Source organism: Meles meles, chromosome 6 (genome assembly GCF_922984935.1).
Source record: "Meles meles chromosome 6, mMelMel3.1 paternal haplotype, whole genome shotgun sequence".
Lineage (NCBI taxonomy): Eukaryota > Metazoa > Chordata > Mammalia > Carnivora > Mustelidae > Meles > Meles meles.
In genome coordinates, this window is record NC_060071.1 from 66,018,492 (window position 1) to 66,306,849 (window position 288,358).

Sequence of the window (288,358 nt, forward strand, 5' to 3'; positions counted from 1 at the left end):
TAATATACTACACTGACTTCTAACCAGGCTCTAAAAGAATGGGTGACTTCAGGTTGGTGGCCAAACAAATACGGGTCTTCAGACCACACACAGGTTAACCAGCTTCATTATGTTGGCTCATAGGTAAGTAAATACTTGTGCTTTATAAATCTGGGCATGTTACTTCACATAGTTCCTGCCCACAAGTAGCTCATTCTAGCAAGAGACAGATGAATATAGTGCTATCATAACAGATGGGGAGCAATTAATTTGGCTTAGACTTAAAATGAGTTTTAGATAGAAGGAGCACGTTTAGTGAGACAGGGCATTCCTGACTGAGCAAACAATGTAAAGGCAATTACAGGGGAGGTACACACTGTGCGTGTAAGGAGCAGAATAATCTGGTATGACTGGGTAGGTGAAATGAGAGTGAAGAAAGAGTATCTGGAAATAAGGCTGGGTTCAAATCGTGAAAGCTAGCGGTCACTGACTCTCAGAGATGGGGGATATTTTTAACTCCAATTAATAATTAAATGTCTGGGGACATTTAAGTTGTTTACTTTAGAAGTTCTGATTTATTAGATGTTAAGCACTGATAAAACAAACAAACAAACAAACCTAGAGAAACATTGTTTAGACCAAAAGATTAAGCATTGAAGTTTACAAAAAGCAAAACTCAGTTGCTAAGGATAAACTGGTAACCCATCCCTTCTCATGTTGAGAAACAGAAAATAACATGGGAAATATGGAATACCCGGATCAGATTTCAAGTCAGAGATTTACGCATATAAACACTAAGCTGTTGTGATCTATTGACTTAATGGTTAAACTAGGTTTATAAGACAAGAACTGACAATACATGCTATATTGCCCTGGCAAATACAAAATCTCTGAACATTAGAGTGGTAGTTTCCGAAATGTTCATGTCAGTAACAACTAGAAGTCATCTATCTTTGTACTTTTAGTTTCTCTTAATGAGCATGGTTCCAGTACTGCAAGATGTTTATCAGTCACATGAAGGCATTTCAGTACTCCTGCACTTTAACAAGAACATGAAACATTTCTTTCTAATCAGTTTACTTTCAAAGGGCCACATACAAGTTAAAGTTCTGCCTTCTTCCTTTGAAGGATTAACCCTTTTTCCAGCTGAAGTTCATTAAAAATTCTTTATTTAGCGTATTCTTGCATCCAGAGAATAAACTTTATAAACATAGGTTATTTTAAAATATTGTAGCAGTTTTGATAGGTAATTTGATTAGAATTATAAATACAAAAAGGGAAAAGGATTATCAGAAATAAGACATTATTTCTAACAAAGCTTCAGGAAAATCTTGATTATGACAACCCTTTGTATCTTACAAGTTTTGCATATATGATTTTAGCTCTTCAGAGCCCCCTACCAATAAGGCACATGCAATAGTAAAAAATTTGCTACTGCCGCCTTGGGGAACATCTCTTAGTGTTGTGTTGGTGCTTTCTCTGACACAGTACACCTTCAATCAAGACAGTGACATATTTATGTACATTCTAACTTCCAAGTATAAACACTGCAATTGAACTGATGGACTGAAATAAAATCATAAGCCCTTAGATTAATGATGGTAGCCTCTCACAAATTATTTAAATTTCATAAAGATATGAAATGTTAACACAGGTGGAATGGCAACTGACTTTATGAAAGTGCTCATACACTGAAACTAACATGAAATTTCAAGCTGTGATATGGAGTGGTTCTGTTACCAAGCAGCATCCTTCATTGTGTAAATAGTAATGAGCTGCTGATTTTCTTAAAGCCAGACTAATGATGGTTTTGATGATCAACACTGTCCTTTATCCTATTCATGACTCAAAATGGAGGACTCTCACTGTCCCTTGATTTTTTAGCTTGCTTAAGACGAGCCCTGGAAAGGAAAAAGATCACTGAAATATTATCTGCAGGAGCATTATCTCCATACTGCAGATAATCCTTGACAACAACAGGAGCCTCTGATTCAGCCAGATTGCAAGAGATTCCATGTCAGTGTCCTGTAAGTTTCCCGAGCTCCTGGAGAACATCATGCAAATTTCTTCTTAGTGGCCGTGAACCTCTCCATGTACTAAAAAATCACAAAAGAAGAATGGTATTTTGGTATATGAAAATATTAGCCTTTTTTAAAAATTAGGATTTTTTAATTTTTCATTTAGGATTTTATTGGCTATGGTCTTTTTCATTTCCTACAAAATCAATCTATACTAAATGCAGATTTAAAGCACACAGCTTATATTTTAAGAGGACACCCATCAAAAGACAAAAATGCTTTATAATAAGCTACTTGGAAGAAAAATTATCTTGGCACAATACCATTTGGCTAATTTTTAGAATCCACCTCCAAAATGGGGAACAAACACTGCTGACATAAACAGGATTATGCATATGCATACATCCTGTAGCTATAAACATTCATGTAGTGTCACCATTGTCATCTCTGGAACAGTGATGAAATACACTAATACATACCTTATCATATCCTTCCAGTTCTCGAAGTTTCTTTATTTCAAAAAGGTTGCCTTCCACAGCAAGCAGACAGATCTGGGAATCACTGAGAATGCTCTGTGGAAGCATGCTGAGCTCAAGACAGTTCTCTTCCAGGCGAAGAACTTTAAGGCGAGGACAGCAAGAGATCTTTACTGAGATCTGTGATATCTATTGAATAACAAAAGAATCATAAGAAAAAGCAAAAGCACTACTATATACATATATTTTTTTACTAAATTAAAACAAAAACTTGACCATTTGTCCTAGTTCTTTTACCACCTCCATTTTCTCACCACCTACTCATTCCCAAAGCCTGTGCTATCTGGCTTCTGTTACTCCTCCTCCACTTTTTGGAAAAAAGATGCTGTTTGAAGGTACCAGTGGCTTTTTAGAAACAAAAATGTTCTAATAAAAGTACTGTTGATTACAGAAAATTTGAGAGTCAAATAAGTTTAAAGAAAAGTTACCATAAACGTTTTGGTGCATTTACATTTACTGCCAATCTTTTATGTGTACATGGATGCGGTGCTGCTATACGCCAAAGTCAAGGATTCACTGTCCTCACTCCCTATTGGATTTGATTACCATCTACCACTTCTTTGAAACTCCTTCTTGTACCTAAATAACGGACTTGTCTTTTGAATTATTCCTGATTTTTGGCTCCCCCACCCCTTGTTCCTATGGACATTTTTTTTTTTAAGATTTATTTATTTGAGAGAGAGAGGGATCACAAGTAGGCAGAGAGAGGGGGAAACAGGCTCCCCACTGAGCAGAGAGCCCGATGAGGGGCTCGATCCCAGGACCCCCTGAGATCATGACCTGAGCCGAAGGCAGAGGCTCAACCCACTGAGCCACCCAGGTGCTCCCCATGGACGTTTTCAAGAAGCAGTGTAATACTTAATATTGGATCTTTTTCCTAAACTTCCTCCTTAAAAGCTCATCCTCTTTTTTTTTTTTTTTAAAGATTTTATTTATTTATTTGACAGAGAGAGAGATCACAAGTAGGCAGAGAGGCAGGCAGAGAGAGAGGAGGAAGCAGGCTCCGCGCGGAGCAGAGAGCCCGATGCGGGGCTCGATCCCAGGACCCTGAGATCATGACCCGAGCCGAAGGCAGCGGCTTAATCCACTGAGCCACCCAGGCGCCCCAAAAGCTCATCCTCTCTTAAAGCTATCACTTCTGTTAATACCTGAAAATCTTGGGGCGCCTGGGTGGCTCAGTGGATTAGGCTGCTGCCTTCGGCTCAGGTCGTGATCTCAGGGTCCTGAGATCGAGCCCCGTCGGGCTCTCTGCTCCGCAGGGAGCCTGCTTCCTCCTCTCTTTCTGCCTGCCTCTCTGCCTACTTGTGATCTCTCTCTCTGGCAAATAAATAAAACAAAATCTTTTAAAAAAAATACCTGAAAATCTTTATCTACATTCGTATTTGCTCAGGTCTATTTTTCTCCTGTGTGTCTAATTTTGAGTAAAACATTTCAGTTGGGATGAGTCACCATAATAATCAACTCAGTTTATCCATTTATCCACTCAGTGGCACCACTCTTCTTTTAGGTCCTTGAACAATTAATCTTTGATTCATTCACCTCTTTTGCCCTTTAAATTCTCCAAGTCATCACATTATATTTACTCTGCCTGGTATTTTAGACCATCACCTGGGAACTTGTTACAAATATAAATTCTCAGGGGCGCCTGGGTGGCTCAGTCAATTCAGCATCCAACTTTTGATTCTGGCTCAAGTCATGATCTTAGGGTTGATATGGAGCCCCATGTTGGACTCCACATTCATCTGGGAGTCTTCTTGAGATTCTCTCCTCTGCCCCTCCCCCTTGCTTGTGTGTGCACATGCACGTGTGTTCTCTTAAAAAAAAAAAAATCTTAATTTTTTTTAAAGATTTTGTCAGAGAGAGTACACATGTGCACAGGAAAAGGGTCAGGCTGAGGGAGAAGCAGGCTCCCTGCTGAGCAAAGAGCCTAATTTGGGACTCAATCCCAGGACCCGGGGATCATAACCTGAGCCAAAGGCAGATGCTTAACAGACTGAGCCACCCAAGATTCCCAATAAAAATCTTTTAAAAAAATGTAAATTTTCAGGGGCACCTGGGTGGCTCAGTGGGTTAAGCCTCTGCCTTCAGCTCGGGTCATGATTCCAGGGTCCTGGGATCAAGCCCCACATCGGGCTCTCTGCTCCGTGGGGAGCCTGCTTCCTCCTCTCACTCTGCCTGCCTCTCTGCCTACTTGTGAGCTCTGTCTGTCAAATAAATAAATAAAATCTTTAAAAAAAAATGTAAATTCTCAGACCCCATTCCAGACCTACTGAATCACAAATGTGGAGGGTGGGGACCCAGTGATGTCTTCACAAGCTCTTCTGGTTAATGTGGTGCATACTAAAATCAGAACCAGTGATAACAGGGCAGCAGCGTAGGTGAATGGGATGACTGAGCAATTAGTACTTCTTAAGGTTTTCTGTAAGTTTTTTTTTTCAAATAATCACAATTTTTTCCCCAAAAAGTTCAACATACAAGAATATCCACTTTTGGGCGTGCCTGGGTGGCTCAGTCAGGCATCTGCCTTTGGGTCAGGTCATGATCCTGGTATCCTGGGATTGAGCCCCGCTTCTCTCTCTGCCTCTGCTTCCATCTCTCTCTCTGTCTGTCTCTCATGAGTAAATAAATAAATATTAAAAAAAAAGAATATCCACTTTCACAGAAAAGGTGAGGCAATCTCAAAGACAGACTAAATTTTATCACAGTATAAGATTACTACAATCTAGAACGGTTTTATACAATAAAACCTGGCAGTGATTGAAATGCTTATCTTTGTCGTTCAATCTGGTTGCCACATACCGCTTTTGAGCACTTGAAATATAGCTAGTGGCAATAAAGGAACTAATTTTTAAATCTAATTTTAAAAATTTTTTACTTTTTTATAAACATATAATGTATTTTTAGCCCCAGGGGTACAGGTCTGTGACTCGCCAAGTTTACACACTTCACAACACTCACCATAGCACATTTAAATCTAAATTTTAACACCCATGTGTGGTTTTTGTATTGGACTATGCAAATCTAGAATTGTATGCAGTGAAAAAGACCACTTAGTCTCACTATGTTGAATGCTTCATCATTTAAGCCTTACGTCTTGACCAAGGATTATTTCTCCAGTCAGATACTTATGAACCAAAGAGCTTCCAAAGTAATGGAAATCAATTTCAAATATTTCAATTAAAGCTATCCAACAATGAAATGGGCCAGAAAGCCTGTCAGTTATAAATTTTCAGTAAAAGCAGGACACGCTTGAGAAAGAGGTCAATAAAGGGACAATGAATTATCTGTCTTGTCCAACTCCAAGAACTTATGAGTTAAAGCCTCTTTTCCAGGGGCGCCTGGGTGACTCAGTGGGTTAAGCCTCTGCCTTCGGCTCGGGTCGGTCCTGGGATCGAGCCCCGCATCGGTCTCTCTGCTCAGCAGGGAGCCTGTCTCCCCTCCTCTCTCTCTGCCTGCCTCTCTGCCTACTTGGGATCTCTGTCAAATAAATAAAATCTTAAAAAAAAAAAAAAACCAAAAACCCTTTTCCACTCTACCTGACATAGCTCCCTGCAAGATGATTAGAGGCATATTTGAAGAGGCTCTGAATTCTTCAAGATTTGTGAGACAGTTTAACTTTTGAAATTATCCTACCTCATTACCCATCCCACTCTCCTAAAAATACCTACGCAACACACACAGTGTCTCAACTAATTCTATAGCACTTTGAGCTTTGAAATAGTCCAGCCCATAGACTATACTACTCATCTAGCCTCTGATACCCAGCTCCATGACTACAGTTTAGAGAAGAACGGATTACAGAAGACTGTAAACCCACATGATGTAAGAAAAAACCCTTAAGCTCTAGACCTGGTTCTGGTTGAGATTGAGTTCGATGACCTGCAGCTCCCCCACTATGTCAGGTATGCTCCGAATCTGATTCTTGGAGAGATCCACCACATCCAAGTGCCGGAGGCTACAGAGTTGTGGTGGTAGTGCTCGAAGCTGGTTCCCAGAGAGACTCAGGGTCTTGAGGGCTGCCAGTTGCCCAAAGGTAGATGGTAGCTCTCTCAAGTGGTTGTTGTTCAGGCTTAGCATCTCTAATTTTTTCAGATTGCATAACTCCTCAGGAAGAACAGCTGGCAAAGAAAAATAATTAAAAGCCTGAATGATACAGCTGAGACACACTTTAGACAAAGTCTAGAAAAACTACATGGCCACCTTATATGCCTCCTATCAATACACATAAAATTCCAACATTTTGTGCCATTTTTAAGTATTGCATTTTACCAACATAGTCTTCAGAAAGTGAGGGTGCCATCAAAATACAGGAAAGCATTTATGTGTATATTGGGCTCCTTTTATAAAAGGACCTCTGCAGAATCCGACAGCAATTTTGTGGGATTTGTTAGGCTCCCCCTTCCCACTCCATCCCCTTTTTTAAATTTGCAAAATTAGCTCTGTTTACATTACATCCCAAAGATGGTCTTCCCTTTCAAGTCCAAATTAAGCCAGTACCAATCATTACACACCAGAGGAGGCGTGTAGATGTAATTACGAGATAGCTTCAAGCACTCTGTGTCTTGAGCTCTCAGAGCGGTTTCATAACAACAAAAATCAGCTTGTAAGAGAAAACCACCCTTCTTAACAGCTGATCACTAGCAAAAGCTTCCCAGGCGCAAAAGCCGTACTCAGTTTGTTGTTGTTCAAGGAGAGGCTCTTCAGTACAGTGAACTTCCCTATAATGATAGGCGGTAGGCTCTCGATCTTGTTGTTGGACAAGTCGATGGTCCTTAGATTGCTGGTCAGCTTCTGCAGCTCTGAGGGGAACTGGAGAAAGGGGTTCACAGCGCGAAGAATCCCTCACCGATTAACTTCACCACCCCCGCAGTCCCTCTCCCTTTAATTTCCCTGGTCCGTCCCCTCCCAGTCTCACCTCGGTGAGCCCACGGTCCTTAAGCTGAAAGACACCAGTTTTCTGCGCGGTTTCCACATGAGCGCGGAGGGCACTGTTTCCCATCCTAGGACCGCGGCTCACGTCCCTGCAGGAAGGAAGCGCAGCTGTCACCGCTCAGTCCAGGCACCCAGCCACCCCATCCGCCTCTCGGCTGGGTCTCTTGGCCAAGCTGTCACCTCCTGCCGACTCCTACATCTTGGGAACCAACTAAAAGTGGCAAGGAAGAAAGGGAAGAACAGCCCGACCACCACGCCCAACAAGTTTTACAGCTGTTCTGAGGCCTGACGCCGCTAGAGCCTACGAATGATCAGGGAGCGCGGAACTCGTCTCCTACCCCTCAGCTCACAGCCGGCTCAGCAAGGGAAGACCCGCGGCCCGCGCTCGCCGGGGATGAGCTCCCCGGGCTTCCACCCGGGCGGAAACGCCCAGTGACGTCATCGATCCGCGCCGCGCGGTCGCCGAGCGTTCCACTCACTCATCGCGCGAGCCGGGGAGGTGGGTCCCAGCCATGGCTGCTGCGAACCCTTGGGATCCCGCGTCCGCGCCGAGTGCTGCTGGGCTACTGCTGGGCCATTTAGTTGCTTCGGGGGTGGTCACTCAGGTGTGTGGACGGCGATGGCGTCATTAAGGGAGTGCCGGCGGTGGCGACAGAAGATGGCTGTGAGGTGGTGGTGCTGGGCGGCGGGCCTGTGTGTGAGGGTGCTGGGTGGGGGTAATGGTGGAGTAGAGACCAGTGGAGGCCCTTCCAGGCAACAGTAGTGACGGTTCTGTAGTGGTTGTGCGAAAGCGGGGCCCCGAACAGAGGATGTTTCAAGTGTCTGCGGGCGAGTTATCCTCGGTCAGTTCGTGAGGGATAATAAAGATCAGTCTTCTGCCTTTTCTCACCCAGTGATAGCGCCTCTGTATAGTAATGGGTGCCGGGGTTGGGAAGTACGATTAAGTGTTAAACGCTCCCAAACGCTTGTTTGAGGTATTGAAGCATATTTGGGGCGGTAGATGCTGGGTACAGGAGAGCTTCAGGGAAAGCACACAACTTTAAAGGCAAAAAAAAAAAAAACAAGGAAAGAAATTTTTTAAAAATGTTGAGAAGTACCGGGAAGACCTTGGAAGGTGAATGCAGTAGGGGAGTAATTATCAGAGAAGAGGCACATTAGTCCCAGCTTTTTAGTTGTAGTTTTAGGCTCCACAAGAAGAACATGTTAATATGCAAAAGTTAAAGGAGTCAATAGAGGGAGAAATGAAAGATACGCGGGAATAATGGAATCCAAGTGGCAGAAGTGACAAAGGAATGGGGAAAGTGAGATTGAGGGAAAGAAATTGAGATAACGAGCAAGTTGAGGGTTTTCACTAGAAAGGAAAGGGAAAAGTAGAAAGGTAAAATCATCCGCAGAGATTAGCTCTATGAACATGATGGAAGATATTTAGAAGAGTCATTAGAGAATTGTACCTTACTCTGTTTTTTAAAAGATAGATAGATTGATTAAAGAGAGAAAGAGGGTGGGGAGGGGGCAGAGGGAAAGAGTCTCAAGCCGACTCCTGTCAGGTGAGCAGGAGGTTGGGGCTGCATACCACGACCTGATCCGAAATCAAGAGTGGGAGGCTTAACGGACGCAGCCACTCAAGCACCCCTATTTTACACTAATTTTTAAGATGAAGAATGTAAAGGGGCGCCTGGATGGCTCCGTTGGTTAAGCCTTAGACTCTTGACTCTTGATTTTGGCCGAGGGCGTGGGGATGGAGCCCCGTGTGGGGCTCCGCACTCAGCAGGAAGTCTACTTCATGATTCTCTCCTTCTGGCCCTCCTCGCTTGCGCATGCGCGTTCTCTCTCTCTCGCTTAAAGGTTTCTTTGTTTTGTTTTAATGAAGAAACTAAGGCGTTAGGAGAGCAAGAAATTTACCAAGGTCACTCAACCAGTGAAACAGATCGCAGTGCTCTCCCTTTTCTGACACATTGTATCATCTTTGGGATGAACTGTGATAGGTGATACTATGACACTATCTTGAAACAGTTTAAACTTCTGATGAAGAATTCCTGTAGATTAACGGAGGTTCTAGTAACCAGATCTTAAGGATTGGGGGTGGGAGGGGGTACAAATGAATGCATTGGAAAATAGGCAGAACATAACGACGGAACTCCACCAGTTCTCACCTTCTCTTACATCCTGTTTTCTTCCTACCAAATCTCCTGGTAGTCTCACATTGTTTAGTTCTGTAACAAAGTAATTTGGTAAACATACTGTAAGACATTTGGGACTTACCCTCTAGAGTGTATTGGTAGAAGAAATAAACACATAAGAGAATTTTGACATTGATAAATCAGGTATTTGTTGGGGTAGAAGTTGTTGTGAAGAGCATTGTCTAGTGTCCTTTAAGTAGCACTAATTGGACTGTACCTGTTTTGCCTACAGGTAAAAATCTCTTTAAGACCATCTTACAATCTTACTACACAACTAGCCCCAATGAGGAAACCTTAGAGATTTGTAGTATGATTTTACTTTAAGCAAACTTTACATATGAAGACCTATTTTTATTAGGAGGATTTAGCATTGGTTCTTTCAAAATGATGCTATATGATCTCTTTAGCCTATCCCTTAAGTGCACATCATCCCTGTGCTTTAAAAAAATCAAGTGATGCTTGAAATTGTGATATGATGCAACTCTTCCAGAAAACATAACTTGTTTGCGTTTTGTTTTATCTATCCATTGGGGAATGATTTAGTGAAAGAAAGTATAGCTAACTCTTGTGGGATAAATGGGGTATTTGTTTTCGTTTATGCCCTAGGACTACTTTAGTGGCATTACATCCTAGCTATTTTTCTGGCAAGCTTTAGTGAGTTATGGTAGGTAGATCGAATACATACACATACACTATATAGAGATATATGTAGACATTATTTATATGTATGTTTATACATTTATATATATAAATTTTCTATATAAATTCTGTATAAATATATACATTTTTATATATATTATTTTCTCAGTGTGTCCTGCCCACCTCTATATCCCCTCCCCCACTTTAAGGCCTCTGCTTTTAATTTCTCTGCTATACTGCCTCCCTTTTAATGTCCTTTAGCTAGAATTCAGTATGAAGTAGAAAGGACAAAAAAGAAGAAAGGATGCCCCGAAACACAAGTTTTTACATATATATACTTTGTACTCAGTGTTATCAGGATTTTTATATTATACATAAAAGTCTTGGATTTCATCTTCTTGTGCCTAGCAACAGAATGAACAGAAATGCCTTAAACAGACTCCCTTTTTCAGGATCCTTTCATTTTTGGTCTCCCTTTACCCTACCATGTAAAGTGTATAATATATATTGGCAGTAAAAACTTTTCTGTAGTCCCCAATCCTTGCTTTTTTTCCCCCTTTTTTAAAGATACAATGTTAAGTCACAATCCTCAAATGTTAGAATTTCTGTTTTATTAGATAAATTTGGCTACTCTTTCTTTCCTCTCTCCTTTTGGCTCTCCCTTGAACATTCTCACTTTTCCATTGGTTTCTCTTATATGTTCTTGGCTAAGCTCCATTACTCTGCTGTTGAACCTAACAGTTTACTCGTTTGCATGTGTTCAGTTAAGATTAGCACATACGCAGGGAGGGATGAAGAGATACCAGACTACGAGTAAGTTACAATGAGGAATGGGAGATGTTTTACTTTTCATTGATCTTCTACCTAAGAGCAGAGAGAAGAGTAAAAGAGTTATGCTGATATGATGATAATTCAGTAGATTAGATTCATCCTCATTTCAGCCATGATACATATTTATAGAATGAAGTTAAACTCATGCTTTGCTCTCCCAAACCTCGGTTTTGCCATCAGTAAAATAACTTGTGTTATCTTCGTCATTGAATGGCATATCTATCTGTCCAGTAACTAGGTATCCTCAGAGTCAGTATTGACTTGACTTTATCCCTGGTACCCCATATCAGCCAGGATTTGCCCTTTTTAAAATAGATTTTATTATTTATTTGAGAGAGAGACAGAGTGGGAGAGAGAGAGAGCATGAGCAGGGTGAGGAGCAGAGGAAGAAGCCAACTCCCCGTTGAGCAGGGAGCCTGATGGGAGGTTCAGTCCAATGTAGGGCTGGATCTCAAGGTAGATGCTTAATTGACTGAGCCACCCAGGTGCCCCAGTGGTGGGTTTTTTGGTGGTGAAATACTCAAAACTTACCATGTTAATCATTCTTAAAGTGTACAATTCAGTGACATGAAGTACAGTCACAATGTTGTGCAACTATTTTCAAAACTTCTTTTTATCAACCCCAGTGAAAGCCCCATATTCATTAGTCACTCCCCATTCCTTACTGCCCCCGCCAGCCTCATTAGTTTTATTTCATACCATCCCCATTTAAATTTCTAAGATATATATTATATATCATCATGTTACTTTTTCACCACGAAGCCTTGAAATAATCTAATTTCCTGCATTATAATTGCTTGTCATAGCCATCAAGATCTTCCACAATTATGTAGGAAACTACATTTTCAGATTCTTCTTCCCCTTCTTTTCACATGTATGTTAGTACTAGAAAGCTTTTCCTTCCCATCCATCCTTCAGTCTTCTACAGCCTAACTCAATGCCTATAAAATCGGTTGTCATTGGTCAGCAAATTTTTGCTATTAAGGACCAGAGGGTAAGTATCTGAGGCTTTTAGGTCAATATGGTTGTATTTTGTCTATTGTAGTGTGAAAGAAGCCAGAGATAATAAGTAAATGAATGGGTGCAGTTGAGTTTATTCTGGATCCTGAAATTTCAATTTCATGTTGGATGTGTGTCACAAAATACTGTTTTTATTTTTTTCTCCCAGCTTTAAAAAATTAAAAAACCATTCTTAGCTTATGGGCTGTACAAAAATAGGCAGTGGGCTGCATTTAGTTCATAGACTATCCTTTCCCACCCTTTTCCCTATAAGATCTCTGAAGATCTCTAAATGTGCTAATCTTGAAAAGAAGAAGAGGATACAGAAACTCATGGATGAAGCCAGGGGATGAACAATATTCTTATTCTGAAGTAACCTGCAATTTAAGGAGGCAATATATGCAAGCAATAATGCATAGAATTAAAGGATAAAAGGAGGGAATAAGCTTTTTAGAAGAATAATTCCACCTGGACAAAACATTCCTTTAAGAGAGTATGTGAAAAGAGTATGAATGAATTGTAGCCAATAGAGGTCATTTAATGAATCAGATAAATGATTCCATGGTGGGAAAGTATTTGGCTTTAGCCCCAGGAAGGTCAGAGGCTAGGTTTTGTTGATTTGTGTGGAAGTAATTCTCCATCAACCTCAAGCTCATCCTTCTTAACCTTATCAGCTGTTACTAATGCAGTTGTATTGTGCATAGTCTTTGAGGAAATAGGACAAAGTGATTTGAGTCTTGTTTGTTTTTCTTATTTTTTAAATATTTGGCCAAAAGATTTGTGATAGTGAATATTTAGTGCCTTTTTTTTTAAAGAACATAATTCTTTTTTTCTTTTACTTTTTTTTTTTTTTTTAAGATTTATTTAGGGGCACCTGGTGGCTCATTCAGTTAAGCATCTGCCTTCAGCTGGGGTCATGATCCCAGCGTCCTGAGATCAAGCCCCCTGTTGGGCTCCATGCTCTCTCTCAAATAAATAAATAAAATCTTTTTTTAAAGTATATTTATTTATTTATTTGAGAATGAGAGAGCAGGCACAGACTGAGGTGCAGAGAGGAGGGAGAGGAAGAGGGAAAGAATCCCAGGCAGACTGCACACTAAGCACAGAACATAATGTGGGGCTCAGTCTTAGAACCCCAAGATCACTACCTGAGGCAAAACCTAGAGTCTGCCTGACGCTTAACCCACTTAGCTACTTGGGTGCCCAGATAGTGAGTATTTTAAAAACAGGAATATACATTGCTACTGTTACTCTCTGTACTTCATTTTTCAAGGGCAGTGTCGGACATAATAAATCCTCATGTTTGGGGCACCTGGGTGGCTCAGTCCTTAAATTTCTGCCTTCGGCTCAGGTCCTAAACCCAGGGTCGTGGGATCGAGCCCCGTGTTGGACTCCCTGCTCTGCAGGAAGCCTCCTTCTCCTTCTCCACTCTCCCTGTTTATATTCCCTTTCTCGCCGTCTCTCTCTGTCAAATAAATAAGATCTTTAAAAGTAAGTAAGTAGGGGCGCCTGGGTGGCTCAGTGGTTTAAGCCTCTGCCTTCGGCTCAGGTCATGATCTCAGGGTCCTGGGATCGAGCCCCGCATCGGGCTCTCTGCTCAGTGAGAAGCCTGTTTCTCCCTCTCTCTCTGCCTGCCTCTCTGCCTATTTGTGACCTCTCTCTCTGTCAACTAAATAAATAAAATATTAAAAAAAAAAAGTAAGTAAGTAGGTAAATAAATAAATAAATCCTCATGTTTTAAGCCTGTGGGGGTGCTATTCCAATGCTCACAGAAACTTTGTGACACACTGCTACTTCTCTGTTCATTTACCAATAGGAGATGTTAAATATATCCAAGAAATCAGCTTCCTACTTTGCAAACTTCTCCAGACTACAGCAGATCACAGATATTCAAGCTGAAATCTACCAGGTATATTGTATTGGACTTTGTACTTTCTGTTTCTAGTACAGGAAAAAAAAATTAATTGATTCCAGCAGTAGTTCTCTTACACTTGGAACATTGTCTAGCACATAACTGGGTAAGTGTTTACTTATTTGTAGTAATAGTCATAGTAGTAGTTAGTAGTAGTAGCAGTAGCGGCCAGCAGCAGTATGGCCTCAACACCAAAATGAAAATCTTCAGTAAATTCCCTGGGCTCATAACAAATCCTTCTCTCCCTGTCCCCCCACCCATATTCATGGGTTAAAGACTATGCCTTTTTTACTAAAGTTTAAGCCTTCAGGCAACATTCTACATGAGCTAAATATTATTTTTCTTCTCAATGTAGAAAAACTTGGAAATTGAACTTTTAAGACTAGAAAAAGATACAGCAGATGTTGTTCATCCTTCCTTTTTGGGTAAGTAATTTGATGAAATGGGTAATCATTGAAATTTCAGCTTTTTCTTGAATTACCTTAGATAAGCACCAGGCAATAAAATTACAATATACCATAATTTGTTTAGGTATTGGCCCAAAGCTAATAAAATCTTATATTCTGTGCTCAAATAGAAGTTCTGTTGGTTGTAGTGCAAATAGCATTCAAAGTGACCCAGGTCAGAGTTCTTCAAATTCAGGAAAGCTTGAAAGACAAAGAAAGGCTGAAGAACTTTCCAGATTACAGGAAACTAGAGGGACTCAACAGCCAAAGTACAATGTGGTCATGGATTGAATGCTTGATTATGAATTCATTTTACTCTAAGGGACATTATTGAGTTACTTGGTGATATGTCAATATGAACTGTATTAAATACTGGTAGTATTGTACCAATGTTAAATTTTCTGAATTTGATACTTGTAGTTACATAAGATTGTGTTCCTATTTGGGGAAATACATGCTGAAGTTTTAGAGGTAAAAGTTCATGATATTGACAACTTACTCAAATGGGTCAGCAAAAATACATGTATTGAGTATGTGGAGAAAGAAAGATGTAGGTAAATGTTAACAGTTGGTGGGTCTAGGTGAAATATATGTGGGAGTTCAATAAAACTTTTCTTTACGTTTGAAATTTTTCAAAATAAAAATTTAAAAGAATCAATTGGCAGCATTAATTGAGTTCTGGTCAAAATATTGAAATAATCAGAAATAGCTTGAAGACATGTTCATTTTTTAATTTCATGTAGAATGTTAGAGGCAGAGATGAGAATAGATTTTATGTGAAGAATATGGCTCTGGCTATAAAAACCTGAATTAGGTGTAGAGTTGAATAATGTAGACAAAGAATTTAGCACTGAATTTGGTTGTCAGCAAGCAAAATAAGAGAAAATCATTGCGGGGTGCCTTGGTGCTTCAGTGGGTTAAGCCTCTGCCAGGTCATGATCTTAGGGTCCTAGGATTGAGTCCTGCATCCTATCTGCTCTGGAAGGGAGCCTGCTTCCTTCTCTCTCTCTCTCTCTCTCTCTGCCTGCCTCTCTGCCTACTTGTGATCTCTGTCAAATAAATAAACAAAATCTTAAAAAAAAAAAATCATTGAAAGTAAACTGGTTTTGATATTAAAGATAGCACAGAGGAGATACTTAGGGGGGAAATGGATTAATTTTTGATGTTGGTAGTATCAAACCAAAGCAAAAAAAATTATTAGTGATTTTAAAACTTGTCATATTGCTACCTGTAATTATGGTTTCTGGTTTGTATAGCTCAGAAGTGTCATACTCTGCAAAGCATGAATAATCATTTGGAAGCGGTGCTAAAAGAGAAGAGGTCCCTCAGGCAAAGATTGTTGAAACCCACGTGCCAGGAAAACTTGCCTATTGAAGCTGTTTATCACAGGTTAAACTAAAGAGTTGAAATTAATGGTTACACATATTTATTTTATTTCTTTTTTGTTTATTAGTTATTTCATAGCATAATTCATTAAACAATATGTAGTGATTATATCTGTTATCATTATTTTTAATGCTGATACATACAATCAGAAAGAAAATCTTCTGCTTTTAAAGAGTTAAGCTGTGAGAGAAAGGCATTCTTTTCGCCCACTGTATTTTGGGAATGATATAATGAATTCAATGAAAGAAATTAGATCAATAACATCTAGTAAGATGGATAAAAATTGTTTTTATCATGTATAGACCATTTTCTATGAAGTAAACTTATTTTTGTGTTAATCGTACCTGTATGTAAAAATTCTCTCTGGGAGTGTAGGCAGGGAGAGATGAAAACCATGTCAGCTAAAAGAAAAAAACAACATGAGTTCTGCTCTCATTTCTGCTATTTGTACGCCTCAAAACCTTGGGCAAATGATTTGTTTTAGCCTCAGTTTCCCAGTCCATAGAGCGGGGATGCTTTCTGTTCTTCTTTTCCTCATACAAGTATCGCAAGTATAATAATAAACAACAGTAGAGAAGCAAATATTTGGGGATCTGATTGCTAACTTTCTCCACCAGTGCCTCATTGGTGACCCTTAGCAAATCAGTACCTCTCTCTTAAATGTCAGATTTGTTATCTTGTAGTAAAAAATAAATGTAAAAATCCCATTCTTGTGGATATATTCAGTTATATATTCAGTTATAGTAAAATACTATTAATGTATATATTATACTATATATATATATATATTAGAAGAACTGAGTAATGATTTTAAAGCATTTTGTAAATGTGAAGATTCAAAGTGGTTTTGGGTGTAGACAGTTTCAGTCAAGTACATTTATCTTTATTATCTTCACCCTTCATGGAGAATGAGTAGATTGAAATGGAATGAGATTTAATCTAGGAAAATTATATGAGAAAATTAATAACATTAAGTTTTGTCTTATATTAGGTTGGGTACCAAATTAGCATTGTCTCTTTTTCTGTATGGATGACGAGTTAATTTCTGCTTAAAGTGAAAATGACATTTTTATCACTGGTATTTCCATGAATGCAGAAAGGATATTATTCACTCACTGGGTTGATTGTAGTTCTCTTATATTATATAAGTCCTGATTGAAAAAAAAAGGAACACAAACTAAAAAAAAAAATAGTTGACTTTTTTCGCTCTCTTTTAGCTGTATGGTACATTTGCTGGAATTGGCAGTAACTTTCATTGAAAGATTAGAAAACCATCTTGAAACAATTAAAAATATCCCTCATTTAGATGAAAATCTAAAGAAAATGGTGAGTATTAACAGTAGCATTTAAGTATCTAAACTGCTTCACATTACATTTGGCTGTCTTTAGTTCTTTTATACTAGAATTTCAAATGTGTGATCGCTTTAACCTTCTTTTTTCTTTTTTTTCTTTTTTTTTTTTGAGAGGGAGAAGGAGGGAGGGAGGGAATCTTAAGCAGGCTCCACACCCAGTGCAGAGCCTGATGGCAGGATTTGATTTCACAAACCTGTGATCCTGACCTGTGCCAAAATCAAGAGTTGGACACTTACCCAACTGAGCCACCCAGGCACCCCTTTGTTTAACTTTTTGATGGCTAATATTCTAAATGACTTATTTTTTAAAATTATAGTGGCTTTTTAGAGCTTTTTTAGAAGTCATTTTATATTGTTTTATTCTAATATTTAATAAATATGTGTTATCTTTATTGTTCAAGGGGTTATGCTATAGGTATCAGGAGAGATAAACAGATATGACAAGTCCCTGCCCTCAAATTCTCAAGGTTTAGTGAGCTCTAAGATACTATCTGTTTTATAATATATGTTTTTTAAAGATTTTATGTATTTATTTGACAGACAGAGATCACAAGTAGGCAGAGAGACAGGAAGAGAGAGAGGAGGAAGCAGGCTCCCGGCTGAGCAGAGAGCCCAATGCGGGGCTCGATCCCAGGACCCTGAGATCATGACCTGAGCCGAAGGCAGAGGCTTTAACCCACTGAGCCACCCAGGCGCCCCTATAATATTATTTTTGTGCAGTGGATATAGTAGAGAATTACAAAGAAGGTGCTATTAAGCAAAGAAAACAAAGGGATTGTTTCTACTTTAGGGAGATAGGGAGTAGAATGGGGGTAAGAATGCTTCAGTAAAGTTTTTATTTTATTTTATTTTTTAAAAGATTTTATTTATTTATTAGAGAGAGAACACAAGCAAGAGGGAGAGGGAGAAGCAGACTCCCCACTGAGCAGGGAGCCCAGTCTGGGGCTCGATCCCAGAACCCTGGGATCATGACCTGAGCTGAAGGCATATTCTACCCAGCTGCCCCTTCAGTGAAGTTTTACATAGTAGTTAGTAGTGAGCTGAAGCTTGAAAAATCAGTGAAATTTTTATCAAAAAGAATAGTTTGGTCCAAAGCAGCAATGTGAGTAAAGACCTGAAAATTAACATAGGCAGTTTGGGGGAAGAGTGGTACTCCACTTTGGCTGATCCTTAAAGGTATTGAAAGGGAGATTAAATCATGGTTAGTTTATGGAATGCCTTGAAAACCAGACTAAGAAGTTGAGACTTTTGAATTCTGGGGAACATTCAACAGTTTACATGGTTGTTTGGTTTGGTTTGTTTTTAGAGAAGGGCACAGAGGAATGACTTGATCAGAATTACACTTTAATGGAGAAAATACTGGGTGGAAGAGACTGAGTCACTCAGAGTATGGGCAGAGGGCTGAGCAGCACCTGGAAGCTTGTTAGAAATGCAGAATTGCAGACTTCATTCACCGTAGACATTCAGATTCTGAATCTATATTTTATTAAGTTCCTCAGGTGATTCCTACACCCATTGGAGTTTGATAAACTGTAGGTTAGAGGACTAGGCAAATAAACCAAAGGCAGAGAAACTTGAAGAATAAATACAAGTATTCAGATAAAAGGTTTAAAGCATAGGAAAACAAAAGATTATATAGACTTTGAGATTTGGGATGTCAAATTTCTAGAATGTGTCTACTCTTTGGACAAGAGACATATCCAAAGTAATGAAGTAGCTAGCCTTGGTGACTTGAGGGTGAGTAAGATCAAGAAATCAAAAAAGCTAATAACCTTGTTTTCTCACATGCCTTCCACAGAAAATAAATCTTCAATCATTGTTGAATTGCAATAAAATTGAGTTTGTGATACTGAATGTACACTCAGGTAGAGATACTCAATAGACAAATATGGGACTGAATTTTAGGAAGGGGGTAGGTTTTACAATACAGATTATGGGTCATCTGCTTTGAGGTGATAATTGAAGACAAGAGGTGAATTTATAATTAAAAGCATGTTCTGTAATAAGTGGGGAGGATACAGCTTTTTTTTTTTTTTTAAGGCTTTATTTATTTATTTGACAGAGATCACAAGTAGGCAGAGAGGCAGGCAGAGAGAAGGGAGGGAGAGAAGCAGGCTCCCCGCTGAGCAGAGAGCCGGATGCGGGGCTCAATCCCAGGACCCTGGGATCATGACCGGAGCCGAAGGCAGAGGCTTTAACCCACTGAGCCACCCAGGCGCCCCAGGAGGACACAATTTTAAGAAGCCTTTGTATTAAGGGGATAGAAAAGGTCAGGTGTGAACTTTTAGTATCATAACCATTTATGATATAATGATGTATTGATGACAAATGTAATTTCTCCTCTTTTCCCCTTCTTTCAAACACTACAGAGTATGGCTTTAGCAAAAATGGATATGTTGGTGACTGAGACAGAAGAACTGGCAGAGAATATACTCAAGTGGCGAGAACAACAAAAGGAAGTTTCCTCTTCTATCCCCAAAATACTAGCAGAAGAAAATTATCTTCATAAACATGATGTTGTAATGCCTTCTTTACCTTTTACTTCTAAAGTTCATGTCCAAACTGTTAATGCCAAGTGACTTGTCAACTTTATTTTTGCCTAATTGTATGTATTATGTGACGTCTATTTCTAGCCAGTTGTAATATGGGCATTTATAGTCTCTGCTGCTAACAGTCCTGAAAGAGCCCTCCTTATGTTGAAGCAGTAAGAGTCCAAGTTCATTGAGACCAAATTGAGTTTTCCTTTGTTTTTCATATATTTTCATTAACTTTACAGTAAAACTCTTGAAAATCAAATATAACTATGACAGTTTATTAACATGAGTGCATTAGCCATGTCTCAGCAACTCAATTTATGTCTTCTTTTTAAATGCTTGTTTCTGAATTAGAAGAGTCTTCTTGCAAGTGAAAGTATGTCAGTTTCCCTGTGGGATAGTTACTGAATGTATAGAAAAGAGCAAACATAACAGGCCTAACTGCTATCCCTTGAAAGGCTTGCTTACAAAGTTGGTCCTTGCCTGCCTTCTGGGAATTTAGATTTCACTAGAGTTCCTTCCGCTATCACTGATAAGAGCACTCACTGTGACTGAAGTGTTTGTACAGTATGGTTTGTGCTGAGCACCTTTCCTTCTGGGAGTCTAGAATTTTGGTCCATGGTAGACAGAAGATAGCTATGTGGCTAGCCCATGATAATAACCCTCGGCACTGCATTTCTTTCTTTCTTTCTTTTTTTTTTTTAAGAGTTTATTTATTTATTTGACAGACAGAGATCAGAAGTAGGCAGAGAGGCAGGCAGAGAGAGAGGAAGGGAAGCAGGCTCCCTGCTGAGCAGAGAGCTCGATGGGGGGCTCATTCCCAGGATACTGGGATCATGACCTGAGCAGAAGGCAGAGGCCTTAACCCCCTGAGCCACCCAGGTGCCCTCACCACTGCATTTCTAACGAGCTTTCATGAAAGACATTTCACATGTTACACCTTAGTTGCTGTGGGAATTAAGCATATCCTGTGTGATTCCACCAGCAGAGGACGCTGGAAGCTTGTGCTTGGATTCCTCTGGACTTTGTCCCTTGCACCCTTTCCCTTTGCTGTTTTACTTTGTATGCTTTTGTTGTAATAAGTCATAGATAGTCATGGATACAGTGATATGCTGAGTCCTGTGAATCCTTAAAACATCCGACCTTGCGGGGGTTGGGGGGGTTGTCTTCAAAACCCTGAGACATGAAGAAATTCCTGAGGGTGTTCACTGGCAGCCTTACAGATAGGCAAAGAAGAAAGGTAGAATAAAGAACATAAAAGGCATGTTATAGTAAAACTTTTAGATGTTTACCTTAAAAATGCTCCGATATTTTACCCAAGATTATTGTATACATAAAAGAGAGCAGTACCTTGGGGCACCTGGGTGGCTCAGTCAGTTAAGCTTATGATCTCAGGGTCCTGGGATTGAGCCCTGCATTGGGCTCTATACTCAGTAAGGAGTCTGCTTGAGATTCTCTCTCCCTCTCCTTCTGCCTCTCCTTTTTTGTGCTCTCTTGCACTGTCTCTCTCAAATAAATAAATCTTTCTTTTAGAAAAAGTGTTATATTAATAGTTTCTAAGACTAAGCCTCAGGATGTATTAATTTGTATCAGTACTGTAACTACCTCTGGTTATTTTCAGACTTGGTGTTTTCTTTTGCTTTAAAAAAATGGAAGCATCAGTATTATTATGCTGTTGCATTCTCTGTCACCAGGGTTCACTGATCCTTTTATTCATCACACTCCTTAACACGAGAAGACCTCAACACAGTGAGTAAAGTAGTTATTTGTAAGGAAGCAAGATCATTACCAAAAAACTGCTAGAACAACTAGAGATCATGTTTTGAAGCCTCCTTTGCTGACTTTTGTAAATTGGATATAGAAGAGTGGTCAGAATATTTTGAAATTTACCTAATACTGTCTACTCATTTAAACAGTTTTAGTTGTGTTTCATCAGAAATTTTTTTCAAACCCAGCCTTGGTTTCAAACATCATACTATGTTTTTTCTTCATGTGATTTCCTATATTAGTGTGTGTATGTGTTTATATTTATACATATATCATGCCACAAAAATTGATATCCCTGGTATCTTTTTGTCTAGTTATGTCTTTTATAAAATAAAATGAATAAACCTGTAATTTCTAAATAAAATTTTGTGGCCTTGGTCTGAATCCTATATGATAGATTCTCTGCGTGGTGTCTGCCGTTCAAGTATAGGCATGTAGGCCTATAGGCTGTCTGACTCAAAAGCTTGAGGTAAGTTAAGACAGGTCTGCTTCAGGGCACTGGGGTGGCCTAGTCGGTTGAGCATCTGATTTGTGATTTCATCTCGGGTCATGATCTCACTGTCATGGGGTTGAGCCCTGTGTGGGGCTCCACACTCAGCGGGGAGTCTGCTTCTCTTCCTCTGCCCTTCTCCCAACCCCCTCTCTCAAATAAATCTTTAAAATTAAAAAAAAAAAAGTCTACTTCAGAGAGAAAAGCTAATTTAGTACTACATTAGTGTGAAAAAGTGCTGATCGATTTTTTTTTAAAGTTACTACCCAGCTTTTAAATTTTTTTTTTTTAAGATTTTATTTATTTATTTGACAGAGAGAGATCACAAGTAGATAGAGAGGCAGGCAGAGAGAGAGAGAGGGAAGCAGGCTCCCCGCTGAGCAGAGAGCCCCATGCGACTACCCAGCTTTTAGATGCAGATACTAAAAGCTCTGGAATGTCTAGATGGAGGAGGTCATTGAGAAGATGTGACTATCAGTTGATTTGTGAGCTGGACTCCAGCAGTCAGAAGTTCCTCACCCCTTCCCTATCCTTGAAATTTGGGTTCTACTTTCCCTACTTCCCAAAACTGACCAAAGGATATATGCTTGAGATATGTATAAGTAAGTCCTTGCCGCTATTGGTTAAGATAGTGATGTGCTGAGACTTTTTGGATGGTATACATGACTGAACCCAGTTAAGGCCTCCACATACAAACTTTTAAGATTTGCTAGATGAATTTGAAGATCTAGTCATCTTGTAGCTTCTAAAAGCAACCCTCATAATGTAAGTTCCCTTTTTTATTAAATCTGCCACCTACTAACCTGGAGGAATCGACCTCTTTCTTCAGTCTCATCATGCCCAATAAATACAGGGGCCAATTTTAGGTTGCACCTGGAAAATTCCTGAAGAGCGAGATGTGTAAATTCATTTCCAACATAATAATGATGCCACTCTGGGGCACCTGAGTGGCTTCGTCGGTTAAGCTTCCAACTTGATTTTGGCGTAGGTAATGATCACAGGGTTGTGAGATGGAGCCCAGCATCAGGCTCTGGGCTGGGCATGGAAACTGCTTAAGATTCTCTCTCTCCCACTCTCTCTGCCCCTACCCCTACCGTCTTTCCAAAAAAAAAGTCACCGTGAAGAATATTCTGGAGGAATTGAGATGCTGCCTGGTTTTTCTAGCATTTTTCTTATTTTACTCCTTCCTCTGATCTATGACTATATGTTCTTTCTAATTTTTCCAATATGAGCCTCAATTTCCTTTTCTCTAAATGAAGTTAACAGTGCCTACTTCATGGATTTTTGGGAAGGTTAAGATAATACACACAAAAAAGTTCTAGTACATAATAATAAGTGAAAGTCCTTGCAGTTACTGGTTTTAGCCACAGTAGAGTAGATGACTTTGGTAACTCCCATTTCCCTTTACAGGCTATTCTTTTTATTTTCAGACACTGAATTAAACAAGCAAGAATTGGGTATGGAACTTAGCTAAAGAGGCCTTTCTGGATTCTCTGAAATTTCATTGTTCTTATTCAGTCTCATTTGGATGTGGCTGCCCAGTTTTCCCAACACCATTTATTGAAGATACTGTCCTTTTCTCATTGTATATTCTTGGCTCCATGTAGTAATAGACTATATATGCATGAATTTATTTCTGGGCTCTTGATACTCATGTGTCTTTTTATGCCAATACCACACTGTTTTGATTAACTTTTTATATAGTTTGAAATTAGGGATTGTGATGCCTCTCCAGCTTTGTTCTTCTTTCTCAAGATTGCTTTGGCTGTTCAGTGCCTTTTGTGGTCCCATATACATTTTAGAATTTTTTCTTCTTTATCTGTGAAAAATACCATTGGAATTTTAATAGGGATGGCATTGAATCTGGGTTGCTTTGGGCAGTATGGACATTTTGACAATATTAATTCTTCCAATCCATGAACACAATATATTTCCATTTATTTGTGTTTTCTTCAATCTCTTTTATTAATGTCTTATAGTTTTTTTGTTGTTGTGTCTTGTAGTTTTCAATGTAGTTTCCAATTTCAGGTCTTTCGTTGCTTAAATTTATTCCTGGGCACTTTATTTTTTTTGATGTAATTGTAAATGGGATTGCTTTCTTAATTTCTCTGATAGTTCACTTTTAATGCATAGAAATGCAACAGAGTTTTGTAAATTGATTTTATATCCTGCAACAGTACCGAATTCTTTTATTCTAATAGTTTTTGGGAGGAATCTTTAGGGTTTTCTTTTTTCTTATTCTTTTTTTATTTTGTTCCTTTGTTTGACAGAAAGAGAGAGAAAGCACAGGAAGGGCAAGCAGCAGCAGGAGAGGGAAAAGCAGGCTCCCCGCTGAACAGAGAGCCCAATGTGGGGCTCAATCATAGGATTCCAGGATCATGACCTGAGCCGAAGGCAGACACTTAATTGAGCCACACAGGCACCCCTCTGTATGGTTTTCTATATATAACATGTCATCTCCAAGTAGTGACAGTTTTACTTCTTCCTTTCCAGTTTGGAAAGCCTTTTATTTCTTTTTCTTTCCTAATTGCCATGGCTAGGACTTCCAAAACTATGTTGAGAGAAAGTGGCAAGAGTGGGCATCCTTGTTCCCTATCTTAGAGGAAAAGTTTTTAGCTTTTTATTATTGAATATGATGTTATCTGTAGGCTTGTCATTTATGCCCTTAATTATGTTGAGGTACATTCCTTCCGTAACCAGTCTTTTGAGAGTTTTTAATATAAATGGGTGTTGATTTCGTCAAATGTTTTTCCTACATCAGTTGAGATAATCATATGATTTTAATCATTCACTGATTTTAAGATGTTGAGCCATCTTTGCATCCCTGGAATAAATCCCATTTGATCGTGGGTTATGATCCTTTTAATATATTGTTAAATTTGGTTTGCTAATATTTTGTTGAGGTTTTTTTTTTAAAGATTTTATTTATTTATTTATTTGACAGACAGAGATCACAAGTAGGCAAAGAGGCAGGCAGAGAGAGATGGAGAAGCAGGCTCCCTGCTGAGCAGAGACCTCCCCCCCCACCCCCCCACCCCCACCAATGTGGGACTCCATCCCAGGACCCTGGGATCATGACCTGAGCCGAAGGCAGAGACTTTAGCCCACTGAGCCACCTAGGCGCCCTTGTTGAGGGTTTTTGAATGTATATTCGTCAGGGACATTGGCTTGTAATTTGGCATCCTTGTCTGGTTTTGGTATTAGGACAATGCTGGCTTAGTAAAATGAGTTTGGGATTGTTCCCTTTTCTATTTTTGGAAGAGTTTGAGAAGTTTTGGTATTAATTCTTTGAATGTTTGGTGGAATTTGCCAGTGAACCTGTTGGGTCCTGAACTTTTGTTTGTTGGAAGGTTTGTTTGTCTTTAAGTTTTATTTATTTAGGTAATCTCTACACCCCATGTGGGGCTCAGACTCACCACCCCGAGATCAAGAGTCACATACTCCTCCAACTGAGTCAGCCAGGCATCCCAGGAAGGTTTTGTTTTTTGTCTTTTATTTTTTTTTAAGATTTTAATTATTTATTTGACAGACAGAGATCACAAGTAAGCGGAGAGTCAGGCAGAGAGAGACAGAGAAGCAGGCTCCCTGCTGAGCAGAGAGCCCAATGTGGGACCGGATCCCAGGACCCTGGGATCATGACCTGAGCCGAAGGCAGAGGCTTTAACCCACTGAGCCACCCAGGCGCCCTGGAAGGGTTTTTATTTACACATTCAATCTCCTTACTAGTAATTATTCTGTTCAGATTTTCTATTTCTTCATGATTCAGGCTTGGTAGTTTGTATGTTTCTAGGAATTTATCTTATCTTCAAGGTCATCAAGTTTGTTGACATGTAATTGTTCATAGTAGTCTCTTTTTAAAAGATTTTATTTATTTATTTGAGAGAGAGGGACAGAGAGTGCAAGCAAAAGCATGAGAGGTGGGGAAGGGCGAGGGAGAAGCAGGCTCCCCACTAAGCAGGCAACCCAATATAGGGCTTGATTCCAGGACCCTAAGGTCATGACCTGCACTGAAGGCAGATGCTTAACAAGCTGAGTCACCCAGGTGCCCTGTTCATAGTAGTCTATTATGATCCTTTGTATTTTTATGTTATCAGTTGTAATGTCTCTTCTTTCATTTCTGGTTTTGTTTGACTCCTCTCTTTATCTTGGTGGGTCTGGCTAAAGGTTTGTCAGTTTTTCATTTTTTTTAAAGTTTTTATTTTTAAGTAATCTCTGTATTTAACATGGGACTTGAACTCACAACCCCAAGATCAAGAGTTGCATGTTCCACCTATTGAGCCAGCCAGGCACCCTAAGGTTTGTCAGTCTTGTTATCTTTTCAAAGAACCAGTTCTTAGTTTCACTGATCTTTTCTATTGTTTAGTCTCTATCTTATTTATTTCTGTTCTGATCTTTGTTACTGCCTTCCTTTTACTAACTTTGGGCTTTGTCCTTTTTTCCCCTCAGTTCTTTGAGGTAGGAGGTTACATTATTTATTTGAGATTTCTTATGATAGGCATTTATTTCCATAAACTTCCCCTTTATGACTGCCTTGCTGCATCCCATAAATTTTGGTTATGTTGTGTTTCCATTTTCATTTGTCTCATGGTATTTTTTTCTCCATTGATTTCTTTCTTTGACCTCTGGTCAGTGGCATGTCATTTAATCTCCACAGACTTGTGAGTTTTCCAGTTTTCTTCTTGTTTTGATTTTTAGTTTCAGAATGTTGTGGTTGGAAACATTGCTTGATACCCTCTTAATTTTATTAAGACTTGTTTTGTGGCCTAAGATAAACTAATATATTTTTTAAATTTTTAAATAAAAAATAATAAATAATAGAGACATAAAAGGAACCAGAAATCCTTGAAGAAATGACTGATATCACATTTGGAGTGGGAAATGTTCAAAATGAACCTGGGACTTCTTGTCATATCAGAAATAAATAAAGCTATCAAGGACTACTGGAGCTGAGTCAGAATTCAGTGAGTTTCCCACTGGCCAAAGTTGGGATGATTGAGGTATCAATAATAGTAAGTACAATAGGCTGAAGCAAATCAAATACACTTAAATCCATTAATTTATAATAGTATTAAAGACAACAAACAACTCATTAACCACCTTTGGGAAGTCCTAGGGAACCAACTTATTTTAAAAACTGGTAATTGAAACAATCAAGCATTTGTTCTGCCTTTGCAATGTAAACTGTACCTCAGAGTAACCAAATAGTTGATGAGGAAAAATTTCTCTGTAAAGAAGAATTTCAACTCATAAATGAAAAATGATAGGAGCACCTGGCTGGCTTAGTCAGTAGAGCATGTGAATCTTGACCTCAGCGTTGTGAGTTCGAGCCCCATGTTAAGTGTAGAGATTACTTAAAAATAAAATCTTCAAAAAAATAAAATAAATGAAGAATGATAAAATTAGAGTATAATCACTGCAATCCTGTGGCATTGTGACTTACAAAAAGCAATATGTATAATGGTCCTCACCCCATTTCTGGCATAGAACTCCTAAAATCCTTGGAATTTTCTAAGTGATGAGACTGTTAAAGGTGTCACTTATTTTGGTAATGAGGTGACTTTTTGATCCCACCTAGGAATGAGGGCTGGTTGCCAGCAGAAGCAACCATGTGAACAGAGAGTTGGAACTTCCTCACCTCCCTAAACTCTGGGAAGGAAGAAGTCTTGTTGAATTCATTGCCAATAGTCAGTTACTTAATCAGTCATGCCCTTGTAATGAAACCTTCATAAAACCCCAAAAGGATGGTGCTCCAGTAGCTTCCAGAATGGGGAACCAGAACACTTCCATGTGCCACCATGCTGGGTTCTGAATTTAATGAGGAAAGAAGTTCCTTTGGGACCTCACCCTGTGTATGTCTTCATCTGGCTGTTGATTTGTATCCTTTAATATTCTCTGTAATGAAGTGGTTATCTAGTAAGTAAATGGGTTTCCTGAAGTTTGTGAACTTCTCTAGCAAATCAGTTGAACCCAACAAGGGGCTCATAGAAATTTCTGGTTTATGCCCAGTTATGTCAGAAGTACAGGTAACAACCTAAACATTTTGACTGACATCTGAAGACCACTCTAGGAAATTAATTAAATACAGGACAAAGTTTGTAGTAACCTCCAGTCTGTGGCCACTGTGTCTGAGGCACAGGTAACAACCTGGGTTAGTGATTGGCATTGGAAGTGGAGGGCAATCCAATGGTACTGAATCCTTAACCTTTGGAATCTGATGCTATCTCTGGGTAGATAGTATCAGAATTTAATTGAATTGTAGAATACCCAGCTAGGGTTGGAGAATTGCTTGGTGGTGTGGGGAGCCACATCCCTCCACACACCTTCAAACACCTAATTAATTGATGACCCACAATGAGATCAGAGGATAATTATTAGTGGTTGCAAAGAGCACAAAAAGAAAGACAGGTGCTGATTGATTTGATCAAGGTTCTGGATTGAACTACCAATTACAGAAAATACAGAGGATAGAAGAATGCTTGGATATCACCACGGGGATTAATTTGCAAAATCTAGTCTGTGGGGGATCTACAGGAAAATGGCCTTTTGTTTGTTTGTTTGTTTTTTAAATAAATTAATACTAGGGAGAGAAAGAAAGGAACAAGGAAGTTACTGAATAAAAGATTAAAAGACATACCAACCCAATTTATTTGGATCCTGATTTAAACAGATTGTAAAAAACAAAAAACAAACAAAAACCAACAGCAGCAGCTTTATGAGACAATAAGGGAAATTTGAACTCTGAATATTTATGGTATTAAGGAGCTAATATTCTTGGTTGTGATAATGGTATTTAAAAGATAAGTCCTTATCTTTTAAAAGATAAGGACTTATCTTTTAAACACCCGTATTGAGGGACATCTAGGTGGTTCAGTCAGTTAGGCATCTGACTCCTGCTTGGGTCATGATCCCAGGTCCCTGACAAGCAGGGAGCCTGCTTCTCCTTCTGCCTGCCAACGCCATTCCCCCTGCTTGTATGCTCTTTCTCTAACAGCAATAACAACAACAACAACAAAAACCCCCCAAAACCCATACTGAAATATTTATGAGTACATACAGTTTGAAAATATAGAATATTGTGCCAACCTCTGCCACCTGAAAATAGAAACATATTAACACAATAATGCTTTTCCCAGCTTTATTGAGATACAGTTCATATTTAACTGTGTAACTTTAAGGTATACAACATGATTATTTCTTCTATTTTTTTTTAAGATTTTATTTGTCAGAGAGAGAGAGGGAGGGAGCACAAGCAGGGGAGCAGCAGGCAGAAGTAGAGGAAGAAGCAGGCTCTCCACTGAGCAAGCAGCTTGATGTGGGACTTGATCCCAGGACCCTGGGATTATGACCTGAGCTGAAGGCAGCCACTTAACTGACTGAGCCACTCAGCCATCCCTGATTATATATTGTGAGGTGATTACCACAATAAGATTGGTTAATATATCCATCTCCTCATATAATTACTTTTTTTGTGGTCCTGGTGGTAAGAACACTGAAGATTTATTCTTCTGGTATCTTTCTTCCTCCCACTCTTTTTCTTTCTTTCTTTCTTGGTAATCTCCACACCCAGCATGGGGCTGGAACTCATGACCCTGAGATCAAGAGTCACATGCTTTACTGACTGAGCCAGCCAGGGACTCCTCTTAGCAACTTTCAAGTATACAATATGGTATTGTTAACTATACTCATTATTTTGTACATTAAATCCCTAGAACTTACATCTTGACGTTTGTAGCTCTTGACCAACATATTTAAGGGCTGGAACCACAAAATCTAGTCTCTATTTTTATGAGTTTTATGTTTTTTAAGATTCCACATATAAATGAGATCATACAGGTTTTATCTTTCTCTGTCTGAACTTCTTTCACTTAATATAATGCCATCCATGTTGTCACAAATGGCAGGATTTCCTTTTTTTTAATGTCTGACTAATATTCCGTTACACACACACAGACACACAGACACACACCACATTTTCTTTATCCATATTTTGATGGACAGATTTTTTCCATGTCTTGGCTAATTGTGAATAATGCTGCAATGAATATGGGAATGAAGATATATTCTCTCTTTTTTAAAAAGATTTTATTTATTTATTTGGTAGAGAGAGACACAGTGAGAGAAGGAACACAAGCAGGAGGAGTGGGAGAGGGGAGAAGCCGGCCTCCTGATAAGCAGGGAGCCCTACGCAGAGCTCAATCCCAGGATGCTAGGATCATAACCTGAGCCAAAGGCAGATGCCCAACAACTGAGCCACTCAGGCACCCCATTTTCAAGATAGTGATTTCATTTCCTTTGGATACATACCTAGAAGTGGGATTGCTGGATCATAAGGTAATACTATATTTAATTTTTTGAAGAACCTCCATACTGTTTTCCCTAGTAGTGATTCTTTTCTCTGTAAGGCACAGTGAGTGGAGAAGCCATTCGTAAGACTAGGGTTCTAGGTGAATCTGTATAGTAAACCAGCTGTCCTAATACTCCAGATGCACATTAAAGGCACCACCATAAATCTAACACTGTCACTGGAGTACTAAAATAACGTCCTGACTGGTCTCTCTTGGGCTTTCATCCTTCCCCATTCCTCAACTTAGCCTCTAAATGGCAGTCAAAGAAAACCTTTAAAGTTATAAATCACATAATTTGCTTTCTTCTTAAAACTTTCCAATAGTTTGGGGCACCTGGGAGGCTCAGTTTTTAGACATCTGCCTTCTGCTCAGGTCATGATCCCAGTATCCTGGGATCAAGCCCCACGTAGGGCTCCCTGCTCTGCGGGGAGCCGGCTTCTCCCTCTCCAGCTCCCCTGTGCTTGTGTTTCCTCTCTTGCTAACTCTCTCTGCCATAAACAAATAAAATCTTTAAAAAAAAAAGATGTATTCTAAAAAAAAAAAAGCTTACCAATAGTTTTCCAAGTCACCTAGAATAAAATCCAAAGATTTTATGGTGGCTCATGTTACCTCCATGACTCCTTCCTCCTCTGTCACTTCATTCTATTACTCCTGAATTTATTGTTCTTCTTATATTCCAGACTACCTCCCAGTTCAGGGCCTTCACATTGGCCATTCCCTGTGTCTGGAGTTGTCCTTCCAGATTACTGCAGGAATCTTTCTTTTACATCCTTCAGATTTTTCTTGTGTCACTTTCTCAGCAAAGACTAACCTGGCCATATTTAAAATTTCAACACCCTCTCCACTCACTCTCTATCCCCTCTCCTGCTTTATTTTTTTTCTCCTTAGCTTATCTGATATACATATTACTCAAATTGTTTTGCTTATTCTTAATTTCTCTCACCAAGCTCCATGAGGTCAGAGGTTTGCCTGTTTTCTTTGCTGCTTATGTCCCTCCTGCTTAGAACAAAGCCTGTCATAACAGGTGCTTACTTAGAAAATATTTATTAAATAACTGAATACCTGCACAGCTCCCTCCCTCACTTTCTTCAAATCTAGTCAAGCATAACTTTCTCAGTGAGGCCTTTCCTAAAGATCCTATATAAAATAAGCACCTTTCCCTCTACACACCCCAAACCATTACTGTATCTTATCCAGCTTAAAAAAAAAAATGCATTTAGCATCACTTGACAAATTATATATATATTTAAAGATTTTATTTATTTATTTATTTATTTACCAGCGAGAGAAAGCAAGCACGAGCGGGGGGGCGGGGGGTGGGGAGGGGCAGGCAGAGGCTGCCCAATACAGGACTGGATCACAGGACCCCAGAATCATGACCTGAAGGAGGCCACCTTCAGGCATCCCGATAAATTATATTTGTCTCTTTGGCTTCCATGTAGATTCTAATTTCCATGAAGACTTGGGCTGTGTCCTCAAGAACCTTAAAACAGCACTTGAGTCTCCGTAGGTACTCAAGTTATTTCTTGAATGAACTAATGAACTATTTCTGACTGACAGCATTCTCTTCACGATCACAAACACTGCTAGAGTGGCCCTGAAGTTCCATCACAATCGAGAGAAGCTTGGAGCACTCTGAACTTCTCCACACTCCAAGTGCCTCTTCAAAGAGACACTTGATCTTTTCTGGTAACTGCAAAAACGATGGTGTTCCCGTCTCATTTCTGCCCCTAAAATTTAAGCACAGAATTGACAACTCGGGCCAAAGCAGCGAATACACGTATTTAGCAAATTCCGTTGTAAATTTCGCCTTAACCGAAACTTAAACGTGTTTACTTGACTCTGTTTAGCGTTGTCCGAGAACAAAAGCTAGCTCTTGGTAGGTGGGACTTGGCCGCACCCGGCGGGGACTGGCGCCCTCTCGGCCACAGGGCTCAGGATTGGCTGAGGGACCTCGGGCACCGCCCCCATGGAACATAGGCGCGCATGGGCGGGGCCGAGCCTGGAGGTGCGTGGGCGGGGCGGGGCGGGAGAGGGGCGGGCCCGGCTGGCGGGGCCGGGCCGCGCGACTTCCCGCCCACCGGGTTCAGGATTGGCTGAGACACGGCAGGCACCACCCACGCTGGCCCTAGGCGCGCGCATGGGCGGGGCCGTCCCGTGAGGCGCGTGGGGCGGGCGGGGCAGGGTTGGGCTTGGGGCCGGGGGTGCTACCACTGGGCGGACTTGTTGCTTGGGTGGTGGCCGAGGGATGGCGAATGTGCGGGTGGCCGTGAGGGTCCGGCCCCTCAGCAAGAGGTGAGTTGGGGAGGGGGGGGGGCGCCTGAGGCGTCAAATGAGCTGAGAGGAGGGCGAGGTCTCCGCCTCTCCCTCAAGAGATTCTGGCGCGGGGAAGTCAGACACAAAGTGGCCCACGGGCCAGGGTCCGGAAACCTTAAAGGCTTATCGGCACAAAGCCTCTGGTAGAGCTTTCAGGTCGTGTCCTGGAGTATAGCGGTTCCTGGATTGCGTCAGGGGTGGGGTGCGCCGTGTCCGTGTCCCTGGAGTCCTGTGAGCAGGAGTTTTGGGGTACAGCGGCTCAAGTCTGGATGCACGAGTTGGGCCTTTCTCAGTGAGTTCTCTGAGAAGGGCTGGGGAAGTACGCGGGGAGAGGGTGGTCAGTCTCCTTTCCTTGGTGGCTCTAGAGTACCTGTGGAGACTGGGGCAGAATTCCGCGTGCTCCTGGGCGCACATGGGTTTCTCTGCAGAGATGTGGAGAGAGCCAGGTTGTAAGGTGTGAGAAGGAAATTGAGGCCCGGGAGATCGTGGTTTCATCCTACGCTCGACAGCAATACTGTGAAATAGAAGGAAGTTTCCTCAGCGTGGCTAGTGCGCATTTCCTTATGGGTGAATCTCATGCAGCACCTCTCAGGTCTTGAGGCATCTAGTATCCAGCTACATAATTTCTTCCCCTTTTCACTGATTTTCCACTCACGTTTGGAAAGTCAGGGAAGAGCTGATGTCTGTATGTCCAATGTGGGGTTTGAACTCACCACCCAAGTTCAAGAGTCCAATGCTCTACAGCTGAGCCAGCCAGATGCTCCAGAACAGCTTTTTAAACAGCTGTTAGAGTTTGCTGACAGGTGAAGAAGGTGTAGAGAGCACTCTGTAGAAAAGACACTGAGAATAAAGGACTTCAGCTGTCAGAAAAGTTTTGGTGCTTTGGTGAGAGGGTGTGTAGTGGGAGGTGAGAGGACACAAAGCTGGCAGAGTGTAGCCTGGGATCAGAAGACATACCGTGGAATTATTTGGGAGGTTTAAAAATTTCCAGGACGTAAGATGGCTTGAAAATTGGACAGAAGGATCAAAAAATGCATTGTCTTCCATAACAAAATTTGGTACTAGTAGGGATTATATTTGTCCCTGATATGGTGGTGATTCATTCTGAAAAGTCATGCAACTGACAGTAATGAGGAGAACAATGGGATGAGGGAAAGAAACAGAAGAACAGAAAAGAAGGTAGGAAAAAGACGAAAGAGATACATGGAGAAAGAAGGAAAGCAGCAGTAGCCTGAACTACTGTATTTAGATTGATAAGTGGCTTGTGACATCTGGCTTCTACATTACTGGATGTGGTTACTTAGGGTTGAAAAGTTTTCAAAGGAGTATGCTAACTTGTAGGTAGCCTCTAAGCAGGTCTTCTTTTTGCAAAACTGTTCTTTTAGGGTTCTCAGGATAATTACCTTGGCCTTTCCTGACGGTAACTTCTCAATTCCTTGAGAGCTAGGAATTTATCATAGTGTGGATTAGGTTAAGAAAATGCTTTTGAAACTGAGTTACTTGCAGCCACAGTAGAGAGTAACTTATCTCATCAAACAAAAGTGAGGGGAAAAGAAGGGCACAAAAGCTTATTTACTTTCAGTCAGGTTAAGAAACTTCAGCATCAAGAGGTAGGATGCCAATACTGCAGATACCCAGGTGTGAGTAGGTTATTACCAGGCTGAAGATTCAGGAGCAAATATGGATAAACACAGTGTGATCACCAACACCCTTCCTCCCCCAGTTAAGAAGTAGAGACCACTCCTCTCTCCTCAGAGAATCCTGCAGAGATGCAGCTGTACTCCAGGGTTTGTTAACTTCCACCATCTTTGCTGAAGCTTATCCAAATGTAGGCACTCTACTAATTACATGGTTTGTTCAACCTTCAAATAAGTTATCGGCACAGATTCAGTTAATAATCATTGGATCTGATATTGTGCTTGGGAAGAAATCTTAGAGATCATCTGGTCTAAACTTACATTTTTTGTTTTTCCATATGAGAAAATGATCTTGTTTAAGGGTTAAAGTAGGTAAAGCCAAGTTTCTATTCAATAAACCAAACTGCTCCTTCCTGAGATTACAGAAAAGTTGTACTGCTTGATCAAATGCCTATTTGCCTAGAAGGAATAGAACTGACCATCAGTAAAATGATAATGTGGGGCATGGTTTTGATTCCCTTCCCACTCCTCATAGTTTCCCATGATTAGAAAGTCGGTAGCTCATTATGTGATGCTGTCCCTTGTCTATCCAAAATCAATAATCATTAACAGAACATGTTCTCTTCTTCCAATATTGTAGACTTTGGAACACTCCCCACTGCCCTGTCAAAATTTACTGTTCAAATACTATATTCCCTTTATGTGGAGTGTGTATGTGTTGTCTGTGTGTGTGTTTTGAATCAAATATAGGATAGCTAAATATAGGATAGCTACTTCAGTGTTTTTTTATGAAGATTAAATGAAATAATACTTTAAAAATACTTAGGGCTTGGCTCATTTTAAGTGTACAATAAAGTGTTAACTGTATAATTTTAAACTATTTTTATTACTGTTTATACTTAGTTTTCTACTTATATTTTTAAAGTTTTACAAAGGAATAGATAGTAAGTGGTCATGTCTCATTTTCCCTTCTAGGACAGTGATTCTCAAATTATAGTATGCGTACAATCCACCTAGGGAGTTTGTTACAATGCAACTTGGTTTTGTTTTGTTTTTTTACCCCCCCCAAATAATGCAACCTGTTAACAGGAATTTGAATTAATAAACCCCACCATCTCATGTAATTCTGATAAAGGTAGCCTGTGGACCATGCTTTGAGAAACATTGTTCTAGGAGTAAGTGTGTAACTGAGGATTTATCCCTGTGCAAAGGGAAATTCATCTTAAGGAATGAATGCCTGTTGGGGCGCCTGGGTGGCTCAGTGGGTTAAGCCGCTGCCTTTGGCTCAGGTCATGATCTCAGGGTCCTGGGATCGAGTCCCTCATCAGGCTCTCTGCTCAGCAGGGAGCCTGCTTCCCTCTCCCTCTCTCTGCCTGCCTCTCTGTCTACTTGTGATCTCTCTCTGTCAAATAAATAAATAAAATCTTTAAAAAAAAAAAAAGGAATGAATGCCTGTTGGTAGAATTTAGGACCCAGAGGCAAGTGGTAGTAGTGCCACTCTGCCATGTGTAAGGCTCCATCTCCACAGACTTTCATTGAACTCTCTGTGGCCAGCTCCCCAGTTGAGGTTGGTGCCCTTTCTTTCTGTTCTGCTCAATTTTAATTCTTCCTCACTTTGTTTTAGAATAGCTTGGAATCACGAGGTTACCAATGGCAGTGGTCCAGGCCAGGAAGGAGCAACATCTTACCCTTATAGTTTGTATCTTTCTCCCAAGAAGTAAAATTCACGGGGTGCCTTGGGTAGCTCAGTCATCAAGTGTCTGTCTTGGGCTCAGGTCATGATCCCAGGGTCCTGGGATCGAGCCCTGCATTGGTCCTCACACTGGGCTCCCTGCTCAGAGGGAAGCCTGCTTCTCTCTCTCCCACTCCCTCTGCTTGTGTTCCCTCTCTCACTGTGTCTCTGTCAAATAAATAAATAAAATCTTAAAAAAAAAAAAAAAGCCAAATTCAGGACACTTCTTTCTAGGCTGCTTTATGTGAAAAACCTTAGATGAATCCTCAAGAAAGGGCATACTTTAAAAAAATATTTGATGATAGATTTGGAAAAATTATTGCATATTTTTTCTTTTTTTTTTTAAGATTTTATTTATTTATTTGACAGACAGAGATCACAAGTAGGCAGAGAGGCAGGCAGAGAGAGAGAAGGAAGCAGGCTCCCTGCTGAGCAGAGAGCCTGATGTGGAGCTGGATCCCAGGACCCTAGGATCATGACCTGAGCCAAAGGCAGAGGCTATAACCCACTGAGCCACCCAAGTGCCCCTGCATCATTTTTTCTTATTTATTGTCCAAATTTACTACAATTTGTGTATTACTTTTATAGGGGGAGGAGGATTAAGAAAGTCTACCTTATAATGGAGAAAGGAAAAAAATGTTACCTTGTAAAATGATAATAGCAAAGATGAAAGATTTTCCTTAGAATTGTGGAGGGCTGTGTGGGGGCGGGGATGTGGTTTATGATCCTGAAGGCCTAAGAATATCTCTGCTGCCTTAAATACTATGTAGCATGAAATGTGAAGTAAAGAGCATTAGGGCCTTGAAGAAGTTTAAGTAACAAATGTTATTACATGGGAGAGGGAAATTTCCTATCCTGGGCTTTATCCCAGACTCACTTAGTGGTGTCTTCCCCTCCCCAGATTCTCAAGGTTACATCCTGAGAACCATGAGGAAGGATAAAAATGAGACAGAACATATTTTCTTTAAGTTCCCAGGCTAGGAATAATTTAATTGATCACTTTCACTGTAGTGGAGGAAATGCTGATGACTTAATTCTTGTCTCAACATTCTGGCTTGAGCATGTTAGCTAAAGGTTTTTATGTATGAGAAAAGATTTCATCTATAGAATGGAGTAATTCTGCTCCTTTTGGGCTTCAGGTTTATGGGTCACTTGGATTAAGCCCCTTAAAGTAAATTTACGGGTTGGTTAGTTGTTAACAGTGTTACTGCATAACTGCAACATAGGAAAATTCTTGAGAATCTTGGCTCATTCCAATTTAGGAAGATGAAAGGATTTGGGAAATATGTTCTCAGTATGTCAACAGAGAGGACTTTTTCATTACTCTCCATGCTCAAAATCCCGGAGAAAGTGAGGGAGATGCCTTGCGCACTGAGCAAAGGATACTCTGCAGAATTTCAAGCCTGATTTCTAAGGATATGGTTAAGAGCCCAGGCTTTGTGGTCAGACAGATCTGGGTTTAAATCTCAGTTCTGCCACTGCTTGATGTGTGACCTTGGACAAGTTACATAATTTCTCTCAGGTTCAGTCTTCCATCTGAAAAAGTGAAGATATGGTAGGAAACCATGTCAGGAGAGTGTGTTAGTGGGAAGATTGCATAAGATGAAGTATAATATGTACTGTACCTAATACAATGCCTAGCACATGAAGGGTGCTCAATAGTGGTCATACTTAGCTGTTCTAGGGCCAAATTCTAATGATCCAGAGAAGCATGTCAGCTAGGGACAGCTACTTATGGAGATAGCAGTAGGGAAACATTTTGTCCCAGTAGCACTGATCTCAGCTTCCCTTTTCTTAATTTTTTTTTAAAAGCAATGTTTCTTCTTATATGGGCTTGGGTCTTGTTTCTAGGGAGACCAAAGAAGGAGGAAGAATTATTGTGGAAGTTGATGGCAAAGTGGCAAAAATCAGAAATGTAAAGGTAAGCCTGAAATTGTTTTCCTTTCTCTTTCCACTGAGGAGTTTGTGTTATTACAGGGGCTTCTAGGATGAAGATATGTGTGTGTGTGTGTGTGTGTGTGTGTGTGTGTGTGTGTGTGAATGGGTTTAAAGGTGGGGGTTTGGGAGAAGGGAGAGTTTTATACAAAGCAAGTATAAAAATAAAGCAGGAAAGAAGTATAGGGACTGTGGCCACTACAGGCCAAGTTCTGTCAAACAGGGTGCAGCTGTTTGGAAACTGGTCGCTTACTGCTTATGAGCGTCATGGCTAGTGTAAGTCATGCTGGGCACTTCCATGGGTATATTTAACTCACCAGACCACCAGTTAGACTTTGTCCCAAGCCTCTCATTTGATAACATTTAATCCAGAAGCATTACTAGATTTTAGTATGCATCAGCTCCCCGAAGGGAGTCAGTTGCTGTCCTAAGTCGTGCTGTAGATCTTCTTTCACAGATCTGACTGACCTTTGAGTCACAAGTGGACAAACACTGGGAACTTCCTCCTCCACCCATCACCCCCCAGGGCTAATTTCCTCCCTCCGTTCCTCCATTTACCAGAACAGCAGAAGTGGAAGGGGTTCTTTCTATATGGGCCTTGGGGAGTGGAGCGAGACAGGGAAACTGACCTTGTACCTGCTGCTGTAGACAGCTTGCAGGTGGTACTCAGCATTCCTGGAGCCAAGGAAACTGACTTGTAGGAGCGAGGGTTATCTGGACCCCAGGTCTACAAGCCATGCCCACCCCTGTGATGTGATATTTCCTTTTGTCAGCAGCTCTCTGCTAAAAGAGGATGGGACCTGCCAAACTTTCAATAGGTGCTCCCCAGGGACAAAAGACCTTTTATTCTCTACTGTCTCCTATTTATATCTCTGTTGCTTACATACTTCAAGGGCTTTGTTCTGAGAGTTGAGAGTTTTGGTTTTTTAAGAATAAATCCTGGCCAAGATCAAACTCTAATCTGTCACCTGCACACCTAGTTAGCTGTTTACTTCCTTGAGTTCAGTTATCCCCTAAGAATTTCTTAGTCATTCTGCAACCTTTTTCTTTCTTCTTTTTTTTTTAATAATTTTTTTATTTTTTTAGAAACATATAATGTATTATTAGTCCCAGGGGTACAGGTCTGTGAATCGCCTGGTTTACACACTTCATAGCACTCACCATAGCACATACCCTCCCCAATGTCCATAACCCCACCTCTCCCGACCCCCCTCCACCCGGCAACCCTTGGTTTGTTTTGTGAGATTGAGTCTCTTACAGTTTGTCTCCCTCCCGATCCTATCTTGTTTCATTTATTATTTTCCTACCCCCCAAACCCCCCACATTGCATCTCCACTTCCTCATATTAGGGAGATCATATGATAGTTGACAGCCTCTTTCTACTGTAGTTTATGGCAGCTAGTGCTAGGGTTTGTCTATCCCTGTCCAGAGTCTAAATATTAAAGAATAAGATAAAAACATTTGTGGCAGTAATACCATTCTCCCCACTACCTGGAGGTCAGTGTGGTTCCAAGCTCTGAATCTATCCTCATCTACCCTGGGCAGTTGGGTTGGCCCTCATTCTTCTATCCAGTGTGCTTTCTAATGCACTGGAGGTGAATACCCAGGAACCTCTTTGAAAGCCCTAGGTTGACAGGGTCAGAACTACTCATGCACTCCTGGTATCCTTTACAGAAATACTTGGAGAAAGAAATGATAGTGTTAAGAAGATGCTCAGAGAGGGAAAGGCTTTCTCTCCTAAACTGTTCTATGCTTGGTTCATATGTAGGCAGATAGGTGATAGTATGAGAGACAAATTTAATTCTCTGGAGCTTTTATTTGATGATGCAAGGACGGAGTTTACTTTTTTTCTTTTTCAGGTAGATAACATAAAGATTCTCATGACCAGTCAGGATCTCTCTAGGTATAGCAGGGAGGAATCAAGTGGCACTGGCTAGATTCTGACATTATGATAGAGAGGACTGTATTCTATGTTTGATTTTAGGTGGACAATCGACCAGATGGCTTTGGAGACTCCCGGGAGAAGGTTGTGGCATTTGGCTTTGATTACTGCTACTGGTCGGTCAACCCAGAGGATCCTCAGTATGCATCTCAGGATGTGGTAATGTCATTTTCCTTCACTCTCCTTAGTGCCCCGTAACTGGATAATTATTAGGAAATTGACATGGAATTGGGGCCTGGCTATTTCTTACTTTAATAGTTTGGTCAGAAATTAATAATGTTTTGTGGTGCCTGGGTGGCTCAGTGGGTTAAAGCCTCTGCCTTCAGCTCGGGTCATGATCCCAGGATTCTGGGATCTGGCCCCGCGTCGGCTCGCTGCTCAGCAGGGAGCCTGCTTCCTCCTCTCTCTCTGCCTGCCACTCTGCCTACTTGTGATCTCTGTCTGTCAAATAAATAAATAAAATCTTTTAAAAAAAGGAAATTAATAATGTTTTGATCTGCGAAGTAGTAGTAAGAGGCCATCAATTGCAGGAAGAACAAGGGGATGAGAAAAGAGTGCTTCCCTAGGGCATAGAAGTTGGCTAGTGTCCATTTAGGCTTGGGCCTCAGCATGATTCAGGAGGGTACAAGTTAGTTCAGTTAGTGATCTTCTCCAGTGGCAGGTAAATGGTTTCACCTCAAAGTTGGCCTGTGTTATATACAGGAGAAGGGCCCAGGAATTCTAGAGGCTAGTATCTTTGAGCCTTAGGCTTGTGATTATGGTCCTAGGCTGAGCATAAAAGGCTTAGTTGGCTAGTCTGGCAATAGAGGTGAACTCTGTTGATGCGCTGAGGATTGAGAGGACATGCCAAGGCCTTCCCAGCATAGTTGTGACTATATATATGTCATAGAAGACAGTGGTCTTTATTAGTAGAAAGTGTGAGCAGTCTGATGGCTATTTCAATCCTCCCTGGCCACAGCATGTCTAGGGCTAGTCTCTTTTTTCCTTTTTTAAGATTTATTTATTTGTTTTAGAGAGAGGGAGGGAGAGAGAGCAGGTATGTACGTGCATGGTGGGAGGGGCAGAGAGAGAATCCTGGAGCAGACACCCTGCTGAGTGGGGAGTCTGATGTGGGGCTCAGTCACAGGGCCCTGAGATGATGACCTGAGCTGAAATCAGTAGTCTACCGTTTGGGATGCCTGGGTGACTCAGTTGGTTAAGCATCTGCCTTCTGCTCAGGTCATGATCCCTGCTCAGGTCAGGTCAATCCTGGGATTGAGTCCCATAGGGAGCCTGCTGCTCCCCTGCTTATGTACTCTCTCTCTCTCTCCAGAAAATAAATAAATTAAATATTAAAAAAAGAAAAAGCCCACCACTTAACCAACTGAGCTGCATAGGCACCCTAGGGCTATTCTGGATACAAGAAAAGTTAACTCTTTTGTGTAACATTTGATAGATCAATAATCTGGGTCAATAATGTTTGTAAACAAAACTGCATATCTATATATGTCTCAAAAAACTTGGTATAATTTTGATGTGAGGCTCACATTTTACATTTATATAACTTAAGTGTATAAAAAATAATGTAGTGGGAAGCCCAAAAGTCCATAGTGAAGGGGAGTTCATAAATATGATTCTTCTATTGTTGCCTGATTTGGTGTTCAGTGGAAAGATCAAATGGGATTTAGACAGGAAGCCTGTGCAGAGAGATAAAACCATTGTCCCCTGACCCTGAGGTTTATTCCCACTTGTTTATTAATTGTCTAAGGCCTTCATCAGTCCCAAGGGGAGTTAAGATAGGAGACAGCAGGAAAGGAGCCTCTGTCACAAGCTTAAGTAGGGCCAGAGGTCCCTGAATGATGGCAGAACTCATATACACATGATTTGGTCAGAGAGACTCATTGCTTTAACACAAAAATTGGAGCCCAGACTTAACCCTGAGGTCACCAGGAACGGAGAGGCAGACTGTGATAAAACCACAGGACGTGGGGTGGAAAGAATTTCTATGTCATCCAGTTCAATCTCTCCTAACAATCTTCTCTGTAGCATTTGTGGTCATATTTTGGGGGTGTGGGTAAGAGGGGTCAGTTTAAAAAAAAAATTTATTTATTCATTTAATAGAGAGCACAAGCAGGCAGAGTGCAGACAGATGGAGAGGGAGAAACAGGCTCCCCACTGAGCAGAGAGCCCGATGTGGGACCCTGGGATCACAACCCAAGTCAAAAGCAGACACTTTAACAACTGAGCCAACCAGGGGCCCCAGGGGCAGTTTTATTGAAGTATAATTTAGATATAGTAGAATTCACATTTTTAGTGTACAGTGTACAGTTTCATGAATTGTGACACAGTTTTGTAGCTATAATCAGTATATAAAACAGTGCATCATTCCCCAAATTCCTTCATGTCCCTTTGCAGTCAAATTGTTATTCTTACCCCCAGCACCTGGCGACTGCTAATCTGCCTTCTGTCCCTATAGTTTTGTCTAATCCCAAATATGATGTAAACGTAATAAAATAGCATGTAGTCTTTTGAGTCTGGCTTATTTCAATAGGCATGATGTATTTGAGATTCATGTATGCTGTTGTGTGTATTATCTTATTCTGACCTTGATTCAGAGCTACTTAAATCAGCTTCTTGACCAGAATGAATTTACAGCTTTGGAAGCATGGATTCTAACTGCAAAGAACAAGGGACAAAGTCCCTGGAAGATTGTGCCCCCTTCATCACTGGGTTTCTTCCTTTTTTAATCAATTTTTTTAAAAAGATTTTTAAATTATTTGTCAAAGAGAGAGAGAGCGTGCGCACAAGCATGGAGAACAGCAGGTGGAGGGAGAAGCAGGCCCCCTGCTGAGCAGGGAGCCCAATGCAGGACTCAATTCCAAAACCCTGGGATCATGACCTGAGGCGAAGGCAGCTGCTTAGCTGACTGAGCCACCAAGCATCCAAGAAACCTCTGGGTTTCTTCCGTTGCGGGGAAAGACTGTCCTCACCCTCAAAAATATGGCACTGATTTCAGAATATTCACATATTGGAAGGAAAGTTTTCCTCCACTGGCTGTAGGGGGATTTTGAGCAACATCATAAGTCATTGCTTGATAGATATTAGCAGGAATGTCATCTATTTGGTGTTGGTTCTGCCTCAGAGTCTCTTAGAATGTTAGAGCTCGAAGGGAACTTAGCAGTCACATCCAGGCCAGGGCTTCTCAGCCTATTGATATTTTGACCAGATAATTCTTTGCTTTGGGCATCTGTCCTGTGCACTGTAGTGTGTTTACCAGCATCTCTGGCCTCTACCCACTAAATGGCAGTGGCAATCTGAATCAGGAACATAAAAAAATGTTTCCATCCCCCTCAGGTTCCAGATATAGCTGTTTGACTTATATGGCATTATACAGGCAGTTAATGCCCAAGCGGGCCTGGACCCATGCTTCCTGTGGTGGTCTTTTCATTGCACTGTACCATTCTACCTCCTTCTTTTTATATTTATTTTACAGCCTCAGAAGATAGGTTCAAGATTAGTATTTCTTAGTGCTTTAACATTTGCCAGTCCTTAGTGGTGACACACTCGATTCATAAATTAGACATCCACAAACATGGGCCTCTAGAGAACAAGTCAGCTACTCTAAGTTCTACTGAGAGGCAGGTTTCTTTGTTAATATATGGTTAAATATCTATAGATTCTAAATGTTTATTGTTTCATTTGATCATCTCCCAAATCTTTAAGTCCTTACTATTTATTTCATTTTATAGATAAAGAAACTGAGGCACATAAAGGTTACAAGACTTGCCCAAATCACTTAGCCAGTAAGTGGTGGAGCAGGCATTCAAATCCAAGACTGTCCAATTCTAAATTGTATGCCAGCAAGCCTCACAGACCCTCAAAGTTAAAAGAAATCTCAGTCTACTAGGAGACCGGGTCATCTCTTCATACATACTGTCTGATTTAATCCCTTCAATAGCCTAAAAGGTAGGAGATTTTATCCTTTTATAGTCAAGAAAATTTAGACTTAGAGAAGCTATGTGATCTGCCCAAAGTCACACAATAAGAAATGAGTTTTAGATTTGAACACAGGTTATCTGAGTGTGAAGTTCATATGCTTTGCTACACTACAGTGTAAAAAGGAGAAAAAAGGGATATAGGAAAAGGAAGAGATGGTAAATTAGGAAAGAGGAGAGAGGGTGAAGAGGAAACACAGGGAAAGACTGTAGTGAACAGGGGCTGGTAGGGGATATCCTACTACCTGTCTTGTCCATTACCCTATCACGCTCGTGTTGTTAGCTTCCCATTCTTTTTTTTTTTTAAAGATTTTATTTATTTATTTGACAGAGAGAGATCACAAGTAGACAGAGAGGCCGGCAGAGAGAGAGGGGAAAGCAGGCTCCCTGCCGAGCAGAGAGCCCAATGAGGGACTCGATCCCAGGACCCTGAGATCATGACCCGAGCCAAAGGCAGCAGCTTAACCCACTGAGCCACCCAGGCGCCCTTAGCTTCCCATTCTTAAGGCAGCTTGTTCTTCATCTCAATTGTGTTTTTAGTCTTTGTTAATGTTTAGACTTGCACTCAAGCCTTTTCTTGGTGTATATATAAGACAAAATTGGCCTATATTTTATCTGGTTATAATCTGTATTAATGTTAACCTACTTCTCTGAGATTAGGCATGGGTTTTAATTCGGGCATAGCCACTTATTAACTGGCTTACTTAACACAAGTTAGATTCTCTGAGTCCATATTTCTTGAGCTTGAGTTCCTGTGAGGAGGAAATGAAATAATTAAGTTCCCAGCCTAGGATTTGGCAACCGGAGTTGATAAGGGAGGTCCAGAATACTGTGGCTTAGTTCCATGTTGTGATTACCCTATTACAGTATGAGAGAAATGAGGCCAGTGCTTCTAAGAGTTGAACTAGATTTGAAAATCTCTTCTTGAATCTGGTTGAGATCCCTTCTGGATCATCATGCTCCACTTGGAAATTTAACTTCCCTCCTTTCCTCCTGATCAGGAATATCTCTTAGAGCTGGAGTTCTCTGCTTAAGTGTATTGTGTTTGGGTGATTTTGTGTTTGTAAAACTTTCCATGAAGAGCATTAGCTTAGCTTTACCTAAGAAGGGCTGTAATTGGCTGTCAAAACAAGTGCAGACTGAGTCAATAGAAAGCACGTCCAGAACAAAAAGCTACCCAGCCCTTTGTGGAAAGCAATTGCTTCTATTCTCTTGGGAATCTTTATTTTTAAATGGTCAGTTATTTGGCTGAAACACAATACCTAAAACACTTGTATCTTTTCCAGATAAAAAGTCAGGTGAGTGTACAAGAGATTTCCTTCTCATAACCACTGAATCCAAAACTTAAATTATAGCAGCAATGTGGTTGTGCTTTTGTTTTTATAATATTTATTTAGTCTCTACCATGCACTGAACACCGAACACACAGTATATCCATTGTCTACTCTCAAAGAGCCCTGAAGAGGGGTGGTGTGTGTGTGTGTGTGTGTGTGTGTGTGTGTGTGTGTATGTATGTTAACACATTCTTTGGTAAATATTCTCTTCGGTTCTAGACTTTAGTTCGAGCGTGTTAGGAAACTCCAAGAGTCTTCAGAAAATAACCCCACATAACCCTAAAAATGATTGAAGGGGTGACTACAGGAACCAAGGAGAAAGCCACTATCAGTATAGTGTACATTGTGTGCATCTGCATGTGATTATTTAATAAAGACATGTTGGTTCAGGGGTGCCTGGATGGCTCAGTCAGTTAAGCATCTGCTTTCTGCTCAGGTCATGATCCCGGGATCCTGGGATTGAGTCCTGCTTCGGGCTCAAATATTCGGTAAATATTCGAAGAGAATATTTACCAAAGAATGTGTTAACATACATACAGGGAGTCTGCTTTTCCCTCTGCCTCTGCCTTCCTTCCTGCTCGTGCTCTCTTTCTCTCTCAAATAAATAAATAAAATCTTTTAAAAAGAAGTATTGGTTCAGAGACAAGAAGATAGGTGATGATAATGCTCAAGTGCAGAACATGATGATTTTAACAGTTTTTGGAGCATTAGAACCAGTTAGTCTTTAGTTCCATTAGGATAAAATGGAGGAAATTGCAGATGATTGTATGTAATTAGGACATGAAGAGTAAGTTGTGCAGAATTTTTGAGTCCTAATATGTGACCAGGCTGTGATTAGATACTGCTGCCGAAGGAGTGTTTCTCTCTGGGGACCCCAACCCATTATAAGATGAAGACAAATGATATATTACTTCCTCAGTAAGCAGAGTGAAGTAGAGAAACAGACTGAGACCCTCATTTCTTTTTTGTGTTCTGAGCTTAGAGTATGAACGAAGCTTTTGGGGAAAGAGTAGAGAAGGTGGAAGAGTTACTGCAACTGAGGGAGGGACCTTAGAGGGGTAAGAGGAGGGGGAGCACGAAGAGGAAACTAAGACGAGAAGAAATTTGAGAGTTCACAGAGCACTTCTTACAGCCACCATTATTATCTCCATCTTCAGGATGGGAGCAGGCTTAGGCAGTGTGAGTAGCTTGCTTTAAGTTCATACAGCCAAGTCAGAGACCCAATATTTAAACCCTTGACCATATGACTCCAGAGTCATAGCTTTCAAATGCTGCACCACACACAGCTCTGTTTATTTCTGTATTTCCAGTGTTGCACATTTTATGTTTTTTTTTTTTTTAAGATTTTATTTATTTATTTGACAGAGATCACAAGTAGGCATAGAGGCAGGTGGGGTTGGGGGGGGGACCAGGTTCCCCTCTGAGCAGAGAACCAGATGTGGGTCTCGATCCCAGGACTCTGGGATCATGAGCTGAGCCAAAGGCTGAGGCCTGACCCACTGAACCACCCAGGCGCCCCACATTTTATGTTTTTTAATTTTTTTTTTTTTTAAGTAATCTCTACACCCAATGTGGGGCTCAAACTCAAAACCCGGAGATGAAGAGTCACAGGCTCCACTGACTGAGCCAGCTAGGCACCCCCAGTGCCATATATTTTAAACGACCAATTAATGGTTATTGGATCAATTATTCAATTTATGGTTCAATAGATGAAAGACAAGTTAGGACTCTGTCCTTTTGAATCTTGCTGCCTGTTTTCAGAAAGCCTCTCAGTTTTTTTTTGTTTTTTTTTTTTTTGTTTTTTTTTTTTTAAAGATTTTATTTATTCATTTGACAGAGAGAGATCATAAGTAGGCAGAGAGGCAGACAGAGAGAGTGAGAGGGAAGCAGGCTCCCTGCTGAGCTGAGAGCCCGATGTGGGACTCGATCCCAGGACTCTGAGATCATGACCTGAGCTGAAGGCAGCAGCTTAAACCACTGAGCCACCCAGGCGCCCCGAAAGCCTCTCAGTTTACTTAAGTTAGAGAACCACAGTCCCCTATCAGTTTCTCTGTGCATCCCTTTTCCCTAAGGCATGTGTGTGTTAAGGGAGCTAGGGAGTGTGTAGGCGACAAAGCATTTTCTCATGAATATTTGTGGAGTTGTGTACATTCCATCACTAGTGCTGTTTCTTCCCAAGCAAGATGAAGACAGAGGTAGAAGGGAGAAAAGTTTATAAGAAAAAGCCTTTTTGTGCAATAACTGGATGGGGCTCTTCAGGCATGAGTGGGGGAAGGGAGATTATCATGAGTGTTTCATTTCAGTATGTTCCTTCCCCCTGCCAGCAGCACAGCTGCTCAAGCTACATAAGCATGGCCATGAGCTGGATTTTAAGGGAATAAGGTCATTCTTTTGGCTTCATCTAACACATTTTTCCCCTCTTTAGAAACTTGATTATGAATCTTTAAAGAGTAGCTTTCAGACTCATAAAAGTCTAAAGAACTGAGGTCCTTGAAACTTAGTTTGCTGCTGGTGCTGGATGCCTGTACAAAAATGAACAGCAGAAACTAGAGAACACTTTTAAAATGCAAAAGTTGGATTGAAGGGGTCTTTTGGATTTTTTTCTCCTTCCCTGTGAGCCAAGGACTAACAGAAATTTCTGGTATGGAGCTGGGTCCTTGAGATCTAGGCCAGTGAGGGAGGTTATCTGTAGAGGAGGCATACCCGAAGCTCCATTGTCAGTTGCAGATGTGGGGCAGCCTAAATATAAATATAAATAGGGTTCCCAAGACAGTTGTCCTTGACATTGCCCAGAAGTTCTCTTGCTTGCATGTGCAATGCTGACAAGTTGCTTTATACATGCACTCCCTTTATATTTGAATTTGTCCTGGGTTTAAAAGGATTGCCAATTAATTGCTTGAAAAAGAGCAGTATGATGATGGTGATGCTTACTTCAAGAGTCTGGAAAAAGTGATTCACAAAATCATCTAAACAAAGGGATATAAACTGAAGAGCAGCCATAGACAAAAGGTCTATGTGTCTACCGCAGTAGATGTGTGCACAGGCAGACTGAGAACGGTAGGCCTCTCCAGAGGAGGCCACCTGGTCTGCCTTGCCAGGTGCTAAATTCTCTCCCACATACTTGCACAGTAAGTCTGTGTCCAAGCACACTCTCAACACCATGTCAATGGTCCTCTGTCTAGGGGAGCCAGTCCAGCTGACCAACAAAAGGCCCCTTCTAAGTACTGTGTTCTAAAAAAGATTCAGAAAGTGTGGAGAAAGAAATGGGACTGGTTTCTCTCTAGTTCTGTACTCAGTGGAAAGCAGATGACTCGATAAAAAGTGTCAGCAAATGAATTGGTTTATCAAAATATTTTGCTATAAAGGCAATGCAAGCTAATTACAATATATGCAAATAGTATAGAAGAGTGTAATGTTAAAAGTGGGAAAAAAACCTTCTCCTTCCACAGCTCCCCCCAGTCTCATTCTCTAGAGGTAACCACTGTCTACAGTTTCTTTGGTATCCTTTCAGATACTCTCTAAACATAAAAAGCATATATTATATATCCTTTAAAAAATGTGGAGGGGTTTACACTGTACATACTATTTTTCAGTGTGCTTTTTACTCTTATCCTGGCTCTAATTTATTTGCTATACATGTGGTTCTATCTCATTGTTTTAATGCTACATAGAATTCTGGTGTATAAAGGTATTAGAGTTTAACTAGTTCTCTAGTAATGGACGGCTGGGATATTTCCATGTTTCTGCTATAATAACAGAATACTGGAATAAACATCTTTGTATTTTTGCAAGTATAACTGTAAGACATATTTCTGGAAGTGCTGGTGCATGTTCAGAGAGTTTGTGCATTTTATTTATTTTTAACTTTTTCTTTTAAAATTTTATTCATTTTTCGTGAGAGGGAAAGAGAGAGAGAGAGGGAGAGAGAGGCAGAGGGAGAAGTAGGCTCCCTGAAGAGCCTGAGGTGGGACTTGATCCTAAGACCCTGGGATTATGACCCGAGCTGGAAGCAGATGCTCAGCATCTCCCTCAGCATCTCCCTCAGCAGGGAGCATGATGTGGGGCTTGATCCCAGGACCCTGGGACCATGACCCAAGCTGAGGGTAGAGGCTTTAACTCACTGAGCCACCCAGGCATCCCCTGAGTTTGTGCATTTTAAATTTCAGTAGGTTTTTGTCTAAACGCCTTCCAAAAACTTTGTACCACTTTATACCCTTAACAGTAATTTATCAGAATACCCTACTGTATCCCTTGTCAATACTAAGTATTACCAAACTTTTTAATCTTTGCCCATCTGACAAGTAAAAATAGTATCTTACCGGCTTTGATTTTCTTTCATTTATAATTGAAATTGAGCATCTTTTCATGTTTTCTTAACCATTTGTATCTTTTCTGTGACTTATGTGTTCATATATTTTCCCACTGTATTGTACATCTTTTTCTGATTTTTAAGAGCACTTAGTGTACTAAGGAAATTGATCCCCCATTTCAGATGTTGGAAATACTTCACATTTTTACTTTTGTTTTGGCTCTGTTTATGCTAATTTTTTTTTTCTCTGTGTGAGTATATCTTTAAATATAGGCAAATTTGGGGTGCCTGGATGGCTCAGTCAGTTGAGCATCTGATTCTTGATTTTGGCTCAGGTCATGATCTCAGTGTTGTGAAATCAATCTCCAAGTTGGCCTCTGCAGTGGGTGTGGAGTCTATTTAAGATTTTCTCTCTCTCTCTCTGCTCCCCCCCTCCTCTAAAAATCACCATTTTTTTCATGGTATACTAATAGATTTATCTTTTCAATATTTAATATTTTATCATTTGAAATTTTTTAGTATAAGAAATGAGGTAGAGCTTCAACTTTATTTTTTTCCCCTCAGCTTAGCCATCTATCCCATTATCATTTATTGAACACCGGCCTTTCTCTACTTTCATCATTTACTAAATTCTTGTCTGTACTTGGGTCTCTTTAAAAATTTTGTTTAATTGATCTATTCATCTTTTTGTGATAGAACCATATCATTTGAGAAATTTTCAGACATATATAAAATATACACCACAGTTTTTCACTACCTTTTCTTTTTTAAGGTTTTTACTCTTTTTTTTTTTTTTTAAGATTTTATTTATTTGACAGAGATCACAAGTAGGCAGAGAGGCAGGTGGGGTAGCAGGCTCCCTGCCGAGCAGAAAGCCTGATGCAGGGTTCGATCCTAGGACCCTGAGACCATGACCTGAGCCAAAGGCAGAGGCTTAACCCACTGAGCCACCCAGTCGCCCCAGGACTTTACTTGTTTTTAAGTAATCTACACCCAATGTGGGGCTGAACTCACAATGTGGGGCTGAACTTGTGCTCTACCAGCTTCCTCTCACTATTTTTTTAATATTGGACAGTCCTAGTCCTTTCCCCTTTCCTTCTCAGACTATCCTGGTTGATTATTGCTCTTCCCCAAAATGTCATGTATTTTCTTGCTTTTGCTTGTGTTGGCTCTTCTTTCTAAAATATATTAAAATATCTCACCTCTCCAGTTCCTGCCATTAAAATGCTGCTTGTTTTTCAAGACTCGGTTAAAATGGTACTCAGTCCTTGAAGTTGTATTGCTTAGTTCTCATAGTATTTGTTACTCTTTTCTGACACTTCCTGTGTATTACAGTTAATGCTCTTTAGGTACATGGCTTACATATTTTATTTTTTTTTAAGATTTTATTTATTTATTTGACAGAGAGAGTGAGCGATCATAAGCAGGCAGAGAGGCAGGCAGAGAGAGAGAGAGGGAAATGACTTACATATTTTAATAGACTTTTTAAATCTTTGAAGGCAGACAGGGCCTCTTCCATCTTTTAATACCCCACATTCCCTAGCACACTGACATTTCGTTCATTCATTCAGTGAGCATTTAGGAAGCAACTACCATCTGTAGCACAATGGGGTTGAGTGCTATGCAGAATATGGAATATGGAGTGATATAAGACGTGATCCCTGCCCTCAGAAAGTTTACAGTCCTATTGGGAATACCAGACTTTAAATATATAAAAATAACCAACAATACTGAGCATTCAAGTGTTAAATGGGTGGTACTTAATGATGACTACTTCAGGAATCCAGAGGAATAGCAATAATAATAGATTGCTCTGAGTAAGTTCGAGGGAGGTCATTTCAGTCAGAGTGAAAGGCAAAGATTATAAGGCAAGAACAAGAACATACAAGATGTGTTTGAATGGATTACGTGGTAGCAGTCCATGATGAAGCTAAGAGGATCTCAGAGTGCCCATCTTTCCAAGTGTTCTGGGAGGCCAGACTCCCATATTCTACCTCTTTAGCTACTCCAGATTCCAAGGGATATGGGGGCTAATTTCAGTTTCTTTGGTATAGTGGCAAAGTGGCCTCAAGAATGTCCTGGCTACTCAGCTGAGTCCAGCAGATACAGGCCATGTCATCATTCCCATTACAGAAGCAAAAAAGGGGAGGATAGTTACTTTCACTTCAGATAATTTGGGCACCATGAAGATTTTCAATCTGAGGGAAGGAGGCCAAGTATCCTGGGTTCCAATATGGCAGAAACAGCATTTGCTCACTCAACAAACATTTATCTATTCTATGTCAGATATATTAGGTGCTGGGTAATCAAATTGTGAGTGTATGTATTTAAGACAGAGTTTTGCTCAGTTTTTTTTGTTCTTGTTTTTATTCTTTTTAATTTTTATTTATTTATTTTACCTTACTTTGATACAGCTCCTTTTCTCTAGATTAGATTTTGTGCAAATCTAATGTCTCTTTCAGAGCTCCTTTTCCAGAGGTTCTAATAAGCTTTAGTGCCTGTATCATCTTTCTGTCCACCCCACTGTTACTTGGGAATCACTGCCTTTTTCGTTTCCAGATCCTGAGCTTGGGGCCGTCATATCTCCATCTCTACTGATTTTTCAGCAGCCTTCCCATGGGGCATCATGAGGATCTTTTCTTGTTCCAAAACAGTAGAAGTGTTCAGATTTTAATTTAAGCTACTTTCTTGTAGAAAAATAGCCTCCCAGGAACACATTGCTGGTTTTTCCTTCTGGATATGCCGATTAAGCTTTCCTTCTGGATATGCCTATTAAGACCATGCATATCCAGATGCCTTCTTACCATGGGAGGAAGAGAACTTGTTTCCTAACCTGGGAACACAGATGTAGAGAGCCTGGAGTTGTTCTGCCTTGCTACTCAAAGTATGGACCTTGGTATTGCCTAGAGCCTATCAGAAATTTATATTTTTGGGGTGCCTGGGTGGCTCAGTTAGTTGAGCATTTCAACTCTTGGTTTCAGCCCAGGTCGTGATCTCAGGGTGGTGAGATTGAGCCCCACATCAGGCTGCTTGTTCAGTGGGGAATCTGCTGGAAATTCTTTCTATCCCTCTCCCTACCCACACACCCCCAACTTGAGTGCACACACACACTCTCTCAAATAAATCTTTATTTATTAAAGATTTTATTTATTTATTTGTCAGAAAGCACAAGGAGGGGGAGCAGCAGGCAGAGGGAGAAGCGGGCTTCCTGCTGAATAAGGAGTGCAATGTGGGACTTAATCCTAGGACCCTGGGATCATGACCTGACTGAGCCACCCAGGCGTCCCAATAAATAAATCTTTAAAAAAAAAAGAAAAAAGAAAAAAAGATACATATTTTCAGACCCAACCCAAGGGTACTGAATTAAAATCTGCATTTTAGAGATTACCAGGTGATACATATGCACCTGAAAGTAATTCAAGTTAGAGAAACAGATTTGGAACCAAGAGGTCAGAGGTGGAGTTAAGATGCTGCTGGCCTGAGGACTACACTTTGAGTAACAAGAATGTAGAGTATGTGATGCATTCCACTGCAATTTTACAAATCTGAATTGATGACTGCTTTTTTTTTTTGGCTACAAAATGTGGATTATTTTTAACCCACTGAGCCACCCAGGTGCCCCAAAATGTGGGTTATTTTTAAAGATTTATTTTTTATTTTTTACTTTTTAAAGATTTTATTTATTTATTTGACAGACAGAGATCACAAGTAGGCAGAGAGGCAGGCAGAGAGAGGAGGGAAGCAGGCTCCCTGCTGAGCAGAGGGCCCGATGTGGGGCTCAATCCCAGGACTCTGAAATCATGACCTGAGCTGAAGGCAGAGGCTTAACCCTCTGAGCTACCCAGGCACCCCAGATTTATTTATTTATTAGAGAACACACATGTGATGGGAGGAAGGGGCAGAGGACTATGGAGAGGGAGAATCTCAGACTCCCCGCTGAATGTGAGCCCTACTCTGGGCTGGACCTCACAACAGGTTGTGAGAAATCATGAAATTATGACCTGAGCCAAAATTAAGAGTTAGATGCTTAACCGACAGAGCCACCCAGGGGTCCCAATGTGGATTATTTTCTCATCGAAATTTCTCTTACAAGTCTATCTGGTTGACTCAAGAAAGAAGCTGTGTTAGACTCTCCTATATCCACTTACATAAACGATATTTCAGGCAAACCTTGACAGCTTTTGGTCTACCGGAACAAGTTTTATATTATGCAATTTAAATACTCTCATTTTTTTTTTTAACTTCTAAGAGGCAGTGGTGATTCTCCACCTACCAGCATTATAAGAATATTGTTACAATAAGAGGAAGTATTAGGCTTGAGATGACTTTGGAGAGTAGAGACCTTAAGTAAATATCACTTGTTTTCTTTATTTAAAGATTTATTTATTCATTATTTTAGAGAATGAGAGCATGAGCAGGGGAAAGGGCAGAGGGAAAGAGAGAATCTCCAGCAGACTCTCTGCTGAGTGTAGAGCATGACCCTAAGATCATGACCCAAACCAAAATCAAGAGTCCATGCTTAACTGACTAGCCACCCAGAAACCCCTAAATGTCACTTGTTATTATTACTCTCTGCATTTTATTCTCTGTTGTTTCTGTACCAAACAAGATAATCTCTTTGCTGAGTTCTGAATGTTGCCAATGCAAGTATCTTCTACTTTTAATTCTTTTTTTTTTAAAGATTTTATTTATTTATTTGACAGAGATCACAAAGTAGGCAGAGAGGCAGGCGGGGGGGGGGGGAAGCAGGCTCCCTGCTGAGCAGAGATCCTAATGTGGGGCTCGATTCCAGCACCCTGAGATCATGACCTGAGCTGAAGGCAGAGGCTTAACCCACTGAGCCACCCAGGTGCCCCTGCTTTTAATTCTTTAATAAAAATATTTTTCTTCTAAAAATACTGTCTTAATTTTTTAAATAGCTAATATATGCATATGGCAGAGGAAAAGGTACAACAGGATATATAGTGAAAATGAAGTGTCTCTTTTATCAGCATCCACCTCCTTCCACTATGCTGAGGCAACCATTGTTAGCAATTTCTCATATATATATTCTAAGAGAATTCTATGCAAATATAAGAACATAACTGTATATTTCTTCTCTTTAAAAATTGGAACATGCATATTCTGCATCTTGCCTTGTTCAGTAACAGATCTTGGAGACATTTTCATATCCTTTTATATCATTACTTCAATTTTTTTTGATGGCCCGATAGTAACCTTCTGTGTGGGTTAACCATAATGTATTTGTTACTATGAACTTTTAAGCTATTTACGTCTTTATATTTACAGTGAATTTCTTGTAGGCAGCATATATGTTTTCCTAATCAGATCATCTCTGCATTCTAATTGGGGCTATTTCAACCATTTACAGTTAGTATAATTACCAGTACAGTTATGACAATTATTTTGCTTATTTGTTTCCTGTTTGTCACATCTGTTGTTTTTTGTGTTGTATTTTTTAACCTTTTTTTAGATTGTATATTTTTATTATTTTTTATTTTTTAAAGATTTTATTTATTTATTTGACAGACAGAGATCACAAGTAGACAGAGAGGCAGGCAGAGAGAGAGGAAGGGAAGCAGGCTCCCCGCTGAGCAGAGAGCCCGATGCGGGGCTCGATCCCAGGACCCTGAGACCACGACCCGAGCCGAAGGCAGAGGCTTTAACCCACTGAGCCACCCAGGCGCCCCTAGATTGTATATTTTTAAAAAAAATTTTTAAAAAGATTATTTTATTTTATTTTTTATTTTTTTTAAGATTTTATTTATTTGACAGAGAGATCACAAGTAGGCAGAGAGGCAGGCAGAGAGAGAGGGAGGAAGAAACGGGGCTTGATCCCAGGACCCTGTGGTCATGACCTGAGCTGAAGGCAGAGGCTTTAAAGCACTGAGCCACCCAGGTGCCCCTGGATTGTATATTTTTATGATTCCATTTTATCCTTTTGGTTTTTTAGCTATAACTCTTTGCTTGCTTTAAGGTTAGTGCTTGCTTTAAGGTTTATAGTATACATTTCTAACTTAATAATAGTCTACCTTCACATGATAAGATACTACTTTCCCTCACCTTAGAATACTTGTTTCTCCTCTCCCAGGCTTTATCCTATCAAGTCATATACTTTATGTCTGCATGTGTTATTAATTCTATTATAAATTAATATTTTTGCTTAGACAGTAAATTATCTTTTAAAGCATTTAAAATCTTTAAATATAAAAAATCTTATATATTTACCTGTATAGTTACTAGTTCAGGAACTCTTCCTTTCTTTTTTAGATCTGTATTTCCATCTGATGTCATTTTCCTTATGTCTCTTAGTATATTCTTCAGCTTTATTTCAGCTATCATATTTTGGATACTGCAAAGTTGGAGACTGTGTTTGATTTGTATCCCAAAAACTATATAGCATTATGACTGGTATCAGCACATGATCCACATTGGTTTGTGATTTGCTGTATTGGACTCTAGTAGAGCACATTTTAACTTAGCATTTGTCTCCTAACTCAAAGGCAGCCAGAGCCTTTGTCAGGCACAGTGATAACTACACTGTGGCTTCTAGAGCATGGACATCTGATAATTTTCTCTGTAACATTTTGGAGCATTTCCAGTTGTGGATCTTGGCTGCCCAACATCCTTGTTGCTACTTGCTTTTCTTTCTGAACTGCATTTTTTGGGACAAGAGTTGGCCTCATATTTTCTTTTTCAGGATCCAAAGTTAGGGGTGATCACTATAATATATTGGCTCTAATTTGTGATTTACATACATTTACATAAACTCAACTTCCAGTAAAAATGGCCTTTTTGGAGTTCTGAGCTGGTGTGAGGATGAAGAGGAAACAATCTGTTTTTGTCTTTGTTCTATCATTTCTACTTGGTTGTCCGCCTTTTCTGTTACTTGTCCCTTAAACCAACATTCAATTTAATGTTTCTTTTATTTGTGAAAGCTCAATAAGGTCATATAATATGCAATTATTTTAACTTGTTCCATTATTTATTCAATGTGTATCTACTAAAAAATATTCCAAGAATTGTGCAAAGCACTGGAAATAACCAAAAAGAATTGTACACTGAAGGGACACCTGGGTGGCTCAGTCAGCTGAGTGCCTGCCTTTGGCTTGGGTCAGGGTCCTGGGGATCAGTGGGGAGCCTGCTTCTCCCTCTGCTACTCCCTCCACTTGTGCTTTCTTTCTCTCTCAAATAAATAAATGAAATCTTAAAAAAAAATTGGACACTATAGTTACCCATTAAAAATCATAGTTCTTGGGGCACCTGGGTGGCATAGTCAGTTAAGCGTCTGGCTCCTGATTTTGTCTCAGGTTGTGATCTCAGGGTTGTGATATCAAGCCTTGCTTCAACCTCCATGCTCAGCGTGGAGTCTGCTTCTGATTCTTTCTCCCTTTGCCCTTTCCTCTTGTGCGTGCTCTCTTGTCTCTCTCTCTCTCAAATAAATGAATCTTTTTTTTTTTTTTTAAGATTTTATTTATTTGACAGAGAGAGAGACAGCAAGAGAGGGAATACAAGCTAGGGGAGTAGGAGAGGGGAAGCAGGCTTCCTGCAGAGCAGGGAGTCCGATGAGGGGCTGGATCTCAGGATCTGGGGATCATGACCTGAGCTGAAGGCAGACTTGTAACAATTGAGCCACCCAGGTGCCCATAAATCTTTTTTTTTTTAAAGACTTTCTGTTTATTTATTTGACAGAGGAGAGAGAGAGAGCACATAGCTTAGTGAGATTCCAAAAAGATCAGATACTTTTCAAAGCATCATGTAAATTATTCACTAATTTTGGGGTGCGTGGGTGGTTCAGTCAGTTAAGTATCAGACTCTTGATTCCAGCTTGGGTCATGTTTCAGGGTTGTGAGATGGAACCCCTTGTTGGTCTTTGCACTGGGTATGGAACCTGTTTAAGATTCTCTCTCTTTCTCCCTCTGACCCTCTTCCTCTCTAACAAAAAATCATTAGTTAATTTTACTGGAGCTCCCTCCTGGGTTTCTTTCTAGATACCATTTACTCTTATAATAAAATAAGTGTATGAATTAGTTGATTGAAGCTTGCTACTTAGCTTACGAATGTGATGTGTGATCATTATGGAGGGAATGGGATTCAGGAACTGGATTCCTTCTCTGTAGGAAAGGCAGTTGATGGTTTCTCATTTTTCAAGTGTAAGGCATAGCAGCAGCATCTATTTATAGACTTACTTCCCCTCACAGACTGAACACAATAGAAGCTTGAAATCAAATGATGACCAGATGTGTCTAGGCATCCCTCAGTTTGAATTTAGAAGTTGGAAAAGGCAGAGCCCTTGGGGAGTTGGTCTCTGAGCAGAAGCAGATGGACTCACTCATAAGATCATTTTCTATATACAAAAGCCCCTTACATCTGGTCCCCAGGAGTGAAAGACGCAAACAGAAGAGTGTGTTAAAACTCTTTTTTTCTTGCTTTTCTTCCTAGAAATGGGGGATATTCCTTTCTCAGTCATTTCATTGTTTGTCGCTCATCTCAGTAGTTACACAGTTAGGTAAAGTACAAATGTTTTATGGGGATATGTGCTGAATTGATGTAGGAGGAAGAATTATCGCAGCTTCCATACAGCTGGTAGAGATAGTGGTTCTACTCAGATGAGAAGAGATCTGACAGGAATGGAAATTTTTTTCCCCTTTGCTATTCCTCCCCTATTAAACTAATCCCATCTTGTTTGTGGTGGTGGTATGGTTTAAAGCACAAACATGTCGTTTCTGGTTGGTATTGCTTTTCCTTTTCTCCCACATCAGAGATTTTAAGAAAATAGAAGCAACTTCCTCCTTCAATAAGCATCTGGAAATATTCTTAGTTAGTTTAGAGATTTGATTTCAGGGTTTGGAAAAGTTGCATTTAATTTTGGAAAACGTTCTCATGACCAACTTGCTTAAGTGGGAAGTGAGAAAAGAAAATACCATTTCTTTTTTTTTTTAAAGATTTTATTTATTTATTTCAGACAGAGATCCAGAGTGTGAGCACGAGTGGGGATGGGGCAGAGACAGAGGAGAAGCAAACTCCCCACCGAGTGGGGAGCCTGACATGGGGCTTGATCCCAGGACCATGACCTGAGCCAAAGGCAGACTTTTAACGGACTGAGTTGCCCAGGTACCCCAAGAAGATACCATTTCTTGAGAACCTACTCTGTTCTAGGTACTGAACTGAGTGCCTGACTTATTTTCTCATTTACTATTTGCAAAAACCCTGTAAAGCAGGTTGTTAATATCTCTGCGGCAGAGACATGAAAACTGAGGTTCTGAGAGGTTAGGTCACTTGACCATGGCCACACTACTAAGAGGTGGGGCTCAGATTGAAACCCAGATCGCTCCAAAGCCCTTGTTGTTTCCACTCCATCCAGCTGCCCACTATGTGAGATAACTCCTCCTGTGTGCCTGCTTCTCCTCTTTGAAATATGCTACAAATTAGCTGACAAGTAGAAAAATTTGGGCTGTTAACCTTTGCATTATTGTAGGAAAGGACCCCAAAGTTATGAATAAGGAACTTGTGTCGTCAAGCCTTCCTAATGGTGCCTCTCTCTCAGATATGGAGAACCCCACCTATTTTTAATTTTGTTTCTGAAGCAAGTGCTTGCCTATAGGTGCAGTCAGGGTGTTGTGTTCTAAAGCCTCTGAGTAGCCATGAATGACCCAACCACGAGACAAAAGAAATAGCTCACACTTCATAGCAAAGAGATGCTTCAGTTCACCTCTTCTAACCAGGGGCCAGGTTTTCAAGTGGATTTAAAATGGTGAAGTGTAACCAGAAGTGCCCATGAAGGGGACTGGATCTGTGCACTAACCCTTTCAGCCATTGTGCTCTTTCCTTACTGGTACAACTCAGCATTTCCTGGTACTTGCCTTTTTTTTTTTTTTTAAGATTTTATTTTATTTATTTGACAGAGAGAGAGAGATCACAAGTAGGCAGAGAGGCAGGCAGAGAGAGAGGAGGAAGCAGGCTCCCTGCAGAGCAGAGAGCCCCACGCGGGGCTCGATCTCAGGACCCTGAGATCATGACCTGAGCCAAAGGCAGCGGCTTAATCCACTGAGCCACCCAGGCACCCCTGGTACTTGCCTTTTTTTTTTTTTTTAAAGTAGGTTTCTTATTTGTGAAGATACCCTATGGCGTCTACTTTCATATTGGGGAGGGAGGAAAAGAATGAATGCAGGACCTCCAGATTGAATCCAGAAGAAAAAAATCTTAATATGTATAGATATATTTGAATTAAATGAAATCCTACATTGTTGTCTAGATTTATCCTAAATTCCACCAGCTTTAATTTAAAGTATTTATTTTTTAGCAGAGATGAATCTCATCTCAGTATTTTTCACATAGAAGCATCTATGCACCAGAGAAAATGAATCTCTTAGACATTTTTCTGCTCTATTAGGATTTTTAAAATCTTATTAACCATGGTTCATTGAAAATCAGTCCCAAGTTCCTGATTGGCCAGTTTTATGTCAGTTCCTCTCTTTGTTGTTACCAGCAGGTAATTGTTGCCCTGAGCACTCAAGTTGTCTTCCATCATCTTTTTTGTCTTTTGCCTTTACTTTGATAAGTGGCAATGATAACCCTGAGATAGTCCCAAGCTGTTGGCTGAGGTTGGAGTCATGCTTTGTTTATTTGGTTGAGGTGACTTAATATGAAGGATTGAGGGGCAGCAAATGCCCCATACCAATGGTTGGAGATGGAGATCTTTTGATTTCTTTTTTTTTTTTTTTTTAAAGAATTTTATTTATTCATTTGACGGAGAGAGAAAGGGCAAACACAAGCAGGGGCAGTGGCAGGCAGAGTTAGTTAGAAGCAGGCTTCCCACTGAGCAGGGATCCAGATTTGGGACTCAATCCTAGCACCCTGAGATCATGACCTGAGCCCAAAGCTGACACTTAACCAACTGAGCCACCCAGGTGCCCCTGAGATATTGTCATTCTAACACGCAGTTCTTCTCTTTGCAAACTGGTGTTGCAGGAGGGAAGTGTGGCTCCAGGGAGAATGGCCCGTGCCAGTGGGATGCATGAGACAGATACTGTGCAGATCAACACAAATCTAATCTCTTCAACTAGGCCTTGGATTCCTGGGAATGAAATGGGCTTCACCAGGGCTGGCTGCACTGGACTATGAAACCGGAACTGACTTAGGGGCCCAGTTCATTTGCTTCCTCAGCATTAAGATTGGTCTCTAGAGAACTATTCAGACTAAACAATACTAAAAACAGGAAATTTGTTCCTAGCAGTATGGTTGCAGGAAAACTTTTCCACTTAGGCAGGAATGAGAGTTAAAAACAGAAACTCCATCCTCCAGGCTTACTTACTTCTTAGTATAACAACTCAAACAAGCTGTTTGAAGCAGCTTCATCCTACTTGACTGCCTTCAGTGTGCTGGCTGATGGGACCTGTTATGAAAGGTGGTAAAGAGCCTTGTGAACACATTCAAAAATATGAAAACAGAAACCATAAGTGACTCTTAATCTCACAAAACAAACTGAGGGTTGCTTGGGAGGAGGGGGGTTGGGAGAGGGGGAGGGGAGTTATGGACATTGGGGAGGGTATGTGCTATGGAGAGTGCTGTGAAGTGTGTAAACTTGGCGATTCACAGACCTGTACCCCTGGGGATAAAAATACATTATATGTTTATAAAAAAAATAAGAAATAAAAATTTTTTAAAAAATGAAAACGGGCACCTGGGTGGCTCAGTGGGTTAAAGCCTCTGCCTTTGGATCAGGTCATGATCTTAGGGTCCTGGGATAGAGCCCTACATCAGGCTCTCTGCTCAGCAGGGAGCCTGCATCCCCCTCTCTCTACCAGCCTCTCTGCCTACTTGTGATCTCTGTCAAATAAATAAATAAAATCTTTTAAAAAAATATGAAAACTGGGCACCTGGGTGGCTCAGTGGTTAAAGCCTCTGCCTTCTGCTTGGGTCATGATCCCAGGGTCCTGGGATCGAGGCCCACATCAGGCTCTCTGCTCAGCGGGGAGCCTACTCCCCCCCCCCACCTGCCTCTCTGCCTACTTGTGATCTCTCCCTCTCTCTCTGTCAAATAAATAAAATCTTTTAAAAAAATATGAAAACAGTGCTGTGTGGAAGATAATAACCTGGTGATGTTCATCTTGATTAAAGATCAAATACGCAGAATAAATGCAGGCAGGATTTAGAGGAGACGTAGAGAACAGCCATCATTTAATTTTATTCATCACACATTTTTTTGCGCACATTTTGGATTCAGTCCATAGATAATATATTCATTTATTCAGTCAGTGTTAACTGAATGTGTACTGTGTGTTGTGCATGGGTGCTATGTCCCAGCTGCAGCCTTAAGAAGTGTGATGTTCTCTTCCCTCTTTAGGACCATAGGGCCCACTCAGGTCTCTTTGTCACAGTCAGCTCAGGGCATCCCTAGATCTAGGGACTCAAATTCTGTGACTGCTCCTCTTTTGCATAATTTGCTGCTGGGGTTAGTGGGGGTGGACAAGGAACATTTAAGAAGAGAGTGGAGACAAAGAGGAAGCTAAAAGCTAGGGAGGAAGTGCTCTTTTCTTCCTCCCCGCTGTGATGCCACTCTGCCTAAATAATCCAGTGTTGAGGAAGGCTTCTGAAGCCCTCTGTGAACACAACCTGAGCTCATTCTGTCACTCCAGCCTCTGTTTGCAGTCCTTACTCTGTCTCAGTAGATGTGTCATGAACAAGCTTCTGCAGTAGAAGAGATTATGTAGTCAAAAGATTCTTTAGCAGATGCATGCCATCACTTTCTGCTGGTGAGAAAACAATTACTCTTTTTAAAGCTTTTAATTGAAATATACATAGAGAAAGATGCATGTATTTTAAGTGTACAGCTCAAATTTTCTATCCACTTGAATTTTCACAAGCTGAACATATCTGTATAACCAGCATCCAGATTAAGAAATAGAACCTAACTAGCCCCTTAGAAGTCCCACTTGTGCTCTGTTAAAATACATTTTAAAGTTCTTTCCTGGGGCCTTTTCCAATAAATGCTCTGAAATGTTGAGAGGTGAGCTGTTTGAGGATAGGTCTTTCATCTTGGTTCAAGTGTGACATTCATCATGCTGCTCCCTAGTAGACTTGGCAGAGGGTCTTATAAATATTAGAATTGTTGCTGCCTTTTTTCAGTCCCTATAAATGCTCCAGTGTCACAATGATAGAGTTTGGTGGCAGGGGTTACTCTTACATAGTCTTAGAATTTGCCTGGCAAAAAGAGGATGAAATACCAGCAAGTGGAGACCCTGTGCAAAATAGACCTAGGAGAAATCAGGATGGACTCATAAAGGTGCCTAGGAATACAAGTGGAGAGAAAGTTTGGACATAGGTATAAATCCTCCTTCTACCATCAACTCGCTACGTGACCCTGAGCCAATTACTTCTCTCTGGGTATCAGTAATGTCACCACCTAACCTGCTAATCTGTGAATCTAAAAGATGGCAGTCCGAACACAGCCCTGCCGCCTTCTCAGCCTTCCCTTCTTTCTCTGACTTTCAGGACTTTATGTGGGCTCCTTGAACAAACTTCTGTTGAGACCTAAGGTCCAAAACAATGCGCTTCCTCCCAGCCTTTCTGTTCTGTTTCTCTTTATATTGTGCTTTTCTATATGTGGGTTTTTTTTTTAAGATTTTATTTATTTATTTGACACAGAGAGAGATCACAAGCAGGCAGAGAGGCAGGCAGAGAGAGAGGTATGTGGGGTTTTTATGGAATTAGTCTGAGAGCTGTCAGTATCCTACCAACCTCCTTACATTTAACCTGGGTCTAGTTTCTAGCTATAGAGATGGATTTTACTTTGTTCTTATTTTGTGTTACATTTATAAAATATACTAAAAACCAAAAAGTGAATTTCTTTACCAAATATGTATGCCATGTAGAATGTCTTTAAATAGAGTAGATCCAGGGTGCCTGAGGGGGTCAGTCAGTTAAGTTTCTGACTCTCTATCGTGGCTCAGGTCTTGATCTCAGGGTCATGAATTGAAGCCCTGCATTTGACCCTACACTGGGGGTAGAGCCTACTTTAAAAAATAAAATAAAATTGAGTAGATCAGTGAGGTTTTAGCATATTTGGTGTTCATCATCCCTCCTCATTTTGGTACTGGTCGAGTTGAGTACATGTCCTATTTAGTATTATAGCCCAGCGTTGTGAGTTATCATGCACATGCTGGGAGTGCAAGTGGCAAGCTTTGTGGGAGCCAAGCCCATGCTTTGAGGTAGCTCCATGCTTGGTCAAATGGCCACACAGGAATGGAAGGTATACATATATATATGAAGGGGAGCCAGTAAGAAAAAAGATCATGGAGTTAGAAGTCTGTAAACAGGGCAGACTTTTAAAAGACCATCCATCATGCAATATTGTTTGTAGTTAAGACTGTGGACACTAGAGCCAAACTGCCAGGTTTGATTTTCATCTCTGACATTTACTAGCTGTATGATTTTGGGCAACTTTCTTGACCTTCAGTTGCCTCAATTGTAAAATGAAGATGATAATAGTATCTATATCATGGGTTATTGTGAGGAGTAAATTACTAATGCATGTAAAGTACTTCGAAACTTCCTGGTACATTTCAATGGTGAATTAACTGTTATTCTTCTTGTTACCTTAACATTGATCATGACACTAGATTGTCAACTATCTGAATCTCTCTCTCTCTCTTTTTTTTTTTTTTAACTAAATGCAAATCCTTATGGGATTGAGTAGAGTTTTCTCTTCAGAAGTATTCTTTATAGGTAACTTTGCTTGCACACGTTTATTTCATAAGATGAGGACATTCATAGCATTGGAAAGAAAATCTCACGAGTTTTCTTTTTTTCTCTCCAAGTTTTTTTTTTTTTTAAACCGTCTTTCTCTCCTAAAAATTTTCTCAATAGTAAGGCAGATCCATTGTAAGCTTCTATCAATTCCACTTTGCAGAGAGTGGCTGAAGTTTTTCTTATAACAGTGATTTTTAAAGTGAGGTCTCCAGATCAGCAGCATTAGTATTACTGGGGAACATGTTAGAAATGCAGCTTCTTGGGGTCTGCCCCATACATACTGAATCAAAAATCCTAGGGGTGGGGCCTATCAAACTCTTTTAGCAGTCCTCCTGGTGATTCTCATGCTTGCTAAAATCTGAAAACCACTGCTCTACAAATTTTCTATTAGTAGACAAGTGGGAGTATAATCAAAATTACAGTTGTGGGGGAGGGACTGGGAGTTGGGAAGCAGCTGTCTTAAATGAGTTAACTTCATAGTGTATTTGCTGGTTTACAAAGTACTTTCACATGTGTTGTCATAGACACATCTATTTGATTATCTCAAAATTGTTGTGGTAGGTACCATTATTTCTACATTTTGGAGGGGCTGGTAGAGACTTCCATTATCTAATAAGTGGTAGAGCTGGAACTTTGTCATTTGGAGTCTTCTGAGTCCAAATTCTGGCCTCTGTCTATAGCACCAATTAGCCTTTTTATCCTTAAGCTGTGGGTAGGCTGTTTCCAGGCTGGCTTACTTAGTAACTGACTCTAAGATGGGGAGTTGTGTGAAGGTAATTTATTAGGAAGTATTGTCAGGAAAGAAATCATAGGTAGGGTGGGGGAGTGAAACCAACAAGGGAAAGAGACAGAGCAAATTCAAATTCAAATTTAAAGACACTGTAGAGTCTTCCTGATCAAGAAATCCCTCCCCCCCCCAAAAAGGAAAGAAAGTCCCAATCAGTTTTCTTGCACCCGTTAGCTGTTGGTTAAGGCTGACTCTTAGGACATCTGGCTTTCAAAAGGAGTTCCAGTAACCTGAGGGCTGTGCTCCAAAAAGAGAGAGACACCAGTATTGGTTTTTGGGAATTAAAGCACACCAGCTGCCCAACAGTGCATGAAAATTGTGAAGGAATCCAAGTGTATATAGATGGAAAATTAACAGCACCTGCTATTCCATCAAAACTGATCTAGAAAACTACAGCAGGGAACCTAAGGAATTGTGAAATATATGCTGATCCCAGAGTGGAATATGGCAGCTCCCCTTTGTGAATCCTGTCCCCACTATCTCCTGGAGAACTCTGCTTCCCATGCAGTTTCTGGTTATAGCCCATGGTTGGTGATAACTGCAGAGTCCTGTGACTTCAAAATTCTTAGACAGTAAGGAAAAAGATACCAAACAATTTAAAATTTTAATTTAAGTGAAGTTGACTGTGGTTTCTGGCTAACCGATTAATCGGAATGTCTTCCATTAAGAATCTCATTTTGTGATCAATTAGGTAAAAGTGGCTTAACTATTGCTATGTGATAGTCAGTCATGCTGTTTACTGAGTATTCATGGTTCTTCATCTCTTTTGTGATAGAATTTTACCTTCTGGGGCACCTGGGTGGCTCAGTGGATTAAGCCTCTGCCTTCAACTCGGGTCATGATCTCAAGTTCCTGGGATCAAGTCCTTCATCGGGCTGTCTGTTCAGCAGGGAGCCTGCTTCCCCTCTCTCTCTGCCTGCCTCTCTGCCTACTTGTGATCTCTCTCTGTGTGTCAAATAAATAAACAAAATCTTTTTAAAAAGAAAAAGAATTTTACTTTCTGGTCCTGTTGTGTGAGACGGGGCCATGTGATTAGTTTTGTACAGTGTGTTATGAGCAGAAATTATGTCTGAGCATTCAGTTGCTAGGGTGTGACCTTTCAAGCCCTCTTTTCTTCTGGCATCATGAAGCAACATTGGAAATACTTTGTTCTGTCAATTGGGTCTTAGAGAAGCTACAACCCCAAGAGTCCTCTATTGACCCACATGTAGCATGAGCCAGAAATAATAAAATAAAAATAGTTGTTTTAAGCTCCCATACTTTGGTAGTTTGCTGCAATAATGTTACTTAGCCTATCATGACTGATAAACTATTCAGTGTGGAGTTTATTGAATAATCACTTTAACTTAGCTACAGTATCAGTCATTATAAGAAAATGGACAAGGTGATCTGTACATGTACTTTGATTTTATGTTTAGTGATAAATGATTTTGATGTCTTTATAAGGGTTAGAAGAACTTTCACATAGGCAGGATTTGCTTTAGCCTTGCTTTGTTCCCTTTTCTCTCTTGAAACCAACAAACCAACTTGTATTTTTTAAGAAGTTGGCTCTAAAAAGGACTTTTGCCCTATAGTAGGGATTGGAAAACTATGGCCTGTGGACCAAATCTGGCCATCACCTGTTTCAGTAAAGTTTTACTGGAACATGGCCATGCCTATTTATTTATGTAGTATCAGGGGATGCTTTTGTACTATGAAGGCAATTAAGTAGTTATGACAGAGACCATATGGCCCACCAAGTCTAATTAATATATTTGCTCTCTGGTCCTTACTAGAAAGAATTTTCTGACCCCTACCCTATAGGATTTTTAATTGATTTCCAGATGATTTGCCTCTATTGTTGCAGACATCTTAGTTCTTGGAATTTTTACCTGTTAGAATAAAGTCTTTCTCTTGGATCTCTACTTTGTATGCTATCCATAAGTCAGTGACACAGCTTACTATTCTTAGATTTTGCCTCTAAGTTAGCACAGACTCCCTCGGCTTTGATAATCAAACTGTTTTCTGTATTGCTACTGGCATTGTTTTTGTCCAGGCCAACTGTTGGACAAACTGCTAATAGGTCTACCTGTGTGACTGCTGCTCAGTATTTCTGCTTTGTACTTATTGCTGTTGAACATTGAACTTGCCATTGTGATAGGGCTTTTTCAGGCTGCATGGAAGGAGGTGATCAGGTTATCTCAGAGTGTGTTGTGAATGTAAAATTATGTGGGGGAATAGGAAACTGGAAACTGTCTGCAGTCACACAACCAGCCACATGACCCTGGAACATTATTTGTTATGGCTCAGAATTCAGCAGTAACTGTTAGAGGCTGATGACAGCTCTGTCTCCCTAACAGAGTTGATAATGCCAGTTAATCTTTATCCAATTTGGCACACCATATTAGCATTCTTATTTAGGCCACCTAATGCTGCTAGTCTCTCTTAGGCCCATGCTGAATGTGCTTGCTTTTGCTTGGGATCCAGTTAGCTGGGGCCTGGAAATGACAGAAAACATGGTAAAATGTGATCAAGGAGCCACTTGTGGTTGTCTTTTTAGAAGAGGTTGTGGGAATGGAAAGAACTTTAGACTCTTTTCCAGTAAAACCATCTTTCATCTTTTCTAACAAGATCTGTCTAATGAATCTATCTTTTTGCAAGGAAAAGGAAAGCAGTAGAGCTTTTTTATTTTATTTATCTTTTTATTCTAGGAATTCCTTTCTTATGTCCAGAGGGTAGGACAACGGCATATGGGACCTACCAGATCTCACATGCCATTCAGACAGTTGTCCCTGTGAACAATCTTTAGCAAAACAATATTGTTAGAAATAGCAAAATCTTATATAAACAAAGACATGTGTTTCGGTGATCTCAAAGCTCAGTTTTCCTGGTTCCTTCAGGAACCAGGGGCTTAGACTGGGAATATAAATTTACGTTCTCCATGTATCTTTTAAGCTGTTGAGAAACTAGGTGAAATTAAGAAACTTGGGGTGCCTGGGTGGCTCAATGGGTTAAGCCCCTGTCTTCGTCTCAGTTCATGATCTCAGGGTCCTGGCATCGAGCCCCGCATCGGACTCTGCTGAGCAGGGAATCTGCTTTCCTCTCTCTCTGCCTGCCTCTCTGTCAACTTTAATCTCTGTCTATCAAATAAATAAATAAATAAATTTCAAAAAAAATTTAAGAAGCTAGTATAATGATTGAATAATGTGGGGTTTTAGACAAAATAGAAGGTCTACAAGCTATGAAAATGAGTCTGTGTATAAAGCTTCATTATACTTGACTGAGAAGTATTTCCCTGGAGAGGAAGAATATCAAAATGTTGTGCCAGAAACTACCCTACCAAGTTAAAGATGGCACTTCTGGGGCCTTTAACTTTTAGATTGTACCTCTGAGGCATGAGGTCTATGTTTGGTATAAGTTTGTCTTACTGGGTTTTTTCCCTTCAGATTTTAATTTTTTTGAGAGAGATCATGAATGGGTGAAGGGACAAAGGGAAAGGGAAAGGGAGAGGGAGAAGCAGGTTCACCGCTGATCAGGAATCCTGATGTGGGGCTTGTTCCCAGGACCCTGAGATCATGACCTGAGCCAAAGTCAGATGCTTAACCGACTAAGCCCCAGTCTTACTGTTTTTCTACTAAGAACCTTTAAAATTTTTGTTTGTGGGGCACTGAGTGTCTCAATCAGTTAAGCATCTGCCTTCGGCTCAGGTCATGATCCCAGGGTTCTAGGATTGAGCCCTGTGTCAGGCTCCCTCATCAGCAGGGAACCTGCTTCTCTCTCTCTTTCTCTCTCTTGTGCTTGCTCTCCTTCTTTCTCTCTCAAATAAATATTTAAAATTTTTGTTTGTTATTGTAGCACTTTTTATGACAAAACTATACTTGAATATTTCCAAACTATTATATATGTATCTTGTATGAAACCTCTCCTATCAATAGGTTTCTTCTTTCTTCTCTTTTCTTTTTTTTTTTTTTTAAGATTTTATTTATTTACTTGAGAGGAGAGACAGAGAGAGAGCATGAGCTGGAGAAGGGGCAGAGGGAGGAGAGGTAGAAACAGATTTCCCACTGAGTGCAGAGCCCACATGGGGCTCAATCCCAGGACCCTGAGGTCACGAACTGAGCTGAAGGCAGAGACTTCACAACTGAGCCACCGGGCACCCCTGGATTTCTTATTTCTGTGTGGAATTTTGTGTCTTGCAGTGTCCTATAAATAACAATTAAATTTCACCCTTTTCTTTACCTTAATAAAGGCAGCAATAACTATGGGATCAGCTGACATTCAGGGCCCAGAGAGTTCAGAGAAGGCCTCAGGCTTTCTTGCAGTTCTAATACAGGAAGCTGGTACAGGACTTCATATGGAGGTGGGGGCAGTTTTGGAATGAACCCAAAGGTAAAGATTGAAATGCACGGATTCTTGGAGATCATGGTGCAAGATGAGGGGAAAGTTGACTTTGGTTATTCATGCTCCTTGGTATTTACCCAAAGGATTTGAAAACTTATGTGCACACAAAAACCTGTGCTTAAAATGTTTCAGTGCTTTATTAATTGTCAAAACTTGAAAGCAACCAGAATTGTCCATCAATATGTAAATGGATAAACTATGGAACGTCCAGACAATGGAATATTCTTCAGTGTTAAAAAAAGAAATGAGTTGGGGCGCCTGGGTGGCTCAGTGGGTTAAAGCCTCTGCCTTTGGCTCAGGTCATGATCCCAGGGTCCTGGGATTGAGCCCCACATCGGCTCTCTGCTTAGCGGGGAGCCTGCTTTCTCCTCTCTCTCTGCCTGCCTCTCTGCTTACTTGTGATCTCTGTCTGTCAAATAAATAAAATCTTTTAAAAAATGAATTATTAAATCATGAAAAGACAGGGAAGAACCCTAAATACATATAACTAAGTGAAAGAAGCCAATCTAAAAAGGCTACATATTATGATTCCAAGTTGTATGACACTTTGGGGAGAGGGAGGAAGGAATGACTAGGCAGAATACAGGCCATTTTAAGGCAGTGAAATTGTTCTGTATGATACCGTAATGATGGATACATGTGATTACACATTATACATATGTCAAAATTCATAGAACTCTACAACACAAAGAAGGAACCCTAATTTGAACTATGGGACTCTAGTTAATATATCAATATTGTCTCATCTATTGTTACAAATGTAGCACAGTAATAATACAAGATGTTAATGGGGGAAACCGAGAAGTGGAGAGAGAGCTGAAGAGGTGCATGGGAACTCTACTTTCTGCTAAGTTCTTCTGTAAACCTATAATTAAAAAAATAAGGTCTTTTAACTTAAAAGTCAATAGATTTTGAGGAAAAAAATACTTGCAGTGCATGTGACAGATACAGCACTGCTGTATATAATATACTAGGAAGTCTTTTATATTGACAAGAAAAAGAAAAACAATCCTGTAGAAAAATGGGCAATGGGTATAAATAGACCCTTTCTAGGAGAGCAAACCCAAATGGGCAAAAAATAAATGATAAGTTCAAACTCACTGTTACCGCAATAATGATGAGATATGAGTTTACATCGCTCAAACTAAGAGCAGTAAAAAAACAAAACAAAACAAAAAAAAGGCAGTAATACTGATTGCTGGTGGTAATAGAAAGAAAAGGGTACTCATACATTGTCAGTGGAAATTTTTGGAAAACAAAATAAGAAATCTATTTGAAAATAAGAAATCTTTGACCCTTTTACCTGGCAGTCCCATTTCTGAAACTTATCCTGTAAAAAATAAAAACATCAGTACATAAGGATATATGGTCAAGGATATTTATTGATTTTTTATTTTATTTTATTTATTTATTTGACAGAGAGAGGTCACAGTAGGCAGAGAGGCAGGCAGAGAGAGAGGGAGAAACAGGCTCCCCACTGAGCAGAGAGTCCGATGCGGGCTCGATCCCAGGACCCTGAGACCATGACCTGAGCCGAAGGCAGAGGCCTAAACCGCTGAGCCACCCAGGCGCCCCAAGGATATTTATTGAAACACTGTTAGTAGGGATAAAATGGTAGAAACAAAGTGGTTTATCCATTCCTATGGGGAATGGTTGAATGACTTTTGGTGCATTTATACTATGGAATATATTGCAGGTGACTTAGAAGAATTTTCATGAGATGATATTGACTGAGAAAAACAAAGTGTATAATAACAATAACATCCCTTTTTTAAAAAAAATTTATTTTACAGAAAAAAAATTTTTTGAGAGAGACCACACACTTGCGGGGTTAGGGAGGGTCGGGGGAGAGGGAGAGAGAGAATCTTGAGCAGGTTTCATGCCCAGTGCAGAGCCCAATTGTGGGGGGATAGGGCTCCATCTCATGACCCTGAGGTCATGACCTGAGCCAAAATCAAGAGTCCGATGCTTGGGATGCCTGGGTGGTTCAGTCAGTTAAGCATCTGTCGGCTCAGGTCATGATACCAGAGTCCTGGGATTGAGTCTGGCATTGAGCTCCTTTGCTCAGCCAGAAGCCTGCTTCTCCCTCGGCCTCCTGCTCCCCCTGCTCATGCTCTCTCTCTCTCTCTCTCTTTGACAAATAAGTAAAATCTTAAAAAAGAAAAAAGGCAGATGCTTAACTGACTGAGCCACCCAGGAGCCCCAAAGATATCCCATTTTTAAAATAAGCAACCAAGGGCACCTGTGTGGCTCAGTTGGTTAAGTGTCTGCCTTTGGCTGTGGTCATGATCTCAGGGTCCTGGGATTGAGTCCTGTATCCAGCTCCCTGCTCAGTGTGCAGTTTGCTCTCCTTCTGCTGCTCCCCACTGTGTGTGTGCTCTCTCTCTCGTTCTCTTTCTCTCTCAAATAATTTTTTTTAAAAAGGAAAAAAATTTTAAAAGTAACCATAACCCACAAATACGCAAGTGTGTGTGTGTGTGTGTGTGTGTGTGTGTGTGTGTGTGTGTGTGTGTTATGACTACTGGAAGAACAAGAAATGATGCCAGTTGTTAACATGTTACCTGAAGGTGTGGGGTTAATGTAGAAGGAAAGAAGAGGAGGGGAGAAAAGGAAAGTGAATAAAAAGGAAATAAAGCATTTCCCCCACAGCATGAGTGATATCCCAATTATTTTAAATTGTATTTGGGTAACTATGGCCGTGGTGTGTATGCATGAAAAAAGGAAAATTTATATGTGTGGCAAATAACCTGAATGTTCATGGTATAGTATGTGATAAAAAGCAAGTTTGAAGTTGGTGTATATTGTATGTGTCTATTTCAGTGAAAACAGACAAAAACAAAGAACTATATATCCTTCTATATGTGGAGAAAGGTATGGAGGGACATACTTGTTAGATATAGCCTTTCCTGCCTAAGTACCTGAAGGCTACCTGTCGGACACCTGAATGAGTGGGATTAGGGGTGAGGAAAACAGGGTTAGCATTGTTGGATTTTTTTTTTTTTTACTTGATACAAAAAGTAAGCATTCTTTGTAATTTGAAAAATCACAAAGAAAAAAATATATTTGTGTGTGTCTCTAATAAGGCTTTATATTCTGGTCATTTAATAATGGCAGTGTGGGTGAAATTTGGGGATTAGATTATAATTCTCTTTACACACACTGAAAAGGTTAATGGAGCAGAAAACTCCAAAAGTGATTAACAAATGGCAGTAGGATCAGAGTTCATTGTTTTTGGCCAAAATATAACAAAATATTACTGAAACTTCTAATCAGAAATACTAAAAATGAGATGTGGTAAAGTTTCTCCCAGTGTAGAACAAAAACAACAGAAAACAAGGAAGCCATGAAGACAGTTGTAAATTGTAGGGTAATAGCTTAGTGTTCAGCAGGTGAGTTGAATAGTTACTTGTAACCCGTTGAAACCTTACTGGTAACTCCGAACAGTTACTTTGTTAGCTACAGGTATCACAGTGGTTAAGAGCAGCAGCTTTGTTTAGAAATACTTAGTACCTGGGGCGCCTGGGTGGCTCAGTACTGGGGCACCTGTACTCAGTGGATTAAGCCTCTGCCTTCGGTTTAGGTCATGATCTCAGGGTCCTGGGATTGAGTCCTACATCAGGCTCTCTACTCAGCAGGGAGCCTGCTTCCTGCACGCCACCGCCCCCCCCCCCCCCCACCTGCCTGGTGCTTTGCCTACTTGTGATCTCTATCAAACAAATAAATAAAATTTCAAAAAAAAAAAAAAAAGGTTTTAAGAATACTTAGTACCTGTGGGACTTCAGTTTTCTTCTGTGAAATTTAGAAAATGATAATAATAGTAACTACCCCCATAAATGTGTTCTGAGGAGTAATAAATGCTTTTAATGTGCTAAGAAGAGAGCATAACACAAAATAATTGCTTAGTAAATGTTACTGGCTATATGGATCTAAAACCCTGGCTTTGAGTGAAATACTTCTATTTTTTTTCTTCAAGATTTTATTTATTTATTTATTTGACAGAGAGCACAAGCAGGGGAAGCAGCAGGCCGAGGGAGAAATAAGCTTCTCACTGAGCAGGGAGCCCGGTGTAGGGCTCTGTCCTAGGACCCCAAGGTCATGACCTGAGCTGAAGGCAAACAATTAACTGACTGAGCCATCCAGGTGCTCCTGAATAAAACGGTTCTAATGAAGTAGTTATTGTGCAAAGTAAGCTTAACAGTTATCTTTAAACAGTGGGAGTGGTGCCTAGCACAGTATTTTGCCTTAGTAGGCACTCTACAAATATTTTTTGAATAAATAATTTTGACTTCTTTCACTCGACTTTATTAGAGTCTGATTATTTTAACATTATTTCACATATTTCTGTTTTCTGAAAATTAAAAGGAAAAGTATATCTGTAGGGTGATAATTTGGGTGAATCATAGTTAATGGATTCAAGAATAAGAGAGATTCCTTTGTACTTAAATAGATACAGTTTTCAATAGGAAAATATGATACTAATTTGTATTTTCAAGAATCATTATGGAGGAAAAAAAAGAAGAATCATTATGGAGGAGAGGAGTTCTGGGAAGATGGCAGAGTAAGGAAACATCCAGAATCTGTTTCCCCCCCTAGACAGGGATTTCACTGGCCAGATCTGTCTGATATAATGATTTTTGGAATTCTGGAGATTATTGAGGGTTTGCAGCTTCCAGAGGAAGACTTGGAGGATAAATTGCAGTTAATTTCCATTAATTTCAGCTCTTAGCACAATAGCAGCTATCCATTCTTTATCCCTAGCCACATGGCAGGCAGTTGTGCCCTGGTCCTAAAGCATCTTGCACACAGCGTGCAGGAGTCGGGTAGACAAAAAGGACCCTGTCTTCCAAATACCAAGAATCTGTGTTGATTGCTAATTCTTGCTTGGGAGCACAGTGTTGCAGACAGAGTTGGGCAGCCATTGTTGTTGAGGCATTCCCATTGTTTCAAGTCCCTTCCCATCCAGCCAAAGCGGCTTCAGGGGGTTTAAAGTGACAGCTCTCCACCCCACTCCCACTTCATTTTTCTCTTTTTCCCCATTTGGCAATCAGACATTGAAGACCAGGGCATTGAAAAACAGCTACAGGGCGCCTGGGTGGCTCAGTGGGTTAAAGCCTCTGCCTTCGGCTCAGGTCATGATCCCAGGGTCCTAGGATCGAGCCCCACATCGGGCTCTCTGCTCTGCGGGGAGCCTGCTTCCTCCTCTCTCTCTGCCTTCCTCTCTGCCTAGTTGTGATTTCTCTCTGTCAAATAAATAAAATATTAAAAAAAAAAAGAAAGAAAAACAGCTACATACATGGGGAAGATTAGGAAGTGAGAATGCGTGCCCAGGGAAAGGCTCAGAAAAGACCTGTTAAACCTTCGGTTTACATGGCAGGCTGATCCTCAGCACAGAGACAGCCTATAGTAATAAAAAACAAAAAACAATAAACAAAAAGAGTAACAAGAAATAGCATACCCTGGGGAAAGGAGAGAATCTGATTTCCAGAGTTACTACACTGTTAGACTCAAATGTTCAGTTTTTACTTGCTCTTAGCCAAAAGGCTGAGAAGTGATGACACGTGTTCAGTTTTCAACACAAAAAGTCATAAGGCATACAAAGAAACGTGAAATTGTGGCCCATCCAGTGGAAAAAAAAAAATCATCAGGGTGCTTGGCTGGCTCAGTTGGTGGAGCATGTGACTCTTGATCTTGGAGTTGTGAGTTCAAAGCCCCACGTTAGACATGGAGCCTACTTAAAAAAATTTTTTTTTTTTTTTTTTTTAAAATCCATCAGTAGGGTGCCTGGGTGGCTCAGTCTTAGGCATCTGCCTTTGGCTCGGGTCATGATCCCAGGGTCCTGGAATCGAGTCCCCCATGGGACTCCCCTCTCTGTGGGAAGCCTGTTTCTCCTTCTCCCACTCCCCCTGCTTGTGTTCCCTCTTGCTGTGTCTCTCTCTGTCAAATAAATAAATAAAATCTTAAAAAAAATATTCATCAATAGACACTGTTCCTGAAAAAGACCTAAAGGCAGATATACTAATTAAAAACTATAGACCAGGGGCGCCTGGGTGGCTCAGTGGGTTAAGCTGCTGCCTTCAGCTCAGGTCATGATCTCAGGGTCCTGGGATCGAGTCCCACATCAGGCTCTCTGCTCAGCAGAGAGCCTGCTTCCCTTCCTCTCTCTTTGCCTGCCTCTCTTGTGATTTCTCTCTGTCAAATAAATAAATAAAATCTTAAAAAAAAAAAAAAAACAAAACTATAGACCAGTGGTCTTAAAGATGCTCAAAGAACTAAAGGAAGATGAGGAGAAAGTAAAGAAAACAATGTATGAACAAAGTTATTCTTTAATCATGGATTTTGCTGTATTTGATTTTATGATATGTTCTTTTCATTGCTTTGTGACTAGTTTATAACATCAGCTTTGATTTCCTCTGATTTGAGGTTTATCTGTGTTTCTTAATTTCTTTCCTACTTGGTTGTCCTTGTGCTGCTGATTTTTCATGGTATAACAATGGCTCATCTGTCATGTTCCTTGAGACTTGAGACTGCATAATATAATGCAGTTCCTTGACTGCAGTTCCTTGAGACAGCATAAATAATGCAGTACATGTTAAGATGAGAGAAAATAAAACCTGATCCTTAGCATGACTCCCGTACTTTATTTTTATCTCCCAGCATATCTGATTTTCAGATTCTACCTGAACAGCCATGGATTTTTGTTACTCATAGTTTTGCATGTGTTCTTCATGCCACCTAAAACATCATCTCCATCATGAAAATCCTTGTTTGAGACTTAGTTCAGATGTTCCCTGTTTCATAAAGTCTGGCCAGGTTCTTCTGCCAGCATTCCCTTCCTCTTTTAGGTCCTGTTGAATATCTTCCTTTTGCCCTTCAAGATTAACTCTTAAACCTTTTCCACCTTACTCTCTGCCCCCAAGGATGACCTGTTGGACTAAATAATGGGCTCTCTTGGCCTCTGACTTGAGGAAAAATGGAAAGCCCTAGCAGGAGAGCTGAGGGATATCCCATAGTGTTGTCTTGGTCTGGCCTCATCCCTTTGTGTTTATGAAGCCTGCTGCCTTCCCCACTGGCCAAAGTCTTTATTATTTTGGAAGTAGAGTTCCATACAATATTTTGTTAGTATCAGATATACAACATAGTGATTTGACAATTATATACATTATGAAGTGATCATAATGTATATAATTACTGTAAGTGTAGTTACCACCACCATAAGTGTAATTACCATTTGTCACCATACAAAGTTGTTGCAATATTACTGACTATATTCCCTGTGCTGTACTTTTCATCCCTGTAGATCATTTTATAACTGGAAGTTTGTGTCTCTTATGCCTCTACACCTATTTTACCCATCTGCTAAACCTCCTTCCTTCTGACAACCATCAGTTTGTTCTCTATTGAGTCTGTTTCTGTTTTTTTGTTTGTTTCTTGTTTTATTTCTTAGATTCCACATATGAGTGAAAGCATATGGTTATTTGTCTTTTTTCTGTCTGACTTACATCACTTAGCATAATAAACTCTAGGTTTACTCATAATGTTGCAAATGTCAAAATTTCATTTCTTAAGGCTGAGTAATATTCCACTGAATAATATATATTATTTTTTTATTTACTCATATATTGATGGACACGGGTTGCTTCCATATCTTGGCTACTGTAAATAATGCTGCAGTGAACTTGGGAGTTCATATATCTTTTCAAATTTGGCATTTTCACTTTCTAATGGAGTTAGAATTTGGAATTTCATTTTCTAATTCCACAGAAGTAGAATTACAGGGTCATATGGTATTTCTATATTTAATTTTTTTAGGAACCTCCATACCTTTTTCTACAGGGCCTCCACACACTTATATTCCCACCAGCAGTACACTACACATCCTTTCCTCCATATCCTCGCTAAAACTTGTTATTTCTTGTCTTTTTGATACTAGCCATTCTGACAGGTGTGAGGTGATAACTCATTGTGGTTTGATTTGCATTTCCCTGGTGACTTGTGATGTGAGCATTTTTGGCCATCTTTATATTTCCTTTAGAGCAATGTCTGTTTAGATCCTTGGCCCATTTTTGACTGGGTTATTTACCTTTTTGGTGTTGAGTTGTACAAGTTCTTTATGGTTTTTTGGATAACCTCTTACCGGAGATATCATTTGGAAATATCTTCTATATTTGGAATATATAGAATATTGGAAATATTCAGTAGGTTGTCTTTTCATTTTATTTTTTTCTGTGCAGAAGCTTATTAGTTTGAAGTAGTCCCAATTGTTTATTTTTGCTTTTGTTTCCTGAATTTGAGAAAACAGATACAGAAAAATATTGCTAAAGCCAATGTCCAAGAGATTACTGCCTATGTTTTCTTTTTATCTATTTACTTTTTTTTCATTTTATTTTATTTTATTTTTCTGTGTTCCAGAATTCATTGTTTATGCACCACACCCAGGGCTCCATGCAATACGTGCCCTCCATAATACCCACCACCAGGCTATACTGCCTATGTTTTCTTTTAGAATTTTAATGGTTTCAGGTCTTACATTTAGGTGTTTAATCCATTTTTAGTTTTACTTTTGTGTATGGTGTCAGAAAGTGGTCCAGTTTTATTCTTTTGCATGTAGCTATCCATCTGGTCTAATATGTCATGCAAGGCTATTGTTTTCTTACTGATTTTCTCTCTGTGTGATCTATCCATTCATATAGATGGGGTGTTATAGTCCCCTACTATTAGTGTGTTACTCTCAGTATCTCCCTTTATGTCTGTTAATATTTGCATTATGTATTTAGGTGCTCCAGTGCTTAGATGTTTACACGTGTTATATCCTTTTGTTGGATTGATCCCTTTATCATTATGTAACGGTGTTCTTTGTGTTTCATTACTGTCTTTTGTTTTAAAAGTCTATTTTGTCTGATGAAAGTATTGCTCCCCCAGCTTTTTTTTTTTCTCACTTTCCTTTTCATGGAATATCTTTTTCCATTCTGTAACTTTAAGTCTGTGAATGTCTTTAGATCTGAAGTGAGTCTCCTATAGGCAGCATAAAGATGGCTCTTGTTTTTTATTCAGTCACCCTATGTCAGTTGATTGGAGCACTTAGACTATTTACATTTAAAGTGATTATTGATAGATATGTACATATTACTGTTTTGTTAATTCATTTTTTGGTTGTTTTTGTAGTCTACCTTTGTTCCTTTCTTCTCTTGTTCTTCCCTTATGATTGATGACTTCATTCATCATTATGCTTGGATTGCTTTCTCTTCATTTTTTGTGTATCAGAGGTTTTTGGTTTATGGTTACCATGAGGTTCATATATAACATAATAAATATGTAGCACTCTATATTAAGTTGATGGTTGCATAATTTCTAACACATTCTAAAAGTTCTACATCTTTACTCTTCTATCCCTCCGTGTTTATGTATATGAGGTCACATTTTACATCTTTTTATAAACTTAAAATTTTTTTGAAATGAGGAAACACAGAGAAGATGGAAGTACATTTAAAGATTTTATTTATTTATTTGACAGACAGAGATCACAAGTAGGCAGAGAGGCAGGCAGAGAGAGAGAGGAGAAGCAGGCTCCCTGCTGAGCAGAGAGTCCAATGCAGGGCTCGATCCTAGGACCCTGGGATCATGACCAGAGCTGAAGGCAGAGGCTTTAACCCACTGAGCCACCCAGGCGCCCCTACGGAAATACATTTAAAACTTTATTCCTGAATCATCTGAAAGTTGTCATCCTGATGTCCAATTACCCTAAGTAGTTGAGTGTGTATTGTCTTATAGAAAATGACATTCTCTAATATAACCACAATACAACCTTCAGAATTGGGAAATTAAAGTGTTACATCACTACCATCTCATCTTTAGATCCATTCATGTTTTGTTGATTGTCTTAATAATATCCTTCATACCAAAAGGATGTGTTTGAGAATCACTTGTTGCATTTAGTTGTCTTATGTTTAGTTTAATTCAGTCTGGAACAGTTCCTCAGTTTTTCCTTATATGCATAGTCTTGACACTTTGGAAGATTACAGGCCAGTTATTTTGTAGAATGTTTCTTAATTTGGTTGTCCAGTGTCTCTTCATGGTTAGATTCAGATTATACATTTTAATAGGAATATCAGAATTCACTTTGATTACTTGATTAAGGTGTCATCTGCCGGGCTTCTCCCCTCTGAACTTAACTCTTTCCCCCTCTTTGTAATTAATATTTTGTTGAGGGGTACTTACTATGTAAATATCCCATTCCTTGTCAGAGTTTCAAATTATTTATATGTATATTAATTCATGGTTTCCCATCTTATTCAGTGAATTATAGTCTGTTATTATCATTGCTTATTATGATGCTCAAATTGTTCCTATTAGTAGAAAATGATATTTAGAAGCTGAGATCTGGGTGGTAGGTACAGTCATTGCTGTTTGGGTATCATTGCTCCCAGATCCTCTCAGTAGAGTTAGACAAAGCGAGAGATGATATATTTGCTTACACACACACACACACGTGCGCGCGCGCGCATACACACACACACACAGAGTTACATCATCATATCTATTTCTGTATCTTTTTCTGTTGAAACCCATGAGTTCTCACTGATTCTGATCTGACACTGTAAGGCTCAAAGATTAGAGTGGGAGGAGAGAACTTGAGTGCTGGATGGAGTTAATTAAAAATAACCCAACCAATGCAACAAGAGCAGTTCTAAGAGGAAAATCTGTGGTGATATAGGCCTACCTTAAGAAACAAGAAAAAGCTCAAATAAACAATCTCACTTTAAAACCTAAAGGATTTAGAGAAAGAAGAGACAAGACCCAAGTTGAGTAAAAGGAAGGAAATACTAAAGATCAGAACAGGAATAAAAGAAAAAGATAAACAAAATTGATAAAACCATCAAGAAAAAAAGAACCTGAATAAAATCAGAAAGAAGTGACACCATAGAAATACAAAGGATTATAAGAGAATAGTATGAAATCTTATATGCCAACAAATTGGACAACCTAGAAGAAATGGATAAATTCCTAGAAACATAGAATCTTCCAAAGTTGAATCATGAAGAAATAGAAAATTTGAACAGATTACTAGCAATGAAATTGAATTAGTAATGAAAAAACTACCAAAAAACAAAAGTACAGGACCAGGTGGCTTCATAGGTGAATTCTATCAAACATTTAAGGGAGTTAATGCCTATTCTTCTCAAACTGTTTCAAAAATATAAGAGAGAAAGGAAAACTTCCAAATATATCCTATAGGGCCAGCATTACCCTAATACCAAACCAGATAAAAACACTACACATGGGGCACCTGGGTGGCTCAGTGGGTTAAAGCCTCTGCCTTCGGCTCAGGTCATGATCCCAGGGTCCTGGGATCGAGCCCCGCATTGGGCTCTCTGCTCAACAGGGAGCCTGCTTCCTCCTCTCTCTCTCTCTGCCTGCCTCTCTGCCTACTTGTGATCTCTGTCTGTCAAATAAATAAATTAAAAAAAAAAACACTACACATACACATGCACACACACACACACACACACACACACACACACACACACACACGGACATGTATCCTGATGAACACTGATGCAAAAATCCTCAAAAAATATTAGAATCACTCACCATGATCAAGTGGGATTTATTTCAGGGATGCAAGAATAGTTAGTATTTTGCAAATCAGCTTCATACAGCACATCAACAAAATGAAAAATAAAACTTATATGACCATCTCAGTAGATGGGAAAAAAAGCATTTCATAAAATTCAGTATCCATTCATGATAAAAGCTCTCAACAAAGTGGGTTTAGAGGAAACATACTTCAACATAATAAAGGCCACATATGAAAAGCTGACAAACAGCATCATATTCAGTGGTGAAAGTTGAAAGCATTTCCTCTAAGATCAGGAATAAGACAAGGATATCTACTCTTACCACTTTCACTCAAAAGTACTAGAAGGCCTAACTGCAGCATTCAGACAAGAAAAGAAATAAGAGGCATCCATATTGGTAAAGAAGTTAAATTGTCATTATATGCAGATGACATGATACTATACATAGAAAATCCTAAATATGCCACCAAAAAACTACTGGAACTGATCATTGAATTCAGTAGAGTTGCAGGATACAAAATTAATATCCAGAAACTGGTAGTGTTTCTATACACTAATAACAAAGTAGCAGAAAAGGAAATAAAGGAAACAATTCCATTTACAATTATACCAAAAGGAATAAAATACCTAGGAATAAACCTAACCAAGGAAGTGAAAGACCTGTTCTCTGATAACTATAAAACACTGATGAAAGAAATTGAAGATGACACAAATGGAAAGATATTCCATGCTCATGAATGGAATAATTAATACTGTTAAAATGTCTATACTACCAAAAGCAATCTGTAGATTCAATGCAATTCCTATCAAAATACCAATAGCATTTTTCACAAAACTATAACAAACAGTACTAAAATTTGTATGTAACCCACAAAAGACCCCAAATAGCCAAAACAATCTTGAGAAAGAACAATAAAGCTGGAGGAGAGGTATCCTAATGCCATATTTCAAGATACACTGCAAAGCTCTAGTAATCAAAACAGTATGGTACTGGCACAAAAATAGACACATAGATCAATGGAACAGAATAGAGAGCCCAGATGTAAACCCACACTTACACAGCCTATTACTCTATGACAAAGGATGCAAGAATATACAGTGAGGAAAAGGCATTCTCCTCAATAAATGGTTTTGGGAAAACTGGACAGCTACATGTGACATAATGGAAAACTGGGCCACTTTCTAATACCATACACAAAAATAAATTCAAAATGGATTAAAGACCTAAGTGTGAGATCTGAAACCATAAAAATCTTAGAAGAGAACACAGACAGTAATTTATATGACATAAGCTGTAGCAACATTTTTCTGGGTATGTCTCCTCAGATAAGGGAAACAAAAGCAAAAAATAAGGTATTGGGACTACATCAAAATAAAAAGCTTCTGCATGGCAAAGGAAACTATCAACAAGATGAAAAGGCAACCTACAGAATGGGAGAAGATATTCACAAGTGCTATATCCAGTAAGGGGTTAATATCCAAAATATATGAAGAACTTATACAACTCAACACCAAGAAGCCAAACAACCCAATTAAAAAATGGGCAGAAGTCCTGTCTAGACATTTTCTCAAAGAAGTCATACAGATGGCCAAGAGACACATGAAAGGGTGCTCAATATCACTAATCATCAGGGAAATGCAAATCAAACCCACAATGAGATATTACCTCACACCTGCCAGGATAGCTACGGTAAAAAACACAAGAAACAAGTGTTGGTAAGAATGTGGAGAAAAAGGAACCATCATGTACTCTTGGAATGTAAATTGGTATAGTCACTGTGGAAAATAGTATGGAGGATCCTCAGAAAATTAAAAATAGAGTTACCATATGATCCAGTAATTCCACTACTGGGTATTTACCCAAAGAAAACAAGAACACTAATTCAAAAAGATATATGAATCCCTATGAGTTTATTTTTAAACTTTTAAAAAAAATTTCCAGTATAGTTAGCATTCATCTATTGGACACTTGGGCTGCTTCCATAATTTGGCTATTGTAAATAATGCTGCAATAAACGTGGGGGGTGTGTGTATGTGTGTTCAGTGGAATATTATGCAGCCATTAAAAAAGATGAGGTTGTGCCACTTGCAGTAACATGGATGGGCCTAGAAGGGATTATGCTACTTGAAATATGTTGACTGAGAAAGACAAATACCATATAATTTCACTTATATGTGGAATTGAAAAAAAAAAAAAAAAGCACAATCATATGTGGAAATACAGAGAACTAAATGATGGTTCCCAAAGGGGAAAGGGCTGGGGAGATGGGTAAAATAGGTGAGGGGAGGTAGGAGATACAGGCTTCCAGTTACGGAATAAACAGATCACAGGAGTAAGTGAATAAAAAGTACAGCATAAATAATACAGTCAATGATATTGTAAAAGCATTGTATGATGACAGATGGTAGCTCTACTTGTGGTGTGCATAACTTAATGTATAGAATTGTCTAATTGTATTTTATACTTGAAAGTAATGTAATGTTGTCACCTCTATTCAAATAAAGTAACCCACCCAATTCAGCAAATTTATTTCAGGGTAAGGGGTACTTGACTAAGGTGAGTTGATTTCAAAGAATTTTCGAAATTGAGGGCTTAAAAATTGTGAAATCTGCATTTTTTTTCTGTGTTTTCTTACAACCAGGAATAATTGATCTTGAATTGCAGTTTTAAACCGGTAGCACTAGTTGCTACTAATATTCCTTTTAACAAAATTTTATTTTAAAAAATTATTTTTAAGTAATCTCTACACACAGCATGGGGCTTGAACTCACAAACCCAAGATCAACAGCTGCATGCTCTACTGACTGAACCAGCCAGGCACCCCACTACTAGTATTTCTTAATGGGAGTTTTGGGTTTCATTCATCTCATGTTGGAATGAGAATAAGAAAGCAGTCAATTGTTAACTCTTGAGGATAGTTGTGTAAATTATGAATCTATAAAATTATAATTGTGAAAATGAATAACAGAAATGTTTAAAATCCTTAAGTGTTTCAGGAATATAGGAATGAAAAGCAGTACACAAGAGCTTATATATTCTGAGTAGCAACCATATAGAACTTACATATTTGTAGAAAAATGGAGAACTGCAGTGAAAATGTATTGTGCACAGCAGTAACATTTGGGTGGTCTTCTAGTTTTCTTTTGGGATGTTGACTAATTCTGATTTGGAAGTGCTCATATATTGTGATATCAAATTACAGTGTGCACATTATAGAAAATAAGTACAGAAGAAAGTGAGATAGAAATGCATGTATATTTCACCCTTTATTCTTCCTTCTTTCTGCTGACTAAAGCAATATACTGAGTCCAGTTAGGAAAAGGCTGAATGCTTTGGTCTTTTCCAAATGCCCCCTAGTTCTGTAATGATGACAGTAGCTATAGGGTCTGAGCTATAGGCCACTCTGGTCTTTAGTCCTGTGTCATGGTTAAGAAAATTACAGCCCTCTGTCTCCTCCTCTTCCTTCTTCAGGAGGGATCTCCTGGATCAGGTACCTTATAGGGCATTGTGAAAAGAGGGCTACTTTACAAAAACCAAGCAGAAACTCCAGAAAGATGCTGTTTTATCTCACCACAGAGTAGTATTCATTTTAGGAAGTGATAGTTACATACCACTAAAGGGTTGCTTAATGTGAATGGGCCACTGCCACTACCCGTGGGACCCTTCCATTGAGGCTAAGAATATGTCGCTCCTGATGTCTATCCTTTTTGTACCCATACCTCTGTGTTCAAATAAAGTAACTTTAATGAAGGAATGGGGAGAGATTTATTTGGCCATTTTTGGGATTACTTCCCTGGATGTTTGTTGTTCCTGTGGTGGGAGATCTTGGGTCATAGGCATGAACTTTCCAAGGTTGACAGCCAGGTATTTAGAGATCGCAAATGGTGGTCTAAGGTTTTTCAGAGTAAAGTGACCCAGTTGTCTTATTGTTTCAGCCAGAACTCTGACTTTCTGAAGGATTAAAATGACAAGGATACATTTTAGATCTTGTCGTGGGGTCCTGGGGACACTGTTGATTCAGAGGAGAGGCCTTTATCTCGGGATGTAATTTAAAGAAGGGACATCTCTGAAAACATGCCTAAGAAGCAGAAAAAGTGACATCTCTGCTATGAATATTTCTGTAACTCTCCCAGCCCACAATCATTTTCCCTTCTCAAATACGTTTATATCTACCCTTCATTCATGTTTTACTAGGTACTAGTATTGAACTTTTTATTAACCGCATGGTCTGTCTCTTCAACCATATGGTAAGCTCATTTTGAACCAAGACATTGTTTTAAATGTCTTTCAAGTCTCTCACAGTGCCCCCTGCAGTGGTAGGACCCTTTTGGCATTTTAATAAATATTTGCTTCCCAAGGTGAAGAGAAATCTAGTTCTGAGACCTGCCCTTGTCAAGACTAGTTTCTTTTAGAATATTGATTCTTCTTTCTCTCATTGGGTATGGCATAGGTTTCAGTTGGCCTTATATGTGTTTACTTGTATTTCAGAACTTCTGTTGTTTCTTTCACTTCCAGTTCCTTGGAGACTGTTTAAAGAACAATTTCCATGGTATTTAGTGTATGTGTACATTTGCAATATGAATGAATATGGGAAATAAATTTCTCTGTATTTCACCTTATAATATGGAGAAGCCAAATAGGAAATCTAGTTCCATCTGTCAAAGTTAAATACAGGCTGTTGCCTGTTTCCTTTGGATAAAGCTGCTACAAAAGACCAGGGATGGTATCTGGTCCTTACTTGAACTAGGATCCAAATGATGATCAGCTTCTGGCCAGGCTTGAAATGGAAATGGACCATCTGTAAAAATTTATGCTGGGTAGCAACCCAAGGATGAATGATCTACAGTGGGATTGAGGGACTAGCCCAGAATTTACCTGACATTTATGGAAAGTGGACAGTATTTCCTGACATTTTGTGGGGTTGTTTTGGCAAATGTGACACAGATGAGGCTTTTTCCTCCCTTCCTAAATACCTTGCTTGCACTTTAGGTAGCACCTGCCAAGTGGACAGCAGAGTCTGGGCTGTGGCTTAGATATATTTGGATACCTGGTGGGTAGGACTGTAGCATGCCTTCCCACTTGGAAAATTAAAGAGAAATTTTAAAATAAAAAATACTAAATTGTCTAGCCATAAACATAAGGGAAACTATGAATAGTATAATAATTATAACAAGATAAAAAATAAAACACCTAGGTTTAATTTAGTATTCTCATCATATTCAAGTATTCTTAATTACTATATTTGTGTCAGAATTTAGGACCCAGATTGGGACATTAAATATTATCTAGGAATAGAACAAAATTTGGAAAGAGTAAGCTATATGCCAAAATATTAACAGTGGTTATCTCTAGATGGTGGGATTATTTTTATCAGCATTTCCCCCCTATTTTTAATTCCTGATTTATATAATAAAATTCTCACAGTTGATACTCAAATGTTGTTTCTGTAAGTAAAGATGGTATCTGTTACTGAATTAGATACCAGTTTTACATAATGATGTATGGTACGGTGACTAACGTAACACACACACACACAAAATAGACAGCAGTTGAATCCTCTTATTTTAACAATGAATTTATAGATCAAGATAAATAAGTAATATTTAATATTTAAACAAAATACATCATAGAATTTAAAGCCATTTTCTCATAAATATTCCTTTAGATAAATTAAAAACTGGTAAGTATTTCTTTATAATAGCAACTTCATTTTATAATAGAACTGTGTGGGTCAAAGCTACACATTTCCAGTTATAAAGTGAATAAGTAATGGTGATGTAATTGACAGCATAGTGACTATAGTTAATAATACTGTATTGCATATTTTTCAAATGAATTTATTTGTCAGAGAGCAAAAGCAGGGGGAGTAGCTGGCAGAGCAGGCAGAGGGAGAAGCAGGCTCCCCACTGAGCAAGGAGCCCACAGTGGGACTCAATCCCAGGACCCTGGGATCATGACCTGGGCTGAAGGCAGATACTTAACCGACTGAGCCACCCAGGTGTCCCTGTATTACATATTTGAAAGCAGCTAGGAGAGTGGATCTTCAGAGTTCTTATCATGATTTAAAAAAAAAATTGGTAGCTTTGGGGAGGAGTCAAGATGGCGGAGAAGTAGCAGCCTGAGACTACATCAGGTAGCAGGAGATCAGCTCGATAGCTTATCTAAACATTGCAAACACCTACAAATCCAACGGGAGATCGAAGAGAAGAAGAACAGCAATTCTAGAAACAGAAAATCAACCACTTTCTGAAAGGTAGGACTGGCGGAGAAGTGAATCTAAAACGACGGGAAGATAGACCGCGGGGGGAGGGGCCGGCTCCCGACAAGCGGCGGAGGAACGGAGCACAAAATCAGGGCTTTTAAAAGTCTGTTCCACTGAGGGACATTGCTCCAGAGGCTAAACCAGGGTGAAGCCCACGTGGGGTCAGCGTGGCCCCAGGCCCCGCAGGGTCACAGAAGGATCGGGGGTGTCGGAGTGTCGGAGAGCTCGCAGGTATTAGAACGGAGAAACCGGCTGCAGAGACAGAGCCGAGGACTGAACTCTCAGCTCGGGGTTACCTTGAACTGGTCGCAGGCTGGGTGAGCTCGGAGCGCGGCTAGAGGCCAGGGATACGGGAGTGATTGGGTGCTGTCCTCTGGGGGCGCACTGAGGAGTGGGGCCCCAGGCTCTCGGCTCCTCCGGGCCGGAGACTGGGAGGCCACCATTTTCATTCCCGTCCTCTGGAACTCTACGGAAAGTGTTCAGGGAACAGAAGCTCCCAAAAGCGAACCCGAGCAGATTACTTAGTCCGGCCGCCGGTAAGGGCGGTGCAATCCCGCCTCGGGCAAAGACACTTGAGAGTCACTACAACAGGCCCCTCCCCCAGAAGATCAACAAAATATCCAGCCAGGACGAAGTTCATCTATCAAGGAAAGTAGGTTCAATTCCTAAGACAGCAGCGCAATTCCAGAGGAGGAGAAAGCAAAGCACGGAACTCATGGCTTTCTCCCCATGATTCTTTAGTCTTGTGGCTACTTCATTTTTTTTTTCTTTTTTCAATTTTTTTTCTTTTTTCTTCTTCTGCTAAATTTTTAAAAACTTTTACCCTTTTCTTTTTTAACGTTTTTTGACTAGTTTATCTAAATATATATATTTTTTCTTTCTTTTTTATACTTTTTCTTTATTTGTTTTATTTTTTAAATTTTTTTCTTTTTTTAATCGGAAACTCTTTTTATCCCCTTTCTCCCCCCCACAATTAGGGGTCTCTTCTGATTTGGTTACAGCGCATTTTTCTGGGGTCTTTGCCACCCTTTTAGTATTTTATTTGCTCCTTCATATCCTCTTATCTGGACAAAATGACAAGGCGGAAAAAATCACCACAAACAAAAGAACAAGAGACAGTACCGAAGGCTAGGGACCTAATCAACACAGACATTGGTAATATGTCAGATCAAGAGTTCAGAATGACGATTCTGAACATTCTAGCCGGGCTCGAAAAAGGCATGGAAGATATTAGAGAAACCCTCTCTGGAGATATTAAAGCCCTTTCTGGAGAAATTAAAGAACTAAAGTCTAACCAAGTTGAAATCAAAAAAGCTATTAATGAGGTGCAATCAAAAATGGAGGCTCTCACTGCTAGGATAAATGAGGCAGAAGAAAGAATTAGTGATATAGAAGACCAAATGACAGAGAATAAAGAAGCCGAACAAAAGAGGGACAAACAGCTACTGGACCATGAGGGGAGAATTCGAGAGATAAGCGACACCATAAGACGAAACAACATTAGAATAATTGGGATTCCAGAAGAAGAAGAAACAGAGAGGGGAGCAGAAGGTCTATTGGAGAGAATTTCCCTAATATGGCAAAGGGAACAAGCATCAAAATCCAGGAGATGCAGAGAACCCCCCTCAAAGTCAACAAGAATAGGTCCACACCCCGTCACCTAATAGTAAAATTTACAAGTCTTAGTGACAAAGAGAAAATCCTGAAAGCAGCCCGAGAAAAGAAGTCTGTAACATACAATGGTAAAAATATTAGATTGGCAGCAGACTTATCCACAGAGACCTGGCAGGCCAGGAAGAGCTGGCATGATATATTCAGAGCACTAAACGAGAAAAACATGCAGCCAAGAATACTCTATCCAGCTAGGCTATCATTGAAAATAGAAGGAGAGATAAAAAGCTTCCAGGACAAACAAAAACTGAAAGAATTTGCAAACACCAAACCAGGTCTCCAGGAAATATTGAAAGGGGTCCTCTAAGCAAAGAGAGAGCCTAAAAGTAGTAGATCAGAAAGGTACAGAGATAATATACAGTAACAGTCACCTTACAGACTAATAATGGCACTAAATTCATATCTCTCAATAGTTACCCTGAATGTTAATGGGCTAAATGCCCCAATCAAAAGACACAGGGTATCAGAATGGATAAAAAAACAAAACCCATCAGTATGTTGCCTACAAGAAACTCATTTTAGACGCGAAGACACCTCCAGATTTAAAGTGAGGGGGTGGAAAACAATTTACCATGCTAATGGGCATCAGAAGAAAGCTGGGGTGGCAATCCTTATATCAGATCAATTAGATTTTAAGCCAAAGACTATAATAAGAGATGAGGAAGGACACTATATCCTACTCAAAGGGTCTGTCCAACAAGAAGATCTAACAATTTTAAATATCTATGCCCCTAACGTGGGAGCAGCCAACTATATCAACCAATTAATAACAAAATCAAAGAAACACATCAATAATAATACAATAATAGTAGGGGACTTTAACACTCCCCTCACTGAAATGGACAGATCATCCAAGCAAAAGATCAACAAGAAAATAAAGGCCTTAAATGACACACTGGACCAGATGGACATCACAGATATATTCAGAACATTTCATCCCAAAGCAACAGAATACACATTCTTCTCTAGTGCACATGGAACCTTCTCCAGAATAGATCACATCCTGGGTCACAAATCAGGTCTCAACCGGTATCAAAAGATTAGGATCATTCCCTGCATATTTTCAGACCACAATGCTCTGAAGCTAGAACTCAATCACAAGAGGAAAGCTGGAAAGAACCCAAATCCATGGAGACTAAACAGCATCCTTCTAAAGAATGAATGGGTCAACCAGGAAATTAAAGAAGAATTGAAAAAATTCATGGAAACAAATGATAATGAAAACACAACAGTTCAAAATCTGTGGGACACAGCAAAGGCAGTCCTGAGAGGAAAATATATAGCGCTACAAGCCTTTCTCAAGAAACAAGAAAGGTCTCAAGTACACAACCTAATCCTACACATAAAGGAGCTGGAGAAAGAACAAGAAAGAAACCCTAAACCCAGCAGGAGAAGAGAAATCATAAAGATCAGAGCAGAAATCAATGAAATAGAAACCAAAAAAACAATAGAAAAAATCAATGAAACTAGGAGCTGGTTCTTTGAAAGAATCAATAAGATTGATAAACCCCTGGCCAGACTCATCAAAAAGAAAACAGAAAGGACCCAAATCAATAAAATCATGAATGAAAGAGGGGAGATCACAACTAACACCAAAGAAATACAGACAATTATAAGAACATACTATGAGCAACTCTACGCCAACAAATTTGACAATCTGGAAGAAATGGATGCATTCCTAGAGACATATAAACTACCACAACTGAACCAGGAAGAAATAGAAAACCTGAACAGGCCCATAAGCAGTAAGGAGATTGAAACAGTCATCAAAAATCTCCAAACAAACAAAAGCCCAGGGTCAGACGGCTTCCCAGGGGAATTCTACCAAACATTTAAAGAACTAATTCCTATTCTCCTGAAACTGTTCCAAAAAATAGAAATGGAAGGAAAACTTCCAAACTCATTTTATGAGGCCAGCATCACCTTGATCCCAAAACCAGACAAGGATCCCACCAAAAAAGAGAACTACAGACCAATATCCTTGATGAACACAGACGCAAAAATTCTCGCCAAAATACTAGCCAATAGGATTCAACAGTACATTAAAAGGATTATTCACCACGATCAAGTGGGATTTATTCCAGGGCTGCAGGGTTGGTTCAACATCCGCAAATCAATCAATGTGATACAACACATTAATAAAAGAAAGAACAAGAACCATATGATACTCTCAATAGATGCTGAAAAAGCATTTGACAAAGTACAGCATCCCTTCCTGATCAAAACTCTTCAAAGTGTAGGGATAGAGGGCACATACCTCAATATTATCAAAGCCATCTATGAAAAACCCACCGCAAATATCATTCTCAATGGAGAAAAACTGAAAGCTTTTCCGCTAAGGTCAGGAACACGGCAGGGATGTCCATTATCACCACTGCTATTCAACATGGTACTAGAAGTCCTAGCCTCAGCAATCAGACAACAAAAAGAAATTAAAGGCATCCAAATTGGTAAAGAAGAAGTCAAACTATCACTCTTCGCAGATGATATGATACTATATGTGGAAAACCCAAAAGACTCCACCCCAAAACTGCTAGAACTTGTACAGGAATTCAGTAAAGTGTCAGGATATAAAATCAATGCACAGAAATCAGTTGCATTTCTGTACACCAACAACAAGACAGAAGAAAGAGAAATTAAGGAGTCAATCCCATTTACAATTGTACCCAAAACTATACGATACCTAGGAATAAACCTAACCAAAGAGGCTAAGAATCTATACACAGAAAATTATAAAGTACTCATGAAGGAAATTGAGGAAGACACAAAGAAATGGAATATGGAATATGGAATAAAGAAATGGAAAAATGTTCCATACTCCTGGATTGGAAGAATAAATATTGTGAAAATGTCTATGCTACCTAAAGCAATCTACACATTTAATGCAATCCCTATCAAAATACCATCCATTTTTTTCAAAGAAATGGAACAAATAATCCTAAAATTTATATGGAACCAGAAAAGACCTCGAATAGCCAAAGGAATATTGAAAAAGAAAGCCAATTCCGGACTTCAAGCTCTGTTACAAAGCTGTCATCATCAAGACAGCATGGTACTGGCACAAAAACAGACACATAGATCAGTGGAACAGAATAGAGAGCCCAGAAATCGACCCTCAACTCTATGGTCAACTAATCTTCGACAAAGCAGGAAAGAATGTCCAATGGAAAAAAGACAGCCTCTTCAATAAATGGTGCTGGGAAAATTGGACAGCCACATGCAGAAAAATGAAATTGGACCACTTCCTTACACCACACACGAAAATAGACTCCAAATGGATGAAGGACCTCAATGTGAGAAAGGAATCCATCAAAATCCTTGAGGAGAATGCAGGCAGCAACCTCTTCAACCTCAGCCATAGCAACATCTTCCTAGGAACAACGGCAAAGGCAAGGGAAGCAAGGGCAAAAATGAACTATTGGGATTTCATCAAGATCAAAAGCTTTTGCACAGGGGCGCCTGGGTGGCTCAGTGGTTTAAGCTGCTGCCTTCAGCTCAGGTCATGATCTCAGGGTCCTGGGATCGAGTCCCGCATCGGGCTCTCTGCTTGGCAGGGAGCCTGCTTCCTCCTCTCTCTCTCTCTCTGCCTGCCTCTCTCCCTACTTGTGATCTCTATCTGTCAAATAAATAAATAAAAAAAAAAATCTTAAAAAAAAAAAAAAGCTTTTGCACAGCAAAGGAAACAGTTAACAAAAACAAAAGACAACTGACAGAATGGGAGAAGATATTTGCAAATGACATATGAGATAAAGGGCTAGTATCCAAAATCTATAAGGAACTTAGCAAACTCAACACCCAAAGAACAAATAATCCAATCAAGAAATGGGCAGAGGACATGAACAGACATTTCTGCAAAGAAGACATCCAGATGGCCAACAGACACATGAAAAAGTGCTCCACGTCACTCGGCATCAGGGAAATACAAATCAAAACCACAATGAGATATCACCTCACACCAGTCAGAATGGCTAAAATTAACAAGTCAGGAAATGACAGATGCTGGCGAGGATGTGGAGAAAGGGGAACCCTCCTACACTGTTGGTGGGAATGCAAGCTGGTGCAACCACTCTGGAAAACAGCATGGAGGTTCCTCAAAATGTTGAGAATAGAACTACCCTATGACCCAGCAATTGCACTACTGGGTATTTACCCTAAAGATACAAACATAGTGATCCGAAGGGGCACGTGTACCCGAATGTTTATAGCAGCAATGTCTACAATAGCCAAGCTATGGAAAGAACCTAGATGTCCATCAACAGATGAATGGATAAAGAAGATGTGGTATATTTACACAATGGAATACTATGCAGCCATCAAAAGAAATGAAATCTTGCCATTTGCGACGACGTGGATGGAACTAGAGCGTATCACGCTTAGTGAAATAAGTCAATCGGAGAAAGACAAGTATCATATGATCTCCCTGATATGAGGACATGGAGAAGCAATATGGGGGGTTAGGGGGATAGGAGAAGAATAAATGAAACAAGATGGGATTGGGAGGGAGACAAACCATAAATGACTCTTAATCTCACAAAACAAACTGGGGGTTGCTGGAGGGAGGTGGGATTGGGAGAGGGGAGGGGGCTATGGACATTGGGGAGGGTATGTGCTATCGTGAGTGCTGTGAAGTGTGTAAGCCTGGCGATTCACAGACCTGTACCCCTGGGGATAAAAATACATTATATGTTTATTAAAAAAAAAAATTTGGAAGGGGAGGTGAACCATAAGAGACTATGGACTCTGAAAAACAACCTGAGGGTTTTGAAGGGTCAGGGGTGGGAGGTTGGGGGAACAGGTGGTGGGTAATGGGGAGGGCACGTTTTGCATGGAGCACTGGCTGTTGTGCAAAAACAATGAATACTGTTACGCTGAAAAAATAAATAAAATGGAAAAAAAATTGGTAGCTTTGTATGCCAATCTATGTTAATGACTTGTGATTATTGTGGAATACATATACAGATTGAATAATATATTGTATACCTGCAACTAATATAGTGTTATGGCAAATATACCTCAATAGAAAACAAAAGAGAAACCAGAAGGAAAAATATATGAAGACTTTCTGTGGAAAAGCATTAAGGGCCAAGAACTTAATATATTTTGTTGGATAGGTAACCTCCTATAAATGACATGATTTTCATATTATAAGTAGGAAATTATAATCCCTAGGCTCTAGCAAAAACCGTCAAGTTATGAAGAGTTTTCATGATTTATTACTTTAATGGTTTATGAAAGTGTTTTTTGAAATAAATTTTTGGTAGGATAGAAAATAGAAGTTTTTCAGAAGTTATCTGTGAAGTTGGGAAGTATTAACTATGGTATCTGTATTCAGGTGTCTATTTTCCAAAATAAGTACATAGCTCTTTTTAAAATAGATGAGGATATCAGAAAGAAAGATGACTGAGTAGTCCTTATACAGAAAAGTGGGAAAAAAGTGTAATAACAAGAAAAACTTTAATTTTTTTAAATTAAATTTGTTCCAAACATTATTCTAAATGCTTTCCATATATTAGAACAATTAATGCTCTAAAAAACCCAGTGAGTTTTAGGTGCTTTTTAAAAAAACTCTATTTCTTCTTCTTTTTTTTTTTTTTTGAGCTTTTATATTTGAGTTTATTCTTCATTTAACTTTTAAAACACTACTATAGTTGAATATTAAAACAAAAACAATAGCAAGTAGTGAGCTATGATTATAGTCCTTCACTCATTCACTACTGCACATAAAATGCCAGCAGTGTTATTCACTGGCCCCATTAAGAGGTCTGACACTGAACACCACCCCTGGGATGATGTTCATCATCCTCATATGCTTCCCCATTGTAATGGCGCCGTCTTTCCTGATTTGGATCAAAGTCCACCAGTTCTACCTGGTCCATTTCATCAGTCTCTTCTACTTCCTTCCTCTCAGGTAGGAGTTTTTCCAGCAAAGAGAGTTTATCAGGAGACAGAAAGCCATTCTCAGGAAAGTTTACCTTAAATTCGATGATGAGGCGACCCTTCTCATATGGTCTACGATAAATTGGCATGCCTTCATTTAGCACACACTTGATATCTCCATGCTTGACAATTTGACCTGGATGAGAGGTGATGACAATGGTTTGGTTGTCAAGAGTAGATATTGGCTTTTGAAAACCGCACAGTGCTTCAAACCAGCTGTATGTCCATACACATGAAAAGATCTTCTCCTCGCCGAGTAAAAACAGCATGGTCCTTCTGATCTAAAACAATGATAATATCTCCTGGTTCCAGTCCTGGTTCTTGGTCTCCTTCACCATGGAATGTTATCTTCTGGCCATCTTTCATGCCTTTGTCAATATGAACTTCTAGAATCTTCTTCTCTCAAACTATCTTCCTTCCATTGCAGCTTTTACATCTATCTTTAGGACTGATCTGTTCCCCATGGCCCTGGCACTCCATGCACACAGACTGAATTTGCTGAACCATGCCAGGTCCTATCTGATGAATTCTTATTTGCATTCCAGTACCTCGACAATTGGGACAACACTCAACTGCTCCTTTCTTACCACCTCGGCCTTCACATTTATCGCAAATCACATTCTTCTGCAGCGCTAGTTTTCTTGTTGCACCATTGTATAAATCTTCTAAGGTTACTGAGAGCTGATGCACAACATTTTTACCTCTCCTTTCTCTCTGCATTCTTCCTCCTCCTCCAAAAAACATATCAAAGATGTCCATGGGGGAGCCAAAACCACCACCAGCTCCACCTTCTTTAATTGCCTGTTCACCTCCTTTGTCATATAATTCCCTTTTCTTTGCATCAGAGAGTACATCATAAGCTTGAGAAATCTGTTTAAACTTCTCTCCTTCATTTGGATTCTTATCAGGGTGGTACTTCAAGGCCAGTTTCCTGTAGGCCTTTTTCAGTTCTTCTTGGGTGGCATTGGGTTTGACCCCCAAAACATCATAGTAAGTGGTTTCTTTCACCATTTTCTACAGCCGGTGAGAGGGCCGAGGCCGATGTGGGGGAGTGGGAAGGAGCGCGTTGCTGGGCGCAGCTGGGGTAGCCGCCGCTCCTCCGCGTCTCACCGAGCGTTCTGGAAAGTTCCTCTTCTTTTTTTTTTTTTTTTAACTTTTTTGTTACGTTAGTCACCATATAAGGCATCATTAGTTTTTGAAGTAGTGTCGTCTAGGTGAGGAAACTGAGGTCAGATTACCTCCCTAAGGAGCCAGGCTTGGAACTTAGAAAGTTCCAAAACGTGTTCTTAGTGATTAAACTATAGGTAGCTGTTTAGAGGAAGAGAAATCATCTTAAGCACTTTCCCCAACTCCAGGCACCATTAAGTTATATATTTTACATGAATGCTCTCTCTTTAAATAACAAGCTCCAGCCCTACTTTTCTCATTTTTTAATTTTAGCAAATAATTTTACTTAACAGTGTACTAATGTAACACATTATCAGATAGTTCTCCATTTTTTTTCTATAATGGACATTTTAATCAGTATCCTGAATCTACAAACAGGAAAAAAAATCTCTTTGGATTTCTACATGTTAATGCAGTGCAAAAACCATTTAAGAAATGGTTAATATAGTTAATATAAGAAGTTGTATAAATATATACCTTCTCTGAAAGATTTTAAATGATATAAAAATAATTATAGCAATGTGTTGTTGGATTTTTTTTTTAAAGATTTTATTTGTTTATTTGACAGGCAGAGATCAGAAGTAGGCAGAGAGAGAGGAGGAAACAGACTCCCTGCTGAGCAGAGAGCCCGATGCAGGGCTCGATCCCAGGACCCCAGGATCCCAGGATCCCAGGACCTGGGATCATGACCTGAGCCGAAGGCAGAGGCTTTAACCCACTGAGCCACCTAGGCACCCTGGATTTTTTAATTAACATATAATGTATTATTTGTTTCAGGGGTACAGGTCTGTGATTCATCCGTCTTACACAATTCACAGCACTTACCATAGCACATACCCTCCCCAATGTCCATCTCTCAGCCACCCCATCCCTTCCACCCCCATCTCCTCCAGCAAGATTAAGATTAAGAGTCTCTTATGGTTTGTCTCCCTCTCTGGTTTTCTATACAGATTACCACAAGTTTGGAGAGAGGATGGGTCAATAGATCCATAAATGGTATTAACCTATGTCAACCTTGGGAGACAAACCATGAGACTTCTTTTTTTCTTTTTCTTTTTTTTTAAGATTTTATTTATTTGTTTGAGAGAGAGAGGAGAGAGCATGAGAGCTGAGGTCAGAGGGAGAAGTGGACTCCCCATGGAGGTGGGAGCCCAATGTGGGACTCCATCCCGGGACTCTGGGATCATGACCTGAGCCGAAGGTAGTCCTCGAACCAACTGAGCCACCCAGGTGCCCTGAGACTTCTTTTATTAAAAGATTTTATTTATTTGTTTGACAGAGATAGCACACACACAAGCAGGGGGAGTGGGAGACATAGGGAAAGTGGGAAGCAGCCTCCCACTGAGCAGAGAACCTGACAGTGGGCTTGATTCCAGGACCCTGGGATCATGTCCTGAGCTGAAGGCAGATGCTTAACTGACTGAGCCCCCATAAGAGACTCTTGATTATAGGACACACACTGAGGGTTGCCAGAAGGAAGGTGGGTGGGGGGATGGATTAACTGGGTGATGGGCATTAAGGAGGGCATGTGATGTAATGAGCATTGGGTGTTATATTCAACTGATGAATCACTGAACTCTACCTCTAAAACTAGTAATACACTGTATGTTAATTAATTGAATTTCAATTTAAAATAAAGTGTCAGTACAACTCTGGATTTTTTTTTAAGTTTTTAATTCCAGTTAGTTGACATACAGTGTTTTATTAGTTTCAGGTGTACAGTATAGTGATTCATCAATTCCATATATCACTACTCAGGGTTATTTGTTCATTTTTGAATAATTTTTTTATATATATATTTTTTATTTATTTGACAGAGAGAAATCACAACTAGGCAGAGAGGCAGGCAGAGAGAGAGGGAGGGAAGCAGGCTCCCTGCTGAGCAGAGAGCCTGATGTGGGACTCGATCCCAGGACCCTGAGATCATGACCTGAGCCGAAGGCAGAGGCTTAACCCACTGAGCCACCCAGGTGCCCCATTTTTTAAGTTTTTAAAAATTTTCTTTATTTAAGTTATCTCTATACCCAACGTGGGGCTCAAACTCATGACCCCCAGATCTAGTGTTGCGGGCTCTTCCAACTAATCCTTGGGTTATTTTTAATCTAAAAATAAAGTGTTTCAAACACAGGTGACTATAAATTCCCTACAGTATCTCAAGAATCAATTCAGTTTCAGAAAAAAGATTGCTAAGGAAAATATATTTATTCAAATATATTTTAAAGTGCTTACTGTATGCCGGGCACAATGCTGGACATTATAAATTTTAAAATAATATGGTTCCTTAATCTGGTATGGGAAGAACTACATTGATGTGCTTTCTACTTTTGTTGTGACAGATTTTCCAGGATTTGGGGACTGAAGTATTGTCTGGAGCTGCTAAAGGCTACAACATCTGCCTTTTTGCCTACGGGCAGACAGGCTCTGGGAAGACATACACCATGCTGGGGACCCCAGTGAGTATTGGTATTGGAGTATGATCTCTTTCAATTCACAGCAAGCCTGAATCTCACACTGTCTTTGTTACTGAGAGACAGAGTGTGAATTTAGTAATTATTGAACTTTAATAAGATTTAATGGGCTTTCTTTTGTATTAATGGGTTTCTTGGTCTTTTAATGGAAAAGATGAACTTTGAATAATTTGCCCCTCTCTATTAAACCTTGGAGAACCTTAGAATTACATAACTCCTTTTGATGAAGCTGACCTTGTCAGTCGTTTTGCATTTCTCATATCATTTCCAAGTTCATCACTTGAAGCTTTTTAACAGAAGCCCCGGACTGAATTGAAGTGTTGCTTAGGGCTATGCAGAAATGGGGTTATGTGTGTTAGATCTGAGCATTGGAAAGAAGCAGGAGAACTACCTACTGGGGTGGAGGCTTAAAAAGTGTGAAGGACTTATGAGAACCTTACTTTGTCATGGAGAATTGAGAAGGTAGAGGTCCTTAAGCATACCTCTGTGTTTTATGTTTAGAAGTATCTTGGTGAGTTGAACTGGTGTGGCAGGTGACAAATAACACTACCCAGGGACATTCTCTGCAACACTTTTCTCCCAAAAGATTATCTGTATTTTGTGCTCAGCTCATTGCTTACTATGTCCATGTTTAGTGTACTTTTATATATTTGAAGAAAGAAGAAAATGTCCATTAAACCAGGGGTGTAAAACCTTTAACCTACATACAAGTTATCAGTGGACCCAAGATGAAAAAAGAAGCTGCTTTTTCCTAAATGTGTATTTTAAGCACCATGTACTCTAGTTCTCCTGTGTATATAGGGATAGAAAGTTTCCGGAAGGGACCACAGTGGTAAATTTGTTTATCCAAGAAGGATGTAACCTTTATTGTGTGAAAGCATGTACCTGGATTTGTTAGCTTCTTCTCTTTTCCTTCTTGTGGTAATAATCTGCCTCTCAGCTGGTTACTTGCCTCCCTCCCGAGTATCTCCTGAGAGCCAGGCAAATAGTCTTCTGCATACCACCAGTGAAACTCCCTAAAGTGAAGAGGCTAGCGCAGGAAGCCCATATGCCCATCCCTGCCAACCTTGGTTTCTGGGTGTTGGGGGAGAGTTTTTCTGTGAGTGAACAGTAATGCTTTCCTTTCTTCTGTTCTCCAGGCTTCTGTTGGGCTGACGCCACGGATATGTGAGGTATAGACTCTATTTTAACTAGATCCTCTCAAAGTAGACCTTCTTTGTGCACTCCCTTCACTGAAACTCCAACCCTCTGGTTTGTGCAGGGTCTCTTCATCAGGGAGAAGGACTATGTCCCACTGCCTTCCTCTTGTAGGATAAAAATAAGGTAAGAATCTTTCAGGCTCTGGGGCCTAAAATATTTCCATTTCCACTCCAAATTCCAGCATGTTCAGCTGTCCTCTCTTTGCATCAAGAGTCATCCAGAGGGGGGCGCCTGGGTGGCTCAGTGGGTTAAAGCCTTTGCCTTTGGCTCAGGGTCCTGGGATCAAGCCCCGCATCAGGCTCCCTGAGATCATGACCCGCTGAGCCACCCAGGCGCCCCTCCAATGTGAAGTTTTAACCAGTCTGTAGTAAAAATGTTAGTGCAAGGTTACCAGCTACCCAATTACCCTTAATTTTTTCTATTTTATTTTTTGGGGGATTCAGTGTCCTTTTTAAAAAACATGAAATGTATGGGGCGCCTGGGTGGCTCAGTGGGTTAAGCCTCTGCCTTCTGCTCAGGTCATGATCCCAGGGTCCTGGGATCAAGCCCCACATTGGGCTCTCTGCTCAGTGGGGAGCCTGCTTCCCCCTCTCTCTCTGGCTGCCTCTCTGCCTACTTGTGATCTCTGTCTATCAAATAAATAAATAAAATCTTAAAAAAAAACCATGAAATGTAATTCACATACCATAAACTTCATGCTTTTGAAGTATATATTTTTCAGTGTTTTTCTTTATATTTACAAGGTTGTCCAATCACCTTGCTATCTAATTCCAGAACATTTTCATAACCCCAAAGTGAATAAATCCCTTTTAAGAAATTAAATAATAGTAAACAGTATTTATACATTTTTTTTAAGTTTGTGAAGTAAAAATTTGTAGGCCTGTGTGTGTGTGTGTGTGTGTGTGTGTGTGTGTAAACATGTACCTGTATATTAAATGTTTTATTGTCCCTGAAATCTGGGAATCACTATTCTGAGAGACATTTGGGCTTCCTGTGTCCAATTCTGAGAAAGAAGGAGAAACAATTTAAAAGAAGAGTGCAAGGCAGCCTGGGAGGCTCAGTGGGTTAAAGCCTCTGCCTTTGGCTCAGGTCCTGATCTCGGGATCCTGAGATTGAGTCCCGCGTTGGGCTCTCTGCTCAGCGGGGAGCCTGTTTCCTTCTCTGTCTCTCTGCCTGCCTCTCTGCCTGCTTGTGATCTCTCTCTCTCTCTCTCTCTCGCTGTCAAATAAATAAATAAAATAAATAAATAAATAAAAAAAATAATAAAAAAAGAAGAGTACATAGAGTTCATCTGAGGTGGAGCCTTTTTTTATGGCTGCTGGCTTCACAGGCAAACATCTGTGTTCTGATGAGGAAGACCTTTCTGTAAGAAGTTTGTTTTCTTAACAAAATTTTTGCTGATTGTAATCAAGAATTGTAGCTATGTTATTATTTTAAAAAGGAATTAAATATCAGCAGGTACCTATAATATAGAGCATATCTTAGAGTCCCATTGTATGAAACAGGTAAAATGAGACCTCTCCTACTTAAATTAGGGGTAGGGACCAGAATCTTTCTCATTTAGCTTTCCTCATTGCTTAGCAGTGGCTCTCAAGATGCCTTCACAGAGCACTGAGAGGTCATAGATGATGTTTGAAAATCACTTAAGAAACAAGCCTGAAACTCTGTGGTCTGAGCAAGGTATAGGCTGGTGGCAGTATACCCCACAACTACGCTGAAATAGCCTCTTGAAGGCTTAATTTGAATCAAGGCTAACATTGTAAACCTACAACTGTGAAGTGATGACAGCTAATGTGGCAACACAATTGTGCACGCGTAGAAAGAGACTCAAGGGCGAACCCTGGCATGGTCAAGGTCTTAGAGTGTCAGAGGTGGAACTAGGTTAAGAATTAGGGCCTTCTGATTCTTGGCTTAGTATTTTGCCCACTTTCTTCCAAAACTAACTATGTTCCCTTCTTTAAAATGTAATTTTGAAAAGATGTCATCATTTTCCAAAATCTGATTATATGCCTTGTTCCACGTGTCTCTAGTTTCCTGGAAATCTATAATGAACGAGTACGGGATCTGCTGAAGCAATCTGATCAGAAGAAGCCCTATACTCTGAGGGTCAGAGAGCATCCAGAGATGGGGCCCTATGTACAAGGTGAGCCACTGTGGTTCTGGAGGTCTGAGACCAAATGGAATTCTGGGAAGCTTTCCTAATGGTCATGGATTCATTCAACAAATATATAATGAAACTTGCTATGTGCCACCTATTGTACTAGACATTGGATAAATAACCGTAAATAGAAAAGACAGTCCTGCCCTCACAGGCAGGCTTATAGGCAGGCTTATAGGCTTGTGGGGGTGAGGCAGAAAATAAACACTTAATTACAAGTTGTGATAAAGACTAATAAAAAAAATAGATGTCGTGATGGAAAAGAACAGTGGGCGGTATAGATAGTCCATTTGCATGGCAGGGTCATGAAATGCTTCTTTAAGGAGATTCAAGAGCCAGTCATGTAAAGAATGGTATTCTGAGGGGAAGGATGATTCTGACAGAAGAAGCAGCATGAGCAAGAGCTCTAAGAGAAGGGCTGGGTGGTTTCAAAGAGGCCGGTGTGTCTAAAGAATAGTGAAGGAGGGGGAAAGGGGCATGGAATAAGGTGGAGTCTTTCATGGCAGGTCCAGAGGGCCTGGACTGATTTTCAGATCAGCTAATCTCCTTTTCAGGGTAGTTTTCTCACTGGTGGTGATAAGGAGATGAGGAGCTGTCACACATGGCACTGGTCTGAGCTGCTTCCTTATTAAGTACTGATATTTGGTGTTTGGTACTATCTTCTTATCCTACTAGACTAGGTTACTATGAGGTAGGAACAGTTGTATTCTTTTGTATAGGAAGTTTTTACCCTTTTGGCCCACTTTACAAAGAGCAACACATGAATTTTATGCTTCTGTTCCTTCAGAAATATACTAATTTAATTCCTAACAAAGAGATGGACATGAAAGATCAAGAGCTGGTCTCTTCTTTATCAGGGCATGGCTAATGGAGTGTGCCAGTTACAGATTCTGCTACCTGTGTCTTTTCCCAAAGGTTCTATCATGAACAGCAGCCTGGAAACAAACAAAAAATACCATTTACTTTGCTGGGAGCCAGTAGTTTACTTCATAAAACTCTGTGCATATAAATTTCTATGTAAAGCAGTACTTTGAGGGCAGACCAGAAGTTGATGCAGTGCTGTCAAAGTTTCTTACTTTTGTATTTTATTTTAATGTATGTGTGTATGGTAGGGGAGTAACTAGAGGAGACCCAGGATGTAGTCCAAGTGTCCCCCTTGCACAGAAGCTAAAATGAAGCTGCAAGAAGCTACAAGGTGTTCCCAAAGTCACACAGCTAGTTGGAGCAGGGTTGGAACTGGGAACCTTGCCTAGGATAGGAAGAGATCAGTGGGACGGAATCCTGTACACCAAGGAGACCTGTGACTATAGATTCTTTTATTGGCATTGTACTTGAAACCCAGAGAAGGTAGGAACTTATGCAAGGTCATTCAGCTTGGGTGATACACCCAAGGCCAGTGATAGAAGTCTGAAGACTTCAGTCAGAAGACTGAAGTCTCAGGGCTCTTTTGGACCTTCATGGAGCAAACCCTTGTGGGGGTGGAGGATGTTTGGTAGGAAATAATTCTACCCGGCAAAAGGTCTCTTGGGTCCTTTGGGTTGCATGTTTTTGAAAGTTGGTCTGGACTTTCTTAAATCATGACAAATATAGGTCAACAGCCCTTGCATTTCTTAGTGAAGGAACCTTGAGCTCAAGTACCATCCTGGGACGCTAAGACCCTAAATAGTCACACTGAACTATTACTTCCATTACCACCTTCTGATGGCATTGCTGTGAACTTCTTTTAAGATTTTATTTATTTATTTGAGAGAGAGAGAGAGAGAGAGAGAGAGAGCATGCATGCATGCATGCAAGTGGAGGGAGGAACAGGGAGAGGGAAAGAATCTCAAGCAGACTGCCTGCTGATCATGGAGCCTGACACAGGGCTCGATCTCACAACCTGAGATGATGTCCTGAGCTGAAATCAAGAGTTGGATGCTTAACTGACTGAGCCACCCAGCACCCGTACAGTAACCTTTTAGTTCTTTAAATGTTTGCTTTCTCATTCATTTATTATCTGCCTGTCTATATCTGTGTCTATGTAGCTCTATCTTCAGGCTCATATATTCTGTGAATATGGTTACTAAGGGGAAAGTGGTTTCTGCTTTGAAACCAGTTCTATGGGAATTTATTGGGTACATGCTAGATACCTATACTATTCAGGGTGTTCCAGGAAATAAATATGAGAACTTACAGTTCTAGTTCAGAATTGTGAGCTAGAACTTGATAGTTGCCTAAAGCAAAGGAAAGGAAGGGGGTAGCCTATTACTTTCCATTAAGAAGTTTATTAATTAAATGACTGGTTAAGTTGAAATCTGAAATGTACACAGCCCTGCCCAAAGCACATAAGAGGCCAGTGGTTGTAGGGTCTTGGTGTCTTTTAAGTGAAGAAAAGATAATATCATATTTTTTGCCTTGATCTTAATCTTAACATAAAGGGATAGGTACAGAGCAGGAGATGTTGGCAGTAGGTAATTGCCTTGCCCCCAGTTTTTTGTTGTTGTGGGTTTTTTTTCTGTGTGTTCAATCTGCACAAAAGCTTTTTTCTTTTTAATTCTTTTTTTTTTTTTTTTTTTTTTTTTTTTTTTTTACTTCTTAAACCTTTTTTCCCCTTGCCTTTCTACACTTACTAAGATCTCTGGTACCATATTAAATAGAAGTGCTAGCAGTATTTAGTCTTGTTTCCAGGGGAAAGCTTCAATGTTATACCATTAAGGATGATGTTTGCAATAGCATTTGTTTTTAATAAATATCCTTTTTTTTTAAAAGATTTTGTTTATTTATTTGACAGAGAGAAATCACAAGAGAGGCAGGCAGAGAGAGAGGAAGGGAAGCAGGCTCTCCGCTAAGCAGAGAGCCCGATGTGGGACTCGATCCCAGGACCCTGAGATCATGACCTGAGCTGAAGGCGGCGGCTTAACCCACTGAGCCACCCAGGCGCCCTAAATATCCTTTTTTTAAAAAAGATTTTATTTATTTATTTAACAGAGATCACAAGTAGGCAGAGAAGCTGGCAGAGAGAGGGGGAAGCAGGCTCCCCACCCAGCAGAGAGCCCGATGTGGGGCTCGATCCCAGGACCCTGGGATCATGACCTGAGCTGAAGGTAGAGGCTTAACCCACTGAGCCACCCAGGCTCCCCAATAAATATCCTTTTTTAAAAGATTTTATTTATTTGACAGAAAGAGAGAGATCATAAGTAGGCAGAGAGGCAGGCAGAGAGAGAGTGGGGGAAGCAGCTCCCCACTGAGCAGAGAGCCTGATGCGGGGCTTGATCCCAGGACCCCACGATCATGACCTGAGCCAAAGGCAGAGGCTCAACCCATTGAACCACCCAGGCGCCCCTTTAATAAATATTCTTTACCACACACTTGTGCAAATGTCTGTAGCAAAGGATCATGTTTGTTTGTTTGTTTGTTTGTTTGTTTTTTAAAGATGTATTTATTTGAGAGAGTGTGCGCATGCGTGCAAGTGGGGAACGGGGTAGAGGGAGAGAGAGAATCTTCGAGTAACCTCCCTGCTGAGCATGGAGCCTAATGTGGGGCTTGATCCCAGGACCCTGAGATCATGACCTGAGTGAAATGAAGAGTCAGTCACTTAACTGACTGCCACTCAGGTGCCCTACAAAGGACCAGGTTTTTTTGTTTTGATTTTTAATTCCAAGCTATGGCAAACTAATACTTTAGTAAAATAAAGAAGAGTTACTAGAAAAATGAAAATGACATCTTAATTACAAGCTCCAAATTTTTTTACAGTTCAAAAGATGTAAAATCACTCTGTCACATTGTTATAAAAGTTACTAAATTTCTTTATCTATCTTATTATGTACTAATAATAGTTGAGAACCGGCATTAGTCTTTGGATTAGCTTTGAGAAACATTGCCATAGCAGATTAAGGAAATTCTCTTTTTTCCCCCTAGTTTTCTTTTTTTAAAGATTATATTTATTTGAGAGAGTGAGAGAGAATATAAGCAGAGGGAGGTACAGAGGGAGAGGGAGAAGCAGACCCTGCTGAGCAGGGAGCTCAGTGTAGGGCTTTATCCCAGGACCCTGGAATAGAGTTTCCCTGAGTTGAAGGCAGATGCTTGGCTGACTGAGCCACCCATGCGCCCCTTTCCCTAGTTTTCTAAGAGTTTTTGTTTTTTAACACTGAAACAAATTAAACTTCTTAAAAAGCTGCAAATATAGTATAAAGAACTTTTTTTTTTTTTAAAAGATTTATTTATTTGACAGAGATTACAAGTAGGCAAGTAGGCAGAAAGGCAGGCAGAGAGAGAGAGAGGAGGAAGCAGGCTCCCAGCCAAGCAGAGAGCCCGATGCGGGGCTCGATCCCAGGACCCTGGGATCATGACCTGAGCCGAAGGCAGAGGCTTTAACCTGCTGAGCCACCCAGGCGCCCCAAGAACTTTTTTCTTGAACCATTTGAGAGTGAGTTGCCAATCTAATGACCCATCTCACCTGATTATTTTAGGGTGTTTTTCTCTCCATTCCTTCAAACAGGAATGTTCTCCTGTATCATTACAACACAGCCACCCAAATCAGAAAATAAACTTTGGCATGTTACCACCATCTAATCCTTAGAGCCCATTTAAATTTCCCTAATTGTCCCAATAATTGCTCATTTGAGATTCATGTGTTGCATGTTGTTAGGGCATTTCTTTGGTCTGGAAAGTTTCCTTGGTCTCTCTTTAACTTTCATGAACTTGACAACCATCAGGTGGTGTACAATTTTGATATGTCCCATTACTCATGCTTTTCAAGATGATATCTTCCAGCCTTCTTCACTCTAGAATTGCTGTTCTCCTTTTGTAATCAACAAGTGTTTGTGGGGCAGTACTGTGAAATCATGTATCTATCCCATCTTCATCTTATTTTCAATTTATTTATGTCAATATAGATTCATGCTTGTCTATTTTATTCAATGAATTATCTTCTGTTACTGCGATTTTTTTATTCTGATGCTCAAATTATTCCAAATTTAGTCAATGGAATCCCTTTCAAGTGTACTTCTGTGACATTTTAACATGTCACTGTTATTCTTTGAGCACCTCCTTGTTTTCCGGCATAGAGGTATTCCAGGCTTATCTTCTACTTTCTTTTCCTCAGTCTTGGAATCAGCCATTTCTTTTTACTTTTATTTATCTTACCTGTTCCTTTTTGCTGGAGAGTAGTATTTAGAAACTAAAGCTAAGTTATAGGTGCTATGTATGCCTATTACTATTGATGTTGCAACGTGTGGTCCTTCTGAGTGGACAGAGCTAGGTAATCTGTGTTCATACCAGTACGTCTAATTGCTGTGTAACGCAACAGAGTTCATTCTCGATTTCTCCCTTTTCATATTTGTAGTTCCTTAATTTTATTTTTTAAAAAGACATATATTTATTTAAGAGAGAACACAAGTGAAGGGAAGGGCAGAGGAAGAGAGAGAATCTCAAACAGATTCCCCTCTGAGCGCAGAGCCCAGCGTGGATCCCACAACTGCATCTGATTGGAAACCAAGAGTAGGACATTCAGCTGACTGAGTCACTCAGGCACCCTTGTAATTCCTTTATTTAACAGGGAAGTACTTCTTTGATCTGCCTTCCTACGTATAATCACATAATCCTTGCCAATGCTCTTCTCTCACGTGGGTACCCTCCTTGCCTGGCTGTGCTTAGACACCCTCTGTTAAGCCCTGTCTCCACAGTTCCAGCACTCTGTGTGGGGCTGCCTGTCCCTTCTCCCCACTGTGTAGGTGCATTCTATACCCCTCTTGCTGGGCCATCTCCCCACTCTGACATGGAAGCCCTGCCTCTGACATGGATGCTCCCTTCAGCCCCCTCAGGCTCTGACTTTCTGGGCCAGGCTGCCACATGTGCAGTCACCCTCCTCACCCCACTGTCATGCCAGGTCTTCCCTTTGTGTGGACCCAAACAAACAAGGTTGTGGACAACGCTGCTCAGGCTTGTCTTGGCCATCCATACCAGGCAATGCTATGTGGACACATTCCCCCTCCTTTCAGGCTCTTCACCCTGCTCTGCGTCACTGCAGCCATCACTGCAGCCCCTCACCTTTATAGTAGCCTACCTTGCTCTGTTCAGCTTGATAACTTTAGGATTAAATTTGCAGGGAAGGGAAATAGAAGGGGTGCTAAAAATGTTTTAATAAGATTACTGTGTTTTGGGGTGCTTGGGTGACTCAGATGGTTAAGCATCTGCCATTGGGTCAGGTCATGAACCCAGGGTCCTAGGATCGAGCCCTGCATCAGGCTCTGGTGAGTGGAAGTCTGCTTCTCCTTCTGTGTTCTCTCTCTCAAATAAATAAATAAAATCTTTTTAAAAATTACTGTGTTTTTACAAATGCTTTTCCATAGCATATGACTTTTGTCTTATCCTGCTAATGTGGTAAATTACACTGATTAATTTTTTTGTTTGTTTTTGGTGTTTTTTTCCCCTAAAGATCAGGAAATAATTTAAAAAATTTTTTAAATATAAATTCAATTTAGTTATCATATTGTGTATTAAGGGACGCCTGGGTGGTTCAGTGGGTTAAGCCTCTGCCTTCGGCTCAGGTCATGATCTCAGGTTCCTGGGATCGAGCCCTGCATCGGGCTCTCTGCTCAGCGGGGAGCCTGCTTCCCCCCACTCTTTGCCTGCCTCTCTGCCTACTTGTGATCTCTCTCTGTCAAATAAATAAATAAAATCTTTTAAAAAATTAAAAAAAAAGTTTCAGGGGTAGAATTTAGTCATCTGTCAGTTGCATATAACACCCAGTGCTCGTAACATCAAGTGTCCTCTTTAATGCCTATCACCCAATTACCCCATTACCCCACCTACTTCCCCTCCAGCAACCCTCAGTTTGTTTCCTATAGTTAAGAGTCATTTATGATTTGTCTTCCTCTATTTTTATCTTATTTTATTTTTCCTCCCCTTCCCCTATGTTCATTTGTTCTGTTTCTTAAATTCCATATATAATTGAAATCATATAGTATTTGTCTTTCTCTGACTGACTCATTTCACTTAGCATAATATCCTCTAGTTCCATCCATGTCACTGAAAATGGCAAGATTTTGTTCTTTTTTTAAAGTTTTTTTTTAAATTTTTTTTTATTTGACAGAGAGAGAGGGATCACAAGTAGGCAGAGGGGCAGAAAGAGAGAGAGAGGGGAAAGCAGGCTTTCCGCTGAGCAGAGAGCCCAATGCGGGGCTTGATCCCAGGACCCTGAGATCTTGACCTGAGCCGAAGGCAGAGACTTAACCCACTGAGCCACCCAGGCGCCCTAAGATTTTGTTCTTTTTGATGGCTGAATAATATTCAATTATAATGTATATCCCACACTTTCTTTATCTTGTCATCTATTGATGGGCACTGGGCTGCTTCCATATTTTGGCTATTGTGAATGCTGCTGCTATAAACATACGGGTGCATATATCTTTTCAAATTAGAGTTTTCCTATTCTTTGGGCAAATAGTGGAAATACTGGACCATATGGTAGTTCTGTTTTCTAATTTTTTAAGGAATCTCCATACTGTTTTCCACAGTGTCTGCACTAGTTTCTGTTCCCACCAATAGTGCATAAGGGCTTCTTCCTTTTCACTACATTCCCACCAACATTTGTTGTTTCTTGTGTTTTTTATTTTAGCAATCCTGACAGGTATGAGGGGATACCTCATTGTGGTTTTAACAATAATTTCTTAATATAAAGAAATCCAGTCAATGTTGAAATTGCTTTGTTAATTTCTAGCATAATTATATTTACCAATCGAGCTGCCAAAGTTAGTCTGTCCCTATATCTCTGATTCAGTTATGAAGGCACTTTTTGACTTAGTCAGTAACTACCCATAAAGACTTACTTTCATGTCCTTAAGCTCCTTTTCACTTATCTGAAGCTGACCCATTCTTCAGTGACCGAATTCAAGTCTCCCTCCGTGAAGCCTGTCCTGGCCACTCCTCTGATCTCCTTACCATTTATTATCTCTTTTACTCCTGTGGCATTTGGCCATATTATGTTGCATAGTATGAATTCTTATGATTGTAAACTGCGTTTGGGTAGGGACATGTATACTGTATGTTTTGTATGTTAAATTGAGTCTGCCATCTTGTGGGACACGTATTATCTGTTTACCTTAACAATTTGGTGAGGGCCAAGTGAGGTAATATAAGAACTTTTTTTATACCCTATATAGCTCAAGTGTAAGGAATTACCATTTTTTGTTGTTATTAGCATAACCACTATGTGAATTCTGGACTACATTTTCTGTGAGAGCAGAGACTTATGTTTCCAGAGCCTATCATAATGCTTGACAGTAGGCTTCCCATTAAAAAAATAAGTAAATAAAAAGATAACTTACCATCCTAAAGAATTTAGTCAAGTTCTCTCATCCGTGTCTATCAAATGATATAAAATAGGATAAAGTTAATGGCCAACAGGAAGAAGTTAAACTTTACCAAAAATTTTATTTTCTTTTTTCCTCCCTCACAAATCTGATAGGTTTATCTCAACATGTAGTTACCAACTATAAGCAAGTAATTCAACTCTTGGAGGAGGGAATAGCAAACAGGTAACAGGTTTATTTGTTCCTGTCCTTCTTTCAGTCTTACTCTTCTTTCCTGTGTGCTCATCCCCCTTTGGAGTATATGATTATACTTCTTGCAGCTTCCCCACATTCACAATCAGGAGGCCTTTCTCAGAACAGTAATGTACCCAGGATAAGGGGCAGTGGCTGAGATTTTGTGCATTTCTCATTAGTAGTGAAGGTGGAGTTTGTTCTGGATATAATAATATTGGGCAGTAAGCCCAGAGTTACTTTGTGCTTTGTCTTATAATACATAACTTTTTGACTGAAGAAAAGATTCTTGCCTGCATTGTCCTCTCTGTAGGCTTAGTAGAATTAAGATCCAATATAGTTTAAAGTGTTTCAGAAAATTGTTTTTCTTCTAGTTTTGCATACTTGTAAATGCTACCCCCAAAAGACTGTTTTGAATCTGCTGTGAATAAGCACTGTAGACTTTCTTATAAACTATTGTAAATTGTGATAATATTGCATATTTTTAGTTACTAGGAAATATCCAGACTGTTATTAGTATATGCCTGAAAGAATCGCCTTTTTTATCTGGAAAAAACGTTGGAATTTAGTCTTCTTTTTACCCTATTAGTAGCAAGTCCAAGTTAACTGACTGTAAAGGAAGACCTTTAAACTTAACATTCCACTCCTTGGGTTTCATGGAACTATCTTGGAGGCACTTGCCTCTGGTCTTCAGGATACCCTGGGTTCCTTGATCTTGAAGTGTCAGGCTTCACCTTCTCTATCCTTGAATCATGAGACCCAACTTTGGAGTTTGACTCTTCTTAAATTCTCCAGCTCCTTTGAGGACAGAAGTCAATGACATGATCTTAAGCTGAAATATGATTGACTTATTAGTTTAGATGAAGGGAAGGCTCTTCTGACTTTAAGGATTAATATGATTAATATTGCAATGAATTTCTGAAGAATTTGAATTTCACCTGGCTTAAGTATGACATTGATGTAATTCAAGATCTCATTTCAAATTCCTTTCTGACACTGTAAGACTAATATTTAGTGTTTACTCACATTTTACTTTCTCTTTGATGCTTCTCCAGCAAACTTTCTACCTCTATTTGTGCTACTTAACTGCGTCTGTTTTAGGGGTATTCTTCCACGTTGATGACACTCTAGTATTCCCCTTTTTCAACTCTGATTTTTGCTTCTATTGCTTAAAATGTGTTCTAACATGGTTTAATATGAAGCTGCACTGCATTTTATTCTCAGATATCAGTACCTAGAATGATGCTTCTGCCATCTTTGGACCACTCTCATAACTAAACTGGACTAAATATGGGTGTTTTATGATTCTCACCTGTGAACCTTGGCACTAACATTTCTTTTTTCCCCTAGTAAAGATCCGCTGTGGATAAACAATACTTATCCTAATTGTTTTCCTTTATGTACATAGAATCACAGCAGCTACTCATGTTCATGAGGCCAGCAGCAGATCCCATGCCATCTTCACTATCTACTATACACAGGTTGGTTACTCCTTTATTTGCTTAGAATTCTTCCTTTCCTTGTCCCTTTTGACCGCTTTCTTGTGTTCTTATTTCTTTTCCTTTCTTCCTGACTTTCCATTTACAGGCCCTCTACTTTGACCTAATGTTATAAGGAGGACTAAGCTCTACACCAGAGGGGGTAGAGGCAGTTTCATAAAGACTAATCAAAATATCTTCAACTTATATTTTACTTATAACATTTCAAATGACTTTATGTATGTGATCACTATGAGCATTAAAGCAAGGAGTAAGATTGAAATGAAAATAAGCATTAAGGGGCACCTGGGTGGCTCAGTGGTTTAAGCTGCTGCCATCAGCTCAGGTCATGATCTCAGAGTCCTGGGATCGAGTCCCACATCGGGCTCTCTGCTCAGCAGGGAGCCTGCTTCCCTCTCACTCTCTCTGTCTGCCTCTCTGCCTACTTATGATCTCTCTCTGTCAAATAAATAAATAAAATCTTAAAAAAAAAAGAAAAGAAAAGAAGCATTAAAATAAAAACATAGGAGACTATGGACTCTGAAAAACAACCTGAGGGTTTTGAAGGGTCAGGGGTGGGAGGTTGGGGGAACAGGTGGTGGGTGATGGGGAGGGCACGTTTTGCATGGAGCACTGGGTGTTGTGCAAAAAGAATGAATACTGTTACGCTGAAAAAAAAATAAATAAATAAAAAGGGGAAAAAAAAAAAAAACATAGAAGATTTACTTCTATTATGACGATTTACTTCTCTTAAAAAGTAGATTTACTTCCACTAGGAATAAGTAGATCATCAAATCCTCCCCCCCCACACAAAACAACCGTAAACCTGGACAAAATGTCAAAACAACCATTTCTCTGCTCTAAAAATAGACCAGGGTCATATAATAAACCAAGACATTTATTCAAGAAAACTACTGAATTACAGGTAATCTGTGGTGTATTGCCTTGGGCTGTTCCCATCCCTACCTGTCTCTGTAAGTGAGGTAGTTCAATGGAAGGCAGTGAAAACCAGCAACTTTGTTGCTACCACTGCTAGAGGAGTTCGCTTGATTTGGACCATTGTCAGAATGGTGCTCTTGGTGGCAAGCTAACAAGGAAATCAGTGACTCCATTAGCCTGAGATTGTTAGTCTTTTTCAGGCAAGAAATGAACTGGCAGATTAACTGGGGATTTAATAGGGAGTTCTGGAAAATGATGCAGCCATAGTGGGCTTAATAAGATCTTCACATATCCTGTACTGAGCAGAACTGAAACCTAGAACTGAATTTTTAATGCATTTCCCAGCCCACACATAGATCCATCAACAAAGAATAGAGATCTTATTGGCTCAAGGTGTTTGATTATAACTTTTGACCAGTCTTTTGCTGTACATGCACCTATGCAGACAGAGGGTGGCCCCCCCAAAGGCCAAGCTTACAATTAAAAACAATTAAAGGAAAAAACCTGAACAGAGACCTCTTTGGCTACATATTGATAGAGAAGGAGAATTTAGAAACTTTTAGTTTCTTTTAGCCCAGGGAAGTTGCCAGAGAAACCAACAACAACCACTATGACCCTCAAGATGGAAAAATTCAGAATTCAGAGTTGTTACAATATGTTATGTAAAATGTCTAGTTTTCAACCAAAAATTATTAGACGTGCAAAAGGAAATAAGAAAGTACAACCCATGGTCGTGGAGGGAGGGGAAACAGTAGAAACTGATTCTAAGTGCTCCAGATGTTTGATTTAGCATACAAAGACTTCAAAGCAACTGATATAAATATGTTCAAGGAGCTGAAGGAAACCATATTTAATGAATTAAGGGAAAAAGTGATGCCAGTGACTCCACAGAATTTCAGTAAAATCATAGAAATTGTTAGCTAAAATAGGGTTGGGGTCCTGGAATTGAAGTGTACAATAACTGAAACAAAAAAGTAGTGGGACTTGAGCAGATAGGAGAATGGCAGAAGAACTAGCTAACTTGCCAAATACACAAATAGAAATCATCCAATTTGGGGACACCTTGGTGGCTCAGTTGGTTAAGCGAATGCCTAGGATGAAGTCCTGTATCGGGCTTCTTGCTCAGCGGGGAGCCTGCTTTTCCCTCAGCCTGCTCTACCTGCCACTCCCCCTGCTTGTGCTCTCTCTCTCCTAAGATAGATAGATAGATAGATATATAAATAAAATCTTTAAAAATAAATAAATAAATCATTCAGTTTGAAGAAGAGAGAGTAAAAAGACTGAAGAAAAATGTAGAGTTGGGTGCCTGGGTGGCTCAGTTGTTAAACATCTGCCTTCGGCTCAGGTCATGATCCCAGAGTCCTGGGATCGAGTCCCACATCTGGCTCCTTGCTCAGCAGGGAGTCTGCTTGTCCCTCTCCCTCTCCCTGCTTGTGTTCCCTTTTTCTCTGTCTCCCTGTCAAGTGAATAAAAATCTTTAAAAAAATTTTTACAGAGCCTCACAGACCTGTTAACACACAGCAGTTGTGTTAACATAAATGTAATGGGGATCCCAGAAAGAGAAGAGAAAATAGGCATAAGAAAAATTCAAAAAATAGTGGCCAAAAAATTCCAAAGTTGTTGAAAATCATTAGTGTACAGATACAAGTATTTTAAGAACTCCAAGTAAAATAAACAAAAAGATCCATACTTAGACACATCACAGTCAGTGTTGAAAGACAAAAAGAAAATCTTGAATACAGCTAGAGAAAAATGACTTATGATATATGAGAAAACAGTTACATGATTAATGTTATTGGACCCAGAAGACAGAGTGCTGAAAGGAAATAAAACTGTCAACCAAGAATTGTATATGCAGCAAAACTAACTTTACCAAATGAAGATGAAATAAGAACATTCCTAGATTAAAAATAAGAAGGAAAAAGAATTCATTGCTTGCAAGTGTAACTTGTGAGAAAATCAAATGAAATCTTTGAGGCTGAGAGAAAGCAGTATCAGTAACTTAAGTCTACAGGAAGGAATGAAAAGTGCTAAGAATAGGAACTATGTGGGTTAATATAAAAAGCTACATAAATATATTCTTCCTTATTTTTCTTCCAATGTTATTTAAAAATAAAATTGTATAAAAGAATAATTTTAGGGTGCCTGGGTGGCTCAGTTGGTTGGGCAACCACCTTTGACTCAGGTCATGATCGCAGAGTCCTGGGATCAAGTCCCACATTGGGCTCCCAGCTCCATGGAGAGTCTGCTTCTCCCTCTGACCTTCTCCCCTCTCATGCTCTCTCTCACTGTCTCTCTCTCTCAAGTAAATAAATAAAATCTTTAAAAAAAAGAATAATTTTAATGTATTACATTAAATGTAATACATTACATTTACATAATACATAATACAATACAATGTATTACACAATTTTAACGTATTACATATATCACATATATATACATTGTCATACATAATACACTAAACACAAAGGAGTGAAGAGGGAAAGAAGATATATTGCAGTAAACTTTCTATATTTATAGGAATTAAGTTAATATAATAATAATAATAATATTATTTAAGATTTATTTATTTATTTGACAGAGATCACAAGTAGGCAGAGAGGCAGGCGGGGGGGGGGCGGGGGGGAAGCTGGCTCTCTGCTCAGCTGGGCTCGATCCCAGGACCCTGAGACCATGACCTGAGTCGAAGGCAGAGGCTTAACCCACTGAGCCACCCAGGTGCCCCTAATATAATGACTTTTAAGGCAAAAATAAAAGGCTAATCAAAATAGTGTGACATTAACGTTAAGATAGACATATAGATCCATGGAACTGAAGAGAGTCCAAAATAAACCCGTATATATACAGGCAACTATTTTTTACAAACTTGCAAAGGTAATTCAGTGCAGAATGTAATCTTTTCAACAAATGCTGGTACGACAAGTGGATATCCATATGTTAAAAGAAAAAACAAACCCCTCCCTCAAATAGAACAACTTTGATCCATACCTTGACTTTATCTAAAAATTAACTCCCAACTAGATCATAGACATAAATGTAAAGCCTGAAACTATTAAACTTGAAGATAACTTGGGAGAACCCTTGTGATACTGGATTAGGCAAAGGTTTTTCTGATGTGGCACTAAAAACACAAATTGAACAAAAGAATAAATTGAAATTTACCTTTGGTCAAAATTTAAAACTTTTCTTTGAAAGACGTTATTAAGAGAATAAAAAGAAAAATCACAGATAGGGAAAATGTATACGTAAAACATATCTGATAAAGGATTTGTATCCGCAATATATATAGAACTATATCAATAGTAAGAAAGCAACTCAAAACAGTGGATAAAAGTTTTAAATCAACAGTTTTGTAAAGAAAATATACAGATGGCAATTAAGCACTTAAAAAGATGCAGAAATTGGGGCGCCTGGGTGGCTCAGTGGGTTAAAGCCTCTGCCTTCGGCTCAGGTCGTGGTCCCAGGGTCCTGGGATCGAGCCCCGCGTCGGGCTCTCTGCTCCGCGGGGAGCCTGCTTCCTCCTCTCTCTCTGCCTGCCTCTCTGCCTAGTTGTGATTTCTCTCTGTCAAATAAATAAAATATTAAAAAAAAAAAGATGCAGAAATCATTAAACATTGAGGGAGTGCAAATTAAAATCAAATGAGATAACACTATCTGCTTTTTAAAACAGCTAGAATTCAAGAGTGATTATACTAATTCGTGGCCTGATATGTACGAGCTGGAGTTCTCATCCACTATATTACCAGTTGGAATGTAAAGTGATACAACTTTGGAAGAGAATTTAACAATTTAAACATATATCTTACCTTATAATCTAAAACCACACCTAGCTATTTTTCCCAAGAGAAAAGAAATGGTATGTCCATATACAGACTTGTACTCAAATATTCATGGCAACTTTATTTGTAATTGCTTAAAGCTGGAAACAACCCAAATGTCCATGAAGAGGTGAATGGATAAATAAACCTGGTATATTCATACAATGGAATACAATTCAGCGATAAAAAAGGAGTGAACTCTTGATACACGCCACACTGTGGATGAATCTCAAAATAATTAAGCAGTGAAAGAAGCCAGACCTTGTGTGATTCTATTTGTATGAGATACCCGAAGAAGACACATTTTATATAGAAAGTTGATGAGTGGTTGCCTAGGCATAGGGATGGGAGTGGAGATTGATTGCAAACTGACTTGAGGGAATTTAGGGGATTGTTGGAAATGTTTTAAAACTGGATTTTGGGGCGCCTGGGTGGCTCAGTGGATTAAGCCGCTGCCTTCGGCTCAGGTCATGATCTCAGGGTCCTGAGATCGAGCCCCGCGTCGGGCTCTCTGCTCCGCAGGGAGCCTGCTTCCTCCTCTCTCTCTGCCTGCCTCTCTGCCTACTTGTGATCTCTCTCTCTGTCAAATAAATAAAAAAAAAAAACAAAACAAAAAAAAAAACTGGATTTTGGTGATGGATGCACAATAAAATGAAACAACAAAACCCCACACTTAATTTCTTTTAAAAAAAGGAAAAATAGTTTTGCTCTTGAGGGCTGGATGCCCCTGAGTAGAGAATATAGGTAGAGTGCTTGTCCTGGTGAGTTAACATGCTGTGACTCCAGTTAAGGAGAGACAAACCCTGTCAGGGGCCCCACACCTGCTCTGGATCTCTACTGATGAGAGTCAGCCCCCAAGAGGGGAATTGAGCATTTGCCTGCTAAATCTTATTAAAATTTCTGGTACCTCTGAAAATTGTGCTCATAAGACTTTGTGGGGGTTTACTGTGTGGAAATCCTGCTCATATTTTTAATGAAATAAGAACTCAGGTCTTACTAATTGACTTATCAGACTTTGAGAGCTCATCTTGTTCAGGGCACATTCAAATACAGATTTCTTGAGTGATTTGGCAAAAGTCCAGAATATCACCTTGTTTAGGAGGGTGTCTAAGGGGGAAAAAAAGCCCCACTGTCTTCCAAATGACAAGCTTTAAATGTGTTTTCTCCCTTAGGCAATCCTGGAGAACAACCTCCCCTCTGAAATTGCTAGCAAGATCAACCTTGTGGACTTGGCAGGCAGGTAATTAGGATTTCAAAGCCAAGGGGAATTAATCCCTTGGCAATGACCTTGTTCTTGCCCATTTTACAAGGAATAAACTTGTTCCATCCTTTTTCACATTTCGATCATCCTGAGAAAATGACAAAAGAAACCAATTTTTTAATGCTATGTTAAGAAATTATAGTTTTTCAGGGGCTAAAAAAATCTATGTCAAGGGTTCTAAATCTTAGCTGCCTATTAAAATCACCTGGGCCTTTAAAAAAATTCTCTGCTTTGGTTTCACCTCTGATCAAATAACTGGCATTATTAGTAAGGTCAGAGGCAGTGCAGAGATCAGTAATTTTTGAAGCTCCCCAGTTGATTCCAGTGTATAGCCAAGATCAAAAAACACTGCTCTAAATGGAAGTAACTGAGTTAATACACATTTTTTTTCTCTGTCTTAATATTGATTGTGTGCCTGTGTGTTACTGGGGGGAAAAAAAAAAAGGAAAGAAAGCTTTTAAAAATACTGTGTCATTGAGAAGATATGATCTTCTAAGTATTAGAAGAAAGCGTGAATTGTAGTCACATGTATATCCAGAAAGAAGAAGGTCTTGGAGATGTCACACAAAAAGTGTGAGATGAGATAGAGCAAATTTTCTGATTTTAAAACTACTAAATTTTTAATATGGTACATAATTCCCTTAAAAACGAAGTATTGTCTGTCAGCTGCAACTCTGACATTTTGGGGGGAAAAAAAGAAGGGCAGTCTGGAAGAAACTGTATCAGGCACCCGAAAGTATGAGTTTTTAATATTTCCCATTGACTTAAAAAAGGAATTAAAAAAAAAAAAGGAATTTAAGACAGTTGACAGATAATGACACGGATACCATAAGGCCATTAATAGATGAAATTAAAACAAGGGTTGGGCATATTGATGCTAATATCATTACTGTAAATGAGCATTACAGTTAGTAAAAGTGCTCTGGCAGCCAAAATAAAAAAAGGATAATGAACTATTTGATTTCCATTGCCCAAGAAGTGGAGGAAATGCCAGTTTATTACAAGATGGTAATACTTTTCCTGGTAGTGAATTCTAAAAAGAATTTATCATGTGGGCTTTTAATATAATGCACAGCATAATGGATAGTATCTTTCAATAGCATTTCAAGGACAGTGTCTTCTTCTTTGCTTTTATTTTTTTTTCCTTGACTGTTTCAGTGAAAGAGCAGATCCCAGTTACTGTAAGGACCGCATTACTGAAGGAGCCAATATCAACAAGTCTCTTGTGACGCTGGGAATTGTCATCTCCACCTTAGGTATTTTTTTTTTATATATTTTATTTATTTATTTGACAGAGAGATCACAAGCAGATAGAGAGGCAGGCAGAGAGAGAGAGAGGGAATCAGGCTCCCCGCTGAGCAGAAAGCCCGATGCGGGACTCGATCCCAGGACCCTGAGCCGAAGGCAGCGGCTTAACCCAGGCGCCCTCCACCTTAGGTATTTTGCTGATAGAAGATTATCAGAGTGGGAGGGAGAATCTGGAAAATAGCTCACATATTTTCATTTTGTGAAGATGGGGTAGACATTTACAAGGTTTTTTTTTATAAAGTTACCTCCTGACTGAGGCCATAAAAATGGATATTCTTTGTCTGCAATTGAGAACACTGTGTGGTCATCATCCCAACCCTCTCATTTTAAGAAGGAAGATTGAAAAATCATGTGGGTCAGAAAGTCTGTGTTCTGAGTCCAAAGGCTAATTGAGGATTGAAATTTGTACTATTCTGTCATGCAGAGAGGGATTACAAAGTGTGATACTTAAGCCATTGTTTTAATGCACTTCAGCCATTGTTTTAATGCAGCCATTGTTTTAATGTTTCACAATTCCTTTCTTCTTCCACTTTTATTATTTTGTTGTCTTTAAAGCTCAGAATTCTCAAGCATTCAGCAGCTGCCAGAGCCTCAACAGTGCAGCCAGTGATGGTGGTGACAGTGGAATCCCTAGCTCTCCGTCCTGGACCAGCAGTGGAGTGGGGCCCTCCCGGAGGCAGTCTTACATCCCGTACCGGGACTCCGTGTTGACCTGGCTGCTGAAGGACAGTCTTGGAGGCAACTCCAAAACTATCATGGTTGCTAGTGAGTGGGATGCTAGAGGATGCTAGAGTTTGTTGGGACTAGTACTCTACCTCAGAGAAAGGGCCGTGACCACCCCTTTCATTAAGGGTCTCATAATATAGCATGGACGGTAACAGTAAGGCACGTGGTTACAGGCTGGGTTGGAAGGCTTGGTGTGGTTCCTAACTTTCCCCTTCTACCTCAGCTGTATCTCCTGCACACACTTGCTACAGTGAGACCATGAGCACCCTGAGATATGCATCCAATGCCAAACACATCATCAACAAGCCACGGGTAAATGAGGTGAGACCTTCATTTGAAGTCCTGGTCTGGTATCATTTACACTGACTTCTTTTAGTCTCTCATCTTTAAAATTAATTTCTTCCTTCCTTCCTTCCTCTCTCTTTCTCTCTTTTCTTTCCTTCCTTCCTTCCCTCCCTCCTTTTGTCTTTCCTTCTTTCTTTCTTTTTTTCTCTCCCTTGACCCTCACCCCAACTTGCCTGACTTTGCCAAATGAAGACAGAGTGGAATTCTTTCTTTCAGTGTCATACCCTTCTCTCATATCTCTACTGACTTCATTCAGTTACCTTTTTAAATTATTTTAGATATTTCTCTGAGACCATTCCTTTTAAGATCTCTGGTGTACCACTGCCACCCTAAGGGAGATCGCTTAAAATCTTCTGTGTTTTCTGCTTTTATTTTGAGTTTATGTGGATGTATGGTTGTATTTTATTTATTTCTGTGCAAACTGCAGTGAATTCTCTGTTTCAGGCTAAAAGGAACTTATTTGTTTTGAAAAGTTGAGTAATAGTGAGAAACTTTAAAAAATTCCTTATAGGCTTTGCAATTTCAGCAAAGAGTTTTAGGGCAGGGATCACAAACTGGTGGCCAGGCCTATATAGCCCGTCTGTGGACTGTTTTAAAGGGCCATGTGATTGGGCAGGTACTAAGTGTAGTTGCACTGCAGGAAGAGGAGCATCTACTACCCACACGTGCGCTGGCACTTGTGTTACCCGTCACCCTCCTGCTCAAGGGCAGTGGTTCTCATACTTGAGTGTGTATCAGAATCACTTCCTGGAGGGTTGGTTACACCACAGCTGGGCCCGAGCCCCCGAGAGTTTCTGGGTAAGTACATTGTGGGTGCAGAATTTGCATTTCTAACAACTTCTTAGGTGGAGGTGATGTGGTTCTGGGACAATACTTTGAGAAGACTGCCTCAGAAGTTACTCCAAAGTAATAAACCACTTTTAACAAACTATTTCTGTGTAGCATCTTAGAGCTTTTGGGGGCCTGATATCAGTCTTTGTGAAACCAAGTTCTTTGTGTTTCAGGATGCAAATATAAAACTGATCAGAGAACTCAGGGAGGAGATTGGAAGACTCAAAGCCATGCTGCTGAGCTTCGAACTGGTATTCTGGCTGTCAGAACTTTTCTGTTCCCCCAAACCTGCTTTTCTTCTGCATAGAATCCAAGCCCTGCTGTAGAACAGAGGCAGGAACAAAGACAGGACATGGATGACTCTGATTACCTGAGTAGTTTCAGATGGGGTGGGCATCCCCACTATATCATCTTTGTTTTCCAAAGGGCATTTGCCTAAATGGCCCTCCTTCTGTGTGTAGGTAGATTCAGGGAATGGGGCCCTCCAGAAAAATTTCTTTGAATTTTCTTTCTTTGTACTAATATGATCCCCAGTATTTAAGCTTCTGATTTGTTTCTGATTTTAATGATAAAGTCTTTATCTGCCCCTCTCTTCCTTCATAAGAATAAGGATGAGACCCACATCACAGATCTCTCTCTTTATGCAGAGAAACTACTGTCCATTGAATGAGGAAAAGGATGAGAATCTGGAGGAGCTGGTTCTCCAGAATGAATTGAAGGTGGGCGAATTGGGTGGACTGAGTTATGCTTTGCATCACTTTGGTAGTAGATCTCCTCTCCCTCCATTATTCCTGAGTCATGGCTGCTCCCTTGTGAGGACAGAGAGGTTCTATCTAGTTTAGAGACAGTTTTGGTATTCACTGAGCTTTGAGTGGAGAATGAGTTTACCTTAGGGGCTGGTAACTGGCTTTCTTTGTTTTGTTCTCTTAGGGGTTCATGATAACTTCCTTTGGATAGGGACAGTAGCCTAGGAAAAAAAATGATTTTCCAGTCAGTAAATCAACTGACTGACGTGTATTCACTGAGCACCAAATAGGTGTTCAGCATGATGCTTCAAGAGAGAAAAAGAAGTTCCTTCCCTCAGGTGGCTTGCACTCTATTTGGAAACACATTTAGAGAATGGTTAAATGTGATGAACTACATGAGTTATATAAAAAGAGCTTAAGGAAGGAAGAAATCATTATGGCTTGGAATTTTCAGGGCCAGCATCACAGTGATGTGGCTGAAGGCTGGAGAGCTTGAACTAGACCTTGAAAGATTGGTAGTGTGTGTTAGATAGGAAGAAAGAAGAAAGGGTTAGGCATTTGGGGTGAAGGTGGGATAATCTCAGCAAGATCATGGAACTGAAAGAATGAATGGATGTGGGCAGCCATGTGGAAGCCCACAGTGTGAGGAAGACTGAGCAGATGAGAATACAATACTAAAGAGTAGTAGAGGTGAGGTTAGGGCCAGTTTAGGAGGTTTGAACTTGACATTCACAATATTAATCGTGGCTTCCTGAACCAGGTTGGTGACATAATAAAGGTGTATCTTGGGAAATTAATATGACAGTTGTGTGTAGGATGAATTGGAAGCACAGAGATCAACCAGGAAAGAGACTAATTTTGTGACTCCATGAAGGTTAGGACAAGACATCTGGGAAGGTTATATTAAATGGTGATTTCTGGAGACACTTACAAGGAAGAAATGGCAGGCATTATTTGGTGACAGGTTACATTTAGATACCACAACCCAAATGTCCCAATTCCCAGTATTCTGTTTCACCATCATTATATATTATAAAGTATCCTGGCTATGTCAGTATTTTGTTACCGAAACTAAATGTTAGGACTACATCACATATCCAGACATTTCTCAAAAATTCTATGCTTAAATATACATTCTGATTTTTGGTTCAGAAAAAACGAACTGAGGGTTTTGGAAGGGAGGGGCTGGGGGGATGGATGAACTTGGTGATGGGCATTAAGGAGGGTATGTATTGCATGGACCACTGAGTGTGGTACATAAACAATGAATCTTGGAACACTGAAAAAAATAAATTTAAAAAAAAAGAAAGAAAAAGGAAAATACCACTCCCGTATACATAAAAGATGAAGTACAGAGTCAAAATCATTCCAAGCTCATTAGCAGTTTTACATTATACATTCTGGCGGATCTGGATTTGAATCTGCCACTTGCTGGCCTTTGACTTTAGGCAGTAAGGGAGGTAGGTGATGAAAGCCAACCAGAAGGGGAGGTGTGTTCAGTGGTACCTCCAGGTAGCTGAGCAGACAGGCTAAACTGTAAGCCAGAGTGCCTTGCTGCTCACCTTTGCCAGGTCCTCCTCCAACTCAGCCCTTCATGGGTACCCTGTAGTCTCATTCTTTGCAAACTTCAACTCAGTGAGTATAACATTAAAAATAACATTTCTGGGGTATGTAAAACACTTGTACCTAAACTTGACATACTTTGTTTTTTCTCAAGTATCCCTTTTACGAGAGAAGGACTTAGTCTTTCAGGTCCTTTTCTTGCTTCCTCAGTTCTTCCATTCCCAGGATAATTCTCCTGCCTGGGCATCCATTTCCACCATTTCCACCAAAAGAAGAGAAAAGCACCTTATGTTCAACATTGTTCATTCATGTTCCCCAGGTGGCCTTGTCTTAAGGCCTGTAACTTGCTGTATTATATCTACTTATCTATCTATCTGTCTGTCTATCTATCTATCTCTATAATCTATTTTTTTAAGGGGGTGGATAGAAGCAGAGGGAGAGAGAGACTCTTAAGCAGGCTCCATACCCACTATGGAGCCTGATGTGGAACTTGATCTCACAGCATGGATCACACATAAGAGGAATAGGGAAAGGGGAATTATAAACAGATAACTAACATCTCAATTAATAAAAATAACATTTATGGCATTTTTGTCAAGTTATAGAAACAATACACACTTGTTGCAGAAAACTTTAAAAATAACATTTACTGAGGGAGTTTCTATTTATAAAAGTAACACTTGCTTATTGGAGAGATGTTAGAAAACAGCTCACAGAGGAGGTGCAATGGCCTCTGTGGAGCTTTGAAATGTAACAGTGAGGAAAGTGAGGAAGGAATGATAGGAATCAAGCCAGGATGGTTTCTGACCTTAAGTCTGCTCCACAGGCGGAGTGCCTAAAACCACCTCCTCCATCTCTGCAGGTAGACCAGCTGACTAAAGACTGGACCCAGAAGTGGAACGAGTGGAAGGCCCTCGTGGAACATTACAGAGTGGACATCAACAGGAGGAGGGCTGGTGTGGTCATTGACTCCAGCCTGCCCCATCTAATGGCCTTGGAAGATGACGTACTCAGCACAGGTGTCGTGCTGTATCACCTCAAGGTGAGCAGGCTGGTGCATTCCCTCTTTTCCTGAGCCACTGGTCCCAGAGGTCAAAAAGGGAGAAGTCAAGGGCAGCAGCTACACATCTGTGAATTGAGCCAGTTGCCACAAAGCTGCCTTCAGGTTTGCCCTCAGGAAACTGGGCTAGCCAACCAATTATGATTCATTTGCTTTTGTATAATTAGAGCAGAAGACTGGAAATCAGGGGCGCCTGGGTGGCTCAGTGGATTAAGCCGCTGCCTTCGGCTCAGGTCATGATCTCAGGGTCCTGGGATCGAACCCCGCATCAGGCTCTCTGCTCCGCAGGGAGCCTGCTTCCTCCTCTCTCTCTGCCTGCCTCTCTGCCTACTTGTGATCTCTCTCTCTGTCAAATAAATAAATCTTTAAAAAAAAAAAAAAAAAAGAAGACTGGAAATCAGAATAATTATTTGTTTTTCTGTGGCTGCCACTGCTGCTCTTACACAACTTACTTTCGTTCTCTGTGATTTAATCTCCTCATTTTAAAGTAAGAAAGATGCTGCTTATATTCCTTTTCTGGCTTCCTGAAGCATAAGAGTGCAGGCATGGAAGTGAAATCCTAACCTCAGAATCCCATGGGCACTCCTGAGCTCTGCACATCCAGGCTGCTCACAGACAGCTTTCAGAGGCTGCAGGGGGAATCAAGATCTGAAACAGTTTCCTTCTAACACCTCCCCACTTCTCAACTCTCAAGTCAACAAAAACTGCACCTCCTGCTTCTCCATTACTAGGTTTACCAGGGAAAGAAGAGAGGAAAATGAAAGTAGATGCAGAAAGCTTAAAGAAAGCATAAGGGAGAGCCCAAAGTGCTGGTGGGCCAGCACTGTGGGGGAGGGCACACCACCAGCCATCTGGAGCAAGAGAATGAAGCTCCTGCCTTCCAAGGCCTGGATCACCTGGTTCTTTGTCACATAGAGGCAGGTCACCATTTCTAAATGAAGCATTTTGAGAGTCAGTCCCCAGTGGTAGGTACATCATATCCTGTCCTTATCAAAATGTTTGTGTCTCGGTAGAAGGACAGTCCCTGTGGTTGGCAGAACATGCTTTATGTGGCCAAAATCCCTATGCTCACTGCAAATCCAATCTTCATTCTCCAAATTGCTGCCAGCTGCCAATTGAAAGGAACAGAGTTTATGGGAGATACATAATGCTGCTCTTACCCCTGGGGAAATGAGGCTCCTAACGCTGTAGTGTATCTGGTAGTGAGATGTTAAGAGAGCTCATCTTTCTGATGGAGGCATAATACTCCATTGTGTATATGGACCACATCTTCCTTATCCATTCATCCGTTGAAGGGCATCTTGGTTCTTTCCACAGTTTGGCGACCGTAGCCAACTTTTGTAGCAACATGGACAGGACTGGAAGAAATTATGCTGAGCGAAATAAGTCAAGCAGAGAGTCAAGTATCATATGGTCTCACTTATTTGTGGAGCATAACAAATAACATGGAGGACATGGGGAGATGGAGAGGAGAGGGAGTTGAGGGAAACTGGAAGGGGAGATGAACCATGAGAGACTATGGACTCTGAAAAACAACCAGAAAGTTATGAAGGGGCGGCGGGAGGGGGTGGGGTGGGGTGGGAGGTTGAGGAACCAGGTGGTGGGTAATAGGGAGGGCACGTACTGCATGGAGCACTGGGTGTGATGCCAAAACAATGAACACTGTTATGCTGTAAATAAGCAAATAAAAATAAATAAATTAATTAAAAAAAAAAAAAGAGAGCTCATCTTAGGATAAGCCCTCAGGGTCCTTATCAGGGACCAAGCCTCTCAGAAAGTTCAAGTAGCTCATTTTCAACACAGTGAATGTAAATTAGCTCAGTGAAAATGCCTCAGACAGAAGTGGCTGTTACCTAAAAAACAGATCTAAATACTAAAGGCTATCAATTCTTCTATTAAGCAGAACGAAGGGGAGAGGTTGGAGGTTAGGAAAAGACCAGGTGGATTAAAACGGTTACTGTTTGAGTAGAGCTGATCTGCTGTATTGTTTGGATGTGGAGCGAGCAGATGAAGCTAGAATTCAAGTGGTAGAGCTCAGGGTGGCATCAGAGGGTTAAAGGACAGGACTGAGATGGAATCAAGTGAGAGATGGGTGCAGGCCTCATCCGAATGTAGGAGCGCTGGTTTTCATTGCAGTCTGTGTGTGCTGAGGGTGGTGACCCCTCCTTGATGCATTTCCAGTGAACCTGAAGGGTTTGGGTTCAGTCTAGTTCTAATCCTGGCATTTCTGCATTTTATGTACCCAGTTTCTCCCTTTTTGTTTGTTTAGATCCTGGTTTGGGCAATGGTATAGTAGTAATTGCTCAAGATTCTCTGTGTGTTTGTTTGCATTGCTGTCTTGGTTACAGACATGGAACTAATCCCTAGCAATGCCCAGGAAGCTCTTTTCCCTTTGGTCGCCTTGGGAAGTACCTTGGGTGGGAAGAGGACAGAGGGAAGGGTGGGAAGAGCATAGGTTAGTGGTATCCTGGACTTCATTCTCATAACTGCCCTGTGCCGTTAATTCTCCCTGCATAAATAAGCAGAGGGGGCAGCAAGCACAGGCATCAACTAAGTCCTTGTGAAATGAGAATGCCTTTGGGATTTGTGACGGTTTCTGCCCTGTAGATGTAGGAGTTGTGATAGGCTATGACCTTATCTTTTTGTAAGGAATGCATTTCATCATCAGGGCTGACCATGAACTGATAGGAGGGGTCTTAACCCCTTTTCCTCAGTTTTGTTTCATGGTGTTTGTAGGGGCCTGCGTCCATTTGTTTGTGTGGTCCTCAGTGGCTGAGCAGAAAAGGTGGGGCTCTGGTTGTCTGCGTGTGCAAGCCCAGTAAGGTCAGAGTCTCGTTCATTTCTTCGAGGAAACTGCCTTTACACCAGCTATTTTGGGGGAGCTGCAGGGACCGCCCACTTCTGACTACTAATGGTGAAGCCTAGCGGGGAACTCTCTGGTCACTTCAAAAACATCAGCTACCAGGGAGGTGGTGGTACAGTGAGGATGGGCAAACATGGGCTCAGGCCCAGAGAAATGTCAATTCTAGTCATGGCTCTCCTATTTAGTATATGGGTTCCATGGGCAACTTTCCCCATCAGCTTCAGATTCTTCATATATAAAAAGGGGGATAATAACTATTTTAGGTTGTTTCAGGATTAAATAAGAGATGTCTATAAAGCACTCAGTGCAATGCCTGGGATATAGTGACTGGTTATTCGGTCCATGATAAACATGTATCTAAACTCAGCATTTGTCATGTTGTTGCCTTCCACAAACAGAGCATGGATTCTTAAAACAATTGCCATAATCCAAGCGCCAGAAGCCCTGTCTTCTACTAACCCAGTGATTTATTTATGCTAACTCCAGTTTCCCTTCCTCTCGTATACTCTTCCAGTCCTTTTTGGTTCTAGATACGCTTTTCTCCTATTTATGTTTTACCCTTCTTAGAATCTGGTGTCTGTCGACTTAAACTTAAACCACACCAACCTTAGTCCCTGGAGGAGCGAGCGTTCTGCCTGTGTGCCCACTTCCTCAGACTAGAGAATCTCTGACCGACGGTCATGGCTATTCCCTAACATCTATGGGACAGAAGGGAGTTTGCCAAAACTTGTTGACTTTGCAAAGAGCTGGTGCTGCTTTTTTATATTCCCCCCCACTGCCTTCTCAGAGGCTTCCTGGGCTGCAGTGAGTGGGCAGAGCAGTCAGAACAGCCTGGACCAAAGTTGAGAACTGGTGTGGAAATGCCAGAGTGGCGTGGGAAGACAGTGATAACACTCCAACAGGTAGACTCTGCTTTGGGGGCAGACTGTGTCCCTTTTGATTCTTGTTTAAAAAGCTTTGTTTTTTCCTTTAGGAGGGGACAACAAAAATTGGAAGGATTGACTCAGACCAGGAACAGGACATTGGTAAGTGATAGAACATTTGGGTCTGACTCTGTGGCAGGTACGCATGACTCATGACTGACCAGTCTCTTTAGAGGAACCTGAGAGGAGGAATCTTTGAAGATTAAGGGGCTGTTCCTGTTTTGCTTCAACGTTGTGGTTATGGATCAGGGACATGATAGAAGGAGACCCACATGGTGGAAGGATCCAGGTCTGGTGGTTTCTGGTGGTGGCTCTTCCTCTCTTACCATAATGTAAGATCTTCCAGGTGTGGATTCTGATCTCATAGAAGGGTGTTTCCCTGGGTTGTCTCCCACCCCATTGACCCCCATCTCTTGTATAGTCCTACAGGGGCAATGGATTGAGAGAGACCACTGTACTATCACCAGTGCCTGTGGGGTAGTCATTCTGCGACCTGCCCGGGGGGCCCGCTGCACAGTTAATGGCCGGGAGGTCACTGCCTCCTGTCGTTTGACCCAAGGTAAAACTGCTTATAACTTTATTTATGCCAGGATGAGGAATGGACTCCCACCTTTTTCATGGGCCAAACCCAGAGGCCCAGTGAAGCAGACTTTAAAGATGGGACACCCAGCCTCTGCACTCAGAGATGTGAAGGTTTCCTAATACCATCCTCTTCCCATAAACAAAGAAGCCTGAATTCCAGGGTTCCAGGGTGGAGAAGGACTGTCTGAAATTTGTAACTGTGTCCTCGGGAAAGTTTTGGAACCTCAGTTTGCTCATCTGTAAAACAGCTGTAAGAGGATTATTGTGAGGATTGAGTGAGCTAGTTCATGTGATGTTCTTCACGGTGTTCTTGGCACCCAGTGAATTGTCATTATCATTATTACTATTACTACTATTGTTACTCTGTTACTATTATTACTGTTGTTAATCTAATGTTAAGCATTCCCTCACTATTCTACCAGGAACTCATTTTGCTTTCCGTTGGAATAGCAGAACTCCTCCTCTTTATTTTGTTAATTCAGTACATATGCTGTGCAATATCCAGTGACTCTTACTGACTCAGACCTAAGTTATCAACTTGTTGAGGGCAGGATTTTGTCTTCAAGAAGGGCACCCTACTCGTAATACACACTCAGAATGTGAGCTGTTGGTTAATTCTTACCTGTCTCTGTCACAGGAGCAGTCATAACCCTGGGGAAAGCACAGAAGTTCCGATTCAACCATCCTGCAGAGGCCGCTGTCCTGCGGCAGAGAAGGCAGGTGAGCGTGCTACGGTTTCAAGGTGGCTGCCAGCCTCCCTACTTATCCTTTTTGAGGGACAAGGTTGAGCTTTGTCTCGTTCTCTTGGGTTGGGGGTGGTGACAGCAGCCTCACCGCTTTCTTCCTCGTTCCCAGGTTGGAGAGGCTGTCAGTGGCAGTGGCTCTTTGGAATGGTTGGACTTGGATGGAGATGTAACCGCCTCCCGGTTGGGTCTCTGCCCTTTGCTTTGGAAGAAAAGGTGAGAAACATGTGCTCCTTCCACTATGGAACCTATTGTTGTTACTTCTTGGTCTCTTACAACATGGAGCTGGATAAGGGAGGTGAGTGTAGTAGCCAAGCTCTGAGTGAGGTCTGCGCAAGTGACTGAGGGGAACCAAGCGAGCTGCTTAGCTTGTTGCTGTCAAGGAAGCAGTCTTGGCCCTCATTCATTTCCTGTTCAGGAACTTTCTTCATCACTGGAAGGAGTATATCATTTGATGTTTCCTCTGGCTGCTTTCTTCTGTCAGGATTTGAATGTGACTTGTTCACACTTATCTTTGAAACTGCTTCTGAACTTACCTCCCTGTGTTCCCCTTTAAATTCTGGACTGCCTGTGAGCTCATAGCGTGTGTCAACTTCCAGTACTATGGCTTCCTCCAGGTTTTTAAAGAGAGTGTGGGACTCAGAATCCTTTTTTTCCCCTCAATACCAAGGGTCCAGAACTACCATAAGAGGGTCAGAAACTCCTGGAACAATGTGCAAATATCTCAGGGTTCTACCCTCTCAAACCCACTTCACCTGCATTGTGACCATGGAGTCAGAATTTTCTATGTGATTAGTGGCAACCACTTTTCTTCTTCATAGTCATTGATCCATTCTACATAGAATACCCTTCCCAGATCTACATGTCTCATAAGTCAGATACTGGGAAAAGGGTATCCTTCCTGTAAGTCAAAGTAGCCTCTGATCTGGGGACGTTCTATAGAAAATGCCAGCAGGAGACTCTGTCTGTGAGACCACTGGTGTCGGGAGGCTGCCCAGCATCATGAGCATGGAGCTCTGGGGGGTTCTGATGGCCCTTTCCCCTGGTGCCTTTGAGAGGGATATAGCTGCTCTGTTCTCAGGCCAGGAGTATTTGCTGGCAGCTAACAACAGTCTTGGGTCTGACCTTGGTGGTGAGGGACATTGGACATAGGAGCAAAAGTGCTGTGATGCAGGGAGCATAAACAGCAGGCACGTCCTCACATGCGGGCTGCTAAGGACCAAAGGGTAAGGCAGAGTTGAAGGCAGGATGGCCCCAGTGTTGCATGACAGAGGACTCTGGGGGGTGATAGGAAGCTGGGAGAAGTGGCACAACTGGAGTGTATCAAGACCAAGGTGGATTAAGGGGCAGCTGGAGCTTTTGTTTTGTCAGAGTACAGTCATGGAAGGAGGCCTTGTCTTAGGTCAGGTTTCTGCTGGGAAGATACACTGGAGCTCTGTCTTTCCCAGAGTTCACAGGTATACAGGGAACAGCTCTGCAACATAACGAGCTGTGGTATTGAAAAGTCATATTAGAGTTGGATAAAGCTGCATCACGTCCTGCATTTCTTTCTTTCTTTTTTTTTCAAAGAAATTTTATTTATTTATATGACAGACAGAGAACACAAACAGGCAGAGTAGCAGGCAGAGGGAGAGGGAGAAGCAGGCTCCCCGCTGAGCATGGAGCCCGACATGAGGTTTGATCCCAGGACCCCGGAATCATGACCTGAGCTAAAGGCAGTCGCCCAGCTGACTGAGCCACCCAGGCAGCCTGACGTCCTGATTTTCTGAAGTAAAAGCTCTGTGGCTCTGGGCAAGTTACTGAGTCTCCAAGTCTGTTGGCTCACCCTAAGTAAGGATACCACCATCTGTCTCCAAGAGATCTGTGTGATAGGTATTGAAAGAGCAAGTACACACAGAGTGCTTTGCCTACTACCTGATGCTGCCAGCCCCGTGGCTAGAGGCTCTTGTGCAGAGCTGCCCAGGTACACAGCCTCCCTTTCATTTTCAGGCCAGCTGACCCATCCACCCTAGAGAACATTGCCTTTTTAAAGTCTTCTCAGCTCTATAGCCCATGGGTACTGACATGACCTTTCAGCAACACCAAGAATGCGCCCTTTCATTTGGAGAGGACAGAGAGGGATTGGAGAATCAAGGCCTCTTCCACTCGCTGCCTCCAGTCTTTAGCACCAGCTCCAGGAGCCTGTGGGCTGGGCTGGTCCTACACAGCTCCAATAGCTAGCATCTGTGTGTCAGGCCCTGGTGGAAGTGAGGTGGAATGGGGCCTGGTGGAGAGAACCCAGGAGAGAGGAGAAAACTGCATGTTGTCAGCTGGGCTCCCAGACTGGGTTTGCGATTGTGTCTCCATGAGAGTCTCATCTGTTCTGGTGGTGTGGGCTCTAAAGCCTCTTTGTCCTAGAATTTTCTTCCCTCATTTTTCTCTCTGGAGGAGCACTCATGGGGAGCCTGCAGAGCCGGAGCCAACTCCAGAGCCAGAGGAGATTGGCCAGCCTGCCTCTTTTTCCCATTATAGTAGTGATGTAGACCAGAGAGGAATTTGTCCTTGAAAACTGTTGCATTTTCCCCTTTGGAATTTGGGAGGCTTGACAATAAGTGCTTAGAGCCTGGAAGACCCTGTTACTGCTGCCACTGCCACCTTAGTGAGTACACACTGTTGCATTCTGCTGCAGAAGCTGTCAGGCCTCAAAGCAGCTGGGAGGGCTGGGAGAGAAGGTGCGGGAGGACATGATGGAGTCTGGCAAGCATCAGGGAGATGCTGGAGCCACCAGCTCCAGTGGGTCCGATGAAGGGCAGTCATCTGACAGGCCCTTGGCTGGCAGGTAACTGAAGACTCGCCAGTAATAATCTACCCAGTGTAACATAAGGTTGGTATTTTTTTTCCACCTGTTTTCTGCAGTCAAATTCTCTACCCCTGAGCTATACCCCCTCCACCTGTTTTCTGGGTGGAAAAGCACATCTGACTGATGTGCTTAGCGGAGGAGCCGCTTTTCAGTCTATTGGCGTGTGGCATTTCAGGTGAATGTGCTGTGTCTCTAGTGCTCATTCCAAACAGCTTTCCCTTACAGGTCTTGTTGGTGCTGGGAAGCAAGCTGCACTGGGTCTGCAGAAGGTGACTGGCTAGCTGCTGGGGGAGGGGTAGAGGGAGTTGTCTACTCTGGAGAAGCAAATTGTGAATATGAGGATTTGGGAGACAGGGAGAGGAGGAAGTTGTGAATACCATCTGGGAATTAAGAATAAAGATGCCCTTCCTGCTCTTTGCATCTGATGTTCTGAACTTTAGCTGGGTTCTTCTAAGACCCTTTGATGGTCATGTTTGTAATTCAGCCTTATCTGTGGTCAGACAAAATTTGGAGCAGTAATGCATGTATAAAATGTTTCCCATCAGCAGCCTTTTCTAACTGGTGTTAACTGGTTTTCGTTCTAATTGCTGTCCCTACTCTTTTGCCTCACATGTGACAAAGGGTGCCTTTCCTCTTCTTTTCTGTACATTCCAGAGTATACATTTGGCCTTTTGGCCATAGCAGTCAGCGCCAGTTTTCCCCAGAGCATACTCAATATCTGGGCCTGTCCCAAGTCCTCGGACCCATCGTAGATTGAGTCACCTCATAGCCTCCTTCCCAGGGAAGAGATTGCTACATCCTACCCATACTCTCCCCCTCCCCCATTCATCCTTCACTCTTCTCTGAAGGCTGCATTAAGAAATCACAATCTCTTCTACGACAGAGGCAGCAAACTTTCTGTAAAGGGCCAGATAGTATTTTAGTATTTGTGGGCCATAAATTTGTGTGCAGCTACTCAAGCAGCCTAGATAATACATAAGTGAATGAATATTCCAGTAACAGTTTATTTACAAAAACAGGTAGTGGACCACATTTGGCTCACAGGCTATTGTTTATGGACCTCTGCTTTGATATACCTCTGTGATTTCATTCTGCTCTACAGAGTAGTAAATGTAAGCCAGGTAAACGAACCCCCTAGAATACTACTGCTCAGACTATCTAGTGTCGAGTCATTAAGTGGGCCTTGAAGAGGCATGGCATCCTGGGACTGGAATGAAGGCTAAGGGCTGGTGAAGGGAGGGCCTATTGGGACTTTCTTGTTAGCCCACGACAGATCCCAATCCCTCCCAGTCACACCCTACTCCTACGACCCAGAAGGCCCATGCAGTTGGCTCCTTTAGGAACCCAAATGACAGGGATGGAGAGACCCTGCTGTGAGGTCCTTGCATAAGAGGCCATGTGTGACCAAGGGAAAAGCCACACAGGTAGAAGCTGTCAGTCTACAGAGAATTCCAAATACACAACCAGTCATCAAATCATGGCTATTCTTGTTTCATTTATATCCTTACTCCCTTTCCACTCTCCCCTGTTCTCCCCCGGCTGGATCTAAATAAATCCCAGACTGTTTCATTTCAGCATTTTCAGTATTTCAGTGTGTATCTCTGAAAGTCATGATAGGGTCTAAAACTCTTGAACCCTATTCTTGGGCTCATTCACTGAGAATTTCCCTCGAGTGAAGACCAGCTCTCCTCGGGGTCTCCAGCCACACACGCAGGTGTGGTGTGCATATAAATTCTCTCTTCTCTGTATTGGCTGTCTGCTACTCCCAGGTCACAGAGGGTTTCTGTTTCATAAAATGGAGATAGAGTCACAATCTCTGAACATGTAGGAGACTTTCTGTTTCCACAGTGTTTGTTGGAGCTTCTGTTCTACTCTGTTTCCAGCAGGTTTTAAGTTTTTTATCCTTTTTTAAAGGGTTTAACTAAAATGTTTGTGCTTTTTAAAGCTGCTTTACTTTCCTGGTCATTTTCCTTAACCAGAATGAACCTGTGTTTCTGGTCAACTCATAGTCTAAGAATATGCTAGTCTAAGGACCATTCTCACCTCCTGCACTGTGACATCATGAACTGCCTGTGACAGCATGCCTGTGTGTCCCAAGTTGCCAGAAGTTCAAAGCCCTCTCTGCCCTGTTGAATTCAGGGCTCTCAGGAAAGCTTAGACTGCCACTGGCTTAGACTGTCCTGAACTGGGTTTGCATTTCACTTGGGTAACCCCGGCCCCTCTGTGATAGGAGAGTGCTGGAAGAGCAGAGTGACGAGGACCACCAGCCACTGAGGGCTGGAGAGGCGCCCCACAGGGCCCAGATTCAGCAGCAGCACTACGTGGGGGATTTGAGGCAGCGAATCCTAGCAGGACAGATTAGAGCCAAACAGGATCTGGAGTTGGACCAGGCGCACATCAGCCGGCAAATTAAAGACAGTAGGTGCCCACTGCTCACCATGTCTGCTTCACCTTCTCATCTCTTCATTTTCATGCTTCCACATCCTTCTGTATTCTCTCCTTTGTTTTCTTTGTGATATGATGGAATCTTTGGTATTAGGTGTTCTCTCCCCTCTTTTAGAAACCAGAGGCTCTTATGAGGAGCTAGAAGCAAGAATAAGGAAGCTAGCTTCCTTACTGCCCCTCAGAGTGATGGGCCCCCTGCCCTCTCCTCACATGCACATTTATCCATGCTTTGCTGCCTGCCCAGCATGTGCTAAGGCCTGGGGGCTTCCTTCCCTAGTCCTGTGGTAAGGGGGCTGGGTAGCTCTGAACCCGCCACATCACCCCTGGCCAGCACTTTGCCTCCATTAATGTCCAGCCACAGCCAGAGGTGTCTGAGTCTAGGCTGCACGGGCAGGGAGGGAGGTGCTGACTTTCTCTCACGGTGTCTTTGGTTCCCAGACCAGGAGTGGCTCTTCAGAGAAGAAACTTGGCCAGCTGGCTTGCAGCAGCAGCAGCAGCAGCAGCAGCAGCAGCAGCAGCGAGACCACGTGGCAGAGAAAGAACTCAAGGCCTGTGTGCCACCTGGTGCTTGGCTTCAGGCAGATCCTGAGACTCCACTCTCCCCACTGGTCCGAAGCCAGAAGAGGGAGGTGCGACTGCAGCTTGGGCGCCGGAAAGTACTTCGGGCAGCACAGCATATCCGGCGGCGAAGAAAGGCCTTCTTCCAGCTAGAGAGAATCATCAGCAAGCAGAGGCTGCTGGAGGCCCAGAAGGGACTGGAGCGGCCCACGGCATTGTGCTGGATCCAGGATGACTGCACCCAAAAGCCCCCGCACCGGGTACCCAGCACTGACACCATGGTACCAGGGCCTCAACGTGGAAGCAGACAGACAGGTTGCAGTTCTTTGAGCCTCCGAAGGCTCTGCAGCCTGTACTTTCCCCATCTACACAGGTACAGCCAGCGGTGGTCACCTGAGATCATTGACTGAGGTTTACAGCCTTGTTGCTCAGGAGGTGTTCTTTACTTCCCAGGGCCTCAGTTTCTCAGTCTGAAATGGAAAGATTTGCCTACTCCTCTCTTCCCCACCACCTTTTTCCCCTCTTTTTTTTTTTCCCCTACTTTTTCCCTCTTTTGACTACTCTTCTTTCTCTGTAGGTGAGATCTAAGACTCAGGCTTTTACCTTCTCCTAATCTGAGTGGCAACTCTTGCTGCTTTGGTGATATCTTCCAAGTAAGAATCTCAGCCTCGTTTTTCACCTGCTCTTTAGACCCTGGCTATCCACGTACATCTCTTTGTTTGTTCTGCCACCCCCTTCATCTCATGTCTCCTCACACCAGACTCGGTTCCTACGTGTTTCCTCCTTCTCCCTCCCACCCGTCCTGCCACCCAAAGTGAGCTTCCTGACCCTACCTTCCAACGGGTAAGCAAGTGGAAGGCTATCTTTCTGACTCTCGGGTCCAATTTGGGATCTTCCTTTTTTTTTCTCCTTCACTCCTTGCATTCAGTTAAGGTGATGATGGAGCAGGGGACGGTGTCTACTTCTTTATATCCTCCAGGCCTAGCGGGGGCCTTGCCCATAGTATGTTTATAGTTCATGTCTGTTGGTTCTATTTGCTCACCTCTCTGGTCTTCAGAGTACTAGGCAGGTACTAGGCAGGGTTTTTTGTTTTGTTTTTTGTTTTTTTTTGGCCTTTTTATCAAAATTTTTCAAGCATAAACTAAGTTGAGAGGATAGTATGCTTGTCTCCCACATTCAGCAATTAGCAAGATTTACCATGCTTGCATTAATTTCCTTTCCTTCCTTTTTCTGATGAAGTATTTTTTTTAAAGATTTTATTTATTTATTTGACAGAGAGAGAGAGACAACACAAGTAGGCAGAGAGGCAAGCAGAGAGGGAGGGAAGCAGGATTCCTGCTAAGCAGAGAGCCTGATGCAGGGCTTGATCCCAGGACCCTGAGATCATGACCCTAGCTGAGGCTTAACCCACTGAGCCACCCAGGTGCCCCTGATGTATTTTTAAAGTAACTCCTAGACATCATGTGATTTCTAAAAAATAAGGACTTTTCTTATAATCACATTGTCATTGTTCACCTAACAAATTAAGATCAGTTATTCAATATAATCCAAAACCTGGGCCGTATCCAGTTTCTCTCAAAAATATTTACAGTTAGTTGTTCAAATTAAGATCCAAGTAGGGTTCACACACTGCATGTGATCTTTTAAGTTCCTGGTAATTCTTTTGGTTTCATTTTTATTTCTTCGTATCATTGATTTGTTAAAAGTGAATCAGTTCTGTAGAATATGCCACTTCATAGATTTGCCCGTTTGATTCCTGGCAGTATCATTTAGATTGTTCTCTGTTCCTCATATTGCCTATTAATGGAAGTTTTCCCTAAAGGCATGATTAGATTCAGAATCAGTTCAGTCTTTTTATAAGATAAAGAATTTGAGTGACAGAGTATAGCTGGGCCTCTTTGAAGCCAAGACTGTAGTCCACAGGTGCTTTTTGTACCTGTAGAGCTTTTCTCTGACCTCAAAAGCTAGAGGGGACAGTGACATTGGCCTAGTCGTTAAGGTCTTTTAGAGCAAACTAAATGGGACTTTATATTCCCTCTGTGAGCAGGAAGTAGGGACCTTTTATTTTCTGAACTGGCTTTCCTTTTCTCCACAGTATTTTCCTGAATCAGGATCTCTCCACCGTGTTACCTCCTATGTCTGATCCTACTGACCAAATATCAGAAAAAATTCCATCAGAAGAGTATTTGCCCCAGGCTGCTTCTTACCCTCCAAGGACAGGATACTTCAGTAAGAATGCCCTCTATTCCTCAGGCAAGGGGCATCTCTGCATTGCTAAAGGGGCCTTGGCAAGGAAAGGAACCTCAGCGTCAGGCACAGGCCTCACTGTGAGTTCTGAGTCTACCAGCATCCCGGAAATGGAAAGAATGGATAAGCAGCCCTGTCGGACGGTGTCCCAGAGCCTAACATCTCTGGATCATTCAGCCTACAAGCTAAAGCCAAGGGATGAGCCAGATGCACTTACCCCTTACACCTGTACTAGGAAGGGTAGGGAACCAGCAGATCCTGACCACACACGAGCAGGGTGGCGAAAAGAAGGGAACCTTGGGACCCACAAGACTTCTAAGGGAGCCTCTTGCATTTCCTCATGTCCCCGTGGACCCAAACAGGCATCTGGGCATGGAAAGGCAGCCAAGACTTTCTGGGTGGAATTCAAATCACCACCTCCAACCAGGGCATCAAAAAGGCAGCAGAGGGTTGTGGTCAAAGACATTGCCAAAAAGTCCTCCTATTTGCTTCCTGGCAGCCCTTTGAGGGGGCAACACGTTGCGGGAGACCCAGACTCCACATCCTCACTCACAGATTTCAGCCCAAGCATGGACCATGTAAGAGAGAAAGATGGTGACTTATCTGATGCAGATAGCAGTTACTCTGTGGATTCTTTCTCTTGTGTCTACGCCAAAGCCCTAATGAAACCGCTAAAGCCAGAGGACCCCCAGGAGAAGGAACAGGATCTCCCACAGCCAGAGAACTCTGAAAGTGAGGATGGCCAAATATCTGAGGACTCACTGGCTGAGAAGGGGTATGAGAGCCCACCAGATAGCCCAAGGAGTAGTTATCTTCCCAATGGCCATGGCCACCGCAGGGTCAGAGTGAGAGCCTCTGTGAAGGGCTTCACTGCATCCTCAAACAGTGGACTATTCACCCAAACTCAAAGGAGCTTTTCCCTGGATAGCCTGCTTGATGCCCAGGAGGAACTGAGGGAAGATCAGCAGCAAGAAGAGCCTTTCTTCAGTTCAGCTGATGAGATGCCCACAGAGACTTTCTGGCACCTACAGACCTCCAGTCTGCCCACAGTGGACCAGGAGGCAATGTACAACCTTGGTTCCGTCAACCATGGAACAGGAGCCAGGCTGGATGCCATCCTGCCAGTGAGCAGTTCATTTTACCTTGGGTCCCCGCCCCAGCCCCCCTGTGAGCAACCTGAGTCAGAGATAGAGGCAAGCTCCCCTGAACAGGCAAACATACTCCAAGGCCTGCAGCTTTCAAGAGGGAGCCCTCTATTGTCCATGGATTCCTGGTTTTCCTGTGACTCTAAGATCAATTCCAGCAGCCCCTCAGGAATAGTGGGTTCTTTATGTCCAAGTCCTGATGTCCAGGAATCTCAGCCCTGTGGATGGGAGAAGCCTGGACACTTGCAAAATATGGAAGAACTAAAGCCATCAGAGGCAGAAACACTCCTGCCCTACAGCTCCAAACTGCCCCGAGGTGGTGCTGAGCTGCCCGGCCGTGTAAGCAGCGTGTATGCAATCCCTGCTTCTGATACTTCCAGGCTGTCACTCTGGGGGTCTTACAGGCTTCTTCAGCCACGAGTTGCTGGCATCTTTCGGACCAGAGGTATCTCTGACACAGCTCGGGAGGCCAACTCTGAAGTATCCAACAACTCCAGTGTGCCAAGCATTTTGGCTGCCTCTGCAGCCTCATTCACTCATGTAGGCAGCGCCCAGGAGAGGGACTGGGCTGCCCTTCAGCAAAAGTACCTCCTTGAACTGTCCCATCCTGTGTTGGAGGCTGTTAGAGAACCCAGGCCAGCTTTCTCCTCCCTCGAAGAAGACTCTGCCTCCTTGACCCAAGCTTCTGGCAAAGAAACAGATACTCTATTGCCATTTGGTTCTGGGGTATCGAGTAGTCTGGATTTCAACAACCTTCCTATCCATTTATCCAAAATTAGGTGTTTGAGAGCAGAGAAAGAACAGGACAGTTTGAGTGCTGAGTTAAAAGGGACTTCAGATTTCTTTATAACTAGAGAGAAAGAGGTGAGTCACAGTGGAACTTACTCAGCAGATGTAGAATCATTGACTTCTGGAACTACAAATGCACCAGTCTTTGCAGCGAACAAGATAGCAAACTCTATGACTGAAGCATGTGAAGTCAAGCAGAACAGCTTGGAAGAGTCTTCTCACAGTAGTGGGAAACCTCAACTGATCACTTCCTCTGATGAATACTTTTTCCAGAGGAGTCCTTGTCACGGTCATGTCTCCATAGCCACTAAAAACCACTTGCCCCAGGGCTGGGCTTCTCTTAAGGAAAATAGTGCAGGCCAGGAGGGGCAGTTCAGTCCCAGTGGCTACCCATGCCTGCAGAAAGAGAAGGTAGACTATCAGAAGAGCTCCAGGGAAGTGGTTGAAAGGCACCCAAGCATTTCATTTGTGTTTCCATCAGGTCCAAAGCGGTACCCTCACTCTGCCACCAGGAATCCATTCCCGTCTTCCTTAAAGCCACCTCCCTTGGAGACATTCTATGTGACCAAAAGCCGGGATGCCCTGACAGAAACTGCTTTAGAGATCCCGGCTTGCAGAGAATCAAGAGTGCCTTCCCCACCCCCAAGAGAAGCCTGGGGCTTTGGTCATGACCATCAGGTTCTCCAAAATATTTATTTGAAGAATAATTGGCCAGTGCTATTACAAAACCAGAATTCCAAGATTGCCTCATCTCAGCAGGTCGCAACAGGGAGGCCATTTGATCTGAACACCAAGGAAGTTAGCAGAGAAAGAGGGCAGTGCTCTGGAAATATTGAAGAAGAAAGCCATAATTCAATTTATTTTTTTGTTGCTCAGAACAGACATTTTCTTTCATCTACTAGCACAGAAGTATGTGAATTTGAAAATCAAGTTGGAATTTTAAATAAACACAGTCTTTCAGAGAGCAAGGAGGGAGAAAAGGCCACTGTACAGTCCTATTGCAATGTTTGCACAAGCCGTTCTAGGTCTAGGAAGCCTCTCCTTATTTGTGAGTCTGAGGCAGATGAGGAAGAAGAGCAGGATCACAATGTAGTCCCAAGGCAGACTCAGGCCTTTGATATGAACAGACAGTTTCCTTCTGGGGCCAGGTCTGATTTCATCTATGAAACCATCAATTTAGCCCTTGACAAGGACATGCTGGGGGAAACTGCTATTTCTTTGCAGTCCAGATCAGTACATCATGGAGTAAGTAGCCCAAACATGATGGCCCCGGATGAGAGTCTAGCTCACAAGGGTGAGAAGAAGAATGAATCTGGGCTTATTGGGAAAGCTGTCTATTCCACAGGCCACTCAAAAGAGTTTAAGCTTCCACAGACAGAGTCTACATATGAAAGATTCCAGTCAGTTACATGCTCTCAGGAAAAAAACCTGAGTGAATGTAAGGGCCCTGGAAAGTCACAAGAAATGTTAAGCCCTAAAGAAGAACCTTCTGGAAAGAAACAAAATAAAAGAGTCAACAATGCTGAAGAAATGGCCAGGCTAATTAGGAGTGTAATGCAGCTGGAAAATGGCATCTTGGAAATTGAATCCAAGCAGAATAACCAGCCAAATGCTTCCCACTCACCGGGGGTCAATAAAGAGTTTGTGTTCCAGGACCGGAGGGACCAGGAGATGGCTGACTATGTCCTGAGGCCAAGCAGCTTTGGAAACCACCTGTTTTTGAAGGATCAGCCATCTCCAAAACAGAGAGATGATGTTACCTTTAGGGATAACAAAGCTGGAGAAATGGAGGTTAACAGTAGCATTGGGAAAGGTCCCCAGATCGAGAAAATCACTTTGTACCCCTTCAAGTCAAGGGAATGTGTAGAAGACAAGTTTGCAAAAGAGCACCCTCCCCTAACTGTATTAGACAGACCCTCCCAGGACACATGTGGTGATGTAGGGACATGTACAGCTGGTAGAGAGTTCACAGACATTTGTGCTGATCCAAGAACCAAGGCATTGGCTGGTGCTCTGCCATTGCAGCTGAGCCCTAAGATGTCTTCTAAGAAGGAGGCCAAAGCAGGGAATGCATCTGTAAGCTCCAGAAGGCAGCCCTGTGGCTTGGGAAGTCTTGAGGAACTGGAAGCTGTGGAAAGTTTTTGGGAAAGCCAAGTTGCCAAATGTGTAAGTAGTTGTAAGCAAGAGGAACCCAAAGTTCAAGGCAGAGTTGAGGAAATGGCTGTGCAAAGCGGAGGGAGCCTACGGGAGGAGAAAACAGTGATCTCGTCAACTCAGAAACTTTGTAGCCCAAGCCAGCATTGTATGGGTACATCTTCCATCCAGGAGATTGGCCCATTGCTGAGTCAGCCAGACTCCTCTGCGGTTCCTCATGGAGACCTGAGCAGTACCTTGTCCTTGAATTGTCCAAGGCTGCCAAGAGACTGTCTTCATGCACGTGATACTGTAGGCATCTCTTCAGTTGAATATGTGCTGGATCCCACAATGTTGAAAATGCCTGACAGTCCCTTGGTAACTGGAGCAGGGTGTCAGAATCTGAGTGGAGAGCCCCGAAGCCACAGTCCTCAGGGAGATGTTAGAGGGGTCTCCTCCTTGGCACACTCTGCTTGGTGTGGTTCTGTGACATCCACAGCCATGGGACCTCATGGTCAATCCCATGTATCAGAGAGCATTCATCTGGGGGCAGAGGGCCACAGATCAGCAATTTCCCAAGACCAAGGAGAGGACCTCAGAAGCATCTCAATGGGCTTGAGTCCCAGAGAGGGTTTTGTTTCTGAAGCTGAGGCAGCTGTACAAAGAGAAACAGAAAGAACCAGTTCCCTGAATAGGGTCTCTAACCCACTTGAACAGAAGGCCCACTGCCTCTTAGAAAAGGGTAACAGGCAAGGCCAGCAGGTGAGGCAGAAGACAGAGAAGGAGGCTGAAGACCTCAGTTCTCCTAGTGGCCCTTTCTCAGCACCTGTGTCCCTGCCAAGGGTGCCTCACCCAGAGTGCTGTGCTCATACTTCCACGGGCCTTCCTGTGTTGGAGATCGGACAAGCAGAGGCCCAGGGAAAGCATCTTCATGATTTTGGGGCTGAGGGCAAAATTCTTTCTTACTATGAGACTTCATTAGGACCTGAATGTTCTTCAGGGCCCCCGGGTGAGTCTCAGTGTCCACAAAGGGGAGACCACTTAGTGTCAGACAGGACCAGGAATGAGGCTGAAGCACAAGGATTTCACGTGTCATCTCTCTCTGCTACATCAGGACATCTGTTGACTAATGAGAGGAAAGTTCCTCAGGCAACACCCCTCCCTGCAGACAGCTTTCAACATCCGCCCAACACGGAGACTAAAACAGGGCCACAGCGTCCCTCACAGACTTCTTCCCATGCAGCCCCAACTCTAGGCAAAAGCCACTGTGCTGGAGAACCGAGACATTTTCTGGGAACTGGTGAACAGTTTCTGTGTCACTCTTGTTCTTCTGAAATCACAGAGAAAAAGAAAAAAGCACCCCAAACACCTTCCTCTTCTGATCCTGTGGGCTCAGGCAGTTTTCCGTCAACAGTTGTGGAGGACAGGAGGGAAATATCAGAGGAAGTAGTGGCTCTCTTATCTTCTTGGGCCCCTAATGACGACCCTGGCATGATTATGCATGGGGGAAACCAGTTAGCTCTGTGGGAGACTGCAGGGGCCGTGCGCCCTGCTGATCAGGAGTGCAGCCCAGTGCAGCAAGATCCTAGAATTCTAGATACCGCTTGTGGAGGAGGTTCAGGTAATTTCTTAGTGGCTGCACAGGGAGGAAAAACAACCTATTTTGAAAGTCAGCTTGTGACTTGTGATGTTCAGAATTCTGTCAGCCTCTCAGTGCATACCCAGGACCACTCCCAATGCCTTGTTGCTTCCAGTGGCTTAGAAGAAGGGGGGTCAAATCCCAGACAGGCTACCATCCTGCCTAGAGCCCTGAGGAGTGTTGAACGAGAAGCTGCCTCGCAGCAGTGTGTGAAGTGGAAGGAGAATGTTGGCTGTGGGCTGACAGAAGCCCACAGTGCTGGCGGCGAGCATCCCAGACTGACTCCATTGCCAGATCAAAGACCTAGCTTGGGTCCTGGGGGAGTTCAGGAGCAGACCCAGTGCAGATGCCCACAGCAAACTTCCTTTTGTGTTGTCGTCTTAGGGAACATTGAAAGCAGCAGGACTCTTAGTGCATCTGGGGGACAGGAAGCCAGCAAAACAACAACTTGCAATCCTCAACCTGTTCCTTCTCTTGCCTGTTTCTCACTACCCTCCACTTTACCGTGTCATAGGGATGGTGACCTGGGAAAGGAGAGTTCCAAGACTGCCCCACAAACTCTCCAGCTACCCTGCATAGTGCCTTCCAGAGCCTGTGGAATTGGCGAGAGAGGAGAGAGCTATACCGGGGAACTTGAAGTGCTCTTGGCACCTGGTCTTGAGACCAAAGGCATTCATGGAGAAATTGGGCCAACAGACAGCAGCACTCTGGAGCCTTCTACTTCTGCTGCTGTCCTGTCTCTGGCTCAAGGGGACAGCTCCCCTTCTGTCTCTCAATTGGGGGCAAATTTACTGAGCCACTCAGTGGCTGATGGAAGCTCAAGGTCAGTAGAGTATCCTGAGAAAAAGGATGCCGAGAAGGAAGCTAGCACAGAGCTTGAAGCTGCCTTTTCCTCTGCAGGCACATGGTCTGAGCCACTGAGGATGTTTCTGGACAGCTCTGGAGGTGACCAGAGTACACAAGAGTCTCAAACCAAACCAGAACCACCTTTAACAACTGAGAGACCACACACCCTGGATTTAAGTGAAGGGTCTGTTGAGAGTGAGCTTTTGGGGGAACCACAGAATGGATATTTAGGAAATGCAATACAATGCCTTCCAGAAAAGCCACAACTTTCCACTAAGTCCAGAGATCACAGTGGCTTGGATCCTCAAGCCATGTTTGTAGCAAAGTTAAAACACATCTCCAGACACCAAGCTGATGGGCCCTGGGAGGAGGAAGAGCAGCAGAGAGATCAGGCTTCAGGTGGTGGTAAAGAGCCTGCCCAGGGCAGGAATTCTCGGCCTTCTCATGAAGGTGGCTTAGACAGCTGTCATATTAGAGATGCAGGCAGAGAGGAGGCACGTGCAACCAAGGCCTCTATATCTAAGTGCTCATCAGGCTTCGAAGACTCAACTAGCATGCCTTTGGAGCAAAGTGAAGCCCCACCGCCCACACCCCCAAGCCCTGGCCTGCCTGCCTCTGGCACAGAGCAGCCAGCTCCCTCCAGCAGGGGCTCACTTCCTGTGATTGCAGTCGTCTCTGGCCCCAAACACTCTAGGTCCTCCCTCAGACCACAGTTCTCTGTGGTCAGCTCTTCCCGGTCTCTTCTGGAGCTGAACATGAGTGTGGAGCCTCCTTCCCCCACAGATGAATATACACAGGAGCCTAACAGATTGTGGTTTCCATGTCCCAGGGACTATTTCTCAGGTTATTCAGCAGTGAGAACATCTCTGAAAGCTGAGGGCTGCGGTCAGAGAGCCTCATCTAACTTGGACAATAGCACTGCTGACCACAGGCCCCCCAAACCTGCCACCCCTCCTTACCCAAGGTCATCAGCTTTCTCTTGCATGCCAACCCCTGATTTCATGACCAGTTGGACATCTAGTACCCTGAAAGAGACCTGGCAGGAAAGTCCAGAGAGACTGGGTGGCCAGGCCAGGCCAGAAAAGTGGCGCTCCAAGGCAGACAAAGGAATGTTACACTTTGACTCCAGTGACATCCATCCCTACATCCCATCCTATCCACAGGGGCCTGTGCAGATCGGCTGGAAACAGTATGTGTTTGGCAGTGCAGTGGATGTCTCCTGTGGCCAGACACCCCAGGGCCTGATACCATCAAACATGGCCCATTGTTCAAGCATGGACAACAATGGCCTAGAACGCCGGAACTCTCCACTCTCCTCCCACCTCAATACCTCTGCCAATGCCCGGGACCTGTTGAGCCCACACAGTGTGGGAAATGCCCAGGGTTCACGTGAGGCCTGGGAAGTATGGGGCTCCTCATTTGCTTTGGGGAACCTCCACATCCTGAAGAGCCCTGAAGGAGCAACCACTAGTAAGGGTCCTGACAAGAGAGCCCAGTTCCTGGGCACCCCTGATGAAGCAGGCTGGCTGAGGAGGGAGCCCCTCTTGACTGAAGGGAGTGCTGCAGGTCCAGTAGATGAGATTATGCTGCTGTGTCCATCAGAGGCAGGTGGTCCTGTGGGACCATCCAGGATGGGCACCTTGGAGCAGGGCACACAGACCACGGGGTGCAGTCTCCGCTGGAGCTCCACCGACATCTCTGCTCAGCCAGAAGCCAGTGCAGTTCCAGACTCTGGTCTGGTCTCCTGGACCAGCATGCATAATCTGTCTCTCCACCTCTCACAACTGCTGCACAGCACGTCAGAGCTGTTGGGAAGTCTTTCCCAGCCAGGTGTGGCCAAAAAGGAACAGAACATCAAGAGGGAGACCCCAGATGAGGTGACGCAGGCCCTTATGATAGATGGCTGTACTCAGACCACCATGGACAAGGGCATCCAAACTGACCTGGCCTTACCACCCCTGCACCTTCAGGCCCCAGAGGCCAACCCTCAGGAGGTCAACGTGGTTCTCGAAGTGCTGGGCTCAGATATTCCCACCATGTCTCAAGAGCAGGGCTATGTCACAGGGATACTTCAGAAGACAGAGGCAGAGGAAACGATGTGGAAAATGGCAGGGCCTTCAGAACTTCAGGAAGAAAGCACCCACTGCAGGCCCCAGAGCCTTCCAGCACCCCCATCATCGCACTTGAGGTTTCAGAAAGCTCGCTTTGGGCAGAACCTCCCTTCTGTGAGCCCTCAGGCTTCTGATGACTCCCTATCTCCCAGTTCCCAGCCAGAGGATCCCTCCTGCCTGGCTGTTGGTAGCCCGAGCCTCAGTGGCTCCCAATCCCCAGAGCCCTGCCCCAGTGCTGCGGAGTCTGTCAGGGATCCTAAGGTTGAGAAGGAGCCGGGCACCGTGGGAATGTTGTTGGTGGACAGGGCCTCCTCCCCAATCCTCATGCTTAGTGCCAGCACCCAGGCGTTAGGGCTCCCTGCAGACTCTCTGTCACTCACAGCCCCCTCAGCATGTCCTTTTGAAGGCCACCAGGAGCTTGTCTCCAGCCCAGACCTTCTTGATACCTCCAGGCCTCCAGTGGATAATCATTCTCAAAGCACTGATAAGGCAGGTGACTCCCAGAGAGTGGGGGTTCCGTGTGGGGAAGGCAAGAGTCCCTTAGAAAGGAGCGATGGCAGGTCATTCCTTGAGATAAGCCCCCCAGGCAGCCCACCGCAGAGCCCAAAACTCCCAGTCTGTTTCTTAGGGCAACTGCCTCAGCAGCTTCAGCCTAGGACCACCACCTTGGTCCAAAGCGAACTGCCACCACCCTCACTGAGGAGCACGAGTCAGAGGCTGGCTGATGGCTTTGTGCCAGAGGACCCAGCTTTCTTAGAGGACAGCCCAGTGAGCAGTAGGGGGCCAAGTCAATGGGAAGGCAAGACAGAAAATGGGGGTGAGAGTCCAGCATTACCAGTAGAGCCACAGCCCAGTCTGGACTTTCTGTCTTCAAGGGGAGGCCTCCAGCCCCTCAGCCCCTGCCCTGTCTCCGAGTTGACTGATACAGCAGGGCTCCAGGCTTCCACTTTGGGCCCAACTGAGGCCTGCCAGTCTGAGGTGCTGCTGTGCTCCACTTCCCAGGTGTGCAGGGCCTCTGACCCCCAGCATCACGGCCCGAAGGACTTCCCAGTGCATAACAAATTTCCCCATTGGTGTGGGGTTCAGAATGGCTCTCCTGGGGAGCTAGGTGTGATGGAGTCACTGGAGACCAGATGTGATCTGAGCTCTGGAGAGCAGGGACAGAAGCCCCTACAACCTCCTAATGACCAGAGCCAGGATCCTCAGAGGTCCCAGAGGGATTGGATCCCCCTGCAATCTGGGGCCCAGAACCTCTCACTCAGCATGGAACTCACAGAAGCAAAACTGCACCGCGGCTTTGGGGAGGCAGATGCCCTGCTGCAGGTGCTGCAGAGTGGGACAGGGGAGGCGCTCACTGCTGAAGAGCCTGTGCGGTCCACCTGGGAGGAGCTCTACGCCCGGTAAGGACCCCCAGCCTGGTGGGCAATGGCGAGAGGTGGGCTGGAGGAGAATCAGAAAAGGCTAATAGCTGGCTATACCGTTTTCCCCTGCTAAGCTCTGGGATCTTCTGGGGATCAGAGGTAGATCTTAAGATGGAGAAGGGCATTCAGGGCCAGCTTCAGTGAATCAGTCAGATTTTGTCTCAGGCAAAAACAAACGATTGAGACCCTCCGGAGAGAAAGGGCTGAACGACTTCGGAACTTCCACTGGACACGGAGCCTCCAGCCCAACAGGGATCTCCCCACCCGGGACCCCACCCGGGACCCCGACTTACCCAGCAGGCGCCGAGAATACCTGCAGCAACTGAGGAAGGATGTTGTGGAGACTACCAGGTGAGGGCGGACCCAGAACCCCACAGAGAGCAGGTTGTGTGTAGGGTGAGAGGGCTGTGGGGAGCAGGGCTTGGAGGGAGGAGGCTGCAGCTTTCTTGAACAGGAGTGATTCCAGGAGTGGGTCCCACGCTCCTGTGGGCAGGTGGAGGCGACTGTGGGAGAATGGGGCAAGGGAAAGAGGAGGATGTGGGAGGGAGTAGGGCGGGGACAGGGGACAGGTCATGGGAGAGGGTGGGCAGAGTGGCTGTGACCTACCATGTAAGACAGTAGGCCTGAGCCTCAAAATGCATTGTAAAAACAAACTGTAGGCAAAGAGAGGATGGTGTTGAATAGGTCTGGGATGAGCAGGCCAAGGCTGTCACCCACCTGCCCATAGTGTTAGAGGGCATCTCTCCACCCTATGGTTTTCCTCAGGAGCCTAGGGTCGCCATCCCGGTCTGCTCACCCCGCCTCTGACATAGCACTGATGCTGCAAGAATACCGGCATGCTCGCGAGGAGGCCAAGGTGGAGATTGCCCAGGCCCGGGCCCGGCTACGGGAGCGGACTGAGCAGGAGAAGCTGAGAATCCGCCAGCAGATCATCTCCCAGCTGCTGAGGGTAGGAAGTGGGACAGGCGGGTGATGTCAGGGTAGTCCTAGAGCAGATGTCAGACTGGGTCAGCCTTCACGGGAGCTGCCTTTGAGTCAGGATGTGGCAAATGGAGGAAGGTGTCAGACTCCTAGTACCAGCTCAAAGCTGTGTTCACTCTTTTTCCATGTCATCCTGCTCTGACTAGCTCCTGTCCCGAGACCAGAGGCTGGGAGGAGGCAGCTTTGGTTTTTAGTTGGGGTAGGCATGTGGGGAGGCCTGAGGGTTTCAGGTTGAGGTGGGAGGTGCTGGGAGGTGATGGGTGCTGGGGAGGTGAGGAGTGGTGGTGTCAGGGGTGGAGTGGGTAGTGGGTAGGTCATACCAGAAGCTGGTTGACAGCCCCCTGTCCATCTCAGGAAGAAGAAAAGCTGCATACCCTGGCCACGTCCAACTCCCTGTGTACCAGCTCCAATGGAAGCCTCTCCTCTGGTGTTACTTCTGGCTACAATAGCAGCACAGCCTTGCCAGACCAGCTCCAGTCCCCAGACAGTGTGGTGAGTAGGCAGATGCTAACAGTGAGCTAGAGGCCAGACCAGAGGCAAGAGTTGGGGCAGGAAGTTCTCCCTCCTGGAGGCTGCTGCTGACATGAACCCTTCTTGTGGATGAGAGGTAGCCTTTGGTTGTCCCTTTAGTTTTGCTCCTCCTACTTGTTTGTTCATCCAACAAGTGTTTATTTTGTAGGTAGTATTTTAGGCACTGGGGATATAGCAGTGAGGAAAATCGTTCTTGGCCTCAAACCTGGTAGAGGGCTAAGTACAGCTTATTTAGTGACTATTTAATCACCATCACAGTAAATTATATTAAGAAGGGGTACTAAGCCAATATAAAACAGGATCTGATCTAGTCGTCAACAAAGATAGTCTGAAGAGGGTGCCTTTAAACTGAGATCAGGAGGGGTGAAAGGCAGTTAACAGAAGAGGTTAGTGCTGGGGTGGGGGAGTCAGGTGTCAGGAGAGATGGGGGTGGGAGCACAGTTTTCCAGGCAGAGGGCTTGGCAAGTGAGGCCGTGAGGGAGGAAGAGTTGGAGGAACTAGTAGAAGGCTGGTGTGGCTGGAGAATAGTGAGACAGGGAAGGGAAGATCACATAGACTCTGTTGTGAATTCTGGCCCTTTTTGGATCCATGTGATCATGTTACTTCCCAGAAGCTGCTGGTAAAGCTTTGAAGCAGGGGAGCAGGATGAAACTACAAGAGAAGGGGGCAGGGCAGCTGTGGGGAGAGCCGTTGATGACCATGGCAAAGCCCAGTGAGAGTTGCCCATCGCCTTGTCAGGAGTGCTGGCAGTGAAGCTGAGCACAGAGGGTGCTATGGACAGAGAGCATCCCCAGGACACAGGAGCCCGTTGCCTGTGAGAGGAGGGGACCGGGTGGAGCTGGGAACAACACACACTTCTGGCTTGAGCAGCTGAGGGGGCCGCGATGGCGACAGTACCTTGGAGCATTAGAGGAGGACAGGTTTTGTGGGGAGGATCGTCAATCTGGTTTTCCTGGGTTTAGAGTGCCTGTGAGAAATGCGAGGAGAGCAGTTGGAAATATAGATATGGAGCTTAGGGGTAAGATCTGGCTGGGATATAAAATTTGAAATTTGTTTTATATTAAACTTCACATAGTAACAATAGTATTGAGACAGTAGCAAAGGACATATGATATCAAGTTCGTCTTTCAGTCTCCTGTTTTCCCTCCCCCAAAGCAGTCACACACCAGTATGGGGTATATTTCCAGAGGCATTCTGGATGACATTCTATGTTTTATTATCTATAAAAGTGTGCATATCTTTTTCTTTAAATTTTGTTTTTTTATATATATTTTTCTTTCTCTTTAAAATTTTGTTATTTTTTGTTGTATATTTTACTTATTTATTTTTGAGAATGTGTGTGTATTTCTAAAGTGCGTGAATGACAGCATACTGTATATACCTGCTTTGTCCCTTTTCATCCTGAGGAATGTCTTTCGGACAGCACTGCACACCGGCGAATCCACTGCTGACTCGTCCTTTTTAACAGCTGATACAGTGTTTCCTTTTTCTCTTTGCATGTTTATAAATGTCATGTTTTTGCATAGATAATCTATCATATGGTATTTCTACCATTCATGTGGTCGAAAAGAGAAAAAATATGGACATCTGTAAAGATACATAGGGCAGTACCTGTTCCCATTGCCTGAGAACCTGGTCCTCCTCCTCCACTGACACCTACCCGCCCTCGCCCCGAGGCAACAGTGCTGGTGTTTGAAATCAGTCTGTTGCTGTTAGGATCAGTGCTGCCATCCATAACTTTGTGCGTTGTCATTCTGAACATGTGCAAATATACCTAGAAGTGGACTCAAATAGTATATGTATTTGAGATCTTAATATTGACAAGTTTTCCCTCACACAGATGTACCAATTTATATTCCCGCCAGCAATAGTCTCCTATTGCCCCACGCTCTCACCAAGTTGTTATCAAATGTTTGATTTTTGCTGAGCTATCTGTTCATATCTTTAGCTCATTTCTCTATTTTTTTCTTACCAATTTCTGGAGTTCTTTTGGCAAGCTAGCCCTTTGTCTGATAGGAATTATATTTGTCTCTGTTCTTGGTTCTCTTTTGACTTTGCTTATTGTGTTTGGAGCCATTCAGAAGTTTTTTTTTTTTTTATTTTAAATGTTTAATTAGATTTTTAACATTATACAAATCATGCAGGTGGGTTGTCTTCCATCAAATGAGAGAGAATGGTAAAGAAACCCAGTTCTTTCTGGGTGTGTAAGGTAGCCAGTTTTAATAGTTTAGTGGGAATCTTTTCTTCCCTTTTGTTAAGCACACGAACACAGGTGTATGTTAATACACACATGCCCATATATAGGATTTTTTAACAAAACAATGAAGATACGCAATTTTACAACATAATTTTTTTGTGTAGTAGCTTATCAAGGACTGATCTCCAGGTCAGTACATAAAAATGGCACCCTTTTGACAGTTGCCTAATATTTCATTGAATATAATTCATTCAGTGACTTCCCTCTGATCATAATTAGAAACACATTCCTCATTTGAAAGTTCCAAAGAATTTCTTTGGAAATTACATGGCTTTATTTTTCACGTTTAAATCTTTGATTAAAAAAATAAAATAAATCTTTGTTCATTTTGAATATGTATATATATACATATATATGTGTGTGTATAAATATATATGTATATGTATATGTGTATGTGTGTATATATATATATATATATATATATATATATATATATATATAGTATAAGGTGGGATCCACCTTTATTCTTTCTAGGTGGCTATCAAGTTGTCCCTTTAACATTTGATAGTTCCTCTGGACAGCTCATCTCTACCAGCTTAGGATGCCAACTTTTCTTATATAAGGCTTATAATGTGTTTTACTCCCAGTTCTTCTTTTTCTGAGCTTTTTCCCTTTAAATTTACGTATTTGAAAGAGAGCAGAGTGAGTGAGAGAGAACTCGAGTGAGGGGAGCAGGCAGAGAGAGAGGGAGAAGTGACTCCCCGCTGAGCAGGGAGCCCGATGTGGGGCTCAGTCCCAGGACGCTGGGACCTTGACCTGGGCTGAAGGTAGACACTTAACTGACTGAACCACACAGGTACCCTTTTCTAGAGTATTTTTTCTTGTTTACTTTTTATATGAGATTTAGAATTAGCTTAACTAGTTCATTTATAAAAACTTGTTCATATTTTTAATGGGGCTTTGTTAAATTTATAAACTGATTTATATTTATATTTATAAACTGAGATTTAGGGAGAAATCTCATCTTATGCGATAGAATTTCCTAACCAAGAACATAGTAAGTTCCAGCTACCTTTGTGTGTTTAAAATTTCCTTGACATATCTCTCAATTTCTTGTCAGATTATTCCTAAGTGTTTTATTTTTTGTTGTTACTGTTGTAACTGTGCGTGTGTTATGTTATTTTTGTTACTGTTGTTTTGCCTTTATATCTTCTGTATATAATTTGTATGTATGAAAGGCATTGATGTATATTTTGTGTGTCCATATTGTCTTTTGGTCTGTTCTCCAGATCTGTACTGATATAGTAGCCACTATCATAGGTAAGCTATCTTATTTTAAATTTAATTAGAATTGAATCACAGCTTTTGCTCTTAAGTCACACAAGCACATTTCACATGCTCAATAACCACATGTGGCTAGTGGCTACCATGCTGTATAGCCCCGCTTTTGATTTTTTTTTTAGGCATAAAACCACATAATCTGCAAGTAGAGATGGCTTCACCGTTTCCTTTCTAAATTTTGTTCCAGTATTTTCTTCTTCTTTTCTAAGTGCATTACCTGGTATTTCCGGCATAAATAAAATCATAGTGATGACAGTGACCATCCTTGTCTTCTTCCAGGCTTTAGTGGGAGCGCTTCTAGTGTTTCCCTGTGTAAGCTGGGTGCTGGTTTTTGAGCTGAGCTAGATGTATTTGGCAGGACTAAGTAAGTATCCATCTATTCCTATTTTCAGAGCATTCTTACATGGAATGGTTATTTCAGTCTTTGGAGATGATCATCTGATTGATGGGATAATATTGAGCCATTCTTGCACTCTGGAATCAATCAATCCTATAATACATTGTATACTTGTGCACATGCTCTATTATTTTAATGTGGTGTCAGAGCCTTTATTTGCCATGTCTTCAGGATTTTGCATCAGTATTTATGACTTTTTCCCCTGTAGTTTATGTTTTTGCAGTAAGTTTCAGGTTTTGTTATCAGTGTTATATTTCTTTTTAGGAATAAATTGTTCAGGAATAGTTAAAAAGTAATGAAACTTTATACCTATTAAGTTGTCAAAAATTAGAAAGTCAGATGTTGGCAGGACTTTTGGGAAATAGGAGTCTTATAAGATTTATAAAGTTCTTATGATCCAGCAATGCTTGCGTAGTTTATGAGGGGACATGTATGAAATTATTTATTAAAGCATTGTTTGAAGTGATAAAGAGTTGGAAACCATTGGAGAATCCATCATTGGGAGAATGGATAGATAAAATGTGGTTGATATAGAGCGCCTCGTGTCTCAGTTCGTCCAACTCTTGATTTGACCTTCATTCATGATCTCAGGGTTATGAGATCCACTCCACACTGGGCTTGGAACTTGCTTGAGATTCTCTCTCTCTCTCCCTCTGCTCTTCCCCGCCCCTGCCCCAGTACACGCATGCTCTCTCTCTGAAGAAAAAGAAAGTGGTCTGATGAGATCAGGAGTTGATAAACAAGGCTCTTTGGACTGACCAGGCCCTCTGCCTGATCTGATTTTGGTAAATGAAGTTTTACTGGAATACAGCCTTGCCTATTTATTTATATGTTGTCTGTGGTTATGTTTATGTTCTAATGGCAGAACTCTGAGTAGATGAAACTACTCAAATGGTCCACAAAGCCTCAAGTACTATCTAGACCTTTGCAGAAGAAGTGTGCCAATCTCTGGTTGAGATATTTTCATTTCTTTTGGAGTTTTTATCCTAATTTGTTAATTTCTGCTTTTAAAAAATTAATTCATTTTTCTTGTGATAATTTCCAAGTCTTGTCATGTGGTCAGTAATTTTGTGGAATGTGTTTGCTATTTTCTCATGATTAGATTGAAGTTATGCATTTTGGCAAGAATACCACAGTAACGATGTGCCCTTCTTATTTGGGGTTGCTAGATAAAGCAAAGAAAACACAGGACATCCGTTAGAGTTTTAGACCAACGACAGATGATACTGTTATGTAAGTCTGTCTCCTGCAAATGCCTTATCCTTAGTACATTATAGCAGAGGGTGCTTGATGTCAGTATGTCCTGTTAGTGGTGTTAACCTTGAAGTTACAGTGATGTCTAGGAGCTGTCCGCTGAAAGTTACTATTTTTCTCTTTATAATTAGTAAACATTTGGCAGAGATACTTTTAAACTATGCAAGTATCCTGCTTTTCCTCAAACTTTTGCCTACTAATTTGAGCATCCATCAGTGTATTTTGTTTGAAAAAATTATTACTGTGGTTTTCTTTTAAGATTTTATTTATTTATTTGACAGAGAGAGAGATCACAAGTAGGCAGAGAGGCAGGCAGAGAGAGGAGGAAGCAGGCCCCCCACGGAGCAGAGAGCTCAATGCAGGGCTCTATCCCAGGACCCCAAGATCATGACCTGTGCTGAAGGCAGAAGCTTAACCAACTGACCACCCAGGTGCCCCTTACTGTGGTGTTTTAATGGAAATTTTGTATTTCCCTCATTTCTTCTCTATTTATTAATTAGAATTTTTCTGTAAGGAAGTATTCTTCTCTCCTATTTGAACAGTTATTTAATTTGTTCAGTTTTTGACTCATATATATTTTATTCTGTGGGTTATAATCTAATAGTAGCATTTTTAAAAAAGATTGTATTTATCTGACAGAGCGAGCAAGCACAAGCAGGGGGAGGGTCAGAGGGAGAAGGAGGCTCTCTGCTGAGCAGGGAGACCGACATGGGGTTTGATCCTAGGACCATGGGATCATGACCTGGCTGAAGGTAGATGCTTAACCAACTGAGCCACCCAGGCGCCCCTCTAATGCTATCATTATTTATTTCATTTCTCAGATTTTTCCAGCTTTTCCTTATTTGTAGTTCTTTCACATTGAGTCTTGTGCCCTTATATCTCTCCTTTTTTTGAGCACTTCCTTTAATTCATTTATTTTTTGTTGTTGTTATAATTGTCTTTTAGTACATTCACAGAGTTATGTATCTATCACCACAATCAGTTTTAGAATATTCTCATTACCCCAGAAAGAATGCCCGTGGCCATTAGTCATCACTCCCCAAACTCATCATCTCTAGCCCTGGGTAAGCACTGCTTTCCATCTCTATGGATTTGCCTGTTCTGGACATTTTGGTCCCTTGTGACTGGCTTCTTTCACTTGGCACAATGTTTTCAGAGTTGTGTTAATTTCCTAAGGTTTCTGTAACAAATTACCATAAACAGGGTGGCTTAAAACAACAGAAATTTATTTTCTCATAGTTCTTAACGCTAGGAGTCTGAAATGATGGCATCGACATGGCCACGCTTCCTTTGAAAGTTGTGGGGAAGAATCTGTTTCATGCCTCTCTCTGGGGTTCTGGCCACTGCAGGCAATCCTTGCCTTACAACTGTACACTCCTACCTCTGCCCCTGCCCTCAAATGGCATTCTCTCTGTATGTCTCGCTTGTCCTCACTGCTCTTCTTAAAGGACACGAGTCATTGGATTTGGGGCCCACTCTAATCCCGTATGACCTCATTATAACTTGATTACATCCAGTGTAATCCAAATAGGGTCACACTCAGAGAGATCAGGGGTTAGGACTTTTGGAAGACAGTAACTCAACCCACCAGGGTTCTTCTACATTGCAGCATGTATCAGACTATCATTCCAGTATAACCAGTAATAACACATTGTGTGAATAGGTCACATTTTACTCATTCATCAGTTGATGGACATTTAGAATGTTTTTACTTTTTGCCTATTCTGAATAATGCTATTCTAATAATGAACATTCACATCTAAGTTTTGGTGTGGGAACTGTGTGTTCGGTCTGTGGGAAAGAACTGCAAGACATCTGTCTGCTGTAAAGCTATGTGAAAGACCTAATAGATTTTTAAAATCTTGGGTATGGGTGTATCCCAACAATCTGTGCAATTCTAGGGTGTGATAGTTCAGGAGTGAACTCATTCATGTGTAGAGGGTGTCTGAAATTGAGAACCAGGCAGATCCATCTACTCTGACCCTGAACGTGGCTGTAAAGAAATTGGATCCCAAAGATTACAGGTGGGGAATTTTTGAAGTATGTCCATACTCAAGTGGAGGTCAAAGAAGCCCAACTGAAGGAGCTCTGGACTCACAGTGACACCTGTGGATTGAACAAAAGTTCTTTTTAAAGGGGCTGTTTTGAAGATTATGATTCTGACTTTGGAGGAACTATAGTGATTGGCACTAGGAGGAATCACATGTAAAATTCCTTAAATAAAAACTTACTGACTTAGGGGTGCCTGGGTGGTTCAGTGGGTTAAGCCTCCACCTTCGGCTCAGGTCATGATCTCAGGGTCCTGGGATTGAGCCCCGCAGCGGGCTCTCTGCTCAGCAGGGAGCCTGCTTCCCCTCTCCCCCCGCCTGCCTCTCTGCCCACTAGTCTGTCACATAAATAAATAAAATCTTAAAAAAAAAAACTTACTGACTTAAAAAAAAGTTTTTGGGGGTGCATGGGTGGCTCAGTCAGTTAAGCATCTGCCTTCTGCTCAGGTCATGATCCCAGCCAGGGTCCTGGGATCGAGCTGCCAGGCTTCCTGCTCAGCAGCGAGCCTGCTTCTCCCTCTGCCTGCTCCACCCCTCTGCTCATGCACCCGCGTGCACCTACACGATCTCTCTCTCTGACAAATATCTTGAAAAGGAAAAAGGTTTTGTATGGACATAGTTTTTCATGATTTGGGGGTATATGCCTAGGAGTTGAATTAATGGGTCATAGAGTAACTGTGCGTTTCAACATTTTTAACAACTACCAAACTATTTTTCACAGAAGCTACACTATTCTAAAGTCCCACCAGCAGTATATGAGCACTGCATTTCTCCACATCCCAGCCAACACCTTTCTCTTTATTTATAGTCATCCTAGTGGATGTGACAGGGCACCTCATTGTGGTTTTGATTTGCATTATCCTGATGTTTAAAGGCTTTGAGCATCTTTTCATGAGCTTACTAGCCATTTGTATGTTTTCTTTGGATAAATGTCTATTAAGATCTTTTGTCCATTTTATAACTGGGTTGTCTTTTTGTTACATTTAAGAATTCTTTTTATATTTTAGTACAAGTCCCTTATCAATTACATGATTTGTAAAAATTATATCTCATTCTATGTATTGTCTTTGCACTTTCTGGTGATGTCCTTTGAAGCACAAATATTTTGATGATGCTCATTTTATCTATTTATTCTTTTATTTCCTATGCTTTTGGTTTCATAGCTAAGTAATTGTTGCCCAGTCCAGGGTTACAAAGATTATGCCTATATAGGCATACATGCCTCATTTTATTGTGCTTCACAGATGATGTGTTTTTTACAAATTGAAAGCTTGTGACAGTCCCTCATTAAGCAAGTCTCTCAGTGCTATTTTTCTAACAGCATTTGTTCACTTCATTTTGGTGATTCTTGAAATATTGCCAACTTTTTCATTATTATTATATTTTTTATGATGATGTGTGGTCAGTGATTATGACTTACTGAAAGCTCAATGATGGTTAGCATTTTTAAGCAGTAAAGTATTTTTTAATTAAGGTTTACATATATATTTTTAGACATAATGATAATGCACACTTAGTAGACTACAGTATAGTGTAAACATCACTTTTTTATGCTCCGGGAAACAAATTAAAATCATTTGACTCACTTTATTCCGGTGGTCTGGAACCAAACCTGCAATATTTCCATAGTATACCTCTATTTTCTTTTAATAGTTGTATAGTTTTAGTTTCTACATTTAGGTTTTGAGTCCATTTTCAATTAAGATTTGTATATAGTGAGCCAAAATTAGGGGTCAAATTTCATTCTTTTGCATGTGAATATCTAGTTGTCCCAGAACCATTTGTTCAAACAATTATTGTTTCCGCTCATTGAATTGTCTTGGCACCCTTGTCGAAGACGAATTGACCATCAGTGTATGGATTTATTTCTGGACTCTGAATTTTATCCCATTGAATTATATGTCTGTTCTTATGCCAGTTCCCTGTCTTGATTACTGTAACTTTGTAGTTAACTTTGAGGTCAGAAAGTGTGCAACTTTGTTCTTTTGCAAGATTGTTTGGCTATTCTGTGTTCCTTGAATTTCCATGTGAATTTTAGAATCAGCTTATCAATTTCTGCAAAGAAGTCAGGTGAGATTTGGGTTTGGATTGCACTGATTCTGTATGTCAATTTGGGATATATTAAACACCTTAACAGTAATGTCTTTTGATCCATGAACACAGGCTAGCTTTCCTTCTATTCGGGTCTTCTTTGCTTTTAGCAGTGTTTTATAGTTCTCAGAGTAGGAGTTTTGAATTTTTTGTTGTTGTTGTTAAATTTATTCTTAAGCATTTTATTCATTTGATGCTATTATCAATGGAATTTTAAAAAAGATTTATTTATGTATTTGAGAGAGAGGGAAAGGGAAGGAGAGAGGGAGGGAGGGACGGGAGGAACAGAGTCCCCAGCAGACTCCCCACTGAGCACTGAGCCCAGTGTAGGGCTCCATCTCAGGACTCTGAGATCATGACCAGAGCCAAAATCAGCAGTTGGACACTTAGGCAAATGAGCCATCCAGGCATTTTTTTCTTTTTTTTTTCTTCTTAATTTCATTTTCAGTTTGTTCATTGCTACTCTACAGAAATACAGTTGATTTTTGTATATTCATCTTGTCTCCTTTACGCTTGCTGAACTAGTTCTAATAGTTTTCTAGCAGATTCTTCAGGTTATTCTGTACACCAGCTCATAGCATCTGCCTTTGTTGTTTTTTTCTTGCCTAATTGCCCCAGTAGAATCTCCAGTTCAGTGCTGAATAGAAGGGCTCTGAGAGCATACATCCTTGTTTGTGATGTTAGGAGAAAACCATCCAGCCTTTCACCATTAAGTATGATGTTAAGTGTGTGTTTTTTGTGGATAATCTTTATCAGGTAGAGGCAATTCCTTTCCAGTCCTAGTTTGTTGAGTTTTTTTTTTTAAGGTTTTATTTATTTGACAGAAATTACAAGTAGGCAGAGAGGCAGGCGGGGGTTGGGGGGGTGGGAAGCAGGCTCCCCGCTGAGTAGACAGCCCAATGTGGGGCTTGATCCCAGGACCCTGAGACCATGACCTGAGCCGAAGGCAGAGGCTTTAACCCACTGAGCCACCGAGGCGCTTTGTTGAATGTTTTTATCACGAAAAGGTGTTGAATTTAGTCAAATGCTTTTTCTGCATCTATTGAGATGATAGTGTGGATTTTTTCCTTTATTAACATGTTGTATTGCATGATTGATTTTTGTATGTTGAACTACTATATCCCAGGAATGTTGTATATTTGGTCATGTGTATTTTTCTCTTTCTATGGTGCTAGATTCAGTCTCCTAATTTTTGTTGGCAATTTTGTGTCTCTATGCATAAGGGGTATTTATCTGTAATTTACCTCTGATGTCTTTGGTTTTGTGTCAGGAACTTGCAGAATGACTTATGAAGTATTCCCTCCTCTTCTGTGGAAGGATTTGTGAAGCATTGGTGTTAATTCTTAAAATATTTGGTAGATTTGAAGCTAATGAAGTTGATCTTGTGAAATTTTCTTTGTGGGAATTTTTTTGTTTACTGATTTAGTATCTCATTAAATGTTCAAATATTCTATTTCTTCTTGAGTCAGGTTTGGTAGTTCCTGTCTTTCTAGTGATTTGTCCATTTCATCTAAGTTATCTCATTTATTGGTATATAATTGTTATAGCATTCATTTATTATTTTTTCATTGTTGTGAATATTTAAAGCTAAAAATTTCTACTCAAGCCCTGCTTTAGTTATATCCCATAAATTATTTTTATCAATTTTTAAATAATTTTGCAATTTCAGTTTGTAATTCTTCCTTGATCCAGCTGTTAAGAGGTTTGTGTGTGTTTTTTTTTTAAGATTTATTTATTTATTTATTTGACAGAGAGAGAGAGAGTTCACAAGTAGGCAGAGAGGCAGGCAGAGAGAGGGGAAAGCAGGTTCCCTGCCCAGCAGAGAGCCCGATGGATGCAGAGCTTGATCCCAGGACCCTGAGATCCTGACCCGAGCCAAAGGCAGGGGCTTTAACCCACTGAGCCACCCAGGTGCCCCAGTTGTTAAGTTTTTAAAAACTTTTTGGTAGAAGGCTCTTGTGTTTTCTGATTTTGCTAAGCATTTTTGTTTGTTGTGTGTTTGAGTATGTATGTATGATTTCAGACAAATGTGATTTCTATTTTTTAATTTGTTCAGGGTTTTTTTTTGTTATGAATATTCCCATGGACATCTAAAAAATTTTTTTTTATTATCATGTGGTTTATATGTTCTCTGCATTGAGGGTGCATATGTGTGTCTTTTTTCTGATAGTCTGGAAGTCTTGAAAAAAATTCTTTTCACAATCACTTTTGTATCTTTATATAATCTTTATTACTTGATTTAGCAGTTTTCTTTTCACCCTGGTGATAAAACATGAGGAAACCAGTGTCTTTCCACCTTGTCTTTTTCTTTTTTTATAGCATTTCTACATTGTTTATAATGTTTGTATGCATAGAGATGTTCTTATGCTAGATTAAATAGACTCTGCTCACCTCCAGTGATTAGCCCAGCATTCTGTAGTCCACCCTGGCAGTCCCTCCCCTGTAATTTCTTCAGAAAGGCTCACGGGCACCTTCTCTAGGGTCTCTGAATTCATATTTGAAAGTGTTTGTTTATTGCTTTTATACTTACATGAAAGAACATCTGTTCTTTGCTAGGTCAAAGGATATGTGCATTTTAAATTTAAAATACATGGCAAATGTTTCCACAGTATGCCAGTTTACACTCTTAAGTAATACCTGCCCACTGTGCTAAAGGTTATTTTCTTCAGCAGGGTGAGAGGCATAGAATACACCCTTCATTTTATTCTTGGCTTGCAGCTCAGTTCCGCCCTTGTGCCAGAGATCGCACACCTTGTCAGGTACTTCAGACCCTTTGTCTTTGTGCTCGGGGCCACTGGATTACGTCCCCCTCTCAAACCTGCTGTTAGTATTTTTGGTTTTGGAGGCCCTTGTTATATAAAGGAAATTACCTGTTTGTGTCATATGAGATACCAGTGGGTTTTTTCCTAGATGAGTCGTGTGTTTGTTTTTATTTTGTTAATGACATTACTACTAGGAAAATGTTAATTTTATGTTGTCTAGTGTTTGTCAGTCTTTAGTTTCATGACTTCTGTTTAGTTTCATGCCCTTTAGGAAGGCATAGCCCCACTATGAGATAATTTTTTAAATTTATATTGTTCTGTAGTCATAATAATTTTTCCTCCACTCCATATATTTTTGAGCCACAAATCCTGAAGAGTTTGTATTGGCATGATGTATGAAATGGGTCTCTAATATAACCTTTTTTCACATGGCAGCCAGTTAACTCAGCAATATTTTTCTATTGGTCTATGGGTATTTATTTTTGGAAGTCATCAGCATGGCAGTGGGAGCAAATGGAATCCCCCAGGAGTATATTATTGAGGGAGACAAGAAGGCCTAGGCCTGAGTCTTGAAAGAATCCTAGAGTTTCAGTTTTTGTTTGTGGAGGGTGAGCCAACACGGGAAATCGGGAAGGAGCACTGCAGAGATAGGAAGCCAGGAAGGAGCCAGGGCACTCAGGAATGGAGTATCTCAAATGGAAGGGAGAGGCTGGCTGAGTGGAAGTTCTCTGAGAGGTTGAGTAAGATGGGGCCTGGAGTTGTGGATCAGATCTAGCCACATGGACATCACAGAGACCTGGGTGATTTACTGTTTGGCGGAGCGGTGAGGCAGGTGCTAGGTTTAAGCGGGTTCAGAAGGGAGTGAGAGGTGGGAGACGGCACATGGTGACAGTTGTTTCAAGAAGCATATCTGTGGGTGGGAGAGCAAAGACCCCAGTGAGGAAGGTTTTTAACGGTTTTGCATACTTAAATGCTCATAGGAAGCATTCAGCGAAGAGGGTGAGGCAGAGGCAACAGGTGAAGAAGGAGACGATCAGCAGTGGAAGGTTCCCAAGAAGAGGGCACAAGACCTCAGTCTGAGACAGAGGGACCCGCCTAAAGTAGGAGAGACCACTTGTAATGTTGCACAGGAGGAATGGAGGCAAGGATGGAGGTGGAACTGTCTGTGTTCACCTCTTCTTGTCTTAGAGTAGCAACAGGTTAAGAACTGATGATAGAGCTTGGTGCCTCTAGATGGATGATGCCTATTAGGTTCAGCAGGAGTCAAGGTCATGTCCTTGAGTTGCTGGCTGAGATAAAGTTGGGAGGAACATATTGCAGATCCAGAGGATCATCCCCATCTGATTCCAAATGAGGACCTTTGGTTTAGCCGCTGTATGGGGCATGGCGGGGCAGGGTGGAGCATGTGCGGAGGCCCCAGGGTCAGGCTTCTCACAGCCCGTTGCTTTTCCTCCCCCTCTCCTGCTTTCTGCTTGGACTTTGTTTGCTATCCCACTAATCTCAGCTCTAGCCATGGCCACGTGCCTGTTGCCACAATGGTAGAAAGCCCCCCACGTCCACACCCACTGATGCTCTCTGCTGGGTCTCCTGAGCTCCGTTTGTTCTGGTTCCTTTTAGGAACTTTCCTACAAGCCATCTTTGAGCCTGTGGCTTGAAGCATAAGGGGAGATCATCCAGGCTCAGGTTTCTATTGCTCTCAACTTCTTGGGGGGCATCCAGCCTTCTGTAATCCCAGTGGGGAAGATCTTTTACGGTTGAGCCTTTATGTTGGAAACTGTTGGCACAGTTCAGAGTTGGAGGAGATAATTCTGCACAGGCTTCCTGGTGCTCTGCTTTTCTCTTTATCTGCCTTTGCTCTGATCCTGAGCATTTTCTTTTCTGCAGGGGGACATAAACTTGCCTGATTCCAGTGACTCCTGGATAGGGGATGTTCGGGGCAGTTCCACAGTGAGGAACAGTCACCTGAGTCTGGCCGGGTCCCCCTGGAAGAGCTTAGCTTACAGTGAGTGGAGGGGGCTGAGGGTACATAGCTACCTGCCTGGTTTGGGGACTTTGGGGGCTGAGGTCTCCTAGATCCTAGGGAGTCACTGGCCTGAGGTTATCAGCCCCCAGTCCCCGTCCCTCAGGAAGCTGTTGCTGCTCTGATGCCTGGATAATCATGCTGTCTCACAGCCTCTGCCCATTCATCGTAGGCCACAGAACCTCCCTGGGCAGCTGCTGCTGTTCTCCATCCAGCCTCTCCAGCCTCGGGACCTGCTTCTCCTCCTCCTATCAGGACTTGGCCAAGCACATCATAGACCTCTCTGTTGCTGATGTGAGGAACTGTTCCACTTATCCCCATGGCTCCTTTATCAGACCTGTGCTCGGTGGGGAGGAAGGGAAAAGAGGGAAAGAGCAGGGCACTTGAGGGCCGCATGGCTGCTAGTGGCTCTCCTTCTTGACAGAAGGGGAGTTGGGTGCGTGCTGGCTGAGTGACTGGCTAGTCCAAGGGTCTGGTTTGTCCTGTGCCTGCTAATGTGGGTGTGATCGCTGTGCCTCCAGGTGATGGCTGCTTGCTCAGATAATCTGCACAACCTCTTCCGTGGCCAGGCAGCAGGTGGCTGGAAGTAAGTGCCTTTGCCCAGCATCTTGTCCTAGCCTGCTGGCTGTCCTTTTTGTCCTCTCTCTTTTCCCTTCTCTGCCCTGGCTTCCTTGAGTCCCTCACCCCAAGCTGCGACTCTCTGACCCTGGAGCCCAGTTCTTACCTCCTCTTCCTCTTCCTCACCCTTGGTGTTCCCCAGCTATCAGGGTGAGGAGCAGGACGTCCAGCTTTACCACAAGATGTTTTCTTCTACTCGGCATGGCTTCCTGGGGGCAAGAGTGGTGTCCCAGCCACTGTCTCACGTGTGGGCAGCTGTGAGTGATCCGACCCTGTGGCCGCTGTACCACAAGCCCATCCAGACAGCAAGGCTGCATCAGCGCGTGACCAACAGCATCAACCTGGGTGAGCCTGGGGAAGGATTCCCGTGGGCTGTGGCCAGGGACAGAGGGAGCAGGGCCCTCTTGGAGGGCCAGAGGCTCAGACGACCTCCGATCACTCAGGCTGCAGAACGATGGGATATCGGGGGTGCTTCTGGGTTGGGAAGTCCGTCCACACACCTGCTGACTCTCTGCATTCCTGACTCTCCAGTATACTTGGTGTGCAATACCACCCTGTGTGGCCTGAAGCAGCCCCGGGATTTCTGCTGTGTCTGCGTGGAAGCCAAAGAGGTGCCTGAATTGCTGATGGTAAAGATATTGTGGGCAGAACTTGGGCTGGAGTGCTGTGAGAGGCCGTCATCGTAGGCATCAGGTCCTCTGGGCAAAGGAAGTTTGGGCAGGCATGATGATAGCTTAGAGGCTGGCTTCACTGGAGCCTGTCCTTGTCTGACCCTTGTCACTCTCTGTCCCCAGGGGCACCTGTCTGTCATGGCAGCTCAGTCTGTTTATGACACATCCATGCCGAGACCCAGGAGGGAGATGGTCCGAGGGGAGATCCTGCCCAGTGCCTGGGTTCTGCAGCCTATTACCGTGGAAGGAAAGGAGATCACCAGAGTCATCTACTTGGCCCAGGTGATCCTCCCTGCACGGCTGGCTACGTGGAAAGCCTTGGTTTGACCCTGGCACCCCATGGGAGTTTCCTCTTTAGCTGCTCGTCGCCCTTCAGTGCCCAGGACCTACATCCCAAGAGCCAGAGACTTGGGCTTCTTGGGTCATAGTAAGGGGGTGGTCTGTGGGGAATTAAGGCAGGAGGGGGCAAAGTTGCTCAGTCACCGAAGAGCTCAGCAGCCTTCAGCCTCTCTGTTGCCAGTGTCCTCGGGAGATAGTCGTGGCAAGGGAGGAGCAGCAGCCTCAGCAGAGCAGAGTGAGCATGACCTGGGCTGTTTCCTCTCTCCTCCCAGTACACCATGACCTTCCGTAGCAGGAGGGGAAGCCCGTGCCAAGATCTGAATAGCAGAGCACAGGGGCCTGTAAACTCTGGAACTGCAGACAGAGGAGATTTTCCCATCACGACAGCCCGGGTGGCTTCTTGTGCCCATCAGGAATGGAACATCCGCATCTGTTCACACCTTTAACTTCCCTCTCTGCTTAATTTCAGGTGGAACTTGGCGCACCAGGCTTTCCCCATCAGCTCCTGAGCTCCTTCATCAAACAGCAGCCGCTGGTGATAGCCAGACTGGCTTCCTTCCTTGGTAGTTAGCATCTTGCCCTCAAGATGGTGCTGCAGAGCTGCAGGCCCAGGATGCGCCAGTGACGCTAGGGTGGCTCTCATCACTCTGTCTTGGGATGCAAGGAGAGGCGAGGCTACCGGCTGTGGCTGACCAAGCAGACAGCACTCAGACTGAGTGGCCAGCAAAGCCCCAACAGTACTTGGGTCACAGCTGGGGCCTCTGCAGAGCAAGGGGACCTGAGCTCTTGGCCCTGGCCGGCCAGAGTGAATGAAACTCAACTCACCGTTTTGGACTTCTTACCCCTGGGACCCGGTGGCAGACAAATTACTTGAAGACCAGGATTGGGCGCAGCCAGCAGAACTGGGGAAGGGCAGGTCTCTGGCACCATGCTTCCTGGCTCTGGCCCAGCCCTCAGGCAGGGAGGGAAGCAAGCAGCCATTGGCCGGGACTGCTCGGGATCTGCCTCCAGTGTTCAACTCCACTGCAGGATGGAGTGTTGGAAAATAGCAAACCAGAAAAAGGGTTTTTAAAAACAGCTGCACAAACCGCAACAGTGATTCAGAATCGTTTCTCCTTTGGTTTTTTACAAAATGCTTTATTATTAATTTTTGATCCCCCCCCCCCCTTTCCTTTCCCTCACAGGAGAGGACATTTGTTTGGGTCTTTGCCTCAAAGTATTGAGCAATGCTCAGTCTTGGAGCCGTCACTCCAGAGCTAAGAATGGAAAGACCACTGTAGAAGCAGGTTGGACAGATTTGGGGTCGTGAAGGGGAATCTAGGTCTTTGAGGAGGGGTGGGGATGAGCAGCTAGGTGTTGGCTGCTGTTCGCACAAGAGGATTTTAAAAAGCTGAAAAGTTGCTTTTTGAAGACTGGAGAGAATACTAGAACTCCTAGAGGAAGTACATGACTTGTTAGGAGGAGACTCAGTTCCATTCCTCTTCCTCAGAGCCTTGGTGCCAGCCTTCAGTGGTCTCTTGGGCATCCTGCTACTGGGGTAGGATAGGCTATTCTAGGAGGGGCGGGGGAAGGGCTTGGTTTTCTTGTACCTCAGCCTGGCTAAACTTGAGCTTTGAGTTTGCCATATGCTGATATGGAAGTGGTTGGGGTGGGAGAGAGTCCCGCCTTGCATTCTGGTGTCCAGAGTCTTTGGTGGAAGAGGGCGACCATACGGGGTTGGAAAAGATGTGGTGAAAAGGTTTCTGTATGGTACAGAGCAGAGATTTCTTTAGAAGTGTTTGCAGGATTTTTTTTTTTCTTTTACCTCAGATTGTTACTTATGTAAAACTGAAGCCTTTTTAAATTGCCTTTAAGTGTATTTTTCTGGTTAATTTTTTTTTTTTGGTATATTTAACACCCTATTTATGTACTCCTATCTCTGTTCATATAAATCTTTAAAGACTATTGATTGAAAGAGAACACTTGCAAATTAGAATTCCATGGTGTCCTTTCATTTAGTGAAGACTGCTGTATCATTTGAGTTCAGAATTTAGCCTGGAGATGAGGACAGCAACACCTGCTCATGGCCCAGTCTGAAGATACACGGTTCATACAAATATACTGAGCTCTTCCCATGAGCTCAGCACAACTTTGCTTGAACAGCAACCTGATCACTTGCCCAGCTGTAGCCAGCTGTAGCCCAGATATACAAATGAGAGAGGATACCAGAGCAGTCACTGCCACGCAACAGCAACCACAACCCCCTGGAAGGAAGCTCTTTAACAGGTAAGCACCTCCGGGCTTCTGGGCAGAGCCGGCAATGGGAATCTGAACATATGGGTCGCTAAGAGGTGACACTATTCCCCTCACTGTTAGAGCCACACACCTGGCCTGAGTCAGCAATCTCAGGAATATCAACTGAGGGTGATGCTGCATTCAAGATAGTCCAGGGACCCAGCTCTAAATGATCATGAGTAAGTCATATTTTGGTTTCGATGGGGGCGCTCTCATCAGTGATGAGATTCATCAGAATCACTTGGAGAACTTGTTACACCCCAGAGTTTCTGATTGAGTGGGCCTGGACAGGGGCCAACACATTTGTATTTCTAGGAAGTCCGAGGTGATCCTGAGGCTGCTGGTCTGGGGACCACACTTTGAAAAACACTGTTTTAGACAATTCGCAGTGAGCAGATACATAGAAAAGGACTAATTCATTCATTAGTTATGAGCTGTCTGACTCCTAAGTTTATCTTACTGCCTAGAGAGTGGGCCTTTAAGGTTCACACGGGCCCATGATAAGTTTCCTGAATTGGGCCCATGCTGCATTGAACTGAGCGGGCTTGAACCCAGCGACTTTGGGCTTGTCTCCCACCTGTCCCATCCATGGGGAGCTGCCCCAGGTCAAGTGGCAGCTTCTTACCTCAGGGGTCAGATTCAGAGGACAGTGCTTATGTTCAGCCACACCTAGTAGGCACACAAAGATAAAATCCTTCTTAAAACTCTTTTGGTTCCCAGTTATTTGGCACTTCCTGAATTTGTTATAGTATAAAATGGATTTAAAGAACAAAGCTAAAGGCCTTTAAAAATGAAGAGATTATGGAAGGAAGGTTCAGTTGCCAAAACCTGTGAAAGGAGCAACTGGGAGAAGAGGGAGGGAGTGCACCCAGACAATGTGTGACAGAGGGATCTTTCTGTGCAGTTGGCCACCAGGAAGGACTTCCCACAAGCTTTCCCAAGGTGCCACCGCAGGCCCCCTCTGCCCAGAGAACCTGACACTTCCTTGGGTCGCCTCTTTGACGGCTTTGTGCTTTTCCCCAGGAAACACACATGGATGCGCAGGCAGGAGTTTCGCAAGACACTAACGGGGTTCACAGAGTCTCCTTCCTCCAACACAGCTTGGACCTCTCTGTATGCGCTGCTGATGCAGAAAGATCATGAATTTTATACACGTGAACTTCATGCACATTACCAAGGTAGTGCTTTTTTGTCAAAATCAATGGATCAATTAGACACAAAATACTTCTGAGCCAAATCACAATCTACCCCCCCACTCCCCCGCCCCAACAAAACAAGCGTGACAAGAGCTGCCCCGCCATCAAGTTCATTAGGGAGTGGCTGGTGAGTGGAAACTTTGCATATTAACTTAACCTTATAGGGAGCTATATAGAAGTCGCTACTGTTGGCAAGGAGGTAACTGGGCCCCAGGCTCCAGCAGGATGGAACATTTAGGCATGGCTAAGTGTCCAGGCCTTTAATACAGCTTTATTCTGTTGTGCCCACCTTCAAACCCACCTGGGACTTTGCAGCCTGCTAAAGGGAAGAGTCAGGTGAGAATAACTAGACAAGAACCCCTTGATAAAGAAAACAGTTTATTTTAAAAAGCTCTAATGTTCTGCCCTGTGCTTGGCTCCTGGATGGAGCTACGGTTGAGAGTTAGTACCTGTACAGGGCTGAAGGCAGAGAAGGTGCAGGGTAAAAGCTGGGTTTCTGGCGGGTCAGCCCCACCTCCCGTGTTGTGCATTTTTAAGATGGCAGCAGTCCAGCTCCTGGTGGTAAGAAAACGTTGACTCCCAAGATTCGTGTTTTAACTCCCCACAAGTTAAGCAGAAGTCATCTGCCTCTGTCATGATTTCCAAATCACAAAGTTTTAAGGGACGCTGGGGTAGCAGCAAATGGGGCTCAAGTCTTCGGTCATCAAGCCCACACATGTCATCTAATAATCCAAGTAATAAATGCCAACTCTTCGGCTCCAGGACTGGAGGGCCCCAGGCTCTTTCATAATCCTCAATCAGGCGAACCCTCCTCCTTCCTCTAGGACTCGGATGATGAGCCTGCAGTCGGTGGGATGCCAGGCAGCCCCACACTTCTTCACACGTGAGCAGGAGGCCTGAATACAGACTCAGCTACTCCTTCCTCAGCCAGGGTCAGCAGTGAGCACACGGAGGGGGGCACGGGGCCTCCTCCTGAGGCATAGTCAGCCGGGCTTCCGGGGTTCTGGTCAGACACCCAAGACATGGCTGCTTCCGAGCCCTAGCTCTGGGCCAGCACAGTTCCCCGGTTGGTTTGCACCAACTCACAAGCTCTTAGCTGGGGTTCTGGCATATGAGGCTCAGCTAGAAACAGTTGGAACAGTGTCGCTAATTCCTCAGAGAAGTCCTGGAATAAGCAGAAAGACAACACTGACTGACATAATTCTGGATGGTACAATCTTTCTACTAAAAGGCAATAACCAGTATCAAGCCCGGCTAACCAGTGAGTAGACAATCTTATTTTTTCCCACCTGACTTCTACACTGAAATGGATGTGACCCCTTTTCCCAGGAGTACTCTGGGACTTCACCAGGGAGAGTGAAATCTGACAGCAGACTCCACTATGGAGTACTTCACCACCAACAGGTGTCATCTTGACAAACCGTAGGAGGTATAAATCATTGTGCCCTAGATCACAATAACATTAAGTACCAGCTGAGATTAAAATCTAGGTTATTCTGATTTTAAAAACTCCTACTCACAGTACCACGCTGCTTTCCAACTACCTACCTGTCTTCCCCCTTCCCTCCCCCATCATCTCAGGGCCATCCTGAAGATACCCGACAAAATCCACCGAGCTTTGGGAGGATCTGAAGAATGCCTGGGCCCCATCACTTGCCTCATTTCAGGATAAAAGGGCATATGACACCTGTTCTCTGTCCAGGTATGAGGAGATGAGAACTCCTTACCTTTGGCCACTGAGCGTCACGGAGGCTGCCCAGGCAGGCCTCTATCTCCGTCCGTCCCATGAGCCCTTTCTCTACCAGCTCCCGGAGCAAGAAGAGGAGCAGGTCCCACTGCAACACATACGGAGGAGGTCAGGGTGGCTACGAACACACAGCGACCTCGACTGATCCAGAGGACAGAAAACTGTGGCAGAAGCTGTCTGGAGCCCATGCTAGGGTGTCCAAGAAACTGAGCACCACTGCCAGAAAAGGGGAGTAAAGGAACCCCGCCTACAGCGGTAGGGTTAGAACAGGACTGCAGAGGACTAAGCAGCCTGACTGCCCCCCATCTGCCGGCTCACCTCCCTTGGCCGAGTGTCTGCCAGAAGCCCCACATTTCTTGGGCTCAGCAGCAGTTGCAGTGGAACTGGCACCTGAAAGTCATCCTTCCACAAGGAGAGCAGCACGTGGAGGAGCCTTCGAGCCTGCCCTCTCTCTAGCCCACGAGGTGATGGGGGCCCGAGGACAGGGATGTGGTCTGCCACTATGGGAAGAGAAGAAAGCCCAGCTTTAAGAGATGGAGGTAGGGTCCCCTAGCTGGCCCCTGGGAGGAAGAAGAAAACAAAGCTCCATGTGTGTCTAATCTTGCTTGTACCCGGCCCCAAGATCTGGGGGATCTGGCAAGAGTGAGAAGTCATGGAAAGGAGTCATACCAAGGAGGGATGCTAGATCCACAGAGCACTTTGCCAGATGCTGCTCGGCAGGCGGGCACAGGAACTGTGGGGAAGAGGCAGGGAAAACCCTGGGTGTCAGCACTGTCCTTACAGCTGCGGCTCCAAGCCATTGCAGCTCCGGTTCGTGGGCGCCGGACAAGGACACCCAGCGGAGCATCCTGCTGTGGCTCACCTGGCGGCACTGCAGTGTCTGGCCCAGCTGGCCTAGGAGCTGCTCCAGATGGTCCGGAGAAACTCCCTCCTCAGGGTCCCGGGGGCCCACAGCCAAAGACAGCACATCCTGGAGACAGCAGGGGTGGAAGCAGAGTGAGACTGCATACCCGGCTAGCACCTTGGAGGCCACAGAGAATGTGGCCTGGGGCAGGGATCAGCCAGTGGAAAGAGGTGGAAGGAAAAGGAAGACGGCCCCTGGATGAAGTGGCAGCGTCAAGGTGCCTTGGACCTGGGGCTTGGCCGGGACCGCACAGCTGGGAAAAGCAACCACGTGGACGCCCACAGATGAGAGGGAGCAGGTCAGCCGAGGAACAACATGCTGCCTGAGCTTGAGATGTCCCTCGTCTTCAGACAAAGGCGAACCTAGCCAATTCCCAGAGGGCGCCTGACTTGGCAAGCACTTAGGGGAGCCGTCCTGCTCCATACATGGTGGATTTTCTCTCTCTCAGGCTTCTCTGTTCATCTTCTCGGGAAAGTCCGGTTTCAGTAGAGAAAACCAGTAGCTAATGGCCATTTAGCCTTTTCTTCTCCCTCCCGGATACTCTCCGTCTTTAGTCATTCCTCCTTAGCCCTAGTCCTGATCTTTGGCCCTACCAATAAGGAAAGAGTTGAGGCTCTGCCCCATTGCTCAACTCTGCTGTTGTAGCACAAGAGCAGCCGTAGGCAATTCATAACTAAACAAGTGTGGCTGTGGGCTGACCCCTACTCTAGACAGGCTCTAAATTTTTCAGATTGAAGGCAATGGTAGTTTATTCTTACTGTGTAACTAAATAAGCATCACCTCCCACAGAGGAGAACATTACTGAAATCTGATCCCAAAAGCAGGTAACTGCCCCTTAGAGACTTTCCTACCTGTTAATACCAGACAGGCCCTCGTGACCAGGCTCCTGTCGGCACCTGTGTAATATGCAGCCCTGCCCAAACTTTCCCATCTGCCCGCTTCCCCTTCCGGGTGACTCAAGTACCAGAAGTCCGAGAAGAGCAATGAGGAAAACCGTTCAGTTCAGCTCTGCCCCACCAAACCCCATTGTCATGATGGACACTGGACTAGCTGCACAACACAGAAAGCAGCTACACGAAACACTGCAGCGGACGCGAGGAAGGAGGGAGACCAGGAAAAAAGCGGGGAGAGGGGAGGGGCGCAGGGAGGAGGGGAGCTGTGTACTTTGATCTCGGAGATGAGGTGGGAGGGGAGGGGAGCGTGGTGCTCACAGGCTCGGGAGCAGCCCCTCCGCTCCCCCCGGGCAGCTGCTTCGGGACCCTGGGCTCGAAGTGTGCGACTCACTGCCGCCTTCACCTCTCTCCTGATCAGTGCTGCAGGTCAAAGGGAAAACAGAAAAGGGGTCACACCACGCCAATGCATGCCCAGCACCGTTTCCAGCTGCCTGGTGTTCCATCTCCCCAAGGGCCTCACACTTTCAGGCAGTCCACTTTGGAAGAACCTGGCCAGCCCTCCCCTAGCCCAGACCTTACCTGTGATGTTGGCTGACAACCAAGTACAGGCTTTCTCTGTTGCAAGCCCCACAGCAATGTTCTCTGCACTGCTTAGAACCTGTGACCCAGAAGAACTGCAGCGTCAGGGGCCCAGGGAAGCTTGTGGATGACATGAACATGAAAGGCGCTTCCAAGGCCGGGACCAACCCACGGGACCACCCGCCACCAGCAGCCTCACGCACGCACAGCCCGCGGCACACTCTTCCACCACCAGACACTAGTGTGCAGGCTCTCGGCCTCCTCCCTACTTACAGCTGCCGGGGTCTCCTCGGGAAGCAGTGCCCGTACAGCCCCAGGGCTTTTCTTCTGACAGAACCTGAAAAGAAACAGAGGCTTTCAGTGATGGCTAGAGATTTCAGCCTGGCTCTCAGAAGGAAAGGCCAAGGGCACCCATCACCTGAACGAGGATGGCCCTGCCGTGGAGGGTACGGTGGGGTGGGGTGGGGGGAAGAGAAGCACTGTCAGTCCTGAGCCCACCCCTGATCCCTGATGCTGGGAGGGATGGGACACCCAAGCCCCTGTTCTTCCAAATTCAACTTCAGACATTAGGTCCTAAAGCCCAAGATTTGAGCCTACAGAGGAAGCAAAAGAACAAGGCGGCGGGGCTGGTTTGGAGAGCACATGGAATAAAAGAGTGTGTGAAAAAGTCAGAAAAAGAAAAGCTGAGAGCAGGGATGAGGGTCCAAGGAGACCGGTATCTCTTACTCCCGCCCCTGGGTCAATGCCTGGGCCCCATGGGGGCATAGCTGGGAACACAAGATCTCCAACAGCTGGGCTGGATCTCCCCCGGCCTGTCCCTGTGTCACCAGCTGCTCCTGAAGAAGCGACTCGGCCTGGCGCACCAGATCTGCCACCAGCGTGGCCCTGCAGCAGGGACAGAGAGGCTTGGAGGTAGCTGAGGGAGCTGAATCAGAAAGGGGCTACAAATTCAAGGAAATCTGGTCAGAACTAACTTCAAAGAACGTTAGCAGTTTAAGCCTCCCCACCACATCCTTCCCCTCAAGCTAACTTGCCTCAGACTGGCAACACGTTAGGAGATTTAAAAGGGGGAACACGTGAGGGAATGAGCCTGCACCCCTCCATGGATCTGCCTTCCCAACCCTCTCAACCCTCACTCACTTGATGTGTTTGACACAGTTAGAGCCAATTCTCTCTGCCACAAACTCCACAGTCCTACGCAGGGAAGGCGGCTGGTTGTGGAAAAAGGCTTGGGCCAGCTGTGCCTATGGGGAGGAGGGAACAGTGCATCAAGTTTCCTTTCTCTTTCCCTCCTGGTGCCCCCTGCCTCCACCCAGACCCTCACCTGCAGGCCCTGGCTGGTCCGGGGAGGCTGGGCTCCAAGGCTGGTGGTGGTGGTGGGAGTGATCTTCCTCACAAAGCCCCCACTCCTCCCACTGCTGCCCGACACCCAGGACGCGAGCAGTTTTCGGAGCTCTCCTGCATCAGGGAAGCCCGAGTGCTTAGTTCCAGAGCCACCCCTACCCTTCCAGGCATATTGGGCTTTAAGTATTTGTGGAGTAAAGTGGCTGAGGCACCTGGGGAACGCCTAAGGAGAACAACGTGTTTGGGTGTGAGGCCGACAGGATGCCTGCTGGGTACTCATAAAGGGACAGGCCAAGGACCGAGGACCCCAGGTGGCAGAGCATCAGTGTCCTTACCAATATAGGGGCAGCAGGTGTAGAGCAGGTGCTGGTCCACCACGGGCATGCCGTCCTTGGGGAGAGAACAGAGCAGAGCTAAGGACGCAGGTTTCTCTTCCTTCCCACTGTGCCAAAAATGGGAGTCAGGGAAGACAGTTACTCTAGGAACTCCCTGCCTGCCTGCCTCCTTTATTCCTCCCACCCCCACGGCTCTGGCTGGACCCCAACACTCACCAACCCAAGCTCTGAAGCTACTGTATCCACCTCCAAGGCATCCAGCTGACCCTCTTCCAGAAAGAATAAGTCCTCAGGGACTGTGGGAATCTGACAAAAGATCAGGGCAGTGCAAGCTACAGTCTGCACTACAGACCTTGTGGCTCCAGGAGCAAAGCAACCTTCCTCCGTGGCTCCAGGAGCAAAGCAACCTTCCTCCGAAACCACAGGATTCCCATCCTCCCCCTCCCCCTCCCATCTTCTGAGTCTGACCTCAATCAGACTCCGATATCCTCCCACTCCCCAGCTCCCGCCACACTGGCTGCCTCCCTTCCCCAATCTGGATCTTCCCTCACTCCACTAACCTGGAAAAGCCAGCCCAGGACAGCTAGCAGCAGCAACTTGTTCAGGAAACACATCTCCCCTTCACTTTCCTTTGACAAGACCAAGCTCCTAACAGGAACATTGGGGCCAAGAAAGAAATGGAAGGGAGTAAAAGAAAGCTATCACAGGGAAGGTAATTCTCAAAAGCAGCCCAAAAGGAGACCGCTGTCATGCAGGCGAGCAGGATCTCCTCACTGCCCTTTCTCAGATCTGTATTTCCTCTCAGTTGGGCCACAGGAGGAGCCGAAAAGGCCCAATCAAAGTGCAAGGAACCTCCCCGGTTCTGCCGTGGACCCGAGCCTGCATCTCCCCTGGGGATCAGCCTTGGCCTGGGCTATGTCTCCTCCCTGACAGTGCCCTCAGCTCTAGCACTACCCTCACTACACTCACCGGTGTAGGTGCAGCAGGACAGTGAAGATGCTGCGGTAATAGTCCAACAGGGGCACGATGTGGTCAGCGAGGGAAAGGAATTCCACCAGCCAGGGCACGGTGAGCACGGCTCTGCGGGCCCGCAGCCCCTGCTGCAGCAGAGCCCGCACGTCCAGGGCCGGGGGCACCTGGGGGGGCAGGGCTCGATCAATGGATGAGGCTGGGGCCAGACATGCCCTCCAACTCCAGGACTCTGGGGCCCCTCTCAGCCCTCCTTACCAGAGCCCCCATTCACCTGGCTCCTCAGGGCCAGAATGGAGTCCTGGAGCTCACGGGTCGGGGGTGGCTCGGGCCCCCGGTATGGCAGGAAAGCCACAAAGCCCAGGAATTTAGCCAGAAGCCTCAGGCTGAGCAGCACCATGGCAAACTGCCTCCGTTCACCCTGCAAGGAATCAGGCAAGTAAAAGGTCCTAAGCATAGGGCTTCTAGAATAATTATGAATCTGTTATAAATTCTTGAAAATAGCCCCTCCCTCCTAGGTCAGAACCCTGTATTCTTCCTCATTCCACTTTCTAACCTGCCAGTCCACGTCTGACTCCCCATCTTCATCACTAGGCTCAGGTTGGGGCAGGGCAAGGCTGTTGAGCTCCCGGATCTTCAAACTCAGACTGTCCATGAGATGCTGATTAAACTGGAAGCTAGGAAGGAAGGGGAAAAAAAAAAGAGAGAGAGAGAGAGAGAGATTGGCAGAGGTGTAGAAAGACCCAGAATAGAGAAGAGGTGCTGCAGACAGAAAGGCACAGTGGGGTACAGAGGGGAGGCAAAGGAACAGTGAGGTTACCTACGTGGATAAAAGAACGAGAAGGGAAACAGAGGCAGAAGTGTGAGCTGCAAGGAGCCCGGCCATTGCCCAGTCCCACCCTGTTAGATTCCAGACAAAGAGAGAGACAACTGTAGCCCTTCTCGAAAGACAAACCTCTCCTGGCCCTAGGCCTACTCCCTGCAAGACACAGGGGACCTTTACCTGCTGGCACTCAGGATGAAGTCCCTGAAGAAGCCCTGACAGCCTGGGAAGGTGGGGGGTGGGCAGGGTCCCCCGCTGCTCTGAGGGGCCACAAGCCTTTCCTGCAGGCGCCGCAACCGCCCCAGCTTGTCCGCTCCAAGCATACTTAATACATCTGGAGCCTCCCCCAAGACAGTGCCCCCAGCGCCACCAGGACTCTGACACATCTGAGGCAGAGGAAAGAGGAGACAAATAAAAAACCCCGAAGTTTTTCCAGAAAGGAGGACTGAACAAAATAGGGTAGAAGTAATGAACATTTAGGGAATGCCAACCCCGCATCAGGTGCAACAGATCTGTTTTTCAAGGTAGGGATGATATTGTTTTATAGGTGAAGAAGCTAAAACTGCAAGGTAAAACATTTGCCTAGGGTCCCTGGAGCTAGAACTTGAAATCAGGCCTGAGTAGTGTGCCAGTGCTCTCTCCACCACAGCACAAATTGAGCGCAAGGAAGTAGTGAGAGGCTCCAGGCGGGCAGAGAGTGCAGGACTCATGATAGAGGGGTCTGGCTCCTCTTCGCCTGCCTGATTTTGGCCACTGCTTCCCCACCCCCACGGAACAGAAGTGTTCAAACTCCAGCCCAGGACCTGCCTGGCTGTCCGCCCCATCCCAGAGTGCCAGTCATTACTTGGCTGCCTTAATACCTACTGTCCCCTGTAATCTGCTGGGGCTATTACCTGGAGAAGTTGTTTCTGGAAAAGCCGAACAAAATGGCTGTGACTGCAGGCTGCAGAGAGCTGACCCATCATGGCTCTGAGGAGTAAGAGGCAGGAACAGAATGTGAGAGAAGGAGGAAGGGGGCAGAAGTCTGAGAGAACGAGCCAATCCTTGGGCTCTTCAGTCTTTTACCAGGGGCCCGAGCAGACCTCGGCCAGAGCTGGCCAGCACAAGGTAACAGGTAAGGGACACCTTCCTTCTTCAGCACCAGCATCCCTCAAGGCTACAGATACACTTGACCTGCCAAGAAATAGTACCACTCCTCTCATCTTCAGTCTACACTGGGCTCCAGTGAGTTTCATGACCCCAGTGGAAGGCAAATCCCTGGACAGAGGATACTCTCTCTGCACCTCATCTCACTATGTGAAGTCCTCAGAAGTGCTGAACTACATGATGGAGAAAATGGGAGGTTGGAAACAGTCTAACCAGTGACTTGGGCCAAGTACTCCGTTACTCAAGCAATCTGGAGAAAGGGTTTTGCACTTAACTAGACATTAGCTATCACAGAACAAGTCTGGGTCACGTCTGAGTGCAAGGAGTAAGCCAAACAAATCCCTTCTGAGTTGGGCCAAAGCTGCCAGTAACCAGAGATGAAGGAGCACAGAAGGTAACGGCAGGGTACGGGTCGGGGAAGAGCCCTCCTCCAGTCAGCTACCAGAGCACCGCCAAGCTGCCTACTGCCAGAAGCGAGAGAGACAAGTGACCAGTGTGGGAGCACCTACCTGATCCTGCTGCCCAAGCCCTTCTCAAAATCCCAGCCAGGCTCCTCGTGCCGATCTTCCCACTCTCGAAGCACCTCAAAAAACACGTCCCTGACGGACAATAGAATGCCTGATCAACCGAGACACGGGTGACCTCACCGACTACCAGGAGCGCCTTCTCTAGCTCAGAGGAATGGAGGATGGGACTATCCACAGCCCCATTCCTTTTCCTCTCCAAAGTTCTCTAGATGATGAGAACGCTGCAGACCCAGTGGCAGCACGCCACAGGACTCACAGACCCTGGTGCATAGCAAAATCCGGTTCTCTCTTACTGGAGAACCCCATGACTAAAGTCATACACCTGTGAAAAGGCTGCTGAAATTGGAGGTTCAAGTCCACCGCAGGAAACAGAATGAAGGTACGTGGCCATTCTGATGGTTGGAAGGGAAGGGCCCAGTGATGCTAACCTACCACCTGCTAGTGCCAAGCTCCTAGTTTCTATGGAAACAACATAGGCTGCCTATCCCAGAGAAAATGCCGCCTCGTTCCCTCCCCAAAGTTCCCTTTTCTTATCACCTCTGTTTTTTAAAAGTATGAAAGGCTCGGTCACTGGAGAAGTTGGCACGATTGTCTGTTTCTGGCTGAAAGGAGACAGCTTGAGCAGAGGGTGGCATCGCCAGAGAGACCTAAAATACGGGAGTGACATTAGGGATGGAACCCTCACAGGTCATGCTCAGAAAACTTCACCCCCGCATTTCTGCCCAGAGTTAGCCCACGTGACACTAGGGTGGTGGGCGCCAGGCTGCCTGAAGGATGAGGCTGGGGAAGGTGAGGTCCGGGCTAGGCAGGGTCCCTACCTTGGCAACACTGCCCTCATAGGCAGCTCGGAGGCGGCCTTGCAGAGCAGGTGAGAAGCACAGCAGCCGCTCGTTCTCAGCCAAGAGCTTCAAGGTCCCTTTGTCCAGGTAGGAAAGAACCCTACAGGGACAAGAGCGCATCTGACTGAGGGGGGGATGCACTGCAAATAGGAAGTGGGAACCTGTGCACCACCGAGAACATTATTGGGAACATGGAGCAGGTATGTAAGGCAAAGTCATGGGCCGAGCGTTTAAGATGCTCGAGGCAAGGGGGGCAGGAAAGACCCCTAAGGAGCAGGGAAAGATTAGACACAAACCCAAAGGGCAGATGCCAAGACTATAGGGGGCAATTTGATTCTTTCAGGGGTTAAATTCATAGCCTTGATACAAAATGATAGGCTACATGTAGGAAGAGGCCCAGGGTCACTGTGTCTTTGGGAAGCACAAGCACTTACCCCAAGTGGCCAGAGAAGCAAGTGGACAATGGGACTAAGGCTTAAATGCCTCAGCTAGGGAAACTCACTGAAACTGACGCTCCAAAACCTGCACTGCAAAGAAGACACAATCATGGACACTCTGGAACAGTGGGCTTTCCAGGGAATCTGGAAGGATAGTATTAAGTTGTCAGTTAAGAACTGTTTCATCTCCAGACCTCATTTCCCAAAAGAGGCTTGCCCACTAACCTGGTGCTCCTGGACTTGGTTCAAGGTCACCGTCCTTGGTGGCCACCATCCTCCGAGCAGTAAGGAGCTGAAGGACAAAGAAAAGCTCCAAGAAGAGGTTTGGTACCAGGTTCTCTGGATATAAAAAGAAACCCCAGGGTGTTGGGCACTATTTGGAACCAAGGCTCAGTTTCACACACCTTACCATTTCTCCTGCCCCACACTTCCGCAAGCATCCACTCCAGCACCCTTTGCTCCCACCCACCGGCAATGCATGAAGAGTAAATGAGGGCTATCAGCTCCAGGCGCGGGCGGGAAGACACTCTGGCAGGATCAGCGGATTCAGCTGTGAGGTTTCCTGTCCGGCTGGGGAGGGGAGGCCCCAATTCTGAGGTGGGACAGGTGGTAGAAGGTGACTGCTGCAGCTGCTTAGAGCTATGGGGACAGAAAGATGTCATGAACAGTTCCCCTAGCTTCCCCCCCAACAGCCACACACCAGTTCCTCCAGAGCAGATGTCCACAGCCCAGGAAATAGACCCAGGGCTCCCTGGGGCAAACTAATCTCAGGGAAAAGCCCTTCAGATCCCCCAGTGGGAGGAAGCTGACAACCCAGGGAGTGGCAAGGTCATACCGCTCCTTCCTGAGCATCTCCCGCTCCTCTTGCAGACTTCGGCACCCTGGGGGAAGGCCATGGCCCCAAGGGCTAGTGTCCGGGACTGAGGGTTGGGAACTGGGGACACAGTTGATTGGGGGTGAGGTGAAGCAGGTCTTGGGCTTGGAGAGTGACCGCTCTTCGCTCACCGGAGTTGGATTGATCCTGCGTGAAGGCTTCGTCCTGCTAAGTAGCCACAGGTTTTTCTCAAATTCCTATCTTCAAACATGTCCCCCTCCACCGCCTCAAGGGCGGGGCCGCTTGCAAAATGCCCCTCACTACTGTGGTTATCTCACCCCCAACCTTCCGGCGATTCCCACGCTCAACTGCGGAGCGCCCGGCCCTAATTTCCTGACTCCTCTCGCACAGGCTTCGTGCCACCCCGCTCATGGGGGTAGGGCTGATTCTCACCCTGCAGGGCCGGGGGGCACCGAGCCTACGGGAGGGAACTCCTCCAGGTTGCTGAGGTTTGGCGGATCAGAGCGCACGAGGCTGGGGCTGCCGGGGCTGCCAGAGCCCCTGGACCTCCGGCCCCCAGCCCAAGGCTGACTCTCTCCGCCGACACCCTCCTCCAGGCCCCCAGGGCCGCGGCCTCCCCGCTCGCGGCCCGGCCCCGGGCCCCGCCTCCTGCCCCCGCGGCGGGCCGAAGGGGCCTCCGCGGCGGCGGCGCTCGAAGGCTCCGTCGGAGGGAAGAGCTGGCTGCGCGCCCCGCGGCCGCCCCGCGGCGGGCCCCCCGGCCTCCCTGGCAGAGCTGCCGAGGAGCTCGGGGCCTTGGCGGGGGTTGGGGGGCCCTGCGGGAGGACGCGGCTACTCTGCTCCCTCAGGAAGTTCAGCAGGAACGGCACGAATTCCTTCCGCAGTGGCCGGAGGGAGCTCAGCGCGGCCGCCTCCCCGGGGTCATCCTGAGGGAAAAGCGGGAAGGGATGAGAGGGTCAGCGGCCAGCCCGGCGCCAAGAGCAGCCGGGACCGCAGGGCACGCTGAGGCGGGCGGCCCGGACAGCGGCCCCTAGTTGGAGCGCACTCGGCCCGGGCTGACAGCCAGGCACCCTAGAGAAAAGGGACCTGAGGGATGGTATCTCCCGCGGAAAGCAGATTCCGGTCAGGCCCGGGGGTGTTCAGGGGCTGTTACCTCGGAACTCTGGGCGCTGCGAGCGATCCACCGCACCGCCGCTGCGACCGACACCTCTTCTCGCAGCAGCGACTCCAAAACGGCCGCCATCCCGGTCCGGGCGCTTGAATGCGATTGCGCAGGCGCCGGCGCGCCACGGGCGGCCTGGGAGGGGCGGGGCCGGCCAGCGGAGAGACCGTTGGGCCGCTGGGCGGAGGGGCGGGGCAGAGGGGCGGAGCCGGGGCTTCCCCGGGCTGAGTTCGGGCTCAGGCCTTCGGGCAGGGCCGCAGCCGGCTCCGCGCCTCCTTACCACAGCCGGGGTGGCCCGCCAAGTAGAGCCGGCCGCACCGCGGTCGGCAAGGCCCAGCTCCGGCTGCCCGGGCGCGCGGGGCGACCTGTGATGACTCGACATGACGGGAGACCGAGGACCCGGGAGAACGGATGGATGATAAAGATGAACAACTTTCCGGAGAGACACCTGCCTTCTGCGATAAGCACACTCTTTTCTTTCAAGAGTTTAACTTTGTTTCCAAGATTTTTTTTTTTTTGCGGGGGGCGGGGGGGGGAGCGTAGAGGGAGCTCTGGGCTGGATCCCAGGACCCCAGGTCGCCGAGATGACGAGCTAAGTCAGCCAAAGTAACCCACCTAGCCACCCAGGCGCCCCTCAAGAGTTTACATTTTCTAGATTCAACCGTCACCACCTTGAAGGAGTTAGGATAAAATTCGCCTAACCACATTTGACCTTGTCTTTCTCAAAGGCTGAGTTTTCTCTGCCCTGGCTTATGGGCACCCACTGATTTTCCAGCAGCCACCATCAACTGAAAGACCACTTAAGACTTCTTACAAGGACGATTTTTAGAATCCTCAGCCCGTAACCCTTAAATGCCTCAGGTGCACACAGAATCACCTGTCTGTATCTTTACCTTACACCAGGTTCTTATTTCAACTGCTCTGCAGCTGAAATGTTAAGAGGCACATGCTTGAGTTATTTCTTAATTTCTCTTATTTGGAAACACGTGATAGGCAGCTCTTTGGAGGTTGTTACTAGCTGAGATAGGGGGAAACCAGGCAGGGAAAGACAGATGGCACTAACATTCCAGGTCAGACCACACAAGGTGGGGGAGAAGCAGTGCCTATGTGAGTGCCTCCTGAGAGTTCCTCTGGTTCAAAGGAAGGTCACAGGTGGAAAGGAGAGGGTGGTGGGGAGCAGGAATGACTGGTGCTTCCTGTGGAGAAGGAGAAAGTATGTTCAAAAATGAAGGACTTAGAGGGAACTCTTAACACTTGCTAGTTTAAAAAATATATATTTTATTTGTCGGCGGGGGTGGGGGTCATAAGTGGGGAATGTCAGGCAGAGCAGGCAGAGGGAGAAGCAGGCTCCTCCCCAAGCAAGAAGCCCGACGCGGGACTTCATCCCAGGCAGGCCACTTAACCAACTGAGCCACCCAGTTTTTAGATTTTATTTGGGAAAGAGAAAAATCTCAAGCAGATTCCACACTCAGTGGGGAGTGGGACAAGGGGCTCAATCCCAGGACACTGAGATCATGACCTGAGGGGAAAGGAAGAGTCCGACACTTAACCTGCTTAACCAACTAAGCCACCTAAGCGCCCCTTAGCATTTGCAGTTTCATTACAGTTTTATTACATGGGGAACCATCTCCTTGTATCCCAGAACTCTGGCTTTTATCTGTAGGGGTACTGAACACATAGCTTCTAGTCAATCCACTGCTGCTTTTTCTAGGTCACTTCTGGATGTGGTACTGCATTTATAGCAACACCTTCTGTTCCCTGTTGGGCTTGTAACCTCTGGTGCATCCATTAACTTTATTAAATTAGAAAAATATTATTTCCTCTTTTTGAAAGCAAACCATCACACAAACAGAACTACAGTGTGCATGCGGAATGAATATTTTATTACTAGATTATAAAAATAAAATACAAAATAATTTTAGAACAGAACTTAAAACACTGTACAAAGCTTTAATATGATACAAATGGGAAAATTAAATAAATAATTACACTTTTATGTACAGATGGCCTATACAAAAGCACTCCATGTTTCTGCCAATACTCTTATGTCCTCGGTTGCCTGAGCAAAAATGCATAAAGAGGGCTGCTTGGAGGGAAAAGGACAATACAATACCTTTGGAGGTATTTCAGAGCAACTTCTCATCACTCTGGTTTCATGAAGAGGAGGAGAAAGGACGAAAACTGTGGGATTACTAAAGTCCTCTATCCTAACTTAACTGGTTTCGCTCGACAAGAAAATTCTTCTGGTTTATGGTTCAATCTGATAGAACAATTGCCAGTAGTTCCTAACTTTCAAGAATTATATCTAAGTCAAAACTAGATGTCTCCCCCTCTTTTTTCCTAAAAGCCGTAAACTGATACATAAATGACCCAATGAAATCAGCGCTGGCGATTTTAGGAATGGAGCCGGGAAGGGGATGGGAACTGTGCAAGGCGGAGGAGTGTGGGGGCTCAAGCATGGGTCACCTTAACAGTTCTCTTCTTTGTTCAGCTCACTCAATCCAATTTCGGAGCCCTTAGTGGCAGAATGCTCTGTGTCTTTCATGGTCCTAACTGTATTTTTGAATGCTTTCTACCTTAGTGAACTAATTTATCTATCTTGTGAATCATTTAAAAAGAAAATAGTTTTGAAAAGTCCTAAGGGCCTTCCCCTCCCTGGGTTACTCCCTAAGATAAATCACATTCAAAACTCTAGTCACCTTGTTTATCATGGGTGAATGAAGAACAAAGCCCAGATTCCAAATATGGGGAAATGCTGTGAATGGATTTTTAGGGATTTTAAACTGTGTACTGTAAGGTGGGAGAAAGGGTCATATGGCAAGAATAGTGTATATTAAAAACTTGGGTTTACGCAATGTTTTTAGCTGGGTGAGTGAACAGTTCTGTACACAATATGAAACGGTATTAAACTACTGAAACGACAGGTAAAATTCCTATCATTAGTGTGTAAAGCTATGTCACGGGCAAATTCTCTAGTCATATAGGCCCAAAGATCTGCCTCATGGAATCCTATACTGTAGGTCAAGGAACCCAGAACCACTGGCCCATGGGTACTGAAGTGATATGGCAGCATCACCAGTGACACACACGTACTATGCCCACACGGTCACTTCCAATTTAACAGGCAGACTCTCTTAAAGTTCCAAAGGATAATGAAGGAAAAGATTTCACTTCCTTTACATGTCTCCTCAGACCAAAGATCCGGCGAAGTGTAAGGAAATATTCAAGTCATTACTAAATGTTACTTGTTGGCTATTCAGTTTTTTTGAGATCACATATAATAACCACAAAGTGATCCTGATGTAGTCACAAACTTTCATTTTCTGATCCAGATTTACTCAAGGGGAATGATTAAACATCCAGCTTACATTCTGAAAGTCAGAGCAGATCATCACAACTCACTTAGACAAGGTACTGATGGGCCAGGACTCTGTCATTTCATGTCTAGCCAAGGATTTCTTAGGGGCTGAGGTGTGCAGCATCCACATTCCCCTTTAAAACACTAGGGATCCTAGGCCTATGTCCTGGAGCTTGCTAAGAACTAGAGGAATTCCCCAGACACCTCCTGCAGATCCCCCTTGCACTGTCGGCAGCAGATTCTGCAGGCTCCCTAGACTGTCTGGGTTAACGTTCTAATTCCAAAGGGGCAGCCAAACTATTGAGAAAATCCAATGAGAGATGTTTCCACACTCCTCCCCCATCTTCGCAGTGTACCCCAGAGTTCTACTGGAAGGGGGAGGGGAGTGGTTCTAACCACCAGGGGGCAGGGGGCATTTCCACTCACCATGTCCTCCTGTGCAGTCTGGGCACCTGCAGTTGCCATGTGTTCCCTTCTTTAAGTTAAGGTCTAAACCCACACCCATGGATTCGGGACTTGGGTGAATATGGACCTGTGGGGATGGCCATAGTGGTTACACACAATCTTGTAATACTTTTTGTGTTAAAACCCTAGGTAACTCTTCTGCAAATAAACTGTACAGACCCAAACTCAAGAAAGTTGGACAATACCACTGTCATCAACCCTTCTATCTCTCCTCAGTGATACAGGTGCTAAAATACGTCTCCCTTTAGGCAAAGTCCCAACACATCTGTGGTAAATGCACATAAACAGAAGTGGGCAGAATATAAAAGAGTGAATGTAAACAACTTAATTCCAAAATACATGAATATGACAGAGGAATGATTCTCCAACGTATGTCGTGTTTTGATAGATACAAAGAAATGAACAAAGTCTTGAAATGTGAAAACTTTGATCTCCAAGACTACATCTAGAGTTATCTACAAATTAATATATTTTTAAATAGCCAGAATAAGATGCATTTTTTTTTCCCCTAAGCTGCTAAACTCTGAATTCCGGATCCTGTTTCTCCTATCACCAATTTCTAATGTTAGGTTAAGAATGTAGTTCCTAGAACAAAGAATCCTCTATGGAAAAAGCATCTGTTTTTAATTCAAAGTTACTGGGTATAGAAAAACTTATTATAGTTTTAATTATCTGTGTGTGGGTTTTATAAAACATGCACCAATGTACACTTTTTCCTCGTAGATTGAATGCAACCATAGAAACATTTGCATAAAAATCTGTGGCCTGGGAGGAATCTCTGATGATAACCAAAGAGCCGCAAGTCCCCCTAGTGGTCAGGAGCTGAGCAGAGATAGTGCACAACTAGTCCACTGAATCAGTAAGCAGCTGGGATCTGCTTGGTACTTTAAAGCAAATAATACAAAGTGGATAATGACAACAGTGGGTATCAATTATCATGTTGCTACTTATCTAGGACTGGACTGACTTGGCAACTTTTACAAAAAAAACATTCACTTCACAACATGCAACTTAAGAAACGCAAGTGTGCTGGTGCCCTTGTCAGCAAGGCCAGCTTGCACACCGAGGTGGGAATGACGGCGCCCGCCTGAGACTTCCCATTCAAAGATGTTTACAGTCTGTGCTTTAAGGTTACATTTGATAAGATCCTATTTTCCTTTGTTCGCTATACATTAAAGTTAAATGCCTTTATGCTGTGCGAAAGATGGCCAGTGAAATTTTAATATTTTAACCCATCTGTATACCCTGGAGATTTGGCGGCATAATGCAAGAAGAATGCTGCTGATGGGGACTGAGAGGTGGGAATCCATTTTCTGCTCCACCCAAGTAACTCTGGAGACTGGACGTGGCGGGGTAAGGGCAAGTATGACTAGGACTGCCACCGTGTTGTGAGAGGAGAAACCAGGACGCACCTGATTTTCGAAAGCTGGTTTTCACTTTTGCCCCATACTACTTTTCATATAGTTTGGCCTGACTGTAATTAATGGCCATGTCCCTCAGCTTAGATAAAATAACCAAAGTGGTTTAAAATTACTCGGATGATCTCTGTTTGTCACTGAAATCTGAAATACGCCATCACTAAAAAAAAAAACCCCAATAAAAAATAAGTAAAACAACAACCACCAACTCATTCTCTGTATCATACCTTAAAATAAAGCAAAACCAAAAATCCTGTGCCAAAAATGTTATGCTCAGGGCTGCCAACTTCTCTTTTTAGCCTGAGACACTGAATATCTAAAAGCACAAACTATGCTTTAAAAACCATTAAGTAAATTTCTATATGATAGTACTTTTACGTGGACCTATTGATACATATGCTATAACTAGTCTGTTTTCTTTTGAAAGTATCAAAGCTGAAACATCTTTGGTTAACTCTTTCCTCTACATGCAAGATGAAGTATTCTTAGACACTGAGGCTATTTCTCTCTGGATACGGAGTTCGTCGGTGCCATCTGGAAAAGGGGGCAACATAGTGGAAGAGTTGGGAGAAAAACAGAAGAAACCAAGAGAGAGAAAACATCCAATTGCCATATGGCCATCACTGTTTGTTTCGACCGCTAGAAGAGAAATACCAATAAGAAATAACACACACACATGACTATAGCCTCATCTGCTTTTCCAATGCTTATAATGGGCACACTTCTAATGACAGGGGTCAGGATTTAAAGCTGGCTACTTTTAGCACAATTTAGCTAATACAAGAGAAAAAAGAAGATAATTCCTTAATTGTAGACTACTCCACTCCCCCCACCATCCAAAAAATAGTGAGATGCAAAGAGGAATCTAGAATGGCAATTTTTAAGAGATTTTTTTTTCCTTTAAATCAATTTATGTCAGACCCATGATTATTGCCCAGTTTATCCCCTTTAACCATAAGGACAGAATTATGTGATTAATGTGACAAATTTTTGAGCCAGTATTACAAGCGTGTCCCAGTAATTTTTTCCCTTATCAAAATCTTTTAAAAGTGAAAATTAAATAGCCTATATTGGCTTGAAGGCTGCCAACCCTTGCATTATACACAAAGAAGGCAAGAAGAATCTGAAGGGTCCCATGCCAAGAACATATTTTCGGAAAATGAAGACAGGCGAGGCCCAAGTGTACACGAGGCACACAATAAAAAGCAATTTCACCATCTGTGATCTTGAAATTACAAATGGAGGAGAAAGAATGAGTTTATATAAGCATGTTTCTCTATATATTTATAAATATTTATATCATTTACCATGAAGACATGCAAGTAGTGTTATAGCAAATATTATACAATATCATACAGAAGGACTGGTCTTCCAGTATTACAGTTGCTTTAGTTAAATAGCAAATATGTCTTATCTATTGCATTCCTCTGTAGTGCTTGAAACTGGAGAGAAATTAAGATTCTACACTATGCTACATTTCTTACGGGAGATCGTATAGGACTCGATAGTGTTTGGAGTTTCGGGTTTTTTTTGTTTTTGTTTTTGTTTTAAAAACAGCTCCGCACAGAGAGAACGAGAGAAGATCAGTGCAGCTTCAGGGCAGCTTTGATGCAGCATCATTAGAATGTAGTCACCTGGTGAGGAAACAGGCTTCTTTTTGTTTTTTTTTTTTTCCCTTTTTTTTTTCTGGTTTCCAATTCAACCATATTTGATTTGGCAGCAAACACAAGGTCAAAGAGAAAGCACAGATGTTTGCTAGAAGGCAAATTGCAACAGCAAGCAGACCAATTTACCTGACCTCAATAAGGTCTGTACAACACAAAACACCTACAGAGTAGAAAAGAGCCCATTGGAAAAATCTAGCATAATTTACTTTTGCCTGATTCCTGTTAGCAGAAGACTGAAATGAGAACAAACACGCTCCTCCTCGCAGCTTTATAAATTGAGGTTACAAGGAAATCAGGTCCAAAAGCCCAAACATTCAAACTAAAGCATAGGAGAAGCAGTAATAAAACAGTAAAAGATAGATATTGAGCCTAAATTTATTTCCCCAGATACTCATTCCTTACTGGCTAAACGCATATAAAATACAAAGTTTTGAGGATTATAAGCCTCAACAACGTACCTAATTTCTGTTTTTTTTTTCTAAATCTCTAAGAGCATAAAGTCACATTCCACAGCATCGGACTTCCCTGGTATCATCTTGGAGGTTGATATTGGAAAAAAGTCAGTATCCAGAAGACCTAAGAAAGCAAGGTCTACTCTGGTCGGTCTTCCTTCCACAAGGAGGAAATGGAGGGGAAGAGGGTTCTTTTGTCTTGAAGGGTGTTCACCCCACTCTGTCCCTCTGTCCCTAACGTGCTAACGCCTGTGCAGTAGGCTCTGTTTCAGCTTCTCCTTCCTTTACCTAAGTTTCAGTAGTTCTTTTTCACAATAAAAATATACTGAGTTAAGAACTGCGAACTGTTACTTTTTTCTGTTCCACAGAAAAATATTAGGGGACTGAAAAAAAAAAAACCACACACACAACTGGATTGGAAGTTTTCAGCATGTGCTGCTAAAAGCATATTAGAATGTACTGTTAAAGTAAGAGAAGGGAGATTGATTCCGGGGAGATACTCTAACTTTAAAAACTGTGAAATGCAGGGAGGGTAGTAGGAGTGAGGCAAAGTCAAGGTGTGAACTCCCAGTACACAAATAAACACACGAGCCGTGTGTACATGGGCACTGGCTCCTCAGCAGCAGACTCGTTATATATCCTCCTACTGGAGCAATTCTGACTCTCCAAGGTTGGGAAGTTTTGAACGAAAATATTAAAACAACAAATTTCACTTTTGCTATGTAATCTTTGAGCAACGCCTTAAAAAAAAAACCAACAGGCCAAACCCCTTAAAATTCCATTCCATTTCCTACCTTCAACTCTTTTGTTTCAAAGGCAGCTGAAAAATGAGAGTTCCTTTAATCTCCCCCTTGGATTTTGCTGGATTGCCCCTTCCTATACAAAGGCATTGATTCCTGATCTGCTTGCTGCCTGCCTTAGGTAATTCCTTATCATAAATTGATGTCTTCTTATAAATAATTTATCATGTTACTTTCTTTTGCAAGAGAAGATCAACACTGATTGTTTAAATAGACAGCGCAGGGACACACATGCATCAGGCTGAGGAGGAAGATCTCACACCTTTCACAGAAATGCAGCCCGGCTTCTACCTGCTGAGTTTAGTGGCTGACTTACTCTTCCCAGGGGGGGCTTTAGTGCTGGCCGAGTGGTGGTGGAGGCTGCTGGATCCTTTCAAGCCATTCTTGCTGGGTTTGCAGTGCTCCTGTTGGCAGGACCTCCTGGAGGAGGAAGATCCTGAGTGGCTGGGAGGGGACTTGCTTCTCCCCAGATGCGGGGACGAACTCCTCTGGTCATGGTGGGGCCGGGCAGCCCTGGATGGTGAGGAGCTGGACGTGCGAGGCAAGGAAGAGCTTCGAGGAGAGGCACTGGGACTTCTGCGGGGGACAACTGGACTCTTGGGTGGTGTTTTTGGATTGTGGGGTGATCCTGGACTCTTGCACTGAGGAGTGCCCCGGGGCTTCTGAGATCCATTTTGAAGAATTTGGGCCAGGCGGGAGAACAGGTCTGAGTCAGAATTGCTACTCCCTAGGACTTTATATCTGCGGAGCCTTAAAAGAACAGACAAGAATTCTTTGCATTTTAATCCAAAGGCGTCCAGAAAGTCACAGTGTCCTAACGATAATGTGTACAAGGTGAGTGAAGTCAGCAAACACTGGAAACAGAGTTACTCTTTCACACACCACTTGCATGAGCCTGGACAAATTACTTAACCTCTCCTTTTTTTTTTTTTTTTTTCAAAGTGAAGTACAGTTGACAATGTTGTGTTAATTTCAGGCGTACAGCATGTCGATTTCACAATTCTATACATTAACAATGTTCACCATGATAAATTTTGTTACTGTCACTGTACAAATTTATTACAGTATCATTGACTATATTCTCTTTGCTATACTTTCCATCCCTATGACTTATTCTATAACTCAAAGTTCATACCTCTTACTCCCCACCCTTCACCTATTTCGCCCACCCCTCCCACCCTACTCCCCTCTGGCAACCAGCGGGCTGTTCTCTGTATTTATGAGTCTGTTTCTGTTTGCTTGCTTGTTCATTTTGTTTTGAGATTTCACATGTAAGTGTGAAAATACCATATGATTTCACTTATATGTACTTGGTATTTGTCTTTCTCTAATTTCACTTAGTACAATACCCTCTAAGTCTGTCCATGTTGTAAATGACAAGATTTCATTCTTTTTTATGGCTGAGCAATATTCTATTACATGTACACACACACACCCCTACATTTTTGCCCATTCATCCATCAATACACACGTTGCTTCCATATCCTGCCTATTGTAAATAATACTGCTATAAACCTGGGGTGCATATATCTTTTCAGATTAGTGTTTTGTTTTCTTTGGGTAAATACCCCGCTGTGAAATTACTGGATTGGATGATAGTTCCATTTTTCATTTTTTAGGGAATTCCATTCTGTTTCCCATAGTTGCTGCATAAATCACATCCTCACCAGCAATGCACGTCACCTCTCCTAGCTTTTAATGGGAATGTTATCTACCTCCCAAGATTACTGGGCAGCCAAGAATAATGGCCCAAGTAAAGTATTTAGCTGGCTGGCTGCCGTTCAGAAGGACTTAAATGTTGTTGGTCCCTTTCTCCTATGGCACGTTTGCTCTTCCTCTTCTTCTTTTAAGTTTTTATTCAATCTGTATACTCAATACGGGGCTTGAACTCATGACCCCAAGATGAAGGCTGCACACTTTTCTGACTGAGCTAGCCAGGCACCTGGCCTGTTTGTTCTTCTAATTTTAGGATCAATTTTAAGAAATATCTCTAGCATGTTAGTAAGTGTGAGAGAGAGTAATCCATTTTGTGTAAGGCTCCAAGACAGAAATCTGGCATGTGTATATGCAGACATTAAACTCCACAAAAGGAAGTACACTCACCAACATCAGGAGCTACAGATGAAAGTATTATTTCAACCTCATTTAACACTTTGCAAAAGGAAAGCATAGTCACTGGTTTCTCTGGGCTTCAGTGTCTGTCTCTGACAATAGTCTGAGATTCAAGAGAGCTGGGTTTGGAGACTGACTGCCCTGTCTTACTGGCAATGGAACTTGGGCCCTAGAATTCCACATCTAGAGAATATTCATATGAATATCAGTGTCTCCTCTGGCCTACATTCTTTCTGTCTCAGCCTAAAACCCACTCAGTTAAAGAATTTAAACAAACTGCTGGGGGCCTGGATGGCTCAGTCAGTTAAGTGTCTGCCTTCAGCTCAGGTTATGATCCTGGAGTCCTGGGATCAAGCCCCGAGTCAAGCCCTGTGACAGGCTCTGTGCTCAGTGGGAGCCTGCTTCTCCCTCTCTCTCTGCCCCTGCTCATGCTCACTCGCCCTCTCTCAAATAAATTAAAAAACAAACAAACAAACAAAAAACCCCACAAAACTTTCAACTGCTGACATGCCACTCCTTATGGAAGGAAGTGGGAGAAGAACTTGCAAGTTCGTATTAGCAGCTGCAGGATACAGGGGCATAAATAGCCATCATCACTGTCATGGGTCAGCAATAAACTACTGATTTTTTTCTCTCTTCCTCCTTTCCCACCATCTACTTATTCTGACATGATGAAACTCCTTCTGGCTAAGCCTACCCTCATGGATGTTATAGTAAAATCGGAAGAATGGAATAAAATAATTCTTCTGTGCCAGGGCCTATGTGGGAGTGTTGAGTGACCCCTGAATTCCCAGATGAACTCCAGGCTGGTCAGCTCTGTGACACAATGCCACACGTTTGGCTTGGTTACCAAGTGCTACTTTTAAGGGGCTAGCAAAGTGCTAAGTAATAAATAATAACCAAGATTTGTTTGCTGAAGTCCAAAGCAGCTCAAGCCACAGAGGACAAGAGGACCTCTACTAAGTACAGAGGACAAGCAAAAGGAAGAGGGGATGTGTCGCTACTGTTCATGGAATCACCTTTCTAAACTGTTTCAAATAATCACCTTTCAAATGACTTCTGTTTACTCATCACCATGCTTCCTGTAGGAGTCTAGTCCCACTGGCACTTCAAATCCAATGTTTAGTGACCCTTGAACCTGAAACCCTATGGCAACTCAGAGCTAACTTTACCTAAGGGGAGCAAGTTCTGCTGGGTAATGATAAAAATAGACTCTAACTTTAATACACTTCAGAATCCATAACAATAATCCATATTGCTGTACTATCTAGAATAGGCTACAGTCTTCATTGTATTTTGATTTTCACCTGGTTTTTGTTCAAAGGCCATTCTTTTTCTCATTCTTCTAACAGGGCTGAGACCATTTTAGTCTGTGGAATGAATAATCGCTCTCCAACGAAAGCACTCTTAACTGGTTTATCACCTCCCAATAGTTTCCCCCTTCTTTAAAATATAATCATCCTATGGTCAACTCTACACAAGAATACTTCAATTAACAAGTACACCATACAGTAAACATTGAAGTAATACTTTTATTATGTATGGCTGCATGTATCATCAGACCTAAGGGAAACTACCTATAGGGTTTTGTGTTTGTTTACTTCATTATAATCAGATAAAGAGCACTGTGACCAGGACCCATTCATCAAATTATGGACACAGTATTTTTCACTAGAATTTGACATCATAATGACATCTCTTATAATGGGATTTGGACGAGAAAAGGCTGGAAAATTACCGAGTATCTAGTTAAAATGGACTAGAAGAGAAATGACCTTGGTTGCATGCTAATTAAACCCGGCACAAAGCTCTACATGTACGCAACCACATTGTGGTCCATATGCACAACCATATTTGATCCTCCCCAAACCACAAGGCAAATATAAGACCTATTTTATGGATGCAGAAGCTGAGGGTCACAATGCTAGAGAGTGGGAGCGCTAAGAGTTTACTTGGATCAGTATGACCCCTTCTTCCATACTGGCCTATAAAGCTTGGGCAAGGCAGTGAAGGCAACAGATCATCAGACGCAGGCAACAGAGAAATGAGACCACTGATGTAACGTAATCAAGCAGACACAGAGAGAACATTACACGCTTAACACAGTGAGAACACAGAGCCTTACCTGGCTTCCACTCCAGGCCTCGTGGGAGGCTTTCCTGGTGGCGGCCGAGGCAAGAACTGAGCTGAAGTTGCGCTACTGACTTGATCTGTGTTGACCCATGAAACTGGCCTTGGGATTTTGCTCTTTCTGGACTGGGAAATGATAGGTGACAGAAAGCTGTCTTCAGCTGATCTGCTCAGGTGTGAGTCTACAGCCAGTCTTGACAAGGGAGCAAAGACCTCCTCCTCAGAAAAGGGGGTGGGAACAGTGGCTAGTCTCTCCTCCAGCAATTTATCAGAGGCACTTGAGAGATCCCCAAGGAAAGACTTGAGTTGCCTTTTTTCCACCAGAAGCCTGACGAGGTCTGGCTGATACGCTTTCTTTTGGAAGAGCTTTTCTTTTGCGGAGACTGAAGAGGATGATTCAAAAGTTGAGTCTATCTCTTGGGCTAGAACAGGGATTCGGCTGTGTCTAGTTACAAAGGATGACCTGATCACGTCCTTCCGGGATGGGGAACAATGTTCACTCTCAGAAACACAATGAAATAATTCCCCATTTCTAGGGGCCATTTTCTCTTTCTTACCCTCTTGGTGCAAAAATGCAGACAAGTCTCCCTGCTGACCTGGCAAGTCTGCACTCCTGACGTCATCATCCTTAGACGGCTTACCTTTTTGCATTGCTGCCACCTGACCTATCTGTCCTTCAACATGTGGGTCAATGACTCGTGAAGAAACTTCTGAAGTTTCAACCTCCAGAAGCTTCATTATCTCATGATTTTTGTCTTGATTTGGCACTACACTAAAAGTGTGTGTCTTTGCCACCTCAAGAGGTTCAGTGGTAGCTGAGTGATCTCTTTCCACATTTACCAAGTCTCCTGGAAGGGAGGTGATCTCAATATAATCCTGCCCTTTACTTAACTTCTCGTCTTCATTATCTGACCCTAGAAGATTGCTTTTCTCTTCAGTTTCCCTAGGGAGACTCTCAAGTTCTCTCAAAGCCAGTCTGTTATGGTCAGGATGCTCTTTTGGTCCTAGATCTTGAGATTTGTTACACTCTCTAATATTGGGTAACAAGTCATGACCAGTATGATCTATCTGCAGCCCCAAGTCTGTTCTGCTTCCTCCACTAGGAGGTTCACCTTCTGTTACAACCAGGCCAGAGAAGTTCTCCTTTGGAGAGTACAGTTCCACAGTGGGTTCCACAGGCTGAAGGTCCTTCTTCTCTTGCTGCTGACCATAGTGAAAGCTTCCTGAAGTTGACTGTGTGGATGCCACAGAGGGTCTAGGAATTGTAATCTGGAGAGACAGGAGAAAAAGTGTTATGCAATAATGTGGAATATAATGAAGATGCATGATTTGAAATTTCACACGTCAAATTCTAATTTGTAAGAGGAACACAGATATTGACCAGGTCTGCCCAACTCATATTTAAAATGAACAGCTCTGAATCAAAGTACATGATGCTCAAGCTCTCCCACCCAGGAGCTCATCATGAGATGAGCTCCAGGCTCATCTCTGCCTCTTCTTTAGCCTGCTCTGTGCTCTACAACACTGACTTCTCCAGACTGCACGACCCAGGCTCCCTTGCCTTCTGATTTCCGGCTGGGTTTGCTCAATGGGCAGCACCAACAGAGCATCAGAGTTGGAGAAGAGAAAGGTCTGGGTATTATTAGTATTTTCAAAGAGATTTATTTATTTATTTATTTATTTATTTATTTATTTATGAGAGTGTGTGTGTGTATGTGAGAGAGAGGAGGAGCAGAGGGAGAAGGAAAAGCAGACTCTGTGATGAGTGGGGGGAACCCCAACAAGGGATTCAATCCCAGGACCCTGAGATCATGACATGAGCCAAAATAAAGAGTCAGACGCTCAACCAACTGTGCCACCCGGTGCCCCCAGGTCTGGGTATTAATTCTCTCTGCATCCCGCCCAAGGGACAGCAGCTTTGGTAGTGGCCACAGTCTACCAGTTCTGACCACAGCTGCTATGGTATGGCTCCTCTCCTAGCTTTTATTCCCTCTTCCTCCTCCCACAAGACTCAAGATAGAAATGGCTCCCTCCACTGATGCTTCTGTTAGTTCTCTTAACTCTTCCCACCCATCTGTAAAAAGCTCTTCTCGGTAAATTCTCTCCAAGTCCCCTTGAGTGTGCCAGCTATTTTTTGCCAGAATCCAGATAGAGGATTACAGAGGAAAAAATTACTGGCAAATTATTGTACATTTAAAAATTCCAGATTTACATGCATATTGTTCCTCATAACTTCTATCAATCAATGTTAGGAATATACAAGCAAAGCCATACAAAGAAAGACATTTCCTAACGTTTCATTATCTTCTTTAATTTTTTAAGGTCAAGCCTATGATACATTAAATTCTACCATCCTTCCACTGAGGTCATTTAACTCTATGTGAAGTAAGCCAAGCAGAGAAAGACAATTATCATATGGTTTCACTCATATGTGGAACATAAGGAATAGCACGGAGGACCATAGGGGAAGGGAGGAAAAGCCAAAGAGGGAGAAATCAGAGAGAGACGAACCAAGAGACTATGGACCCCAAGAAACAATCTGGGGGTTTCAGAGGGGAGGGTGTGGAGAGGTGGGGTAACAGGGTGATGGGTATTAAGGAGCACACGTGCTATGATGAGCACTGGGTGTTATACTTAACTAATGGCTCACTGAACACTACACATCAACAACTATGCACCATACAGTGGCTAACTGAACATAATAAAAAAAGAGAGAGAGATTCAATATCTATTAAGAATGTCCCAGGGGCACCTGGGTGGCTCAGTGGGTTAAAGCCTCTGCCTTGGGCTCAGGTCATGTTCTCAGGGTCCTGGGATCAAGCCCCACATCAGGCTCTCTGCTCCACGGGGAGCCTGCTTCCTCCTCTCTCTCTGCCTGCCTCTCTGCCTACTTGTGATCTCTCCCTCTGTCAAATAAATAAATAAAATATTAAAAAAAAAAAAAAAGAATGTCCTACCTTAAGACTCCTAAAGTTTCTACATTTTCACATTTGTTAAAAGTAACATGTAAAAGGCCATCTGGGTGGCTCGGTTGGTTAAGCGACTGCCTTCAGCTCGGGTCATGATCCTGGAGTTACAGGATCGAATCTCGCATCAGTCAGCCTCCCTGCTCAGCAAGGAGTCTGCTTCTCCCTCTGACCCTCCTGCTCACATGCTTTCTCTCTTTCTCACTCTCAAATAAATAAATAAATAAATAAATCTTTGAAAGGAAAAAAAAAAGTAACATGTAAGAAAACAAAAGTGATACATAAGGGGTCAGCAAGTATCAACCGCATAAACGGGTATGGAAAAAAAGCCTTTTTGAGAAAGGAAATAAGCCAAATTGTTTCACGAAGCCAATTTAGTTCTAGGAAAACTATGGAAATTGGTCTGAATTCAAAGCAAAATGAATTTGGAACTGTTGTGGGAGATTACGCTTAGACCCCACCTTAGTCTACAGACATCAAGAAATCGGTGTTGTTCCAGAGTCAGAGATACAGTCTGGATCTGTTTCTCTGTGTGTCAGGAATACAGTTAGGTTTATGAACGTGTAAAGCTTATCCTAAGCCCAGCCCAGGAGAAAACACCTAACTCATGTCCTGAAATAGCTCCTGGATAGAACCAGTATCCTGAGGATCTGTCAGGTTAACTGAATAAAGACAGGCTGTTTGGGTTCAGACGTGAATTCTTACAATAAGCCCAGACCTATAATGACCTTCGGGAAAAGGGAGTAAGTTCCAGCAGTGCTGTTGCCCTTCAGGAAGTCACCTCACACCTCTATCTCTTTCATTATTCTAAAACATATTCAGGCAGATGTCAATTTCCTAGTATATTTTAAAAATCATATTGAAACCTAACATGTACTATTCAAAATGTAATTTTTAAGACCTGAGAGTGATGGGGATAAGAAAATCAGGTACGAAGTTATAAAATGCCAAATAACAAGGGAGATGACTCGACCTACATTGAAAATACACTACAAGTCACTTCATTATTATATGTAATTCCAAAACATCAGCCAAAATAAACTCAGCAGTGTTTACACAAGTAATAGTTTACCACTCTTTTAAGATTGGAGCTAGGGAATCCATGCACTTCTAAGTTTAACTCATCTTAGATTGAGGATATAAAAGGATGTGTGTGTGGGCACCTGGGTGGCTCAGTGGATTAAGCCTCTGCCTTCGGCTTGGATCATGGTCTCAGTGTCCTGGGATTGAGCCCCACATCGGGCTCTCTGCTCGGCAGGGAGCCTGCTTCCCCCCCACCCCCTCTGCCTGCCTCTCTGCCTACTTGTGATTTCTCTCTCTCTCTGTGTCAAATAAATACATAAATAAATAATCTTTTTTTTTTTAAAAAAAGGGTGTGTGTGTGGTATGACAAAAGGAGTGACAATCTTTTTAAAATTTTTTTAGATTTTATTTATTTTTTTGTCAGAGAGAGAGCACAAGTAGGCAGAGAGGCAGGCAGAGGCAGAGAGAGAAGCAGGCTCCCCACTGAGCAAGGAGGCCGATGTAGGACTCGATCCCAGGACCTCAGGATCCCAGGACCCCAGGACCCCAGGATCACTCGAGCGGAAGGCAGCTGCTTAACCGACTGAGCCACCTAGGCATCGCAAAGGGGTGACAATCTTGTACACAGAAAAGATACTCTGCCTGAATTTTTCTTGAAAAAAGATTTTGGCAATTATGATGAACTGCATAAAATACTCTCATATAATATTTCTATAGCATCCTAGGTTTCTAAAATATTCCTAAAACCATTTTTACTAATTCCATTTCATATCTGCCCTACATTTCAATTGGGTGCTATTTTTTACACAGATTTCACAAATGAGAAAAAAAAAAGTTCAAAAAAGTCACGGATAGGACCGAAGGGTTTTGAAAATCATGCATATCATACACAGCCCACCACATGCACTATACTCAAATGAAGTCTAGAAGAGTCTGCAAAAATATTATCTGACAAGATAAAAGGAGAAAAACCAAAGAACAACAGCTAAATGTAGAAAAAGGAAGACTAATTCTAAGTATAGCTGAAAATAACTTCCTTTTTAAAAATCTTTTAAAATTTATTTATTTATTTATTAAAGTTTTTTTTAATTTATTTGACACAGAGAGAGACAGCGAGAGGGAACACAAGTAGGGGGAAGTAGGAGAGGGAGAAGCAGGCTTCCCACTGAGCAGGGAGGCTAATGAGGGGCTTGAGCCCAAGAGCCAGGGATCATGATCTGAGTGGAAGGTGGACGCTTAATGACTGAGCCACCCAGACGCCCCTGAAAATAATTTCCTTAACCTTAGACTGTAAGATTTGAAAGCAATTCCCATGCTGGGACAGTTTACAATTAGACTAAATCAATGATCTGCCAGTAAGCCATATGCATTTTTTGTATCTTTAATTTCTATAATTTACAAACATCATATTAAGGCATGAATTCACTCAAGTCCTTTCTTCTGTTCTCTAACTGTATAAGGTAACACCTTTTTACAGAACTAGAAAATGACCTTGGTATTTTCCATTTCTTTAATATTAGTTTTACTAATGCCTACTACTCAATTTGACTAACATCAGTCTCATTACTGTTTAGTTCAGATAAAGCAGCCTCATTATTTATCATTATCCCATGTTTATGACTGGCCAGATAGCAAGAGACAATAAACAGCAAACTAGTTATTATGTACACTTAACTTATAAATACCCTTTTAACTTTCATCTCATTCAAGGGCTGTAATGTTAGTAAGATAATAAAAACTCTGGGAATTCAACATTGATACCAAACAGCCTCTCTTCCAAATAAAAGGTATGTGATTTATGAAATATCTAGATCTCATTTTGTTTTTTTGACAAAATTTATATACTTTATGAGTATTTGCCAAGAATAATAGTTATATGAACACATTCCTGGTCTTTTAAAAAACTTAAATTATTTATTTATTTAGTTATTATTTAGAGAGAGAGAGAGAGAACATGAAAGGGGAGAAGCAAGACTCCCCACAGAGGTGGGAGCCTGATGCGGGACCTGATCCCGGAATTCCGGGATCATGACCCGAGCCGAAGGCAGTGGCTTAACCAACTGAGCCACCCAGGCACCCAAAAAAACTTAAATTTTAAACATTTACATTTCTTTGAGCCATTCAAAGACTTCTTTTGTTTAAAGCATCTTTGGAAAATTATGAATAAAACTAAAATACTAGTATTGAACCATGTTTTTAATGTATCAAGTTTTTATTTCTAGAGAGTGCACAGCAATGATAACATTTGAATGATAAGAGCCCCTACATGCTAAGAGAATGTCCCACTCTCTTACTTTTAACCCCTATTGCTTACTCTGACCACATTTATGCTGGGCACTATCGCTGAAGATGTTGCTGTAGTGTGACTTGGCTTATGGATGGGGGCTGGCAGGAGGAGAAATGGAACAGGCAGCAGTCTGCTACATAGGTGGAGAAAAGTGAAAACCTGAAGCCTCAAGACCTAATTAAACAAAAAGTAGAAGCTGCTTTTTCTCTTTCCTGTTATCCCACTCCTCAGAGACAGTCACTCATCGTCAATAGTAACAGTGTATTTAGTGTGACTGGAAACTCTAAGAATTTTGTGGGAATGCTAAAAATCATAAGCAAGCCATAACTCATACCCAGAGATCAGAAGTCACAGAAAAGACAGACTAAAATAAAAATATTTTTGGCTGGCCAGTGATTACACATCACATATACAGCTACAGGATTCACAGTCCGTTTTCAAGCCCCTTCACATGCAATACTGGAAGACACTTCAGGTTTGAATCTTGTTCAGGTTTGAAACTTGTTCCCAACTTTCATAACCTACAGATTTCTATCATTGCATCTCTAACACTTAAGACTGTTTCCCTTTACTAGCCTGAAGACTCTTGAAAGCAGCGAGGAGACTCATAGGCTTTGAATTCTTCGATGTCTAGTGCAGTACCTGATACACAGTAAAGGCCTGATAACTAATGGAACATGAGACTGCATCACTGGATGCCTGGGTCCTTTCCATGGAGCCTCTCCCAAGGGATAGTCCAGTCTGTTACTTGAACACTTCACAAAAGGGCTTCCTTTACTTCCCAAATCAGGCCATCCAATTTCTGCTCTTTTCTGTTCATAGACTGAATTACACTGTCACAGATAATTTCAGAGGTGTAATCGCATACAAACAAAACTTTTCTATCATTACAGTGACCAAATTTTCCAGATCAAAAATAGGTATCCGTGGTCAGAGGACATGTGGCCACTCCCCAGTCAAGGTACATGCAGTCAACAGAGATTTCTCCTGCAAAATCCATTTCAAGTTATTCCAGAAAGTCTTTACCTTTTCACATGACTAAACTATACTACTAATACATTACATGGATCATTCCTTTCTTCAGTGGAGGCTCTGAGTAGTCCCTCTAGTTTATACAAGGGCTCCAAACAGACAGTGGAACCCATTTTGCTGGGAAAACCACATGAAACTACTATTTCAAATGAGTCATACCACTAAAATGTCTCTCAAGTTCTTACTGGAATTTTCACAGTTCAATCCCTCATCGTATTTGCTTGAATTAATGCCAAAGCCTCACTGGCTGCTGCCCCAGCCCACTTCCCCCACTCAGCTCCCAAATAGCATGTTATTCCCCTCCCTCAATCCTGACAGTTTCTTGTCCCACAGCCCACACAGCTCAGTAGAGCAGGTGAATCCCTGTTATCACCTTACCTTCTGTAGCTCTTCTTCAGCCTTTTTCCTTTGTCCTAAGAAAAGGGCACTTAGATTCTAGATCACTCATTTAAACTCTGACTCTGAACTCTTGATGCTTTAAGCCTCTATGTCTCTGTACGTACTGTGTTCTCTGCCTGATATCCCTGCATCTCTTTCCAGCAAACTAATTCATCCTTCAGAGCCCTCTTACTTTCGAAGTGCACCTTAATATATTTTTTTAAGATTTTATTTATTTGTTTAACAGAGACAGACAGCCAGAGAGGGAATACAAGCAGGGGAAGTGGAGAGGGAGAAGCAGGCTTCCCACTAAGCAGGGACCCCGATGTGCGGCTCGATCCCAGGACCCTGGGATCATGACCCGAGCCGAAGGCAGACGCTTAACCGTCTGAGCCACCCAGGTGCCTGAAGTGCACCTTAATCTTCCCAGGAAAAGATTTTTTTTTTTTAAAGATTTTATTTATTTATTTGACAGAGAGAGATCACAAGTAGGCAGAGAGGCAGGCAGAGAAAGAGGGAGGAAGCAGGCTCCCTGCCAAGCAGAGAGCCCGATGCGGGACTCGATCCCAGGACCCTGAGATCATGACCTGAGCTGAAGGCAGAGGCTTAAACCACTGAGCCACCCAGGCGCCCCCCCAGGAAAAGATTTTTAATTTTTATTTCCTCTCCAATTATGAAGTTAGTGTATTTTCAAAATTTCAGTTTTCATCGTAAAAAAAAAAGTTTTGATAATAAAAACCCCCTGATTTCGTACTCCTTAGTCCTAGGCATGTCCACCTGTGTCCTCGTTTGTGTACACAGCTCCACTAGAATCACTTCATGCTCTTTAAGGTAACTGTTGGACATAGGCCTTTGGTGCCAACTGATTATCCCTGGGGTAGAGTAAAGCCTGGAACTTAGGAGACAACTAATAGAACTGAAGGAATGAAAAGAAGAGGACTAAGGCAATGCAATCACTGCTGATCTGATTTTCATAGAACTGGGATTGGTACTGCTGTCAGTCAGTCCCAGGAATTCTCTTAATAGATGTTGACTACCAGACAGATCACACACACACACAAAATTACACGACTCTCTCTCTGTCCTGTTCCCACTGTGTGCATTATTGTACACCGCCTTTCTCCTTCTCAATGTCTAAGAAATAAGTCAATGAGAAAATTCCTTCAGGATGTTGATAATCCCCTGGTGTGGGAACATAACAGAGTCTACTCCAGTAGCCTTCTGCCTCTTTATAGATGACCTCACTGTCCTATGGTTTTGTGTCATCAGTGCAAAAAAGGACAATATTCCCTCTGCTTGCTACACAGAGTTGTTGTTAGGATCAAATATGAATGTATTCTATGAAATATAAACGTAAGATTAATATGGCAGCCAGTCTCTCTGATGGTCCCAATGACCTCTGCCTCCTGGTATTCAAACCCTTGTCTAGTCCCTTCCACACTGTAACAGAGTTGGTCCACGTGACCAACAGACCCACAAAGTGCTCCTTCTGTGCCCCTTCTGAGATAGTTATAAAAGAAACTATGGCTTCCATCATGGTGGAGTCCTATTCACTCTACCACCCCATCTCTCCCCCTATCTCTGCCTCCTTCTCTCCTCAGTCTGTGCGAAAGCCAGCTGTCATGACAAGAATGGAGAGGAACTGAAGCCTCTGGCCAATAACCACAGAGTGTGCCTGGAAGGGGATCTTCCCATCCTGGATGAACCTTACAATTCCTTACATAATATACATGTAAGGATGGACCTTACATAATAGGGTTATGATTTTAACCCTAGGTGACAGCTTGACAGCAACCTCATGAAAGACCCTGAGCCAGAACCATCAGACTGAGCCATTCTTGCACTCTTAACCCTGAGAAACAGGGTGAAATAAGTGTCGTTTAAAGCTGCTAAGTTTGGGGTAATTTGTTACACAGCAACAGGTAACATATTGGTGGTGTTATTATTTCCCAGTCACATTTATACAGCTTCCAAAGGTAATATTAAAATGAAACACTGGCTTTTTTTTTTTTTTAATTTTATTTATTTGACAGAGAGAAATCACAACTAGGCAGAGAGGCAGGCAGAGAGAGAGGAGGAAGCAGGCTCCCTGCGGAGCAAAGAGCCCGATGCGGGGCTCGACCCCAGGACCCTGGGATCATGACTCAGCCGAAGGCAGAGGCTTTAACCCACTGAGCCACCCAGGCGCCCCGAAACACTGGCTTTCTAAATGACCATCTAGAACCAAGAGACCATGTGGTACAATCTGCCTTGATACCCGTTAAGAAAGATGTCTTCCACTTCTACATTACTTTTCAAATTCAACCTTCTCCCTACCAACAGTGATTACCCAAGGTCACATAAAACTGGTCATATTCTGCCTTAACAGCTCCTGCCATTCTGGACCAGTTGTTAGACCTCTTTTGAAAGCAGTTCATTTTTTCTTCTCTACCCTTGTTCACTTATGCTCTCTTAATTTTGTCTCTGCATTTTCTAATCAAAATATAATTTAATATTTGTCCTGTAAGCCAAAGGTTGGTCTCATTTATTTCCTGTAAATCTGTGTTACTTAGCATCTTTTTAGAAATGACTAACAGCGGGTCAATTTCAATACTGTTTACCCAAGGAAAAACTTAATTTCCAGTAGAGCCCCAAAACAATTTCTTTCAAATCTAGCAAATTTATCCATCTTTCAGAATATATTATCTAAAAAGTTTACACATGCTATTTGATAATCAGTGGTTTCATGTGTAGGGAGGGAAGACCTAACAAAGGCTCATGAATCTGTACTAAGACATAAAGAGAACTAGAGGGTGCTAAAACTCATCGGTTAGTTTATTATGCCAACTATGACTATAATACAGATAAACTTTTGCTTTGCCCATTTTTATAGCTCTTACATATTTTAAGACATCAATATACTTTCCCTTCATAAAAGAGAAACAAGCCTGAGTGAAAAAGATACAAACTAACAAAGTGTTTTCCATTAGAATATGTCTTAATTTAAAATACTCAGATAGCCCAGTAATATGGTTTAGCATATCATCCAAGCTAGAACATATAATCAGAGTTGTAAAAGATAGGGAGAGATTAATTGGCCGTACTCCCTATTTAATGTGTCTGTAGTAAATCAGGGAAATAATAATGTCTGTTTTGCAAAAGTAAACTCTGAATTTAAGCCTCAAGAAGAGAATCAAGATAAATATATTTTTAATCCCTGCCCAAGTGAAGGAAATGGTAGGTTTATTACCTTAGACATAAATATACAAATAATGTAGGTGTTATTTCTTTAGAGACCTTCAGTTAAGAAAGATATTTTTATTTAGAACTAGACGGTATTGTTTTGAGCAAAGTAAGTCAATCAGAGAAAGACAATTATAATATGATATCTCTGATAAGAGGAATTTGAGTCAGGGCAATGGGTTTGGAGGGTAAGGAAGGAAAAAATGAAACAAAATGGGATCAGGAGAGAGACAAACCATAAGAGACTCTTTTTTTTTTTTTTAATGATTTTTTTTGTTTGTTTTTTGTTTATTTTCAGCGTAACAGTGTTCATTGTTTTTGCACCACACCCAGTGATCCATGCAGTACGTGCCCTCCCTATTACCCACCACCTGGTTCCTCAACCTCCCACCCCCACCCCCTTCAAAACCCTCTGGTTGTTTTTCAGAGTCCATAGTCTCTCATGGTTCATCTCCCCTTCCAGTTTCCCTCAACTCCCTCTCCTCTCCATCTCCCCATGTCCACCGTGTTCTTTGTTATGCTCCACAAATAAGTGAGGCCATATGATACTTGACTCTCTCTGCTTGACTTATTTCGCTCAGCATAATCTCTTCCAGTCCCGTCCATGTTGCTACCCATAAGAGACTCTTAATCTCACAAAACAAACTGAGGGTTGCTGGAGGGAGTGTGGGTATGGAGAGGGTGGTTGGGTTATGGACACTGGGGAGGGTATGTGATATGGTGAGTGCTGTGAAGTGTGTAAGCCTGACAATTCACAGACCTGTACCCCTGGGGCAAATAAAACATTACATGTTAATAAAAATAATTAATTAAAAATGTTTTATTTAAAGATACCTGAAAATAAGATTGAACTTATAATATCAAATATATGAATACAAGTCTTTCAATAACTTTACAGAGAAAATGCTGCAGGCAGCATAATAGAACCATGAGAACAATCTTTGTGGATAAAATACTACTGATGGGAAAAGGCAAAAAATACTAGGAGAAGTGGAGCCAAGGCTGTAGAAAGCCTCTTTGCAGGGAAGCACATCAGAACGCAGTTGGAAAAATGCTTGAGTGACAGTGAATGCACAGTAGGACAGAGTCAGAGAAAAGAAGAACTGAATGTGGGAAGATGGAAAGAAAGAATGAAATAGGAAAGAGGAAGGGTGGGAGGAAAGAGTGTTAAGGGGAGGGGAGGGAGGTGGCTGGACCTGCTTCTAGTCCATAGGTTACTCTGTACAATTTGAAAAAGGATGCTCCTCAAAGAGGAAACAGAGCCACACAAAGATGCACAGTTTGGTTAGCAACGTTGGGGCTAGATTTCAGCCCCTACTTCCTCCCTTGGTTAGGCTGCTTTGTTCAGTGAACAACCTGTGTATAACTGTACAAACCAGTCCTGGAAAAGAAGGAAAGACTAACTCTGATGAAGAATGAGGCAGGCATTTATTTTCCTATGCTGAAGTGCAGATGAATTCCTACAGAGCTATACACAAAATCAAATTTTGTCATTTTTTCTCACCGTTTCATACCTGCATTTGGAATTGTGTTCTAATAAGAAACATTTCAGCTTGGGGAGCAATGCGTTTCTGGTGAGCTGGAAGACATGGCTGCTACATGATTAGGGAATTTAAGGAAGTCTGGTACTTCTACCCATGCAAGGACAGATGTAACTGCCCTCGGGCTGGTGCCAAAGATCTGTGTACACAGTTCCTTACTGCCTGCATGTTTGGCTTTGCCGGGGCTCCTGCGGCTCACAGTCCTAGGGGCATCGTTGCTCACTGATAATAAAAGGATAACAGGTGTCTCCAGCTGAATGTTCAAACTGAGAGTAAAGAGTACAGCTTCTTCAAAATGCTTCTTTGAAGAAGACATTTATCAACAACTGCTCTCAGCTACTTGTTAAAATGCAGACTCCTGGGCTCACTCTATCTCAGACCTATTGAAGCAGAAGTTCTGGAAGAGAGGCCAGAACTCTGTGTTTTAAACAATGGACATCAAAGCTGGAAAACTACTATTTAAGAGGAATGTAAAATATGACAAATTTCTGTGTGGAGACTACCAAAAAAAAAAAAAAAGCAACAAACAGAATTAGGCCTAGCCTATGAAGTACAAACCACATATGCCTTCCTCACCAGATTTATAAGATTCGAAAATCTCTAGAATTACAAATTCTTAAAGTCATAGACAAACGCATAGATAGCTCCTGTGGTCTAATTATAGATGTTATTCTGAAATTAGGTTATAATGACACTTCATGGGTTGAATTGCTATCCTGACAGAAAAGCTCATTTGTTTTGAGAAATTTCATACTGGATGACTGACGAGAGAAGTTAGTCTAGACCTCACTTCCCATCTCCATGTGCCAAACCTAGGCATCGCTGATCAATCTTAGTTGATCAACTGTTCATTCTTTTTTAACAGCACCTTGAGTGGGTAACAGAAAAATAACTGGAACAAATCTCTTACCGCTGTGAGGGGTCCTTCTGCTTGTGCTTCCATGGGACTCGTGGGTGTCACTGCAGCAAACTGGCCGGCAGTCCCCGCCTGGAGTTCCAGCCGATCCGTATACTGTTCCGCGGCAGCAGTGGCAGGACATTCCCCAGAAAGTGCTAAGACCACACCTGAGGGTTCTTTCTGTAAGTGATTGCTTTCTGCCCAAGGACCCAGTAGGAGCTTCTCATCTTGAGGTGATTCCTCTAGGACTTGAAGGACTTCAGGCTCCTCATCAGAAGGGCTTCCAGTTGTTTTATGACCTAAAGCCTCATTTGTCCTAAAATCCCGAAGGTCCTGCTCCTTGTCCACAATCACCCATTCTTTGGAATCAACCTCCTGCTTGCAGGAGCTCAAGTTAACTGCTATAAATCCATTGCTAGCACCACCATCTGCCTGTTCAGGGGTGTTGGCAGAGGCAGGCTTTGAAGCATCTGGAAGATATTCCTCATCATAGTGCCAGATGTGGTCAGTACGGGACACGGCGGGAACACAAGGCTTATGAAGTAGAGAAGGGAGAACAGATTCCTTGCCTGCACTGGAATCTTTCTGCATTTTCTCCAGGCTTAAAAAAAACAGAGAGAAGTTACTCAACTGCTCTAGGAAAATATTTATTATATAACCTATAAGCTCTATACAGAACTAAGATTCACACACGGAGGAGAGAATAATATATAAATAAATATATATATATATATATAAAATATATATAATATATAAATAAAATATAAATAAAGCATAAGGAAAGTTTCAGAGGCCGCTAATGTTCTTCTCCACCTGTCATAACCCGGTTTTGGAAGATGGAACCCATGGGGGAAAGATGGCTCTCCTGCTGCAGGGCAGGGAACAAGCCTAATCAGGTTGATTTACGGGATCTCATTCACCTTTTCTAGCCAATTCAATCACATGGCCCTCTGCTCTCTGTGGGGGACTGAGGCAGAGCTGGGCCAAGGGGATTTTGCCTCATCAGAAGCCCTACAAAAGGAAATGAAGAAGCTAGTATAGGAAAGGAAATGGAGAAGCTAGGCAGATGCTTTATGTGTTTTGTCTTCAGAGATGTACGTAAATGTAGACTCATTCAAGGGAACTTCAAAGGCAGAACTTTTAAGAAGAGCCACTACGCCTGCTTGGCGCAGCCCACTATGGGGCACACCCAGTGATGGGGGTTGCGGATGTGGCGTGGGGGAAGCTTCAAGGTATATTGCCTGTTTAGGTGGCTTAGAAGGCAGTCAACATGGTATATGAACCTCTGCTACCTGAGGGTCAGGCGACAGTGAGACCATTCGGCTGCACTTACTTCTACGAACAGTTCTCTTCTTCAGGGGAGCAGTTTAAGTGATATGTTTCTTCCTTTCCAAGTTTGTAATTAGGTGCTTCAGTTCCTTCAATGGTTTCCTACTCATTCTAGGTTCTGGCCTGAGTTCATTTTCTTAGATTACTTCTGTTTTCTCAACTCTATTTCTCAGCTCTTCCCACAGCAGGGACTCTCTTTTTAGTTCCATTCTTTTATTAAACTAATTCTTTACCAAACTAAGCTTTTATCCCTATTGCATTTATATAGTTATTTCTAACATTAGCCACTACTTGAAATGTTTAAGCACTGCCCCAACTCAAATTCATCCTTTTGATCAGATCAATGTATAAACAGAAGCTGCTTTTTTTTTTTTTTTAGAGATTGTATTTTTATTTATTTGAGAGAGAGAGAACATGAGAGGGGAGGCAGGGGGAGAAGCAAGCTCCCCGCCGAGCAGGGAGCCCAATGTGGGACTCGATCCTGGGATTCCAGGATCATGACCTGAGCTGAAGGCAGTCATTTAACCAACTGAGCCACCCAAGCACCCTATAAACAGAAGCTTCTATTACATAGGTGTGAGGCTGAATGATTGCCATGGAAGGAATAACACACATATATGAAGGACTGTCAAAAATGGAAGCTAGATTAGAATAGGCTGAATTATCTTTGGACACAGTAACTACCATGTCAATCAAATACGTGGTCTTTCTCACCTAACATCTCATTACCAAAAGTAGCCACCAGTGATGTATACTGAAGGGTGTGTGACTATCACTAGTCACTTGGCTCTTAATATTACTGCAGCCTTCTATAATTCATAAACATTTCCAAATTCTTTTTAAAGTTTCATTTCTGTCTTCTGTTATCAAAGTTTGGGGATAATGGGACTTATAAACATGAACTAGAGTCATTACCTATGCATAGTTCTCCAAAGTTCCACTGTTCCTTCTTTCCAGGAAGAATGATAAACTTATTTGTGTCTATTTTTCCTACAGTACTTATTCATAAAAGGCATTCATTAAAGTGAATTTAACTGACTGTCCCTTGTGTATACATTACTTGTTTCCCTCCTTCACATGCCCCCCTCCTTCCTGTATTCTGCCTTCTTTATCACGTGCTCTCCAACTCTACATTGCATCTTCTCATTCCAGTGAAAGAGATCCCTTACAAACAAAGCAAAAAGCTCATTTAACTTATACTGGTGTCATGAAGTTACCAGCTCCCACTGCTCAGCTCCCAAACCCAAAGGTTACAGAACTTGTAACAATTTTATAAGACAATTCACATTAGGAATCACAATGATAATTAAAAACATGGATGGAGATGAGAACTTAATCAAATCAGTACTACAAAAATGCAAAATTTTCTTATTTGAAAGACTAACAAAATTCATAATGATGATAATGATGACGGTAATTATATATCTTAGTAGCTTTAAAAAAAAAAAAGAAAAATTATTTTATACCAGGTCTCAAGAAACTTGTCTGTATCTGGCTTTGGCTCCAATGTCAGACGTTTTTCCAGCTCAAAGCTGTGGATGGAACGTAACTTCCGCACCAATGGAACATCTCTGTCGGGCTGAGTAATCTCAGAGCGGACACGAATTGGGGAACCAAGGCTTGGAGCATTCAGAATACCGTTTACTTGACCGTGGCTATTCTCTTCCTCGGTAGCAGCCTAGACAAATATAAAGAAAACCATGAAAAACATTCAGGTGACTGTATGTGTAGCAATCATTGAAGTCTTTCAAAATAATAAATGCAAATGCTTGGGAGGTGTTTTCAGAAATAAGGATATTCTGGACAGTTGACATCATTACATATATGTCTACTAACCCTTCATAAAACGAGTTTTCTTAATTTATTCTCAGTTCAGTATTATTCCAGTTTTTTATATTTGGGGTACAAAGATAAACAGTTTAAAAATGTTTACCCACAGGGGCGCCTGGGTGGCTCAGTGGGTTAAAGCCTCTGCTTTCGGCTCGGGTCATGATCTCAGGGTCCTGGGATCAAGCCCCGCATCAGGCTCTCTGCTCAGCGGGGAGCCTGCTTCCTCCTCTCTCTCTGCCTGCCTCTCTGACTACTTGTGATCTCTCTCTCTCTGTCAAATAAATAAATAAAATATTAAAAAAAAAATGTTTACCCACCTTGACTTTTTGTATCCTGTCTAATGAAATACTTGCAGGACTCCATTCCACTAAACTAAAAATAAAACCTGGAAAGGCATTTTCTTGGAGACAGAAGTGGTCTCACAAGAGGTAGGATGGGTCACCAAGCCTGAATATCCCCTTGTTCCCTCTCTAAAAAAAAAGTGAAAAACCAAACAAAAACAAGAAAACCTGAAACTAGAATAAAAAAGAGCTGGGCAGAGCAGAAGGAGGTTGAACATGATGCAGCTCAGAGCAGTGGGGCTGCCTAAGGACAGATGCCCAGAGTAGTACACTTACCAGAGAAATTAAACCTGACCCCAATACTGGGGTGAGAGAGGGAAGTCTGGTACGTCCATTCTGATTAGAGACCCACAGAAGATGCCCAGTTGGTCTCAAACTGGGGGTCTACTTCTAGCAGAAGCAGAAGACAATCTCTGAAGGAAGGCTTCCCAATCCCCAATTTAGGTCTACAGGATTGCCATCAATTATTAACTAATAAGTAAAACACTAAAGATAGTCAAATACACAAGAAGGCACACCACCATGACTAAGAGCAGAAATAATAACTTTTAGAAAAACATTTAAAACTTCCTAAGACTTGAGGGGCACCTGGGTGAGACAGTCAGTTAAGCATCCGACTTGGTTTCAGCTCAGGTTGTGATCTCAGGGTTGTGAGATTGAACCCCATGTCAGCTCTGCATTAGCGTGGAATCTGCTTAGGTTTCTTTCTGCCTCTGCCTTCTCCCTCCTCTTTCTCTCTTATTTTTAAAGATTTATTTATTTGAGAGAATCTTCCAAAGATACCAGATATTAAACTTGTTAAGATACAGAATACAGGGGGCGCCTGGGTGGCTCAGTGGGTTAAGCCGCTGCCTTCGGCTCGGGTCATGATCTCGGGGTCCTGGGATCAAGTCCCGCATCGGGCTCTCTGCTCAGCAGGGACCTGCTTCCCTCTCTCTCTCTCTCTGCCTGCTTCTCTGTCTACTTGTGATCTCTCTCTGTCAAATAAATAAATAAAATCTTAAAAAAAAAAAAAAGATACAGAATACAGAACTGTTATGCATCAAATGTTTAAATAAATAAAAGTCATTATCACAAAGATCAACAAGGGATTATTTGAGATTAACTGATGAATTTAATATTAAATATTCAATTAACAAGTTAAACATCAAATTACCCAGAAAAAGCCAAAATTATTAACCAATGACCTAGAAGACATAGCAAAAGAAACCACCTAGAATGGAGCACAGCAGGAGGGGAAAAAAAAAAACAGAAAAAAAAAAAAAGAAATTATATAACAGAATGAAATAGCATATGTTCACGTAGAGTCCCAGGATGAGAGAACAAAAAGAATGAATTAGTGGAAATATTTTGGTAGGAAATAGCTGTACATCTCCTAGAAATGATATGAAACTATGAATCAAAGATTCAGGAAACAAGCTATCCTAAGCAGGATAAATGAAAAGAAATGTAAGCCTACGCACACTCTAGATAAAATGCAGAACACCAAAGACAAAAAGAAAAGTTAAAAAGCCGCTGGGGTAGCAAAGACAGAGAGCAATGGACCATCTACAAAGAAAAAAAAAGTAAGAGTAACAGACTTCTGAACACCAGTAATTGAATCCAGAGGAAAAATAACTGTCAGTCAAAAACTCTGAATCTAGTATAAACTCTCTTTAAAGAATGATGCTGGGCAACCCTCTCAGGGCCCCTCCCTCCTTGGAAGCTTTGTACTATCATTTTGCTATCGTTCAATAAACCTTGCTTTGATGCCCATGAAGAAAAAAAAAAAGAATGATGCTAAAATAAATACATTTACAACTAAGTAAAAATTGAGAGAGTCCCCAAAGACCTCAACTAAAGGAACTTCTAATGGAAATACTTCAGGAAGAAAGAAGACAAGTCCAGGACTTTCAAAAATGCAAGGATATAGTAAACATCTTTGAAAAATCCAGACAAACATCACTGATATTTAAAACAACAACAACAACAAAGCAATACCAGAGTATCTGGATGGCTCGGTTGTTTAAGTGTCCGACTCTTTGTTTTGGCTCAGGTCATAATCTCAGGATCGAGAGACCAAGCCCTGCGTGGGGCTCTCACAGAGCTTCGAGCCTGCTTAAGATTTTTTCTCACCCTTCCCCTCAACTCCTCCCCCGCCTCTCTTCCCCCTCTCAAAAAAAAAAAAAAAAAAAAAACAAACCCAAAACAATACTAGTAATATAATTTGAGTAATGTTTTTGAAAAGGAAGGAATTGGGTGTCTGGGTGGCTCAGTCAGTTAAGCTGTCTTCCTTCAGCTCAGGTCATGATCCCGAGGTTCTGGGATCAAGACCCACATTGGGCTTCCTGTTCAGTGGAGAGTCTGCTTCTCCCTATGCTTCTCCCTCTGCCTCTCCCTCTCTTCCTCTCCCTCAAATAAATAAAAAAATCTTTAAAAAAATTAAAGGAAGGAATTAACAAATAGAAGAGAACTAAATACAGATTAAATTGTGATGATGGGTGAAAGAAACTAAATAAGTCATCTCCAGGTCAAGTGCCATTTCACAGTCTCATACACACAGAGATACTCATGTGGGCTGGCAACTGAGAATGTCACAAAAGGTTTTTTTACTATAAGAACAGTTTTTTCTTTTTTACTATAAGACAGTTATAGTCGACATTATAAAAATTTGACACTGACTTCTTGACTACATTTCACTACCTATTCCTGATTACTATTAGTCCACATAGGGCTTCTTCTTTTGTCTTTTTTTTTAAATAGTTTATTTTTCTTTTAAAGAATTCTTTTATTTTAATTCAAATTTGTTAACATATAGTGTATTATTAGTTTCAGGGGTAGAATTTAGTGACTCATCAGTTGCATATAACACCCAGGTCTCATCACAAGTGCCCTCCTTAATGCTCATCACACAATTACCCCAACCCCCCCATCCACCTTCTTTCCAGCAACGCTGTTTGTTTCTTACAGTTGAGAGTCCCCTATGGTTTGCCTCCTTCTGTTTTTATCTTATTTTATTTTTCCTTCCCTTCCTCTATGTTCATCTTAAATTCTACATAAGAGTGAAATCATCTTGTATTTGTCTTTCTCTGACTGACTTATTTTGCTTAGCATAATACCCTCTAGTTCTACCAACATCACTGCAAATGGCAAGATTTCATTCTTTTTGATGGCTGAGTAATATTCCATTGCAGATATACCACATCTCTTTTACCCATTCATCTGTCAATGGACATCTGGGTTCCTTCCATAGTTTGGCTATTGTGGACATTGCTGCTATAAACATCAGGGTGTATGTGTCCCTTTGAATCACTAATGTTTATATCCATGCAACTCGCTGGGTCATAGGGCAGTTCTATTTTTAACTTTTTGAGGAACCTCCATACTGTTTTCCTGAGTGACTGCACCAGATGCATTCCCACCAGCAGTGCAGGAGAGTTCCAGAGAGGGCTTTTTCAATAGCCAGACCACAGAGCAGCATGTCATATCTATGCAGAGAATGATTTTACAAAGTGACTCCCATGACTGAATGTATACGCTGTTAATTTTTTTAATTATTAAGTTTAACAATACAGTATGTACCTTGTCTGAAGACAGACCAAGCCCCTCAGAATTGATCATGAAAATTCCTTCAAAGATACGTCTCACAAAGCACGACTAGCCAACTTTCTATCAACGATGTTAACAGGTATGAGCCCAAAGTCTCATTTTACACCTATAAATTTAACTTCCATCTCAACTAAACCTTCATAAAATCATAAGAAGCACCAAAAACTAATTGGTTCATAATTCACTGCCCCTCCATTCCCATTTAGCTTCATCTTATCTTCTATGAAAATGGAAATGACAAGGACAGTAAGATCAAAAAGAAATTTGAGTGCTAAAGAGTACTGCAAGAGTACTAAAAATTCACCATTTAATTCAGAAATCTGTATCTCTCCCCATACTTAAAAATTGGTACTGTTTAGAATCCTAAGGAAGAAAAAATCATGTCAATTATTCAACATCCACTTTATCAGCTTCTCATTAGTTTGGTGCTTTCCATTTCTAGCCCTTATTTCCCCACCTCCACTTAAGACAATCTTCACAACACGTACTCCTAGCTCCATAGGTCCACACTAAAGAAGGGGCCAAGAGTCTTGTCACATTATTTAGAAAGACTATTAACTTCTGACCTACAGATGTCTCTTCTTTTAGCCTCAGTGTTATTTTTTTTTTAATGCCTTCATCTTTTCCACCAAATACAAGATGAAAATTAATGTTTAGTGTCTATATCTCACTGTTATGGGCAACATTAGCCAAGATGTTGTAACTACAAATAGATAAATCACTAGTAAAACAATTTTCTATCTATTTTTCATCCAAAATTAAGAATCATGATACTTTGCTACAGCAACAGAAGGAAAATATTAAGCACTTAGGAAAGAAACCCCGTCCTATGCAAGAAATACGCACCTTACAAATCCCAAGCTTTATCTTGTTCCTGTTGGCATCCATCTCTTCCCAGACATCCTTCTCCTGGGGACGTGGGTGTCCCAAAGATCCCGGCAATTTATCTGGTGACACACCAACAGGGATGCCATTCTCCCCATCACTAAGCTGTTCATCTGGAAACACCTCATCTGTATTTTCCCGAAGCAAGTCTCCTGGGATGGGAGTGGCATTGGCAATCCTAAAAATGTGGGGTGAAAGAAAGGTAGAACTTTAAAATACCAAAATCAAAGATTACTATGAGACTATATTACATTTTGCTTCTGAATTTAAATGATCAAGTTTATACATAATTAGAAGAGTAAAACAAAATAAAAATAAAACCTCAGAAACTTAGGCCATGCCAATTCTACAAAATAAAACTATTTTTTTTGAGGGGCGAGGGGCAGAGGAAGAGGGAGAGAGAGAATCTTAAGCAGGCTCCACACACAGTGTGGAGTCCAACGCAGGTCTCAGTCTCATGACCCTGAGATCATAAACTGAGCTGAAGTCAAGAGTCAGATGCTTAACTGCCAGCCACACAGGTGCCCCAAAACTTCTATTTTTGAGGAGGAAAATTTGCAGGATGATCTAAAAATACAAATTTTAATACAATAACTCACTGATTTAAGAATCACTTTAAAAGTAAGAAATATTTGGTCTACGGGCAGTGGTTGGCTCAGTGGTTTAAGGCCTCTGCCTTTGGCTCAGGTCATGATCTCAGAGTCCTGGGATCAGGCCCCACGTCAGGCTCTCTGCTCAGCAGGGAGCCTGCTTCCCTTCCTCTCTCTCTGCCTGCCTCTCTGCCTACTTGTGATCTCTGTCAAATAAATAAATAAAATCTTTTTTAAAAAATTAAAAATTAAAAAAAGAAATATTTGGTCTATTTTCTAATAAGTCTTGTGTTAATTTTAATATTTTCTACTCTTTACCCATTTTTTGCTGAGTAACAAAAATTATAAACAGAAAAATGTCAAATGTCATTATGACATAAGCAGGTATGAGATCAGTTACATATATTTAATAGTGTAAAATGTACATTTGCTTCTTCATTTACAGACTTTTTACAAGTATCTACTCTATGCAAGGCTCTAGGAACATAAAGAGGAGAAAGAAAATTCTTGCCCTCTGGGTGAAACTAGAAATACTGTAATTATACAGAACAATTATACAGAACTGCATGAACTGACCAGCAACAAAATAAAAAAATATTGACATTTGTCATTATATTTCTTTCAAAGTAATTCCGTGTCCTATTTATATGACTGGTTGTCTCTCCCTCAGAGTTCTGGCTTGTGAGGAGCTTTTTCCAGTTCTGTTATCACTTTTTAAGTGATCAGGTTCCTGTCAGCTTACATGTTCTGCAACTCTACTTTGTACACTAGTTTGTTTTGTTTTTCAATACTGCTGACTGAACACAATATTTACCACACAGTGAAATCTTTTCTAAGTGATCTGGAATGTCTAAAAGTAGAGAAGAACCGGTTTTCAGTAGACTATACTGACACACACAATTCTTCTGAGTGGGAAGATAGGCGTCTTCTCAGTGAACCGCTGCAAGCGTAAGGACTACACCTGACCCACGTGTCATCCATATGTCATGTTGTGAGAACAAAGATCAGTCATTCTTCAGGGACTTGTCCTGCCTGAGCTGATGACCTTCGTTACCATCTCTCCCTATTGGGTCAACAGTAGACGATGAATCTCTTCTCGGTATGTTGTACGTATAATTTAGAAAAGCACTAATAAGAGCTCCCAGGGAAAAAACCTTACAGCCCTGTAAAACAGTTCTTGTAGTTCTGAAACTGGGAACACACTGTAAAGGGAATTGGAAAAAAAAAAAAAAAAAGGAAAAGGAAAAAAGAAAAAAAAAGGTAGTTTGGCCTAAAATAGTTCCTATGAAAAGGTTTATTCTAAAAGTAATTATTAAAGTTCAAAGATAAATAAAGTTCATGAAGTTCATAAATAATACTCTCACATACACTTTTGCACTCACTCGACTCCTGAATGTAGGATAATTTTGCTGGGAAGGAATTTCTTTCTTTCCATAGCTCGAACTCCAGATTTGGATCAGAGTTACAGGAGAAGGGAGAAAATAGTAATTATGTAAGGAGTAAAAATGGGCAAATAAATGCAGAGAGGAACCTGAGTCATGTGGAAGAGAGCCTGTGTGGGGAAGTGGTGAGAGCCAGTGAGGAGCTCCAAAGATTTTTCAGATAGAACTTCAATATCCTTTACTGATTGACGCATAAAAGGACACCAACATAGATGTGCTACACGGTAATCCAAATGTTTATTGAAAGAATTCCCTCTGTTCATGAGGAAAGGGAGTAGCAAAAGAATCAATATCTGAATTCAGTAAGTTCAGTCTACTAGCCCCACATTTTTTCCCATTTTCATCAGTATTCTTCCAAATCCTTTTTTTCCTATGCCTAAGCTACTATTCTGCTTCTTTCCAACTACCCCAGTTCCTTGGCATCTCCTTCTCCACTCCTGAGGAAACAAAGCACACCTTGACCTGTGAACTGCTTCTATTTTTACTCTATCCTGGTTTCCCTCTTCTCTCTGATACCAAATACTTCAAGGGGCTCCCACAGCTTCCTCACATGGGCTCTCTTCCACATGACTCAGGTTCCTCTCTGCATTTATTTGCCCATTTTTACTTCTTACATAATTACTATTTTCTTCCTTCTCCTATAATTCTGATCCAAATCTGGAGTTTGAGATATGGAAAGAAATTCCTTCCCCGAAAAATTGTATTACATTCAGGAGTCGAATGAGTGCATATGTATACATCAGAGTATTATTAACATGTGGTCTGTGTTGGGTGGTTGCAGGTAAGGTATAAATTACAGAAGCAGATTAAGGAAGAAAAGTAAGGACATGTATGGAAGAATCAGAGAGACATCAAGAAAAGCAGAAAGAATGGACATCCTTTTCACACTCTCTTCCCCATCACCTAAGGCAAGGCTGGCCAACTAGGGCTGTGGGCCACATCTGACCTGCTCACCTATTCTTGTCAATCAAGTAGTATGGCAAGAGTACTGCTCCTTCATTTACACTGTCTGTGGCTGCCTTAGCTCTAGAAAGGCAGTGGTAGTGAGGACAGAGACAGCACAGCCCACAGATATTTAGATCTGCTAAAGAATCAGTATTTTAATTCAGAGGTCAGCAAATTCACCCACTTCTTAAATGCTAGGCCTGTAGGCCTTATACTTTTCAGGTAGATTCACAGACAGACTCTAAATTAACTTGTGGGCAAAATTATGATGAAAAACAAGTTTATTCGAATTGTTTCAAAGTATCTTCCCACAAAATACTTTTTTTTTTTTAAAGATTTTATTTATTTATTTGACAGATAGAGATCACAAGTAGGGAGCGAGGCAGGCAGAAAGAGAGAGAGGAGGAAGCAGGCTCCCTGACAAGCAGAGAGCCCCTTGTGGGGCTCGATCCCAGGACCCTGGGATCATGACCTGAGCGAAAGGCAGAGGCCTTAACCCACTGAGCCACCCAGGCGCCCCCCCACAAAATACTTCTTACAAAGCAAAGATAGTAACTTCACAGTGGAGAAACCTAGCTAATATCACCCTAGCCCAATTAACAACATTAATACCATCAGTAATAGGACATACTGACGTTATGTAGCTCCTTATTTAATACCAAGAATTTCCCTCTGATCTTAGCTTTAAATGTTTAAAAAAAAAAAGAGTACTTTGATAGGTTTCTAAGTTTCCAGAAGGATGGGCTTTTGACATTTTTGTTCTTGTTGGAAATTTCTAGTTCTACTGTAGTGTGATCAGATAGTATAATACTTGTGCTTTATGGGTCTACTTATATGCTTTCCTGATGACCTAATAAATGATCAATTTTTATCAGAGGCACTTGAGCAGAAGGCACAAGCTCTATTATCAGGGTATAGAGTTAAAGATCTATCTTATTGATCCTATTCTTTATCTATTTCTTATTCTTTGTTCACTTGATCCGTCTTGTACTGAGTTACATATTAGGATCTACAATTACTCATGTGTTTCTAGCTATACCTCCCTGGATCCTCTGTAGTTTTTGCTTCCTAAAGGTGACTGATGGGATTCTCAGGACTAAATATTAATAAACACCGTATTAAAGGGGTACCTGGGTGGCTTAGTCAGGTAAGCGTCTGCCTTCGGCTCGGGTCATGATCCCAGGGTCCTGGGATCAAGCCCCACATTGGGCTCCCTGTTCAGCAGGAAGCCTGCTTCTCCCTCTCCCACTCCCCCTGCTTGTGTTCCCTCTCTCACTGTGTCTCTGTCAAATAAATAAATAAAAATCTTTTTTAAAAAAATGCTCTTAGTCCCACTTTCTTATTTCACCTTGCCACTGAGTTTCTCAGGTTTCAATGGTATTGTCCTTCAGGGACTTGAACAAGTGCTATCCCTTGTCTGCATTCCATTTGCACTACTTTCACTCTAGTCCTTTTAAATGTTTTTTTGGGGGGGAGAAGGGGCAGAATGTGAGAGAGAATCTTTTTTTTTTTTAAGAGTTTATTTATTTATTTGACAGAGAGAGAGATCACAAGCTGGCAGAGAGGCAGGCAGAGACAGTAGGGGAAAGCAGGCTCCCCGATGAGCAGAGAGCCCCTATGCGGGGCTTGATCCCAGGACCCTGAGATCATGACCTAAGCTGAAGGCAGAGGCTTAAACCACTGAGCCACACAGGCGCCCTGGTGAGAGAGAATCTTATTTTTTTTTGTTTTTTTAAATTTTTATTTATTTATTTTTCAGCGTAACAGTATTTATTGTTTTTGCACCACACCCAGTGCTCCATGCAATACGTGCCCCCCTATTACCCACCACCTGGTTCCCCCAACCTCCTACCCCCCCGCCCCTTCAAAACCCTCAGGTTGTTTTTCAGAGTCCATAGTCTCTCATGGTTCACCTCCCCCTCCAATTTCCCTCAACTTCCCTCTCCTCTCCATCTCCCAATGTCCTCCATGTCATTTGTTATGCTCCACAAATAAGCGAAACCATATGATACTTGACTCTCTCTGCTTGACTTATTTCACTCAGCATAATCGGTGAGAGAGAATCTTAAGCAGACTCCACACTAAGTGTGGAGGTGGACACAGGGCTCAATCTCACCACCCAGAGATCATGACCTGAGTGGAAATCAAGAGTTAGACACTTAAAGGACTGGGCCACCCAGGCACCCCTTTAGTCCTTTTACATGATTTATTTTCATTCTCTTAGGGCTTTTTCCCCCTTCTGCCTTTAGTCAATGCCCTTTATTAAATTTTCATTTGCACCTACTCTCCTTTGTGCAACTTCATAATTTTTTCACTTCTAAGACATCTTTTGCTTCCATTTCTTTCCTGACCTCAATCAACTCTCATTTCTTCCTCTCTCTTCTCCTTTTCCTTTTTCTCCCATCCCCCTCTACCTTGTGGTCTATTTCTGTTCTTAGTTTTTAACTTTCTGATTCAAGGTAGTTGTCCTTATCTTTGAATGCACAAGTATATTTGCTTCCATTTGGGGTTTTATTTTATAGTTTTCTTCTTCTTCATGGCTACTTCTCTGAGGGGAAATTCCCTTAGCATGAATTAGATTTTCTCTTTTGATTTTTTTCAGTAACATTTTATGGATCTTTGAAATCTTTCACTTCAAATCTGTTCATTTTTGTGGTATTAGAGTATTTCATGAGATTAGTTGTTTAATTAGTGCCTTCTCCTGTCAATGTGGCAAAGTCCAAACAATTTAGGGGATTTTTATTTGTTTTTATGGTCAGAGAGACACAGTATCCTCTGATTTCATTGTTCTCCCTTTGTAGGCTGTTAAATTTTACTTCCCCTTTGCCCTTCTGTGATTATTGATGTATTGCCTTCAACTTGAAATTCATCTTTTTTGCCAGTTCTATGAAAGTAGATCTGAGCCCTTTAGCTATTTTCCTTTGCCAGCTAGCCCTGGAGTTCTGTCAGTAGAGGGCACTGGAGAGACACTGCAGGAGGAGAGTGCTCTCCAGTGCGTGTGGCTCTCCCTGGCACAAGGATCCTGCCACATCCCAGCATCTTCAGCACCTGTCTCTTGCAGCACAAAGACCGCAGCAACCAACAGCTTCCCTGAGCACTTCTCACTATCTAGAAGAAAGTAATTAGCTTTCTCTGCCACCCCAGGGAATAGATTTCCATTAAGTTCCAGAGGGCAGATTTTCAGCAAATTCTACCAGGCATCAGAGTGACTTCCCCGCCATCCAATAAGCAACGGACATATGCTCTCCAACAAGGTCAGGACTCAGCCCTGGGGCTGATGGGGCTCTGTCTTGGGATGCTTAATCTCAGCCCCTGGAGTAGGAGCTTTACTTGATATTTGCTATTCCTGTATTCTCTACTTCCTACTAGTCTATCCCACATTACTCCAGTTCTGTATTATAGCTACTAATTCCTTGTATCATCTTCCCCTGTTCAAATTACTATGCAGTTTCTCTCTCCTGATTGGATCCAAACACATAAATGTTTTTTTCCTTCACTGCTCAACTGATAAAAGGCATTTTCTCTTGTCTTTTTTGTCCTTTTTCTTCTTTCTTTCTTCCAGAAGCTGTATGTTTTGAATCATGCCCATTTTTACCTGTCTACCTGAACACTTCCAAGTAATTACATTTGTAGGATGGGATTAGTTTTTCTGGTGTTGGCTTAAAATCAACCTTAAGTCCTATTTCAAATTCTCTTCCTCTGCACGGTTTTTACTGATCTGCCTTTATAAAGCCTTGGGGCAGAGTTGAGTGAGGCGGGAGCACGAGAGAGTTGGTGGTTTTGGTTTCTCTTTTTACTTATTTGGGAGTTTAGACTAGGTATCCTCTATCTTCAAATTATGTTGAGGATGTGGTTTTGCATAGTTTTACTTCTTCTTTCTTATTATTGCTTTATTTTAGGAGGAAACATTGGGAGATGGGAACTTAAACTGTCTTCACTGACTTCAGTTACCCTGAACTCCTTATCGTCTGGATTTCTACAAGTTTGAGACTCACCTACTTCTAACAACAATCAAAGGAGAAGGAGAACAAAGGCATGAAAACAAGAATCAAAATTTTAGAAAGGCTCTAGCTCTGTTGCTAGTATTTACTTAGAGTTGGATGGTTCACTCAGCTAGTGTTAGGAGTATCTCATGTGTTTGTTTTTTTTAAAGATTTTATTTATTTATTTTAACAAGTACTTTAAACAAATCTCTGTGATGATTCTAATCTAGCTAGTCAGGGCCCCTCACTTAAGAACTCTTAGAGTAGCTAATCAAGGATATCATACCTAGTTAAACAAGTCCATGTAAGCTTTTCTGATTCAATAAGCTCTAGTGATCCCAACTTTCAATATAAAATCAAACAATGGACTAGTGATAAACTTCCCCAATTATAAGATGATTTTTCCCTATTTGCTTTTTTTCTTTGTTAACCAAACATTTTAAAGCAACCAGAGCAGGTAAAAATGGATGGGGGAGGGGGGGGAGAACCAATTTATTTAATAACAAACAAAAGCAACTGTATTTAATGCATGAAGAGAAGAAAACAAACATACACAAGATGATGGAAATACACCATAATCTGTTCTTAATATACTTTGTAAACTTAATCACTTTCATAGAGGAACAAGCTACATTTTTTGTTCATATTAAACTTAAACACAGTACAGTTAGGTGCAATTGTGGCTCATTCTTTCCAGGTCGCACATATTCTTTAGAAGTAAATGCAAATTGGGGTGCCTGGGTAGCTCAGCTGGTTAAGCACCTGACTCTTAATTTTCAGCTCAGGTCATGATCTCAGGTCATGGGATAGAGCCCTGCTATGGGCTCAGTGGGCAGTCCACTTGGGATTCTGTCTATCTCTATCTGTCTACCCCTCCCCTGGCTCGCTCTCTCAAGTAAATAAATAAATCTTAAAAAAACAAACAAACTTGAAAAAATAAATAAAATGAAAGTAAAAAAAAAAAAAAAACAAAAAAAGAAGTAAATGCAAACAATTCCTTCTCATTTTGAAAATCCACTGTAAATCTGACATCAACAAATCATACAAGCTTGAAGCTTCTATTTCAAAGTATGATCTACTTTCTAAGAAAAGTAAATGTGAACAAAGACATCTATAAAAGCAATGTTAATGCATGGAAATTCATAGGCTCTCTCCTCTGCCTCAGCATTTTGTCATCTGAAGGATCTGGAGGAAATAACAGACGTCTCTACGAACACAGTGCACCTAAGAAAGCTACTGCTAAATAATCTGCATGGGACATACCCGATGGCCGCAGGAGTCAGGCGAGTGTGCAGCTGAGGGGTGGTAGAAGTAGTGGTGGTGGTCAGGGAGCCATCTGTTCCAGTCTTTTCCCAGTCAAAAGGATCACTCTCAATTACTCCAAAGGTCTTGATGCTGTTGTCAAACACGGATGTCAGAAGCTAGGCCATAAAGAAAAAAACTAGAGTAAGGTAACAATAAGCATTGCCATTTTATTCTTTAAGAGAAAGCTGCCGTGTTCACAAATAAGTTTTGTAGTAGGATTAAAAAAAAAAAACCCAGATGGTACAAAGAGGGGAATTTGAAAAAGGACTATATGTGGATGATGATATTGAATTAATACTGATTTTTCTCAGCTGGGGTACTGGTTTGTAGTTATATACGAGAATTATCTCTGTTTTTATAAGATATATAATGACGCATCTTATCTAAAATCTACTTTCAGATGGTGTGGCAAAAGGAAGTTTGTATGTGAAAATATGTATTCAGTTTTAACCATTTATGTGATCTTTTTTTTTTTGGTCAAAAAGGAGTTATTTTTATATGGTTCAGCTTAAATAAGTGAGCAATGTTAACAGCTGTTCTATCTAGATTAAGGGGTCTATAGAAGTTCATTGGGCTTTCTTACAGTTCTGGGGGGGTTGAAAAATTCTTCAGCTGTATGTGGTATGGGTGTATGTACATATTATCACAAAGAACTCTGCCATTTTATCTGGTTTATATTAAATATTTCATTTTTTGGTCTTTTTTTAAAAGATTTTTTTAAAGTAATCTCTCCATCTAACATGGGGCTTGAACTCACAACCTCAAGATCAAGAGTTGCATGCTCTAAGACTGAGCCAGCCAGGTGCCCCTCATTTTTTTTGCCTTCAAATTCCAAAACTCATATTGCATGGAACACTGGGTGTTATACACAAACAATGAATCGAGGAACACTATTATCAAAAATTAACGATGTACCGTATGGTGACTAAAATAACATAATAAAAAAATAAAATTAAATTAATTCCAAACTCTGATGTGATGTAGATAATGATCTCACAAAAACTGCCCTCTACTGTTTCTGATTTTTAATTTTATGATTATAGCTTCATTCTCTCCTCATCATTTCTCTTACCCTATTAGTATCCAAGAATAAATAATAATTTAGATTTCTGTCCTGAGCCATTTGGTAATAAATCGTGGTGTCATTTCCTGAAATGGAAAGAAGAGTTTGAGGACTAGGATACTGAAAGTTTTAGGGAGTTTAGGGAGGAAAAGGGTATACTACAAACTTGAGAGTCATCAGCATATAGATATAAATAGGTATTACTTAAAGCAATAGGACCAGGTATCACCTAAGGAGAGTAGGTAGCAAAGAGGTCCAAGGGCAAAGGCCTAAGGCACTGCCAACATTAGTTAGAAAGAAGACTCACTAAAGCAAAGCAAGGAGAAGTGGCTAGTGAGACAGGAAAACCAAGTGTGTACAGTTTTAGAGGCTTACTGAAGAGAACATCTGAACAAGATGGCCAAATGCTATCAATTGTAAATTGTAAAAGTTATTTATGATTATTTAGTTGGTTTCTCTCTTTTACCCAGACTGGAAGCTCCTAGAGGCTGGCACTCGTCTGATCTTGTTCATCATAATATCTAACACAGTAGCTTATGTATGAATGCAGTGTTGTGATTTATAAGAAATAAGTTTGGTCAACTGCATAATCAAAATATATTTTTTATATATATTTGGTATTTGCCCACAGTTGCTGGGTCACAGGTCCCCAAACGCTTAACATTTCCTGAGAGAAAAGAACAATAGGAGTATCTTTTGTTATAATATTTGATCTGTAGTCCCAAGTTCCTAAAACCATGTCAAAGCCATAAAGGTAAACTGGCTCTCTTTTTATTCGTAACAAGCCCCTTTCCACCACCACTGAGTTTTTGTTAATGAGGTGACTTTTGGAAAGCACCTATAGATAGGGGCTGGTCACCAGAGGAACCAACCCTGTGATTAGAGATTTGGAACTTTCCTATCCCATGGCTTCCAGTAAAGAGGAGAGGGGCTAGAAGATGAATCAATCACCAATGGTGAATGATTTAATCAATTGTGCCTATATAAAGAAGCCGCCACAAAAACCCAAAAGGATGGAGTTTGGAGAGCTCCTGGTTGGTAAACATAATGGAGGTGCTGAGAGTGATGCCCTCGGAGAGGGCTTGGAGGCTCCACACACTTTCCTCATACCTTGCCCTATGGTCTTCTCCATCTGGCTATTTTGAAATTATACCCTTTGTAATGAATCAGGAATCTGGTGAGAAAACTGGTTTCCCAAGTCCTGTGAGCCCTTCTAGGAAATTAATCAAACCCAAGGAAGGGTTGTAGGAACCTCTGAATTACAGTCATAGGTCAGTCAGAAGTACAGGTGAAAACCAGGACTTGGGATTGACATCTGAAGTGGAGGGTGGTCTTCTGGGATTGAGTCCTTAATGTGTGGAATTTGATGCCATCTATCTCTGGGTGGATAGTGCCAAAACTGGATACCTAGTTTTGCAGGATACCCAGCTGGTGCCCAGGGAATTGCCTGGTGGTGATGGCAGGGAACCTATGTAAGAATTATGAGTGCAGAACCTTTAGTGACTCTAAAAACATTTTGAGAACTAACACTTGCGAGAATATTTATTGCAAGATTCCCCAAAGGGGGGAAAAATGGAGAAAAGGAAACTAAAAAGATCAAAGGAATTGGAAAAGGCATGGTTATAAAACCTGGGAATTTTTGTTTCGGTCATATTTTTGTTGACTTAAGTTACCCATGTTATAGCATAGATTTCCCCAAATTGTCAAAGTTAGAGGGCTACAGAAAACATACAAGAAAGGAAGATGGATTAAGACCCAGCATATGGGAACAGAAGTCACAGATCTTAAGTCCTCTCCTCTGACTCTGGAAATGGAGGTTCTTGCAGAGTGGGCGGCATGCCTCCTGAAAGAGGGAGTCCCTACCCAGGAGGCAGCACCTGCCTTGCTGTGTGAGCACTTAGACTGCTGCCACTAAATGCACTGCCCAGACTGGGCTGCCAAGGGAATGATCCTCAGCAGTTTGTATGCCAGATGTCCTTTTACTATGAATTATTTTCTTACATTTACTATAGTATTAGCGTATGTCTTAGAAATTGTAGCATATGCCGCTGGGCCTCAGATTAAAAAAAAAAAAGTTTGTTACTAAGATGGTGATAAAAGAGACCAGCAGCAGAAGGCAGAAGGCAGAAGGATGGAAGGCACAGAACAAAAGAAACAGAGAGACCTTCCCTGGCCCTCTAACTTATGGGAGGTTCCCCCTTGTTACTCTCTAGCTCAAACTCTGATTGTTTTGTTTCCCTAACAGCCCAGCTGTGCCTTCTGAGAAATTTAACTCCAATGTCATCACAGTCAGGGGAATCCTAAAACAGCTAAGTCCCCCCGAAGCAAGAGGCAAGCCTGCTGCATTTTGATGTAACCTCTGTTTAAACAGTCCCACTCCTAAATCTAGAAAGAGATTAACAGGATTAAGAAGAAGCTTGGTCAGCTGTGGACTTCATCTCTATTGTATCCTCCGATTTCAGCAATGTTGTGGCACACTGTATGAACTGGCTGCTCAACACATTTTAGTTTCAGGCTCCCAACACTGTGGATATTTATGGGTTTTATTAGTCTTCTCAAATTGCTGAACAATGCTTAACATAACTGGGACACTCTAATAGATACTTTTATGTTCTTATATCAGGATCACATGATTCTACTAATTGCTGACAAAGATTTCAAATAATTCTTCATATAACTTTTTAGTTCTTTCACTGCATTTTTATGAACCAGTCATGTTAGTATTTATTTCACAGTGGCTATTGTATTTGTGGCTACCTCTCCAAAGAAGGAAAGATGGTGAAAAACGACCAGAGCTTCGGCTTTTTTGAATGAGCCAGAAATTGGGTTCAGACACCACTTCCAGCAGCATGAGTTTTCCCAGGCAACGGGTCTAAACTAAGTCTCCATAAAATGGGAATAATGACACTACCCTGGTACTTGTGACACTGCTGGGTGTCCTTACTGTGACAATAATGTGCAAAGGCACCAAGGGTTCTTCTTTATCCAATCTGATGCTATCTTAGTTTCCTATTAACTAGTAACTGTGTCACCTACCAGTGTAGTCTTGGGGTGGAATTCAAGGTTAAGATCTTCCTATACGCTCCTCAGAGACATGTTCCTTTCTCAAAACACTTTAAAAAGGATTGTTTAAATTATAAGGTGCCACAACAGAATTGAATGTTTCTAATCACTACCTATATTTCTGAAACTGTTGGTCCAGCATTTTTTTAACTTTTAATCTAAAATAAAGATTCATAGAAAATTACAAAAATAGTATAGAGAAATCCTCTTCACCCGGTGTGCTCCAACAGTAACACCTGAAACAGCTAGAGTACACTATCAAAACCAGGAAAGTGACATGGGTACAATCCACAGAGCTTATCAAATTTCACCAGTTTTACATGTCCTCATGTGCGTATGTGTGTGTTTCCGTGTGCATGTGTGTAAATCCATAGAATTTTATTGACCTGAGGACATTCGTGGCCCAGCATCTTTTTTTCTCTTACGGTTGCTATACTGTTTCAGAATCTAATGATAAAAACGCTTTCATAATAAGATCTCTGTTTCAATCCTGGCTATAATTATGATAGCTTCACCTAGTTTAGTATCCTACTAAGGAAATCTAAGAAAACAGTATTTATGCACTGACAAGTTGATTTTTCTTAGATTTCCTTAGTAGGAGCCTGTTAGGCAAACTAGGATTCAGTTCAATTTTCCTAACATTTGTTGAAAATTTAGGTGCCAGGCACACTGCAAGGACAGTGTGGGATAAAAAAAAGAAGACATGGTTGTACTTCCAGGACTTAAAAGCCAGCTGGGAAGACACCCTTGTACATAAATACAAAGTACTGATAAACTTGAATGTAATTTCCCAAAACACCATAACACTTTCCAAAAGCAAGTGTCAGCCATTATTCTAATTGAGACATGAATAAAAGATTCCTGGTAAAGAGCAAAACAGCTCTTCTCTCTACATCTGCTGTCAGAGCAAGCAATAGCAGGCGACTGGATGAGGTATTAGCCATGTGCAACTTTTTTTTTTTTTTTTAAGGTTTTATTTATTTATTTGACACAGAGAGAGAGAGAGCACAAGCATGGGGAGCAGCAGGCAGAGGGAGAAGCAAACTCCTCACTGAGCAAGGAGCCCGATGCAGGACTGGATCCCAGGACCCTAGGAGCATAACCTGAGCGAAAGGCAGACGCCTAACTGACTCAGCCACCCAGCACCCCTCACAATAGTCTTCTTTAGATTATAAACGTAACTAAGTGGTGAATGTGATAAAAAAATTTTTTATTTGCTCAACTCTTATACTACCTAAGGCAGGAAAGTTGGAACATTTTCCAGCTCTTCCTGAATCTAGTATTATAGCTTTAACTTCATTATTTTATTATAAGTAATATGAACTCTGTGCATTTCAGAAATACCTATGAAATGTAAATATAAGAACACGCTCCAAAACACCTTGTATTTTCTCCATTTGTAAGTCTCTCTCTAGTTATTAACACAAATTGCCACATAGGAAAGAAGGTGATAAGCTCATCCACTTAAGGTCTCTAAGGACCCAAGACTATATGCTGTCTCTCTGCTTTATATCCTGCTTATATTTATACAAAAGCTGCCATTTCATACAGAAATAGTTAATATATATGAATACGTTCACTGTGTTTTGATAGTCTTTTGACTGGGCAAATTGACAATGTTGTAGAATGTAAAACTTTCTTTAACAGTAAAGTCTATGTGTTGTACTTTGCGGGTAAAAATGATAAACATCATTTTTACAGGCACAGCTCAGAGATACTACAGGCTGGGTTCCAGACCACCACATAAGGCAAATATTGCAATAAAGTGACAAATGACTTTTTTGGTGTCCCAGTGCATATAAAAGTTATGTTTACACTATACCAAACAATAGTATTAAGTGTACAATAGTATTATGTCTAAGAAAACAATATACATGCCTTAATTGAAAATACTTTATTGCTAAAAGATGCTAACCATCATCTCAGCTTTCATTAATTAAGTGTAATCTTTTTGCTGCTAGAGGGTCTTGCCTCAATGCTGATGGCTGCTGACTACCCAGGGTGGTTGCTGGTGAACACAGGGAGTGGCTGTGGCAATTTCTTAAAATAAGGCAATAACGACTCTGCTTATTTCACAAGTGATTTCCTTTCACAAGTGATTTCTCTGTTCCACGTGATGCTGTTTGACAGCATTTTACCTACAGAACTTCTTTCAAAACTGGAGTTGACCCTCTCAAACTCTGCCACAGCTTTATCAACTAAGTTTATGGAATAGTCTAAGTCATTTGTAGTCATTTCAATAATCTTCAGAGCATCCTCACCAAGAGTAGATTCCATCTCAAGAAGCTACTTTCTCTGCTCAGCCATAGAAGCAACTGGTCATCCATTACAATTTTATCATGAGCTAGCAGCAACTCAGTCATATCTTCAGGCTCCACTTCTTATTCTAGTTCTCCTGCTATTTCCACCACATCCCCAGTTAGTTCCTCCACTGAAGTCTTAAAGCCCTCAAAGTCATCCAAGAGGTTGAGAATCAACTTCTTCCAGACTCCTCTGTTAGTGATAATATTTTGACTTCTTCCCAAGAATCACTAATGTTTTTTTTTTTTTAAAGATTTATTTATTGGACAGATAGAGATTACAAGTAGGCAGAGAGGCAGGCAGAGAGAGAGAAGGAAGCAGGCTCCCAGCTAAGCAGAGAGCCCAATGTGGGGCTCGATCCCAGGACCCTGGGATCATGACCTGAGCGAAAGGCAGAGGCTTTAACCCACTGAGCCACCCAGGCGCCCCATCACTAATGTTCTTAATGACATCTAGAATGGTAAATCCTTTCCAGAAAGTTTTCAATTTAGTTTGCCCAGAGCTACCAGAGGAATCACTATCTACAGCACCAACTGCCTTACAAAATGTATTTCCTTTTTTTAAAATATTTTATTTATTCATTTGAGAGAGAGAGATCACAAGTAGGCAGAGCAGCAGGCAGAGTGACAGGGGGAAGCAAGCTCCCTGCTGAGCAGAAAGCCCGATGTGGGGCTCGATCCCAGGACCCTGAGATCACGACCCAAGCCTAAGGCAGAGACTTAACCCACTGAGCCACCCAGGCGCCCCCAAAATGTATTTCTTAAGCAGTGAGACTTGAAAGTTGAAGTGACATCTTGACCCATGGCTGCAGAATGGAGGTAGTGGTGAGCAGGCATGAAAACAACATTAATCTCATACATCTCCAACAGAGCTCTTGGGTGACCAGGTGCATGGTCAGTGTGCACTCATATTTTGAAAGGAATCTTTTTTTTCTGAGCAGTAGGTACTAACAGTGAGCTTAAAATATTCAGTAAACCATGTTGTAAACAGATGTGCTGTCATCTGGGTATTGTTGTCCCATTTAGAGAGCACAGGCAGAGTAGATTTAGCATAGTTTGTAAGGGCTCTACATTTTCAGAGTCGTAAATGATCACTGGTTTCAGCTTCAAGTCACTGGCTACAGTAACTTCTAACCAGAGAGTCAATCTGTCCCTTGAAGCTTTGAAGCCAGGCATTGACTTCTCCTATCTAGCTATGAAAGTCCTAGATGGCTCTTCTTCCAATAGAAGGCTGTTTTGTCTACACTGAAAATCTGCTGTTTAGTGTAGTAGCCACCTTCAGAAGCTAGATCTTTTGGATAACTTACTGCCTCACCTTGTACTTTTATGTTACAATGAGGGCTTCTTTCCTTAAACTTCATGAACCAACCTCTGCTAGCTTCAAACTTTTCTTTGGAACTTCCTAATCTCTCTCAGCCTTCACAGAATTCAAGAGTCAGGACCTTGTTCTGGATTAGGCTTTGGCTTCAGGGAATGCTGTTGCTGGTCTGATTTTCTAGTAAGACCACTAAAACTTTATCCATATCAGCAATAAGGCTGTTTTGCTTTCTAATCACTCATATGTTCACTAGAGTAGCATTTCTAATTTCCTTCAAGAACTTACCGCTTGCATTCACAACTTGACTAACTATTTGGCACAAGAGGCCTAGCTATCAGCCTATCTTGGCTTTTGGTATGCCTTCCTCACTAAGTTTAATCATTTCTAGAAAGCTTTTGATTTAATGTGATAGACATGAAACTCTTATTTTCGCTTGAACACTTAGAGGTCACTGTAGGGTTATTAACTGACCTAATTTCAAGATTATTGTGTTCCAGGGGATAAGGAGGCTGAAGAAGAGGGAGAGATGGGAAATGGCTGGTCAGTGGAGCAGTGAGAACACACACAACATTTACAGATTAAGTTTTCCATTACATGGGTAGGGTTTATGGTACCCCAAGACAATTAACAGTAGCAAACATCAAATATCACTGATTCAAGATCACTATACAAATGTAACAATAATAAAAAAGTTTGAAATATTTCAAAAACTATCAAAATGTGACACAGAAACATGAAATAAGTAAATGCTGTTGGAAAAAATGGTGCTGATGGACTCGCCCAATGCAAGGTTGCCACAATTTGTAAAAAACGCAACATCTGCAAAGTGCAATGAAATGATGTATGCCTGTTTTAACCTATGTGTGGCTTCATTTATGTCTTCAGAGGTAGTGATTATTTTGCATTAAACTCCAACTTCTCCTTCTCCCTGAAAGCAACAGAATCTTCTGAAATATATAGTTGGTTGGGGTTAAGGGTGCAATTTGCGGTGAACCTACTCAAGGCCTTATGAATGGACACCCTAAGGAAATGATTCACTGACCACAGATAAAAGGGAGCCAATAATCTTCATTGACTCTGTTCCATAGCATATTAACATATGATATTACAGCCCTTAAGCCCTTGACAGATACATTACCCAGCTGGATATTTCCTTCTTTTTTTTTTTTTTTTAAAGATTTTATTTATTTATTTGACAGCCAGAGATCACAAGTAGGCAGAGAGGCAGGCAGAGAGAGAGGAGGAAGCAGGCTCCCTGCGGAGCAGAGAGCCCGACGCGGGGCTCGATCCCAGGACCCTGAGATCATGACCCGAGCCGAAGGCAGCGGCTTAATCCACTGAGCCACCCAGGCGCCCCTGGATATTTCCTTCTGATCAACAAATTAGCTACAGGATTTACATAATTTGGACCATCAGCAGTTCTATACACCAAATGAATCACAGCCAGGAACAGTAAAATCTGTTCAATAATAAACAAACCTAAAACTCTAATGACATATGCCCACCTAGAATGGAGGAAACACACAGACACACAGACACAGACACACACACACACACAGATACACACACACAGACACACACACACACATTGTCCTCATCAGTCAATTTTACTACATTTCTCAGGATGTATTAAAATATCATTCTAGGGACCTTCCATACTGATTTACAATATAAAATAAGTGAAGATAAAGACTAAATGAGAGAAGAATTAACCCACAGAACTCACAAAGATGATTACCTGGTAGTCTGGTTTTGTAAAATAATCCAAAGAGGAGATGTGATCCAAAAAGATGCTGAATTCTGGAGGGAGATGTTTCAACATAAGCCTGTGGTCATATCTCTCCTTAATAGAGCCTACTTGCTCCTGGGAAGTAAAGAGAAGAGGAACCAAAGTCAATTTCTCTTGGCAGCTACACATTAACAGCCTCTCAGTAACAGTCTCAAGGGTATGTACTAGGGAATGAGATAGTGAGTAATTAAATATAAAGCAAGAACTGAGCTCTGACTAATAGCTTAATGTACATTGCTTTATGGGGGGAGGGAGGACTGTAATGAATAACCAAAAGGGTAACACAAGAGCTCTGCATCAGTGAATGGACAGTCTGCCAAAATAAAGAGTTGATCTTCAATCTGGTTTACTTTTTTTTTATCAACACATGTTTACAGTTTCTAAATTAAACAAAATAATGTAACAATTAAAATTTAAAAGCTTACATGACTTATAAAAAGAAAAAAAGGAGAACTAGGGAAAAGAAAAGCTCTGAGGGAAAGTTAGAAATCAGATCAGAACCAATGACTTAACAGATCCTTAAATGAGTATTCTTCATGTACGTAGAAAAAAATCATAACATTAATTAGATCTTTAATATCAGCTTAATTTTAGTTCTTTTATGTAAGTATCTTCTAATCCATTATGTCTACCCAGGAGAAAATTTTATTCCTTCCCTTACCAAAACTGTTATTTCCACTTCCATTTCCAAAATTACCTTGTCCTTTATTTTTCTCCAAGGCAGCTGACCAACCACAAACTCCACCAACATGTAGAATAAGGACCAAAGGTCATCATGTCTTCCCATTTCCTTCATAAGCCAAACAGAATTCAGTCACATTATGTAACTACTCCTTTTGAGTATATTACATTGTCTAAGGACTAACCATTGTGTTTTTTCTTATTAGGCTTAAATTGTAATGTATTTCCTATAAAATTTTCTGGTGAATATATCTACATATCTATATAACAATCTATAACAATGTACATATCAGAATAGATATAACAAAATACTTTTTGCTACAAAGAACACCCCAAAACCCAGAAATGCTGGAAATGTAATTAACAGCTCGTTAATTAATAAATGAGTTCATTAAGAAGGGAAAGTGGTTGCTAAGAGCTGAGGGAAAGGGGAAGCGTGAATTAGCATTTAACGAGTAATGAGTTTCACTGCTGCAAAATGAAAAAAGTTCCAGGGGCGCCTGGGTGGCTCAGTGGGTTAAAGCCTCTGCCTTCGGCTCAGGTCATGATCCCAGGGTCCTGTGATCGAGCCCCATATCGGGCTCTCCACTCAGCAGAAGCCTGCTTCTCTTCCTCTCTCTCTCTGCCTGCCTCTCTGCCTACTTGTGATCTCTGGCTGTCAAATAAATAAATAAAATCGTTCAAAAAAAATGAAAAAAGTTCTAGAACTCTGTTGCACACTAATATGAACATACTTAACACTGCTGAACTGTTTAAAAATGGTTAATGTGGATGGCAGCTACACTGGTGAGCAAAGCATAATATACAGAGTTGCTGTATCACTGTGTTGTACACCCAAAACTATTGTTACACTGTGTGTCAACTATACTAAAAGAAAGAAAGAATGAATGAATGAATATGGCTAACATGGTAAATTTAATGTGATAATTTTTTTTTATCACAATAATAAAGAAAGAAAGCAAATTCTAGGAGCCAAAATTAAAGAGAAAGCTGGAAACAAGAGAAGCAAGCTGAAGTGTAAGCTTTGGTTTTAGGGGCCTCTGTTACAGGTTTTATCAACCTGTGAGGAAGGGGACAGGTGTGAAAGTACTGAGCCTACACTAGACAGGAGTTGTAACTGAGACACCTCTCTTAGGCCCTCACCAAAAGCTTGGACCCTCTCAGGGCTATCTTTACTGCAATATCTGGTATATACATTATACTACAGTAATTGTTTTTCCTGTAAAATTTAGCCACTATCAAAGGGATAAGTCAGCAATTAAAAACATTGCCCCCCCCCAAAAAACATTGCCCTGAAAATTTGTGGTGACAGACCTGCCCCTCACTCAAATTTGGGGTTTAAATTTATACCACTTGTGTGGTCTGGGAAACAAAATCCAGAAATTTTTTTCTGGGTGAACCTGTGCTATAGTAATGACAGATGCAAATGAAAATCCTCTCAAGATAAAAGCACCTTTAAATTCAGGCCTCAAAGAAGTCCTATAGACAAAGACCCACCAAATATAAGCTGCTTATTCAGAAGTATAAAATACATTAAGAAGCAAGCTATCATAAGCTAATGGCAAGAGAAATTATAGAGCAGAATTAGATATCCAAGAATTCCAGATATGGAATTATAGGATAAAGAATACAAAATTAAAATGTTTAAAATGCTTAAGCAACAGGCACCTAGGTGGCTCAGTCACTAAGCATCTGCCTTTGGCTCAGGTCATGATCTCAGGGTCCTGGGATTGAGCCCCACATCAGGCTACCTGCTCTGTGGGGAGCCTGCTTCTCCCTCTCCCACACCCTCTGCTTATGTTCCCTCTCTCGCTGTGTCTCTCTGTGTCAAATAAATAAAATCTTTAAAAAAAATACTTAAGCAAAAAATGGAATCAAAGTCATGAGATAGGAACCATATCCTATCTAAAAAAATAAAAAGACCAGTTTGATTTCAAAAAGGACCAAAAAGAACATCTAGAAATTAAAAATTCAATGGATAGGTTAGAAAGCTGATCAAAAACAGCAAAAAAAAAAAAAAAAAAAAAATTAATGAACAGGAAGACAGATCCGAAGAAATTACCTAAAACACAACACAGAGACACAAGAGAAAATCTGAGAGTGAACTTCAGAGTCATGGAAGACAGAACAAGAAGATCTAACATACATCAATTTGAGATATGAAAAAAGAGGTATTAAAAAGAATGGGGGAAAAGGCAATATTTAAAGAAGAAATGTCTGAGAGTCTTCCAGAATCTATGAAAGACATGAATGTTCAGATTTAGTATGCACAACAAATCCCAAACTGAATAACTGTAAAGAAATCCACGTGTAGGTACATTCTAACTTATCTGTAGAACAGCAAAGACAAAAAGCAGATATCTAAAATGTCAAAGAACAAGGACAAATCAAATGCAAAATGACAATTAAATGAACAAAGATCTTCTGAATAGCAACCACAGAACCAGAAGACAGAAATTTCTTCAAATTACTGAGAAAGAACAAATATTAATAAAGGACTGAATGTAGGGCAACAATGTAGTGAACAGAGTTCAAGTAGTTTAAAAAGTCCTATACTGTCTGGGAATCATTCATGTTAAAAGTTTAAGATTAAAGTATCCAAAAAAAATGACATGGAGTATATTTTTACTTTTTTTAAATTTGTGGAGATTTCTAAAAGTAAAAATATATTATCTTTCTACTAGATATTCTGGAAATGCTTATATAGCTATTATGACCTCTGGAAATGTTTATGCTTATCCCAGAAAAAGTGTCCTATTTCAAACATTCCAATGTGGACCAAAATTTTAAACAGAATTAATTAAAAAGCTTAGTAATTCTAAAGGTTTTTAAGAATGTATCTGGAAAATAAGAGTACTTTCTTTTCAAGACAGAATAATTGACTAGATGCCTTATTTTTTTCTAAGTTTGTTTATTTATTTTTCGGTAATCTCTACACCCAACATGGGGCCAAACTCAAAACTGACTAAACCAGCTCTTCTGACTAAACCAGCCAGGCAGGTACCCTAACTGGATGCCACAAATTAATACAACACTGAATCAAACCAAATGAGCTGAAATGCTTGACAGAGCGCTACATTATTCACTGATAAAAATACTTTTCCTATTTTCAATTTATAATCCTATTAGAAACAAAACTAACTGGAGCATAACATATAAGATCACAGCATTCTCTTCCTCCTATAGTTAGCATTAGTCAAATTTTCGTTAAGGGAATTTTGGCTTCACAGAACAAGAGTAAGGTAAGATGAAGAAAAGATTTCTCTTTATTTTATGAGGGAACGACATGTTAAACTTCTCACCTCCAACCAGGCAAGTTCAAGGATTAAGAATTCACAAAATACCCAACTTTCTCAGAATGGGGGGAAAAAATCAGAGAAGAACAAAAGGAGCAAGGTAAAAAAAAAAAAAAAAAAAAAAGAGAGAGAGAGAGAGACTTTAAAAAGTTTACCCAAAAGGTATAATTTCCCAGAAAATTTAAAAATAGTTTGTACTTGAGATCTTCATGAAAAGAAAAGGTTTAATGGAGAGGGGATACCACAGATTAGATGCATACTACAGATAAAATGATGACCCCTATATTTCAAGGTATTGTAAGTATGATATTCCCTAATAACTTCTTAAGATTAGAATGCAGATGTTTTACTTCTTCAAAATTCTGTATCCGATTTGTTAATACTTACATCTAATTAAAGACACAAGGTTCCCTACACACACATACACACACTCTTAGCTATTATCTTTTCTGGCAAATACACTTTATTTTTTTATGTAGCTGTACACATCCATCATCTACTATACATACTACGGTACATTAGTATTACTAACACCTTACCCTCTGCTCCCAAGCACCTTCCACACTTGTGTATCTAATGTAAAAAAGTCAATCTCATTCAAGTAATCAGCATGCTTATATAGATATGACTAGTTCAGATACCTACCCTGTTTCGATGAGCGTTGATTGATGCATAACGAACTGTCCCTCGAAAGCCTGCCACAGCTCGAGGCTACAACAACACCAAGAAAAGAGAAATAAAATGAGCTCCAAAATAGCAAAAGACTCAGCACACCCAAACCCACTAAGTAGATGGGAGAAACATGCATTACAGTCACAATAAAATACTACTTAAATTTCTAATTTTTTTATTGCAAAATTATAGAAAATTAGAGAGTATCTCTAAATCATGTTTAAAAGCTACTAGCATTTTAATTATCAGGGAGTTTCATTTTTTTGTACCTGCATTTTAAAGTAAAGCAGCATTTGTGACAAATTCTGTACATTAGAAAACACTAAATACTTTCATATATCCAGAACCATGCCAAGCATTGTAGTATATACACTAATATTCAGGCTCTGGTTACATTTAAGCACAGTAAGACCATAAGGAATCTGCAAGTAAAGATGCCAGTCTATGTCTTGGCTATTTCACTCAAACTTGACTTGAAGATGATGGCAACTTATATCCCTCCCTATACGTGCAATTCATATATTCATAAATCAAGTTACTGGGTAACTATTACATGCTAGGTACTAAAATAAATCTAAACATGAATAATATATGATCCCAGTTCTTGGAGAGCTCAACTTAGAATAAAGTCCAAACTTTTCTTATTTGGCCTACAAGAGTTCCATGATTTGGCACTGGCCTCATTCCAAAGCGGATTTACTTACAGTTTCTCCTACAACCGTGTACCTAGCTTATTCTGCTATTCTCTCCAGTGAAAAGCCAACACTTTACCTTCAATGGCTAACTCTTCTACCTAACACTAAGCCCTCTGCTCAAAAGCCACCCCCTCAGAGAAGTACTCCTTAATCAACCTCATCTAAAATACTACCCACCCCCTTCAATGCCACTCCAATCTTTTTTACTCTGCTTTATTTTTTTCTCATAATACCTTTCCTTACCTAAAATTAATTTTATTTAGACTTTTAATTATTTGTTCACTGCCTATTTTATTCCATTGAAATATAGACTCTGTGATGGCAAGGTCTCGGTTTGCTCATTTCACAGACACAGAAATAGGCTCTGAGAGGTAACTAAATTTATCTAAACACACAGAATCAGTAGGTGATAAAACAAGCATCAACCAAGGTCTTCTGACTTAAAATCATATACTGTTTCCACTCTACTGCTTCACAAGGATCAAGTCAGTATCCTAAAGACTCAATATGAAAACTTGACAAACCTGAAAATGATCATAGCCAATAACTTTCATTAGTAGAGGTTTTTCCCCCAGTAACCTTTAATTATCTTCAATTAAGATGTGTTACTGTTATAATCAGAAAAAGAGTATAATAAATGTTCTTTTAAAAATCTTTAGCTACCAGAATCATTCTGGTCATATGCTGTAAGATAGACATTCTATGTGTTCTTCCTTTGATCATTTTGGTAATATATGTGTTATCTTTTCAAATTAGTTTTCCATTTATTTCTTGTTTCATGAAATTATGTCTTCTCTTTTTAAAAATTTTCATTCCATTTCATTTTTTTTTTAATTTATTTGACAGAGAGAGATCACAAGTAGACAGAGAGGCAGGCAGAGAGAGAGAGAGAGAGAAGGGGAAGCAGGCTCCCTGCTGAGCAGAGAACCCGATGTGGGACTCGATCCCAGGACCTGAGCCGAAGGCAGCGGCTTAACCCACTGGGCCACCCACGTGCCCCTCCATTTCATTTTTAAATAAGCTCTGTGCCCAGTATGGGGCTTGAACCCACGACCCCAAGATCAAGAGTACTTTTTTTTTTTTTAAAGATTTCATTTATTTATTTGACAGAGAGAAATCACAAGTAGGCAGAAAAGCAGGCAGAGAGAGAGAGGGGGAAGCAGGCTCCCTGCCGAGCAGAGAGCCCGATGCGGGGCTCGATCCCAGGACCCTGAGATCATGACCTGAGCCGAAGGCAGAGGTTTAACCTACTGAGCCACCTACGTGCCCCAAGAGTACTCTTGATCTGAGCCAACCAAGTGCCCTTCTCTTCCCATTTTAATTACTCCTTTGTATTTTTGTCTTAAGATTTAACAATTTTAAAAATATTCTTGGGGCACCTGGGTGGCTCAGAGGGTTAAGCCTCTGCCTTCAGCTCAGATCATGCTCCCAGGGTCCTGGGATCGAGCCCCGACATCAGGCTCTCTGCTCAGTGGGGAGCCTGCTTCCCCCTCTCTCTCTCTGCCTGCTGCTCTGCCTACTTGTGATCTCTGTCAAATAAATAAATAAAATCTTCAAAAAATATTCTTTGTATTTAATGATAACTCTCATTAATCAAAAGTTCCTGTGATATATTTAAATCCCTTTTCTTACCTGCCATTCATTGACAATCATAGTCAGTAGATCTCACTATTTTCCTACAATGTCACAAGTAACAGGAATATCTAATATTCTCAATATGATGGAACTTTGAGATCAGATTTCTTTTCTAGACAAAGAATGTATAAGATTATACACGAAAACCTATCAACTCTATTCAGTAAATAACATTTCACTGGTTGTACTTTTATTCATTACCTGACAAGAACATTCACTAACAAAAAATGTTTTCATAGCATGTACTTTTGACCAGTTATTTTCACTCCATTAACTATCAGGATAAAAATCTCCAGAGCTATTACCACACTCTGCAATCCAGTCCACAGTTAATCGGACACCTAGATGTCCCCCTGATAGAGTCTAGCCAAGACAAACCCAGGAGACTCTTTCCAGTTAAGAGTACCCCTGATTTTGCTTCTGCCATGGAAAGGTTGGGCCAGAGAGAAAAAGAGATCAGCTGTTTAGAAAGATCTTGATGTGATTCATCAAAGAATTAATGCCAGGTTAAGAAAATTCAGCCATCTTACATAAAGCAGAAAAGAAAATTCAACCCACCTGGGGAAAACAGCCATATATAGAACTACTCCTAATTTAAAGCAGATTATAATTAATATCATTAGCAAAGTACAATAAGCTATGAAAGCCTAGGAATGGAAAGCATTAGTTCCATTTGGTGACAGGGGAGAAGGTAAAGTCCTGCTGAAGAAGAAAAAATCTTAAGAATAGGCAACATTTAATGGGGCCTTAAAATATATGATCTCTTGACTGTCCAGGAAAAGCTCTCAGTTTTTCCCCAGTGAGGATAATATTAGCTGTGGGTCTTTCATACATGACCTTCATGATGTTGAGGTATGTCCCCTTATGTACTTTGTTGAGGGTTTTTTTAATCAAGAATGGATACTGTGTATTGTCAAATGCTTTTTCTGCATCTATTGAGAGGACCACATGGTTGTTATCCTATTATATTTTTAAAAATACTATTTATTTGAGAGAGAGAGAGAGCACAAGCAGGGTGAGGGGCAGAGGGAGAAGGACAAGCAGACTCCCCACTGAGCACAGAGCCCAATGCAGGGCTCAATCCCAGGACCCTGAGATCATGACCTGAGCAAAATCAGAAGTCAGACACTTAACCAACTGAGCCATCCAGGCACCCCCTTATTCTTTCTATTATTAATGCGGTGTACCATGCTGACTGATTTGTGAATACTGAACCACCCCTAGAGCCCAAGAATAAATCTCACTTGGAGGTTCTTCAAAAAGTTAAAAAGAATTACCCTATGACCCAGCAATTGCCCTACTAGGTATTTACCCAAAGGATACAAAAACACAGATTCAAAGGGTTACATGCACTCCAATTTTTTTTTTTTGCACTCCAATTTTTATAGCAACACTATCAACAAGAGCCAAACTATGGAAAGAGCCCAGATGTCCACTGACTAATGAATGGATAAAGATGATGTGGTGTATATACACAGTGCAATATTACACTTAGCCATCAAAAAGAATGAAATCTTGCCATTTGGAACAACTTGGATGGAGGTAGAGTGTATTGTGCTAAGTGAAATAAGTCATTCAGAGGAAGACAAATACCATGACTTCACTCATATGTGGAATTTAAGAAACAAAACAGATCAACATATGGGATGGGGGAAAAAGAGAGATAGGGAAACAAACCATAAGAGACTTTTTTTTAAAGATTATATTTAGTTGAGAGAAATAGAGTGTGCATGAGAAGTGGAAGGGGAGAGCGAAAGGCAGAGAATCTCCACTTGATCTTAGTCCAAAGGCTGAGAAGTGTATGAGGCAGAGAATCTCAAGTTGAGCTTGATCCCATGACCCCAAGACCATGACCTGAGCCAAAACCAAGAGCTGGACACTCAACTGATTGAGCCACCCAGGCACCCCAACCATAAGAAACTCTTAAAGATATAATAAACCACGGGTTGATGGAAGGTGGTGGGTAGAGGATTAGCTAGATGGGTGGTGGGCATTAAGGAAGGCACTTGTTATGATGAGCACTGGGTGTTGTATGTAAGTGATGAACCACAGAATTCTACTCCTAAAACCAATACTGCACTGTACTGTTAACCAACTAGAATTTAAATAAAAATTTGAAAAAGAAAAAACTAAGTGATCTCTTGAAGCCTCCCTAACTAATGGCAATTGGGCAATATCTATCAAAATTTCAAATGCACACATTCTCTTTGAAAAAGTCATGTCACTTCTGGAAATTTATATTACATATATACTTGCATATGTGCAAAAATAATGGACATAACACATTCACTCACTACATTAATGTTTGTGATAGCACAAGACTGAAAGTACCCATATATTCACAAATATGTTCATAAATAGACTGATTAAGTAAATTACAGTACATCCTTATAACAGAATATACTTTGCAGCTTCACAAAAGAATGAAGAGGCTCTATATCCTGACATGGAAAGATCTTGTACATACACTGTGGAAAAAAAGACAAGTGCAGAATGTACACCATGCTACCTTTTAAATCAAAAAGAGAAAAATGAGAATATACATTCATCTATATTGCATATTCAAGAAGAAATTCTGGAAGAATACATTAAAGAAAAAATAAAAATATAGTTACCTAAACGTTTGAAGAAGGCATAAGAGCAGTATAGAAAATAAATGCATTTGGGATAGCAGGGATGAAAGAGAGATTTGTTTCATTGCTTCTTACCATTTAGTTTTTTTCAAGTCAATTTTCAAGGTGCAGTGTATTCCTAGACTGAAGAGTTCTTTTTTTTATTATTATTAGAATTATTATTATTATTAGAACCAAGAGTTCTTTTTTAATTATTATTATTAACATTTAATGTATTATTTGTTTCAGGGATACAGATCTGTGATTCATCAGTGTTGCACAATTCACAGAACTCACCACATGCCCTCCCCAATGTCCATCACCCAGCTACCCCATCCCCACCCCCTCCACTTGAACAACCCTTAATTTGTTTCCGAGGTTAAGAGTCTCTTATAGTTTGTCACCCTCTCTGGTTTCATCTTGTTTCATTTTCCCCTCCCTTCCCCTATGATCCTCTGTCTTGTTTCTCGAATTCCTCATATCAGTGAGATCAAATGATAATTGTTTTTCTCTGACTTATTTTGCTTAGCTAATACCCTCTACTTCCATCCACGTCATTGCAAATGGCAAGATTTCATTTTTGATGGCTGCATAATATTCGTGTGTGTGTGTGTGTGTGTGTGTGTGTGTGTGTGTGTGTGTGTGCCACATCTTCTTTATCCCTTCATCTGTCAATGGACATCAAGGTTCTTTCCAAAGTTTGGCTATTGTGGACGTTGTTGCTATAAACATTCAGGTGCACATGCCCCTTTGGATCACTACATTTTTATCGTTGGGGTAAATACCCAGTAGTGCAATTCCTGGGTCATAGGGTAGCTCTATTATCAACTTTTTGAGGAACCTCCATAATGTTTTCCATAGTGGCTGCACCAGCTTGCATTCCCACCAACAGTGGAGGAGGGTTCCCCTTTCTCCGCATCCTTGCTGACATCTGTTGTTTCCTGAATTATTAATTTTACTTATACTGACTGGTGTGAGGTGCTGTATCATTGAGGTTTTGATTTATAATTCCCTGATGCCAAGTGATAGCACTTTTTCATATGTCTGTTGGCCATCTGGATGTCTTTTTTTTTTTTTTCGTTTCTTTTTTTTTTTTTTCCATTTTATTTATTTTTTCAGCGTAACAGTATTCATTCTTTTTGCACAACACCCAGTGCTCCATGCAAAACGTGCCCTCCCCATTACCCACCACCTGTTCCCCCAACCTCCCACCCCTGACCCTTCAAAACCCTCAGGTTGTTTTTCAGAGTCCATAGTCTCTTATGGTTCGCCTCCCCTCCCCAATGTCCATAGCCCGCTCCCCCTCTCCCAATCCCACCTCCCCCCAGCAACCCCCAGTTTGTTTTGTGAGATTAAGAGTCATTTATGGTTTGTCTCCCTCCCAATCCCATCTTGTTTCATTCTTTGCAGAAATGTCTGTTCATGTCTTCTGTCCATTTCTTGACTGGATTATTTTTTCTTTGGGAGTCGAGTTTGATAAGTTCTTTATTGATTTTGGATACTAGCCCTTTATCTGACATGTCATTTGCAAATCTCTTCTCCCGTTCTATGGTTGTCCTTGGTTTTGTTGACTGCTTCTTTTGCTGTGCAAAAGTTTTTTTTATCTTGATGAAGTCCCAAGAGTTCATTTTTGCCCATGTTTCCCTTGCCTTTGTTGATGTGTCTAGGAAGAAGTTGTTGTGGCTGAGGTCAAAAACACTGCTACCTATATTCTCCTCAAGGATTTTTTTTTTTAAATATTTTATTTATTTGACAGAGAGAAATCACAAGCAGGCAGAGAGGCAGGCAGAGAGAGAGGAGGAAGCAGGCTCCCTGCAAAGCAGAGAGCCCGATGCGGGGCTCGATCCCAGGACCCTGAGATCATGACCTGAGCCGAAGGCAGAGGCTTTAACCCACTGAGCCACCCAGGCGCCCCTCTCCTCAAGGATTTTGATGGATTTCTCACACTGAGGTCTTTCATCCATTTTGAGTCTATTTTTGTGTGTGGTAGAAGGAAACAGTCCAGTTTCATTATTCTGCATGTGGCTGTCCATTTTTCCCAACACCGTTTGTTGAAAAGATTATCTTTTTTTTTGATTGGACATTCTTTCCTGCTTTGTCAAGATTAGTTGATCATAGAGTTCAGGGTCTACTTCTGGGCTGTCTATTCTGTTCCACTGATCTATGGGTCTGTTTTTGTACCAGTACCATACTTTCTTGATGATTACAGCATTATGATAGAGCTTGAAGTCTGGAATTGTGATGCTGCCAGCTTTGGTTTTCTTTTTCAACATTCCTCTGGCTATTCAGGGTCTCTTCTGGTTCCATACAAATTTTAGGATTTTGTTCCATTGCTTTGAAAAAAGTTGATGGTATTTTTATAGGGACTGCATTAAATATTTTCTATAGGTAGCATAGATATTTTCTTAATATTTGTTCTTCCAATCCATGAGCGTGGAACATTTTTCCATTTCTTTGTGTCTTCCTCAATTTCTTTCATGAGTATGCTACAGTTTTCTGAGTACAGATTCTTTGCCTCTTTGGTAAGATTTATTCCTAGGTATATTATGGCTTTGGATGCAATTGTAAATGGGATCAACTTCTTAATTTCTCTTTGTTCTGTCTCATTGTTGGTGTACAGAAATGCAATTGATTTCTGTGCATTGATTTTATATCCTGACATTTTCCTGAATTCCTGTATGAGTTCTAGCAGTTTTGGGGTGGTGTCTTTTGGGTTTTTCTTATATAGTATCATATCATCTGCAAAAAGTGAGAGTCTGACTTTCTCTTTGCCCATTCAGATGCCTTTTCTTTCTTTTTGTTGTCTGATTGCTAAGGCTAGGACTTCCAGTACTATGTTGAATAGCAGTGGCAATGGTGGACATCCCTGCTGTGTTCCTTACCTTAGGGGATAAGCTCTCAGTTTTCTCCCATTGAGAATGATATTTGCTGTGGGTTTTTCATACATAGCTTTTACGATATTGAGGTATGTATGTATCCCTACACTTTGAAGAGTTTTAATCAAGAAAGGATGCTACACTTTGTCAAATGCATTTTCTGCATCTATTGAGAGTATCATATGGTTCTTGTTCTTTCCTTTATTAATGTATTATATCACATGGATTGATTTGCACATGTTGAACCAACCCTGCAGCCTGGAATAAATCCCACTTGGTCGTGGTAAATAATCCTTTTAATGTATTGTTGGATCCTATTGGCTAGTATTTTGGTGAGAATTTTCGCATTGGTGTTCATCAAGGATATTGGTCTATAATTTTCTTTTTTGATGTGGTCTTTGTCTGGTTTTGGGATCAAGGTAATGCTGGCCTCATAAAATGAGTTTGACAGTTTTCCTTCTATTTCTATTTTCTGGAACAGTTTCAGGAGAATAGGTATATTCTTCTTTAAATGTTTGGTAGAATTCCCCTTGGGATCCGTCTGGCCCTGGGCTCTTGTTTGTTGGGAGATTTTTGATGACTGCTCCAATCTCCTTACTGGTTATGGGTCTCTTCAGGTTTTCTATTTCTTCCTGGTTCAGTTTTAGTAGTTTATATGTCTCTAGGAATGCCTCTATTTCTTCCAGATTGTCTAATTTGCTGGCATATGGCTGCTCATAATATTTTCTCATAATTGTATTTCTTTGGTGTTGGTTGTGATCTCTCCTTTCTTTTTTTTTTTTTTAAGATTTTATTTATTTATTTGACAGACAGAGATCACAAGTAGGCAGAGAGGCAGCCAGAGAGAGAGGGGGAAGCAGGCTCCCTGCTGAGCAGAGAGCCCAATGCGCGAACCCAGGACCCTGAGATCATGACCTGAGCTGAAGGCAGAGGCTTAAACCACTGAGCCACCCAGGTGTCCCAGGGAGGGTTATCTTATTAATTCTTTCAAAGAAAGCAGCAGCTCCTAGTTTCCTTACCTAGTCTACTGTCTGTTCTTTTGGTTTCTATTTCATTGATTTCTGCTCTAATCTTTATTATTTCTCTTCCCCTGCTGGGTTTAGGCTTTCTTTGCTGTTCTTTCTCTAGCTCCTTTACATGTAGGGTTAGGTTGTGTACTTGAGACCTTTCTTGTTTCTTGAGAAAGGCTTGTGTTGCTATATACTTTCCTCTTAGGACTGCCTGTGCTACATCCCAAAGATTTTTGAACAGTTGTGTTTTCATTTTCATTTGTTTCCATGATTTTTTTTTTTAAATTCTTCTTTAATTTCCTGGTGGACCCATTCATTCTTTAGTAGGGTGCTGTTTAGCCTCCTTTGACTTCTTTCCAACTTTCCTTTTGTGATTGAGTTCCAGTTTGAAAGCACTGTGGTCTGAAAATATGCAGGGAATGATCCCAATCTTTTGGTACTGGTTGAGACCTGGATTTGTGACCCAGATGTGATCTATTCTGGAGAATGTTCCATGTGCACTAAAGAAGAATGTGTATTCTGTTGCTTCAGGATGGAATGTTCTGAATATATCTGTGAAGTCCATCTGGTCCAGTGTGTCATTCCAGGTCTTTATTTCTTTGTTGATTTTTTGCTTACATGATCTGTCCATTTCAATGAGGGGCATCTTAAAGTCCTCTACTATCATTGTATTGTCAATGTGTTTCTTTGATTTTGTTATTAATTGGTTTATATAATTGGCTGCTCCCATTTTAGGGGCATAGATATTTAAAATTGTTAGATCTTCTTATTGGAGAGACCCTTTTAAATATGATATAGTGTCCTTCCTCATCCCTTATTACAGTCTTTGGTTTAAAATTTAATTTGTCTGATATAAGGATTGTCACCCAGCTTTCTTTTGCTGTCCATTAGCATGGTAAATGGTTTTCTACCCACTGACTTTAAATCTGGAGGTGTCTTGAGTCTAAAATGAGTCTCTTGCAGACAGCATATCAATGGATCTTGTTGTTGTTTTTTTTTAAAGATTTTATTTATTTATTTGACAGACAGAGATTACAAGAAGGCAGAGAGGCAGGCAGAGAGAGAAGGAAGCAGGCTCCCTGCCGAGCAGAGAGCCCGATGCGGGGCTCGATCCCAGGACCCTGAGATCATGACCTGAGCCAAAGGCAGAGGCTTAACCCACTGAGCCACCCAGGTGCCCCGGGTCTTGTTTTTTTTAACCAATCTGATACTCCGTGTCTTTTGATTGGGGGCATTTAGCCCATTTACATTCAGGGTAACTATTGAAAGGTATGAATTTAGTGCCATTGTATTGCCTATAAGGTGACTGTTACTGTATAGTGTCTCTGTTCTTTCTGGTCTATGTTACTTTTAGACTCTCTCTTTGCTTAGAGGACCCCTCTCGTTATTTCCTTTAGGGCTGGTTTGGTGTTTGCAAATTCTTTTAGTTTTTGTCCTGGAAGCTTTTATCTTTCCTTCTATTTTCAATGACAGCCTAGCTGGATATAGTACTCTTGGCTGCATATTTTTCTCGTTTAGTCCTCTGAATATACCATGCCAGTCCTTTTTGGCCTGTTAGGTCTCCGTGAATAGGTCTGCTGCCAATCTAATGTTTCTACCATTGTAGGTTATTGACCTCTTGTCCTGAGCTGCTTTCAGAATTTTCTCATTGTCTCTGAGACTTTTAAGTTTTACTATTAGATGATGGGGTATTGACCTATTTTTATTGATTTTGAGGGGGAATTCTCTGTGCCTCCTGGATTTTGATGCTTGTTTCTGTCCCCAATTAGGGATGTTCTCCGCTATAATTTGCTCCAATACACCTTTTAAGATTTTATTTATTTATTTGACAGAGAGAGAGATCACAAGTAGGCAGAGAGGCAGGCAGAGAGAGAGGAGGAAGCAGTCTCCCTGCAGAGCAGAGAGCCCGATGCGGGGCTCGATCCCAGGACCCTGAGACCATGACCTGAGCCGAAGGCAGTGGCTTAATCCACTGAGCCATCCAGGCGCCCCTCCAATATACCTTTTGATCCTTTCTCTCTTTCTTCTGCTTCTGGGATCCCAATTATTCTAATATTGTTTCATCTTAGGGTATCACTTATCTCTTGAATTCTCCCCAAGCAGTCCAGTAATTATCTCTCTTTTTTTCAGCTTCTTTATTCTCCATCAATTGGTTTTCTCTTTCACTAATTCTTTCTTTGTTATCCTCATTTATCCTAGCAGTTAGAGACTCTACTTTTTACTGTACCTCATTAATAATCTTTTTGATTTGAATTAGATTTTAGTTCTTTTATTTCTCCAGAGAGGGATTTTCTAGTATCTTCTATGCTTTTTTCAAGCCCAGCTCATATCTTTATATCATCATTCTGAACTCTAGTTCCAACATCTTACTAATGTCTGTGTTGAGTAGGTCCCTAGCAGTCAATACCGCCTCTTGTTCCTTTTTTTGAGGTGAGTTTTTCCATTCTGTCATTTTGTCCAGAGAAGAATAGGTGAATGAGAGAACAAAATGCTAAAAGGTAAGAACGACCCCAGGAAAATATTTGGAGACCCAAAACTGGGGGGAAAAAAAGAAAAAAAAAAAGGAATATGATCAAGTTGGTGAACAGAACAGAGCCACACACTAGATTTTGGGTGTATTGTGGTCTGTTAAAAGAAACTGCCTCCTAAATTTTTAAAGAAAAAAAAAACTTATATATATACAAAAATAAGGGTAAATATTGAAAGGCTGGAATATGACTGTAAAGATAAAAAATTTAAAATATTTTAAAAAGGGAATTGATAAGAAGTTGGTTGATAAAATAAAGAAAATAATTAATTTTTTTAAAAAAGGAGAGAATGTGAGAATGTGATCAGGTGGGAGACTAGAACAAAGCCATACACTAGAATTAGGGTATATTTTGGTCTACTAGAAGAAACTGTATCCCAAAATTTTAAAGAAAGAAAAACTTTTGTATATACAAAAAATAACATTAAATACAATGGATAGAATATGACTGTAAAAACAAAAATTAAAAAAGACAAAAATGAATTTATAAGATGTTGGTTGCAAAAGGAAAGAAGAAAATTTTTAAAAATAGGAAAAAAAATAAAGAAAATTTTAAAAATTAACTTTGAAAGACTCAAGAATCATGGTGGAAAAGTCATTAATTCTATATGCTGTATTTCCCTAGCACTGGATTTTTACAGTTCTCACTGATCAGTAAACTTGGTTTTGGCTGACTGTTCTTGCTGATCTTCTGGGGCAGGGGCCTGTTGCAGTGATTCTCAAATGTCTTTGCCAGAGGCGGACTTGCGCAGCCCGTGCCAGGGGCCAGGCTAAGTAATCTGCTTGGGTTTGTGCTTGGTAGCTTCTGTTCCCTGAAAGCTTTCTGTACAGCTTTGGAGAATGGGAATGGAAATGGTGGCCTTCCAATCTCTGGGCCAGAGGAGCCGAAAGCTTGGGGCCCCACTCCTCACTGCACCCTGAGAGAAAAGCAGTCAATCACTCCTGTCTCCCTGGTCTCCCATACACTCTGTGCTCAACCAGCCTGTAACCGTATGTTTCTATCTCTGGCACATGACCCTATTTGAAGTTTCCAAACCCAGTAGGTTCCTGTGGTGCGCTGCCATGCCACTCCTCCCAGGGGAAGAAGGGGCGTCTCCCTGGATCTGCCGCTCACGGGGTCCCTGCTCAAAAAGCAGTGGCCAGACTGTGCCTCAGATCACAATTTATGGCAACCGTGAGCTGAAAGCCCACTCTTTGGCTCCGCCCTTACAGCCAACTTCCCTGCTCCAACACTTGGGTGCTCTGCCACCCTCAGGCACCCCTGGTCTTTCCCGAGGGTCCTGAGACCACAGTGTCCCAGCGAGGGTTCCCACCCCCCACTTAGCCACTGGAGCGATGCCCCTCCACAGAGCAAGTTCTGATTTTGGGCTCTGCTGCTCTATTACATGCTGGAAGCCAGCTGACGGAGCCTCCCTCCCCCACCCCTGCAGTCTATCTTCCTGAATATCGCCTCGAGTTCACTTCTTTGCACGTCCTACCTTCCAGAAAGTGGTCGCTTTTTTGTTCAGAGAATTGCTGCTATTCTTTTCTTTGATCTCCTGTTGAGTTCGTAGGTTTTCAGAATGGTTTGATAATTATCTAGCTGAATTCTTGGGACCAGATGAAATTTAGGTGTCCTACTCTTCTGCCATCTTGCTTCTCCTCCCTCCCCCGAGAATTGTCCTAAAGTCCTGTACAGTCAACCCCTTCCCCTCCAACTCCCAGTCTTTCGCAACCTCTGATTTTCATGCCTCACAAGCATTCAGAATTGTGTTTTTAGGTTTATTGCTGTGTAGTGATGTCTCACTGTGGTTTTAATTTGCATTTCTCTGATAACTAAAGATGTTTGCCATTTGCTATTGTGTTTATTTGCCATCTGTAGTCTTTCTTCTTTGATGAAATGCCTATACAAATCTTTTGCTCATGTTTATTCATTTGTTTTATTATTGAGTTGTGAAAATTGTTTACAGATTCTGGATATTAAGTCCTTTGTCAGACATGTGCTTTGAAATATTTTTCTCCCAGTCTGTGAATTGTCTTTTCAATTGCTTAACAGTGTCTTTCAAGGAAGTGTTTAACTTTGATGAGTTTTTACTTTCTTATGTTCACACTACATAAATATATTATCTCTTCAAGAATTATATTTAAAAACTATCTTTAAAGATAAAAAAGAAAAAAGTGAGAGTGGTTAACAGCCTAAGAGCACATTTTACTAAAATAAATACCTAAATATTTAAGTAAAAATGAAAAAGAAAAAAGAAATTGGACCTTAAAAAACTGAAAGAGGAGCGCCTGGGTGGCTCAGTCGGTTGAACATCCAGCTCTTGATTTTGGCTCAGGTTGTGATCTCAGGGTTGTAAAATTAAGCCTCAAGTTGGGCTCCATGATCAGTGGGAGATTCTCTCTCCTACTCCCTCTGCCCCACCCCACTCATGCTCGGTTTCTTTCTTGCTCTCTCAAATAAATAAATATTTAAAATGAAAACTGAAAGAATTACAACAGGAAGGAGAAAAAGCACTTTAAGTAAAAAGAACACTGTGTACAATGCAAAATGGTAGGAAAGTACTATGTGTGTGCTAGGGAAAGTGTTTGATAAGGTTGGAGCAAATGGTGAGAGAAAATAATGGAAAAGAAGGTTGGAATCAGGTTAAGTAAGGATGGCCTTGAACGTCGTATTAAGGTGTTTAGTTTATAACATGCAAAGAAATGGAATTCATCAAAAATTTTTAGGTAAGAAAGGGACATGAGTGAGAAAGTGCTTGGGATACTTACTCTTCTGGAGGTAAAAAGAGACTGGAATGAGGATTTAGGGAGACCAAGGAGGAAACTCAATATTCCCAATGAGAAGCCATAAGACTACTACAAAGACAGAGCTGTATGAATATGAAGGAGAGGATGAATGTCAGAGACAAAATGAGCTCCCAGGAGACTAAATCTAGCAGGAGCAGGGAGAGATTGTAGGCATGAAACCAGGCCTATTGCTAACCAAAGGTAGGGACTCTGGAAAGGGACAGGAAACATAGAGAACTATGTAATATAGACCCCAATGGAAGTAAGAAAATAGCTGAAGTTGTGGAATGGTAACAGAGAAAAATACTCTTTTTAAATTAACATATAATGTATTATTTGTTTTAGGAGTACAGGTCTGTGAATCATCAGTCTTACACAATTCACAGGACTCACCATAGCACATACCCTCCCCAATGTCCATCACCCAGCCACCCCATCCCTCCCATCTCCCTCCACTCCAGCAACCCTCAGTTTGTTTTCTGAGATTAAGAGTCTCTTATGGTTTTTCTCCCTCTATGTTTTCTTCTTGTTTCATTTTTCCCTCCCTTCCCTTATGATCCTCTCTTGTTTCACATATTACACATATCAGTAAGATCATATAATTGTCTTTTTCTGATTGACTTATTTCACTTAGCATAATACCCTCTAGTCTATCCACATCCTTGCAAATGGCAAGATTTTTTTTATGGCTGCATAATATTCCAGCATGTGTGCACGCGCACACATACACATGTATATGTGTGTATATGTATGTATGTACACACCATATAACCACATGGATAAAGAAAATGTGATACACACATATATATATTTATATATATATAAATTTATATCTTTAAAATCAATTTTTCAAATTATGTTATGTTTTGAGGGAGTTTCTTTGTGGTGATAAAATAGTTCGGTAGCCTGATTGTGGTGTTGGGTGTACAATTCTACACATGGGAAAAAGTTTCATATACTCCCCTCCCTCAGGAAAAATTACATATAAAAATATAGTAAAAGCTGACTCGGGCCTGCCCTTGAGTTAGTAATAGTAAACCAATATCTATTTCCTAGCTTTAACAATATACTATGGTTATGTAAGATATTATCACTGAGGGAAACTAGATGGAAGCCACATGATAACTGTACTATTTTCCAATAGCTCCCTGAATCTGCTTCATGCTCCAAAACAAGTACTGTCAGGTTGACAGAAGACAGACTGATTTGTGCAAAATTCAGAATGGAGGTTATATCTAGAGCTACAGTAACCAATATAATAGCAACCTAAACCTAAATGAAATTTAAAACTCAGTCCCTCATTTGCTCTGGTCACATTTTAAGTGTTCAATAGCCATGTAGCTAGTGGCTACCATATGAGTAGGGGTACAGAACATTTCTTTCTTCTTTTTTTTTTTTTTAGATTTTATTTATTTATTTGACACAGAGAGAGAGATCACAAGTAGGCAGAGAGGCAGGCAGAGAGAGAGGGGAAAGCAGGCTCCCTGCTGAGCAGAGAGCCCGATGCGAGGCTCGATCCCAGGACCCTGAGATCGTGACCTGAACCGAAGGCAAAGGCTTAACCCACTGAGCCTCCCAGGCACCCAAACATTTCTATCTTTATAGTAACTTCAATTAGACAGTGCTGCTTGAGGAAGAAGAGGGAATGAAATGTATAGTGGTAATGAGCTATTTCTTAACCTAGATAGAGGCCACAGATGTTTTATAGTCTTCCTTAAAATTTTTATGTGTTTTTTACACTCTTCTGGAATACATAATACAGCAATACAAAATAAAAATATTGATTTTTGCAGATAACATGATGGCATTCCTAGACAATTCAAGTGACTCAATTTAAGTTTCTTACAAGAAATAAATAAAATTGTACGATATGAAACAAATCTACAAAGGTAACTTTGATTTTATATTAATGGAGCAATATGAAAAAAGGATTTCAATCATAATCATGATCTGAGAAAGTATGAAATTAATTTTACCTGAGATTTAAGAGATTTAAAGAAAATTATGAAAATCCTACTGAAATTCTAGAAGGTGATATGTAAAAAAAAAAAAAGGGAAAGATCATTCCTTACACAGTCTGTGTTCAACCACAATAACATTCTCTCAACCCTCTTCCCTTACTCTTCAATAGTGCTAACCTGATCCTTACCCAGGTTAAACCCAACTCTCACACTAATGTGCACTTCTAAATAAACAGTTTAAGGTGTTTAGAGAAAAACAAACTGTACTGACAATCTCACCTTAAATTACCATAATACTCAAATGAGTTTTCAGCCCAGGTCGGCAATCTATTTTCTGAATCTAGTTCACCTCTCCCTCTCCATGGTAACTATTTCGCTTGTCCTCTTCCATCTTCAACCTCCAGCACCATTCTGCACTCTCAGCAAAAGGCCTTACCTTCTCTAAGAGAATAAAAGCCATGAGAGAACTTCAACTTTCCACTACCAAATCTAAATGCTTACCTATATCTGTGTCCATTTACTTGGCCTTTTCTCAGTTACAATGGAAGGAGTGTTCTTGCTCTTAGAGAACCAGTTAACCTCATCATTTGTGCTCAGGTTCCTTCCCTTGGCTATTATATAAGAATGTGGCTCCTAGGATTTTTTCTTCTCTGTCTACATTATCATTTTTTTCATATCTCCTGGAGTATTACCATCAGTACACAAGCATGCTGCAGTAACTGCCATTTAAAAAAAAAAAAAAATGAGGGCGCCTGGGTGGCTCAGTGGGTTAAGCCTCTGCCTTTGGCTCAGATCATCTCAGGGTCCTGGGATCGAGGCCCACATTGGGCTCTCTGCTCAGCAGGGAGTCTGCTTTCCCCTCTCTCTCTGCCTGCTTCTCTGCCTACTTGTGATCTCTCTCTCTCTCTCTCTCTCTCTCTGTCAAATAAATAAATAAATAATCTCTTTTAAAAAATAAATAAATGAGAAGGAAGGAATAAATTAAGGAAGGATTTTCTTACTTCCCTTTCAACTACTTCCCTGTTTTACCAGTCTTCTTCTTCTTCTTCTTCTTTTTAAGATTTTATTCATTTATTTGACAGAGAGAGATCACAAGTAGGCACAGAGGCAGAGGGGAAGGGGGAGGCAGGCCCCCCGCTGAGCAGAGAGCCTGATGTGGGGCCCAATCCCGGGACCCCAGGACCATGACCTGAGACGAAGGCAGAGGTCAAACCCACTGAGCCACCCAGGTGCCCCTACCAGTCTTTAAAATAAAACATCTCTCAGTTGGTTAATCATCCAACTGTTAATCTCGGCTCAGGTCATTATCTCAAGGTCATGGAATTGTGCCCTTTGTTGGGCTCTGTGCTCAGCATGGAGTCTGCTTGTCCTTCTTCCCTCTGTACCTCCCCCTTCACACACTCTTTCTCTAAAATAAATAAATAAAATCTAAAATGAAATAAAATAAAATAAAAACAGCTCTCGGGGCGCCCTGGGTGCCGCAGTCCATTGAGCATGTGTTCAAATACTTTCCTTTCTTGTTTCACCAATACTTATCTCTCTGCCTTCAGATTTTCTCAGTGTCAAGTAATCGAAGCACATCTACTTGGGACCCCCAAAACCAGGTACTCTTGTACCCTTGTGCCCTGGCTACACCCCCACCCCCAATCAAATGATTCTTAAATTTCTATTATTTCCAGTCTTGATTCCTCTCTTGAGCTACATATTACTGTATCAAATCACCTTCTCATTGTATTTCCATCTGGAATCTAAGAAGCATCTTAAACTTAACTTCTAGAAAATAGAACCTCATTTTTCCCTTATAAAATCGACTGTTCATCCTTCTTCCCCATCGTGGTTAAAGGCATGACCATTCATTCAGGACAAAAATTTAAAAGTCAATCTTGACTCTTCTTTTTTCTTGACATCCGATATTAACAAATCCAAAAGGAAGCATCATTAAGTCTATCTTTAAAATATATCCTAAATATGACCATTTCTCACCACCTTCATTAGAGCTCTCTAATGCCCTAGGTCTCAGTCACTATCAATGACCACTAGAGTAACGGCATTCGTCTTCTCACTTGTAACTTTCTGATTCCACTCTTGCTCTTACTCTCAATAGACTCTTCTTCACAGCCAGAGTGACTTTAAAAAAAAAACACATGCTCTAAAACTCGAAAAATTGTTATTTAGAACAGAAACGGGATTCCAGAAATATATTCAAATATAACAAACTACAAAAAACCTAAGTTCTTTTCTGCAAGACCACTAATTTACAGAAGAATACTGATAAAACTGAAGATAGGCTCCTTACAATTTCTAGGCACTGAAATTCTCCAAGGCTATGTCTTAAATATAATCTACTTCTGTATATAATTCCATTATATTATTAGCTTATTGACAGATCATGTACCAAATTATGCAACAACCCCCCCTCAAAATTTTCCAAAGACTTCCTATCATATTTAAAATAAAATCTCTTTGCAAAATCGTATACAATCTAGGGCCAACCAACCTCTTATACCTTATCTCTTGCCACTGAACTCCTCATCATGCTATGCTGTGTTGTGCTATACCCACAGTGGCCTCCCTGCTTTTTCTCAAATACACCAAACTTACTATACCTTAGGGCCTTTGAACTTGCTATTCCCTTTGCCTGTAACACTCTCCTTCAAGATATTCACATGGCCCGCTCTCACACTTAATTCAACTCTCAACTCAATACCTCCTCAGAGAAGTCTTTTTTAACTAATAGTTCTAAAATAGTCTTTTTTTTTCTTTTTTGGTACTAACATAGTCTCTTATTCTCACCGCCCATCACTTTCTCTGTCAATACACTGTTTTGTGTTTATTCATAGCATATACCACTACCTAAAATTATGCATTTATTTGTTTTTTAATCTGTCTTCTCCAAAAAAATATAAATTCCATGAGCCTGATTTTGGTCTGCTTCTTCACCACTATAGTCCTAGTACCTAGATCCATGCCTCACACAGATTATGTGCTCATCAAATATATGTTATGTGTGAGAATAAACAATAACCTGTTAACAGTCTAAAAATTCAAAAGAAAGCTATCTGGGAAAGAAATGGGATTCCAGAAATATATTCAAATCTAGCAAGCTATATAGAACCTAAATTCTTTACCTGCTTTGCTATGTATTAATTAATGCAAGATCTTCACTAGAATCAAAAAGATTATCTTGTAATTTTTAAGGCACCTAAATTCTCATGTGCCTATATTCTAAATACAATTTACATTTACGTATATAACTCCATTATTATATATTTAGCTCATTCAAAAATCAGGATTTTAGCTTTTGTGCAACTTAATTTGCTAGAAAATGAAAATCACAATCAGTACCAAGTTAAAACAAAACTAAAGGTAAAAAGGAGACATTAGAAGAACTGAATTGTAGGTTATGACAATATAAGGAGCTCTACTGACCTGATCCCCAGTAAAATTGGTGAAAATTATTTTTAAAAACTAAAGCTCCTGGAAATGGTCCTTAGGGTAAATAACAAATAAAGAAACATCTGTTCAAGAAAAGTGAAAATTCTGTGGTACTTGAACCAATACCATTCCCTCCCTCCTCTCTTCCAGAGCAGAGAACGTGGCTCCACTCCAGACTGTTGCCACCATGGACACAGGACTCCCTTATTTCCCAGTTCCGAGCTGGAGGGCTTTCTTCCCATAGAAGCAGGACTTCAGCATTTCTGAGGTTCTTCCAGATCTCTACCTTGGGTGTATGTTGACAATCCTGTGAGCCCAAGAGCCCTTCCCATGGCTCAGGAGACAGTGCTTCCCTGCCAGGACAGACAAACTGAGAGATCTCCACTTACTGACCTGTCGTAGCTCCTAAAGAGTAAGGATGTCATTCAGAAGCTACCACACGTCTGGGCCCAACTTTACAGCCTTGGCTCAGAGATTTTGCCTGGGGGCAGCAGAAAGGCCATTAAAAAAAAAAACAAACCAGCTGCTAATTCTGGCCATTCTAACTGGTATAAGGTGATATCTCAATGTGGTTTTAATTTGAATCTCCCTGATGGCTAGTGATGATGAGCATTTTTTCATGTGTCTGATAGCCATTTGTATGTCTTCACTGGAGAAGTGTCTGTTCATATCTTCTGCCCATTTTTTGATATGATATATGATATGATATATGATATGATGTTGAGTTTGGAGTTCTTTATAGATCCTGGATATAAACCTTTTGTCTGTACTGTCATTTGCAAATATCTTCTCCCATTCCGTGGGTTGCCTTTTTGTTTTGTTGACTGTTTCCTTTGCTGTGCAGAAGCTTTTGATCTTGATGAAGTCCCAAAAGTTCATTTTCGCTTTTGTTTCCTTTGCCTTCGGAGACATATCTTGAAAGAAGTTGCTGTGGCTGATATCGAAGAGGTTACCGCCTATGTTCTCCTCTAGGATTCTGATGGATTCCTGTCTCACGTTGAGGTCTTTTATCCATTTTGAGTTTATCTTTGTGTACGGTGTAAAAGAATGGTCGCATTTCATTCTTCTACATTTAGCTGTCCAGTTATCCCAGCACCATTTATTGAAGAGCCTTTTTTCCATTGCATATTTTTTCCTGTTTTGTCGAAGATTATTTGACCATAGAGTTGAGGGTCCATATCTGGGCTCTCTACTCTGTTCCACTGGTCTATGTGTCTGTTTTTATGCCAGTACCATGCTGTCTTGGTGATCACAGCTTTGTAGTAAAGCTTGAAATCAGGTAACGTGATGCCGCCAGTTTTGTTTTTGTTTTTCAACATTTCCTTAGCCATTCGGGGTCTCTTCTGATTCCATACAAATTTTAGGATTATTTGCTCCAGCTCTTTGAAAAACACTGGTGGAATTTTGATTGGAATGGCATTAAAAGTATAGATTGCTCTAGGCAGTATAGACATTTTAACAATGTTTACTCTTCCAATCCAAGAGCATGGAACAGTCTTCCACCTTTTTTTGTGTGTCTTCTTCAATTTCTTTCATGAAAGAAAATCTTTCAGTTTCTTTTTATGGTTCTTGGTGCTATAGTAAATGGAATCGATTCTCTAATTTCCCTTTCTGTATTTTCATTGTTAGTGTATAAGAAAGCCACTGATTTCTGTACATTGACTTGGTATCCTGCCACATTACTGAATTGCTGTATGAGTTCTAGTAGTTTGGGGGTGGAGTCTTTGGGGTTTTCCATATAAAGAATCATGTCATCTTCAAAGAGAGAGAGTTTGACTTCTTCATTGCCAATTTGGATACCTTTTATTTCTCTTTGTTGTCTGATTGCCATTGCTAGGACTTCTAATACTGTATTGAACAAGAGTGGTGAGAGTGGGCATCCTTGTCGTGTTCATTATCTCAATGGGAAGGCTGCAAGCTTTTTCCCATTGAGGATGACATTTGCTGTGGGTCGTTCATAGATAGATTTTATGAAGTTCAGGAATGTTCCCTCCATCCCTATACTTTGAAGCATTTTAATCAGGAATGGATGCTGGATTTTGTCAAATGCTTTTTCTGCATCAACTGAGAGGACCATGTGGTTCTTCTCTCTTCTCTTATTGGTTCGTTCTATCACACTGATTGATTTGCGAATGTTGAACCATCCTTGTAACCCAGGGATGAATCCCACCTGGTCATGGTGGATAATCTTTTTAATGTGCTGCTGGATCCTGTTTGCTAGGATCTTGTTGAGAATCTTAGCATCCAAAATTAGCAAGACAGGAAACAACATGTGTTGGATGTGGATGTGGAGAAAGGGGAACCCTCTTCCACTGTTGGTGGGAATGCAAGTTGGTGCAGCCACTTTGGAGAACAGTGTGGAGATTCCTCAAGTAGAGCTTCCCTATGATCCTGAAATTGCACTACTGGGTATTTACCCCAAAGATAACAGATGTAGTGAAAAGAAGGGCCATCTGTACCCCAATGTTTACAGCAGCAATGGCCATGGTCGCCAAACTGTGGAAAGAACCAAGATGCCCTTCAACGGACAAATGGATAAGGAAGATGTGCTCCATATACACGATGGAGTATTAGTTTCCATCAGAAAGGACGAATACCCAACTTTTGTATCAACATGGACGGGACTGGAAGAGATTATGCTGAGTGAAATAAGTCAGGCAGAGAGAGTCATGTATCATATGGTTTCACTTACTTGTGGAGCATAACAAATAACATGGAGGACATGGCGAGATGGAGAGGAGAAGGGAGTTGCGGGAAATTGGAAGGGGAGATGAACCATGAGAGACTATGGACTCTGAAAAACAACCTGAGGGTTTTGAAGGGGCGGGGGAGGTTGGGGAACCAGGTGGTGGGTAATAGGGAGGGCACGCATTGCATGGAGCACTGGGGGTGGTGCAAAAACAATGAATACTGTTACATTGAAAAGAAATTTTTAAAAAGTGAAAAAAAAAAAAAAAACCACCTGCTAATCTCTTCCTGCAGGAGTTTATCTTGTTTGCAACAGTAAAATTTAAACTTAAAACATTTCTCAAAAATAGGGAAGGTTGTGGTATAAGGAGTTGGGAGGAGATTTGCTTGAGGATCTAATGAAGATAAAGCCTGGACTACGGGGTGGCCAGGTAAGAGAGAACCAGGGGAATAAGATTTCTAGAAGGCCTCTTGAGGTCAGAAAAATCCAAACTCTAACCTCAAATATTAGATTAGATTAGATTGCCATGCCCCGCCCGGAATTTATACCCCAGGGCACTATTGTAAACAACAAAGTAATCAGCCAGCAATTAGTGGAGCTTAAAACCTGGGTGTAGTCAGGGAAAAGTGTAGAAGAGAGCTCCACCAGTACGGGAGACATTCCAGGGTGACTATAGGCAGACTGCCCCAGGAGCAACAATAAAGACTTAATATTCTGTGTTGGGGAAAGGGAGGAAAGGGTCACAGGGCGAACAGCCTTCACAGAAACAAATCCAGTTTAGCCCCTAAACAAATAAACAAGCAAATAACAATAACAAAGCACTGGAAAGGAGGACCAGTATCTAAAACAGCTATATTATCTAAAATGTCCAGTTTCCAACAAAAAAATTATAAGGAATCAAAGAAACAGGAAACTATGACCCATACATTTGGGGGTGGGAGAAGCAACAGAAACCGCCTGTGACAGTGACTAGACGTCGAATTTAAGAGGAAAGATTTCAAACTAGCCATTATAAATATGTTCACAGAACTGAAGGAGAGCTTCATTAAAGACATAAGGAAAGCATGACAACATCATCGTGTCAAATAGAGAGTATCAATAAAGAAAAAAAATGTTCATTCTCAAATAGAGAATATCAACAATGAGAAAAAATATTTCCAAATGGAAATTCTGGATATGAAATGTACAAAACGAAAATAGAACTGTAGGATATAGAAAGAACCTCAGACTGCAAAAAAGACCCTTTAGCCTAAAGGGCCAATGTGTGTTCTTACTCCAAATCCATTCTTCTAACTCTGTGTCTAATGTCCTTTTTTTTCTTTTTTGAAGATTGTATTTATTTATTCGACTGAGAGAAAGTAAGAAAGCACAAGTAGGAGGAGTAGCAGACGGAGAGGGAGAAGCAGGCTCCCTGTTGAGCAGGCAAGCCTGATGCAGGGCTGGATCTCAAGATCCTGGGATCATGACCTGAAACAAAGTCGGATGCTTAACCAAGCCACCCAGCTGCCCCTAATGTACTTTTTTTTTTTTAAGCCACAACTTTCAATAATAAAATTAACTTTATTCACTAATTTAATCATAAAATCTATATGTTACTTCTTGGATGACATCCATTCTATACATAATTCGTATTTCTTTTTTTTTAAAGTGATACTATAAATAACAGGTTAATTCTCAAACTTAATAATAATATGAAAAATCTTACTGGTCTGACGTCACCACAGGAATTGGTAAATTGTCGAGCCAAGCCAAAATCAAGCATGTAACATTTCCTACATGTACTAGGAAAGCGACCCATGGCGAAGTTCGACTAGAAAAGCAAAGAAGGAAAATATACATATTCTTATAATAATAAATCCTTACATATATCCTTCCTATATTTTAATTCTTCTATTTAAACTCTATATAATACATATGTCTCAAACACACTATTCTAATCCATTATATTTACTGGATATTAATACATAATCTTGTTGTGTATTCTATTAATGCCTAGGAGCAGGTAACTTTGAGAAACAAAGAATTCAGTGATGGTACAAAGTTACCTACAACAACACTGATTTAAGTGGAACTCTATGTTCCTTGAAATTCTGGTCTAAGTCAATGCTTTAAAGACAGCCCAATTCTTCCTTTTTAAAATGGGAGGAACTAGAAGTGAGCAAAATTGAATACACAGCTAGAAATTTAAATGAATTTCCTATAAGCATCATAAAGCTGAATTTCACTAAGCATAAAAATTAAAATTCAATTTAAGGAAGCATTTCAAAACAGCCTTACACGAAATACACTTTGCCTTCTTCCCTTAAAAAATAGATGTAATGTTAAATGAGCACCAATTTGCAAAGATGTTATGTAAAAAGAGAATTTATAAAGGAAAAAGCAAAACTGCTACAAAATTGTTAGCTTTTATTTTAAAATAGTGTTCTACTTAGGGAGTTTTCAGATGAAAATGGAAAGTCTTCAGTCACCATGCTTCTAAAGTAGTGACATTTAGTTTGGCATAGAATTGAGAGCAAGAGAAATCTATATTACATTAAGCCTGACTCTACTAATGTTAATTTTAGTTGGCATTTTCATGTAAACTATTTTAGAAATCATGTAGCAACAGATGGATGTAATTTTCAACTGCACTAACCAACACATGATATATTTATAGTAAATACAGTATATCAGAAATGGATCATTTCCCGTAGTGAGCAATAAAAAAAACAAAGAAGGAAAAATAAACGCATACTTCAGTTATGGAAATGACAATTTCTAAGAAAAAAATGGAATAGAAAAAATACATATAGTGCCACTGTAGCACTCAGAAGAAAAAATAAGGTCTTTCATAATTGATGGTTCCTTATAAGTAAATTTGTCACTTGAGAAATAGTTCAGAGAACACAATGAATATAAAAGCCACAAATGTATATATTTTTACACAGTATCAGGAAAAAGAAATCTAAAGAATGACTTCCAATTTAGGTGTAAGGCTAAATAACTAGGAATGTTAACACACATAATAATAATAGTCAAGCCTTATTAATTTTTACTTTGGCTGCGAGCAACATTTTCATAGTATGAAAAAAGCTCCTGAATGTTCAATTGTAGTTTGTAATTGGAATTTTTTTTTTTAAATTAAGAGGCAAGTTACATTTTGCTTCTAGTTACAGAATTACAATATTACCTTGTATTTAATAATAGAAAGCTACATTCATAATTTATTGTGTCCCTTCATTAGATTAAGAGTACAAAGCAAACTCATTCTGTGCTCTGACTTGAAAAGGCCTCTTACCGGTTTGATGTCTCGGTGCAAGAATCCCACAGAATGGATGCTCTCAATAGACTCAAGAATCTGTCTACCCAACCGAAGAGTAGTGCTAATGGTGAATGTGCCCCGGGACTGGCTCCGGCGTAGATCTGCCAGATTCCGACCCTGTGTAAACCAAATAAACACTTTCACATATGGTAGTGTGTTATAAAAGAAGAGCGGGAAGTTACTTATTTCCCATTAAAAATGTTTTGGGCGCCTGGGTGGCTCAGTTGGTTGAGGAAATACCTTAGGCTCAGGTCGTGATCCCGGACTTCCGGGATCGAGTCCCACATCAGGCTCCCAGCTCTTGGGGAGTCTGCTTCTCCCTCTGACCTTCTCCTCTCTCATGCTCTCTCTCTCTCATTAAAAAAAGAAAAAAAAAAATGTTTTGACAAGGGAACCTGTCAAGGTTCCCCTGTCAAAAGGGCAGCTCAGTTGGTTGAGCATCCAAGTCTTGGTTTCTGCTAAGGTCATGGTCTTGGGGTTGTGGAATGGAGCCCTGAGCAGCGCGGGACCCACACTCAGCAGAGCCTCTGTTTGGGATTCTTTCTCTCCCTCTGCCTCTCCCCTCGGCTCATGCGCTCTCTCAAATAAATAAATCTTTAAAAAAAGTTTTGACAGAAAGAGCAAGGATTTTACCCAAATCATGACCCTCTCATTCAAGAGAAGAGATTCCATTAAGGTAATACATGAATGTTTCAGAGAAATTTAAGAATAACCAGAAGTTTTTGAACTTAATATGTTTTTGAGTCATCATGTTTCCGTCTTTCATGCCATAACAAAATATAGTCTTGATTATTTGAAAATACAGAAAACATATGTACCCAGACCAATAATTCCAAATATAAAATAAGTGATAATCTACAATAATGAGTTTTACAATCCCATGATTAGCTAATAACTTATGAGCATTCCAATCTTTTTTTTTTTTTTTCTCAAAAATCAGTATTTTGATTTCCAAAAATATACCTAAGAAATACTGGAACTTTATTTGTAAACAACTTCCACCATTGTAAAAGCTTTTGAAGGAGAATCAATTAATTTGATTTATGACAATAGAAATGATTCTAAAATTTCAAATCAGTTATTTTTTAATTTCTTAAAAATTTTATTTATTTATTTGTCAGAGAGAGAGAAAGAGCACACAAGCAGAGGGAGCAGCAGGCTCCCCCCTGAGCAAGGAACCCGATCTAGGACTTGATTCCAGGACCCCAGAATCATGACCTGAGCTGAAGGTAGATGCTTAATCAACGAGCCACCCAGGTGTCCCTAAAATTTCATATCTTTTAAAATGTAAACTAAGGTATCAATTAACACAATCCAAAAAGTTAAAATATAAGGCTAGCAGGAGTATGGGGAAAAGTTATTAACATGGTAAATACATGCAGGTTTTATTCACCTAATTAAAATTAAAAACTTCACAGTATAAACTAAATAAAAGTAGTTATTATTTGTTATAAAGAAAAATTGAAAACAATCTACATATCTATCAATAAATGAAAGGTTAAATAAATTATGGCACACTCATCTTACTGACTGGTACACAGCCACCGGAGGCGGGGGGATTTTTATTCATAATACAGAATGAATATTATTGAATGAAAAAAAAAAACAAATTCATTTTTCCCTAAGTAATTCTATAAATTTAACATGATCCCAATAAAAATGCAAGTGGAATTTACTACTAAAAATGTGAAGTGAACCTAAAAGAAAATAATATAATGAACCCTCATATAACTACTCATCACCAAGAATTAAGAATTATCAATTCATAGCCAATCTTGTTTCACCTGTTTGTTACCTACTCCCCCACACCCTTGCAACGCACACCCTTTTCCTTCACACCATATATATGCTGGATTATTTTCATGTAAATCCCAATATCATTTCATCCACATATATTTAAAAGTGTGTAAGAGCAAAGAGATAAAAATAAGTTGTCAGCAGCCCTACTGTCACAAATCTGAACTAGAAATATCTACTTTCTCTTTTAAAAAATGTGTATCCTGAACCCAACCACTTGAAATGAATTTTAAACAATGTTTAACTCAATTGCAAGAGATACCCATAGCCTCTAGAGTTTGTGGTCTCTAAACACCATTTCCCATGAAGAGGAATCAGGGTTTACTGGAGAAATGGCTGATTCTAGCTCTGAAGCATGAAACAGAATGAGCTTGGAACATGATACTGGACAAGAAGGTAAGGATTGCTATCAAAGACTGCTACAGTCTGGTCTTACCAAAATGAATCAGAATCCAACTTGGAAGAAGCCCTATTGGTTGAAGATAGAGCAATTTGAACATTAAAAACAACTGCAATAATTGAAAAATATAAAAGATGTGAAATCCATGAACTCATATTTTTTTAAGAAGACAGAGCTCATCAGTCCTCCCTGGAAAGTATTAGGGAACCAACTTGTTATTTTGAAAACTAGTAAATAGAAGAAAAGAAACAAGTACAAATCCTGTCCTTCCTATATAAAAATTTATCTCAGGTAACCTAATAGTTGAGGGAGTGCTTTTCTGAAGAAGAATTCCAGCTATTAATTAAGGAAAACTGATAGAATTAGAATCATACATCTGCATCCCCACTGAAGTAATGGATCTAGGCAATGATTACTAATCAGTTGATAAAACCTAGAAGAAAAACCACTGGGAGCTTTAAAAAGGATGCATCAGGCTGACTGTCCCTGAATCTCAAGGATCAGTCCTAAGAATATTAAAAAGAGACAACCCAGACATTGCCTAGGGATGGGATGCAAGAGGAAGCATACCACTCACCTCTGAAGTACTCCAGCTAATTAAAACAAAGATCTAATCACCAGTTTACAGAAAATATAGGGGATAGAACAACATGTTAAATAAGGAGGGAGATAATCAGCGAATGCCAGAATACGTGAACTTCATGACAAGCGACATCATTTTTGTCAATGACAATATGAACAACAACAAAAAACTGTAAAAAAAAGAAATAGAGGGGGGCACCTGGGTGGCTCAGTGGATTAAGCCGCTGCCTTCGGCTCAGGTCATGATCTCAGGGTCCTGGGATCGAGCCCCGCATCGGGCTCTCTGCTCCACAGGGAGCCTGCTTCCCTTCCTCTCTCTCTGCCTACTTGTGATCTCTCTCTCTGTCAAATGAATAAATAAAATCTTAAAGGAAAAAAAAAAAAGAAATAGAGGGAACCTATAGAGTAAAGAAGGTTTAAGAATTATACCCACCAAATGCAACGTGTGGAACCCTCTGTGAAACCAGATTTAAGTAATCCAAATATAAAAAAAATAAAAGATATACAATAAGGAAATCTGAAGATTATCTTGATATTTAATGCTATTATTAAGGAATTATTGTATACTGTGATTAAGAGGAGAAAAAGAGTCTCTGACTCTTGGGAATACATATTCATGTATTTCCAGATAAAATATGCTTCCATTTTGCTTTGAAATAATTTGGGGAGGGAGAGAAGAGGAAGAATATACCAGGAACAAGATGGACCATGTACTGATAACTACTGAAGCTGGGTGATAAGTACATGGGTGTTCATTATACTATTTTATTTTTGTGTATGTTTAATTTTTTTCACAGTAAGAAAAAGTTTTAAAAATAAGGCAACTCTGATGTTAGGAAATCTAAATCTACATCTGTATGATTATAAGATTCAAAAAATTTTTTGCCCCTCCCTAGGTGATAACACTTTTTCACAAAATATCACCTTTTGGCTATATGAAAGCTGCTCATGTAAAGCCTCAATGGTGAAAGGAAATTTCATGAGACTTGTCCATGTTGCAGGTAGAAATGAGCAAAGAAGCACAAATTCTCAAACCCGTAAGATTTCAAGATCCAGATTTTAAGAGCCACGCAGGTGCCCCAGTCCTTAAAGTTTTTAAGGCAGATATTCTACAACTGAACCACCAAGAGGAAAAGAGTATTTAAGAATAATAAATTTAGGGGGTGCTTGGGTGGCTCAGTCAGTGGAGCATCCAACTCTTGATTTTGGCTCAGGTCATGATCTCAGGGTCATGAGATCAAGCCTGCATCAAGGTCTGTCCTGAGCATGGACCTGCTTAAGATTCTCTTTCAACCTCTCCTTCTGCCCCTCCTGCCCTCCATAGAAAAAAGAATTTAGGATTTTTAGAAGAAATCTAAAAATTTCTTTAGTGAGGGGCGCCTGGGTGGCTCAGTGGGTTAAGCCGCTGCCTTCGGCTCAGGTCATGATCTCAGGGTCCTGGGATCGAGTCCCGCGTCAGGCTTCCTGCTCAACAGGGAGCCTGCTTCCCTTCCTCTCTCTCTGCCTGCCTCTCTGCCTACTTGTGATCTCCATCTGTCAAATAAATAAAATCTTTAAAAAAAAAGTGGCAGTGAGAAGCTGACTATGTAAATTTTATCACGATAAACAAGGGGAAACAAAGTAGTTATCTTCAATACATCATGTAAGACAGAGTACCCTCTAACAATTATATTAGCTTTAGTCCAAATCAAGTCAACCATAACTGTACAGATGCATGGCTAATGGTGGATATTTTTATGAACAGGAAAAAATACAGCATGAAAGTCAATTGGAAAGGTTCTTGGATAAATCCAGAGGAGCATGCCAAAACCACAAAGGCCATCATTATCTGATCTACACTGGTCTCCCTAGTTTTCCGAAACTTTTTCTGAATTTCTTTCCTCTGCTGCCCCAACCCAACTCTACTCTCCATCTAGGAAACAGAACTATGTTAATGAATTAAAAAGAAAAAGGAATGCATTTCTCCTATGTATCAACTACTGCTTAAATTTTCAAGCAGTCAAAGTTGGTTCTTGAGCACATAAATTAAAAACTAGAGGTAACAAGAGGTAACAAAGAGAGGAAGGGAGAGGGACAGGGCAAGATTCCTATCCAACAATCCATGTGGGGATTGAAAAACTGCAATGGTGATAATCAATGGATAGTTGACAAGAACAACCCTTCCAGAGGGAAAAACGAAACAAGGCAAAACCAGAGAGGGAGACAAAGGATAAGAGACTCTTAACCTCAGGAAACAAACTGAGTGTTGCTGGAGGGGAGGGGGTTGGAAGGGATCGGGTGGCTGGGCGATGGACATTGCAGAGGGTATGTGCTATGGTGAGTGTGGTGAATTGTGTTTAGACTGAGGATTCACAGACCTGTACCCTTGAAACAAATAACATATTATGTGTTAATTTAAAAAATAGCAAAAAAAAAAAAAAGAACAACCCTTCCATCTTTGGGAAAATCTATGTCAAATCTGTTTAAATAAAATTCCATCTGCATAATATAAAACATTCTGAGATGATACCAAGAATTCTATTTTATTCATATCTACTGAAATTAGGTACTTTGATCAAAACTGAAATATTTTAAGATACATTTCCAAGTAACCTACCTGCAACTGCATGACCACATAGTTGAATCGATCATTCCTCCCACAGCCAATAAATCTACAAACGTGGTCTTTCCCTGGATAAAAGAAAGAAAGAAAGACAGAAAAAAGTGGAAAGGGTTATGCTATGGTTTCTCTTCTAAATAATTAATAATTTGGTTTTCTGTATAGTATTTTATAATTGAATATAAAGGACCTGTCTTAAGAACTTTAAAAGTAGGAAATCTGTATTATTCAAATTTTCTATCCACCTCCCCCTGGACCCTACATTGCTCTGTGTGTAGTCAAACACATGTTTATTGAATGAATAAATAAATGAATGAGGAAATAAATGAATGATAATTTATTTATGAAGTGAAGAATTAAAAGGTCATTTCATAAAAGGTCATTTCAGATCAACCTGCCCAGACATTATACGTATGAAAACAGAGAAGAGCAATAAATAAGAACTCTGTTAGGAATATAAATCCTGGGGGATACAAATGTTATATTTATAATATAAATTTATTGTATAAATATAAATCCTGAAATATATATATGTGTATATATATAAATATAATAGAAATTTATTTTATAAGTATAAATACTGAATTTCAGATATGGTCTGCGATTCACCAAAATACGACTCAGTCCCTTAATCACTTAATCTTTCTGGGCCTCAATGATTTGGATTAGTTCAATGGTTTTCAACTGGGTTTTACCTATGAAATCCAAGGAGGTGCTGACTAGGGTGCAGAGGAAAGCAGAGGTGGAACAGGTAGAAATCCAGAGTCTGCCCTGATTCGACAAAAGCAAACAAAGGTCCTAGAAAAGGATTAAGACTGGCGGGCTCCAGGGCAAGAAGAGGGCATTTTGTCTGGAGCATAGTGAATGAAGGGAGAACAGCATGAGGAGATGCTGGAGAAGCAAGAGACATGAGGCCCTGAAAGGTCTTAGACTCTATAACAAGGAAAGTGCGCCACCTGTAGAAGTCAGTTTTTCTCAGCTCCAGCTACAAATCGAAATCATCTTGGAAAACTTTGTAAATTCCTGCACTCTTTAGTGATTCAGAATTGGTGGGGAAAAATACGGGTTGGAGCTTTTCAAAAGTTCTCTAAGTGATCCAAAAGCAGATGGGCCATGGATGGATATATGATCTATTGGATCTATTACTGGGTAATGAGAAGCATCTACAAGACTTAAGGTGAGGAAAAACACACTTAAAACATTGTACTTTTTTTTTTTAAGATTTTATTTATTTATTTGACAGAGAGAGAGATCACAAGTAGGCAGAGAGGCAGGCAGAGAGAGAGAGGAGGAAGCAGGCTCCCTGCGGAGCAGAGAACCCGATGCGGGGCTCTATCCCAGGACCCTGAGATCATGACCTGAGCTGAAGGCAGCGGCTTAATCCACTGAGCCACCCAGGCGCCCCAAAACATTGTACTTTAGAACACTGCTATGGTGGCAATGACAGACCACACAGAGGTCAACTCTAAAGGCAGAAAGGTCACTCTGGGAACAGTTACAATATCCCAAGAGAGAATAGGGTTTAAATGATAAATAGTATAGGAGAGATGGAAAAAATAAGATAAATATGAGGGATACCAAAGACAGTTTCTGACTAGAAACTGGTACAATTAAATGGTAAGTTGTACCAAAATAAGAGAATATATAGTAGGTTGTATAGGCTGTAAGGGATATTAGAATGTCAAGTTTAAGGACAACCTGGTGAATTTAGCAGACAATTGTAATTTTAAGCCTGCTGCTGAGCAAAAAGCTGAGCTGTAAAAATACACTGGGGAGGGGCGCCTGGGTGGCTCAGTGGGTTAAGCCACTGCCTTCGGCTCAGGTCATGATCTCAGGGTCCTGGGATCGAGCCCCGCATCGGGCTCTCTGCTCGGCAGGAAGCCTGCTTCCTCCTCTCTCTCTCTGCCTGCCTCTCTGCCTACTTATGATCTCTCTCTGTGTGTCAAATAAATAAATAAAATCTTTAAAAAAAAAATACACTGGGGAACCATAAGTTCATGGAAGATAGATAGAACTACACACACAGATGGAAAACTGCCAAGTTGGAAGAATATAAAGAATGAGAAGAAAATTAATCTAAGAACTGAGTTTTAGAAAATGAAACATTTAGAACATGGGAAAAAAATAAAAGAATGCATGAAGGGAATCAATCAAGTAATAGCCAGAGAGGTATGATGAAACTATGAGAAAGAGGTATTATAGACATACAATGAGAAGAAGCATTTTGGCTAAGAGCAAATGCTATAGAAAGGCTGAGAAGTGCTGGTTAATATAAAAATTAGAAAGTCACTAGTGACTAGAAAGGGTGACAGCCAATCTTCAATGGAATAAAAGGCAGTGAGGGTAATCTTTGAAGAAATTTTCCTGTAAAGTGAGCAAGTCATACGCCAAGAGCTGGAAGGGCAAGATTTGGTGAATGAATGAGAAATACATCTCAAAATTAAAATAAAAACAAAAACAAAAACTTTCTACTGACAGACTTAAAATACAAATACAATCCGGACTTATTTTAGTTAATAATTCAACTTCTTTTACACTATTCTTTCTCTGTGGTTTTGCTAGAAAGGGTTGGAACTCACAAAAAATATCTTCAATGGGAGCAATAATTCTCAATGTGTACAATGCATGTGCATCACTTTACATGTATTTTACAAATATTTGCAAAACTGTGTCTGTCATCTAGTAAACTGCAGTAAGAATGAAAGGATGAAATGATGGCCAATTAGCAACTTACTCTTTCCCTCAGCTTCAAAGGAACAATTTAAAAATCATTTAGAACAAAACCAAAAGACAACTGACAGAATGGGAGAAGATATTTGCAAACGACATATCAGATAAAGGGCTAGTATCCAAAATCTATAAGGAACTTAGCAAACTCAACACCCAAAGAACAAACAATCCAATCAAGAAATGGGCAGAGGACATGAACAGACATTTCTGCAAAGAAGACATCCAGATGGCCAACAGACACATGAAAAAGTGCTCCACGTCACTTGGCATCAGGGAAATACAAATCAAAACCACAATGAGATATCACCTCACACCAGTCAGAATGGCTAAAATTAACAAGTCAGGAAATGACAGATGCTGGCGAGGATGCGGAGAAAGGGGAACCCTCCTACACTGTTGGTGGGAATGCAAGCTGGTGCAACCACTCTGGAAAACAGCATGGAGGTTCCGCAAAATGTTGAAAATAGAACTACCCTATGACCCAGCAATTGCACTACTGGGTATTTACCCTAAAGATACAAACATAGTGATCCGAAGGGGCACGTGTACCCGAATGTTTATAGCAGCAATGTCTACAATAGCCAAACTATGGAAAGAACCTAGATGTCCCTCAACAGATGAATGGATAAAGAAGATGTGGTATATATACACAATGGAATACTATGCAGCCATCAAAAGAAATGAAATCTTGCCATTTGCGACGACGTGGATGGAACTAGAGCGTATCATGCTTAGTGAAATAAGTCAATCGGAGAAAGACAACTATCATATGATCTCCCTGATATGAGGACATGGAGAAGCAACATGGGGGGGTAGGGGGATAGGAGAAGAATAAATGAAACAAGATGGGATTGGGAGGGAGACAAATCATAAATGACTCTTAATCTCACAAAACAAACTGGGGGTTGCTGGGGGTAGGTGGGATTGGGAGAGGGGGAGGGGGCTATGGACATTGGGGAGGGGAGGCGAACCATAAGAGACTATGGACTCTGAAAAACAACCTGAGGGTTTTGAAGGGTCAGGGGTGGGAGGTTGGGGGAACAGGTGGTGGGTAATAGGGAGGGCACGTTTTGCATGTAGCACTGGGTGTTGTGCAAAAACAATGAATACTGTTACGCTGAAAAAAATAACTAAAATGGAAAAAAAAATCATTTAGGAAGTATTTTATTCTTATTATCCATTAAAAATTCCACCTTCCTAGCATATAACATTTAAATGATGGATGTCTATTACAAAAACATTTCAACCATCTAAAAACAAAAGGCCATACTGTATTTAATGCTTCTCAGAACGTTCTTTCAAAAATATCTTTATGGTACATAACACCAAAATACTATTTATCTCTTGATAGTGAAAACATCCTACTTATATAAAAAAAAAAAGAAATCAAATAAACTGTAGATCCTTGACTGATAAACAAAATACAAAGTCAGTAGCAAACTCTTTAGGATTCACCAACACATCTTCATTGATTTAGGTTAGAGCTTAATGAGTTCTTAACTCATACTTTTTAGCATAGTGTACTACTGCTCTTATATTTTAAATACATGCAATTAGTGAAAATCCTTGGTTCAATATGTACAAATTTTTAGAAGCATGAAGAAACTACAATTTAACTGGAACAGTAATTCTTCACCACCACTTAGAGTATTAAAAATAACTATTGTAATAACTAGTACAAACTGAGATATCACTCCATGAGTACAGGGACTGTATCTATCTCATTCTGGTGACTAGCACAGCACCTGTCAATTAGTGAAATGCCCAATCAGTATCTGTGAATAAGCAAATTAATATAAATAATGATAGCTAGTAAAACATGCATAATATGCAAGCATATTGTGCTAGGCATTATATTAAGTGCTTTATTTACATGCATTTAATCTTCACACCTTAAGTATTATTATTTTCCCCATTTTTCAGATGTGAAGAATTCAGCAAAATAATCTCTAAAAATGAAGGGAGCAGGGTAAGTTATACTTGAAGAGAATGTTAATAATTCAAAATCATTGCTGTGGAGAAAGAGAAACACAAAGGGAAAGAGAATCAGCTTGCCAAACCCAGAATATATCAGGAGAGACCAAATAAACTGTCATTAGTTAAGAGTCCTGAGGAGAATCCAGATACCAGAATTACAGCAATCTTTGTGATAAATCAGGCAGTCTCCTAGGTCATATCTAGTTGGTAAGCAAACAAACAAACAAAAAAACAAGACAGTCCCACACTATGCACTGCTAGGCGTGATTATGATTCCACGTTCACAAAAAGTTATTCAACTTCATGCACAGTAAGATTAGAGGAGAGGTCCAGAAATATTACAGAAACCACTCAAAGTCCCTAGATAAACCATTTTATAAAGTTTTAAGAACTCCCAGTATAAAAGAAATGTAATTAGTCTTTTTTTAGAAGATTTTATTTTAGGACACCTGGGTGGCTCAGTCCATGCCTTCACCTCAGGTCATGATCCCGGGGTCCTGGGATGGAGCCCTGCATCAGGTTCCCTGCTCAGCCGGGAGTCTGCTTCTCCCTCTCTGTCTGCCCCTCCCTCACATTCATGTCCATGTGCTCTCTGTCTCTCTCACTCTCAAATAAATGAATAAAATCTTTTAAAATAAATAAATAAAAGATTTTAAGTAATCTTTACATCCAACTCTGAGATCAAGATTTGCACACTCTACCAACTGAGCTAGCCAAGTGCCCCCATGACATCTAAATAATCTTAATGTCACTCTAGGACAGGAGTGATGTCAAATCCATACCAATCCTCATTTTATTCCTACTTAATAACCTCCCATACATTCTCATTAAAGGCACCAGAATATGATTGATAGATAAATAAATTTAATTTCAGCATCGTTAGGCTATACTGTCTGCTTATCTGACCCCTAGACTGTAAGTACTCCTAGGGTAGGGGCTCTAGTACCCAGCTCTGCACAGGGTACACACTAACTAAACAATGAATAAGTTTTTTACAATACCCTTTTTGTAACATTATTAATATACCACTAAATTCACCCATTTAAAGTGTATTCAATTGTTTTTAGTATCTTCACAGTTGTACAACCACCACCATAAAAAAAATTAGAACATTTTCAGCAGACCTACCCCACCCCACCAAAAAACCCGTACTTATTAGTTGTCACTTCCACTTCCTCCTGCAACTCCCCCAACCCCATGAGAGTCAGTCCCCACTAATCTACTTTCTATCTCTATAGACCTGCCTATTCTGGACATTTCACATAAATGGAATCATACAATAAGTAGTTTTGTGACTGGTTTCTTTCACCTAGCATAATGTGTTCAAAACTCATCCATGTAGTGGCATGTATCAATATTTCACTTCTTTTCATTGTCAATAATATCCATTATGTAGCTATGCTTAATCTTATATAGTTATTAACATGTTTAATCTTAAGCAGTCCATAGGAACTGCTGGACTATTGTCCAAAAAAGCTGCATGCCTTATATTCCTCCCGGTAACATATGAGGCCTCTAACTTCTCCACATCCACACCGACTCTTGTTATTATCTGTGTTTCTTTTTACTGCAGTCATCCTAGTGAGAGTGAACTGACATCTCAGTATAGTTTTGATTTACATGTGCTTACTGGCAATCTGTATATCTTCTCTGGAGAAATGTCTATTCAGATCCTTTGCTGATATTTAAATTGGGGTTTATGTCTCTTTATTACTGAGTTTATGAGTTCTTTATATATTCTAAATACAGTTGCTATCAGATGCATGATTTGAAAATATTTTCTCCTATTCTGTGGGTTGTCTGTTCATCTTTTTTTTTTAATTTTTAAAATTTATTTAACAGAGAGAGAGAGCGTGCACACAAGTAGGGGTAGCAGCAGATAAAGGGAGAAGCAGGCTCCCCAGCAAGCAGCGAGCCCAATACAGACTCAATCCCAGGACTCTGGGATCCTGACCTGAGCCGAAGGCAGTTGCCTAACAATTGAGTCACCCAGGTGCTGTGTCTCTTCACCTTCTTGATGGTGATCTTTGAAGCGCAAAAGTTTTTAAATGTGATGAAGTCCAATTAATCCATTTTTTGTTTTGCTGTTTTACAGTTTTAGCATCATATCTAAGAACTCATTGCCTAATCCAAGGTCACAAAGATTTACACATATGTTTTCTTGTAAGAGTTTTATGTTTAAATCTTTGATCCACTGTGAAGAAATTTTTAAAAGATTTTATTTTTTTATTTGTAAGTAAATTCTACACCTAATGTAGGGCTCGAACTTATGACCCTGAGATCAAGAGTCAAACGCTCCACCAACTGAGCCAGCCAAGTGCCCCCATTTTGAAAAAATTTTTATATATGGGTTTATATATGGTACGAGGATCCAACTTCATTCTTTTACATGTGTATAACTGTGATGGAAGACACACTCCTCTTGTGTTTCTCCTTTACTCTCCCACTACTACCACACTCAAAACACTTCTGACACCAGACGTGTGGGCTTTCCACACATCAAGCTATTCTCTTCAAGACCAGCTGGCTGGGTGTCTGTCCTATAATTCAATTCAATTCTATCTACCTGGAATTTACATCAGATCCCCGAAAGGGCTTAGTTCTGCAACACTGCCCCTACTTGAAATGCCAATCCCAAGTCCCAGGTTGTCACCTGTATAAATGACCCCCTCCTTGGGTTTGACAATTTGCTAGCTTATAGAATTCAGGGAGATACTGAGATTTACCAATTTATTACAAAGGCTATAATAAAGAGTACAGATGAGCAGCCAGATTTAGAGACACATAGGGAGAGCTGTGTGGGAAGTGGTGCAGAGCTGCCGTGCTCCTTCCGTGTGCACCACTCTTCCAGCACCTCCAAATGTGCACCAGCTCAGAAGATCTCTGAACCCCATCTTTCTGGAATCTTTACTACTTCCCAGAAGATAGGGGGTGGGGCTGAAAATTCCAAATTTCTAATCATGACCTGGTCTTTCTGGTGACCTGCCATCATCCTGAAGCTATTAAGGAGCCCACCAAGAGTTGCTTCATTGGAACACGGGACACTCCTATCGCCCAGGAAAAGCTAAGGAACACGGGAGCTCTGTGTCAGGAACCAGCATCCTAGTCAAAACTACTAAGACCAAGTATCAGAACAAAAGTTGCTCCTAGTGCTGATATCACTCAAGAGATTACATGGATTATAATAGGTCTCTGCCAAGAACTAGGGGCAGAGACCAATATATGTGCTGTATATTCTTTTACAATATCCAATGGAGTTGTGCTGGCACCATTTGTTGAAAAGACTCCATTCCCCCATTGAATGTTCTTGGCACCATTGTCAAAAATCAACTGACCATAATGTGACAACTTCTGGACTTTCAATTCTTTCCACTGATCTACATTTCTATCTATATGCCAGTACCATAATTACTATCATTCTGTAGCAAGTTCTGAAATCAGAAAGTGTAAATACTTCAGCTTCATTGTTCTTTTTCAAGGCTGTTTTCCCTTATTATAATCCTCTTCATTTCTGTAAGTTCAAAAGAAATGTCCCCTCTTTCATTCCTGGTTTTAGTAATCTGATTCTTCTTTATTTTTTCTTGGTCTGTCTAGCTAAAGGTATGTTAATTATGTTCATTTTTTTTTTCCCAAAGAACCAATTTTTGGTTTTTTGGTTCCCCTTCTTGTTTTTCTATCCTCTATTTCATTCATTTCCACTGTAATCTTTACTATTTCCTTCCTTCTCCCTGCTTTGGATTGTTTTGTTTTTGTTTAAAGATTTTAATTTATTTGTCAGATAGAGCACAAGCGGGGGAGTGACAGGTAGAAGGAGAAGCATACTCCCTGCTGAGCAAAGAGCCTGATGTGGGGCTCAAACCCAGGACCCTGGGATCATGAGCTGAGCCAAAGGCAGACACTTAAGGGACTGAGCCACCCAGGCATCCAAGAAGGGGCTTGAACTCACAAACTTGAGATCAAGAGTCAAATGTTCTACCGACTAAGCCAGTCAGGCTGGCTCTGCTACCTCTAGGTTTATTTGCTCTTCCTTCTCTAGGGTCATAAGGTGAAAGGTTAGGTAATTTACTGGAGATCTTTCTGGCTTCTCAATATAGGTGTTCACTGTTATAAGTTTCTGTTTAAGCACTGCTTAAACTGAACCCCATAATTTTTGGTACCTTGTGATGATATGTACATTTAAAAATCTACAGAAAATCACTTTGAAATCTTAGAAGATAGGGTCATTGATGCCATATACCATGTGGGACAGCCTATTATTTTTCTTTGAAGAAGACACAAGACTAAAGGAAAGAAAAAAAGAGCTAGATTAGAGTTAAATCTCATTCTGCCACTTAATAGTTATGGAACTTTAAGCCAGTCTCAGTTTCCTCAGCAAAACGAAAATTAAATGACACAGCATATTTATAAAGGATCTTTTTTTTTTTTTTTTTTTTTTTGAGATCAAGAGATCTCAAGAGATCTCAAGAGATCGACACTTAACTGATTGAGCCACCCAGGTACCTCATAAAGCATCTTCCTGACTAAATATCCAGTGTTTATTTCCCCTTACTAACAGTACCCAAATTACCCAAATTGGGGAATGATCTTCCTTTATCATGTATCTACTATCTCAATGGGTTTGATCCACTCCCAGGCCCAAAGTTGGGCATTAACTGCTCTAAAATCAGAGTAATAGACACATTTCTCTTTTGTTATGGAGATCAATTTGTTGATGGCAAGAAAACTAAATACTAAAGATTTAAAGGCATTCAATGCATGACATTACTCTGACAAATATAATTATTTCAGGTATTTTTTTTTCTTTTTTTTTTCCTTTTGTTTTCCAGGGATATTCTAATCAGAGCAAAACCCAGTACGTTTCATATGACAATTATGAGAAGAAATATTATTTTTAAGGAGAAAAGAATGTAGCTCCCTTCCAGTTGCTATCAGCAACTATCTCTCAACCATGAAGGAAACCAGCATAAGAATTAAGTCTACAATACGGAAGAGATCATCACACACAAAAAAGTCAGATGGACAGCCATATGCAAAAGAATGAAAACTAGACCCTATCTTATACTGTACACAAAAATCGACTCAAGATAAAGATCTGAATGTAAAACCTGAAACCATAAAATTCATAAAAGAAAACATAAGGATAAGCTCCTTGACCCTGATCTTGGCAATGATTTTTTGAATTTCACACCAAAAGCAAAGATGACAAAAGCAAAAATAAACAAGTGGGACTACACCAAATTATAAAACTTCTGCACAACAAAGAAAACCACCAACAAAATGAGAAGGTAACCTACTGAATGGGATAAAGTATATGCAATTCATATATGTGATAAGGGGTTAATATCCAAAATACCAGGAAAGGATGCTGTATTTTGTCAAATGCTTTTCCTGTATCATATCAGAGGACCACACAGTTCTTCTCACTCCTCTTACTTAATGTGTTCTATCACATTGATTCATTTCCAAATGCTGAACCATCCTTGCATCCCAAGGATAAATCCCACCTAGTGTAGGGATGGAGGAACAGTTCTCAATTTCATAAAACCATCTATGAAAAGTTACAGTGAAAATCATTCTCAATGGGGAAAAGCTGAGAGCCTTTCTGTTAAGATCAGGAACACAGGGGCGCCTGGGTGGCTCCGTGGGTTAAAGTCTCTGCCTTCGGCTCAGGTCATGATCCCAGAGTCTTGGGATCGAGCCCCGCATCCCGCTCCCTGCCTGGCAGGGAGCCTGCTCCCCTCTCTGCCTACTTGCAATCTCTGTCAAATAAACTAAAAAAAAAAAAAAAAAAAAAATCTAATTAAAAAAAAAAAGATCAGGACCACAACAAGGATGCCCACTCTCACCACTATTGTTCAGCATAGTACTAGAAGTCCTGGTAACAGCAAACAGACAACAAAAAGAAGTAAAAGGTATTCAAACTGGCAGAGAAGAAGTCAAACTCTCTCTCTTTGCAGATGACATTATACTTTATGTGGAAAATGCTAAAGACTCCACCTCAAAATTACTAGAACTCATACAGCAATTCAATAATGTGGCAGGATACAAAATCAATGCACAGGTATCAGCTACGTTCTTATACACTAACAATGTAACTATGGAAAGATAAATTAGGGAATTGATTCCATTTACAAGAGCACCAAAAATCGTAAGATACCTTGGAATAAACCTAACCAAAGAGGTGAAGGATCTATACTCTAGAAACTACAGAACACTTTTGAAAGAAACTGAAGAAGACACAAAAAGATGGAAAAACATTCCGTGCTCATGGATCGGAAGAATAAACATTGTTAAAATGTCTACGGTTCCCAGAGCAATCTATACTTTTAATGCCATCCTGATCAAAATATCAATGGCGTTTTTCAAAGTGCCAGAACAAACAGTACTAAAATTTGTATGGAACCAGAAAAGACCCCGAATTGCCAAGGGAATGTTGAAAAAGAAAAACAAAGACGGGGCATCACGTTGCCTGATTTCAAGTTATATTACAAAGCTGTGATCACCAAGACAATGTGGTATTGGCACAAAAACAGACACATAGATGATGGAATAGAATAGAGAGCCCAGACATGGACCCTCAACTCTATGGTCAACTAACCTTCGACAAAGCAGGAAAAAATATCCAGCAGAAAAAAAGACAGTTTCTTCAATAAATGGTATTGGAAAAACTGAACAGCTCTATACAGAAGAATGAAACTTGACTATTAGTTTACACCAAACACAAAAATAAACTCTAAATGGATAAAAGACCTCAATGTGAGACAGGAATCCATCAAAGTCCTAGAAGAGAACATAGGCAGTAACCTCTTTGACATTAGCCACAGCAACTTTTTTCAAGACATGTCTCCAAAGGCCAGGGAAACAAAAGCGAAAATGAACTTATGGGACTTCATCAAGATAAAAAACCTTCTGCACAGCAAAGGAAACAGTCAACAAAACAAAGAGGCAACCATGGAATGGGAGAAGATATTTGCAAATGACACTACAGACAAAGGGCTGGAATCCAAGATCTATAAAGACCTTCTCAAATTAACACCCAAAAAACAAACAATCAAGTAAAAAAAAATGGGCAGAAGACATGAACAGACACTTCTCCAAAGAAGACATACTAATGGCTAACAGACACATGAAACAGACAAATGAAAAAATATTCATCATCATTAGCCGTTAGGGAAATTCAAATCAAAACCATATTGAGATACCACCTTACACCAGTTAGAATGGCAAAAATTGACAAGGCAAGAAACAACAAATGTTGGAGAGGATGTGGAGAAAGGGGGAGAACCCCTTATATATAAGAGGGAACCCTCTTATACTGTTGGTGGGAATGCAAGGTGGTATAGCCACTTTGGGAAAACAGTGTTCCTCAAAAAGTTAAAAATAGACCCAGCAATTGCTCTATTGGGTATTTACACCAAAGACACAGATGTAGTGAAAAGAAGGGCCACATGCACCACAATGTTCATAGCAGCAACATCCACAATAGCCAAACTGTGGAAAGAGCCAAGATGACCTTCAACAGACAAATGGATAAAGATGATGTAGTCCATATATACAATGGAATATTACTCAGCCATCAGAAAGAATGAGTATCCAACTTTTGCATCAGCATGATAGAACTAGAGGAAATTATGCTAAGTAAAATAAGTCAAGTAGAGAAAGTCAATTATCATATGGTTTCACTTATTTGTGGAACATAAAGAATATAGCATGGAGGACATTAGGAGAAGGAAAGGAAAAATGAAGGGGGGAAATCGGAGGGGGAGGTGAACCATGAGAGACTATGGACTCCAGGAAACAAACTGAGGATTTCGGGGGGGGGGGGTGGGAGGAAATGGGTGAACCTGATGGTGGGTATTAAGGAGGGCACAAATTACATGGAGCACCGGGTATTATATGCAAACAGTGAATCATGGAACACTACATCAAAAACTAATGGTGACTAACGTAACATAAAATATATATATAGATCTATATATATAGATAGAATGAGAGTGAGAGAGTTAGAGAAAGAGAGAACGCACAAGAAGGGAAGCAGCAGGAAGAGTGGGGAGCAGACTCCCCGCCAAGCAGGGAGTCTGATACAGGACTTGCCCCCAGGACTCCAGGATCATGACCTGAGCCAGAGGCAGACACTTAACCGACTGAGCCACTCAGGCTCCCCAATAAAAATAGTTTCTTTGGAGAACAGTGTGAGATTCCTCAAGAAATTAAAAATAGAGCTTCCCTATGATCCTGAAATTGCACTACTGGGTATTTACCCCAAAGATAAAGATGTAGTGAAAAGAAGGGCCATCTGTACCCCAATGTTTATAGCAGCAATGGCCACGGTCGCCGAACTGTGGAAAGAACCAAGATGCCCTTCAACGGATGAATGGATAAGGAAGATGTGGTCCATATACACTATGGAGTATTACGCCTCCATCAAAAGAATGAATACCCAACTTTTGTATCAACATGGACGGGACTGGAAGAGATTATACTGAATGAAGTAAGTCAAGCAGAGTCATATGGTTTCACTTATTTGTGGTGCATATCAAATAACATGGAGGACATAGGGAGATGGAGAGGAGAAGGGAGTTGAGGGAAATTGGAAGGGGAGATGAACCATGAAGAGACTATGGGCTCTTAAAAACAACCTGAGGGTTGTGAAGGGGTTGGGGGTGGGAGGTTGGGGGAGCCAGGTGGTGGGTATTATGGAGGGCACATATTGCATGGAGCACTGGTGTGGTGCATAAACAGTGAATTCTGTTACACTGAAAAGAAATCAAATTTTTTAAAATGTGCTTATAAAATAAATAAATAAATTTTAAAAAAAGAAACAAAACAAATGAACAAAGGGGAAAAAAAGATACAACCCCAAAAAACGGACTCTTAACTGTAGAGAACAAACAAATGGTTACCAGAAGACAGATGCATGGGAGATGGTTAAAACTGGTGAAGGGGATCAGGACTGGGATTGTCTTGATAAGCACTTGATGTATGGAACTGATGGATCACTACATTGTATATCTGAAACTAATATAGCACTGCATGTTAACTACATTGGAATTAAAATTTTAAAAATTAAAAACAGAACTACCAAATGATCTAGCAATTCCACTTGTGGGTATATACCCAAAGAAATGAAATTACTATCTTGAAGAGACATCCCAAGCCCATGTTAAATGCAACATTATTTACAATAGCTAAGACACAGAAAAAACTTATATGTCTACCTATAAGTGAATGGATAAAGAAAATATAGTATTTATATACACTACAATATTATGCAGCCATAAAAAAATAAGAGAATCTTGCCATTTGTATTAACATGGATGGGCCTTGAGAGCATTATGCTAAGTGAAATAAGTCAGACAGGAAAAACTTATATGTGGAATCTAAGAAAACCAAACTCACAGAAACACAGAAGAGATCAGTGGTTCCCAGAAATGGGGGTTGAGAGGTAGGGGAAACAGGTAAAGGTGGTTAAAAGGTACAAACTTCAGTTGTAAAATAAGAAAATCTTGGATATGTAATGTACAGCATGGTGATTACAGTTAACAAATTTTAAAAGTTCTCATCACAGGAAAAAAAAAAGTAACTGGGAGGTGACACACTCAACCAACTAAACCAACTAAACTTATGGTAATCATTTTATAATATACATATGTGTATCAAATCTATGTTTAATATACATATAGTACAAAGGTGTATGTCAAATACTTATACACACACATATATAAGTACATGTATGTATACATACACATATACATACACTGAGAGGGAAAAAAAGAGAATTGAAATAAAAATATACCCAAAGTCTACTCTACACCTCTGGATCTTTCAGTCTGGTATATAAGAAAAGTATATGTGCTCAAGACTACTTGAGGTAAATAATCAGCTTTTTCACTTGCGAGCTTGTTACTTCATCTCTAAAAGCCATGTGATGGGTAACAAAAGCACTTACCTCAAAGAATTATTACATAAGTAAATCAGCTAAGGTATGTTTAATATTTAATATACTACCTGGCACATAGTAAATGCTCAATATATGCTTCCTATTATTATCATTAGTGATTATGAACACAAGTTTTAGAAAGAGACAGATCGGGGCACCTGGGTGGCTCAGTGGATTAAGCCGCTGCCTTCGGCTCAGGTCATGATCTCAGGGTCCTGGGATAGAGCCCCGCCTCGGGCACTCTGCTCAACGGGGAGCCTGCTTCCTCCTCTCTCTCTGCCTGCCTCTCTGCCTACTTGTGATCTCTCTCTCTGTCAAATAAATAAATAAAATCTTCAAAAAAAAAAGAAAAGAAGGAAGAGACAGATCTAAGCTCAAATTGCTTTTTGAAGTGGTTGTACCAGTTTATACTTCTGCTATCAGGACATGAGGAAGTTTTCTTTTCTCTATCTTCACCAATACACGGTACCGTCAGACTTTTTTTTTTTTTTTTTTTGCCAATCTGAAGTGAATGAAACTGTCTTGCTACATAACTTGCATTTCTCTAGTTACTAGTAAGTTTGAGTATCTTTTCATCTGTTTATTGATTGTTTAGGCTTCCTTTTTTGTGAATTTCCAGTCCTTATCCTTTGCCCATCTCCTCTCTGTCCACTCCTACTGCCTACCTTGGCCTAGGACATCACTATGTCATAGAGTATGTACTTGGAATCCTCAGCCTCTATGTTCTTCAAATACTTTAAGGCCCTCACTAGTTCCTTTACACTACATTCCTTTCTCTCCATATTACTGGTGCCACTTAACCTCTCATCTAAAGACTCAAGCCCACCTCACTCTCTCCCTTAGGCCCAGCAGGAAACATTTACGGAGTTCTAGCAACCACAATACTCTCGATGTCATCAACCATTCATCCTTGCTGCTAGTTTTGTCCTAACTCCCTGGTTCGGACAACTGAGTTTCTGCTTAGCTTCCCTTTTGTTCCCTTGTCAATGTTCCTATGGATCTTTTTATACATTCCTCTTTTTTCTTTTAAGATTTTATTTATTTATTTGATAGAGAGAGAGAGAGAGAGAGATCAATCCCAAGTAGGCAGAGAAGCAGGCAGAGGGAGAGGGAGCAGCAGGCTCCCCGGTGAGCAGGGAACCCAATGCGAGACTCGATCCCAGGACCCTGGGATCATGACCCGAGCCAAAGGCAGACACTTAATCAACTGAGCCACCCAGGCACCCCCATTCCTCTTTCCTTTTAGGTTTTATTTATTCATTTGAGAGAGAGTGAGCAAGAGGGCCTGCACAAGCACAGGGGGCAGCAGACAGAGAGAAAGGGAGAAGCAGGCTTCCCATTGAGCAGGTAGCCCAATACACAGCTCAACCACATGACCCTGGGATCATGACGTAAGCCAAAGGCAGAAGCTTAACCGACTGAGTACCCAGGTGCACCCACCTTCCTCTTTTTCGTATATTTTACACATTTTTTGATAACTTTTCATTCTATAACGTCATTATTCATTCTCAGTGTCAGTCTGACTTGGTTGTGAACTGCTGAGGACAAAGACCATGCCCTGTTTATATTCCTAGCTCCTAGCACAGTGGTTCACAATTTACCAGGCATCTAAGAAGGAAAGAAAGGAGAATGAAAACAAGCATTCATGAACTATCTAATATCCTGGACTTTCTAGAGCTAAGGTCATATTTGCCCCTTCTTCTCCACTCTACTCCCCCTCTCCCCACCCCCCAGGACCAAATGTCCACCTTAGAATGATAAGCATGAGCTTGCTTTAACCTGTGCTTCACTTACCTTTTATAAACATCCTACTGGACTCTGCTGATGATGACTCTTCTAATGAATTACCACCAATTATCTATTGACAAGCTCACCTAGCAGTGTCTCTTCTGGACCCCATCCGTTTGGTCACATATGACAGTACTTCAGGCCAAGAATGTCCCATAATATCACTGGCCACACACTATTCATAAGATAATCTCCCCCCAAATACTGATTTTATGTCATTTATCTATTCAAGAAACCATAAACAATAATGCCTACAGAAATAACATTAAAATGGTTAACCTGGACTCCTCCAAAAAACTACTAGAACTGGTGAATGAATTCAGCACAGTCTAAAGATACAAAGAAATCCATAGCATTTCTATATACTAATATTGAAATAGCAAAAAGAAAAATTAAGAAAACAATCCCATTTACAATTGCATCAAAAATAATAAAACACCTAGGAATAAACTTAGCCAAGAAAAACCTGTACTCCAAAAACTATAAAACACTGATGAAAGATATTTAAGATGACATAAACAAATGGAAAGACATTCCATGCTCATGGATTGGGAGAACAAATATTGTTAAAATGTCCAAACTACACAAAGGAATCTACAGATTTAAAGCAATCCTTATTAAAATACCAACAGCGGGGGTGCCTGGGTGGCTCAGTGGGTTAAGACTCTGCCTTCGGCTCAGGTCATGATCTCAGGGTCTGGGGATAGAGCCCCGCATCAGGCTCTCTGCTCAGCGGGGAGCCTGCTTCCCCCTCTCTCTCTGCCTGCCTCTCTGCCTACTTGTGATCTCTCTCTCTGTGTCCAATAAATAAATCAAATCTTTTAAAAAAATAAAATAAAATACCAACAGCATTTTCCACAGAAGGAGAACAAATAATCCCAAAATTTTTATGGAACCACAAAGACACTGAAGGTTCCTCCAAAAATCAAAAATAGAACTATCCTATGATCCAGTAATTGCACCACTGGGTATTTACCCAAAGAATATGAAAACACTAATTTGAAAAGATGTATGTATCCCAATATTTATTGTAGCATTATTTACCATAGCCAAATTATAGCAACAACCAAAGTGGCCATCAATAGATGAATAGAAAAAGAAGAAGTGATGTCATGTGATATGACGTGATATGTGTGTGTGTGTGTGTGTGTGTGTGTGTGTTTGATAGATTATCGTTCAGCCATAAAAAAGAATAAAATCCTGCCATTTACAGCAACATGGATGGATCTAGAGGGTATAATGCTAAGCAAAAGGAGTTAGAGAAAGATAAATACCATATGATTTCACTTGTATGTGGAATTTAAGAAACAAACAAACAGAGAAAAAAAGGACAAAAAAAAACCAGCCTCTTAATTATGGAGAAGAAACTGGTTACCAGAGAAGAGGTGGACAGGGGGATGGGTGAAAAAGGTGAAGGGGATTAGGAGTACACTTACTGTGATAAGCACTGGAAAAGGTATGTAAATATTGAATCATTATATTGTACACCTGACTAAAATAACACTATGTTAATTATAATGGAATTAGACATTTCTTTAATTTACTTTCTGAAAAAATAAATGAAATAAAATGATGAACCTGGAATTTACGATCATTCCACATTACTTAGCAAACCCCATTTCCTTCAGTTCTTCAACATACATCATACACTCTGATGAAGTCAGTTTGTTTTTTATTCTCCTTTAAAAATGTGCTACTTTGTTTTTTGCTCAAGTTATTCCCTTCCACCTCATTTCCTCAAACAAATACAACTCTTGAATCCAAATATCCCTGTAGGAAGCAATATCAACCAATTAAAACTCAGGATTAGATTTACAGCTATCAGCAAGTTAGTCATCTAGCAAAGCCCTGAGGGGGAAAAAATAAAGAAGACTAATAAAATAAGTTTCCTGGAGTTGAGTAAGAGCAATCAAGTCTGGCGCAGAGATGAAAGTAGAGAAAGAAGAAAAGTCAGCAAGGTAAGCACTGATCACTAAGAGTCATAGATTGCTGACCTCAAGAAAACACAGCATGGAAATATACTATAAGTCAATTTTAACTTCCTGCTTATATGTTTCTTACGTTAAAGAAATCCTTTAAAAGATTAAAGGAATCCTGATGGGATGCCTGGCTGGCTCAGTTGGTTGAGTATCAGCCTCCGGCTTAGGTCATGATCCCAGGGTCTGGGGATCGAGTCCCACATTGGGCCCCTTGCTCAGTGGGGAGCCTCCTTCTCCCTCTGTCTGCCATCCCCCTCCACCACACACAAATAAATAAATTTAAACTTTTAAATAAATAAATAAATAAATAAACCTGAACATACAAACCAAATCTTTACCAGTCACTCTAAATACCACAACTAAGGTTTTCTCTTTATTTTCTAGCTCTTGACTAATCTAACTGAATATGGAATGTTTGTGGTCTGTCACCAAACTGTGCAAAAAAGAAATAATCAATGATATGTCCACTCAAAAAAGACAGTAAGAAATAGACTTAATTTAGACAGGTAGATAATATCTACAGATATTACTGGCAAGGTAGCATCTTGCTAGTTAAACACAGATTTTAATTGTGATATTAAAAAGGATTTTTATTCATCTGACGCATGTAGTGCATGTAGTGGTAAACACTTCCTTACTGTCCAAAATCTTTTTTTAAAGGAATAGATAAACTGTACTCTACAATTAATGCAGGGGTGCCTGGGTGGCTCAGTGGGTTAAAGCCTCTGCTTAAGGCTCAGGTCATGATCCCAGGGTCCTGGGTTCGAGCCCCGCATTGGGCTCTCTGATCAACGGGGAGCCTGCTTCCCCTCCTCTCTCTTTGCCTGCCTCTCTGCCTACTTGTGATCTCTGTCAAATAAATAAATAAAATCTTTAAAAATAAATAAATAAAATTAATGCATATGGAGCACCTGGGTATCTCAGTAGGTTAGGAGGCCAACTCTTCATTTTGGCTCAGGTCATGATCTCAAGGTCCCGGGATTTGAGCCCCGAGTCAGGCTCTGCGCTCAGTAGGGAGTCTGCTTGAGGATTCTCTCTCCCTCTTTTCCTCCCCCAACTTACACTCAAAACATTCTCTAAAATAAATAAATCTTTTAAAAAATAAAAATAAAAAATTGGGGCGCCTAGGTGGCTCAGTGGGTTAAAGCCTCTGCCTTAGGCTCAGGTCATGATCCCAGGATCCTGGGATCGAGCCTCACATCAGGCTCTCTGCTCAGCAGCAAGTCTGCTTCCTCCTCTCTCTCTGCCTGCTTGTGATCTCTGTCTGTCAAATAAATAAAATCTTTCTAAAAATTAAAAATTAAATAAATGCATATAACCTAATGAATCTTTTTGTTCTTACAATTTCAAATAATCATCTACTACCCCTGCTATCAATACAAGAGCTTAAAAGCTATGGCAAGTGATGGTATGGTGGTCTACACCCCAGCATTAAATATTAATGAATAACAATGGCACATAAAAGGCAAATAATTCTATATGATTTATATATGCCTGAGAAAGTAAAACAATCAAAAAGAGGCATTGATTATTTTCCTTTTTAAATTAAAAAAAGCCATTTAGTAATAAAGTAAAAAGCTAGTTAAAAGTATCCTAAACCCAACTTCATCAAGATAAAAAGCTTCCGCACAGCAAAGGAAACAGTCAACAAAAGAGGCAACCCATGGAATGGGAGAAGATATTCGCAAATGACACTACAGACAAAGGGCTGATATCCAAGATCTATAAAGAACTCCTCACACTTAACACCCCAAAAAACAGATAATCATGTCAAAAAATGGGCAGAAGGCATGAACAGATAATTCTCCAAAGAAGACATACAAATGGCTAACAGACACATGATAAAATGTTCATCATCATTAG

General features: G+C 41.4%; 5 protein-coding genes and 1 pseudogene across 16 annotated transcripts in view; 2 read left to right on the top strand and 4 right to left on the bottom strand.

The window, feature by feature from the left end:
* Nucleotides 1–938: 938 nt before the first annotated feature.
* On the bottom strand, nt 939–7,895 carry LRRC57 (leucine rich repeat containing 57). Its single transcript, XM_046007616.1, has 6 exons — nt 7,804–7,895; nt 7,449–7,554; nt 7,204–7,342; nt 6,383–6,651; nt 2,477–2,662; nt 939–2,075 (listed from the first exon to the last, which is right to left on the bottom strand). Exons 2-6 carry the CDS (start codon nt 7,530–7,532, stop codon nt 2,034–2,036), a joined length of 720 nt encoding a protein of 239 aa, XP_045863572.1. The 5' UTR covers nt 7,533–7,554; nt 7,804–7,895; the 3' UTR covers nt 939–2,033.
* Nucleotides 7,896–7,934: 39 nt separating this feature from the next.
* Nucleotides 7,935–21,531, top strand: HAUS2 (HAUS augmin like complex subunit 2). Of its 3 annotated transcripts, none has more exons than XM_046007618.1 (6): nt 7,935–8,070; nt 13,931–14,023; nt 14,382–14,451; nt 15,729–15,861; nt 17,076–17,184; nt 19,580–21,531. In XM_046007618.1, the coding sequence occupies exons 1-6, from the start codon at nt 7,978–7,980 to the stop codon at nt 19,787–19,789; spliced, it is 708 nt and encodes a 235-aa protein (XP_045863574.1). In that variant the 5' UTR covers nt 7,935–7,977; the 3' UTR covers nt 19,790–21,531. The 3 variants fall into 3 exon arrangements, with proteins under 3 accessions (XP_045863574.1, XP_045863575.1, XP_045863576.1); XM_046007619.1 differs by having other exon boundaries at nt 8,037–8,134; XM_046007620.1 differs by lacking the exons at nt 7,935–8,070; nt 15,729–15,861 and having other exon boundaries at nt 13,956–14,023.
* An 11,020-nt stretch (nt 21,532–32,551) lies between these two features.
* Nucleotides 32,552–167,165, top strand: STARD9 (StAR related lipid transfer domain containing 9). Of its 3 annotated transcripts, XM_046008707.1 has the most exons (33): nt 32,552–32,641; nt 37,883–37,952; nt 39,951–40,067; nt 98,394–98,510; nt 99,665–99,697; nt 99,787–99,848; nt 101,756–101,868; nt 110,330–110,399; nt 111,814–111,886; nt 117,816–117,883; nt 119,063–119,160; nt 119,768–119,977; nt 120,162–120,259; nt 121,288–121,365; nt 121,762–121,833; nt 124,286–124,465; nt 128,320–128,371; nt 128,691–128,828; nt 129,489–129,571; nt 129,707–129,810; nt 134,664–134,851; nt 135,317–135,809; nt 137,532–147,746; nt 147,933–148,118; nt 148,533–148,716; nt 149,103–149,240; nt 163,254–163,371; nt 163,562–163,683; nt 163,911–163,975; nt 164,150–164,352; nt 164,539–164,618; nt 164,802–164,960; nt 165,487–167,165. In XM_046008707.1, exons 1-33 carry the CDS (start codon nt 32,595–32,597, stop codon nt 165,586–165,588), a joined length of 14,136 nt encoding a protein of 4,711 aa, XP_045864663.1. In that variant the 5' UTR covers nt 32,552–32,594; the 3' UTR covers nt 165,589–167,165. The 3 variants fall into 3 exon arrangements, with proteins under 3 accessions (XP_045864663.1, XP_045864664.1, XP_045864665.1); XM_046008708.1 differs by lacking the exons at nt 32,552–32,641; nt 37,883–37,952; nt 39,951–40,067; ... (3 more) ...; nt 110,330–110,399; nt 111,814–111,886 and having other exon boundaries at nt 101,792–101,868; XM_046008709.1 differs by lacking the exons at nt 32,552–32,641; nt 37,883–37,952; nt 39,951–40,067; ... (17 more) ...; nt 134,664–134,851; nt 135,317–135,809 and adding an exon at nt 136,021–136,089.
* Nucleotides 94,551–96,016, bottom strand: LOC123944041 (annotated as a pseudogene).
* A 1,687-nt stretch (nt 167,166–168,852) lies between the features above and the next one.
* CDAN1 (codanin 1) lies at nt 168,853–181,161 on the bottom strand. Of its 4 annotated transcripts, none has more exons than XM_046008716.1 (28): nt 181,016–181,161; nt 180,298–180,788; nt 179,866–180,069; nt 179,500–179,669; nt 179,256–179,369; nt 179,096–179,174; nt 178,573–178,693; nt 178,292–178,401; nt 177,737–177,826; nt 176,975–177,050; nt 176,262–176,467; nt 175,815–175,935; nt 175,533–175,679; nt 175,259–175,425; nt 174,850–174,937; nt 174,506–174,595; nt 174,290–174,344; nt 173,935–174,068; nt 173,751–173,854; nt 173,337–173,495; nt 172,884–172,947; nt 172,611–172,689; nt 172,303–172,451; nt 171,097–171,204; nt 170,904–170,967; nt 170,553–170,734; nt 170,215–170,322; nt 168,853–169,652 (listed from the first exon to the last, which is right to left on the bottom strand). In XM_046008716.1, exons 1-28 carry the CDS (start codon nt 181,103–181,105, stop codon nt 169,527–169,529), a joined length of 3,696 nt encoding a protein of 1,231 aa, XP_045864672.1. In that variant the 5' UTR covers nt 181,106–181,161; the 3' UTR covers nt 168,853–169,526. The 4 variants fall into 4 exon arrangements, 3 of the variants coding, with proteins under 3 accessions (XP_045864672.1, XP_045864673.1, XP_045864671.1); XM_046008717.1 differs by having other exon boundaries at nt 179,096–179,120; nt 179,866–180,072; XM_046008715.1 differs by having other exon boundaries at nt 179,866–180,072.
* Nucleotides 181,162–187,939: 6,778 nt separating this feature from the next.
* The window catches only part of TTBK2 (tau tubulin kinase 2), a 153,502-nt gene continuing 53,083 nt past the window's right edge, over nt 187,940–288,358 (bottom strand). For 4 of the 5 annotated variants that reach the window (XM_046008710.1, XM_046008711.1, XM_046008712.1 and 1 more), the window contains 12 exons: nt 268,079–268,152; nt 262,680–262,820; nt 261,108–261,212; nt 237,167–237,232; nt 233,242–233,334; nt 232,494–232,619; nt 222,970–223,127; nt 214,708–214,924; nt 209,569–209,780; nt 206,786–207,374; nt 193,422–194,695; nt 187,940–189,934 (listed from right to left, as the gene is read on the bottom strand). In XM_046008710.1, coding sequence (XP_045864666.1) covers nt 189,472–189,934; nt 193,422–194,695; nt 206,786–207,374; nt 209,569–209,780; nt 214,708–214,924; nt 222,970–223,127; nt 232,494–232,619; nt 233,242–233,334; nt 237,167–237,232; nt 261,108–261,212; nt 262,680–262,820; nt 268,079–268,152 — 3,518 coding nt within the window. In that variant the 3' untranslated portion in view covers nt 187,940–189,471. The remainder of the gene's footprint in view (nt 189,935–193,421; nt 194,696–206,785; nt 207,375–209,568; nt 209,781–214,707; nt 214,925–222,969; nt 223,128–232,493; nt 232,620–233,241; nt 233,335–237,166; nt 237,233–261,107; nt 261,213–262,679; nt 262,821–268,078; nt 268,153–288,358) is intronic. The other variant, XM_046008714.1, reaches the window with a different exon arrangement.

Excerpts from the sequence above, each read along its gene's own strand:
- LRRC57 (XM_046007616.1), bottom strand. The coding sequence starts at position 7,532 with ATGGGAAACAGTGCCCTCCGCGCTCATGTGGAAACCGCGCAGAAAACT. Across the intron at positions 7,343-7,448 it reads AGGACCGTGGGCTCACCGAG|TTCCCCTCAGAGCTGCAGAA; the intron begins GTGAGACTGGGA and ends CCCTTTCTCCAG. Across the intron at positions 2,076-2,476 it reads AACTGGAAGGATATGATAAG|TACATGGAGAGGTTCACGGC; the intron begins GTATGTATTAGT and ends GTGATTTTTTAG.
- HAUS2 (XM_046007618.1), top strand. The coding sequence starts at position 7,978 with ATGGCTGCTGCGAACCCTTGGGATCCCGCGTCCGCGCCGAGTGCTGCT. Across the intron at positions 14,024-14,381 it reads TTCAAGCTGAAATCTACCAG|AAAAACTTGGAAATTGAACT; the intron begins GTATATTGTATT and ends TTCTCAATGTAG. Across the intron at positions 15,862-17,075 it reads ATTGAAGCTGTTTATCACAG|CTGTATGGTACATTTGCTGG; the intron begins GTTAAACTAAAG and ends GCTCTCTTTTAG.
- STARD9 (XM_046008707.1), top strand. The coding sequence starts at position 32,595 with ATGGCGAATGTGCGGGTGGCCGTGAGGGTCCGGCCCCTCAGCAAGAG. Across the intron at positions 99,698-99,786 it reads TGACGCCACGGATATGTGAG|GGTCTCTTCATCAGGGAGAA; the intron begins GTATAGACTCTA and ends TGGTTTGTGCAG. Across the intron at positions 119,978-120,161 it reads CAAAACTATCATGGTTGCTA|CTGTATCTCCTGCACACACT; the intron begins GTGAGTGGGATG and ends CTTCTACCTCAG.
- CDAN1 (XM_046008715.1), bottom strand. The coding sequence starts at position 181,105 with ATGGCGGCCGTTTTGGAGTCGCTGCTGCGAGAAGAGGTGTCGGTCGCA. Across the intron at positions 179,175-179,255 it reads ACCAAGTCCAGGAGCACCAG|ATTCCCTGGAAAGCCCACTG; the intron begins GTTAGTGGGCAA and ends CTATCCTTCCAG. Across the intron at positions 174,345-174,505 it reads TAGCTTCAGAGCTTGGGTTG|GACGGCATGCCCGTGGTGGA; the intron begins GTGAGTGTTGGG and ends TCTCTCCCCAAG.